Here is a 288,358-nt window from a genome sequence, read left to right on the forward strand (position 1 = left end):
GACGACCCCCCCAACACTTCATCTGCACTATTCCATCCTTTAGGTCCACGTTTGTTCAACAATTTGTTTGGCTTTGTATGTTAACTCTCTTTTCAGCCACCAGGTTCCAGATACTAGCATGATGCTGACCAGACTTCCCTGGACAGACAACCCCACCAATGTGTCCTGGAGCTCTGCTTCTCCAGAGCCCCACCCTACTAGGGAAAGAGAGAGAGAGGCTGGGAGTATGGATCGACCAGTCAATGCCCATGTTCAGCGGGGAAGCAATTACAGAAGCCAGACTTTTCACTGTCTGCATCCTACAATGACCTTGGGTCCATACTCCCAGAGGGATAAAGGATAGGAAAGCTATCATGGAAGGGGATGGGATATCGAGATCTGGTGTGGGAATTGTGTGGAGTTGTACCCTTCTTATCCTATGGTTTTGTTAATGTCTCCATTTTTAAATAAAAATACCAACAAACGAAAAAAAGTATGGCAGTCTCTTGCCTTATCCAGCTTTTGTAGTCCTTACTTTGACAAGGTTAGCTTTGGAGTGATTGAAGGAAGTGAAATAGGAAGTAGGTGAGGAGGGTATCTAGGTCTAAGTACAAATTATTTGATTATGTATTTTATGGTGTCTTTTTTAGGTCTTTCTACTTGCTTGCTTCATTTATTGACTCAGTGCAAACTATTGTGCACTATTGCTTTAAGGTGCATATTTCCCCCTAATTTATGGATACATGTGTACATAAGCCCTATAGTGTGAGCACTGCTCCATATTGGTCATGAGACTTTGTTAGGAAGTGCACTACCTGAAATGGAATTAAGGAGCCCTATGAGCTAGGAAAGCTCTCACCAGAGTAATGAAGCTGAAGAGTTGACATTCCACACATGTTGTCTGTGGACACAATCCAAAGTGAAACATGTCAAGGTGGTACTGGTTGCATTGAATAGGCTGGGATCAGCAGGTGCAGTATCAATTGGTATGAATTGAGAGAAGCATGCAAGAAAGTGAGCCCTTCCCCAGAGGTTCCAGGACTGGGAGAAATATAGGTTTTGTAGAGAATGAGGAAGGTTCCTGTTTCTTAAGGTTTAAGAAGACAATAGATAGCTATTGTTATAACCAAATTATTTGGCAGTTGGGTTAACTTTGAAAATCCTATTATTAAGTTTTTCTGTATCATACAAGACCTCACCATAATTTATATCCTTTCAAGTTATTTACATATAGCTGTATTTTATAAAGTGATGCCACCAATTGCTTCTGTTCCCCCTGGTCTAAGCTTTTAGGTGATTTAATATTTCAAATCACAAGTCATTATTACAGATGTATTAACAGTGCTACAAAGTTTTAAGGGAACAGGTTATTTCCAGTAATTAAATATATGAAAATATTCCTGTCGTATTTTTCTTCTTTTTTTTCTTTTTATTTGAGAAAGGAGACATTAACAAAACCATAGGATAAGAGGGGTACGGTTCCGCACAATTCCCACAACCTGATCTCCATATCCCATTCCCTCCCCTGATAGCCTTCCCATTCTCTATCTCTCTGGGAATATGGATCCAGGGTCATTGTGGGTTGCAGAGGTTGGAAAGTCTGGCTTCTGTAATTGCTTCCCTGCTGAACATGGGTGTTGACTGGTCGATCCATACTCCTAGTCTGCCTCTCTCTTTCCTTAGTAGGGTGGGGCTCTGGGGAAGCGGAGCTCCAGTACACATTGGTGGGGTCTTCTGTCCAGGGAAGTCTGGTTAGCATTTTGCTGGAATCCGGAACCTGGTGGCTGAAAAGAGAGTTAACGTACAAAGCCAAACAAATTGTTGAACAATCATGGACCTAAAGACTGGAATAGTGCAGATGAAGTGTTGGGGGGTATTCCCTGCATGCTCTTGTGTACTCTTGCTTTCAGGTATATATTTTTCCCTAGTTTATGGGCATGTGTGAACCTATGCTCTATCTCAGGGGACCTGGACTATATCTAGGTTTGGGGACTTTATTGGGGAGTGGACTACCTGGAATGGAATTAGAGAATACTATGAAAGGAAAGGTCTCATCCGAGTGATGAAGCTGAAGGGTTGTCATTCCACACCTGAAGTTTCTGGACACAGTCTGAAGTGAAGCATGTTGGGGTGTCATTTGTTGTGTTGATAAGGTTTCAGTCCACAGATACAATATTATTTGATTTGAATTGAGAGCAGCATGCAGGACAGTGGGCCCTACTCTAAGGTTCCAGGACTGGGGGAAATATAGCCTCTATAGTGGAAATGTGAGGTTCCTGTTGTCTTAGGGTTCAAGAAGACAATGGATAGTTATTGTTATCATCACATTATTTGGTGATAGGGTTAACTTTGTAAAGTCCCTTTGTTAGGGTTTGGGGTATAATACCCAGCATCTTGTATATAGCTGTGTAACCGGTTGCTTCTGTTCTCCCTGGTCTAGGCTTTTGAGAGAGTCAACATATCAGAGACAGCCTATGTATTAAAAAGACTCAGTCTATGTTTTAAGAAGTTCTAGACATATGATCATTTTTTCCCTCTCATATTAATTAATAGAGGTTTATATGTTTACGCTTTAATAGGAATGTACGTAAACACCATTCCCACCACCAAAAGGCTGCCGTAATTTTTAAGGTTAAAACATAATTTAAAAAATGTTTAATAGTTTTAAATACATTTAAAATTTTCTGAGAGTGTTCTACAGAAATCTGTCATAAAGAGATGGGAAATTGTACCCCTGTATCAATATCCATTCTGTAAATCATCTGGCACTCCTAATGTAATGAATAGAGAAGTAAATAAATGAAATGAAGGATGTATTTATTTATTTGAGTGTAAAAAGGGACAACTAGGGCATCATTCTGGCACATTGTGATACCAGGGATCGAACTTGAGGCCACATGCTTGAGAATCAATATCTTATATACTGAGCCACTTCTGTGGCTATTTAGCAACAATAATTTATTCCTCATAGTGTGCTCACAGATCCAGTATTCTTTATTTGCAGACAAACAGTTCAACATCTTTCTATTTCATGCTACAATAATATGAAATATTTTCGATGTAAAATCCATTTCTAGTTTATTTGCTGAATCAATTTGGAATTTGTATAAAAACTTCCTGTGGATCACACTAAGTATTTTATTTCTCTCCTCCTCCTTCTTCTTTGTTTTTCAGCTCGTAATCACCAAAAAGCATAGCATCTCTTCAATGTGCAAGAATTTGTGGTATTTTAAATGTATGTTAGAAACTCGTTTCAGTATAATTATTGTTTTTGTATATTGAATTCATTTTAAAGTATACACACACACACACACACACACACACACACACACACACACACACATATGAGAGACCAAAAACTCCTCAGCTCTGGAATATAATGGTTCTCAATGCTGAACCAGTGGTTTTGGACATATATGTTCTGTGCTTTAAAAGGCTGAACTATCCCTCCAGTCCTTGATTTTATTTTTGAAACTGTATTTTGACAGTGAATTTAAGGCTTATAACTATTCTTTTAAAAATATTTAGTTATTTTAGTGAAAGAGATCCAGAAAGAAAGAAACACAGATAGAGATACCAGAGCATTGCATAGCTCTGGTTTATGGTGTTTCTAGGGATTAATCCTGAGACCTCAGAGCCATAGTCATGAAAGTTCTTTGCATAACCAATATGCTATCTCCCTAGACCATAATTATTCTTTCCTATTTTGGTGAGCTGCTGGGACATAGAGATGTTGTTAGAATATTTTCAGCTACATTAAGTCAAAGTTCTCTCTTCCTCCTCAAGCCTTCCTCCCTATAACTCTCCCTTCTAGAATTTCTACCCTGAAGAAGCACCTGACAGTCTAACAACCCTCTATATGAAGTAACAGCAGAAGAAAAGTAAAATTTTTATAGTCATTTTCCAAAAACCTTATATTTTCAACATTATTTTCCACTATTCCAAACATCTTTAAAGAATCCATTGCATTTATCTGTTAAATTTAGTAACTGACATCACAACTATTATAATAGTGATGATGCTGATGGAGAAGTATTTCAGGAGAAATTACTGAAGAGATCATAAAATAATTTTCTCACTGTTGAACCTGTTCTCTTAACGTTTTACTAACATTGCTGATAAATGGATTCTTCTATTTAGTAGTGCCATTGAACATCTACTGTATAAAACTACTTGAGGAACAGACAACACACATTCTCTATCTACAAGATACTATCTTATAGAAGTTAAGTACATGAATAACTTAAGTATCCTTAGTGTGTGAAAGTGTGATAGGAACTGCCACATTTCAGGACTGTAAGGTTTATGAGGAAAGAAGGCTCTCTTCTACTTGAGCAGATCAAAGCATCTGGGCTGAGTCAGAGATGGTGAGTGGAATTTAGATAAGAGGAGAAAGTGGGAAAGTTATCTTTAGTCAGAGGGAATAGCAGCATGAAATATTGTATAATCTTGTAAAAGTGAAACTGACCTTTGAACAGCAGTTTTGCTTTTTATCTTTCCATAAATAATAGTGAGGCAATATGTGATATGAACAAAGCAATAATTTAAGAAGATAGTTTAATGTTGTTTAAAGTGATTTAAGGACTATTAAGAAGCTGTATTTCAGGCAGGTGGGTGTTGCTAGAAGACTGAAATAAAGGACTGGATCAAGTGTGAAACAGCCAAAGACAAAGAGTTCACAGTATTTAATAAATGATTTTATACAGGTGGTAATAGAGAATGAGTGAAATATTTAACCAAAAACCTGAGACTAACAGACTAATGAAAAAGTGATTTTTAATTCTAAATGAAGTCAACTATCTAAACTTCCTCCCTAAATTTCCATTTAATAGCAAACCAATTTCTCCCTTCCGTTACAATTTTCTGAGTTGTTAGCTATCTCCATTTATTTCCATTATTTCACTTTCCATATACTTTAAAATCGGTTTTCCATCAAGTATATACCACCAACATTTTCTTGCTTAAGATCTTTATTTATGTCTCTGTGGCTTAATATATCAGACAGTTTCTAATCCTTATCTTCCTTGACCTCTCTAAACTATTTGAGAATGGTAATTAATCCACCCTTTTGAACTTTCTGCTATCTTGGGTTCTGTGACACTACTATCTCTTTGTTTCTTTTCCTACATATCTGGTTCTCTAAAGAACAATGCTTCCTTAAATGGTTTCGTATTATATTGCTGCTACCCAGTCTTCAATTTTATGCTATCATATATTATTGTAAACCTGCATTTTCATGGTTTTAAATGTTTCCTATTTTTTTTTTCAGACAATCACATATTGAACACCATTTTTGTCCTGTATTGTGTTGATGTCCAGAATCAGCATCTCTAGCTCAGTTCTTTTTTTTCTGAGCTCTAGATTTCAAATGCCCATCTTCCTGCTATAATCAATCTCTTAATTTACTCTAAAGCCCTACAAAGATAGCATTTCTCATTCTCATCCCTTCTCACAAGTACTGTTATTTATTTTTTAAAGCACTGGTAGTATTTACCTAGTTGATCTAATTATAATGCTTGTAATCATATTTAATCTCTGAATTTCATTAAATGCTAGCTTGGACAGACACTAATGTGTTCGATGCTTTTCTCTTCCTTATATAGAATTAAATACCTCCTGAAGAGAAAGAGAAGTAGAAGGGAGAAAGAATTTGAGTAGAAAGTATTTAGATGATAACAAATTTTCTAGGTAATTGACTTAAGCATTGAGACTGGAGTTATATTGCATTACAAAATAAAATGCTAAAGTTTGTCCACCTCTATATGACTTAAAATTATGACTTACATTCCGTTAACTACATTTACATTCAAAAGCTCATCTTAACATTAAGCATAAAGCCCCCAAAGCATGGCACAAGATACAATACCCATTACAATTTAGATCATGTTTATTTCTCCAGTTTCTTTCTGTATACAGCCATTTATATATCCTACCCTTGTACATATGTCCTTTCTGTCCTTGAAGTCTCTATATGTGTTCTTAGAGTTTCCTCAATTATTTCCCTGGGTTCTTTTGATGAACTCCCATTAGTTAGCTTATAAACATTAACAGATTATTTAACGTTGTACCTTACCTATTTAATTCTGTGATTCCAAAGATAAAAGAGCAAAAATACTTTCAAAGAGCTCATTATCTATGGGGGGGGGTAAGCATAAGAGATAAGTATATCAATAGAAAGTTCTTTGATAGATAAACATTACAGTCTTTATCTCTGGAATTAAGGGGGGCGGTTTAAGGTCTCTCAAAGAGAGTTTGTTTCTAAACTTTATTAATCAGGAAGTAGCTGTAAATATAAAGAATGAAAAAAAGTGTTTTAACAATAATCCCGCAGCTGGGTGGTGGTGCCCCTGGTTGAGTGCACATGTTACAATGCTAAAGGACCCAGGTTCGAGTCCCCAGTCCCCACCTGCAGACTATAAGTTAATAGGAGTGTATATTAACACCTTTCCTGCCACCAAAGGCCTTTGTCCCTACCACCAACACCCTATAATGGGGCTAAAAATCTATCCTACCCCACCCCACCCCAGAGTTTTTTACTTTTATGCAACACTCCAAACTTGGTCTAATTTTGCTTTGCATTTCCCTTTATGTTCTTCTTTCCCAACATCTGTTTATGAATGGCATCATCATTTTTTCTCTTTCTGACTTACCTTACTTAATATAACTCCTTCTAGCTCTATCCAAGGTGGGTTAGAGAAGGTGGGCTCATTATTCATAATAGCTGAGTAGTATTCCATTGTGTATATATACCGCAACTTTCTCAGTATACAGAGATATTTAACATTCATCTTTTTGTAGTCTATATGTGTAAAATACCCAAATCTGTCTTCTAGGATTTTTATTTTTCTTCCAGCTGCATCTATTTGATCATTTAAACTACTCTGATAATTTTTATGATCTAGTTATTATATTTTTATTTCTGTTAATTTTTTCAGCTATTTTTTGTGTCTTAGCTTTATAAAACTTTATAGTTTCTGCCTCTTCAGTTGCCTTTTATCTATTTAAGCAATCCTAAAAGTAGTCTACTTCTTTGGTTTAACTACCTCTGGTTTTAGGATGTTCAGTACCTCCTACTATTTACTTGATAACTTCTACTTGTGTTAGTTAGTAATTTTTTTAATTTTGAATTTCTTTTTAATAGGAATTTCTGTTGGAGATAAATACTGTGAACCCTAGGTTGGAGAAGTAACATTACACATTTAAATTTGCTCACTTGGTTTAGGAGTAGTTTTGGAGTTCTAGACTTGAGGATTTTATTTCTGTGGAAGAAAAAATATCCTTGTTTTTAATTAAAAGAATTGTTTTTCAACTTACATCAAATCAAATGTCCCTGTAAAATCCCAAACTTTCTCAAATATAACAGTTTCATCCTTCTTCCATCTTTCTTGTCTTTCATCAGGAGTCACTCTTTCATTTCCCTAACCTTTTAATGGCTTTCAAATTCTATACATAATCTATCAGATATCTGACATTTCATTTCTGTCTCAAATGGTCATTTAATCTGCATCCCCTAAAAATGAAATTTATATGAGTCTGATAACCCTCTGAACATCTACTGAGCTAATTTACCAATCTATGCTTAGAATTGCTAGAAAGTTCTTTAAGTTAATCTATGCATTTTTTCCTATATTTTGTTTGTATGGTATTTATTGTTTCTCTGCTTAATAGCCAAAGGGACTCAGTTGGTTATGTTGCAGGAACTGGAATGAATATATATATATATATATATATATATATATATATTTGTTATTCTGTTCTGCCAGTTCTTTTTTAATCTTATTTATTAACGCCTGTCTAGCCTCCCATTCTTCCTTCCCCCATTTTTTATTTTCTTCCCTTGCTTAGACAACCTCATAATTTCAAGTCTTGCCCTAAATGAAATTTATGCCTATATATATAACCTTCATTTCTTCTAACCCACCAGTTAATCTCTATATGTGCCTAGGCATCTACTGTATCATTCCTTTTACTCTATAATTTAAAACTGTATGCATATAACACTTAAGGGGTGAGAGGCATAAATTGCCGTAGCTGAAAGAAACACAATTAGTGCTTTGGGGAATTCAAGTGAGCCTTTGCAAAGTTCTATTTTGTAGTTAGTGGTATAGTTTTGCATAAAGAGAAGTAATAGAAATGTTCATGACAGAGCCCTAGGATATAAAAGTCTCTTTGTTTTTCATTACTAGGTCATTACTTGCCATTCTTTACAAAATAAACAGGAAGAATTATTTCCAGGTTTTCAGTTCAAGAGTTTGAAGACAGACTTAGGAAAATGAAAACTGATTAAATAAGAAAAAATAATTGCAACTGAGCAACAAAAGTGAAAAGACAAATATTTCATACTAACAGATACAGGAGTCCTCTTTTCAAAGTTACAAACTGTATACAACTTCACACAGAAAGTCCACAGTTCTGCAACTTTACAATTTATATAACCAAAAGGTGGCAGTATTCCATATGGTTTCCCTTGCAGCCTTATTTTCTAGAGGTACAATTTCCAGATATATTCTGCCTCTACTATTAAAACAAACACTAAGCAATATTATTATTATCACATATGTCAAAGATAGGTATTTGAGAAGAAAAAACTGACAATAGGAGCTTTCAAAGGCTTTTTGCTGTGCAATCCTCTAATACACATGCAAAAAATTCCTTTTTTATCAAAATCAGCATATGAATATTTCACATTGAAGATAACTGATTTATAATTAGATTGTCTCTGACATTCTACACTATCATGAATAGGAATTTATTTTAAACATTATGCAATGATTTCTTTTCAGGATTAAATAATTAATGAAGGAAAGAGTATTCATAGCAGACAGTATATTTTTATCAATGTGATTAAAATCTTTCATCAATAAATAATGATAAATATTTGTTGTTATTGATGAGTAAGTTAAAATAAATACAAATGTATTTTTAAGGTTTTAGCATTGAAATAAAAAAAATGTCATTTAAAAATTTTTAACCTCAAATCCTAATGTCATTTCAAAACCTTAAGTGAAAATTTACTTGAAGCAAAAGATCTTCTTTTACAAGTAGTATTCTGGCAAGAATTGACTTAACAGTCAATTATTATAAACAAAAGCCAGGTTCCTTAATTAAAATACAAAATATTGGCTCTCCTACTTAGCTTCAAATAAGTTATGTCTTAAGGAGACTGCAATTATGGTGGCGCCTTCTAATGCCACCAATAGTCAAAGTCTGTCAGTGTTTGTATAAAACCTCACTTTTTTTTTTTTCCTAGAGCTTTGCAACAGTGCTATGTATTGTTACTTTCTAAGTTAAAGCTTGGCATCCAAATTATGAAATAGAAGCTTAGGGATTTTGTTTTGAATTTCGTCTGAATACTAAAAAAAAAAAAAAGACTTTCCTTTTTGTTCATTTAAATATGTGGCAACTTTTATTCACTTATTATAAGTATATTTTTCTATCTGAGACTCTTATCTCCTATTATGCATAAAGTATGTGGTTGGCTATATTTGTCAAATAATGCTAAATACAAAGTAATAAATCATTAATGGTGCTCTCATTGTTTTAAAAGGGCTTTTAAATAAAGTATTTATATAACTTAATGATATATATATATATATATATATATATTGGACCAAAACTGGTTTATTAACTGTTTTTGTCAAAGTGAACAGATTTTTATTTACTATCCAGTTATCTATGTTACTGGCAAAGTATTTTTAAAAATAACTTCACATATTCATTTTAAGTTCCTTTGCCACCTAAGAGGTGTTTCTGGAACAGAACTGGTTTGACTAGTTTTAATTTTATCTCTCTTCAGTTATCTCTCAATCTAAAGACTGCATAGGACAGTACAATAGCCTCTAGTTGATCAGCAAGGAAAGAGAGGAATAGTAAATACTATGAACTGATCTTTATGCTCTGGATTCAAATTACGTTTATTTTTATTTAGTATTTCTTAAGCTAAAGATACAATCTGAAAACAATGAGACTGACTTTTCAGTAAAAAAATAAAACTACTGTTAACAGCACATATTTATATTTTCATATTTGTTATAGTTCATATTGTCCACTTGACATAAGGAAGCATCATTTAGTAGCTAAGCATTTTGACTTTTTGTGTATTCATTTGAAGGAACTATTTTGGTGAGTTCTACTATCAAAAAAAAATTTGGATGTGACAATCATGCATGATAGTTATATATATTTTTTAATTTTTTGCCACCAGGATTATCTCTGGTGTTCAGTGCCTGTACAACTCAACTACTCCAAGAGCCTTTTAAAAAAAATATTTATTTATTTATTTATTTTCCCTTTTGTTGCCATTGTTGTTTTTTATTATTGTTGTAGTTATCATTGTTGTTGTCGTTGTTGGATAGGACAGAGAGAAATGGAGAGAGGAAGGGAAGGCAGAGAGGAGACAAAGATAGACACCTGCAGACCTGCTTCACTGCCTGCAAATCGACTCCCCTACAGGTGGGGCGTCAGGGGCTAGAACTGGGATCCTGATACCAGTCCTTGTGCTTTGTGCCACCAGCGCTTAACATGATGTGCTACCGCCCAACTCCCCAAGAGTCTTTTTTTTTTCCTTTTTCATTCTGTTTTTATAAAGTGTGAAAGACAGAAGGGAGAGATGAAAAAAAAGAGTGTTGAGGAAAGATGCCTGGAATACTGCTTCACCACTTGTGAAATTTCCCAGCTTTGGAATTCGCTCATTGTGAATAGTAACCTGTTCTCTACTGGTGTGTCACCACCTAGCCCTTCTTCTTCTTTTTTTTTTTTTTTTGATATTTATTTATTTACTCCCTTTTGTTTCCCTTGTTGTTTTATTGTTGTAGTTATTATTATTGTTGTTATTGATGTCGTTGTTGTTGGATAGAACAGAGAGAAATGGAGATAGGAGGGAAAGACAGAGAGGGGGAGAGAAAGATAGACACCTGCAGACCTGCTTCACCGCTTGTGAAGCGACCCCCCCCTACAGGTTGGGAGCTGGGGGCTTGAACCGGGATGCTTACGCCAGTCCTTGTGCTTTGTGCCACCAGCGCTTAACCCACTGTGCTACCACCCAACTCCCCACTTAGCCCTTCTTAAACTTTGTTACCAACAGTAATACTTATAATGACTTGCAAATCCTTTTTTTTTTTTTTTCATCAGAGCACTGCCCAGCTCTGTTTTATGGTTGTGTGGGTGAGGACTGAACCTGGTACTGTGGATCCTCAGGCATGGTTTCTTCGCATAACCATTATGTTTTCTCCCTCACCTATAAATACTTATTAATGCTTTTTTAGTAGTTGCTGTTTTCAGCTATACAAGTAGATGCTTAGTACATATATTTTAGACAACTAAATGAACACTGATTTTGTTAGCATCTATATGTCAAAGACTGTTCTAGAGGGTTCTGGTGATACACAAGAAGGAACCTCTGTCCTCCAGAAATTGATCAAAAAGTAGTGAAATAAACTGATACCTTACATTTATTACAGTTTATGTGCCAGAGCCTCAGTTGCCTTCTACATTTACTATATCATTTAGCTACCTGGAAAAAAAAAAACTTTGTTTTAAGATCTGTTATGTCCCTGTTTTGCAGATATGAAAATGAACCTATGTGGTCACACAATTACAAAATGGTATCACTGGGGGCCAGCTGGTGGTGCGCCTGGTTGAGTACACATGGTACAATGCACAAGGATCCAGGTTTGAGCCCCGAGTCCTCACTTACAGGGGGAGAGCTTTGCTAGTGGTGAAGCAGTGCTACAGGTGGTCTCTCTGTCTATCTCCCCCTTCCCTCTCGATATCTGACCGTATCAAGTAAATGTCATAATAAAAACTTTAAAAAATATATATCACCAGCAAGTACTTTTAGTCTGACTCATAAGCATAAAGATATAACCGCTGTGCAATCTTGCCTCTCACCATTTCTTACAAGAACCAGATTAATTATTTTCCAAAAGGTATTGGTGGATGTACTAAGATTTTTATAAATTTACATATTTTTTATTTTTATTGCCATCAGGGCTATCACTGGAGGATGAGTCCAGGGCTATGATAGTCATTTATTCTCCTTTATTTCTTGTTGTCATTTCTTTTATTTGATAGGACAAAGAGAAACTGAGAGGGCAGTGGAAGACAGAGAGGGAGAGACAGACACCTGCAGCAATGTTTCACCACTCATGACCACCCACCTGTTTTCACACACCCCCTCACTTTAGGTAGAGGACCAGGGACTTGAACCTAGGTGTGGTAATGTATATACTCAACTGGATGCACCACTACCTGCCCCACTAAAACATATTTTTCAGAACATAAACAATCTCCTTAAATAATGACTATGATTTAAAAACATTTGGAAATGATATGTTCTGTAATTTTCCTTCATCATCACTGGCACTAAAATAGTGTTATTGATTTGAATCATGTACTAATATGCTAAATGCTTTAGATAGTTTATTGGTAAATGTATAAAACAGTTAAATACATTTCTCAGTGACATTTATCTGAATAGTGAATGCACTAAATTTTGTCATACAGTTATAGTTATGAGGAACATTTACATTTTCCATCATTTAAAAATCATAAATAAAAAATAAAGATAATTTAAAAAATCATAACAATCTTCTAAAATATTTTTGTTATGTTGTTTAGTATTGAGATGAAGAAACTGATATAAATGTGATAAATGACCTTTTTATGTAAAACAAAGCATTGCCAAATCAACTCCTCCGACTGGAAGTCTAGTACTTTGAATTGTATAAATAGTTCCATCCATTACTAACAATTATCAGTCATGTTGGACTGTCTAGATTCTTTGAATGATGTGTTTTTTTTCTCCAACTGTTGTTTATATGTTGCTTAGTTGCATCAAAACTGAGAAAAGTATCTTTTCCTTTAAAAATATATGTACATATATTAATAAGTGAACGAGAAAGTGTAAGAGAATCAGAGAAACACTTTGACACATGTGATGCTAGGAATTGAATTCAGGACCTTGGGCTTAAAAGGGTTCAATGTTTTATATACTAGACCACTCCCACCCCCACCCTGCAACCATGATCACCATTCTTCTCTTTTCATTACAAAATTCAAAAATATACAACCTATCTTATTAGTGAGAAAGCACAGAGTGGCATAAATATTCATATAAAAACGTCTTTTCTATATAGTGAAGGAACCGTTTGTTGTTTCTCTTTCTCCCCCTCCACTATACTAGGATAACTTTAGAAAAAAAAAAAACTGAGATAGAGAATGTCACCAAAGGAGAGAATGTCACCAAAGGAGAAAAATGCTATATGTCCTTCATGATGCTAGGAGATTGTGCATAAAGACAGAAGTGTAAAATCTTTGGTTTTGTCTAACTGTCCATTATTAGATATAACAATTTTCTTTTATGGATTTTTTTCATAGTACTTATAAGTGCTTTTTCTCCGATTACTCACTAAGCAGCAATACAAACCCTTTAGTTTCAATTTATCAAAGTATGCCAATTAACAGAAAATATGACAAGAATCTAAATTCTGCTGGGCCACAATGATTTATGAAACCCACTGAATTTTATGAACTATGTTCTTATTTTTTTGTTAGATGGGATCGGCAATCCTGTGATGGGGTGTCCCCCCCACTTTCATAGATGAAGAAACTTAGATTCAAAAAGTGACTTCTTCCTGTTGCTTTTGAGTTATATGACTCCAAAGAGAGCTTTCCCAAAGTCATTTGAAGAGTAAATGACAAAACCAAGATTTAATTCTAGGTTTTTTGGCTGTAAATCTCATGCATATACTTATTAAACATTGTGGTGAGTACCCATTCATTGGGGAAACTGACGATCCTTCCTAGCCTACTGAATCCACATGGATCCCAGTCACTTTCAAAGCCAGCAACAAGCAGCTCCTGACAGCTTTCAACCTGACGCTGTTGACTGGCTACGGAAGAAGGGCAAATGCTAGAAGAAGAAGAAGAGTGGTCCTCAAACATCTCTTATTTAACTTATGGAAATGAAACACCATCGTTCTGGACTTTGTCAGATTGGCCTATGTCTAAGGAGCTTTTTTCAGTGATTTCAGAAACATTTTTGAAAAATTATGTAAATTTACATACAAGGAATTCCTGGATTACTCTAGCAAAAGTAGACAATTTAATTTGATATGGTTTAATGTAACCAGTAAGCTTCATATCTAGAGAATTTTCTAGATAGTTTACAAGCTATTTTAGATATAATATCGAACGATATTCTATAATGAGTTGAAGTCTCCTATTAAAAGACACATGTCTCATGGCCTGGGAGGTGTCAGAATCACAGACTTTTGAACTTGCAAATATTTGTCCAGAATTTCAACCTTGGCTCTACATATGCCAGAGTGCTTCTTTCTCTACCTCTCTCTTTGTCTATACATGAAATAAATAAAAGACATCTTTAAGAAAGAGAGGGAGACAGAGAGTAAGAGAAAGATGTTTTTCATTTCAGTATATCAACATTTTGAGAATAACTTAATGCACTGAGTTCAAGGATAACTTCTTTGTTAGGTGCAAACTTGCATCAGGCAAAAAATTTACTAGCTCTTTATTTGCTGTGTCTTTGGTATAAGGCTACATATCTCATTAAAATTCAGTTACTGTTGTTATAATGTTAATATTTTGGATAAGTATATTAAAAATTGTGAATATCCAAAGAGATTTGTATTTGCCTTTGAGTTGGTAGGCTATATTATTAGCACCCATTTCTATAGAAACATTTTAAAAGTAAAATGCATTCATCAGATAGGAAGACTACTACCATATTGCAATTTGATATTATGATTCCCTTGCTAATGGACATGAGTTTTAGAAACTACAACTGTTCCTAAAGAAAGAAGAAAGAAGAAGAGATTAAGGCACTGAGAGGGTAGGATTACTGCAGGAAAAGATGGGTGGTGAAAGGTGAGAGATAAAGAAAACAGTTACACACTTGAAAGAGAATTCTAGATAAGAAAACTAGGGAAGGATAAGGCTTTTAGAAATGGAAACACCAAGATAAAAAAGTCTTTTGTAAAATGGAGGAACAAAGATATCAAGGAGGAACAAAGATATCAAGAAAGCAAGGTTTAAGTAGATAAAATCAAGTTTTAAATATAGAAAGTAGTTGTGAAATGAAGATGGGATGATCAAGTGCAAGATGAAACTTTAGAAATACATATTTGCATCTGAGTAAAACCTGTGTGATCCTAGATTTTCAAATATGTCCAAAACAGGAGAAAACAGAATAATTTAGAAATGAACATATCCAGTGTAAGCATGAAGGATACCTATTATATAAGTTCAGATATTTCTTTAATTACATTTTAAGTTTTGTAATGGAGAAGACCTTATGATTTACATTATGTCACAATCCAGGACAGAGCTAAAAGAAATGTGTGATAATCAGATGTCAATTCAAGGAAAATATATTTACTCACTCTGTTGTACCATAGAATTCTGTGCATAAGTAGTTGCATTTCTATGTTGAGATTAGTATGAAAATTGTCCCAAATGCAACTGATAACTTTGGGAAAATTAGGGACTACTTTAATCATTGTTCTAGGAAGTCCCCAATGTTTTTAGTATACAATTGTGTAGAATGCTTTGGATGCTTTCTGCATATTAATTTAAATATTTTACTGTGTTTCATGGGATTTGAGCAACAGTCAAGAAAAAAAAAAAAGGTCTTTATCTAATTAAGATACTTTTGTTATTCTGACATAAACTTTTGCAATGTGCATAGTGGTTAAGATATTACTAACATACAGGGTTGGGTGGTGGTGCATCTGGTTGAGAGTTCATATTATAGTATGCAAGGACCCCAGTTCAAGCCCTCAGTCCCTATTTGCAGTGAGGGAAGTTTCGTAAGTGATAAAGCGCTGTTGTAGGTCTCTCTCTCATACTCTCTTCCTTCCTATCTCCCCCTTCTCAACTTCTCTGTCTTTATTCAAAATAAATAAAATATATTTTAAAATATATTGCTAAGACTATTTGTTATGTATTCTTAAATTTGGCTACAAATTAATTAGTAATAGAATAGTTGATATCTGGCATCTTCCTCAAGAACTTTGATTTAATTAGTCTTTGGTATCGTCCAGTCATTAGTATGTCTCAATTATCCTGCTCCCCATGTATGATTGTCATGTGCAACTTTGAAGACCTTTATGGGAGAAGGACAATTTATATTTATAATTTTAATATTAATAAAGATTACTTTCATTATTTTTTAGATGTTGTGTCTTGGTAAATTGAGATTATTCTTCTCATGCTATAGAATTAATGGGTATTATGTCATTTATGAACAAAATATTACTTTTGCAGATGAATAATTTCAACTGGTGATACACTTGGGCTAATTTGTTAAATTCTAACTTTATCCTAAGGATTCTATTAAATATTGTGTTTCCTGGTCAGTGTATGGGGTGGTGGTCTGGCATTGGTAAAGAGAACATGAAAAAGAAAAATGATTTAATTAAAGCTTTGCAAATAATAGTTCATATGCTAGCACAGCTCTTTTGAAAATACTTTTCAAATTTCCTTCATTTTATCTGCTTTTCAAGCATACCATGATTAATGATATTTACAGCTTTTACTTTCCAATGAGTATTAAGCCATTGTTCTCAGAAATTATCTGGATAAATTTGCAGACATGTCTTTCACTGAACTATCAGCACTCCCACTGATTTTGAATTGGTTAATATGTTGGTAAGATGTTTATGGTGTAAGCAATCTACAGAAGGGTAAAGTCTAAACATTAGGAGTTTAAAAACTATTAGTTTGGCATTCTCCAACTTGCTAGATCAAGTGCCTTAGTCCACACTCCAGGCATTCTCAGACCTCAACTCATCCCAGTGTCTCAAAGTGTGCCTCTGCTGTAAAGACTTGGAAGAGACCAGCAGGTGTGGACTGTTAAAAGTTTGTTAAACAAAGAATGGCCATTCTCAGTGATTCTGGCATGGGCCCTGAAAATAGCACCAACAAAGCAAAGGAAAACAAATAAGCATTTACAACTCAAAGGAGTGAGGTATTAACTATCAGGAACAGAAATTGCTCTCTCTCAGATAGGAGCCCCTTTAACTCAATAGGTAGTCACCTAATCAGCTTTCCCTGTAATGGTAGACCACTGTATTTTGTTAGTGCTAATGCAATTCATCACATTATGCCTACCCTTCTGAGTCTTTATGATTGTTCAGTATTATTAGAAGTTTATACTTTGATCAACATTGTGGGATGAAGCCTGCTAAATAAATTTCCTTATGAAAGGAGCCTTCATAGGTTAGGGGACCCTACTATTAAGCTTTACAGTCATTCACTTACTTAAGTGTTTACTAAATAATTATGACTGTTTCTAGAAGATATTACCCTTATTTAAAAAAAATCCTATCTTTACTAGAAAAAAATAGTTGTTTTACAAATATTACTTCAGTTGCTTGTATGTGGTGTTTGGTAATGGCAAACAAAACAAACCTACCCCCTATTTCTATAAAGCTTGCATTCATTCTAATTTCCCTCTCTCTCTCTCTTCCTAAAACAGTGCATGTCTCGATTCATAACAATATTTAAGTAATAATAATTATATGCCCTTTAATGATAGAAATGCCAATAGCATGTAGGTTATAAAGTTGGCAGGAAGGACTTCATGTAATTTTTTTGCTTTATCTAAAATATATTGTACCTAGTTGTAGATATTAAACAGCAAATATTTGTTAAATGACTAAATAAGTTCAAATGCCAGGTTTTAAGTGAGTTGTTTAAATTAGGAATTTTTTCTACAAGTGAAGATATTCTTCCATGGTAAACTGTTGGGCTGTCAGAAAAAATCATTATGTCTTGTCTATGCAAAAATGCATCATGATTTTTCTGACAACCCAACACATAACTTCATAATAGAAAAACTATTTTAGTTTGGATAGTGTGGCCCGTCTGGCCTAATGATTTGATGGAATGATTTGAGGGTCAACAAAATGGAAATTCTTACACTCTTATGCTGCTATACTGTTTGTTTATTTCTTTTGACAGAGTTTGATTTTTCATTAAAAAAAGGTGATAGTGTATTCTAGAATGTTGTTCTTATGAAGTAATATAAAAACAAATTTAGGAACATGTAATAGTATAAAATATATTTAAAATTCTCTGTTGATTTAAAAATATTATACAATGTCACTATAAATTAAAAATACTAGGCACTTCTAAAGTTTTGGGTTACTATTATATCAGTCACTTCCATGTTTTCCTTAACTATCAGATAAAGTGTCAGTCACACAACTGCAATCCCTTTCAGGTTACTGCAGACAAATAAAAGTCAGATGGTGGTGTTGTAGCACTGCTCTAACTTCTTTTGCACCAATCCTATGCATATCATATTCTCTGTTTTTATATATGAAATGTTTTGTTTTTCAAAAGAGTAAACTGGAGGTTATTTAATACTACAGAGACTACTTTGTTCTGCACTTGTACATGGATGTATTCACTCAAAAGTTTCTAGAAGGAGATGTCATCACTAAATTATGTTAAAACTGTCTGTCCCTTCAACTTCCCAAGTGGTCTCATTTCTGTCTTCCTCCTTTACTTGCCCTTCTAACATAGTCTAAGATAGCTTTTGCTTAATGCTTCTGTAATTACACTCAAATGACTTTAGATTATCTTCCCAACATGAAAATAGTTTAGGATTGCAGGTAACATTTGCATTGTATATCTTTTCTTTTTCTGTACTCATTTCTTTCAGTTAGAAATTTTTGTTTCGAGGAGCAAAAGTAATAGCATCAACAATAAAAGCACAATAAAAGATGGACTCACCCTACTGGACATAATAATGGGAAAAATGCGTCAAATTTCGAATGAGAGGGAAAAAAAAGTAGAAAGAATAGAAGTGAAGAAACATTTTTTTCATGAATTTATTTGTCTCTTTTCACCTGGTATATATATAATTTGAAATTTCAGTATCGGCTTTTTGAGGAGATGTTGATTTACAGGATTGTTGTTATCACAGAGGTACATAACCACATTTTCCAAGGTAGATGTCAGTAATTCCTACCTTCCACTAGACTGTTGTTTTTATTGATATATATTCTTGGTAAATACTTCACTGTGAGAGGTAGGCTTTATAGACTGTTCTTGAAATATACTTATTTTGGGTGGGGATAGATAGCATAATGGTTATGCAAAGAGACTCTCATGCTTGAGGCTCCAAAGTCTCAGGTTCAATCCCCCGCACCACCATACGCCAGAGCTGAGCAGTGCTCTGGTTTTTCTCTCTCTCTGTATCTCTCTCAAAAATAAAATAAATAAAACATTTTTTAAAAAATAAATGTACTTATTTTTAGAAATAATTCTTGAAACACATTGAAAAGTTTTCCTTGTTCTAACTTCCCTAAGCTATTGAACATACCACTATGTTCAATTACTTACACAACTTTGAAATAAATATTTTGAAATTTTAACAAATAAACCTTAATGTTGCAAAATGTTTATCTTTCAGTATGCTCTCACATATGTTGCTGCAAATCTACCTGGAAGTCCAAATGATTTGGTAAAATATATTTGCTTACAATTGAAAATTATTCTGAATTTTTGTTAATATTTCTCTTGGCAGATTTTTCCTTTGTTTTCTTTCCCTTATTGCACATGCTGACCCTTTTGAATAAAAAAAAAATGAGTGTTTTCCAAATCAAGTCTGAGTTGGAAGGGAAACTGGGGGAGAATGAATACTAGAAATACTGACCAAGAATACTAACAACTGCTTCCCAATATAAAGGCATACCTTAGGCCTGGTTATTCAATTAAATTACAATTACATTGATTGATATTATGAATCATGCTTTGGGAAAATGAGCTTTGAGGCTCTTGACACCTTGACTCATTTTTATTTTACACATATATCTTAGGGGAAAATATCAGCACATGTGGAAGATAATGAGTTGGTTTTTTCCTCTAGTGTGGCCAGTTTTTACTTGTAACTCTATGCTGTGCTCTAGAGACATGAGGCAAATTCATAATCTTGAAAATATAAAACTGTGAATAAAAAAGTGTTGTTTGCCTTTCAGATATGTGTCATAAGTTCAGAGGAGCAAGTTTTTTTCTTCTCAAACTTACTGATTTGAATCTATACCAGTGGCCAAAAAATCTTACCTTGGGTCTAGATAAGTAATAGACATTTTTTTTATAAAATAGTGGTTTAACCCATTTCTTATTGAAATGGCATGCTTTCAGTTATTTCCTACCTGTGCTACTTGCTACTGATGTGATACTCTTTTACAGAGATTTTCCATGTATATCAGTAGATCCAACATATCTTTTAATAAAGAACTTTGTTAGATAAATGATGTACATGGTAAGATTCTACAAGCCCTTTCAGTGACTTGCCCTTGCCAATAAACTGAAGAACTTGTCAGCAATATGAATTCAAGGAAATATTTGAAAAGAAACAATAACAAAAAATTCTAGTGCCTCTAGGTAAAGTAAAGGAAAAACATTTCAGTTCATAATAGTTCCAGAATTTGTGTGATAAAGCTATACTGCTATTAGAGTACTATCCTAGACAGTGAAAGTACTGTAAGCCCTATGGTTGAAAGCTTGTAAGGAAAGCTATAGTTGTACAAAAATATTGTAGACTTCCAAATTTTAAAGGCATTAAACAGTAAGGATAAACACATACTTTGCTCATTTCCTTGGATTAGGTATGATATTTCAGAAAGGTGTGCACTTTCCCCATTACACCCATCAAATTTTGAAAACTCATTTTTCAGTCTGCATGTAGTTAAAATATTTGACTAGTGTTTATTTTCTTCGGTTAATACAAATCAAAGTACTGAGTACAACTTATAGAACTTTAGTAATTTGTATATCTTATTATATTTTAGCTGAAACAAGTTGAAAGTTAAGGACTGTAACACTTTATTTTAAGAGTACATGCAACTGACAATTTAATAAGGGAAATAGTAATATATACTTTGCTTAAAAAATTGCATTATTTAAAGACCCTTAAAGCTGAGATATTCACTCATCATTCTTAAATTATTATAATCACTTTTTAGGGAGATAAAATGCTTACTGGTAATTAAGTCCCTACTATATTTTGTTCTTAAAATAAATGGTTCTCATTAAGAAATTAACCTCTATTCACAACTTCTTTATTTTTTAAGAAGCAAATTGACTAACTTATAAAAACAAGAAGTAGCCCTAAATGTAAAACTGAGACATATCATGTTAGTTTAGCAACAACCTGAGAAGTGTGTTAAATGTGTATTATTAGAAGAAAGATCCAAAAAAAATTTAAAAATGCACCGCTAAATTTGTGACATTTTCAGTCACTGCTTGAAAATTGGAGTTTTTCTCCTCTTATAACTTCCATGCCATATGCATCACAGAGCTATGTTAGATGCATGGCTATAAAAATTTGTGAGAATGGAGGCTTTTCTGGTCACAAAAGGGTTAAGTTCTTTTTGCTTTACCAGTTTCAAATTACAATGAGAAGCCTCTTCTTTCCCAGCAGGGTTGTGCTTACATTACTCTTTAGATCTCCCTTGAAGAGGGCTGGTATATTTGTGCCTGCTGGAAGTGAAATTAACAGTAAGAAGGAGAAAGGGATTGAATGGATTTATAGGAAGGCTTTCAAGTAAATTCAGGGAAACACATTTACTTGAATAGTACAACCTTGATTCTTATTTTACACTAAGGCGACACAAAAGATGTTAAAATTATCACCAAGCTGCCGGACAAATATATATTCCAACACCAAGGTGCAGATCAGCATAGATCTGTGATTCAAAAATCAGGATTTATCTTGGAAAGAGCTCAAGGGTTGAGAAGAACTCAAGAGTAAATGAAGATAACTTTGGGAACTACAGTTCAACAGAAGACCAACATTCCTTAATTCAAATACCAAAGGCCTGATTATCATAAATTCATATAGGAATGCATAGGTCATCAGATCAAATAATATTAGTCGTCTTCTGCAGCATCAATGCAGCAAAAACTCTCAACAACTGTGGATAATTGGAAGTTTGAGTTTCAGCTTTCTTAAAAATAACTACTCTTGACATATTCCAAAATATCTAAAATAGGGCAGGAAAATCAGTGAGGTTGTTATGTTCAGAAGTGTCACTGTCATGAAGAATAGGTAAATTTGTTTTTGTTTTCTTTTCTACTGAAAAAGTGTGCCTCCTAGGAACTTAGTTTTTTTTGTTTGTTTGTTTTTTAAGGACAAGAAGGACTAAAGATATCAACTTTTGCTTTTGAACCAAAATGCATCTGACTGTATTTTTGCTTAGGGGTATTGTGGGTTTCCTCTGGAGCTGCTGGGTTCTAGTGGGTTATGCAAAAGGAGGTCTGGGAGACAATCATGTTCACTCCAGTTTTATTTATAGAAGACTACGGAACCACGAAAGACGGGAAATACAAAGGGAAATTCTCTCTATCTTGGGCTTGCCTCACAGACCCAGACCATTTTCACCTGGAAAACAAGCCTCCTCTGCACCTCTCTTTATGCTGGACCTATACAATGCTATGGCTAATGAAGAAAATCCTGAAGAGTCAGAATACTCAGTGAGGGTATCCCTGGCAGGAGAAACAAGAGGAACAAGAAAGGGATACCCAGCCTCTCCCAATGGGTATCCTCGTCGTATACAGTTGTCGCGGACTCCTCTGACCACCCAAAGTCCTCCTTTAGCCAGCCTTCATGATACCAACTTTCTGAATGATGCTGACATGGTCATGAGTTTTGTCAATTTAGGTATGTTGCTCAGTTATTTGTTTATCTCTGTTATTACTCAGTGGAAATTTTCCTAATGGTAGTTACCTGGTAGGTGGTCATATTTATATAAAATCGTTTTATATAATTCTCCTCTGGAGCTTCTGCTTCCTTTCCTTCACTGATGCAATATAAGATTTTGCCTTAGGCTACAAATTCATATGTACATATTAATGTGAACATCTAAAATTAAATACTTGTGATTTGGATTGAATTGGTTATTTTCAGATCTTGTTAAATGGTTAGATATATGAATAAATAGGTAGTGGTTCACACACAAAAAAGAGAATTTAAAAGGATAGCTATCCTATGGAAAAAATTTAATAGTACTTTTAAATAAAGTATTTTTAAATGAGAATATAGGAGTGAAATTATAACCATCTCATTGTTTAGTTATGTAAAAACTTGTAGGTATATGTTTACTTATGGGCTATGTAAAAGTAGAGGCAGGTACTGTGAAATATTGATATGAAATTAAGATAAAATCATACTGTAAAAAATTACTATCAATGAATTTCAAGAAGAAATTTTGAAATTTTATAAAGAAATGTTTTAGGGAAATTCTAATTTAATCTTAAAATATATCATTTTCTCAGAAGGAAGATGGTCTTTACCTATCTAAATTTTCCCTTTTGCTTGAGGTAAAAATAAAAAAGATACTTTATTTAGCAACATTGTTAGAGAATAATTTTAAATATTATGTTTTTCTCGGTGAAAGTTCTTTTGAATAATTAACAATATTAGATGCTCAATTAGTGCTCAATATTTTATCTTACAGTAGTACTGAATGTACCAATGAGTTTTTACAGGGGTTAAAAATGTTATTTGCAACATTTTGGTAGGCTAAAGATGAAATACACTATCTTGATATTAAAAAGTAGCAGGTATATTTAAAATTTGAAAGTTTTATTTGCAATTTTACTTTAAATAATTGAGAATATTTTCATTTAATGACTTCATTAAATGTGCTTTAAAAATTCAGTCCACTTGGAGTTAAACTTGCTTTATTATATTCTTAATTAAAAGGTAGATGAGATCCTCATATATGAAAGCTTTTTATAGCACAGTTCTTAATATGACCTGTGAATTTTTCCTTAGCAATCCTAACTTGAAAGATACGGTGTGCAATGAATCAGTATTTCACATTTCTAGACAAAAAAAAATTGTTCAATATTAAGTTTTAGTTAGTCATCATTGATTTCTCCAGTCAGGTGTCCAAGAAACCCATTTTCCTGCCTTTAATGAGCAGATTTACTTGAGATTGTTAAGGCATTAAAATATAGATTAATGCTAAACTATCTAGCCTTTTCCTACTATAAGTGACTTACAAATGGTACATTTTTGTTTGTAGCATTTTTCTCAAGTTTAATTAACGTTAATACCTTAAATTGGTTTCAATATGTTAAAAACTACAGTCTAATATGATCCATATATTCATAAAATACATCACTGAAAAATCTGCTAAGGATATTTAAAATATAACAGATAGTAAAAACTACAAATAGTAGTTTTAGATTTAAAAGTTCAGTTTAGTGATGAATCTGTCCTAACAATATGCTTTATTGTAACTGAATACTTTGTCCATTCACAGAAAAATTTGATCTTTAGAAGATAATTATAATACTTGAACATAGGTGTATTATTTTTATAAATACATATAGAATAAGAAAGTCAAAAATATTGAAAAAGTTTTATTCAATGATTTCTAAAACAACTTCCATCACTAGTGTTTATATTTTGAATCAATGGACTTTTTGATTGTAATAACAAAGCAACTTAATAAATATGTTATAAAATAAAATTATTAATTTTACCATACAACACAATATTGAATATAAATCTCCAGAGGAAAAAAAAATCAGTCATCTCTTTTTACCTTACATGAACTTTTTCTATCTGTGATTTATCCTTATTATGTTTTTCCATACTACAGCGTTTTTTATTTAATACTTCCAAACTAAATGGTTCACATAAAATTACTGGCAAGTTGACTTTAATACTAAGTGAGGTTTTCCTGCTAGTCTCTGAGGAAATATGAACCACAATTTTATTTTATTGTCTTTAAACTTTTCTTTCTAATATATCTAAATCTTACAAACAATCATGAGTTAGTGAAAACTTTAACTTTTGTATTTATTCCATAGCAAAATAGGTCAAGTTATACTGAGAAGAGATAGAGATATGATGTCATTATTAACTAAGTTAGAATTTCATTGTACCTTACTGTCCCATTCATCAATACATGTTATCTGCAACTTAACACACATTTTTATGAGACTCAACAGGATTGTATTTTATTTTGTTGGTATCTTAAAAGATACATTTGTTGAGTATAAGGGTAAATGGTCAAATTAGTAATAGATAAAAGATTGGAGAAAGTTTCCTGGATATTTAAGTATGTGGAAAGTATCTGTTGACATTTTCTATAAGATGGATTATACAAAAAGATGTAGTAACATCTTTTAAAAATACTTGCATTAATCATTTTTCAAACCAAAATAATAGATTTTCTACAGTTACTTAGTCATTCAGAAATACTATTCTTCAACATAAAATTTTGATCAAGTACAGTTTTAGAATCTCAGTTTAAAATAATTTATTTAAAAACTTATGGTAAAATTAATTTTGTGTTCAGAAGTGGTAGAGTAAAATTTAGTAAAAGAAACACAATATAGATAAATGACCTTAAGGTGAGTGTAAATAACTTTGACACCACACATAATTTTTATCTGTAAATTATTTGATTTTGCTCACAATGAAAAAACATATATTCATTACTAAATGTGGGAAGAGAAACTTCATTCTACTTTATTCTTTGACCAAGTTTTGTCAGTTTCATTACATGTAATATTTATAGTTGACTACTCTGTTGTCTATAAAAACCTGATTATCAGTGGAGTTTTTGCTTAGCTATTACCACATTATTTTGTTAGTTACAAAAATATATTGATGGTAAGTTCTTACAATCATTTCTTTTCAAAAAGTGTTGATGGTTAGGTTATATATTACGAACATGAAAGGATAATTAATTAATTAATTTGCTATATTTAAGGTATATCTATCTCTTTTTTACATAAAGATAAACTTGCAGTGCATTCTGGAGGTCTTTAAAATCCTATTTTTATTCGATTACTTGATGATATAAATAAAATGACATACATTGTAGCTTTCAGTTAACATAAGAAACAGACTTTTGTCTACATCTGTATTTCTTAAGAAAAATTTTTTGTTTATTAATGACTTATTTCACTGATCAATGAGTTTGGAGTCAAATATTTTGTAGAATTTACTAGAATTTATCTTAAGCATGTAAGAATATATTTCCAATACTGAAAATGTTTAAATGTAATAATCTGTGATATTTTATACCAATATTTTTAGCATTTTAATATGTGAAGCAGCAAAATAGTGCTTTCAAATACAAAATTAACTCTTCTTCCATTATTATGTCGAATCATTGAACTCTTGGTACTGGAAAAAAAATCTTTCTTGACAGATTTGAAAGATAGCAATGATATTTACTATTGTTTTAGGTTGAGACACATGCCCAATGGAAAGGAATTTATATACAAATTTACCTACAGATGCTTATCTATGTAGTCTCTCCAACAGGGCTATTAACACTTGTGTAACATAAACACACTTATAATCCCATGCAAGATTTCTTTTCTTTCTTTTTTTTTTTTTAAGGTAGGATGGATGAGATAGGAGAAATATAACTACAAAATCAGTATAGTACATATTCATGGATTATGCCTGGGATCACAAATGCTAGTATTGGGTAACACAACATTCTTTAAAACATTTAACTTTGGAAGAGAAAAGAAGTTGATAAGACTGGAGACCTCTATCTCTCCTTTTCAACAACCTTTGGCATTCAGAAAACTAACCAAAGGGATTTTTGTTCTCCACTGAAACTATTTCACTGTCAAATGATGGGCTTTGCTACAGAGACAGTTACAATTAGAGCTTCATTAAAATATTATTTTGCATGTGTTAATAATCATACTCAAATAACTACTTTAAAAAGTACTAAGAAATGCCACTGGAAATAAAGTAGAATAGATAATTTAATAGATAGAAAGATTTGGGACTACTTAACCTCCAGCTCCTTCCCTTGCATTTTTCAATTTTTCAAAAACATCGCCTTACCCTTTTTCCTCATATTTTATTTTCCTTTGGCCTTTCCTCTTTAATTCTATGGTCTCTCTAGCCCCAGGCTCTCTTGGCACCCCTCTTCATACTGCCCCCACCCTTCCTGGGGTCTGCCTTTAGTCCTAGTTTCTTCATAGCTGCAGGCTTAGATTAGCTGAAAATCAATTAGTTACAGCTTGATCATTTAGGTACAGTCTCCTGCTTTCTCTCTAGTTAAGAAGGAAAAGGTTATGAAGTGCCAATTGCAGCCTCCACCCATCAGGAGAAAAGCTCCCCAGGGCATCAGAACTGCTCTGGCTGTTGGCATCCCCTATAATTGTTTTCTTTGCCACCCCATTCTTCTTCTTCTTTTTTTTTTTTTTTTTTTAAAAAAACCTCTTCACTTCCCTGAGGATTCCATTGACAGAGTTTAATTGTTTTTGCCTTTACTATTTTATAACATAATAAAAATTTAGTGAGAAAGTTAAGGGAAAAGAAAAAGGCATTACTGAACAAAAGCAGCACTAATAAAAAATGCAATACATTTTAGTTTGTAAAATGTCTTCGTATATAGTGTTTTATTTAATGTTCATGTGAAATCTATGGACAAATCATTTCCCATTCTAAGTTGGCAAAACATGATGAAAGAGGATAAAGAGATCAAGGTTTATTGTTAGAAGCAAAAAACAGTAAGGACAAGAAAGAGAAAGACATAAAACGTTTTTAGAAAGCACTTGAAAAATCAAAAGAAAGAAAGCACTTGAAAGAATGAAAATGAATGAAATGGGTAGTTAAAGGCTAGTCTTTTTGGGTTGTGCAGGTGGAAGATGTATTAGGAAATCCTCAAGTCTACTTCATACTGACACAGCAGCTAATTCAACATCTCCAACCATATCACCTCCAAACAAGGGGAAACCCTTTCATCCTTATACACTAAAATACCAAAGTAGGGAAGGGAAGAGGGGACTTCGTGTGTGTGTGTGTGTGTGTGTGTGTGTGTGTGTGTGTACAAGGAACATACAGACAGGCTAGTCTCATTCATAGTCATAAATAATGTAGTAGCTCAGCTTGAAAAGACCACAGGTTAAAGTAAGAGGCTTCCTTGACGCACAGAGAGGGTCTGAGATCAGAGGAGTCACTGAAAAGGTTGAAGTGAAACAATGAATTCCTTGTTCTAAGTAATATTTATGAGTGCTTCTTTGCACCTTAAGTTCATATTTTATTGGTTGGGCTGTGGGACTTCCCTGTTTGCTCATCTTCTTAAAATAATAGCGTTGGCTAAGATACCCTTTAAAACATACCAGTCAACACTGACAACTGGTTTATTTATTTTGAAGGAAAGGAGATCTGTTGTCATTTTGATGTCATACTGGAGTATTTAAAATCTAACTATAGATCCTAACATTATGACAATAAGATAAGAAAAAATTATGGGAGGATCCACCTGCCTTTTTTTCTGAGCTGTTTACAAGAATTCATGTAGCCAAGTATAACCTATGATTTGTTGTATTATTTTTGTCTAAATTATTGCAGTAAAATAATCTAAAAAAAGTTAGAAACAAATGTATTAAGGTAGTACACGTTTAAAATGAGAAAAATGTTAATTTGTATATCAGTAAGAAGAATCTTTATGATTGTGGTTGAAAAGGAAACATCAACAACCATCTATAAACAAAGAAACTGTGAATCTACTAATAGAAGGTAGTGATTTACATAATTAGGGAAAAAGTTTTAGAAACCAAAACTTGTTATAGAGTTAAAAAGTTTGGTTGATATAGAAATTAAGCTAGAAATGCGTTTATCTTCATTTTCATTTTGAAGACAGTAAAAATTCCCTATCTACACAATAATATACCCTTTCACGGAGAATAAGTATCTGCACTTATCTGCACAGAAGAAACAATGTTGTCTTTTGGAAATAACCAAATCTTATTATTTAATGCACTGTGTTAAAAGCACCATCATTGATGCTGAGAAGATTGAGCTAATCAAATGCAATTTTAAGCACAGTATTTGGAATAAGGTGACCTCAATAAAGGGAAATTTGTATCTAATACTTGTGCCATATTTGGAAGGAATTGCTAAATAATTTGTGGAGTTCATTGCAAAATGACGTTATAGAGCACCTTGTTAAAAATTTTAAGAATTTAATGATAATGATAGAATAAACACAGGGACCTTTTGAATGCAGGACTCTGATAACTATATAGGTTACATATCAGGGCAGCTGTTCTTACATTTTTGATTTCTTGTTATAATGAAAGATATTTTGTCCTCTTTTTTTTATCTTTAGTGGTATATCAAGATATTAGAAAGAGACATCGTACACAAATTAGATTATTAAGTAGACTTTAAGTATTGTTATAGTTTTTATAATGCTGTGAACAGGTTTTTTTTGTGTGTGTTTTTTTCTTCTCTTCCTCCTTTTTCTTGTCTTTCCTTTCCTTTCTTTGTTTTATTCCTTCTTTCTTTCTCTTTTTTGTGTCTTTTTTTTTTTAAATGGAGAAATAGAGACAGCAGGTTCACTAATTCTGGAGGCAAAGTCAAGTATAAGGGAAATCAAAGGAAAAGTACTGGGGAAACTCTGGCCTCTGTGAGGAAGTATTTCATGTAGCCAACCTGTAGGTATTCAGCAGTAAATAGATAAATAATAAATAAATACTCAGATCAAACTTTTCTGTCCCATATACATATTATTGGTGGGGACCACAAAAATCAGCAAAGTAGAGGGTAGATCTTATGGAAAAAACTGAAAATACCCAACACAAGTGGGTAAATGAATTTTGGATGTATAGTCAATAATAGTTTCAGATACATTTCAGTTTCAATTCAAATTATACCTATATATGTCAACATTTGCCATAGTTAATTTATGATATGCTTTTAAAGATACTTAGTTTATGAAGTAAAAATGTGACCAAAATATGATATACTGTTAAATGTTTAAATTGTACATAGACAATCAGTTTCATTTGATACATTTAAACTGTTTTATTCAAATAGAAATTTTAAAAAATCCCTATTAAAATCCAGGGAGAAGTAGCATCTTCAGATTACAATACTAGCAGTAGACTACAATTGTCAATAAAAAAATATCTGGATAGGAAGGAACAGTGTAGATGTATGCAAATACATTGATCAACTATGGAGAACAATATTTGTTCAACTTTAGACTTGCTCATTGTAAATTAGTGTCATCTTCATTTAAATGACTAATGACTGTGTTGAACTTCTGAAATTCTGAGTGAGATCATATTATATTCTCTAGTTAATGCAGCTGGGAGAAATAGTGGTAGGATGATGTTAATTGAAATTACTTTTTTTTCTTCTTCTTTGTTACCTTTACTTTCCTCTGGCAAAGTTCCTGTGACTCATAGAGGCAAAGTTTAGTGGAGGAGCAGGTATGTCTGCTATTTTGTTCTCATAAATAACTAACCACTAAGCCTTGAGGCCAGAGCTGTCCCCCTGCCCTTTAATCACAGATAAGCTTTGAGTAGAACAACTCTTTCCAGTATAATCTACATTCCCCTTCAAAGTCCCTAATAATGGTAATTTTAACCTGATGTTGCTTCTGTAATTTTCAAATACAAGAAAGAGAGAGTTCAACTTGGAAATTGTATAGGGCTCATTCAAAGTAAACTTGATGCTCTGCGATGGGAGATTTCTATAGTGTGCTAGAAGTGAAGGTCATCCATTAGATAGTCCTAAGGTTAATGTTTTATAGATATTTTCTTTGTTCAAAGTAAAGAGGGATTTGTTCTTTAAATATAACAGTAGTATTTAAGTGTAAAAGATTTAGTCTCAGATTGAATGAATGCCAGCTTTGCATAACCAGCTGCACTTTCTTAAACAGATGATTCCATTGCTTCCTTATCTGTAAAGTGTAGATCACAATACAGATCTATAGTTAGGATATAATGAAGTAATACTATATAGATCTTTATGTTTACATGAGGATCCTCATGTAAACATCTGCTAGAATCTTCATAAATCTATGACATCCTAATATTTGAGATCTACACCAAATTTTGTCAGATACTTTGCTTAAATTGTGTAACATCAGGCAAATGACTTTTTCCTCTATCCCCTACCCCCAAGACAAAACAAAAACCCTTGAATTTTATTCACTCTATTTTCTTTTTCTATTTTTTTTTAAAGATTTTATTTATTTATTAATGAGAAACATAGAAGGAGAGAGAAAGAGCCAGAAATCACTCTGGTACATATGCGGCTGGGGATTGAACTCAGGACCTCATGCTTGAGAGTCCAGTACTTTATCCACTGCACCACCTCCCGGACTACTTATTGACTCTATTTTCAAGTTACTCTGTTGATGAACTCTTTTTTCTCATCAGTATGTCCTAAATTAGTTTAAGTCTGTGACCAAGCCTTTAGGAAACCATGAGCCTTCTCTTTGAGTGCTCAAAAGCAACATCTTTCTGTGATGTGCTGCTGAAAAGTGTTTTTTAATATATTTGGTTAGATTCCTAAAATGAATCCATGATTTTAACTCGTTTCAGATATTACCTGTTCCCTGTCCTTGCTTGTTATAGAGGAGAAATTAATTGTTGGTCAAAGTAATAACACACATTTGAGAAGATATTTGGTTGTGAAGACATGACACTCTAAAAGATCCTTTGAAAGGAGGATCTCTTGGAAGGCAGCTTTGCTCACCACCACAAAGTGCTTATCCTCTTAAGCCAACTTTTTTGGGGGGAGTGGGTGAATGGGAGGGGGGATGATGGTGGTGAATTTTGAAAAATATTGATTCATGATGAAAATCTTGGTGAATATACTGTTAAACTCTGAGTAGGAAATCATTTAACCCTTGAGCATTTTGTATTGTTTGTATCATGTTTAAGTATAGAATTTTCCAATTTGATACTATCTTCATAACTATTACTATCGTTATTATTACTTCGTTTCTATTGAATGCTATTTGGTCTTAAGTATACTAACTTTTCTAGATTTTACATTTTTTTCCCTTTAGACAACAGTCAGATCTTTTCACAAGTAGTTTTCTCTTATGGCTTGAGGCCAGATGAGAATTTGTGGGTTTGATTCAAAATTTACACAAAAATCTATATATGAACTGTGAGATTGTACTGAATCTTCTGCTTAAGGTACCCTTCTTACCAAATATTCGTTACATTGGTTTTCAATCTTTTTTTTTTTGTAGTTATTGTCATTGTTATTGATGTCGTCCTTGCTGGATAGAACAGAGAGAAATGGAGAGAGGAAGGGAAGACAGAGAGGGGGAGAGAAAGATAGACACATGCAGACCTGCTTCACTGCCTGTGGAAGCGACGCCCCTGCAGGTGGGGGAGCCGGGGGCTTATCGGGATCCTTTCCTGGGTCCTTGCTCTTTGCGCCACCTGCGTTTAACCTGCTGCACTACCGCCAACTCTGGGTTTTCAATGTCTTTTAATATGAGGCTGGACGACTAGCTTGCTGTAGGGAGCTTGCATTGCCATACGCACAACACAGGTTGAAGTCTCAGTACCTTATGGGAGGTGCTATGCTTTTGGAGGAAACTGAAGCTGTGGTCTCTGTTTCTCTGTCTCTCTCTCTATTTCTTTGAGTGGCAAAAAAATGTTCTAGAAGTGAAGTCACACACGAGCAAGACCTTGGCTTCTCAAAAACAAAACACGCACACATATGTAGTGTATTTAATTGGGAAATATGCATTTTTGTTTTTAATTTGTAGCATACTTAAACCATTAAGATGATAATTACTGAATTTTTGTTGTGATAAAGTTACTAACTAAATTTGGAAACCAAGTACTGACATAATCAAATCAACATTTAGATTTCTTAAGTTCTCTACTGTCATATAAAAAATGGTCTATAATTATCTACTTTAAGAAGTAATTTATCAGAGGCCGGGCGGTTGCACAGCAGATGAAGTGCATGGCACGAAGTGACCAGCTTAAGGATCCTGGTTTGAACCCAGGCTCCCCACCTGCAGGGGGTCTCTTCATAGGAGGTGAAGCAGGTCTGCAGGTGTATGTGTCTCTTCCCCTCCTCTCTTGATTTCTCTCTGTCCTATCCAACAACAGTAACAATAATAACAATAAAATCTTTAGTTCAAACGCCAAAGAACAATTTGAAATCAAGTTTCAGTAAAGCATAGGGCCTCTGTAAGAACTCTGCTCCTGTCGTTGCAACTAATATGACACCTTTTGTGATTTTAAAGGAACGTCCTAGAATGAAGATTTACATTTTGTGCAGGATGCTTACTACACATTCCAAAGCAAAAGTAATACTTTACCACTCATTATTTATGTGTGCTGTATTCAAGAAATAAAGGTAGAAACCTCATCTAATTAAAAAAAAAAAAAAGGTGTTTATCTGTTTCTTTCTCCATTGTCTGCTAAAAAGGTTGTGTTCATTTTCTCCATTAAAAATGATTTGTTTGGGGTTTGATGCTTTTAGTGGGTACAATTTCTCCTCTTTTTGCGATGTTTACAAAACACATACCACCACTTAGGTCCATCATGCTCCCTCAAAGCCCATTCACTTCTTCCTCCTTCCCAAATTCTTTTTCTACTGAACATGATGGGGGGTTTGGTTAGTATGAGTCTATGGAAACTTGTTTTACAGAAGAAGAAAATTCCAAAAATTGTTATAAGGATCTATTTGAAATATTGTGTTGAATCTATTGATATAGTTAAGATATTTGACATTAGGCAATTATTACTTCAAGTTCATTGGTGAGAAAAAAAATGGACCGATATTCAATGTAGGGTATTTTAAATGAAAAAAAAAAAAAAAACTTCTTGGGAGCACAACTAGGTGCTGGCTTAAAGCAATTGAGATTTATTACATCTCAGAGAATGGTATATTTTAAATACAGCAAAATAGGCAATTATTAGCAGTGGTAAGACTAGGCCAAGCCCAAGACTCCAAAAGTAGTTACCAGATTTCTGCTATACTTGTACACATCCTAGGAAAAGCAGACATGTTGGGGCCTGGGGGAACCAAGCCCTGGTATGGAGAGGGAGCAGAGTACTTCCAATTTCTGGCCGTTTGGAAGTTAAATAACTTGGTTAATAACTTGGTTTATGTAAGTCTATCAGCCTGACCTCAACCATATGCTAATTATGTTCTCACAGTTCAGCCTCAGCTGTATGCTAATCAATTCCCAAAGTACTATTCACTGGCTGTGTCACAGCAGTAGGGCAGAAGAAATCTCTCACCTATAAATATGTCTCTGGTAAAGGTTAATTGCAAAGCTAGATTCCTTGAGGTGGAATGAAGATTTCTTTCAGATAAGGATATTCTAGGGGAGAAACAATCAAAAGAGAAAGCGGAACTTGATTTGCATGCCTTTGTCTTGCATCTTTCATTGGTAAACATCCTAACATCCTACTTTGCTAAACCTTTCTAACTTACCCTCCCTTAATTAAACAAACAAAAAGATTATGTGTAGGACAAAATAGAGTTCCTTCCCTCATGTTTGCCGGAGATATTAATAACATGTTATTAATAATTTTTCTTATGTACAAACTATTGTATTCACTGTCAAATATAAAACATTAATCCCCCAATAAAAGGGAAAAAATTAAAAAACATTTTTCTTTGGTTCTTTTAATTAATCTGCCCTGAGCTGATTTGTCCAGCCTCTAAATAACACAGAATACAAAATTATTTCTTTCCACTATTTTTATTTTTTAATTTTACTCATTTATTAGATAGAAACAGAGAAAAATTGAGATAGAGAGGGAGAGACAGAGAGACACCTGTAGCCCTGCTTCACCACTCATGAAGCTTTCCCCCTGCAGGTGGGGACCAGGGACTTGAATCCAGATCCTTACACATTGTAATGTGTGCACTTCACTAGGTGTGCCACCACCTGGCACCTCTTTCCTCTTTGTTATCTACAACTGATGTACTCTTTACTTAACTATTTACATAACTAATATGGCGGGAACAGGTGGTGGTACACACATTACAGTGTGCTATGATCCAGGTTCAAGTCCCTAGTCCCCACCTGTGGGGGGAAAGCTTCACAAGTTGTGAAGCTGTGGCTGCAGGTCTCTCTTTCTCTCTTAATCGCCTCCTCTTCTTTCAATTTCTCTCTGTCTCTATCCAATAACTAATAAATATTTAAAAAATTACATAATAATATGACAAAAATGAAGATCTAAGTATGCTGGTACAACAGCCCATTTATTGGTATAGATTTATCAACTCATATCAATAAAACACCAAATCATCAAAGTGAAATAATAAACCTAAAGATTAAGACATCTTATGCTTTCTACTCTATTGGAAATTCACTGTTTTCTCAGCTGTTATAATATGTTAGATAGTATACAAATACATGTGTATATTATGTATGTATGTATGTATTGTCCAGGCTTCGTTGTTCCTGTCACCTTTTATAGGAAGTAAGAGACAGAGGGAGAAAGGGAAAGTTGGCAGGGCTCTAGGTGAGCTATCATGCTGTTTTACTAGTACCATTATAGTGCTAACATATTTAATTCTCACAAAAGTATTCGATTTTATAGATGAGAAAGTCAGAACCTGAGATATCAAGTAATTTGTGGCCAAAGTCTTATTTCTTGTAACTGGAAGAACTGGATGCAGATGTCAAGCTATTCACTGCTATTTTATGTTGCCTTTATAAATGCTTTTTGCAAAGGGTCTTGTTGGGACTCTATTTGAACTCTAGTTCTTTATATTTTTGAAACAAATTATGTATTGAACTTGGATTTTCTTTCTTTCGTTCTTTCTATTTTTTTTTTTCATCACTGGGGCCTCACTGCTCCTAATAAACACTTTTTCCAAGTATAGGTAGAGGACTAGAGGAAAAAGCAAGAAAGCTTTCTTGGGTGCAGTTGAGGCTGAGCTTAAACTTAGTCTGTGCATATGAAAAAGTAGTTGCAGTAGAGTCAGCTAGATCTGTGTTGATACCACCACTAAAAGACAGACTTGGAATAAGTTGCAGTAACATTTGGCAAACTAGCAAGAAGCAGAATATAAAAGTTGCAAATAGTTACTGACCTCTGAAGTAGTGACTGGAGATTGGAATAAATTAATAGTGAGCTCATTTGGGTGCTGGAAAACTGCCAAACTACTGGGCAGTATAGGTGGCCACACAAGTAGGGCTGGCCTGTAGATAAATATGACATTAGTGCTTTTCCCCAGTTTTTTATTTTTTATTTTTTATCCAACCCTGGATCAGTCACTGACTCTCATGGGAAATCTCCTAAAGTGGAAGTTTGGATGTAGAACCATCTACAAGGTACAAGTTAGGAAATTCCTGCTGTTGCATATACAAACTCTGGCCTCTGTTTCATTCTGCTAGTTGGAGTTGAAATTTCCTCTGTGTTCTATATAACAGAACACTCCATATTTGATGCACAGCTCTTGATATGTAGAAGCTACAACCCTAATCTTTTGCATGCATAAAGTGAGTTTTCTTTTCACTAAGCTCAGTCATTATCCCTTTACCACATAAAAGCGAAATGGATCGTTTCTCCTCAAGTATCTTATGAGTTAAAGGCTAAGGCCTTGAGTTAATTATGAATTTTTTCTTTAAGAGAACATTTTTTGAGACAAAAATATTTTTCAAAGGAAAATGCTAAAGTACATGAAGTCAACTTTTAACACCAAGGAAAAAAAATTCAAAAATCAGATATTTTTGCTAACACACTGGCTTTTACTTAAATGAGAAACAACCAATAGACAGCTGCAATATACATTTGAGTTATATATATATATATAACTCAAATATATATATATAGTTATATATATATATATAGTTATATATATATATAACTATATATATATATATAGTTATATATATATATAGTTATATATATATATATATATATATACTGTGACCTGCTGCTTTGTAAAAATTTCACTTTCTTTTTTTCTTTTCCCTCTATTACCTATCTCTCCCCATATTCCTACCTAGTCTTTCCACAATTTGACTGTAATACAGGGAGAAGTATAAAGGATTCAGTATCTGGTTTCTATTAGACTGAGCGGTACTTAGGAATTCAGATGACAAATTATAACTTATAAATGAGACATAATCATTCAATTTTAATTTAGAGAGCTTCAGTTATATATACTAACTATAGCTCATCCTTAGTCATAGTTACTTAATTTTCTTGGGCACTACCAATTATTTACTCTATTTAATCAGAGTTTTTGTCAGTAATTCCTGAACTGTTTGTCACTAAGAACTTTTGTACATCTTACTAAAAGGTGTTATTTGACATTTTATAATCAGACATATTTGTACTATGCAGAAAAAGAGTGATTAAGTGGGTGTTTATACTCGAAGGCTTAGTGTGACAACTTGTTATCCTAATAAGCATTTTGACCTTGTGAGGAGGGTATGGTTTATGTGGCATTTATATCCATATTGAACTCTGGAGCTCTCCTAACAGAGCATTGTGGCTACTTAATATTACAGGGAACTCACTGTAAGAAACATCTTCCATGTGGGAATATTATTTTGTAAGTTATTTTAGAGACATAGCAAGAAGAGTATAATCTAATTTGTCTTCATTATAGTCACTGATTATCCAAAATTAAAAAGAAGCAGAAAGAATTATTTATATAATTTCCAAATATATTGTGACAGGGTGTATGACAAAGAAAGATGTAGTAATTGGATAGGCAACAATAAAACGATGTTTATATAAATGATAATGCTATTTGACTAGAATGTTATTACTACTAAAGTATGCAAATGAACAAATGAGAGAAGTTATATACATAATGGAAAGAAAAGTCTTATATTAAAAGAATTTTTTCTGTGTTACAAATTACCAGGTCCCATCCTAGTTACTCAAATTTATAAGCACTGTCTAGAATCAATGGTTGTCATTTTATTTATCTCCTTCCATTGAGGTTAGCCTGTTTTCATCATCTTGACTTTGGAAAAGTATCTGGTCATGACTATTTTTGTTTTGGTTAAATCTGATCTATAAATCATAGTTTGCTATTGCACATATTCTTTATCTTATCTTAGTAACTATACTTTGAAATATTTTGATCATAATAACTTTAAGTTTTAAAACCTTATCCTAGTATAGAATTTTTTAAGTCACATAGGCAACACAAATCCAAATTTAAGTATAATAGTGTGCTAACAGCAAAAAAAACTCTACTAATGTGAAAATCAAATTGTCAGGTAAATAGATACATTCTGAATTAAGGAAGAAGGTATAAGCAGAAGACAATAGAGGTTACATGTTTTATAATGGCAGGTCAAGGATTCAAGGTATAATAGATGATATGGAACAGAGCAAGTCACTATGTTTATGAACTATATAAAACTTAACAAAGCTCCAACATTGCCAAATCTTTCTATGAAAAGTAGTAAAATAACATTATTAAAAAAAGATGGTGAAAGTATAGTAAAAATTGCTAGAAAAAATGAATATGAAATCTTACCATAGAATTAAAACTATATAACAGAGAACACATACTATACTACCCACACAAATGTAAAGCAATGATATACTTGAGTAATACATTTGTTAAAACTTTGTTGGCATACCTGGAGGCTTCACTTTGAAACATGTATTCAATTGTATAGTGCATATATAGGGTGGGGGAGATAGAATAATATTTATGCAAATAAACTTTCACGCCTTGTACAACAAAGCTGCCAGGTTCAGTTATCTGTACCCCATCATAAGCTGGAACTGAAGAGAGTTCTGGTATAAAAAATAGTACATATATATATATATGTATATATATATATATATAGAGAGAGAGAGACTTTAAGAATCACCTCTAATTTTAGTTTGAAATCTATTAAGATGTCACAAGATTCCTTTTTTATTTAAGATTTTATTTTATATATACTATTTTTCTTCTTTTTTCTTTTTTTAATTTTACTTATAAAAAGGAAACACTGACAAAAACCACAGGATAAGAGGGGCACAACTCCGCACAATTCCCACCACCAGAACTCCGTATCCCATCCCCTCCCTTGATAGCTTTCCTATTCTTTAACCCTCTGGGAGTATGGACCCAAGGTCATTGTGGGATGCAGAAGGTGAAAGGTCTGGCTTCTGTAATTGCTTTCCTGCTGAACATGGTCATTGACTGGTTGATCCATACTCCCAGCCTGTCTCCCTCTTTCCCTAGTGGGGCAGGGTTCTGGGGTATTGGAGCTCGCTCCAGGATATTTTAGTGGGGTTGTCTGTCCAGGGAATTCTGGTAGGCATACTGGTAGCATCTGGAACCTGGTGGCTGAAAAAAGAGTTAACATACAAAGCCAAACAAATTGTTGAGCAATCATGGACCTAAAGGCTGGAATAGTGCAGAGGAAGAGTTGGGGCGGGGGGGGGGGGGGGGGGCGGGAGGTCTCTGTTTTATAGATAGCTAGTAGGTATATTTTAGTTATATTCCAAAGGGCCTGTGGCTTTACTATTTTTTCTTTTTTTTTTTTTATCCTGAAACTGAAATCTGATATGCAGGTGGATCCAAGTTATTGTCTGGGGAGATGATGTCATGGCTGGAAATAGGACTATGAAGCTGGATCAGGGAACAGAGTAGCTCCCAAATATACTAGTTTTCTTTAGATGTACTCAGTTGCTATGGAAATATTGACTGAAGTTGTTAATATATTGAAAATTTTAATGAGATGGCAAGTGAGAAATATGGTAGATGACACTGATAATTATTAAAGTAACTATAATTTTACTCATGCGTAATACTATTAACTATATTAATTTATAATTAATTTTTCCAAAGACTTGGAGATTATCTTTAAGGGTTCAGGTTTCAGGATATAACACTAACTAAGAGGTGTTATTAAACAATAACAAAAAGAAAATGCTATATAAATTGGCCCAGAATGCAAATAACAAAATGGCAAACATTAATTTTTCTCAAATCTCTGTAAAGGCATATGAAGAAGAGAGTTTTTAGCATGGTAGAAGCCTTAATTAGAATTACTTGTAAATCAAGATCAACAATTCTATGATACTGCTCAAATCTATCTTATCTATCTATCTATCTATCATCTCCTCCTTCCATCTCAGTTTCTCTCTGTCTCTATCCAATAAATTAATAAGTAAAATATTAAAAACAAAATCTTAAATAAAAAAGCAATTTTGTGACATCTTAATCGACTTGCAAACTGAAATTTGGGGTGATTTTTAAAGTCACTCATTTTTATAATTTAAATTTAATCCCAGACACAAAACATGATTTAGTAATGAGGAGCCTGTTAATTCAACAAATTACATAGTGATGCAAATGTGGTGGACAGGTGAATCAGTAGGTAGAATGCAGGGCTTATATGTGTGAAGCTGTGGGTTTAATCCCTGGTATACCAGATGCATGAAAGAACAATGCTCTGATTTCTGGACTCTCTCTTTAAGTCATAAAATAAATAAATCATTAAAAATTAATTATAAACAAACTACAAAAACATAATATTTTAAAAATTATTTAATTGGGGATTAATGGTTTACAGTCAACAGTAAAATACAGTAGTTTGTACATGCATAACATTTCTACATAACAATACAACCCCCACTAGGTCCTCCACTGCTAACTCTCTCCCTTACCCCAGAGTCTTTTACTTTGGTGCAATACACCAACTCCAGTTCAAGTTCTGTTTAGAGTTTTCCCTTCTGTTCTTGTTTTTCAATTTCTGCCTATGAGTGAGATCATTCCATATTCATCCCTTTGTTTCTGATTTATCTCACTTAAAATGAAGTCTTGAGACTCCATCCAAGATGGGGTAAAGAAATTGAATTCACCATGAATCTGAGACTTTGGAGCCTAAGGAATAAGAGTCTTTTTGCATAACCATTATGCTATCTACCCCTGTTGACATTTATTAGTTTTTCACACAACAATTCAATGCCCCCTAGGTCGTCCTCCATCATGTTCCAGGAACTGAACCCTCCCTTCCTCCCCCACAGTCCTTTACTTTGGTGCAATACACCAGACCCAGTCCAAGTTCTGCTTTGTGTTTATTGTTTTTTTGTAATTTTATTCATTTCATTGAAGATGCCTTCAAAATTTAGATGGAAAGGAATTCTGCCAATATTTTCCTCTAAGTATTTTATAGTTTCTGGTCTAACATCCCAGGTGTGTTGAAATCCCCTACTATTATTGTGTTGCTGTTAATATATTGCTGTAGCCCTTTCAGTAGATGTTTGATGTATTTAGATGATTCTAGATGTATTTAGATCAAGACCTCTTGATTGACAGATCCTCTGAGCATTAAGTAATGTCCATCCCTATCTTTTAAAATTTTATTTATTTTAAGATCTATTGTGTCAGACTGAGAATGTGTCAGCTGTCCCTGTTCTTTTTTGTGGTCCATTGCCTATGTATGTTTTCCATCCTTTCTCTTTGAGTCTGTGTTTGTCTTGTTGAGTTAAATGGGATTCTTGCAGACAGCATATGGTTGTGTTGTGTTTTCTGATACATCTTCCTATTCTGTGCCTTTTAATAGGTGAATTCAGGCCATTAACATTTGTTGATATTATAGAATGGATATCTTTTAATGTCATTATTCTAAAATTTTTAGAGAGTTCTTATATATGGCATGTTTATGATGCTGTGATTATTTATGAGACCTTTCAAAACTTCATGCAGGGCAGGCTCAGTGATTGATTCCTTCAACTGTTGCTTGTCTGAGAAGGTTTTTGTTCCTCCATCTAGTCTGAATGACAGTCTAGCAGGATACAGTAGTCTTGGTTGAAATCCTTTCTTTTCTTTCTTTTTTTTTTTTTAGTATTTATTCATTCATTTTCCCTTTTGTTGCCCTTGTTGTTTTTTATTGTTGTTGTAGTTATTATTGTTGTTATTGATGTCATCGTTGTTGGTTAGGACAGAGAGAAATGGAGAGAGGAGGGGAAGACAGAAAGAGGGAGAGAAAGATAGACACCTGTAGACCTGCTTCACTGCCTGTGAAGTGACTCCGTTGCAGATAGGGAGCTGGGGGCTCAAACCTGGATCCTTCAGCAGGTCCTTGCGCTTTGCACCACATGCGCTTAACCCACTGTGCTACTGCCCAACTCCCGAAAGCCTTTCTAATTGAGCACTCGATATCTTACCATTCTATTCTGGCCTGTAGTGTGTGTGTGTGGAGAAATCTGTTGCTAATCTTATGGGTTTTCCTCTGTAAGTGACTCTTTGCAGTGTTCAAGGTCCTTTCTTTATCCTTATTTCTTTTCATTCTAAATATAATGTGTCTTGGTGTCTTTAAGTCTGTTTGGGACCCTCTGACCTTCTTGAACCCTTATTTCTTGTATCTTGTCTAGTGTAGGGAAGTTCTCAGCTATTATGTCCTATAAATGATTTCTTCCCCTCTCTTTCATTCTTCCTCTGGCAAGCCAATAATATGTGTATTAATTCTTTTGAAGTCATCCCATATATCACTGTTGTTTTCAGTATCTGTCAATCTCTTTTTGAGATCTCTTACTTCTTTCTTAGTTGTCTCTAATGCATCCTCAATCCTGCTAATTCTGTTTTCTGCCTCACTTATTCTTGTCTCTCTCCCCTCTGTTGTTTTCTGTAGCTCAGCCATTTTGTTACCCTATTCTGATACTGTATTAGCTTGTTCATCTAGTTGTGCTCTTAGCTCAGCTATTTCAGCTTTCAGCCTCTAATTACCTCCAGATAGTGTTTTCTTTTGGAGTTTCATGTGCTGTTTCCCCATTTCTGGTGACAGTTCTTTCAAACTCTTTCCTCACTCTTGTGACTAATACCTCAATTAGTGTCTGGATCTTGTTCTCAAGACTCTTTGGGAGGGGTATCTGGGATTTTGTCCTGGTCTATTTCTCCAATGTTTCTTCTTGGTTAACCATTGTATATGGTGTGTTATCAGGTCCCATTCTCAGTACCATTCAATCCACTAGTCACACTTGTCTAGACTGACTTGTGTCTGACTGGGGAAAGTAGAGCAATGCAACTACTGCTACTATGCTGGTTATTGATGGCCAGCAGGTGGTGCTATTGTGATCTTTAGGCTTTTCTTGTCTGCAAGGCTGAGTGGTTGCTTTGTACTGTCCCATGGTCACCAATGCTCTGTTTCACACTGTGTCTTTGACTTAAATTTAAAAAGCCAATAACCACTGAGTCAAAGATTGAGAGATTTTAAGCCCCTTTCTTTTTTCTTCTGGCACTGTGAACAATCTTTACTGTTTGCTGTGCTAAAAAAAAAATTGCCAAAATGGCACAGCTCAGTGCTGTGCTGCCCAGAGCTCTGATCTGACTGTGCTGTTCTTCAACCCAAGCTCCTTTTTGCTCCAACCACATGCAAGCACCCACCTGAGGCTGCAGATTTTCAGCTGTAGATGATGATTTCAGTTGGGTCTCTTGTTGTATTTATTTGTTGTTTTGGGAGAAGAGACAATTAGATTCCATGGCCATGCCTCCTGGAAGTCAAAGTATATAATCTTAATGATGGTCTATGTAGGATGTTAGATGTTCAAAACAGATCAGTTTTGTACCTCCATTCTCTTTGTGTCAAGTGTATCCTCAATAATAATCATTAAATCATTTCAGTAAAATAAAGACAGTTAAAGAAACACTGAAATCTTCTTTAGCAAGTGACATATAATACATATATTCACACAAAATATACATATAATGCAATTAAAATAAAAAGTACTTACAATAAGAAAGAAGTACTAGAACAAGACAGTTAAGCTACCTTAATGTTTTAGGTTGATATAAAAATTAAAAAATACTAATCAATCACATGATGCTACTTAAATATTTAAGAATCATTACTGAATTTTTGTTTTCATAGTTTATGGACATTTGTCAGTGATTTTGGTAAAAAATTCTATATTTTTCCTTAGTAGAAATATACTCATATTTTTCCAGTTTTTCTTTATTTATACTTGATCAAAGAGTACTAGTTACCATTGTTATCACTATTTATTTTGAGATATGTTTTTCATGTGTAGCAATAGGGATACAAATAAAAAGTAATGCTTAACTGTTAAGATAAATTTGTAGAGACTCATGAAACTTCAATTTCAACATTATTAAAATTGCAATACAAGTTTTTTTTGCATATATGTCACATGTCTAGTCACTTTTCAAACACTTTCACATTAGAAATTTCCTCTCTAAAATAGTATCGTGGAAATACACAAAGATTCTATTGTATTTGGTAAAAATATCTATGGTCTGTGATGACTAAATTGTTAAATAAACTTTGTGTGATTTTTTTTTTATCTACAAGTCACATCCTACTTATTCCTGCATTAAATAACAATAGTACAGTGATTACAAAGAAAAAATAAAACTAGATTTATGCTTTTACCCACGTCCATTAGAGGTAACTATATAAACAGTTCTCCACATTAATATCCAAAGAATATAATACATACCAATGGGTAAACAATACAAATGTGTTTGTCTGAAACAGGCATATGTTATTAAAATGCAAAAGTAGGAACAGACATATTTTTGAGCTTCAATCAACACAAATATTTTTTCTAGGTGTAGTAATTTATCTCTGACTCTTTGGAATTACTGATATTAAAAAGTAGAATGTGTTTTATCATTGTCTTTAATGAATCATTTTCTTGGATTTTTTTAATTGCCTACATAGTGTATCAGTGATATTATTAGAAAATTAATGAGGGAGTCGGGCTGTAGTGCAGCGGGTTAAGCGCAGGTGGCGCAAAGCACAAGGACCAGCATAAGGATCCCGGTTCGAACCCCGGCTCCTCACCTGCAGGGGAGTCTCTTCACAGGCGGTGAAGCAGGTCTGCAGGTGTCTATCTTTCTGTCCCCCTCTCTATCTTCCCCTCCTCTCTCCGTTTCTCTCTGTCCTATCCAACAACGACGACAACAACAATAATAACTACAACAATAAAAACAACAAGGGCAACAAAAGGGAATAAATAAATAAAATAAAATATTAAAAAAAATAAAATTAATGATAAACAATAAAATTGAGTTTCCTATCCTGTTATAGGAGAGATAACTTGAAAACTATTTTATCCACCTTCTGCATCCCACAATAACCTTTTGTCCATACTCCCAGAGGGATAAAGAATAGCAACGCTATCAGAGGAGGGGATGGGATAGGGAGATCTGGTGGTGGGAACTGTGTGGAGTTGTACCTCTCTTGTACTATGGTTTTTGTTAATGTCTCCTTTTTTAAATAAATAGAAAAGAAAACTATTTTAATTCTTTTAATTTCTTTATTGGGGGATTAATGTTTTACATTTGGCTGTAAATACAATAGTTTGTACATGCATAATATGTATCAGTTTTCCACATAACAAGACAACCCCCACTAAATCCTCTGTCATCCTTTTGGACCTTATTCTTCCCTCCACCCACCCCAGAGTCTTTTACTTTGGGGCAATACACCAACTCCAGTTCAGGTTCTGCTTGTGGAAAAACATTTTACTTACATAGTAAAATTTATTAGTAACCAACAGCACAAAAGTTTAACACTAACATCCTGTTAAAAAAAAATACAATAGATAAATAGGAAGCCAAATGTTAAATCACAGTTGCAAAGAAAGTGGTTTTTATCACCACTGATAATTAATGTATGTTTTTATTGTCTGAAAATTGAAGATCTCACTTTACACAGCTGACATTATTGCAGGCTTCAGAAATCAGCTAAAAGGGTACTGAAAATAAGTTGGTTTGGCTAATTAAGCAGGTATAAAACTGAAATAAAATCTCATGTTTTCTTGAATGTAAATAACTGAAAATATAGTGAATAAAGCAAACAATATTGCAGAAAAGTCTTCCCAATAACATATGATGTAGATTATTAGAATTTTGTCAAATAAAAAGTTACAATTTAATGAATTAGGAAATGGAGACTTTTAAAATTCATCCTGAGGGTTTACAATACAGTTATTGACACACTGGTAAAATTTCTCATCTCACTGTAATAGGTGTCTGCAAAACACTTTGACACCCAGCTTAGGTTCTTTTCTATCACCATATACCAGGACCCTAACCCTCCCCTTCCCTGCCCCCTCCCTTGAGCCTGTTCCCTTGTTGCACTCTTTCCCCAGAATCCTTTGCTTTGTTGCAATATACCAACCCCAATTTAAGTTTTACTTTGTAGCCCCTCCTTTTTATTGTTATTAATTTACTTATCAGATAAAAAGTATTGACAAGACCATAGGATAAGAGGGGTACAATTCCACACAATTCCCATCATCAGAGTTCTGTATCCCATCCCCTCCATTGGAAGATTTCCTAGTTTTTATCCCCTTGGGAGCATGGGCCCAGGGTCATGGGGTGCAGAAAGTAGAGGGTCTGGCTTCTGTAATTGCTTCTCTGCTGAAAATAGGTGTTGGCAGGTGGACCCATACTCCCAGCCTGTCCGTATCTTTCCCTAGTGAGGCAAAGCTCTAGAGAGGTGGGGGTGGTTCCCTTTTTTGTTCCAGTTTCTTCAGTTCCACCTACAAGTGAAAGCCTCACCTTATTTATTTATTTATTGGATAGAGACAACCAGAAAGTGAGAGGGAAGGGGGTGGTAGAGAGTGGGAGAGACAGAGACCCCTGCAGTACTGCTTTACTACTTGCAAAGCATTCTCTCAGCAAGTGGGGACAGGGGGCTCCAACCTGTGTCCTTGAGCACTGTACAAAATTATTTGACATGACATATAATGGAAATTATTCCCATGATAAGTTTAACTAATTTTTTTTGTTTGTGGGGTTATTACACCTGCATGATTCATGATTCTACAGCTTCCAGTGGACTTTTATTTTCTTAGAGGGTGCAAGAGAAGAGGAGAGACATAGAGGAGAAACTGCACTTCAGTCCACTGCTGTGAAGCTTCCTCCCGGCGAGTGCTCCCATGTAGTGTGACCAGAAACTTGAGCTCAGGTCCTCACACATAGTAAAATGTGCACTTTACTGGGTGAGTCATCTTTTGACCCCCATGATGAGAACTTTTAAGATGTGCTCTCTCTCTCTCTTTTTTAATATCTTCCTTCTTTTTTTGAATTTTTTAATATTTATTTATTTATTTTCCCTTTTGTTGCCCTTGTTTTTTTATTGTTATTGTAATTATTATTGTTGTTGTTGTTGATGTCTTTGTTGTTAGATATGACGGAGAGAAATGGAGAGAGGAGGGGAATACAGAGAGGGGGAGAAAAAGATAGACACTTGCAGGAGGGGAGCCTGAGGCTCGAACCGGGATCCTAACATTACTTGTGCTTCATACCACGTACGCTTAACCTGCTGTGCTGCCGCTTGACTCCCAAGATATACTCTCTTAACAGTGTTCAAATCTACAGTTCAGTATTGCTAATCTTAGTCACTAGATGTGAATATTAATGTTTCTCTTGGAGTTTTCTTTGAGATAAGAAGTTCTCTATCACTGGAAAGGGGAGCATATTGGAAAAGGGCATTTAAATATATCATAAATGAGCAAGTTTTAAGTTCACAAATGTATAATAGACCAGAAATTTGTGACAAAAGACTTGAAATGAATATGAATGTAACATACTAATTGTATAGTGAGCTTATGTAGGTTAGGAACAAATAGGTAAAAGAACGGAGAATAAAAGACAAACGGGTCAGCCACTTTTTAAGAATACTTTTACATCTTTTTATTGTTTATTTATTCGATAGGAACATAAAGGAGGGCCGGGTGGTGACGCATCTGGTTGAGTGCACATGTTACAGTGCACAAGGACCCAGGTTCAAGCCCTATGTCCCCACCTGGAGGGGAAAAGTTTCACAAGTGGTGGAGCAATGCTACAGTTGTCTCTCTGTCTCTCTCCCTTCTATCTCCCCCTTAAATCTCAGTTTCTGGCTGTTTCTGTCCAAAAAATAAATAATGATAATAAAAAAAAATTTAAAAAAGAACCAGAATGAAACTGAGAGGGAAAGGAGAGATAGAGAGAGGAGATAGAAAGAAAGACACCTGTAACACTGTTTCACTGTGGTCCTGTGCATTGTAAAATATGCACTCAATCATGTACGCCACATCGCAAAATATTGCTAAGGAACATATAAGTAGTTATGCATGATTCACAAAATATGTCACTTACCTGAGGAAAATGAACCAAATTTCTAACTAGTATAATCTCTGAGAATCACAGTTACTCCTTTTTATTTTGTCGCCATGTTTATTACAATTGACTGCAAGATGAATCCACTACTACTGGCTGCCAATTTCTTTCTTTTTGATAGTAAAAAGAAATTGAAATGGGAGGAGGATATAAGGAGAGAAAAAGAGAAACACTTACAGGACCTTTTTTCTGTTTGTTTTTTGTTTTACTATTTGTGAAACTTCCCTCCTAGGAGGCAGATGGGAATCAGGTGCCCAAGCCCTGGTCCTCAGGCACTACTATGTATGTGCTCATCTGAGTGTTCCACTGTCTTACCTCAATATTAATTCCTAATTTTCTTATTTAAATAAAATTATTTATTATTGGACAGAGAGAGAGAAATTGAGAGGGAAGGGGAAGATAGAGAGGGAAAGAGACAGACACCCACAGCCTTACTTCACAACTCATGAAACTTTCCCTCTGAAGGTGGGGAACAGGGACTTGAACCTAGGTCCTTGTGCACTGTAATGTGTGTGCTTAACCAGATGTGCCACCACCTGCCCCTGCCCCCAGTTTCTTCTTTACATTTCTATTTTACTGAACAATTGTTATTGCAAGAAAGATTTTTGTGTATATAGTTTTCTCAGTTGAGCCTACTTCAATATAGTAAGGTTAGATTGATCTCTTTACAGAATATTTTCTAAATTTTGATAAATTCTTGATATATAGATAGTTTATCTTTTAAAATAATTATGGTATTTCGAATCTTGGAAATTAATGGCATTTTTTTTTCCTGAATTTAGTGGACATTTGATAGAATTCTCAAATCTCATAAACTCACAGACTTGGGATCTCTTTGTGGTATCTGATTCTAGCACTGCTCAGCTCTGGTTTATGGTGGTGCATAGGATTGAACCTGGGACTTTGGAGCCTCAGGCATGAGTGTCTGTTTGCATTAATTATTATGCTATCTACCCCTGCCCTCAAACAAACATTTTAAATAGTTTTTCTTAGTTTGTTTGTTTGTTTTGTTTTGTAGAGCCAGGAGTATATGTTTGCTAAATTTTGTCAATCTGGGCTGCTTCTTCATTCAGAAAGTAAGTAGAGAGGGAGACTAATCATAGCACCATAAACTTCCTCTGTTGACATAGCAATCGCCATGTGATGATGGAATTCATACTTGACCATCTACCTGTACTGCAAAGCATCCATCCTATCCACTGAGGAATCTCTCTGACCAAATATGTTGTATTTTCTAAACCCACAGATTCTTTTGAAATTTTGATTCTGCTGTTGCTATCTCTCTTTAGAAATATTCTAATATTTGCTAGAATTGGAAGCCTACTTTTCACATGCCTTGCAGAATGTTTCCGACACCTACTCCCAAGAAAGAATTGACTCTGAACACTACAAAATCCTAGGTGAATTGGTATATTTTGTCTTGTTGTTACCATCTATCTCCCTTAAACAAACAGACAAAAAAAGTAGTATTAGCTTCCCTCTCTCCATCTCTGACAGAACTACTAACACCATTCTGTCAATAACATTCAGTTATAGGATTTAAAAAAAATCAAAAAGAAAGAAGATAAATTGAGTTTCCTAAAGGCAACTTCTATTTTATGTTACAAGACACAATCATCTTCTGGAAGAAAAATATATATCTAGTTGTTTGGAATTATTGGGATAAAAATTGGGAAAGTAAATTTAGGGAAAGAAAATTATGAATAGCTTTTCTTATCCTTGTTCTAGTAAAACAAAAAACAAAACTGAGCTGGCAGGATAGCTCATGTGGGTAGTGTACCTACTTTGCCATGCATGTGAACCAGCTTAGAGTCTGATCCCCTCTTCACTGGAGGAAGATTCAGTACTGTGTTTTCTTCCACTACCACCCCCCTCCAAATAATCTAGGGATGTAAAGTCTGGGCAATGATATAAAAAGGAGAAAAAAATCACTAGTAGTTCATTTAGCTAACTTTGTGCTCTAGAAATACAAAACCCACACAAAATCCCCTTTAAATGTTTTGTTGTTGTTGTTACTTAAATGGCTTATGTAGTATGTCAGAAAAATCTAGGCAATATTTTTTGAATAACGACCTTTGCCATCATTCCTTTTGGGTTAAAAAATGCTAGATACTACAAATACCAATATATACTACAATTAATACTGTTCTATATATTGCAAGGTACATTCTGCTTATTATTCTCCCATTCACAGATGGTGAAACTGAAGTTTGAAGAAGACAGAAAAAACTTGCCCTACATCCCACAAGTAGTAGGAAAATGCAACTGGAACTAATAAACATCCTTCAGATATATATTTTGTAGTTGCTAAATAAACTCTTGATTAAGTATTGTATGACAACAACCACAAAATTTACAATAATGCCAGTGCTATTTTCAAATAGGCATCATTGTGAATACTTTTGTTGGCAAACAGCATGGTCAGAGGGGTAGGGAGGAGGTGGAAAGGTGCACAGAACTAAATGTTGGTTAAGATTTACACTGGAATAAAACAAAACAACAACAACCAGGAGAATAAGGCAGTGAGGAAGCTCATTTGGATAATGTATCTGCCATGTCCTGTGCAAGACCCAGGTTTAAGCCCAGCCCCCAATTCCCTGGAAGAAGCTTAGATGTTGTGGTATCTCTACCTGAAAAGTCAGCTTAAAGCTATAAGAACCTGCAATAACCAAAATAAGTACATAAATAAATAAATAAATAAATAAATAAGTAAAAATAAAGGCAGGACAGACTATATAGGAAAAGAAGAGAGTTTAAATAGAATGGCCTAGAAAGGACTGTCAACTGTTGTGTTCATGCAGGTGACAGTGGCTTAGACCAGTGTGATCAGAATAAATGCAGGAGAACTTCATTTAATGTACTGAATCTTTCAGAAGCTGAGGTGATAAACTTTGCAAGTGGAACAGATGTGATGCATGAGAAGTGAGAAGCCCCAACAGCTACAAGAATTAATTCTGATAGGTGACAGCAAAGGAAGAAAGAGAGAGAGAGAGATTTACACTGAGAGTGGCCTTGAAAGGGACATAGAGGGTCAAGTGTCTAATCTTTAAGGATGAAGTTCTGAGTTTGATCACTGGTACCACATATGCCAGAGAAATGCTTTGGTTCTCTCTTGCATGTTAATAAAAGAATTATAGGGAGTCAGGTGGTAGCACAGCAGGTTAAGCGTACGTGACACAAAGTAGGAGGATGGGCGCAAGGATCCAGGTTTGAGCCCCCAGCTTCCCACCTGCAGGGGAGTTACTTCTTTCTCTCCCCCTCTCTGTCTTTCCTTCCTCTCTCCATTTCTCTCTGTCCTATCCAACAATGACTACAACAATAAAACAACAAGAGCAACAAAAGGGAATAAACAAATATTAAAAGAATTAAAAAAGAGAATTATAAAAAATGATTTACAATAGATAGAATTTAGTACAGCAGAGTTCTCTGTGTAGAATAACTGCTTTAGGAAAGCATCATTTCTGGTTAAGGACTTCTGAGGAATAATTCCTGATATGCACACATCAAATATGTAATGACATATAATTGTCATCTATAGATGTATATAAAAATAAATATTGGATTCATGGGTGAAAAGGTAATGCATCCAGTAGAGAACACATGTTACCATGAGCAAATGTCCCAGTTTAGGCCCTGAGTCACCATATGGGAGTAGCCAAGGGAGGGGGGGTGGTTTTGACATACTGCAGTGTCTCACCTCTCTCTGACTTTCTCTTCCTGTCATCGTTGATCTAAAAGGAAATGAAAAATGGGTATGGCAGAGGCATGCAGGTACCTAGCAATAGCCCTGGTAACAAAATGAATGAATGAATGAATGAATGAATGAATGAATAAATATATATTTTAAAAATCAATATAAGCTTCATATGAAGTGAAAATAAATGTTCATGTTATGCTTCCCATTCATTAAGCATGAAGTGAGTCAGTTATTATATTCATTACTTCATTTAATTTTTTAACAGAATCATGAAATGTTGTTAATAATTTACAGATAAATGAATTAAATCCATCTTGTATAAATGGTATATGATTTGAAACTAAGTGACCTAAGAAAATATGATTAATGTGAGATAAATTTGAAGTCTGTTTTAGGTAAGAACAACAGAAAAGATCAACTAAGCACTGACAGGTTATGATAAATACCCTCTAGGCTGTAAATGATCTCATAGTGCTCCTTGATCATAAATTCAGTATGAAGTGAGTCAGTAGACCCACCGAAAAATGTACTATAATTTTAGATTTTATTAATAGATTATCAAGAGTGATTAGAAATAGTCCCATTCTACTTGTTTACTAGGGAAGTCTAATTATATTATCATCTCCTTCCTTCCTCCCTCTCCCCCTTCCTTCCTTCCTTCCTTCCTTCCTTCCTTCCTTCCTTCCTTCTTTTCTTCCTTCCTTCCTTCCTTCCTTCCTTCCTTCCTTCCTTCCTTCCTTCCTTCCTTCCTTCCTTCCTTCCTTCTTTTTTTCCCTTATCGCCACCACAGTTCTGGGGCTCTTGCTGGCACTGTGAATCATTCGCTTCCCGTGGCCATTTCCCCCTTCCCTCCCCACTTCTTTCCATTTTTATTAGGACAGTCAGAAATTGAGAGGGGTGGGAGAGATGGAAAGGAAGAGAGAGAGAGAAACCTGTAGACCTGCTTCACTGCTAACAAAGCATACTCCCTGCAGGTGGGGAGCAGGGGCTTGAACCTGGATTCTTGCACATGGTTAATGCGTATGTTCAACCAGGTGCACCACAGACTGGCCCCCTTTATTCACTTTAAATTTCCATAATTCAAAAAATGTATAGAGAAAGAACAATAAGTTAAGGTGAATAAAGTTTGTTAGGTGGTCTAAATGTAATCAGTGCAGCAGTTTAAATAAGTCTTCCAAAAACTATCTATCAAAAGATAAACATTGGGGCACACCTGGTTGAAAACACATATAATAATACTCAGGGACCCAGGTTCAAATCCACTCCCACCTGTTGGGAGGAAGCTTCAGTAGCAGTGCAGCAGTATTGGAGGTGTCTCTTTCCCTCTCTCTTCCTTCTAATTTCTTACAAGTGTATATCAAATAAATTACTAAATTAAGAAAAGAAAAACATCATAATTCCTTACTTTGTTCCACAAGGTGTTAAGAAGTTCAGTTTCTTGCTAAGTTTCCTACATCCAATCTGCCTATCATCTATCTATCTATCTATCTATCTATCTATCTATCTATCTATCTATCTATATCTGTCTCTATTATAGTTACTTTCTTTTTTAAAAAATTTATGAACTTTATTTATTGATTGGATAGAGATAGTCAGAAATCGAGAGGGAAGGGAGGGACAGAGAAGGTGAGAGACAGAGAGACACCTGCAGCACTGCATCACCACTTGTGAAGCTTTCCCCCAGCAGGTGGGGACTGGGGGCTCGAACCCAGGTCCTTGGCATTGTTACATGTGTACTCAACCAGGTGCGACACCACCTGGCCCCTATAGTTACTTTCTTTTTAATAAATTACCAGTTCTTAGGGGCCAGGTGGTGGCACACCTGGTTGAGCACACACGTTACAATGCGTAAGGACCCAGGTTCAGGCCCCTGTCCCCACCTGTAGGGGGAAAGGCTCACATGGTGAAGCAGGGCTGCAGGTGTCTCTCTCTCTCTCCCCTTCCCCTCTTGATTTCTGGCTGTCTCTATACAATAAATAAATAAAGATAATAAAACATTTTTTAAAAAAATTAACCAATTCTTCAGAGTCCTTCCTGGGCCACATTAACTCAAACAGTATTCATGATACTTCCTATCACATACCCAGAAATGAATACACACACACACACACACACACACACATAATATGAAATAATTTATCACCACCTAATATTATCTATCAATTTTGTGTTACTATTATTGTTATTATTGTTTCCAGCAACAGAACATTTATTCCATAAAACTATTTTATTCATTTCCAAATCCCTAGAACTATGTCTAGCATAAAGTAGGCTCACGATATATATTTTTTTCTGCTTTGTGTTTTCATATTTTTCAGTTTCTTTAGTCATTCAATAATGATCAACAACATTGTGGGGTAAGAGGGGTACATTTCATACAATTCCCACCACCAGAGTGCCATATCCCATCCCCACCTTTGGAAGCTTTCCTATTCTTTATTCCTCTGGGAGTATGAAAGATCTCTGTGGGGAGCAGAAAGTGGGAGGTCTGACTTCAGTATCTGCTTCTCTGCTGGTCATGGGTATTGATAGCTTGATCCATACTCACCCCACCCCCAGCCAGTCTCTTACCTTTCCTTAGTGGGGCAGGGCTTTGGGGAGGTGGGGTTTCAGGACACATTGGTGAGGTCATCTGCCCAGGGAAGTCAGGTTGGCATCATGGTATTTTTCAACTTCTGTCTATGAATGTGATTGTCCCATATTCATCCTTCTCTGACTTGTCTCACTTAACATGATTCCTTCAAGCTCCATCCAAGATGGGGTGAAAAAAGTGAAATCACCATTTTTAATAGCTGATAGTATTTTATTTTAATAGTATTCCAAATTTTTCTTAAATAAATATATCATTGATCATTTAGACTGCCAAAGGGAAAAATCAATAATGAAGTCTATTATGATATTCAAGTATTTAAAGTGCATATACATGAAAATATCAACAGACAGGATTTGGAATGGGACTGAATTTCTGGTAAATACATTTGAGTTCAGATTGAGAAAGGGCTTTGTTATAGTCTCAGATGTCCAAAAATAAATTATACTGTTATAAATTGTATTAGTTCACCTTATCAATGATGTTCAAGCCACATTGCCTAATTTCTGAGTTGAAATTTATGAGATGATCATGATTCAACTAGATGAACTTTCTAAAAACTGGTTTAACTCTCAAGTCTTTCATGACTTGGAACGAGAAAAATGACTTCTGTAACTTCCTTGTCCTAGCTAATGCTTAGTTCATATTTAGAATTACAATATTTTAGGATTGACAGATACCAGAGATCTTTTGAAAATTGAGCTGCAAATTAGGACGTAATAGTAAATGCCCCTCCCCCAACAAAGTCCACTGTGACTATCTATATACCACAGCATAAAGTTTCAACTTCTCAGTCAGCAACAAACATTTATTTGTTTTTATTTTTTTGGTCCTATGTCCATGTTTTAAATTTCTTTTTCTTTATTTTATTATTATTTTAATTTTAATTTAATTAACCAGAGCACTGCTCAGCTCTGGCTTATTGTGGTGAGGGGACTAAACCTAGAGCATTGGAGCCTCAGTCACAAGAGTCTCTTTGCATAACCATTATGCTATCTACCCCTGCCTAATAAACATGTATTAAGCTCTATCTGCCAGGCACTGTAACACTGTTTTTAGCCATAAGGTTATAACAGGAAATGAGACAAACAAGTAATTTATTCTCATTGTCATGTTATCCATCACCTAGTAGCTAGATTTTCATATATGTGTTATTTGTTTGTGCACAAATAAATATTACATTTATAAATTTTATTCACATATCAAACCATAGTAGCATACCAGTCAACTAAACTTTGTGTAATGTTGCTAAATGACTAGAGAAAGAAAATAAAATATAGGGTCTGGAATACTTGGTTTTCTTTGTTTATATATGTACATTCTTTGGGACTTTGAATGATTATACCCAAGTGACAGCAATTGATTGATCAGAAACTAGAAGCTAGTTGAATTTTTGCAGGATATTTATTCATACATTAGGGTGGTCTTCCAGGGAACAGAACAACAAACAGAACTTTTTACAAGCAATGCTATAGAAATATACACAGAGATCCATTTGGTTGAAAGTAGAAACTTTTGGCCTCACCCAGGGAAGTCTACATGTAGCTTACACTATGCAAACATTAAGAAAGTAAATAAGAGTCTTTAAAGTTTTATTATCAAAATAATGGTTTAAAAGTTAAACTACTTGTGTTAGAATAATCTCTTTCAATAAAAATTTATAGAAGTAAAAACCATTTTTTCACAAAGATTATTAGTGATATCTGTCAAAAACTATAGTAGTGATATACTCTATTCTTTGATAGTCATTTATAACTTTTGGGGGTATAAGTCATGTACTAATATTTTGATAGCAGGATATTAGCATTCTGTTCTATAATAATAGATATTCCATATATTGAAGAGTTTTCTGCCCCTGAACCAAATATAACTTACAGGACATTTCTGTAGTTGAAAAGTAAATACCTAGATTCTAAATATATATACTATATATAATTATATTAATTATGCTAAAACAAGATATTTAATATGGAATATATATAAGTATAACTATCTTTACACATAGTAGTTTTTTAAACTAAGTGTCTTGTAAGTAAAAGTATGTTTGCACATTTTAGTTGTCTAGATTTTAAGAAATACTACTTCTCATTTTCATAAATGACTAATAGCAGTACAACTGTATGAGCCTATGTACAGTATATAAAGGATATAATGTTGTAAACTATTGCTACCTTACATGTCAATTAGTTTATTGCATTGATTCTTATTGACATTTGAAATCTGTGAGAGCATATAGGATACATTGTCTAGAGATTTTATTTCAAGATAATAAACATTTCATTATACTGTATATCAGAAAAGTGTTAGGTCTGCTGATTTTGAGAATCGCAGAAGGGGAAGTCAAGCAAATTAACCCTGGTCTCATAAAGATGATTACAGGGACTCATGAGTGTTTTAGAATACACTGACTTTGAATCTTAGTTCTAGTACTCTGTAACTGTGCAAACATAGGCAAGTAAACATCTCAGAAGCTCAGATTCCACATCTATAAAACAGGAGCTGTAATTCACATTACTCATGAATGTAATTCACATTATATGAGTTAATAAAATTGTTAGTATGCAATGTTAAAGATAGATCTGGTTCATAGATACCCCTTTGAGGTAACTTTCCTCTTACTAGACCCAAGCTTTGATATCATCAGGAAACTACTTTGTATAATAAATGTGTACTTTGTTGAAATTGATAATCATCAAAAAGTATAGTTTATCTGTAAATATTATGAAATATCAGCTAATGTTTAAATATAAAGGATGAATAAAATAAAAATATTTTCCTTATTCTGTATTCTAATATATACTAGAATTGGGTCTTCAGTAGATGAGATAATAAAATAGAAAACTGCTTAGAATTTATTCTATTCAAAAAACACATGGGATTTTAAAAGCTGATATTCAGGGAAATAAAAGTATGTAAATTAGTGTTGAACTCTACTTGCAGGGGGAAAGTTTCATAAGTGGTGAAGCAATGTTGAAGGTGTCTATCTCCTTTCCTGTCAACTTCTGTCTGTCCCTATTCAAAACAAATTAAAAAAAATTAAAACACTTTTAACAATTAATGTTGAAGTAAGTAGTAAGAAACCGACTATTGGAATATAAGGGAAAGGGGGTGATAATAAATGCATGAGTAAGGGTACAAGAGTAATTAAAGGCAGAATAAGAAAGATGATTAAGTATTGAAATAGAGAAAATGAGGAACTATGGTAGTCTTTCAGTGAGGGCATAGATAATGATATCATGAGCCCTTGATAATGTTTTCCCCCTCTCTAAACTATTTTGGGCATATTTCTTTCCAGTAATGTAATAAGAACCATCCCAAACAACCACTACCCTATATCTTTCATTACCATAAGTAAAAATTAGCATGATGAAAACTGTACAACCAGTGTTTGTATTTCTTGCTCTATTTATTTACTACTGCTGTTTAGCATTTAAATTATATACTGTGAGTAGTAAGTTATTCAATGATTTTTAAAATGTCTTTATTCTTCTTAAATTTCTTTCTCATCATTGAACTTTTTCTGTAGCCTTGGAATTTCACACAAGTTCTTGTGAAGTAAAAATTCTTTTTCAGAACTATGAACTGGGGTTTATCTTTATGGAAGTTTATTCTGGGTGGTGATCCAGAGACAGTATGGGGCAAGAGATACTTTTTGTCTATTTATCTACCACCCATCCATTTCTTTGTGTGGGAGAGATACTGAAAGAAGCTAAAGTACCACTCCTGTATGTGGCCTCATGCATTCAAAATCTGAGCAATATCATTGAATAACCTCCCAGTTCCTTTTACTCTGATTTTACTTTTTAAATTTCAAGTATCTGTGAATCTTCAAAACTTTCTCAAATGGCTGAATTGCCCTTCTATGATTTCATATAGCTTAAATTTCTGTTGGTAGGAAGTACAGTCATGGGAGGTGAAAGCATTGGATTTGGAGCCTTATTCCAAAATACTTTTTTTCTATAAAAGTTTTGAAAGGGGAGTCGGGCTGTAGTGCAGCAGGTTAACCGCAGGTGGCGCAAAGCACAGGACCGGCATAAGGATCCCGGTTCGAACCCCAGCTCCCCACCTGCAGGGGAGTCGCTTCACAGGCGGTGAAGCAGGTCTGCAGGTGTCTATCTTTCTCTCCTCCTCTCTGTCTTCCCCTCCTCTCTCCATTTCTCTCTGTCCTATCCAACAACAACAACAACAACAATAATAACTACAACAATAAAACAACAAGGGCAACAAAAGGGAATAAATAAATAAAATAAATATTTTTTAAAAAAAGAAGACTAAAAAAAATTTTTTTTGAAAGGGGAGTTGGGTGTGGCACACCTGGTTGGTAAAGTGCAAATGTTACTATGTACCAGAACTTGGGATTCAAGTCCATGGCTCCTATCTACAGGAGAGAACATTGTATCAACAATGGAGCAATATTGTTGGTCTCTTCTTGCTGTCTGTGGCAAATCCTTTTCTTCTGTCTACCCATTTTTCAAAAGATAAATGAAAAAATGACTGCTTGGAACAGTGGAGTTGCCATATAGACACTAAGCCCCAGAGATAATCTTGGTGGGCATAAACAGTCAATCAAACAAACAAAAAATCAAAACAAACAAACAAAAGAACCCAGAAATGAGGCATTAAAATTTTTGATGAATAATGTGTGTCCCTCTGTGTGTTTTAGAGAAAATTGACAAGGGAAAATTTGGTAAACTGAGTCTAGAGGATCTGCAGCATAACCTACAAATCATAAAAGAACTGAAGAAGCAAAAGGATGAAAGATTGTTTGCTATGGTTTTAAGATAGTTTAATCTAGGTAAATAGATTGACTAAGTAACTGTAAGTAACAGCATACTATTGCTATCATTCATAGATTTACATAGTGAATTAAAAAAAAACTTAAAACAACTTTGAGAAACTAATCTTTTTACATTAAATGAAGTATGATATAGTTTCACATTTTGTAGAGCTCTCTTCCTCAAGAGTATACCACTATATTAAAGCATCCAGACCATACTTGTGTTGCAAAATTTGCTTCACAGACCTATTTTAGTTTTCAGGTGGATTCTCTACAGAGTTATTTACTTAACTTGTGAATGTTAAGTAATTCATATGGTTAAATCATATTTTGGAATAATCCATAATGTTCTGTGTTTATTTTTGTCTCAGCATATCTGATTTGTTGTGAAAATCAAATTTCTTGCCTAAAATATAAATCTTATTATAAATGTCTATTGAAGTAAATATGACAACTCTGTTTCTTATTACATGCATGTGCAATGTAAAGATATTAGTCATAAAATTTGGTGAATATCCTCTAGGGTTTTTTCAGTTTTGGGCATGTTTCAAATAACTTTAGAATAGCATTCACTTATGGTTTTTCATGAGTATAGGAAATAATAAATAGAACTGACAGTCATATACATGGTAGATTAAACTTAAGCTATATGATATAAACAAAGTATTATTTTCTTTTTGAAACAAACTTAAAATGATTTTAATGTGTCAGAGTTAATATTTCAAAAATGCATTTTCAGCTATACATACAAGTCTTTTAGAAATCACTGTTAAGTGTTTTTGTTCTAAATATTTCTTTTAACATTTCAAAATTATTTCTATCAATAGTAAAGTATAAATGTGCTATATATTAAAAGGCAAAATCCATTTTTCAAAAGACTACAATTTGTAAATTGCCAATGAAAAGCATTGGTTATTTATTTAATAGCTAATGAATCTTGCTGGGTCGGGAGGTGGCGCACTGGGTTAAGTGAACATAGTATGAAGCCTCTCTCACTCTTTGTCTTCCTCCCATCTCAATTTATCTCTGTCCTATCCAATAAAAAAATGGCCGCCAGGAACAGTGAATTCATAATGCAGGCACGGAGCCCCAGAGATAACCCTGAAGGCAAAATAAAATTTAAAAATAAAAAAATAAAAGAAATCTAATGAATCTTAATAAATGCTGTGAACTATTTTGAAGTCTAAAGTTTGAAAAGAAGAATTCTTCCAATATAAAGAACTATAAAATTAATATTAAGAGAAAAATTCATTATAGTTAATACTATTAAATTTAATGTTTAACATATTAAAGTGACTTCATTATAAATAATCAGGAATAATCTGTTGTCACTATAAATTGTACAATTCATGATATTACATTTATGGTCTTTATACTGATGATTTTTATTTTAATTTTTAAACAGATTCTGTCTTCAGGTTAATACTGAAAAACCTTGTAGTGTTTTCATGCAATTGCCCAAATTAAAATTAAATTAATGAGGTTTGATGACATCACTAAAGTTAGAAGAACTGATAAGTCATCAGTGAGTCATTTCTAAGCTTCACTTTACTTTCACTTGCCTGAATTTTTAAAAAAATATTTATTTACTAATGAGAGGTATAGGAGGAGAGAGGGAAAGAACCAGATTATCACTCTGGTACATGTGCTGCTGGGGATTGAACTCAGGACCTTATCCACTGTGCCACCTCCCAGACCACCTTTCACTTGTCTGAATATAAAGTTTTAATGGAGAAGTGGCTTGAGACAATGATCAACTCCTTGGCTCCTGCTGTGTTAAGAAAAATAATGTGATACTTTATTCAAAAGGTTGTTGCAAATGTAATTAAGCTAATATATCTCAATCTCCAGGTTCATAAGTAGAATTTTCTCTCATCTTCCTCCCTTAATGTATGTGTAAATAGAGATCTGAAACTATTGTCAATTTTGATTTTTCATGAAAATTATGGTGATGCAAGTTAAGAATTATTGAATTTTAAAAATATATGTATATATTTGATAGGGACAGAGGAATCGAGAGGGAGGGGAGACATAGAGGATAGTAAAAGAGAGACACCAACTGTTGGTGTATTGCACCAAAGTAAAAGACTCTGGGGTGGGTGGGGGGAAGAGTGCAGGTCCAAAAAGGATGACAGAGGACCTAGTGGGTTGTATTGTTATGTGGAAAACTGAGAAATGTTATGTACAAACTATTGTATTTATTGTCAAATGTAAAATATTAATCCCCCAATAAAGAAATTAAAATAATAATTAATCTACAAAATAAAAACAAACAAAAAAAATTCACAGCATCACATGTGCAGAGAGGTGTTCTAGTTCCCAGCTCCTATTAACAAACAAAAGAACAAAAAACTTAGGTGGCTAGTTGCTTTGACATTTAGATGAGCACACATCATTACCATGCACAAGGACCTAAGTTCAAGGCCCTGATCCTCATTTGGCAGGGGGAGGGGTCAGAAAAAAAAAAAGATAAAGAGAAACACGTTTGTAGCACGGATTCACTACTCTTGAAGTTTCCCCCCCCCCCCGCAGATGGGAACCAATGGCTTGAACATGAGTATTTTGCACATTGCAGCATGTGTTTATAAGATGTGCCACCACCTGATCCTAAGAACTTTTGCTCTTTTTAAAGTATACTTTTCATAATACAAAATAAAAATTATTCCAGTAGACTCACAGAAGGAATGGTATTAAAAAGTATTAATTTTGAGAAATATCAAGGTAATCACTCTGGAGGGTACCTGCTTTGCCATGCACTGTACCCTGGCTTGAGCCTGTTCCCCACTGCAGTGGAGTAAACATTGATGCTGTGCTTTCTTTCCCTCTCTTCTCTGTCTCTTTCTATACTTGACTTATAATTGAAGCCCCAGAGGACAAAAAGAATTTTGGATTTGGGTAAACTTGCATTTGAATCTTTGAAGCCTAGTTCAGGAATACCTGGGCTGAGGAGGTACTAAGTCAGGGAGATAATATGGTAGTACTCAGGACTTACAGGTAAAAGTTTTTGTTCCTGGTATCACCAATAGCTAAGCAAGTTATATATACATATATATTTTTTCCTTCCAGGACTTCACTGTTGCTTTATGACCAGAGCAATTCCACAGCTCCCAGAAGATAGGATTATTTTTCCAGATAGAGAGAGGGAAAGAGAGAAGAGACACCACAATACCACTGCACTGCTTATTGACCAACCTTCCCTTTGCATGGTACTCCCATATGTGGCAGTGGGAGGTGGTGACTTGGAGGTGGGAGGAACCCAGATCCTTGAGCATGCTGCTGTGTTGTGGGATCTACTGGGTGCACTATCCCCTGTATATAGTATATTGTATATTATATTATATTAATTATATTATATTTATTATACTATATAATGACATTGTATAATGTGTTATGATATACTTTAAATGTTTAATAAACACTACCTATAACTATGGCTATTCATTCTTTGATATACATATGAAATTTTTTAGATTTATTTTTTTAATTCAGTGACTTATTTATTCCTTTTTGTTGCCCTTGTTTTATTGTTGTAGTTATTATTGTTGTCATCATTGTTGGATAGAACAGAGAGAAATCGAGAGAGGAGGGGAAGACAAAGAGGGGGAGAGAAAGATAGACACTTGCTGCAGACCTGCTTCACCGCCTGTGAAGTGGCTCCCCTGCAGGTGGGGAGCTGGGGCTTGAACCGGGATCCTTATGCCAGTCCTTGCACTTTGTGCCACGTGTGCTTAACCTGCTGCGCTACAGCCTGACTCCCTAATTCAGTGACTTCTTAAGTTCATAAGTGCTTGAATTTGTCCTGACTGGATTTCATTGTGTAGAACTGAGGGCTGCAGCTTACCATGATTTGTGTCATTTAATGTTATTTGCACATAATTGTATCTTACATACTGGCAAGACTGGTTACTTCTGGTCTCCTTGGTCTTAGATTATAGGTGATTTATATTTCAAAAAAAAACCCAGTTATTATTAAAAAAGCATTAACAATTTAAGTCCAATGTTAAAATTCAGACAGTTTACTCATTTGAAAACTGAAGTGCTTAGATTGAAGGACTCAGAGCTGAAGTCTATGTATTAAAAAGTTTGAGACATTCAGTCTATTTCCCCCTTTGCTTAAATAATGATTTATAAGACTACAGGTTAATAACAGAACATTCTAGCCACCAAAGTCTATGTCCCTACCCCCACTTCCCTACAGTGGAGCTGAAAAATCTATCCTCCCTAACCCCTAGGGCCCCCAGAGTTTTTTTTTTTACATTGGTCAAATTTTGCTTTGCATTTCCCTTTCTGTTCTTCTTCTTCTTCTTTTTTATATATTTTTAATTTTTATTTATAAAAAGGAAACACTGACAAAAACCATAGGATAAGAGAGGTACAATTCCACACAATTCCCACCATCAGAACTCTGTATCCCATCCCCTCCCCTGATAGCTTTCCTATTCTTTATCCCTCTGGGAGTATGGATGGACCCAGGGTCATTATGTGGTGGGTGCAGAAGGTGGAAGGTCTGGCTTCTGTAATTCATTCTCCGCTGAACATGGGCTTTCTCTTTCCCTAGTGGGGCAAGTATTTTGGGAGCCAGGGCTCTAGGACACATTGGTGGGGTTGTCTGCCCAGGGAAGGCTGGTTGGCATCATATTAGCGTCTGGAACCTGGTGGCTGAAAAAAGAGTCAACGTATAGAGCCAAACAAATTGTTGACTAATCATGAATCTAAAGGCTGAAATAGTGCAGATAAAGATTTGGGGGTTTCTGTTTTCTAGATAGTTAGTAGGCCTATTTTAGTTATATTCCAAAGGGCCCATGAATACTATACTAGTCTTTTTTTTTTTTTTTTTTTTTTTGAGCCTGTCATCTGATATGCAGGTGGATCCAAGTTATTGTCTGGGGAGATGATGTCATGGCTGGAAAAAGGACCAGAAAGCTGCATCAGGGAAGAGAGTATGTAGCTCCCAAATATGTGAAAGGTGTATAAATATTGTTAACTGTAATCCCCATTGATTTGATCTGATCTGGGACTCATATTCAGTGGAGCTGAAAATCCCCCCTCTTCACCCTCTTGTGCACCCCCCAGAGTTGTTTTTTTTTTTTTTTTTTTTTTACTTTGGTCAACTTTTGCTTTGCATTTCCTTTCAGTTCTTCTTTCTCAATTTTTGTTTATGAGTGGGATTATCCCATACTCATCTTTCTCTTTCTGGCTTATCTCACTGAACATAATTCCTTCCAGTTTTGTTGTTGTGTTAAGTTCTTTGTTTACTTTGGTTATGACTTTTTTGTCTAATGGATGACAAAACAATATTTCCCATTCCTTAAGGAAACTTTGTATTTGAGTGGTGATTTCTTTTGGTGTGTTGATGTAATTCCATTGGTTTATTTTTGTTTTTGTTTTCCTTGTGAATGGACTGCATTAATATGTAAGAAAACAGGAAGGAATTTAGTACTTCATTTGTTAAATAAAAACATACGAACATATACCAACCAGTGGTGTAGATTATATGCTTATTTCTTTGTTTTAAACCAGGGCTGTTTAACTTTAAATTCTTCTCTCCCTTTGGCTTTAAGTTTAAATTGAAACTGCTTGTAACACTTTCCCCCAAATAGTTTCTGACAGAAAATTCCTTTCTTAGTCCCTTGCCACTAAAGTGTTTTTCAAGTTTTGTAAATCTGTGCTATCTATTGACATTCTCTTGAATACAATGAAGGCTGTAGTTGGCATTTTAAAAAGGAAAAGTGGGTTACTAGAAATTGAACAGAATCCAAGCCTTAGGCAGAAGGAGAGGGAGAAATAGAACTCTATACTCTAGTGCTCGAAACAATGTAGTCTAGTCTTAAGAACAAAGTAGTATGTAAGTGCTCTCCCATTTCTAACTTCAAGATGAGCACCTTGAAGTACAAAACAGGAACTCCAAATGTAGACTGACATTCAATTAGCAATTTGTATTTATTTGTAAAGTAGTATATAATGTGAAAAGTAAAACTGCTGTTTAATCTAGTCACTTTTTTCTGTATATGTGCAGTTTCAAAGAGATGACCCCTATCAATTAGACTGTTTTGTCCTGTCTGTGTTATATACTTGACTTGGTAAATTTTTGATAAAATCTTACTTTTTCTGACCTTTCTTTTGTCAATTTGTTGTTGGTGATGGTAGAGTAGGAAGTTGGGACAGAGCCTTGGTTCTCATATAATTATTTTTAGGTGACATATTAATAAGGTGAAAGTTTCTTACAAATGGATTTGTATCAAAGGTACTGTTATTTAGTAAGAAGTGTTCTTGAGCCTAACACACCTAGAATTTTTGGTTATCATTTTTTTAAAATTTCTTTATTGGGGAGTAATCATTTTTACTATGTTCTCAGCACATATTGAATCTGTTTCTAAAAATCTTATCAGTGCATTCTTTGGTTTATTTAAAAATATCAGTGAGTTTATATAAGCTTTGAGTTCACTTTACTTTTAGAGGAGTGTATTTGCTGTACCTGCAATAGTATTTGACACATGTAAAAATGCAATAAAATATCATTTAGCTAAGTATATTAGTTAGAATCTAGGTGGATATATGCAGTCCTGAAAAAAATAATAATGAGCCAGTTAAGTGAAAATTTCTTTTGAAAAAAATTCAGAATCCTAAGAAATAAGAATGACCTCAAATGTCAGAGACAAAAGGCAAGCAAAGTTATACACAAATGTACAGTTTTGTCAATCTAATGTAGACAATGTCAGTAAAATATCATTTTTCTGAATTATTTGATTATAACTAAATGAAAATATGGATTTGAGACAAATAGAAAAAAACTAATGTTTCTGAAATATAGCCTAAATTGCTTTAGGAGAACAAATTTTATATTTGAACAACTAAGTCTCTGGGGAAGCAGAGCTCCAGGACGCATTGGTGGGGTCTTCAGTCCAGGGAAGCCTGGCTGGCATCCTTATGGCATCTGGAACCTGGTGGCTGAAAAGAGAGTTAACATACAAAGCCAAACAAATTGTTGAAGAATCATTCCAAAGGCTGGAATAGTGGAGATGAAGTGTTGGGGGGTACTCACTGCAAACTCTAGTGTACTACTGCTTTTAGGTATGTATTTGCCCTAGTTTATGGATACGTATGAACATATGCTCTATCTCATGGGACCTTGTCTATATCTAGATTTTGGGACTTTGTTAGGAAGTGAACCACCTGGGATGGAATTAGAGAATACTATGAAAGGAAAGGTCTCACCTGAGTGATGAAGCTGAAGGGTCGTCGTCCCACACCTGAAGTTTCTGGACACAGTCTAAAGTGAATCATGCTGGGGTGGCACTCATTGCTTTGATTAGGTTTCGATCATCGGATGCAATATTATTTGATAAGAATTGGGAGAAGCATACAGTAAAGTGGGCCCTACCCTAGGGTCCCAGGACTGGGGGAAGTTTAGGCTCTATAGTAGAGATGTGAGGTTCCTGCTGTCTTAGGGTTCCAGAAGACAATGGATAGTTACTGTTAACATCACATTATTTGGTAACTGGGTTAGCTTTGAAAAGTCCCTTTGTTAGACATACTATCAAATTTCCCCCTCTCATATTAATTAAATAGTGATTTATATGACTACAATTTAGTAGGTGTGTACATAAACACCATTCTCATCACCAAAAGATTATGTCCCATCCTCCTACCCACCCCCAACCTCACCCCCCCTCCTGCCCAGGAAGCCACATGTCCATCCTCCCGCTCACCACAGGGTTTTTACTTTGATGCCCTACTTTCAATTTTGTCAGATCCTGCCTTTAGTTTCCCTTTCTGATCTTTCTCAACTTCTGTTGATGAGTGGGATCATCCCATACTCATCTTTATCTTTCTGACTTAGCTCACTTAACATAATTCCTTCTAGCTCTGACCAAGATAGGTTAGAGAAGTTGAGTTCATTGTTCTTAGTAGCTGCATAGTATTCCATTGTGTATATATACCACAGCTTTCTCAGCCACTCATCTGTTGTTGGGCACCTGGGTTGCTTCCAGGTTTTATCTATTATGAATTGTGCTGCTATGAACATAGGAGTACACACATCTTTTTTGGTTGGGTGTATTGAGTCCTTGGGGTATATCCCCAGGAGAGGAATTACTGGGTCATAAGGAAAGTCCATGTATATAGCCTTGTGAGAATTCTCCGAATTCACTGTCCTGCTGAAGGCAAAAAATCCTACCATTTCCAGCAGTTGTTGTCGGAACTCAGACCAGAAGCTACTTCTCAGTCCACCATCTTGGCTCCACTAATCTTCTTTTTTATTTTTAAGCCGTCTGTACACTGTTTTTCGTTGTCCTGTTTATAGTCCCACACAGTGCATAGATGTTCCCTTTTTTCCACAACTTTGCCAGCATTTGTTGTTTCTGGCTTTTTTTCTGCCACTCTCACAGGTATCTTGATTTGCATTTCCCTACTTTTAAGTGATGATTAGCATATTTTCATATGCCTGTTGACCAGTTATAAGTTCGTTTTGATGAAGTGTCATTTTAGCCTTTCAATATTTGTGGGCCTATTTAATTTTTGTTGTTGAATTTAGTGATTTTTTTGCATATATTTTTACCTGTTTATCTGATACATATTTTGTGAATATTTTCTTTTTTTTTTTAAGATTTGATTTATTTATGAAAGAGATAGAAGGAGAGAGAAAAAAACCAGACATCACTCTGGCACTTGTGCTGCCGGGGAATCAAACTCAGGACCTCACTGCGCCACCTCCCAGACTACAATTTTGTAAATATTTTTTTCCGTTTGGTAGAATGTCCTTTTTCATTTGAATGACTGTTTCTTTGTTGTGAGAATGTTTTTATTAACCCCTTTGATTTGATGTTTAATCCCTTGTGCTTAGTTTTGCTTTTGTTCCCCTTTTGTTGGAGCTGAATTTCTGAAGACAATATCATGAAGAGTTTTGCCTATTTTATCATCAATATATTTTATGTTTTCAGATTTTACTTCTAAGTGTTTGATCTGTTTTGAGTTAACTCTAGTGTATTATGTGAGATAGTGACCCAATTTCATACTTTTCTAATTGCTATCCAATGTTCCCAACAGTATTTGTATTGGGTTGGTGGAAAAGTGATAATATATGCTTTCTGTTTCTCTATGCAAAAAAAAAAAAAAGTGTCATTGCTTTTCTGGCAACCCGATGGAAAAGACTTTAATTTTCTATTTTCTATTAATTTTTGCCATAGTTTAACTGTTCATATATATGCCTTTTTTTTTTTTCTTGCTATGAGAGTTACTACTGGGGCTTGATGCCTGGTGCCTGAAATGTTTTTTTGTTTTGTTTTTTATAAAGACATAGAAAAGCTGAGTGGGGGTTTGGGTAGTTGTGCACCTGGTTGAGCGCACATGTTACAATGTGTTCAAGGATCTGGGTTTGAGCCCTAGGTCTCTCTATCCATGGGGGTGGGGAAGATTTGCAAATTATGAAGCAGTGCTGCAGGTATATGTCTTTCTCTTTCTCTGTCTCCCTCTACCTTCTTAATTTCATTTTTAAAAAGAATTTATTTATTTATTCATGAGGAATGATAGGAGAGAGAAAGAACCAGACATCACTCTGGTACATGTGCTACTGGGGATTGAACTCGGGACCTCACGCTTGAGAGTCTAATGCCCTATCTACCAGACCACCCCTCTTCATTTCTTGCTGTCTCTATCCAATAAAGATAATTAAAAAAAAAAGGAAGAAAGAAAAATTGATAGAGAAAGAGGGTAGAAAAGGAGACAGAGAGAAAGAAAGAGGGGGGGAAGGGCTTCTTGTATCTGAAGCACTACTTGGTGAAGTCTTTCACTACTTTGTGAAGTCTTTCACTACTTTGTGAAGTCTTTCACTACTTTGTGAAGTCTTTCTCCTGTAGTTGGGAACCAGGAACTTAAACCCAAGGTCTTTAAGCATGGTGACATGTGACTCTACTTGGTACTAAACCCAAGGTCTTTAAGCATGGTGACATGTGACTCTACTTGGTACTCTACATCAGACCCTGAGATTTTATTTCTGAGCTCTCAATTTCATTCCATTTTTCTTTAAATCTACTTTTTCCCAATACTATTAAGCTTTGATTATTGTACTTCATAGTGTACTTTGCAGTTAAAGAGTGCAATTCCATAGTTACTGTTCTTTTTTTTCTTAGAAATTCTTTGACAACTATGAATCTTTATAGTCTCAAACAAATCTCACTAATGCTTTTTCTATCTTCTTTAAAGAGCATCCTTTGAGTTTTTTTCCCTGCCACTATTGGTATGACCATATGAATTTATCTTTTCCTAATGTAATATATTATAGAAATTCTTGTGTATATGTTGAACCATCCTTGCATTCCTGGTAAAAATCCCATGTGATGTATAAGCTTGTCAATGCATAGTTGAATTTCTTTAGTTAGGACTTTGTTGAGGATCTTTACATCTATGTTCATTAGGTATATTGATCTGTAACTTTTTTTTTTCTTTTTGGTGATGCAGTTGTGTGCATCAGCATGATGATGACCTCATATAAGTTGTTAAGAAGTATTCCCTTACTGACATTTTAAAAGAAATTTTAGAAGTGTTGGTGTCAAGTCATATCTGAAGTTTTCTTAGAACTCAGTGGTAAAACCATCTGGACCTATGTGTTTGTTTTTGGAAAGATTTTTTATTACTGATTTTTATTACTTGACTTGTCATTAATTGGTTGAAATTTTATACTTCCTTCTGGTCCAGTATAGAGGACATAGGTATCTAATAATGTATATATTTCTTTTAGGTCCTTCAATTTATTAGCATAAAGTTTCCATAGTAGCTTATGATCATTTTTATATCTCCTACCCAAGTACTAACCAGGCCCAACCCTGCTTAGCTTCCAAGATCAGATGAGATGGGGCATGTTCTGGGTGGTATGGCCCTGGACATGATCACTTTTATATCTGTGGTGTAAGTGTTAACTCATTTCATTTTTGATCCCATTTATTAATGTCACTTCTCCTTTGTCTTAGTCTCTCTAATGGTTTAACAGTTTTGACATCCTTTCAAAGAACCATATCTTGGTTTCATTGATTTTCATATTGCCTTTAGTTTTCTTAGAGATGTTTAAACAATTTTATAGCATTTTTTTTTTTTTTTTTTACCAGAGCACTACTCAGCTCTGGTTTATGGTGGTTTCAAATGACTGAACCTTGGGCTTTGGAGCTTCAGGCATGAGAATCTCTTTGCATAACTACTATGTTATTTCCCTCACAACCAACATCTTCTTGTTTCATAAATACAATTACTACTTTTATTTATTTATTTACTTTTATTAGAGCACTATTCAGGTCTAGCTTATAGTGGTGCTGGTAACTGAACCTGGGAATTCAGAGCCTCAGGCATGGAAGTCATTTAAATAACCATTATGCTTTTTCCTCAACTTCTTTTATTTCTTTTCTTTTCTTTTCTTTTCTTTTTCTTTTTCTTTTTCTTTTTTTTTTTTACCAGGTCATTTCTCAGCTCTAGCTATTGCTTATGCAGGTGGTACTGGAGCCTAGATCCTTCATATGCAAATCCAATGTGCTACTGCTTTGTTATTTCTTTTTGTTATTTTTCCTGTTATATATTATTACAATTTGTACTTTAAATTCCTTCAAGTTTCCTTTTTAAAATACATTTTATATTGATATTTGAAGGTAAGAGAATTTTCTCAGATGTCTAGTGATTTTCACTTGTCTATACCTATTTAATAGTAAGAGACTAAAAAAAGATTTAAAACAGCATATATGTGGAAAATGTCATTTTTCTCTTTAAGATATTCTTTAACATTTTTATGGAGTTAATCTTAGAATGGTTAGATTTCAGTGAGAGGATTCTTTCATTGCCTGGTTAAGAAAGTACAGACTTGGCTGTCAACATCCTTAAAACTATATAGGAATAGTGGTCTGGGGATTTAGCATTTTAGTATGCATTGGCTTGTCTGACTTCTCTGTTTTGGGTTTACTATTCCACAGTCAATTTAATGAGGATGCCATAGTCTTTCTCTCCAGAAAACTTGCAGACTTCTCACTTGGGAAAAAGAGTTCATTAAGCAACACAGATGTGCTGCACTGATAACAGGGAGATATAAGATTCCACCTGATTTTTTTTTTTAATTTCATTTATTTACTTTAGATAGAGACAGGAATTGAGAGAAATGGGGTGAGAAAAACAGAGAGAGACCTGCAGTACTGCTTCAACATTCATGAAGCTTCCCTTACACTGCAGGTGGAAAGCAAAGTTTGAGCTGCAATCTTTGTGCATGGTGGTGTGTGGGCTCAATTAGGTTGTCTACTGCTCAACCCTGACTCCACCTGCTTTAAAAATACCCATATTTTAACTGCACATCTTTAACTCCACACTCATACTCATTCTTCATACTAACTTCTAGAGGTACTAAATATCACTATGTCAGAATTATTTTCAAGAAAATGAGATTGAGGGGGCAGGTGGTGGTGTGCCTGGTTAAGCGCTCACTTTACAGTGTGCAGGACCCAAATTCAAGGCTCTGGTCCCCACCTGCAGGAGGAAAGTGTGTCTCTCTGTCTTTCTCCCTCTCTCTCTCCCCCTCCTCTCAATTTCTCTTTGTCTCTATACAATACTAAATAAATAAATAAAATATTAAAAATTAAATTTAGAAAAGTTGATACTCAGCTTTTCCTTTTGTAGATTTGTCTCTGTGTAACTATGCATATGGTTTACTTAGAGGGATTATTACATAACATCAAGAACAAGTCAAACAACAACCAAAAATAATCAGTGAACAGTCCACCTTATAGGTAATCTAAAATTGAATTGAAAACCCAGAAAGTTATTAAATTTAAATCTAAAATGAGATCATCTGTTCTAGATCTCAGAAGACATATTGCTCTTTCCAGGTGTGCAGGTTAAGAAACATGGAGGATTTATATGGTTTAAACTTAAAACCAGATACCATTCAATGACTTTTTGAAGCATTTTGCTGAGTTTTGTGGTTAACCTGAAATCGCAATACAAAGGAAAAATCCAGGAGTGTGAAACCAGATCAACCAAGTTCATATGAAGTTCATATGAAGTGTTCATATGAAGACTATGTGATCTGAGACCACTGAGAACTTCTTGACACTAGTTCCAATGTGGTGTCATAGGTCATGTGATTATTTTATCTGACACCTGTTAGAACTTTATTAAATCTAGCATACATTCTGAAATTGGTCTCAAAGTATAGAAAACCTTTTTTGGTACAATATGTTGATTTATCTAATTCAGATTTTAATAATGTGCCCTAAAAATGTAAGCAATCTTATACTCTCTGTAGACATATATGTGGATGAAATGAAGTTTCAAGTGTGACGAAAACAGTATATCAAGGCAGTTATAATAATCATTTTTTTATCAAACAAAAAATATCACCAACAAAAGGGAACAAGTATTATCTATCTTGGGAAGACAGTTAAAAAATTATAAACATATTACCAAATATTTGATTAGGTGATATCTGTATATTGTGGAGGTACAGAATTGTTTTGTTGCATGCAACTAGGGGAAAAAATCAATGAGAATATATTAATTAGTTTGTTCAAAACCTGCATAAATATCTTCTGCAGCAAATGGTTCACCTGCAAGTTAATTTAATACAATTCTAGGTAACCATAAAATAGCAATGCTATTTGAGTTTTATATTACTTTTTTTTTCTTTTACTTTGCCCATGGGTAATATATCTATTTAATTTTGCAAAGATCTACTGATCTAGCATATCTTTATAAGTACTAGTATAACTAGTTTTAAACTGAAGTGATACTACGTGAGCATTCTAATTATCATTATTTCTATTTCTTTCAGAGAAGAAAGAATAAAGGAAATATGCTAATGGGAATAATACTGTAATACAGTCATGGCTCATTTAAGAATACATGGTTGGGAGTTGGGCGGTAGCACCGCGGGTTAAGCGCACGTGGTGCGAAGCACACTTGGAGCCCCAGGTTCCCCACCGGTCGGGAGTCGCTTCACAGGCAGTGAAGCAGGTCTGCAGGTGTCTATCTTTCTCTCCCCCTCTCTGTCTTCCCCTCCTCTCTCCATTTCTCTCTGTCCTATCCAACAACGATGACATCAATAACAACAATAATAACTACAATGACAATAAAAATCAACAAGGGCAACAAAAGAGAAAATAAATAAATAATAAATAAAAAGAATGCATGGTTGTGGCTTTGCTTTTGACTAAAAGTTTTTATGTTTATTCTCTCTCCTAAAACTGACAAGAAAAAAAAATTAGAAGCATACATACATGCCTATATTTATTAATTCCGTAATATATATATATATATATATATATATATATATATATATATATGGACTTTATTTCATGGACAGAAGTAGGGACACAGTTACAGTAATGAACTTAGTAGAAATATTACTGTAATCATGCTAAACATCCAGTAAGTGAGACAGCAAACAAACATTGCTTGGCAAACAAACTTGGGTTACCAATGGCCACTTATGTACCTTGCATAAGAACTATACATACAATTAAAATTTTATATATCATTGTATTCTTTAAAACCTATAAATCTGGGAGTTGGGGAGTTGGGCGGTAGCGCAGCAAGTTCGAGTCCCGGGCTCCCCATCTGCAGGGGCGTCACTTCACAGGCGGAGAAGCAGGCCTGTAGGCGTCTCTCTGTTTCTCTTCCTCTCTCCCCTTCTCTCTCAAATTCTCTCTGTCTCTATCTAATAACAAATAAAAAATTAAAAAACAAAACCCTATAAATCAAAGAATAGTATCTTTTATAATTCCCTATAAACCATCTTCATATTTCTTTGTAAATACTTTTCTTGTTCTAAACTCCAGTGATAAAAGTCAACTGGGCCAGGTGGTGGTGCACTGGGTTAAGCACAAGGACCCACAACAATCCAGGTTGGGGTCCCTGGCTTCCCACCTGCGGGGGTGTGTGTGTGTGTGTGTGTGTCACAAGTTGTGATGCAGGTCTGCAGGTTTTTCTCTTTCCCTTGCTATCTCTCCTTCCTCTCAAATTCTCTCTGTTCTATCCAAAAAATGGAAAAAATGGCTGGTAGGAGCAGTGGCTTCATAGTGTTGGCACTGAGCCCCAACAATAACCCTGGAAGCAAAAAAGAGAGAGAGAGAGAGATTGATCTGGGACTTCCTTGCTTCAGCCTGAGGCATGAAGTTCTTTTGTATAACTACTATGCTATCTCCCCCACCCAGGTAAAATATTTCTAAGTTTATTCAAAATGAGCTTTGAATTCACATGTTATATAGTAAAAAAAGACAAAGCATTTTAATTTTGTTAATGTTCATAAATAGGCAAGCCCTAAGTGGACATAGGGTGAGTGACTTCCCATTAATATTATGTGTAAAATGCTACCAAGATTATCATGAAAAATAAGCAAAGGAAGTGAAAATGTATTTTATTCTTGAGGAAAATCTACTAAGATGATAATAGACTTTTAATGTCTGTCTTTTCACAGTAGTATGATAGCTAGTTCTTGTGATTCCTGACCTCTTAATATCTTCTACCAAAGTATTGACATTAATCTGCATCTTATCTATCACCCACTAAATTTGGTAGTCCAGTTTCTGTTTTCAATTATCAGTCATTAGTGAAGGCAGTGGGAAGAAAACCTCACAAAGTCTTTAACAGGTTTTGGTCTGATAAACTAGGAATCTTCACTATCATTTCATTGTAGTTAAAATGTAAAGGAAGGTTTTTTGCTGTATATAGACTACTTAAAACCTCTATCACCCCAAGATAGTTAAAAATAGACTGTTATACACTGATGGAGTTAAAAAATTTGTGAGTTCATTTAGTGAAATCTGGTGAGATTAGAGTGATTGACCTCTAGCTGTCAGGTCATCTATAAGACCCACAGATTTTTCCACTAAAGAAAACATGAAAACTAAATATTTACCAAGAGGTGATTATCAGACAGTCATGGTTTACTTTGACTTGTAACCAAACAAACTTTCTCAAACATTTGTACACAATGTAATTCATTATTTATATAGTAAATGTGCTTGCTCATTATTAAGTAATCATAGTCAGTTGTCATCTTCTGTATTCTAATTTAAAGTTTTATATTAATTTTCACAAAAGATATATATTAATATCTGATAGGGATATTAGCATGAATTAATGACCTACAAACTATTTGAAACAATGTGTCCTGAAACATAGAACAAATCTTATGTTTGGACTAGGCATGGCCTCTTGCATCAAAGCCAAAGACTAGGGGTGGCAGGATTTGTAGGGGTGGGACATGAGTGAGCATGAAGGGCCCAGTGCATATTAGTGGAGAATTTAAATTAGTGGTGGTGAATACTGGTAGTGGGAGACATCTGACATGTCGTAATGTGCAAGGACCCGGGTTCAAGACCTAGTCCCCACCTGCAGAGGGAAAGCTTTGCAAGTGGTGAAGCAGTGTTGCAGATGTCTCTCTGTCTCTCTCTTCCATCTCTACCAGCCCCTTCCCTCTCAATTTCTGGCTGTCTTTATCCAATAAATAAATAAAGATATTAAAAAGTTAAAAAAATAAAAACATAACTCTCTGATACAGAAGTAGTGGTCATTTGATACTGTTACTGGCTTTATAGTTGATTAACCTTGTGACATTTAGTAAATTAATGACATATCCATACGTCAGAGATGATCATGAAGATTGAACTTTATTGGTAAAAGAAAGGGAGAAGAAACAAAAGTTGGAATTATATTTATTTCTTAATTAATTTTTTTATTATCATTTGACATTATAATGATTAGCTATATCAAATTTATATCAATGTTTGATAAATACAGTTGCTACTGTAGTTTTCCAAATGACTACTGAGAACTGGGCACATATAATCAGAAAAGGGCAAGTAGAAAGAACATACTATCATCTTTATCATAATGATAAAGCTGTCTTTTTTATAATATTTAATTATTTATATCCTTAAATTGACTGTGACCTTTAAAGCAAAATCATATGCAAATATTGGATGATTACTTACATTTTTTTATTTTAAAATTATGAATGTATGTTTTAAATTGATTCAGAAAGTCAGTTTTGATGACTTACCTTATTTACATGATTTAACCATCTAGTCTTTAATGTTTTCCTTTTTTATAAAACTGCATTCATTAAGCACGCAAGTAAAAATGAGAGGCTTACCCTTCTAGGGAAAGAGAGAGGCAGACTGGGAGTATGGACCGACCAGTCAATGCCCATGTTCAGTGGGGAAGCAATTACAGAAGCCAGACCTTCCACCTTCTGTAACCCACAACAACCCTGGGTCCATGCTCCCAGAAGGATAGAGAACGGGAAAGCTATCAGGGGATGGGATGGGATATGGAGATTGGGTGGTGGGAATTGTGTGAAGTCGTACCCCTCTTACCCTATGGTTTTGTTAATTTATCCTTTCTTAAATAAAAAATAAATTTAAAAAAAGTGAGAGGCTTTTAACTTATAACATTTGAAAGTCACTTGAAATTGTTCTTTGAAACAAAACATTTAGGGGAAAATTTACTTTATTTCAGGTCACAGATTGCTTTGCTGTTAGAAGGCTCTTAAGATTTCTGGAATGTGGATTTTACCATACTTTTGTACATGTGCATTCACTGATCAATGAATAGATCTTTATAAGTCCATGTTTATATTTCTCAGGGAACTAATACGTGAAAGGTGTCTTTAGTGATATGACTTGGTAGTCAAATGACACATTTGCTTTTTTTTCTCTTTTTACTTTAAAATACAACACGGATAAGTAAAAATTATATGAATAATCTTTTAATGATTTTTTGCACTCAGCAGCAAACAATGATCTGTATTCTTTCAACAGCTGGCTAGGCTCTTGGGAGAGTGCTATCTTTGCCTTGCAGCTACTGATTCTATTTGTGTCTTCCAAGTTACAGCCCTTGTGTGGGAGATTAAAACTGACTGCACATGAATACATCTTAAAACTACAGATAAATCACTACAGAGATAAAACTGCAGTCCTCTGCTAATTAATTCTACTCTTTGGATACTGTAGACATGAAGATATTTAGTCAGGACATTTCTATTCAATGTCTGCTAGAGATAAAGTAATTTAGAGAGGTATCTGTTTAGAAAAAAAAGATAATGCAATCAGTCAGTAACTTCTGTTAGTTTATTGCTCAACAATAAAAAAAATTAAGGGTTTGTATTTAAAACAAGAAGATTACATTGTGTAGAACTTTGGCAACTGGAGCATGTAGAATGAAGTTTAGTGTTTATATAAAGACAATCCTGTTTATTTTCACCGTCAGTTCATTAATACTGAAACGTGAGTCTTGCAATTCATATTTTACTGCTCGTATGCTTAGATGTGGCCACTTTAAAAATCAAACTATAATAATAAATTTAAAACTGGTTCTGTCAGTGTATGTGAGCTTTTAGTTACTTTAGGTTGTTCACGTAGATGAAATATTACAAAAGGATAAAAATTTACCTTTTAGAAACAGAAGTATCTTTACCATCATGATTATGTTTTGATTGGAACTTAACTCAATTTTATGGATTGTCTGTATTTTTATGTATATATTTAATAAAGCTAATTATATTTTTATACAGTTGTTGTCAACCATAAGGTCAAATAGAGAAAAAATTTGAAGTTGATAAGTTTATTAAATTGTGATGCTGATATTCTTTGGCTTACATTTAGCAACATTCAAAATAAACACTTGTTATGTGCCAGTGGGAAAAAGGAACATGGCATTGATAAGGACTGTTTATCTTGCTACATATGTAATCAGACATGAAAATAGCAATTTGGGCAAGTTGTATTCTCTTGTTTTTATTTTTTATTAGTGATTTAATAGTTATTTTCAAAATTATAAGATTATGGGGATAGTTACTTACCACCCACCACTCAAGTTCTATACCCCACACTCTAGCAATAATCACTATAGTTCTCACAAAGGCTTAGAGACAGGTTGATCTTCTCCTCCTTTTCCCCCTTTGCCTCCTCCTCCTCTCCCTCCTGCTCCCTTTCCTCCTTCTTTCTCACAAGTTTATAGGCTCAAATTCTCTAGATTCCACATATGATTTAAACAATCATCAGTAGTTTTCTTTCATTTCCTGTTTTACTTTACTAAGCATAATCATTTTCAGTTCCATCCACTTTGCCCTGAAGAACACAATATTGTCTTTTTTAATTTCAAAGTAATATTCCATTGAGTGTCATTGTTTATCTAGTCATCTATTGATGGGCATTTAGGTTGCTTCCATATTTTGGCTATTATGAATAATAATACAGCAACGAACATGGGAGTGGTGTATTTGTTTCTTCATATGTATACTTTCATGCCTTTTGGACAAATGCCTAAGAGTGGTATTACTGGATCATAAGATAATTGCACTTTTATTTTATTTTTTATGTTTTATATTTATTTTTTAATAGAGCACTGATCATTTCTGGCTTATGGTAGTAGGGGGGATTGATCTGAGACTTTGGAGCCTCAGGCATGAAAGTCTCTTAGCATTAACACTATGTCTCTAATCCTGTCCTATTTATTTATTTTTTACTGGCTTACATTTTTATTTCTTTAAACATGCTCTGTACGATAATGTTTTTTATAATGGCTACGCAAGTTTGTATTCTCACCAACAGTGTAAAAGAGCTCTTCCTTCTTCATATCCTTGCCAACAGTTGTCATTTTCTGTTTTGCTGATGTGGGCCATGCTCATTGATTTGAGGTAAAATGTCAATGTGGTTTTCATCTATCTAGTGATAGGTAAATTGAAGCATTTCCTTTAATGTCTGTGGGCCATGTGTATTTCTTCTTCAGAACATGTGTATTTCTATCTTTTGCCAACATTTTTCATTGGCTTATTTATTTTTATTTTTTCTTTTTCTTCTGTAGGAGATCTTTATAAATGTTTGTTATTAACTGCTTGTTGTGTGTGTGATATGCAAACTTCTGGTTGCTGGGTTACCTGTTTATTTTTGTGGAGTTTTCTTTTCAGTGTGTTGAAGCTTTTAATTTGATGTGGTCCCATTTATTTAATTTTGTTTTACTTTCACTTGCCCATAAGGTAGAATCTCCAAATAAATCTTTGATTTTAAAGTCCTGATGTATTTCACTGATATTTTCTTCTATGTATTTGATAGTTTCTGGTCTATGTATTTTATTTTTCAATATAATTTTCCCAGATGAATTGATTGATGGAAGACATGTTTTTTAAATGTAGTTGTGTTCATCCTTAAATTCTTCTTATCACTTTATGTTAGGCTAATGATGTCTTATGATATGAAAAAAAGAAATGCTCTCCAATGGAGAATAATGTTAACCTCCTGATCTCAATGTGTCTTAACTTTCGTGCCACTCTATACCCTTTGTCAAGTCTGGATCTGGTTTGAACGAACTAACCTCCCTGGTTTTCTGTTTTGTTTTGTTCTGTTTTATTTATTTTTCTTTGTCCAGTAATTAAGCTATTCATTCCTACCACCAGATACTAATGCAGTTAGGAAGTACTGCATATTTCTACCTGCTAAATGCAGATTTTATTGAAAATGATAGTAAGACAATTTAGGAGATTCATGCTATTTAGCCAATGTAATCTATGAATTAAAGAATAAAGTGAGTGACTGGAAAACTGTGTCAGTGACAGAGCATAGGACTTTAATGTGAACTATCTTGAATTTAATACCCAGCACAGTCTGTGTCAGTGATAAATCAGCCCTCTCCCTTTCTCTGTCTCTCTGTAACATATAAGAAATGGAAATCTCATTTTTTTTGAAATCATTACAACATGCAGGAGTTACTGTTAAAAGTCTTATATTCAATGTATATACTCTGTACTTCTGTTCTTTTTCATTCATTCTGAGAGTGTTATTTCAGATGGTTCTGAGATAGAAAAAAAATTCAAGAATTGAGAAATGCAGCTGGCAACTTAGGCTTACTTATTGATATGGCTGAAGTAAAAGGATATGTTGTATTATAACATAGTTCTATTCAAGTTATTATTTTGTGACATTATTTTTCCTGAGATGTAAAGTACATGTTACATAAATGAATATAAGACAGTTGTTGCAGTGAAGATTGCACACGTCAAGTTCTATAAGAATGTGAATAATCCAGAAATATGAATCCTCATCTAGCCACAGAGGAATGCAGCAAGATGATACTGAGTGGGAAGAACCTGATCTATTCATACAATTTACTGGAAAACTTCTGTAGAGTAGACAGTGTATTGAATTAGATGTTAGTTACACAGATGTGTTCTCATTCTTGAGTATTTTTTTTTTACTTTTGCATGTATTGCTGAGAAACATTATTTATATATGTCAAAAGTGAACTAAACTATTTTATTTTATATTTATAAAAAGGAAACATTGACAAAACCATAGGATAAGAGGGGTACAACTCCACACAATTCCCACCACCAGCTTCCTGTATCCCATCCCCTCCCCTGATAGCTTTCCTATTCTTTTTCACTCTGGGAGTATGGACTCAAGGTCATTGTGGGATGCAGAAGGTGGAAGGTCTGGCTTCTGTAATTGCTTCCCCACTGAACATGGGCATTAACTGATCGATCCATACTCCCAGACTCTCTCTCTTTCCCTAGTGGGGTGGAGTTCTGGGGAATTATAGCTCCAGGACACATTGGTGGGGTCTTCTGTCCAGGGATGTCTGGTCCACATCATACTAGCACCTGGAAACCAGTGGCTGAAAAGAGAGTTAACATACAAAGCCAAACAAATTGTTGAACAATTATGAACCTAAAGGCTGGAATAGTGCAGATGAGGAGTTGGGGGGGGGGGGTTCCTCCATTTTGTACCTAGCTAGTAGGCATATTTTAGTTATATTCCAAAGGGCCTGTGGCTGTACTAATTTTTTGTTTTTTGTTTTTTATCCTGACCCTGAAATCTGATATGCAGGTGTATCCAAGTTATTGTCTGAGGAGATGATATCATGGCTGGAAAAATAACAGAAAGCTGGATCAGGGAAGAGAGTAGCTCCCTAATATGGGAAAGGGGTATAAATATTGTTGCCTGTAAACCCCATCAATTTGATGTGATCTGGGGCCCATATTCAGTTTAGGAGCCTATGTGACCTCTGCATCCCTCTAGATCAGACCTCACATTCTGTGGTCATGAGTAGGAACATTCGAAGCTGCCGCAATATTGACCCATCTTCCTCAGATGTAGCATAGAGTATGTTGTCCATCCTTCCTTCCCTTTGGAGAATGGAACATTCTCTACCGTTGTTGGTCCAAGTTGAGGGCAAGGTCCTATGGGGGCCCACAAAGAGGTCTATTTTGATGTTCCTGATACAGATGACTGGTAACAATGGAGAAAGGGATTTATTTGAGGTCTAGGCCCATTATGTCTGTTTGGGAATCTCAGGACTCCCCGAATAGGGCCACAGCTGATGGGGTGGCCTGATAGTGACTAAAGAGTCATCGTTAAAGTATGACAGTCTCTTGCCCTTATTCAGCATTTGCAGTCCTTGCTTTGATAATGTTATCTTTGGAATGGGTGAGAGTACTGTAACAGGAAGTAGGTGAGGAGGCTATCTAAGTCTAAGTAGATACTATTTCATTAGGAACTTGATACTGACTCACTGCAGACTCTTGTGTACTTTTGCTTTCAGGTATGTATTTTGCCCTAGTTTGTGGATACATGTGAACATATGCTCTATCTCACGGGACCTGGTCTATATTTTGAGTCTTTATTAGGAAGTGAACCACCTGGAATGGAATTAGAGAATACTATGAAAGCAAAGGTCTTACTGGAGTAATGGAGCTGAAGGGTTGACATTCCATGCCTGAAGTCTCTGGACACAGTCTGAATTGTAGCATGCTGGGGTGGTCCTCATAGTGTTGATTAGGTTGGGATCAGGGGGTGCAATATTATTTGGTATGAATTGAGGGAAGCATGTAGGAAAGTGCACCCAACCCTAAGTTTCCAGGACTGGGGAAAATATAGGCTCTATAGTGGAAATGTGAAGATCCTGCTGCGTTAGGGTTCAAGAAGACAATAGATAGTTATTGTTACCATCACATTATTTGGTAATTGGATTAACTTTGAAAAATCCGGTTGTTAGGATTTGCTGTATAATACCCAACATCACCATGATTTATGTCCTTTGACATTATTTGTATATGGCTGTGCCACCAGTTGCTTCTGTTCTCCCTCATCAAGGCTTTTGAGAGAGTCAACATATCAAAGACTCAGCCTATGTATTAAAAAGACTCAGTCTGTGCTTCAAAAATTTGACACATACAATGAATTTTTCCTTTCTCATATTAATTAAATAGTGATTTATAAGATTGCATATTTATAAGAGTGTACATAAACACCATTCGTACCACCAAAAGACTGTGTCCCATCCCACCCCCACCCTTGCAATCCTGGGAAGCTGAATATCCACCCTCACCCTCAACCCAGGGTTTTTATTTAGTGCCCTACTCCAAATTCAGTCAAATCCTGCTTTTAGTTTCCCTTTCTGCTCTTCTTTCTCAACCTCTGTTTATGAGTGGGATCATCCCATACTCATATCTATCTTTCTGACGTAGCTCATTTAACATAATTTCTTCTAGCTCATCCAAGATGGGTCAGAGAAGGTGGGTTCATTGTTCTTAATAGCTGCATATTATATATGCCACAACATTCTTAGCCACTCATCTGTGTTGGGCACCTGGGTTGCTTCCAGGTTTTAGCTATTACGAATTATGTGCTGCTATGAACATAGGTCTATTGGTTGTGTGTTATGGAGTCCTTGGGGTATATCCCTAGGAGAGGAATTACTGGGTCATATGGAAGGTCCATATCTAGCCTTGTAAGAGTTCTCCAGACTGCTCTCCACAGAGGCTAGACCAATTTATATTCCCACCAGCAGAATCTTTAAATTATGTCACATGAGTTAAGCTCTATCTTTCACTAAATGAACTTGAAGCCACTTTCCATTTTCAGTGGTTTGATTTGTGAAAGTTTTTAATACAATTTTATTTTCTTTTTATTTTTTAAAATAGGTTTATTTATTTATTTAGAAATAGAGATTGTGAGAGAAACAAAGAAAGGCAAAGTAACCCTCTGACAATAAATAGTCAGATGTCATGTGTGATATGTTCCCACCCACAGAGTCATCCCCCACCCCCACTTGAAGTTTAGTTTTAAATCTGCATTAAAGCATAGATACTTAAAAAAATAGAGTAAAGAAAAGCCTGTAAGCAGAAGCAGGAGTATATGCTAGCATTTAAGAGCCATTTCTTGGTGTCCTAAAGCTTGTTGAAGTCCTATATCTCTATCTTTTCAGTTCAGTTCATCTTCAAAATGATGAAAATAATGGAACCTATTCATAAGTTACTAACTTTAATGTGTTAATATTAATACATGCTTAGAACAGTGCCTGGAGTATTAAACATATTATTATTATTAAATATTTTATTTAATTATCAGTGAGAGGGATAGTAAGAGAGAGAGAAAGAACCAGACTTCACTCTGGTACATGCACTGCCTGAGCTCGAACTCAGGACCTCACGCCTGAGAGTCCAATCATTTATCCACTGCGCCACCTCCCGACCACTAAACATATTATTTAAATTACATAATTTGTCTACTTAATTTAAATTTGTACCAGAAAAGAGCATGAGTACAGTGAATTAAATTTAGTTCTTTGTACAAGTTTATAGATATTTTCTATAACTAGGTTTTTCCTTCTCATATGGACTTGTCAGGAGAAAGGACAAATGGAAAGGCATTTATATTAATTTATATAACAGTAGACATTTAGATGGAAAAAGAAATTTAAGTTATAGAACAAAATATAATCCTAAAATGTGGTTTTGATTTTTAGGAAGAGGTAGATTAATGATTCCTCTAGGGGTGAACTCCTCTTAAGACCATGATACTACTATTGAAACAACAACAACAACAAACAACTGTATGAATTACATGCTCTGGTCTTGGTGTGAACCAGACCGCCCTAGAACACTATTCTTGCCAAATTCTATAAGACAAAAAGTCCTCCAGGTACAGCTTACATTTTTCTTTTCATTGGCTTAGGTGTTTGAGGTAATGAAGGAGATCAGCTACTCCTCTGGGCAAAATAAATGAGAAATTATTTTGTAGGATGAAGTCAAGGGATCCTCTTCTATAGGAAATCCATCTGGTGCCAGACTAAAGAGGACTAATAAATAGTCTGGGTTCTTAGTCACTCAATAATAACCCTCTTTTCTCTTTGTAAACCTTCTCTCTTCTACTTTAGGATCCAAAATTTTAACAGTATTCACATGATGTTGGTTAACCTCTTACAGATTTATTTTAATATGAATGCTGAATGCACTTTGTAACCTGTGTATATGTTCATATAATGTATACATTTTTACATTCTTGCAACAAATGTTTATAAATAAGCCATGTGACTGGGGTAATTCTAAAAGCATTATTGTAGGCTATAGATGTGCAATACCTTGAACAAAGAGCTATGATGTAGATTTTTTTTTTACAACTTTGCTCCTTATTATCCTACATAGCTGAGATTTTGAACATCAACCAATACTGAGAAACTTAATTCCATCAAATGTTAACTGCGTTACTAAATTTTTGAATAGGCATTTCTTTAAAAGAAAGTTTCCGCTACTTGTATAAATATACTATCAGAATGCTATTTTACAAAGTTAGATCATACATTTATTTATAATAATAGTATGCCTGATACTTAACTGTCTTAAGTTCTTCAAAATCCCCTTCTATTCCCAAGAGGTAAGTTCTCAGACTTCAAGATAGTAGGGAGGTTAGTAACGGAAGAAAATATGTTCCCCTTTCAATTCAAAGTAAGAATAGTCAGATGTCCTTGGGAGGCTTTATTCTGCACAACCGGTAAGGGGTTACATAAAATATATACAATGGAATTTATGATAACTCTTTACTCTTTCTTTTTTTCATTTTTAGAGAGGACATTTCAGTTACTTAAAGGAGGAAAAGGAAATCTCTTCTGGGGAGACATTTTAGAAGTAATCATTCATCTGAAAATGAATTTGTTTTATTTACTTGACCTTTAAATGCCATATAAACAGTCCTCATGTGCATGCAGTTCCTTAGTCCTCCTTCCTCTTTTCCTCCCTTGGCTGTGCTAAATCTTACCAATAACTTTACCTGGAATGCAGGAGGTTTCTGTAATAGATTCTTAATTCCTGTATGAACCTTTTTGTGTTCTGGTACTTGATACATACTAGCAATCACTTTATAGCCTTTCACTTTAAAAACACATTCAGATAGCCTTCCATTTAGGATCCAGGATCTTGATTAAAACCGCAGAGGTTATAGTGTTTTTGAACTAAAGGTTGTTTTGGTTTGTGGAATTTCCTTCAACTGGAAACACGTATGAGTCTGTGGTTTTAGTGTTTTCCTAGTTTTATAATAGCCTGCTTGTTTGTTTTCATTTTCAGAGCTGTAGATTTTACCATTCATTTCCATATTTTATAAAGGACTGATTTTCTCTCTCTCTTTTTTTTTTCCAGTTGAAAGAGACAAGGATTTTTCTCACCAACGGAGGCATTATAAAGAATTCCGTTTTGATCTTACTCAAATTCCTCATGGAGAAGCAGTAACAGCAGCTGAATTCCGAATATACAAAGACCGAAGCAACAGTAGATTTGAAAATGAAACAATTAAGATTAGTATATATCAGATCATCAAGGAATACACGAATAGGTATCAACTTTTTGTCTAATTTATATTAGTAAATGCATACTATAACAAAGTCCATTATTATCTCATGGGATGTGTCAAATTTTATTTTCTTTGAGTATAATGACATTCATATACACTGAAAAGTAAAAACTAATTGATATGAAATATCTTACACATTCCACAGCCTTTTCCTATTCCTGACACCAGTCTGCATACAAAATAGTCTTCGCCATCCTATGCTTTCTAAGCCTATTGTCTTAAAATGAGAATGCTTCCATTTCATTCTTCATTTATGGAATGTATTATTAAGATAATCTAAACCACTTGGTGGTTTATAGGTTACAGAAGAGACTATTTTTCTTGGCCATAGTTGTGTGAGTGTGTATGTGTTATAATCTGATACAAGATATTGCATTTGTAGCAGGTCTGAGAGTTACCCTCTATGGATTTTTTTTCTATAAAATATCTACTTCAAATGGTGGAAAATGGGCAGCTGGCAATATAGAAAAATCTCGCCATCTATGGCATGCACTTCACAATCCATGCAACCCAGATTCACGTTATAACACCATTGGAGAGGTGCTATAATACTGGACGAAGTTCCAATGCTTTGGTGTCTCTGTCTCTTCCTTAATTAAAAAAAAGAAAAAAAGAAAAAGAAATGGCATGAAGCAGATAAACATTATGTGTATATGAAGCTCTGACTCAGTAAGAAAAAACTAAGAAGATAAAAGACAAAAAAAGGCAGATAATCTAAAATATTAAATGAAAAAAACATTTTAGTTGGCACAGTGGCTAGAACATAAGACTTGTACATGTAAGGTCCTGGATTAAATCCCTTGTCCACATATCCCATAATAATGGTGTGATTCTCATGAGTTAAACTTTACTTTGTTAAGGTTTCAACTATTTGAACTTTTTTTTTTTAAATTTTTTATTTAAGAAAGGATTAAAAAACAAAACCATAAGGTAGGAGGGGTACAACTCCACACAATTCCCACCACCCAATCTCCTTAACCCACCCCCTCCCCTGATAGCTTTCCCATTCTCTAGCCCTCTGGGAGCATGGACCCAGGGTCATTGAGGGTTGCAGAAGGTAGAAGGTCTGGCTTCTGTAATTGCTTCCCTGCTGAACATGGGCGTTGACTGGTCGGTCCATACTCCCAGTCTGCCTCTCTCTTTCCCTAGTAAGGTGTGTCTCTGGGGAAGCTGAGCTCCAGGACACACTGGTGGGGTCTTCAATCCAGGGAAGCCTGGCCAGCATCCTGGTGGCATCTGGACCTGGTGATTGAAAAGAGAGTGAACATACGAAGCCAAACAAATTGTTGAGCAATCATGGATCCCAAGCTTGGAATAGTGGAGAGGAAGTGTTAGGGAGGTACTCACTGCAAACTCTAGTGTACTTCTTTCAGGTATATATTTTGCAGTAGTTTATGGATACATGTGAACATAACCTCTCTCTCACAGAAACTGGTGTATATCTAGGTTATGGGACTTTGTTAGAAGGTGAACCACCTGAGATGAAATTAGAGTGTAGTATAAAAGGAAAGGTCTCATCCAAGTAATGAAGCTGAAGGGTTGTCATACCACACGTCAAGTCTCTGGACACAGTCTGAGGTGAAGTATGTTGAGGTGGCAATCATTGCGTTGGTTAGGTTGTGATTGGTGGATGCAATATTATTTGGTATGGATTGGGAGATGCATACGGGAAAGTGGGCCCTATCCAAGGGTTCCAGGAATGGGGGAAGTAGGGGCTCTATAGTGGAGATGTGAGGTTCCTGCTGTCTTAGGGTTCAAAAACACAATCAATAGTTAATGTTATCATCACATTATTTGGTAATTGGGTTAACTTTGAAAAGTCCTTTTGTTAGGGTTTGCTGTACAGTTCCCAGTATCTTGTATATAGCTGTGCTATTGGATGCTTCTAATCTACTTGGTCTAGGCTTTTGAGAGAGTCCGCATATCAAATAAACAGCCTATATATTAAAAAGATTCAGTTAGTGTTTTGAGAAACTTTGAGACGTACAACTGATTTTCGCCCTCTCATATTAATTAACTACTGATTTATATGTCTACATTTTGCTAGGAGTGTACATAAACACCATTCCCACCACCAAAAGACTGTGACCCATCCCTCCCACCCACTCCCACCCCTCAATGGCCCAGGAAGCTGCCCCTCACCACAGGGTTTTTACTTTGGTGCCCTACTTACAATATGATCAGGTCCTGCTTTTAGTTTCCCTTTCAGATCTTCTTCCTCAACTTCTGTTGATGAGTGGGATCATCCCATACTCATCTTTATCTTTCTGACTTAGTTCACTTAACATAATTCTTTCTAGCTCTGTCCAAGATGGGTCAGAGAAGGTGGGTTCATTGTTCTTGATAGCTGCATAGTATTCCATTGTGTATATAGACCACAGCTTTCTCAGCCACTCATCTGTTGTTGGGCATCTGGGTTGCTTCCAGGTTTTAGCTATTATGAATTGTGCTGCTATGAACATAGGAGTACATACCTCTTTTTGGTTGGGTGTTATGGAATCCTTGGGGTATAAACCCAAGAGAGGAATTACTGGATCATATGGAAGGTCCATGTCTAGCCTTCTGAGAGCTTTCCAGACTGCTCTCCACAGAGGCTGTACCAATTTACATTCCCACCAGCAATGTAAAAGGGTTCCTCTGTCCCCACATCCTCTCCAGCATTTGTTGCTGCTGTCCTTTTTGATGTATGCCATTCTTACAGGAGTGAGGTGGTATCTTAGTGTTGTCTTAATTTGCATTTATCTGACAATCAGTGACCTAGAGCAGTTTTTCATATGTTTGTTAGCCTTTTGGATCTCCTCTGAGGTGAATGTTTTGTTCATATCCTCTGCCCATTTTTGGATGGGGTCATTTGCTTTTTTGGTGCTAAGTTTGCTGAGCTCTTTATATATTTTGGTTATTAGTTTCTTGTCTGATGTCTGGCATGTGAAGATCTTCTCCCATTCTGTGAGGGGTCTCTCTGTTTGTTTAATAGTTTCTTTGGATATGCATAAGCTTTTCAATTTGATGTAGTCCCATTGGTTTGTTTCTGCTTTAGTCTTCCTTGCAATTGGGTTTGATTCATCAAAGATGTCCTTGAGGTGTAGGTGGGTAAGTGTTTTACCAATGTTTTCCTCTAAGTATTTGATTGTTTCTGGTCTGACATCTAGGTCTTTGATCCATTTGGAGTTGATTTTTGTTTCTGGTGAGATAAAGTGGTTCAATTTCATTCTTCTGCAAGTTTCAACCCAGTTTTCCCAGCACCATTTATTGAAGAGAGCCTCCTTTTCCCATTTAATTCTTTGGGCCCCCTTATCAAAGATTAGATGCCCATAGGTGTTGGGATTTATTTCTGGGCTTTCAATTCTGTTCCACTGGTCTGTGTGCCTATTTTTGTTCCAGTACCATGCTGTTTTGATGATGATGGCTTTATAATATAGTTTAAGAGCTGGGAAGTTTGATGCCTCCATTTCTGTTTCTTTTCCTCAAGATGGTTTTGGCAATTCTAGGTGTTTTCAGGTTCCAGATAAATGATTGTAGTGTTTGTTCTATTCTCTTAAAGAAGCTTGGTGGAACTTTGATGGGTATTGCATTGAATTTGTATATAGATCTGGGGAGAATATTCATTTTGATGATATTTATTCTTCCAACCAATTAGCATGGGATATCTTTCCATTTCTTGGTATCAGTTTCTATTTCCTTGAGTAGCGACTCATAGTTTTCAGCATACAGGTCTTTCACTTCTTTGGTCAACTTTATTCCTAGGTATTTGATTGATTTTGCTGAAACAGTAAATGGGAGTGATTTCTGGATGTGTTCTTCTTCAGATTTAGTGTTTGCATAAAGAAATGCCACTGATTTTTGTACATTGATTTTGTAGCCTGATACCTTGCTATATATACTGCCTAATAACTTCCAGTAGTTTTCTACTGGATTCTTTAGGTCTTTCTATGTATACTATCATATCATCTGCAAATAGTGAGAGCTTGACTTCTTCCCTTCCAATCTGTATCCCTTTGATTTCTTTCTCTTGCCTGATTGCTATGGCAAGAACTTCCAATACTATGTTGAAGAGTAACGGTGACAGTGGACAGCCCTGTCTAGTCCCCGATCTGAGGGGGATTGCTTTCTGCTTCTGTCCATTGAGTATGATGTTGGCTGTAGGTTTGCTATATATAGACTCCACTATCTTGAGGAATTTCCCATCTATTCCCATTTTTTGTAGAGTTTTGAGCATGAATGGGTGTTGGATTTTGTCAAAGGCTTTCTCTGCGTCTATTGAGATAATCATGTGGTTTTTGGCTTTGCTTTTATTGATGTGGTGAATGACATTAATTGACTTACAGATGTTGAACCAGCCTTGCATTCCTGGGATGAATCCCACTTGGTCATGATGAACAATCTTTTTGATGTGTTGCTTGGTTGGCCAAGATCTTGTTTAATATTTTGGCATCTATGTTCATCAGAGATATTGGTCTGTAGTTTTCCTTTTTTGTTCTGTCCCTATCAGCTTTTGGTATCAGGGTGATGTTGGCTTCATAAAAGGTAGAAGGCAGTATTCCTGTTTCTTCAATCTTGTGGAATAGCTTAAGAAGTATGGGTATTAACTGTTTCCTGAAAGTTTTGTAGAATTCATTTGTGAAGCCATCTGGTCCAGGACTTTTGTTGTTGGGGAGATTCTTAATAACGGTTTCAATTTCTTTGTCTGTGATTGGTGCATTTAGATTTTGTAGTTCTTCTTGGTTCAGTTTTGGAAGTGCATATGTTTCTAGGAATTGTTCCATTTCTTCCAGATTCTCTAGCTTGGTGGCATATAGTTCTTTATAGAAGTTTCGCAGTATTCTCTGGATTTCTTGGTGTCAGTTGTGATATCTCCTCCATCGTTTACAATTCTATTAATTTGAGTCTTCTCCCTTTTTTGTTTGGTGAGTCTGGCTAGGGGTTCTTAAGGAGCATATTGTTTAGTTTCCAAATTCTGTGTGTTTTAATAATTTTCTGTTTGTTATTAAATGTTAGTTTTACTCCACTGTGGTCTAAGAAGATACTTGGGATGATTTCAGTGCTCTTGAATTTATTGATACTGTCTTTGTGGCCTAACATGTGGTCTATCCTTGATTATGTGTTATGTGGATTTGAAAAGAAGGTGTATTCCAGTGTTTTGGTGTGGAGGAGTCTGAAAATGTCCAAGAGGTCTAGTGTGTCGATCTCTTCATTCAATTCTCTTGTATCTTTATTGGTTCTCTGCTTTGTTGATCTGTCTAAGTGTGAGAGTGGGGTATTGAAGTCTCCCACTATTATTGTATTACTATTGATGTATTTTTGAAATTCTTTCAGTAGATGCTTAATGTATTTAGATGGTCCCTCGTTGGGTGCATAGATGTTAATAATTGTTAAGTCTTCTTGGCTGATTGATCCTCTAATCATTATGTAATGTCCTTGGCTATCTTTTTTTACTTTATTTAATTTAAAATCTATCGTGTCTGAGATGAGAATGGCTGTTCCTGCCCTTTTTTGTGGTCCGTTAGCCTGTATGATAGTTTTCCATCCTTTCACTTTAAGTCTGTGTTTATCTTGTTGTGACAGATGGGATTCTTGCAAGCAGCATATGGTTGGGTTATGTTTTCGGATCCATCCCCCCACCCTGTGCCTTTTGATGGGTGAGTTTAAGCCATTGACACTTATTGATATTATGGATTTAATGTATTGTAGTGCCATTGTTCTAAAAAAATTTTGTTTGCTCTGATATATTGGAAGTATTATAGTGATGTTCTTATTTATAAGAGATCTTTTAGTACCTCTTTCAGGGCCGGCTTGGTGATGGTTGCCTCCTTTAACTGTTGTTTGTGTAAGAAGGTTTTGATCCCTCCATCTAGTTTGAATGAAAGTCTAGCAGGATACATTATCCTTGGTTGAAACTCTTTTTCATTCAAGGCTCAATAGATATCTTGCCACTCCTTTCTGGCTTTTAGAGTTTGAGTGAAGAAGTCTGCAGATAATCTTATGGGTTTTCCCTTGTATGTGACTTTTTGTTTCTCTCTTGCAGCCTTTAGGATCCTTTCTTTATCCTTACTTCTTCTCATTGTGACTATGATGTGTCTTGGTGTCTTCAGGTCTGGGTTGATTCTGTTTGGTACTCTCTGTGCCTCTTGAATCTTGATATCCTTTCTGTTATTCAGGTCTGAGAAGTTTTCTTCTATTATTTCCTCTAGAATGTTTGCTTCCCCTTCCTCTCTTTCTTCCTCTGGCAGGCCAATTATACGAATGTTACTTCTTTTGCGATCATCCCATATGTCTCTGTTGTTGTTTTTAGTGTCTCTCAATCTATTTTTAAGCTCTTTCACCTCTTTCTTTGTTTTCTCTAACTCATCCTCTGTCTGACTAATTCTGTTTCCTGCTTCTGTTAGTCTGCTTTCCCTGGCCTCAGCTTTTTTCTTCATTACAGCTATTTCAGCTTTCAGTTCTCTAATTGCCTCAAGATAATCAGTATTTTCCTTGGGCGTCTCAACTGTTGTTTCCCTAATACTGCCATTCCTTTCCTCCAATGTTGTTTTCATTTCTGTGATTAATAAGTTTATTATTGCTTGCATACTTTTCTTATCTATGGTTACTTCTGGCTGATTTGTAGTTTCTTCTGGACTCTTGTCTTCATTCATTGGAGTAGCAGTTTTATTTGTTTTTTATCTACCCATTCTTTTAATTTATGTGTTTCTCTTTTTTATGCTCTTTGTTCCTCTGTTGTTGTGTCTTGAGTACAAGTAACACTGTACTAAATACCTTTATGACAATTGCACTCACCAACCTCCGGAATTACAGTAGCAATTGAAGTAAGTATTGAAGTAGTTTAATCGTTACCAGTTAGGTTAGCCAAACAATTTCTCCAGTCCGTGAAAAAATAGTAACCAAATCCCAGTGAGGAAAGAGAAAAGAACGAAAGGATAGCAAGAATAGACAGTTATGCAAATCTACTATCCACTGTATATTCTAGGGTAACTGAGGGGAAAGTGAACTAGAGCACAGATACACACATAGAGAGTCCACTCTGAGTCAGATTTCTTCCCCAAAATAATTCCCAAATTCAGAAAGGCAAAGAAGGAAGAAGTGTATGACAAGATAAAAAAAAAAAAAAGAGAGAGAGAGAGAGACAAGAGAGAGAAAAGGTAGAAGATAAGAAAAAGAGTTGTAATTAAAGAGCAGTGAAAGGAAATTCCCAAATGTGTATCAGTGAATTCAAAAAAGCACCCTGTTTGGTGGTGTGGGGGATCCTGCTAGGAGCTGGTCCCCAGGGACTGCTTGGGGGGGGGAAGTAGCTATGCTTGAAAATTAAAAGGAAGAAAAAAAAAGTTTTTTTTCCCCTTTTTTCCTACTCTAATTCTTAACCCAAATTAAGTTATAGTCACCTCCTGGTGTCACTGCTAGGACCCCCTATTGACTGTCCTGCTAAAGGCAGAAAATCCTACTGTTTCCAGGAGATGTGGTTGGAGCTCAGCTGCTAGCAGCTTTTCAGTCCGCCATCTTCCCTGAACTTTTTTTTTTTTTAAGGTTTACAGTTTCTTTCTTTCTTTTTAAAAAATATTTATTTATTTATTCCCTTTTGTTGCCCTTGTTTTATTGTTGTAGTTATTATTGGTGTTTTTATTGATTTCGTCATTGTTGGCTAGGACAGAAAGAAATGGAGAGAGGAGGGGAAGACAGAGAGCAGGAGAGAAAGAGACACCTGCAGCTACACCACTTGCGAAGCTACTCACTCCCCTGCAGGTGGGGAGCCGAGGGCTTGAACTGGGATCCTTATGTCGGTCCTTGTGCTTTGCACCACCTTCGCTTAACCCGCTGCATAAACCAACTCCTGGCTTACAGTTTTTCTAATTCATTTTTATTTTAATGAGAGAGATACAGAAAGGAGTGGGGGAGAAAGATTGAGTGAGAGAGAGGCACCCGGGCACTGCTCAGTTTTAGTTTATGGTGGTGCTAGAGACTGTATCCTGAAATATCCTGGAGTTTTTAGATACAGAGGGAGAGAAGAAAATTTTCATAACACTGAAGATTTATGGCGTGTGGTGGGGGCCAGCCTGGAGTCTGGGTTTTCCCATTACAAAGCAGGTACACTATCCAGATGAGCTACCTTGCTGATGCTAAATAAATAAATCTTAAAAAAAATAAATAGAAGCGAGGAGGTGACTCACCCAGGAGAGAGTATATATTATTGCACAAGGATCTGGGTTTGAGTTCCTGGCCACTGCAAAAGCACCTGATGTACGGAAACTTCACAAGTGGTGGGACTGTCCAGCAGTGTGTCTCTTTTGCTCTCCATCTTTCTATCTCTTTCATCTTTTATCTAAGAAAGAGTAGTGGAGTCTTGCAGGCAACAAACCACAGTGATGCCTCTACTGATTAAAAAATAAAAAAAGAATCCTTAGTTGATATTAGTTGGTTTTAATCCAATTTACCTGGGTAAATCCTATTACATATGTTTATCTACTTTTGATGAGCAGTTTTACTACTCAAAAATGTTCTTTTTTGAATATTCAAAAATGTTCTTACTGAAAGTTTATATTGAAATCCATTGCTAGTATCTTCTATTTTTAGATAAAAAGCTCCCCTCTCATGAATATACTGTCTTTCTTTGAAAATGGAAATACTGTACTTGAGGTGCTGGGTGGTGGAACATTTGGTTGAGCACACATATTTCAATGGGCAAGGACCCAGGTTCGAGCCCCAGGCCTCCACCTGCAGGGGCAAAGCTTTGAGAGTGGTGAAGCAGTGCTGCAGTTGTCTCTCTGTCTCTTCCCCTCTTTATCTCACTCTTGATTTCTGGCTATCTCTATCCAATAAAGAAAGAAATGGAGAGAGAGGAAGAAAGGGAAAGAAAGAGAAAAAGAGAGGGGAAGGAAGGAAAGGAGGGAGGAAGGAAGATTACTTGATATATCAGGTACAAATTGTGCTTCTAAGTGTTTAATAACATCAGAAAATGATCATGTTGTCATTTTGATTGACAAAAAAACAAGAAACATGAATGTATTCATTAGGATATAATTTTAAGTAAATTCATATGGGAACAGATTTGAAAGAAGAATCACATGCTCATTGTAGTGGGCTTGTTTGTTTGTTTTGTATGTGGGATTATTTATTGTGGATAATTTCAAATTTTTCCTTTCTGTATTTTCTAGATTTTTATGATAAAATTGTTCAATAATAAAAACCCATTATAAATAGGAGAAGACAGTAAAATACGTTTCCTACTGATTTCTCAACGAAACAATTTTCTAAGCTTTTCCAAGAAGTGGAAAAACTCAAACAAAATGAAACAAAACAAAATCTAACTCCAGAACTTAGAAAATAAGTAGTTTTTTTTTTTTCTTAAACTATGGAAGTTACTTCATCCACAAGAAACAAAGCAAAGAAAAAAATTTTTTTCCTTTATTTTACAAAAGCATTTCAGAACATTAACTTTAGTTCTCTGAGACTGAGGAAGAATGCATTAAAAACTTTTCATTTATGTATCATGTAGTTGCAGTTAGAACATAAAAATTCAACTTAAAAAGCAATTTCAAAGTCCAGTTATTACTATGGAGATTCTGCAGAAATTGTTCACTGGATTGCATTCCTGTGACCACAATGGTTCTAGGCTTAACTCCTGCACCACTTTATACCAGAACTGAGTAGTGCACTGACTCTCTCTTTCTCTATCTCCCTCCTTTTATCCCTCCTCCATTCTTCCCCTTCCTCCCATATAAAGAAAATAAGAAAACATAAAATCCAATTATTACTTTTTACTATTATCTCTGATATTTCATATTTCTGAAACAAAGAACTAAATTGTAGCTAGGAAAGGAAACTAGTGCTCTCTATAACCATTTTCAAAGTTTGGACCACTACTTCTATCTTCAAATACATAAGTTTTATTTACTTAATGTTTTGAATTAAACTCAGAAACTATTGAAAAGGAAGTGTAGACTGCATTTTTAATGTAGTGACTTCAGAATGTATATGTACATACATTTCTTTATCTGTGTGAATAGACACAAGCATACATGCACATTTCATGCATGTAAAACTCACTTCCATTAAGGTACTATACAGAATGGTAAGGTGGAGATCAGTGCAGTAATTTAAACAAACATTTCATAGATATGTTTTATTTATTTATTTATAAATATTTATTTATTCCCTTTTATTCCCCTTGTTGTTTTATTGTTGTAGTTATTCTTGGATAGGACAGAGAGAAATGGAGAAAGGAAGGGAAGACAGAGAGGGGGAGAGAAAGACACCTGCAGACCTGCTTTACCGCTTGTGAAGCAACTCCCCTGCAGGTGGGGAGCCGGGGGCTCGAACTGAGATCCTTACAGCGGCTATGTCGGTCCTTGTGCTTTGTGCCATATGTGCTTAAGCCACTGTGCTACCGCTGGACTCCCTTATTTATTTATTTTTACCAGAGCACTGCTTAGCTCTGGTTTATGGTGGTACAAAGGATTGAGCCTGAGACTTTGGAGCCTCAGGCATGAGAATCTCTTTGCATAGCTATTATGATATCTACCTCCACCCTCATAGATGTGTTTTATATTTGATATATTAATCAGTCTGTTAACCTAATAGTCTATGAACACTTTAACAGTATTGTGTAGCCAAGTATGGAACAGAACACCTATCATTTATGAAATTGATCATATCCTCTCATTCACCTTTATTTATCTTATTGAGATTTAAAACTCTTAAAATGATTTGTTAGCTAAGAAAATAGCAAGCATAATGGGGACATAAAGGCTTCTATACCAGGTCCCAGGTTTCTAAGGTCCCAGGTTTAATCCTTGGTAACACCATGAATTAGAAATGAGAATTGTTCTGATAAGAATGAAAAATAATACTAAAGTAAAAGTTTGTAAAGTTATGTGTTTTATTTTTTATCATCTCTGCAATTATTCCCTACTTCTACTTAAATGTATATAATTTAAAGAAGTGTTCTGATATATATCCTCATCTCCCAATTTTGTATCCAAAATGTAGATAGGAAAGAAAACTAGCACTTCTCTATAGTAATTTTTCAAAGTTAGGACCACTCCTTGTATCCAAAAATCCTTTTTTTATTGGTGAAAAACAATATCACACTGCATCATTTCACTTATTTAATCTTTTCATATAGGGCTGAAAACCCCCAATTTTATATACAAGGCACTGCTCTTCAGTCACACCTCATATATCTGGCATTATGGGGAAATGAGGTTTCCACATGATTGAATTTTCCAGATAATTCAGCTGAGTTTGGCATGCTTTGCTGAGCACCTACCATGTGGCAAGCACAGGGGACTTAGGCCTAGTAAATGAGATCCGAAAAGCTCTAAAGCTCATAGCCTGAGGGCTGAAGGTTGTGGTGGGCCTGCCTCACACAGAGTTAAATAACTATAATACAATGTGCTAAGCACTGTGATGTAAGTATGCTCTAAGTGTTGTGGAAATACACATGAAGAGAAAATTAGTTCTCTATGTAGGAGAGTGAGAAACCTTTGGGGACATCACTGAGAGGAATTCACCCATGAGTGGGACTTTTTCAAGATAAGGAAGAATTTATTTGAGGGAGAAGAAGTGGTAGGAGAGAGAAGTATATCCTAGCAGAAATAACCTGGAAGAAATCCATTAGCATTAAAATGTTTCAGTTATTTAGTTTAAGAACTAAATAATGCAAAATAAGTACATAAGTCTATGTCAGTAACAACCACCACTAAGAATTTCAGTCAGCACCTATACATACATAAAATGCTCACATATAATGTCCATCTGGTACCATAAGTACTTCACTTCTTCTTCTAGCATTTGCCCTTCTTCTGTAGCCAGTCAACAGGTCAGGTTGAAAGCTGTCAGGAGCTGCTTGTTGCTGGCTTTGAAAGTGACTGGGATCCAAGTGGATTCAGTCGGCTAGGAAGGATCGTCAGTTTCCCCAATAAATGGGTACTCACGGGATCCACCACGAGAAGGTCGATCCAATGCATCCCAGTACTTCACTAGAAATATGTTTTCTCACATATATGTATTTGTGTGTTCTCCCAAGAAAATGTATTATGTCATATGTAAACTTTTACTAACATTCTGTTATGAATTTATATATTCTGTGCTCCATCATTCAAACATTTTGAGCTAGCCTGCTTGATGTCATTAGCCACCCTTAATATTTGGATATATTTAGTTAAGCTGTCATCAGTCCAGTTCACAGTCAGCTTTGTATTTACAGCAACTCCCTACCTCTGCTTCCCTATGATTTGTGATTCATTTCAGAATGTACACTAACAATTTCTACTCAGGAAGTTTATGTGGCCTCTTGAGAGCAGTGCAAAGAAACAGTATTCAGGTGCTTTCTGACGTATTTTGTATATATACAGGAGAGTGCATAAACAGCACTGGCATAACTGCTCTATAGGAATTGTGCTTTATGTTAATATTAGAGTTTCTCAACTGGAGTGATTTGGCTTTCAAGAGACAATTAGAAATGTGGAGATAAACTCGGTTGTCATGTCACACTAGGTGATGCTGGAGGTTGTTATGCTACTAGCCCCTGAAGTAACTAGAGAAGCTCATGGAAGTCTCTTGATGTCTATAGGGATTCATGCTGCTCTTCCTCCAACAAAGAATGATTTGCCCCTAAATAGTCACAATGCCAAATTTAATATATATGTCCCTATTTATGAAGTTAAACCATAAAACAAAACAAAAAAAATGGGGAAAACTTGTGCCTGAGAGTCAGCTTTTCTTTGTCATATTTTGTGTCAGAAGAGTCATAGCATAAAAAAGACTTCTTGGGGTTTGCACTGGGTTCATTTGCTCATTCAGTTCGTTGTTCTCTCATAAAAATAAAATTGTGCTGTGGAGGTGGCTCAATAGTAGAGTATGTGCTACACTCTGGGTTCAGTTCCCTACCATCATCTTAAAGTAATCAAGAACCAAAAAAGATGAAATAGTTATAGTAGTAGAAATTTCAGAAAGAGCTAAAGAGAACTGTATAGATCATACCTTATGAAGAGGGAGCAGAAATGTAGCTTTCTCTTAAAAGTTATCTGTGTTATCTTCCAAACAGTTTTCTAAATCTTTTCTTGGTCAATTTTAATGCTTCTTGATTTGATAGTAGAATGGGGTGCTTAAACTCTGTTAACTGCTTTTTATTTTAAACTTCCCTACATCTTTTCTTCTTCTTTTCTCACTTTCTTTTGTATAAAAACATATGCTTACATATATGTAATTGAAATCAGAGTAAATTAAAAAAATTCTCGGAGGGTTGGTGAAATAAATAGCTCACTAGGTTAGTTTGTTGCTTTGTTGTGTGCACAAATCAGGTTTGAGCCTGGCCTCCACCACACTGAAGCAAGTTTTAGTTTTATGATCTCTTTCAAGCTCTCTGCCTCAGAATCTCTAATATTATTATTCTGAATCTCTAATGTTATTATTATTATTTTAATTTCTTTACTGAGGGATTAAGGGTTTACATTCAACAGTAAAATACAATAGTTTGTGCATACATAATACATATGCACAATACATGCATAACATGTCCCAGTTTTCTCTATAACAATACAGTCACCACTAGGTCCTCCTCTGCCAAGACCTGAACCCTCCCCCTCTCCTTAAAGTACTTTATTTTGGTGCAATGCACCAAATCCAGTCTAAGTTCTGCTTTGTCTTTTAAAGATTTTACTTATTTATCCATGAGAAAGGTAGGAGGAGAGAAAGAACCAGGCATCACTCTGGTACATGTGCTGCTGGGGATTGAATACTATTATTTATTATTTATTATTATTATTCTTTAACATAACTCATTTGGAAAGTGCCTGTTTCACCATGGCAAAATAGAATTTTTTTTTTATTCTCCCTTTTGTTACCCTTGTTTTATTGTTGTTGTAGTTATTATTGTTGTTGTTGTTGGATAGGACAGAGCGAAGTGGAGAGAGAAGGGGAAGACAAAGGGGGAGAGAAAGATAGACACCTCCAGACCAGCTTCACCACTTGTGAAGCGACTCCCCTGCAGGTGGGGAGCTGGTGGCTCAAACCGAGATCCTTATGCTGGTCGCTGGTCCTTACACTTTGTGCCACCTGCGCTTAACCCCCTGCGCTACCTCCTGATGCCCGACATAATAGAATCTTAAGTCCACAGCACTGGAGGAATTTTCAGTGCTATGATGTCTCCCTCTCTTTGTCTGTCTCTCCCTTTGTAATAAAAAATAATTGGCCCTGAGCAGAGAAACCTCAGCAGCAATCAAACTGAACTAAACTAAACTAAAACGAATATTTCCTTTTGATTATTTCTTACTGATAAAGATAAAATTTTGTTTCCTATTAAAGTTTTTGACAATTCTTTAGACTTTTATAATTTAATTTTTTATCATCATTGTGGTTATTATTGTTGTTATTGATATCGTTGTTGTTGGATAGGACAGAGAGAAATGGAGAGAGGAGGGGAAGACATAGAGGGAGAAAGAAAAATAGATACCTGCAGACCTGCTTCACCACCAGTGAAATGACCCCCGTGCAGCTGGGGAGCCAGGGGCTGAAGCTGGGATCCTTACAAAGGTCCTTGCGAGTTGCACCATATACATTTAACCTGCTGAGCCCGACCCCCTATAACTTATTATTTTTTTAATTGTTTTTGCGGCAACTTTGGTATACAAGCCTATAAATGTTTGAGAAGTACAATTTTTCATTTCATCAAAATCTACCACTTCCCCCCTACTGAATAACTAGTATCCTTCCACCAAAGTCCATTGAGCCACTTTTTCCATTACAGGGTAGTGGAGCTCCAGGATACAATGGTGGGGTCCTCTTTCTAGTGAAGGCTGGTTGGCATCATGGTAGCATCTGGAACCTGGTGGCTTAAAAGAGTTAACTTATGTATAAAGCCAAACAAATTGTTGACTAATCATGAACCTAAAGGCTGGAATATTGCAGATGAAGATTTGGGGCCTCCATTTTGTAGATAGTAGGCCTATTTTAGGTATATTCTGAAGGGCCTGTGACTTTACTATATGTTACCTGAGCCTGGCATCTGAGATGCAGGTGGACCCAAGGTATTGTCTGGGGAGATGGCGATAAGCTGGATTAGGAAAGAGAGTAGCTACAAAATATGTGGAAATATATAGGTATTGTTAACTTTAAACCCCAGCGGTTTGATCTGGGGCCCATATTCAGCACAGGAGCCTGTGTAACATCTGCATCCCTGTAGGTCTGAGCTCATATTCTATGGTCACGGCTAGGAATATTCAGGCTGCACCAATTTATGACCCATCTTCATCAGGTAGTAGGTAGGTATGTTGTCCAATCTTCCTTTGGAGAACGTAACATTCCCTACCATTATTGATCCACATTAAGGGCAAGGTCCTATAGGGGCCCACAAAGGGGTTCATTATGTTGTTCTTAATGGAGATGACCAGTGACAGTGGCGAGAGGGATTTGTTCGAGGTCTAGGCCCATCATGTCTGTGTGGGAATCCCAGGACTCCCTGACTAGGGCCCCAGGTGAAACGGTGGCCTGGTTGTGACTAAGGAGTCATAATTAAGGTATGCCAGTCTCTTTCCCTTATTCAGCTATTGTAGTCCTTACTTTGTCTGACACAGCTTTGGAGTGATTAGGGGACGTGTAATGGGCGGTAGGAGAGGAAAGTATCTAGGTCTAAGTAGAATCTGTTTCATTAGGTACTTTAAGGTGTCTTTTTAGTTCTTTTTACTTTCTTGCTTCATTTTTTGACTCACTGCAAATTATTGTGCACATCTGTTTTAAGGTATATATTTCCCCCTAACTTATGGGTACATGTACATATGCCCTATCTCACAGGCCTTGGTCTATATCTAGGTTTTGAGGTTTTGTTAAAAAGTGTGCCACTCAAAATGGAGTTAAGGAGTCCTATGAACTAGGAACAGTCTCACCAGAGTAATGAAACTGAAGAGTTGACATTTTAAGCCTGCCATCTCTGAACACAGTCCCAAGTGAAGCATGCTGAGGTGGTACTTGTTGCATTGATTAGGTTGGCATCAACAGATGCAGTGTCAGTTGGTATGAGTTGAGAGAAGCATGCAGGAACGTGAACCTTGCCCTAGAGTTTCTAGGACTAGGAGATGTTTGGGCTTTATAGAGGAAGGGGAGGGGAAGGTTCCTGCTGTCTTAGGGTTTAAGAAGGCATTTTTTATATTTTATAGCTATAAAGCTATAACCAAATTACTTGGCAATTGGGTTAACTTTGAAAATCCCATTGTCAGGGATTGCTGTATCATACAAAACCTCACCATAAATTATGACCTTTTAAGCTATGTATATATAGCTGTATCTTATAAAGTAACATCAACGGTTGCTTCTGTTCTCCCTGGTCTAAGCCTTTTGGAGACAATATTTCAAAGAACAAGTCATTATTAGAAATGTATTAACAATTTGAGCCCACCATTAAATTCAATCTCATTTCCAGTTTGAAGTCTTATGTGCTTAGATTGAGTGTCTTAAACTTTTTGTTACATAGACCATAGGCTGAGTATATTTGACTTTTTAGCCTTCTCTAGCAGCCTTCAGAATTATGTCTTTGCTCATGACCTTTGCCATTTTTTTACTATTATGTGCCTTGGTCATTGTAGATCTAGATTCATTTTTCTTTCATTATTATTATTAAATTTATTTTGGAATTAATGGTTTATAGTCGACAGTAAAATAAAATACAATAGTTGGCACATATGTAACATTTCTCAGTTGTCCACATAACAATTCAAACCCCACTAGGTCCTTCTCTGTCTTCTAGGACCTGAACCCTCCCCCACCCTCATCCCCCCCCCCCACAGTCTTTTACTTTGGTGCAATACATCAACTCCAGTCCAAATTCTGCTTTGTGTTTTCCCTTCAGTTCTTATTTTTCAACTTCTGTCAATGAATGAAGCCATCCCATATTCATCCTTCTATTTCTAGCTTTATCTTATTTAACATGTATTTCTTCAAGCTCCATCCAAGCTGAGGTGAAGAAATTGAATTCACCAAGTGGTGAGATTTTGACTTAGTGGCATGGAATCAAGCAAAGGGTAAATTTTCATGTTAGCTGGGTGTCTCTTTGTCCTTGCCATTTGGATTTTGAACTCTTTCTGGTAAATGGTACTAAAATAAAATGAATGAATTTCTGTAAATCAAATTCATAAATACAAGTTATTAATAAACTTTTGGTATAATATCATTGTATAAATAACTGTTGACCCTAATTATTCTATCAAATATAAACTGGACAACTTAGTTTAAAAAATTAGTAGTTTTTTATGAGATTAAGAGGTTACAGGGTATAGTCAGTTCCAGCCTGCACCCATCACCAAAGTTTTCTGCCCCCACCCTTACCACTAAACACCATATTTCTCATAATTTCAAAGACAGTATTTTTTACAAGTTTATATATTTCAAATCTTTAGATTCCACATGTGTGAAACCATCTATTAGTTAACCTCCATCTGTTAATTCAGTAAGCATAGCCACCTTCAGTTCCATTTGCTTCCATATTTGGGCTATTGTATATAATGCAGTTATGGGCATGTTGATACATATATCCCTTCAAATTAATGCTTTTTGTGTCCTTTGGATAAATGTACATAATTAAGTGCATTAATAATTTTGTTCAGAAAATGTAATCATAATAATGTACATACAATCTGAGTGGTGTCTCACCTAGTAGATTGCACTTTCCCATGCTTGAGGATCTTGGTGCAAGAATCTGTCCCCCTCTGCTTCCACAGAGCCTTGCCCCACTAGGGAAAGAGAGAGACAGGCTGGGAGTGTGGATCATACATTTCTTAGGCTAAATCAATGATGTTGTATCAGACTAGAAATTTAAGATTGCAGGTGTAACACAGATGGGTGGGAGAAAAGATGTTGTGTGACATAAATGGAGTGCTTATTTCATTTTCAGAGCTTATTATTTGGAAACTGAATTTCCATATAGTTGACCCATTCCCAGCTTAGGTTCCTGTCTTCCCGCCACCCCAGAATACTTTATTTTGCTGCAATGTATCGAACCCAGTCCAAGTTCTCTGTTGTATTTTCCCCCTTCTGTTCTTATTTTTCAACTTCTACCCATGTGTGAGATCACCCCATATTCATCCTTACTTTTATGGCTTTTCTCACTTTACATGATTCCTTCAAAACTCCATCCAAAGTGAAGTGAAGAGAGTGAACTCATTAATCTTAGTAGTTGAGTAGTATTCCATTATGTATATATGCTACAACCTTTTCACCTACACATCTGTTGTTGGACACTTAGATTGCTTCCAGGTTTTGACTGTTACAGACTGTGGTGCTATGAACAAAGGTATACACAGATCTTTTTAGGATAGGTGTCTTTGATTCCTTAGGCTATATCCCCAGGAGAGGAATGGCAGGGTCATAGAGTAGGCCTACTTTTAGCTTTCTGTGAGTTCTCCAGACTATTCTCCACAGGGATTGGACCAATTTATATTCCCACTAGCTATGCAGGAGGTATCCTTTGCCCCCACAATCTCTCTAACATTTGTTGTTACTGTCCTTTCTGATGTATGACATTCATACAAGAGTGAAGTGGTATCTCATTGTTGTCTTTTTTTCTTTTGCTGTGCAGAAACTTTTCAGTTTGATGTACTCCTGTTGGTTTATTTTTGTTTTTGTTTTGAAATTGGGTTCGCATCATTGAAGATGATATCAGAGTACTCCGATGTAATAAACAAGGGGTGTGACCCAGTTTCATGTACATGACAAAGCAAGCAGCCTTAAGATTAAGATTAAAATCCATTTAGATGTATATCCATTTAGATGGAAAAAATTCCACCAACATATTCCTCAAAGTATTTGATAGTTTCTCATCTAACATCAAAGTTCTTGATCCATTTGGAGTTTACTTTTGTATGTGGTAAAATACAGTAGTTCAGTTTCATCCTTCTGTATGTTTCAACCCATTTTTTTCTCAACATCATTTGTTGAAGAGATTCTCCTTTTTCCATGTGATATTTTAGGCCCCCTTTATCAAAAATTAGATGTCCATAGGTGTGGTTGAGTAGTATTTAATATAGGTTATTAAATACTGTTGACTTTCCTCACTTAAGTAAATATACTTTTAAATAAATTTAGCAAAGTATAGAAGGTCACAAAACTGTGTAATAGTGTGTGCAATGACATAGTTCACCTAGAAGGTTGTCTGCTTTGTCATTTACATGAAACTGGGTCACACCCCTTGTTTATTACATAAGAGTGCTCTGATATTAAGGAAAAGTTAGGTGTTATAGTGCATATCTCTCTCTCTCTCTCTCTCTCTCTCTTTCTCTCCTCTCTCTTTCTGTATTTGAAAAAAAAAATCTCCCAAAGCAGTGAAACCTCAGCAACAACAACAAGATGATGGTGCATTTCTGTTATAGTAACAGAATTCTGCTTCACCATTAGTATTTCTGATCCTCAAGTTCATCAAGACAGATGATCTGTTGTAAATAGTGAATGTCAGAAATGGGTAATACTTGGTTCAGCAGCTGCCTATAGGGAGGAAATCAAAACAGTGATTCATTACAATTCAACAAATATTCATACATTTATAAATTTAATGGCAAGTTAAGATCAATAAATGTTAAGAATATCACTGTGGAGACTATTCTATGGCATGCAAGCTTATATTTGCAGTCATTATTGTCCCCAGGGGACAAAAATATGCAGATGTCAAAACAATTAGGTTAGATTTGTTTTTAAACTCATAAGATTTATCTTTTAATTAAACAGTTCACTCTATGACCATGTCTTTTGTGTTCATAAAATAATCATATAACAAAATATTTTAATTTACAATAAATTTGGGCACAAAGTGGAAAACTATCTCTAAAACAGGTGCTTGTACCACATCTTACTTGTGCTTCATCCCTTGAGAATCCACACTAAAAAAAAAGAGAGAGAGAGAATTCACATTCATTCCAAACTGTAATAGCTATATTCATTACTCAATTTGATTATTACTAATGAGCTTGCTAGTGAAGGTTGCTTAGGAATAGTGCTTTTGGAGAATACTGACTCTTGGGGACAAGATTAAGATCCCCTAAATCAGTTTATAAAGAGCAATGGAAAATAGAAAATGAAAATCACATTCAGATATTACTAATATGCACCAGGTTTGGGTTGGAAGCCTAGCAATAAAAGGTTCTGTATTTTATTACTCCTCACTTGACTCACTTGTTCTTTAATTAACTCCGGTTAAAGAGTGCTTTGGGAGTGTTTTCACTTAAGTGTAGGAAATCATGATCTTTGTTCAAACTTTTAACTTTATTTGTTGTTCTTTTTCTTTATTCCCAGGGATGCAGATCTGTTCTTGTTAGACACAAGAAAGGCCCAAGCTTTAGATGTGGGTTGGCTTGTCTTTGATATCACTGTGACAAGCAATCACTGGGTGATTAATCCACAGAACAATTTGGGTTTACAGCTCTGTGCAGAAACAGGAGATGGTAAGTATTGATTTTCTTATTATTGTGTGTTACTGGTATTGACATTACTGAGATTTAAAGCATTTCATTTGATTTAAGCAGTATTCACTCTTTATATATGTATACTTATGATGTGCAAAGTAACCCATTCCAAAGGATAGTTCCATTTTTAATTGTTTGATAATTTATGAGCACTTTTACTCAACACACATTTATTGCCAGGCACAAGGAATTTTTAGTCTAGTATCAAAGACAAGTAGCGCCACTATAACATAGCAGCACTTAGATAAAGCTAAATGCAGAGTGTTATGGATTTATATCCTTACTATGTTTGTGGTTACACAATAATCATTTATTTAAAAAACAACAGAACTATGCATTGAAGAAAGATGACTTTAAGGTAATTTATTCATTTATTTATCTCTTTTATTTGATGGGGTGAAGAGAAATTGAGAGGGGAAGGGGAAATATAAAGAAAGATACTGATACCTACAATACTGTTTCACCGGTGCTGAATTTTTTCTCTGGGGACAAGTTTTGAACCGAGGTGCTTGTGTATGATAACACGTGCACTCAACGAGGTTCACCACCACCCTGCCCCAAACAATGATTTTTACTGTATGCAAGTCTCAAAGTCTGACTAAATAATAACAAAACATATGCATCAAAAACGGTGCAGGGGAAACAGGCCTTTGCCTGCTATCAGGCATGGTAGAAGGCAGAATGAAGATGGAACAAAAGAGTCACTAAAAACATAGAAAGTAATATTAAGTAAGATCTGAACATTTAGTTGTATTACTTTGTTAGAGACAAGAAGTCCAGAATCACACAGGAAAAGGTTCTGCAGAAGCTCCAAAAGTAGTTATTGAGCAACATTGTGCTGTGTGTTTGACTAGATGCTGGAGATAAAAAGTGGTGAGCAAACATCAAGAATGGTTTGAAGTTAAGTAAGGCACAAGGTAGAAATCACATCATAGTCAATGCATGAGTGTTTCCATATGCTGGGAAGAGTCTAATGAACTTTTTATGTAGAACAATGAAAAAACTTCGAGCTACATTCTTGAAGATCAGGAAGATTTGATTAGGGGAAAAGTTGAGAACAGATATTACCAACAAATGGAGTAGAATTTACAAAGATTACATAAAGAAGGCACTTGGCATATCTTGTCGGAGAACTGGTCAGGAGGCCAATGTCAGTTTATTCAGAGCTTTGCATGCCTTTGATCAAACAAAGTGTCCTCATTTTTCTAAATTCAAGTCTATAATCTCAGATGGATTAAAATTTTATTTGTCAGATTTGCAAAACAGCTCATTTGGATAGTCTGCTGCTTTGTCATGTGGGGTGACCTAACCCAAGCTTTAGCTGAGCCCACATTGCATTGAAGTAAGCTTTGAGTCATGTGGTATTTCTCTCTCTCTCCCTCTGCTTCTGTCTAAAAGTCATATATTTTTTATGATAGTTGTGTAGAACAAGTATATTTGATGACTGGTTAAGTTGGTAAGTGTTTTTAAACATTCAGGTGGGCCTTGATATATTTGACCCAAGTCATAATGAGATTGGGGCCACATCAAGGGAGGATAGTTTGCAAAGGAGTGATTAATTATGTTTCTCATTTAGGTTTTATCATCTTTCTTGGAAAAAGACAACCGAGAATCCCAAAGTTCATATCTAATTTCTTCTTACTGAATTCTGTTAAAGATTGCCTAGCAAGCTAGAGTGAAAAAGTGAAATGAAAGATCGATTGTCTTGGATCACTTTCAAGTGGCTTCTTTTCTTTCTTTCTTTTTTAAATATTTTAAAATATTTATTTAATTAATTTATTTATTAATTCCCTTTTGTTGCCCTTGGTTGTTTTTTTTCTTTTTTATTTAAGAAAGGATTAATTAACAAAACCATAGTGTAGGAGGGGTACAACTCCACACAATTCCCACCACCCAATCTCCATATCCCACCATATCCCGCCCCATCCCATGATAGCTATCCCTTTGGGAGCATGGACTCAGGGTCATTGTGGGTTGCAGAAGGTAGAAGGTCTGGCTTCTGTAATTGCTTCCCCGCTGAACATGGGCGTTGACTGGTCGGTCCATACTCCCAGTCTGCCTCTCTCTTTCCCTAGTAGGGTGGGTCTCTGGGGAAGCAGAGCTCCAGGACACATTGGTGGGGTCTTCAGTCCAGGGAAGCCTGGCCGGCATCCTGATGACATCTGGAACCTGATGACTGAAAAGAGAGTTAACATATGAAGCCAAACAAATTGTTGAACAATCATGGACCCAAAGCTTGGAATAGTGGAGAGGAAGTGTTAGGGGGGTACTCACTGCAAACTCTAGTGTACTTCTGCTTTCAGGTATATATTCTGCAGTAGTTTACGGATACGTGTGAACATATGCTCTATCTCACAGAAACTGGTGTATATCTAGGTTTTGGGACTTTGTTAGAAAGTGAACCACCTGAGATGGAATTAGAGTATACTATAAAAGAAAGGACTCACCCGAGTAATGAAGCTGAAGGGTTGTCATTCCACACGTGAAGTCTCTGGACACAGTCTGAAGTGAAGCATGTTGAGGTGGCAATCGTTGCATTGGTTAGGTTGTGATCGGCAGATGCAATATTATTTGATTGGATTGGGAGAGGCATACGGGAAAGTGGGCCCTATCCAAGGGTTCCAGGACTGGGGGAAGTAGAGGCTCTATATTGGAGATGTGAGGTTCCTGCTGTCTTAGGGTTCAAAAAGACAATCGATAGTTAATGTTATCATCACAATAATTGGTAATTGGGTTAACTGTGAAAAGTCCTTTTGTTAGGGTTTGTTGTAAAGTACCCAGTATCTTGTTTATAGCTGTGCTATTGGTTGCTTCTGATCTACTTGGTATAGGCTTTTGAGAGAGTCTGCATATCAATTACACAGCCTATATATTAAAAAGACTCAGTCTGTGTTTTAAAAACTTCGAGAAATACAATTAATTTTCCCCCTCTAATATGAATTAACTAGTGATTTATATGACTACATTTTACTAAGAGTGTACATAAACACCTTTCCCACCACCAAAAGACTGTGACCCATCCCTCCCACCCACTCCCACCCCCTCTGGCCCAGGAAGCTGCGTGTCTACCCCTCACCACAGGGTTTTTTCTGTGGTGCCCTACTTTCAATTTGGTCAGGTCCTACTTTTAGTTTCCCTTTCAGATCTTCTTCCTCAACTTCTGTTGATGAGTGGCATCATCCCATACTCATCTTTATCTTTCTGACTTAGCTCACTTAACATAATTCCTTCTAGCTCTGTCCAAGATGGGTCAGAGAAGGTGGGTTCATTGTTCTTGATAGCTGCATAGTATTCCATTGTGTATATATACCACAGTTTTCTCAGCCACTCATCTGTGTCGGGCACCAGGGTTGCTTCCAGGTTTTAACTATTATGAATTGTGCTGCTATGAACATAGGAGTACACACCTCTTTTTGGTTGGGTGTTATGGAGTCCTTGGGGTATAACCCCAGGAGAGGAATTACTGGATCATATGGAAGGTCCATGTCTAGCCTTGTGAGAGTTTTCCAGACTGCTCTCCACAGAGGCTGTACCAATTTACATTCCCACCAGCAATGTAAAAGGGTTCCTCTGTCCCCACAACCTCTCCAGCATTTGTTGCTGCTGTCCTTTTTGATGTATGCCATTCTTATAGGAGTGAGGTGGTATCTTAGTGTTGTCTTAATTTGCATTTCACTGACAATCAATGACCTGGAGCAGTTTTTCATATGTATGTTAGCCTTTTGGATCTCTTCTGAGGTGAATGTTTTGTTCATATCCTCTGCCTATTTTTGGATAGGGTCATTTGCTTTTTTGGTGCTAAGTTTGCTGAGCTCTTTATATATTTTGGTGATTAGTTTCTTGTCTGATATCTGGCATGTGAAGATCTTCTCCCATTCTGTGAGGGGTCTCTTTGTTTAATAGTTGCTTTGGATGTGCAGAAGCTTTTCAATTTGATGTAGTCCCATTGGTTTGTTTCTGCTTTAGTCTTCCTTGCAATTGGGTTTATTTCATCAAAGATATCCTTGAGGTGTAGGTGGGAAACTGTTTTATCAAAGTTTTCCTCTAAGTATTTTATTGTTTCTGGTCTGACATCTAGGTCTTTGATGCATTTGGAGTGGATTTTTGTTTCTGGTGAGATAAAGTGGTTCCATTTCATTCTTCTGCATGTTACAACCCAGTTTTCCCAGCACCATTTATTGAAGAGAGCCTCCTTTTTCCATTTAATGCTTTGGGCCCCCCATATCAAATATTAGATGTCCATAGGTGTTAGGATTTATTTCTGGGCTTTCAATTCTGTTCCACTGGTCTGTGTGCCTATTTTTGTTCCAGTACCATGCTGTTTTGATGATGATGGCTTTATAATATAGTTTAAGGTCTGGGGGTGTGATGCCTCCATTTCTGTTTCTTTTCCTCGAGATGGTTTTGGCAATTCTAGGTGTTTTCAGGTTCCAGATAAATGATTGTAGTGTTTGTTCTATTCTCTTAAAGAAGCTTGGTGGAACTTTGATGGGTATTGCATTGAATTTGTATATAGATCTGGGGAGAATATTCATTTTGAAAGCAGAAGTACACTAGAGTTTGCAGTGAGTACCCCCCTAACACTTCCTCTCCATTATTCCAAGCTTTGGGTCCATGATTGCTCAACAATTTGTTTGGCTTCGTATGTTAACTCTCTTTTCAATCACCAGGTTCCAGATGCCATCAGGATGCTAGCCAGGCTTCCCTGGATTGAAGACCCCACCAATGTGTCCTGGAGCTCTGCTTCCCCAGAGACACACCCACTAGGGAAAGAGAGAGGCAGACTGGGAGTATGGACCGACCAGTCAAAGCCCATGTTCAGCGGGGAAGCAATTACAGAAGCCAGACCTTCTACCTTCTGCAACCCACAACGACCCTGGGTCCATACTCCCAGAGGGATAGATAATGGGAAAGCTATCAGGGGAGGGGGTGGGATATGGAGATTGGGTGGTGTGAATTGTGTGGAGTTGTACCCCTCCTACCCTATGGTTTTGTTATATAATCCTTTCTTAAATAAAAAAAAATTTAAAAAAAAAGAAAAAAGAGACGAGAGAAAAAAGATAAGAAAAAGAGCTGTAATTAAAGAGCATTGAAAGGAAATTTTTTTGATTACTTTATTATTAATTTAATTTAATTTAATTTTTTTAATTAGCTAGGAATAGGAGGGAGAGGAGAGTCTGTAGAGGAGGTAAGAGTAACGAGACAAGTTCCTCCCACAGTAGATAAGATGCCCACTACCCTAGCAATGAAAGATACCCTAAGAGTTAATTCTGATCAACATAAAGGGGGTGAAGATATATGCCTTTATATAATATTAATAATAAAATAGAGCAGGGTAAAAAAAAAAAACCCTGTCCCAGATTACCTCAGACTTCATGATGAGGCAGCTGATTGTTTAGAAAGAGAAAAGAAAAACATAACAAAACTCAGGACTATACAAGGATAGCTGAAATAGATAGACAGTTATGCAAATCTACTATCCACTCTATATTCTAGTGGTAGCTAAATGAGGAAGGGAAGTTGAGCAGAGATACTAGCAGTGAGAGTCTACTCTGAGTAAGAATTCTTCCCCCAAATAATTCCCAAATGTGTATCAGTGAATTCAAAAAAGCACACTGTTTGGTGTTGTGGGGGATGGGTCCTGTGGCTTTGGAAGCTATAGGATTAAGGAAGAAAGGATGACAAGAATGAGAAAAAGAAAAAAAAGAATGAGAGAAAATAGAAAAAGATAAGAAAAAGAACAGTCATAAAAGAGCAGTGAAAGGAAAGAGTTTTTTTTTAAATTTATTTTTAATTATTTAATTAACTATGCTGTTGGGGGTGTTGGCTACTTAGAAAGAAAAAAGGCCAGAGGTTTCAGAAGGGTATAGACTTAGAATGAATGATACTCCCTGGTGGGACATGAATCTTGGTAAAGAAAGAAGCTCAGCAGGTGAGGCTGCTAGGAGCTGTTCCCCAGGGACTGGTTATGGGGGTGGGGTGGAGGAGGTGTGCTTAATAATTTTAAAAGATAAAAATTTTTTCCCTTTTTTTCTACTCTATTTTTTAACCCAAATTAAGTTATAGTCACCTCCTTGGTGTTACCGCTAGGACCCCTTATTGACTGGCCTACTAAAGGCAGAAAATTCTACCGTTTCTAGAAGATATGGTCAGAGCTCAAGCCACTAGCAGCTTCTCAGTCCACCATCTTCAGGGAACCCTGATGACGTCCCTTTCTTTCTTTTCTTTCTTTCTTCCTTCCTCCCTCCCTTTCTTTCTTTCTTTCTTTCTTTCTTTCTTTCTTTCTTTCTTTCTTTTTGTGGATTTGATGTATAAAATCCTGAATTTGTTTTACCAAACTAAGAATCAGGAAAGAAGTTGTATTTTTTAATTAATAACCAAACTAAGAATCATAACCTAACTAAGAACCAAACCCAAACTAAGAATCAGGAAAGAAGTTGTATTTTTTAATTAATAACCAAACTAAGAATCATAACCTAACTAAGAACCAAACCCAAACTAAGAATCAGGAAAGAAGTTGTATTTTTTAATTAATTTAAGATTATGATTAAATTGTGACCCAAATATTATGAATATAGCTTTCTTTCTTGGTAATTAATGACAATTTGATTAAAATAAGTATTATAAATAGATGGATGAGTAAAATTAATTCATAATAATTTGGAGATATGAGCTAGATTACAAAACTCAATTTTTTGTTAAGTGGCTTCATGTCTATAAACAATAAGATTTCACATTAACATTGCTTTACCTATAACCATATTCACACCATATGAATAACACAATAAATATTGTTCTTACTTAAATATTTGTGTATATGGGATCATACTGACAAACATAAGTTAAATATAGTACTAGAGTTAGAGTTAGTAGAGTTAGCTAGAATTAATAGGGTTAGAGTTAGTAGAGTTAGAGTTAGCTAAATAGTTGAGTTAGTAGCTTCATGTGCTTCAGGTATTTCTCAGAAAAAAAGAATGGGCTTACTGAAACTATTATAGAAAAGTTTTAGATATACCCTCAATCCATACTTTTCCACATGTTTTAATTAAAATTATTACTTTTTTTTTTTTGACCAGAGCACTGTCTTATGGTAGTACAAGGGATTGAACCTAGGACTTTGGAGCCTGAGGCATGAGTCTTTAAATAACCATTATGCTATCTACCCCTGCCAGTTATTACTTTTTTAAGTAAACAATTCAAATATTTTGAATGACAGTTTATTTTCCAATTATGACTTAGAAGATATTTTTATGAATTTTAAAAGTACAAGCACAAGACTTAGAAAAGTATATATTTAAATAATCTTAAGAATTCTTACAATGTTAAACTACTATACATTTGTGATGAGAAATGTGACTGAGGAGTCAGCAGTGTGGGGGTGAACCAGTTGTTTCTTCCCTGGTATGTGGCCCAAACAAGAAAAATTAAATTAGTGGTATGCACTTCTCCCAGGCTTCTCCTTAGGGATAAGCTTGAAATGTCTAACCAAACAACTCTAGAGATCTGTGAAATATGATCAGCCTGTTTCCTTTGAATTCCCTCCCCTGCCCGCGCCTCCAAATGAAAATTCTGACATATCTTTCTTGATTTTTTATTCCTTCTCATATTGATTTTCTTTCCTTTACTATTTATGTCATTTAAATTCTATCTTGATTTCAATATATATTTTTCTCTCTGAAAACTGCTGTATATTTTGAATTTTCCCACTTCCCTTGATTTATTTTTGGGGTAATTAAAGCTTATTATATTATTTATGGGTTTTTTGAACCTAAAATAAATTTTCAATTTTTTTTTCCCAAAGACTTCCAAATTCTTTAAGAGTTAGGTTTAAGATATATATAGCCTATTATTATTCCTTACTATGGTCTCTTTAATGTTGCCTAGTGTGAAAATATTCAAAATAGTAAACGTACCAAAGAAACTAACTTTTTGCATTTAAGCAGCATTTAACAAATTTAAACAGAGGTAGAATATATAAGGACGTGGGGATGTAAGTGGCCCTTAGTATCTTAGCTTTAACTGAGCCTCATGAAAATATGCCAGTGACATTCCTCTATAAATATAAATAACCAGGTGCTTCAGCTTATTACAGCTTCATTCATCACTACTGTTGATGTTCCCAGTATGGTACTGTGATATTTTTCAAACATAACTAACAGACCACCATTGATTTCTAATAATGAATTCTGTAATATGTTTACAAATAAGTAAAAGTAACTGAAAGTCATGAAATGTTGATACGCAGGAAAAAATGCTTTCATGTCTATTTGTTAACTGTTATTTACGTATTCATTTGTACATTATAAAATTAGTGTCTGCCTAAATGTAAAACAGCATGATAAGGAGAATTTAATTTGAGAGACAGACACTGCAGTTATTTTTATTTTTTTATTGAAAGAGAGAGAAAAAAAGAGAGAGGGAGGGAGAGTGAGAGAGAGAAAGAGAGAGAGAGATACCTACCAAAGTAGTACCATTCTGACATTTAATTTGTCTTTTCTCTCCATCACTGAGGCTTCAGTTCTCTGGGATAATTTTTAAAACAGAGATTGAGAGACAAAGATAGAGGCAAATCCGGGGGTGGGGGTAGGGAGAGAACTAAACACTACATTGTCAGAGTTTCCCCAACTAGTAGGGCATTGGCCCAAACCTAGGTCACATGAATGGCAAAGGAGAAACACTCCTAGGACAGCTATCTTGCTGCCCCTCTTTTTTTTTTTTTTTAAATCGCTTTTATCTGTATATGGGACTAGGGGCTAACCCCAAGGCCTTATGTATGCAAGAAATACATTCTAATATTGATCTACTTCTCTAGCCTCTCCCTAGAGCTGATTTTAGGAAGAATATAAATGCCATCATTGAAAGGGGTAAAAAGTATATCAGGGGAGTCGGGCGGTAGCGCAGCGGCGCGAAGCGCAAGGACCTTTGACATAATGATCCAGTTCGAGCCCCCAGCTCCCCACCTGCAGAGGAGTCGCTTCACAAGCGGTGAAGCAGATCTGCAGGTGTCTTTGTCTTCCCCTGTCTTCCCCTCCTCTCTCGATTTCTCTCTGTGGTACCCAACAACAATGACATCAATAACATCAAGGGCAACAAAAGGGAATAAATAAATATATATATATATAAAGGTATATTAGGATACTATAAGAAGGATTGTTATGTACAAATAGAGAAAAATAAAAGGTCCTTAGTTTATGTGATTTTTAGGTAGATCAACTGAGTAAAATATCAAAAAATAGAGATAGGTGAGGTAATTGTGAAGTATATGGAGCAGTGATGAAAACTAAAGAAAATCATTCTTGAATGAATAATTTGAGTAAAGCACAGAATAACAGTTGACTAAAACAATTATTGTGTATAAAATAGAACTTCAGATGCTTTTAGGAAAGTGACTTGATGGAGGTGGGCAGTGATACCCCTGATTAACCTCACACATTACCATCCACAAGGACCTGGGTTCTAGCTCTGGCTCCCCAACAATAGAGGGTAAGATTTACAAGCAGATACTGTAATTGTCTCTGTCTCTTTTCTTCTCTATCTCCCACTTCCTTCAATTTCACTCCATTCTAATAAATAAAGGAAAAAAAGGGAAAAAATGGCCCCTGTGAAAGTAGATTTATTGTACAAAGAAAAAGAATAGAAAGTGACCTGAAGACAAATCACAGAAAGTACATAAGATATAATTTATGTATAATATATTCTTTTAGTCTAATTATATATCATAAAATAGACTTCCTGCTTTAATTTATCACAGTAACACCATTGTGATTACAGGGATGAAACTGTATCAAGTTCATGAGGTCATGGGATATTCTTTTATTTATAGCTGCATTCTCTGTGATTGATGATATATATATATATATATATATATGTTAGAGACATAAACACCTATCTTGAAAGATAATGAGTTCATGATTTTAAAAAGTTATGATGGACCACCGTCCTTTCTCCATATTAGTTTTAATAAGAGGTTCTAAGGTGTAAAATTAGGTGATTATTAGACAAACCAATTAGGAATAACACAGGAGCAGAATTTGGTACTGTAAATCAAAGTATAATAATTTTTATTTATGGACTCTTGAGAGGGAGTCCATAGGGGGTTCAGGGATGTTGGAATCCTGGTGTATGATGTTGAAAAAGGACTTAAGTTGGGGGAGTATTTTGCAAACACTAGTCATGGGGTGATGAGAAATTGCACTCATGTGTCAACAACTATACTGTAAACCATTAACCCCCCAATAAGGTGATGAAAAGAATGTCTCAATCATAAGGTGAAAAGAAATTCACTGATTATATTATTAAAGTTTTTTCTAATATTGTTCCTGCAAAGAAAAATAGCAAAGGGAGCTGACTATATTTTGGAAACTAAGAAAATAAAACTGTTAAAACCAAAAGTAGCATTGTGATTCCTCACACAACCTATGGAAATATGTCAGTTTGTAAGATACTCTCATTTAGAAATTTGACAAATGAACTGTCATGACCTTGGCAGGATATTTAGAAGATATATAGATTTTATTTCCACACAGAAATGAACATTTCTCTGAGACCCATTTTTGAAAACAAAATAAAGCAAATATAAGAGAAAGCAAGCACGCCTACCTCTGGATTGGTGATTCTTTTTGACTAGTGATTTACATTGCCTTATATAATTTTAAGATTTCAAGTATATAGTTTTATGCCACACAACATCAATTTATCTTATTTTACTTTAATTTTTTAACTTTATATAATTTGATAGGACAGAGAGAAATTGAGAGGGAGGGCAGGTAGAGAAGGAGAGAGAGAGAGACAGAGAGATACCTGCAGCCCTGCTTCACCACTTGTGAAGCTTTCCCTCTGCAGGTGGGGACCGGGAGCTCGAACACGGGTCCTTGCACATTGCAGTGTGTGTGCTTAATCAGGTGCACCACCACCCAGTCCCCACCTGGTCCAATTATGTCAACACATCTTCCACCAAATTTCATTGCCCTGATTCCTATAAACACCATAGTTCTCACATTCTAAGAGAAACTTTGGTTTCCATTACTGTTATTTTTTAATAAATCCAGAGACTCTATATGTTATTGAGTCCAGTTGTACAATGTCAGTTTCAGAGTCTGAAAGCACTATTTCATGGTGGTCAGTAAGCTTCTATGATTAAAAAAATACTCTATGAGAAAATAAGGAAGCTAGGTCAGGCGTGTTCCATAAATTATTGTCAGTTTCACAGTTCTAAATTTTAAAGCCATACTAATTATCTAGTTTATGGCCTTTATTAAAATTTTTGATAAATCTACAGTAACTACCCTTTGCACATATATGTACACAGAGTTTATTACACAGAAACCAGTAACCAGTTTATTCTGTCTTTAAGATTTGAGACTTTCTGTCAACATTATAAGTGTTCACTGTTTAATGTTCTTTGTAGTTTAAATATTTCATGTAAATTAATTCTTTTTTTTCAAATTTGGGTTTATATAATGATATCAAGATTAAAAATAGTATTTGGGAACTTTTTAGAATGTTTTTGAAAAAATCTTTACTTTTAGACACTTTAGGCTTGGCAATACACTGAATTAATTTTGCCAATGAATTTTTTTCTTTCTGTTCAAACCTACTTATACATCAAGTAAAATTCATTCCATATGTTTCTGATTCATTTGTATTCAAGTCACCAAAATGTTGTTGTTGTTGTTATTGTTTTCAGAGTATTACTAAAGTCCAAGAAGTATCATAAAATAAGACTGTTTTTCCTCAAAATTATAGCATAATTTCTAACTATGTCAAGGTAACTTTTCATATTTAGTGTTAGACATTTCATAATTGTCACTAAATTTTATAGTCACATCAACAAATATATTCCAGAAATTTAACTGTCAATGTATATTCCATTATAATTTATTACTATATTGGATAAAGAAACTAATTATTACTAAAGATAACTTAAAATCTGAGTACTGACAATTGATTTAAATAAGGAAAATGAATGAATAGATAACTCTATTCTGGCAATATAACTTCTAAGAACAAGATTTAGGAAACTGGTTCAAAGCTTGATTCTACAATTATTTCATATTTTTACATTAAATGAATCTGATCGTGCTCACATTAAGAAGACAGTCTGAAGCTACATTAGATGGTGGCACCAGGAATTTGGTAGAATATGTATAAAAGATTTTTACAGTGAGCTGGACTAGAAAATACACAGAAACTCTTCACTTTTTTATTTTTAAGAGGACTCCTTTAACTTAGGATCGATTGTCTTGTGAACACATTATAGATATCTTGTAGACATTTTAGATATATTCACAAATGACTATCAGAGGTTAGTGAAATTATTGATATGTATTCTTAAATTTTGAGTTTGCATCACAATGTAGACAGTTACAACATTAAATTTATCTCTAATAGATTTGTTGGTAAAGTGATTGTTGGTAGGATAAATATAGGTTTTGGTACCAGTGGATAATGAACATTCAGAGTTGTGTGTCATGGTCAATTGATAGTTTATACTGACTAGAGGAATTTCTCTTAACATTTTTTCTTAAAATTTTTTTTCTTAAAAAAAAGAATATAAAAGTTTTCTTAAAGTACAACCATTTTATTATTTTAAAACGTATAGCTACTTTGAGAATAGCTAACATCAATGAATACAAGTAAAAATGAACTTCTTACTTCTTCTTGACAGACTCATATACAGGGATTATTAATTAAAATTTGGCCTAAATTAACATCAGGAAAAAATTTCAGTCCCAGAATGCCTCAGTTTAAACAACTAGATTTGATCAGTAAACCTGTTAACAAGCCTTACAAGTTGAAATGGCTTCTTAGAAAAGTTGTAGAATTACAATTGTATTTTAATACTCATAGGACATGATGATCTTTGCCTTGGCTAAAAAATAAATCCAGTAGTTCTTAAACATATCTTGTGGTAATATTTAGTAAGACACATACCACCCCTCCCATATAAGTAACATTTACCATAGATGAATAATAAGATTGAAAATACATTATGAAATAGTGGGAAGAAAACCAGAGAAGACTTCAAGAAAGAAACTACTACAGTTTTTTGCTTCTTGGTATTATAGTATATACTGATCAGCAGATATAATTCCCAGATATTGTAAATGGGAAACAACATAATTTTTTTAATGCTTATGGTACACAGGTGTTTTCCATGTTACAAAATGACATACAGCAGAGCTTTTCTAAAAGTGCCAACAATTTAGGCCTGTTATTGTCACCATTATTGTGTAAATTTTGTCTTAAATTCAGATGTCAGATTAAATTGAAAGTGTATATTTTCAAGCCATTATCACTTGGGTTGGTAACACCCCAACATGGTAACTTGTGGTGTTACCATATTCTCTATCAACTTGTGACTGTGTGTGTGTGTGTGTGTGTGCACTTTTGTGTCTGTTCACACTAGAAAATTGACAACTGTTGCATCTACAGTAATAGTAAAGAATGAAATTGGTAATTTTCTACAATTTCTTACCCATGGAGAACATATTTCAAGATCCTGTAATTATTACTAATGGTGTTATACTCAGTAATATTTTTAATTCTATGGCATTTTAAAATTACAGACTATGTATTTCTAGTAATTACATTATGCATAATCTAACTATTCTAGTATCTAAAGTATCAAGTCACTAGCTATAAAAAAGCAGGAATTACTAACTTTAATACCTCATTTAATTTATTAAGTCCTGGAATCTGTTGTTTTTAAATGAAAGTGTCTGGTTGAATAAGTTTGCTTAGGATCTCTAAGACACTCATTTTCACTTCAGGAGAAAAATCTCCAAGTTAAGCCCCTTGTCAGATGAGTATTTGTTTGTGTCAAGGGTCATTTGATTTATGTGGCTGGTTAATCTGAATATCAGCTGACATAGCCTTAAAAAGCAGCAGAAGAAAGTCAGAGATCAAGGGTGTATTTTTCTTCTTGTCAAGCTATTTTGACTAAAGTTTCTCATTATTATCTAAGTTCAAGATGTTGAATTATGCCTGCTTATCAAATAATCTTTTAAAACATTTTGAGATTTGATAACTATTTTTTTACCTTCTTTGAAATTTTCAAAGCAGATAAATATTTTATATTAATATAAAGCAAGTAAATATTGTTTTTGTACATAAAACCACATGGTTCCCTTTTCTTGAATTTTTGGTGATGGCAGTTATTTTCAAATAAGTGAAAGAGAATCTCCAATTCCAAGAAGCTGTAAGAGTCCCATATCTGGCTAATTATAGCTAATTAAAAAAGTAACATATACTTCAATGGTTTGTTCTCGGTGAATATTAGTATAAATGAATTAATTTTATATATTGCTAAATGTCAAGGATACTTAAATATTAAGAATAAATTTAGAGGATAGTTAAAAATGGTTTTCAAGGGCAAGGGATATAACATAATGGTTATGCAAAAGACTTTCTTGCCTGAGGATCTGAAGTCCCAGGACAACTAAATAACTAAATTGATTTTTCTCTTCATGGTACAGAAATTCACTCAGTATGCAAAAACACATTTTTAAAAAAGTGCAACCATGATGAAAGTTAAAGTGTCTGGAATTATCTGTACTGTTTATTTATCTAACATTTTGTTTAGAGATTTTTATATTTTCTGGTGAATTCTCAGGTAATTGTAATTTTTAAGTATATGTTACAGATTAAGCATCTGGCATAGTAGATGCCACACTTAGAAATGGGTACAGTTAGTTAGTAGAAATAATTTCCTTCCTTTTAAAAAGTAATTTTCTCATTTTGTGACATATAAAAGAGAGTTTCACATAAGACAGAGGAGAGAAATAAATCACACCTCTACTCTGGTTCAGGTGGCACTGGGTAACAACCTGAGACCCAAAGGCATGAGTATCTGATGCTCTTACAGTCGAGCCATTTTCCCAGCCACAGGAATTACCTTCTTAAAAGCGCTGGTTTTAAAAAAGTATGTGTAATCCCAAACCAAAGACATTATATGAAATCTTAAATGGAGAAAATAGTAAAATGAAGTAAGAACTGTTATATAGTCAGTGGATTTTCTTTTGAGGTATGTTACTCTGTGTAAAAAAAACAGATAAAAAAACATGTACACAAGTAATTATGTGTGAACTCTTAGTAGAATCATATTTTACATTAACCAAAATGTACTTTTTAAATATCATAACAAAATCCTTCATCTAAAATTGGCTTTTAAATTGGGCCTTTAAATTAATATCTGTTAACTTTCCAAATCCATGTGAGTTGTGAACTGTGACCTATTAAGGTTTTCTACATAATGCTATGTCTTACAGCACAGCAGAGATAAAAATCAGCTGAGTGCCCATACTACCATGTCCAAGGTTCTGAGTTTAAGCCCCTGGTTTCTACCTACAGGGGGGAAACTTCATGAGTGTTGAAGCAATGCTGCAAGTATATTTCTTTCTCTTTCTTTCTCTACCTCCTCTTCCCTTCTCTACTTTAGTGTTCTAATAAATTAAATAACTAATTTTTTTAGCTAAAAAAGAAAAAGCAAATGAGCAAGATAATGACTAGGGCTTCCATAGTATCTATGAAATATACTACACCCACTCCAAGTTGCTTTGTGTTTTACTGTCCTTGTTTCTTTTTTTTTAATTTAAAAAAATATTTATTTATTTATTTTCCCTTTTGTTACCCCCCTTTTTTTTTTACTGTTGTAGTTATTATTGTTGTTGTTATTGATGTTGTCATTGTTAGATAGGAAAGAGAGAAATGGAGAGAGGAGGGGAAGACAGAGATGGAGACAGAAAGATAGACACCTGCAGACCTTCTTCACCACTTGTGAAGCGATTCCTCTGCAAGTGGGGAGTCAGGGTTCGAACCGGGATCCTTACACGGTCCTTGGGCTTTATGCCACGTGCACTTAACCTGCTGTGTTACCACCAGAGTCCCAATCTGTCCTTGTTTAATATTTCATGGGTAAGCAAGACCATCTTCATGCATTTGCCTTTCTGTTTTATGCTTTTCTGGCTTATAAGACTTAGCACAATGTAGTTCTTCTACCACCATCAATTGCATGCTCATGTTTCACTTAATTTTTTGTGTGTGATTACTTCAGTTTTATTCCTAGAAGCATCATTATCTCCTTTTAAAGCAACTATTCATATATTTGTAGTGATTATCAACCATGATAATGCTAATAGTAAATGAGTCACCAGTGGGTAGAACACTGGAACAGCAGCTATGAGGCCACGGATTCAGACCCTTAGCCACCACACTGGAGCAGTGTTCTGGTCACTTTCCTTCTTGAAATAAACAATTCTTTAAAATATTAATAACTAATGGAAACTTGCTGAGTGCTTTTACTGACAGCTTTTTAAATTCCAGGTATCTGGCAAACTTTTTAAGTATGAAGTATATTTTATTTTTACTATTTTTGTCTTTGTGAATGATGAAATTAAGAATTAGAAAGTTTAACAATATTGCCTATAAATCTCAGTATATCTGATCATAACCTGTGTATACTACAGTCCTCATAAACTATATAAATTTTATAAAAATTCCAAGCTAAAAGAAAAGAATCTTTGTAATATTCAAATAAAACGGTACTACTAATACAGACAGAATTAAATTTTATATTTGATTGGTTAGGAATTATCTTTTGAGTTTTATGTTTTCTATCTGGAATTTAATTGTAATCTGGTCCACAAAAATTAGAAGATTGTTAACTACATTTTATTTTGCTTTCTAGTTTCAATATTTCTTCTAGCCTTACATGAAATCAGTCAATCTAGAAATTTATAAATTAAGAAGAAAAAAGAATTTATTTATGCCAGTGATTTACTTAAAATGAAATGAAATTTAATTTCTTTAATTTGAATTTGATAATGAAGCATCTATTTTGCTCTCAAAGTTATAATTTTTTCATTCTACATTAATCTATGTTCTCCACTATGAAATCCCCATATCTACTATCCTGATGGGTCTAGAGTATCAGCTGCCTTCTAAGTTCGTGTGTTAGGGCTGAGTGTGGTAGATCCCTCTAGTTAGTCAAGTATGCAGTTTGTGAAATCTATTAATTTGAAAAAAGTCAGTATAAAATCAGTCATTTCTCCCATTTCAATGTCTTACTTCCCTGCATCGATGCTGACAGTGAGTTGGTGGTGATGCGCTTCTAAGTTTTAGATTATATAAACTGTGTTTTCAGAAGTAATACATGAGGGTAGTATTTTCTCCTCCTACTTCCCCCCAAAAAAGGGAAAACTTATGTGGTCTTTTTAATTTGATAGTATGCTTGGCTGTATTTTCCCTCTTTAGACAGAATTGAATTGGGTGAACCAAGACTGTTTGTTGTTGTTGCTTTCATATATATATATATATATATATATATTTTTTTTTTAATTTAAGAAAGGAGACATTAACAAAACCATAGAATAAGAGGGATACAATTCCACACAATTCCCATAACCCAATCTCCATATCCCATCCCCTCCCCTGATAGCCTTCCCATTCTCTATCTCTCTGGGAGTATGGATCCAGGGTTGTTGTGGGTTGCAGAGGGTGGAAGGTCTGGCTTCTGTAATTGCTTCCCCTCTGAACATGGGCGTTGACTGGTCGATCCATACTCCCAGTCTGCCTCTCTCTTTCCCTAGTAGGATGGGGCTCTGAGGAAGTGGAGCTCCAGTACACATTGATGGGGTCCCATCCAGGGAAGTCTGGTCAGCATCTTGCTGGCATCCGGAACCTGGTGGCTGAAAAGAAAGTTAACATACAAAGCCAAACAAATTGTTGAACAATCATGGACCTAAAGACTGGAATAGTGCAGATGAAGTGTTGGGGGGTATTCCCTGCATGCTCTTGTGTACTCTTGCTTTCAGGTATATATTTTTCCCTAGTTTATGGGCACGTGTGAATCTATGCTCTATCTCGGGGGACCTGGACTATATCTGGGTTTGGGTACTTTATTGGGGAGTGGACCACCTGGAATGGAATTAGAGAATACTATGAAAGGAAAGGTTGAAGCTGAACGGTTGTCATTCCACACCTGAAGTCTCTGGTCACAGTCTAAAGTGAAGCATGTTGTGGTGGCACTCGTTGCGTTGATTAGGTTTCGATCCACGGATGCAATATTATTTGAGTTGAATTGAGAGCAGCATGCAGAAAAGTGGGCCCCACCCTAAGGTTCCAGGACTGGGGCAAATATAGGCTCTACAGTGGAAATGTGAGGTTCCTGTTGTCTTAGGGTTCAAGAAGACAATGGATAGTTAGTGTTATCATCACATTATTTGGTGATAGGGTTAACTTTGGAAAGTCCCTTTGTTAAGGTTTGGGGTATTTTATTTTTATTTTTTTTAATTTGTAGCAGAGTACTGCTCAACTCTGGCTTATGTTTGCATGGTGGGTTGAGAAATCTCAGGCATGACAGTCTCTTTACATAACTACTATGTTATCTCCCCCACCGCCCCAAGACCGTTTTTTAATAAAATCTTATATTTAGAACAAAATTAGAATTAATTTTAATGTATATTAGAGTGTAGCTTAAAGATCCAATAGTTCTTTTGAAAATTAAAGGAATAATAATTTTGATCTATTTTTCATTATCTATCTATAAATCACCTATCATCTATATTTTCTCCTGGCAGTATTCTCAGATGGGTTTCTCATAGGCTAGTTCAGTCTAAATACCAATTTGTAGAAATAAAATAATTTTGTTTATGTGTAGATGTTGATGTAGAATATACTTGGTTATATATTGAAAAACTTGAGCTTTTTGTTTTACCATGACCATTATATATACAATATCTTAAAACTATTTTTAAAAGCAATTTGTTTATTTTAATTTATGGCATGTTTATATTTGAATGAGAACCACATGGTAAGCATAATTTGCTTATCCAAATTTTAGCATCACAATTTAAAAACTGGCATGACAAAAAAATTTGAAATCCATGACTTAAAGTTAGCAGAGACACACAGAAGTTAGTTTTGCTTCATTATCTGGTGAAATTATATCTATATCTATATCTATATCTATATCTATATCTATATCTATATCTATATCTATAATTACCATTCTTTAGGTTTCCCTTAATGAGAGAGGATATTGATGTGTTTGGTTCCATTAGTATTTCTGTTTTTGATTTTTCTTAATGTAGAACAGTTAACCATGAAGCATCCATCTTGCCAAATAATGCCAATGTCAGGAACATATTCCAGTTATTATTATCTTTTAATGTATTCCCTATCCTGGACTGTTAACTCTGAATTAACTGTTCATCTGAGAGGTATTTTCATTATAATGTCAATTTAGAGCCATGAATAGTGTAAGACCCTCTTTATTTCTATTATAAACTAGAGTTAACACTTACCTTTCCCATTGATCATTCTATTGTAAATTTAATTTATTATACATGCATATTTCTCAAAGACATATTCCGAAAACAGTGGTGCTGGTTTTGTATTATGTACCAAGAGCACAGTGGGGAAAAGGAGGTGATTTTAGTCAGAATAAGGCATGAAATATATCAAGAGAGAAATAAAAAAAGATGTAATAAAAGCATGAAAGAAATTTTGACACTATGTGTTGGTATGCTTCTAATTCTGCTTTTAAAACCCCTTCTGTTTCATTGGTTTAAGCTCCCCTGCTTAACACTGTATTCTATTTACATAAACCACTGTTAACTAAGCACCGCCCTACCTGCAGGCCATTGGTTTAATCCCCATTGGTTCATGATGTCTTTTTGCTCCGCCCCCTCTCGTAGTACACCCTGATTTGCACCAGTCTCTTTTTGCTCCACCATCTCTACGTCACATCCTGTTTCCACCCTACTTGGCAAGTATATATAAGGACAGGATTGTGATTAGATATAGCTTAGCTTAGATTGCACTGTGTTCCACATGAATAAAGAGATACTGTTTACAGCTCAGCCATGAGTCCCTGGTCTTCTGTCTCCCGCCAGGGAAGCTAGCCCGGCATAATGGCGTCCTGAACAGGGACTGGCAACTATGGACCAGGAAACGTCCATAACCAAGGTGCTGTCTCATGGTTTATCCCACCTTCAGGACATAGACAGATATTAAAGGTTGGAGCTTCAGATGTCTGTTTTAAATTTTTTAGATTGGTCCTTAAGTACATTTGTTGTTTTTATGATTCATTAATGAGAATCTTCAGAGGCGTGCAGTACAAAGTCCTATGTAATAACCAGAAGATGGCCCCCTGTTTCTTTCATGGTTGTCCATGAGAAGAAAATATTAAATTGCTGAGTCAGGTTGAATGCAACAGTTTACCCAGAATTCCCACTGTGGCCCTTAGACACAAAATGAAATCTGTTCAATTTGAAGTATTATTATTTTTTATTTGATAGGACAGAGAGAAATTGAAGAGGAGGGGAGACAGAAATGGAAAGAAAGAACAGCACTGGTAGCACTACTTTACTGCTCATGCAGTTTCCTCCATGCAGGTGGGGACCAGGACCTTGCTACCAGATCCTTGAGCATAGTAATGTGTGACTTGACCACATACTCCACAGTCTGGACTCTTGAAGTAATTGTTACAAAAGTCCCTATAGTCCTTTGCTGCTAAGAGTTAAGTTTGATGTAGCCAATATAAACCCACAGGAGTCAAAAAAATTACCGCAAGTGGCAAACATGTAGGGTCATAAAAAATAATGATAATGCTCTGTCCATTAATGATGTGGTACTTTATGTTTAAACTTTATTAGATGGTATAATGATATATCATTTGGATGTAACATATTACTCTTATGCATCAAATATTACTTAATGGGGCAGGGGTAGCTAGCATAATGGTTATGCAGAGACTCTCATGCCTGAGGCTCCAAATATTACTTAATAAATTTTTTGTATGACAGGGCCAGACGGTGAAGCACCTGTTTAAGCATTCACATTATAGTATGCACAGACCCAGGTTCAAGCCCCTGGTATCACCACCTGCAGGGGGGGAAGCTTCGTGAGTGGTGAAATTGGGCTGTAGGTTTCTCTCTGTCTCCCTCCCTCTCTATTGCCTCTTCCCCTCTCAATTTCTATCTGCCTCTACCCAATAATAAATGAAAAAAAAATTCAAAAGGAAACCAGAAGTGCACCCCTCTGGTAAAAAAAATGTTGCATGACTTAACTGAGGAAATATGAATTATGAGATTGTTGTAGTTACAGGTGTGTAGTGTCTCTTCTCCCTGTGATACATGTCACTACACTGCACTCTAGCAGTGTTTCTCTTTTCCTCCAATTTTTAGAGTTTCACCATTCTGAACAAACTTATTCCAATAGAAGAAGATAGAGGGAGAGAGAAAAAGACACCTAAGCACCTAAACTTTTCCCAGTGTAATATGGGGCAGGGCTTGAACTTGGGTTGTTCATGGCAAAGTAGGCACCCTCTCAGGTGAGTTAGCTTGCTGCTGCCATAAATCCTTGTTTTTAACTGCCTCCCACCTTTCCCCTGGGGAAAATACCTTTTGTTCCTTTTATTCTTTCTTACATGTCAAAATATGTTACTTTTCTTTCATTTTGTGGTGCTGGACTATATAAGAAAGATTCTAAAAGTAGCTTGTGATCATTTTACAGATGTGTGTATCTAATTGAAGGAGACTATCAAGCTTTTAATAAGTCATGCTTTTCTATATGTTAATCCTTCTGAATAATATGTCATAGAAACTTGAAAAAAATAGTTCTAAAAAAATCACAGATTCCCCAAGTAATTTCATTATATTATTTTCAGAGACCACTTTTACCTAACCACATTTCATACTTAGATAATTAAATTGCTTTCACATAACAAACTATCATTTGAATCATGAAAGGTTTTTCATTCTCCTCCCTCCCATTCTCCTTCCTTTCTTTTCAAAGAAACAAAGAGGCTAAGAGAGATGATAGCACCAAAACTTCCTTCTGTGCTGTGGGGGTTAGGCTCAAACTTGGAGTATGCTCCTGGCAAAGCAGCACACTTACTGAAGTGAGCTATTTCACTGGCCCCTTATGAAAAGTTTTATGCATATTAACATCTAATAACAGCTTTAAAGCCTTTTGGTAAATTTCTGTTGAAATTCTACTTCATTCTAGTTTTACTAAAATCTCATATGATTTTAAAGGATTGTGAAAGTATACTTTTTATTTTAAAAAGTCACATAATAACTGGAAAAGGTTTAAAAATAATGCACTCTAACCATGGTTTTGTGAAATAATGTTTCTACTTTTCTTAAAATAAATGAAGCCTGTAAGGCCCGGCCAGTTTTAGGGGGTGGTGGTGGTGGGGAGCATGGGACAGATGATGCCTGTAAAGCTTGTTGGGCCTCAGGGGAGAGGTGATATATATAAAAAGAAGAACTATTAAAAAATAAGTGCTATGTGAAAATAAACTATAATTATTATGAGACTCAAATTTCCACTAGCTGAAAACAGGGCTCCAGTAAAAAGCATTTGTTGGTTTTGTCATGCCTAAGACAGTAAACCTCCCCATTTCAAACTGATGTCCCATGGAAGAAGACTAGCAGTTTTCCATCACCTCAGACACACCTTCAGTGTAGTAAAACATTTGAGCTTTCTGGACAACTTCCACAAGTAGGCACAAACCTCTGGCCTGCTCCTTTATGATATTTAGACCTTTATTCCCCCCCCCACCCCCCCCCCCCCGGCAATCCTCCCTTCAGTCTCATGCGCTTCAGCTCTCAGCTGTTTCTATTTTTCCTTGTCAGGACTTAGTCATTATACCAAGGCTTCTGACCAAATACCCCATTTTCTTTTATAATCACCACCACTTTCTCAAACTGTTGGACAATATAGTCCTTGTTGGGGAAAAAAAAAAATCACCTTTTTTTTTTTTAAAACTTCTCTCTTTTAAAATTTTGTAACTCTACCTCTTTGCCCTCCATCCTCCCCAAGGAAAATGGATTTATTCTATTGAAAGGCATTGTGATAGTCTTGACATTAGTTTTTTCCTCCTTCTCCTTTTTATATAGGAACAATATTCAACTCTGGCTTGTGGTGGTGGACTTTGAAGCTTTAGGCATGAATTTCTCTTTGCATAACCACTATACTATCTCCCCTGCTCCAGTAATCACAATTAAAGTCAGTGAGTTTTGGTATATGGTTCCCATTGCTCTCTGTGGATTTCACACTTCCTCATCTTTGGTAGCAGCCACAAGAACCAATTCTTATTCATACATATATTATATGTGAGTATAATATATATAAGCATAACGTATAGTATAGATACTACTGTATATGTGTGTCCCCTTTTCTGTTTGTGAAACTTTTAATTATTGGCTACGTAATGGTAGACATACAATATTTAATATAAAACAAAGTAATACTTTTTATTGACTTACAAATGTCAGTATAAAGAGGCAAATGGAAATCTAGTAAAGAGAGTGTGGAAAGATCTTGGTTTATTAAACAGAACCCTATAATTATTATTATGAAGAAGTATTCAAATATTGTAACATTTTGCATTCAGAAAATAAACAAATGCATGTATTTTGTCAAAAAATGCTGACATAGTTTAAGAGCTGTTTTCCTTGTTTTTTTTTGAACATATAAAGCCCTGCATATCATCTTAAAAACAGGAGAATTATTAGTAAAAATGAAAATAGGTTATTACTTAAATTTGACTATAAGTCTGTTCTTTTACTAGAAGACTAGAAACTGCACTTTTCCCTTCAATTTAAGTTGAAATTTGTAGCTAGATAGTAATATGCTTAATTTAAGGTTATACTGAGTTAAACTCTATGTGCAATTAAGTAGAAAAAAATTCTTCCCCACATTCCTTAAAATCTGATAGAAAAATGATTTAGTCTATATGCTGGGTAGTTAATCTTGTACATTTTAAGTCATCTGATACTAAAAAAGAGAAATATTCCCGTACAATTTAAAGTCCCAGAAACTATAATTTAGAAGCACCAGAATTACATGTAATCACAGATTGAACATAAGTAATGATTATGAGATAGGTGAATGAGAAACAATGCATTGAATTGTTTCCTGTGATAACCCATAAAGGATGCTGCAAGAACTTTTTGCAAAATGAGGAGAAGGTAATCCATGCACAAGTTTCATCACAGGTGTTTTGGGTTAAGCAGTCAATTAGAGTAGGTTTATACAAGGAAAAAAGCAAACTGGAATTTATGCTAACAGCATAAAGAGATATCAACATTTAGATTCTGATAAATCCTCCAATGAATATTTTTCAAACTGTGTGTTCTAAAGGAAAATGCAATGCTCATATTTAGAACCACTTATCCTTGTAACATCAATATGTCTCTAAAGAGCTGTTTTACGTCAAAGTATCCTTTAGTAACAAAAGAAATAAACATTCAAAGTCCCATTTTCCAAAAAGAATGGCCTGAAATACAAAACCATTAAGTGGCTTTTTGGTTTTCTACTTTCTCTATGACTCTACATTTGAAATGGCATGTCTTTAGGCACAATAGAATATAATACAATGACCCCAGTGCTTTTATAAAGCCATAAAGGTCAGAGTACAAGATCTGGAAATCTTGACTATCTAGTTTCAACTATGGTAACATTTGATAGGTCTGAACCCCAGCCTCACATACTTCCCTCTTGATTACTGAATAAATAGAAAAATCATTTATTTAGAAGATATCATCCTAACTTCATTTTTATTCACTTTGTATTAGTAAAATTATTCACATTGTTTCTCTTCTTTCAGTACTTGTATAGTAATTTTGAGATGAAAATAAAGCAGATATGTTTTAAAACAGTCATATGCAAATATTTAATTTTTTTCTTCTTTATTTATTAGATAGAGACAGCCAGAAATTGAGGGGAAAGAGGGTGATAGGGAGGGAGAAAGACAGAGACACCTGCTACTGCTTCACTACTCCCAAAGCTTTCCCCCTACGGGTGGGGACAAGGGCTCAAACTGGGTCCCTATTCATTGTAAGGTGCACTCAGCCAAGTGCGTCACCACCTAGCCCCCATATGCAAATATTTAGAGGTTTCTTTGTTTTGTAAATACAAGAGTGCTTCTGCGAATGCTAAACTCTGGTACTCCCATATTTATTTTAATTAACTATTTTATATTACTATAATCCAGGAATTTTATTTGAATTTATTTATTTTAATGTTTTATATTTATTTATTTTTCCCTTTTTTGCTTTTCTTATTTAGCATTGTTGTGTTTATTATTGTTGTTGTTACTGATGTCGTTGTTGTTGGATAAGATAGAGAGAAATCGATAGAGGGGAAGACAGAGAGGGGGAGAGAAAGACAGACACCTGTAGACCTGCTTCACCGCTTGTGAATTGACCCCAATCCAGGAATTTTATAACACACAAACCTTAGGTAATTCTGTATAATGTTCCTTTGGTCTTTTGGCCATCGATGAAATCTTCAGAATTCTGGTATATCCTTCAAGGAACTTTTCTTTTTAAAAAAATATTTTATTTATTTATTAATGAGAGGGATAGGAGGAGAGAATGAACCGGACATCATTCCGGTACATGTGCTGCCGGGGATTGAACTCAGGACCTCATGCTTGAGAGTCCAACACTTTATCCACTGTGCCACCTCCTGGACCACTCAGGAACTTTTCTTAACCTCCTTTTCCCTCACATTTTTACATTTGGGTAAGTGTACTGAAATTTAAATAACTCCCATCAACCAAGTTCTCCCTCTCTTGTCATAAGACTCATTTGACATACCACATTCCTTTTCTCCTCCTAATGTACAACATTAAGACATTGATAGTATGTAAGGTGTCTTCTAGCTGCTAGAATCACTTTCTCACATCATCAGCATTGATTTTGACTTTGATACAGTTGTTGGTACACTCACCTCATTCATATTACTGCTCTTCTCCCCTTTTGGACTACTGCCACCCCCTAAAGCTGATGTGGATGCTGATAGAGGAGATACATTTTTTTTTGAAGGCATGGTCTTAAAAGGTTATTTTATTGATAATCTTACAGATAAGAGTATTAAGAAAATATGTGTTTTTCAAGGTATCAAAGCTAGTCAAGCACAGAAATGTGAGTGAAACTCAGGATTCCTTATGTACACTGTGTTTTTGCTACGTATTTGGGGGGGATAGTTACTCTATTTGCCAATAAAATAGGGGTAATAGTTGTGTAATAATTGAATAGCCTAAAAAGAATCATTTGCTGGATCTTCTAATTTCATGAGAATTGAGTCTTTTTTCATCACTCTGTATTTTCTTTTTTTTTTTTATTTTATTTAAGAAAGGATTAATTAACAAAACCATAGGGTAGGAGGGGTACAATTCCACACAATTCCCACCACCCAATCTCCTTATTCCACCCCCTCCCCTGATAGCTTTCCCATTCTCTAGCCCTCTGGGAACATGGACCCAGGGTCATTGTGGGTTGCAGACGGTAGAAGGTCTGGCTTCTGTAATTGCTTCCCCGCTGAACATGGGCGTTGACTGGTCGGTCCATACTCCCAGTATGCCTCTCTCTTTCCCTAGTAGGATGGGTCTCTGGGGAAGCAGAGCTCCAGGACACATTGGTGGGGTCTTTAGTCCAGGGAAGCCTGGCCGGCATCCTGATGACATCTGGAACCTGGTGACTGAAAAGAGAGTTAACATACGAAGCGAAACAAATTGTTGAGCAATCATGGACCCAAAGCTTGGAATAGTGGAGAGGAAGTGTTAGGGGGGATACTCACTGCAAACTCTAGTGTACTTCTGCTTTCAGGTATATATTTTGCAGTAGTTTACGGATACGTGTGAACATATGCTCTCTCTCACAGAAGCTGGTGTATATCTAGGTTTTGGGACTTTGTTAGAAAGTGAACCACCTGAGATGGAATTAGAGTATACTATGAAAGGAAAGGTCTCACCCGAGTAATGAAGCTGAAGGGTTGTCATTCTACACGTGAAGTCTCTGGACACAGTCTGAAGTGAAGCACATTGAGGTAGCAATCGTTGTGTTGGTTAGGTTATGATCCAGTAATTCCTCTCCTGGGCATATACCCCAAAGAATCCATAACACCCAACCAAAAAGAGGTGTGTACTCCTATGTTCATAGCAGCACAATTCATAACAGATGAGTGGCTGAGAAAGCTGTGGTCTATATACACAATGGAATACTATGCAGCTATCAAGAACAATGAACCCACCTTCTCTGACCCATCTTGGACAGAGCTAGAAGGAATTATGTTAAGTGAGCTAAGTCAGAAAGATAAAGATGAGTATGGGATGATCCCACTCATCAACAGAAGTTGACTAAGAAGATCTGAAAGGGAAACTAAAAGCAGGACCTGACCAAATTGTAAGTAGGGCACCAAAGTAAACGTCCTGTGGTGAGGGGTAGACATGCAGCTTCCTGGGTCAGTAGGGGGTGGGAGTGGGTGGGAGGGATGGGTCACAGTCTTTTGGTGGTGGGAAAGGTGTTTATGTACTCTCCTAGTAAAATGTAGTCATATAAATCACTAGTTAATCAATACGAGAGGGGAAAAATTAATTGTATGTCTCGAAGTTTTTCAAAACACAAACTGAATCTTTTTAATATATAGGCTGTGTAATTGATATGCAGACTCTCTCAAAAGCCTAGAACAAGTACATCAGAACCAACCAATAGCACAGCTATATACAAGATACTGGGTACTATACAGCAAACCCTAACAAAAGGACTTTTCAAAGTTAACCCAATTACCAAATAATGTGATGATAACAATAACTATCCATTGTCTTTTTGAACCCTAAGACAGCAGGAACCTCACATCTCCACTATAGAGCCTCTACTTCCCCCAGTCCTGGAACCCTTGGATAGGGCCCACTTTTCCGTATGCCTCTCCCAATCCATATCAAATAATATTGCATCTGCCGATCACAACCTAGAGGAGATAATTTTAGAAATACCACTCCACTGTTACTGGTGTCTTATTGCAAGATAGACTGGTTTAGATGCTACTCTTCTGTTATAAGGAAGATTTAGTTCTGTTTGTTTGGTACCACTTCTGTCACACAGTTAACTAAGCTGCAAAGTAGCTTACTTGGTCTCCTATTTACAAAGACTTTGGGTAAAAATAGTTCTGTTTGATTTTCTTTGACTCCTTTTTGTTCTCTAGGAGTTAGTTATGAAGATACTGTAATTGTGCCTGAACACTAAGTTATAGCCTCACCAGAGCAGTGCTCAGCTCTGTCTTATGGTGCTGCTTGGGATTGAACATAGGGATTTGGAGCATCAGGCATGAGAATCTCTTTGCATAAACATTATGCTTTCTACCCCGTCCACTATCACTACTCTTAGGCACACAGTTACATCAAAGTTTACATATGCATTAGAAATTGAACTTTTGCAGTCTAGGAGTTGGCACAGTGAATAAAGCAATGGATTGTCAAGCACAAGTCCAGAGTTTGATCCCTGGCAGCGCATGTACTATAACATTATTGTGTTCTCTTTCTCTCCTCCTCCATGTCTCACTAACAAATCAATAAAATCTTAGAAAAAAAATGTTTAAAAAAGGGAGTTGAGCGGTAGCGAAGCGTGTTAAGTGCACGTGGTGCAAAGTGCAAGGACCAGCATAAGGATCCTGGTTTGAGCCCCCAGTTCCCACCTGCAGGGGAGTCACTTCAGAAGTGGTGAAGCAGGTCTGCAGCTGTCAGTCTTTCTCTCCCCCTCTCTGTCTTTCCCTCCTCTCTCCATTTCTCTCTGTCCTAACAACGATGACATCAACAACAACAATAACTACAATAACAATAAAAAACGACAAAGGGCAACAAAAAGGTAATCAATTAATTTAAAAAGCTTAAAAAATTAAAAAGGAAGTGCATCTTTTACTTAGGATGAGATGTTTCCCTTCAGATTACTGAATTATCTTTTAAATATATATACCTGGTGTATTAAACCTAACTGTTTAAGATATGTCCAGACATGTTTGAATCCTAAAGTGACTAAGTTTGATTCAGATTGTTGTCTTGCCTTTTAGTTGTAATTATCTACTTTTTAAAATTTTTAAATTATATTTATTATTGGATGGAGACAGCCAGAAAACAAGAGGGAAGGAGGTGATAGGGAGAGAAACAGAGAGATACCTGCATCCCTGCTTCACCACTCTTGAAACTTTCTCTCTGCAGGTGGGGACCTGGGGCTTGAACTGGCATCCTTGAGCACTGTAACATGTGCACTCAACCAGATGCGCCACCGCCTGGCCCCATAATTATATTCTATTTATTGATTGATTGATTTACTTTTTAAATTTTTCTCTTTATTTATTTATTGGATAGAGACATCCAGAAATCCAGAAATTCAGGGGGTAGATAGAGAGGGACAGAGACAGAGAGACACCTGCAACACTGCTTTATCACTTACAAAGCTTCTAAAAAAAAAAAAAGCTTCTTCCCTGCAGGTGAGGATAGGGGGCTCAAACCCAGGTCTTTGTACATTGTAACATGTGCACTCAACCAGTTGTGTCACCACCTAGCCCCGTAATCCGCTTCTTAACTCCACATCAGTTTCTTTTCTACTATATATTTAATGTTTAAACTTTATTGTCTTTCAACTTATCATCTACATATTTAAAATTTTTCATTTCATACATGACAGTTCTATGTGAGAGAGGGAAAGTGAAAAAGAGAAAGAAGGTAGATAACTACTGTCATACATGTGCTGCCAGGGATGAAACCAAGACCCTTAGGCATGGAAGTCTTGTGCTTTACCAGCTGAGATAAATCTCTGGCATATATATCAGTTACAAAAGCACATCCATGGTGACACATACTTAGATATATTTTTTTTCTAAGTTGCCTTTAAGGACTCTTTTTTATAGTAGCAATACCTAAAGTATGCTATATATTTGACAACAGAATTCAACATATTCATATCAATTTTATAGAAGATCCACTATTTTTAACATATGCAAGATGGTCTTGGTTCTAACAAGAACAATTGTTCTATTATTGCTTCTGACAAGAACAATTGTTCACCCATTCAAAAGATTTAATCAGCATAATTAATATAGGCATAATATGTATGAAAAAGTAGGACAAATAGTTCATACTTCTGTAATGTATTTCTAGACCCAAAGTAACTGAGCATGCATTAACTTATGGAATCTTAATAGTCACCTCATTGCTGAAGTAAAAAGGAAACCAAGAGGAAACATAATAATATCAAAAGTTATTTTAAAGGGAGTTCACATTAGCTTGAAAGGAACTTTGCTTCACATACAATACACACCTTTGTAAAGCCTGAGAAAACCATACTTGTAACATACACACATCTTTACAGTTTTCAGAATGTAAATCTTTAGAGCACTATTATTTCTCCACAGATAAAAATTAAAATATAAAAAGTCTTTAAAATAATCATTAAAAACTCTCTTGCAAAGGAAAGGAAACTTGGAACGTTGTGTTAAGTGCTACTTAACTATAAAAGGGTCAGTGTGTGTTGTAATGAATGGAAAAATAGATTTTACCATATTCCATTTGTGGACATCTTGTGGAAAGAAATTTCAGTATTAGAAAGAACATATATTAGAATGCTCTCCACAGTCAGCTTTATCCACATGCAAAAATTTAATTCCTGTTAAATTAACACTTCATTAAAAATCAAAATAAAAGCTCAAAAAATGCTTTTTATGTTAGACTCCAAGACAGGGGAAAAAAAAATCTGAAGAACAGATTGACAGTTATTCTATTCCTTAACTGTTAAGTTTCTCAGTTTTTTTCTTTTTCTTTCTTTCTTTTTTTTTTTTCTTTTGCTGAGCTCTCTGTCACTGGAAACATCTTAAACCAATTTCAAGTGCTACACCTGAATAAACATGTTGTAAAAGTGTTTATGTATTGAAGTGGGTCAGTTCAAGGTATGGTATTTGGCTAGAACTTCTAATTTCTCTTTTTACAGCAAAAGGGCTGCCAGAAGAAGGAAGTCTGAACTGAATTAATACATTTGTTACAGTGGAAGTAGAATGGAAACTGCTCTGACCACAAATCAAACTGTCTCTTTCATTTATGCCAGTGATAGAGTTTTTCTAAGAAATATAGACTCTGGCATAGAGCCACTGTAAGTTTGCATTTAAAAAAGAAACCTATATGATTATTTGTTTAAGGTTTACTTCTTTGATTATTTTTAAGTTCTTTCTCTGGTAGGCCTGAGTATGAGGGTATTTGTGAGACAAATGGCCATTTTTTTCTGTCCTTGTAGAAACTGAACAAATTTTACTAATATGTTGTAGAATAATTGTTGAGGACTCTGATGTCACATGCATTGATGCACTCTTTATGATTAATTTTTAACCGGTACTTTCACATGTAAAGAACTTTTGTGTGCTTTCCCACAACTGCATACCTTCATATGAAATGATCTTATTATCTGATAATTAAGTCTTTGCACAATATAAGTATGCACAACTGTTTATACTGCCAACAAAAACTTAGTCAATAGCAAGAGTTTATTTGCTAAAATGGTATTGATGTCCTTTTTAGGGACTTGTTTTTCTTTTTTAAAATAAATTTTTGTATTGTCTTTGTTCATTGGTTCGTAGGTCAAGTCTTGTAATGGAATGAGGTTGCTCCAGTGTCTTCACTGAGTACATATTTTTAAGAAAAATTTCTTTATTGGAGGATTAATGGTTTACAGTAAATAGCAAAATGCAGTAGTTTGTACATGTGTGATATTTCTCATTTTTCCACGTAACAATTCAATCCCTACTAGGTCCTCCTCTGCCATCATGTTCCAGGACCTGAACCCTCCCCCTTCCCCGGAGTCTTTTACTTTGGTGTAATACACAAATGAATACACATTTTAATAAGACATGCCCCACTCTCAAGGGGGAGGGCAAACTCAATCATCTACATATTTCAAGCCACATTGTATGTTTCTCTTATAAACATTGGTGACTTCTGTTCTTTTTTTTAATATTTGTGTATTTATTATTTTTTAATTATTTTTATTTTAACCAGAGCACTACTCAGCTCTGGTTTATGGAGGGGCAGGGGATTGAACCTGGGACTTTGGAACCTCAGGCATGAAAGTCTCTGCATAACCATTATGCTATACACCCCCCACCCTCATGGTGTATCTAGAGTAGAAACTGCTTGGTTTTGAGTAATTCTCAAATAATTTTACATATAAACATGAAATAGCTTATTTTCTCTGCGTCATTTTCATGAAACCAGGTGGTAGCCAGTGGGTTTCTTAATATGTATCATGTTTAGTGATAATCATTTCACATTAAGAGAACATAGCAAGTAAATTGTGCATAGAGAAAATATAATAGCTAAATCCTAGGAATCAAATAAATAGTTTTGGAATCAAATAAAATGATGCATTGGAAATACTTAGAAAAACATCTATTTCATCTACTATTTCATCTATCATCTATCTATCTATCATCTCTCTATATAATGTTCCAAATATATTTGGCATTACTTTAATTGCTATTCTTACTATCTCACTTGTAAGAAGGAGAGGTATTTTGTTAACATCTAATCTAGGACACCATGATTCCAGTCACTCTTATATGGATCCTGACTGCTTGCCTCCTGATATATAACCTACAGATTGAGAAGTGTCTTGGGTTCAGGATGGTTTAAATACAAAAATGAGTTTCTTAGCTCTCCTGGAAATTTCCTCCTTTTTGAAAGTTTCCAGATTCTGTTTGCATCTGCTGAAATCCTTTTAGTAAACATTCAGGTGTGTGTCAAAACTCAGAGAAAGAGTAATTTTGAAATTTTTTTCATACTTCAAAATACGTCACATTGAGAAAGAGCTGGAGCTTAAAGCAAACCTCCATCTCCAGGAGAAGCTTCTAGAAGGACTATGAAAAGATTTAAGTGGAACACAGCTTTGTGAAGTTTGTGGGGCACACACTAGGGGTCTATGTGTGGGGTGAGGGTGGGATTAATGGAAAACTATCAGCACCAATTTACACCTGGAAGGCTTGAAATCAGATGGAGAAGTAGAAACACTCTGTCATTCATTCAGCTTTTATCACTTCAAGAAAATTATAGGGCATTGAATATGGAAGAGTCCTTAACTAATGATTTTCAAATTGTTTTTTAATGTGGCCATTTCCAGGCTGATGGCATTCATGCCTTTCCAGTTATAATATTGCTGACTCCATATCTAAAAAATTGTCAGTTTGTAAAGGTAACTTAAGCGTATTCTGTGGTGGCAAAAATATACAAAATGAAAAACCAGATACATCTATGACAGTATGTAATAGTAGACTTTCAATGTTGACTTGAAAGAGAACTTCTAGTAGTATTTTAAAATGTTTCCCTTTTTTAGGGGCCAAGTGGTGATGTAAGGACCTGGGTTCAAACCCATCCACCCCCCAACCCCCTGCCTACCTGCACGGGATAGTTTCATAAGCAGTGAAGCAGTGCTGCAGGTGTCTCTCTGTCTCTTTCCTTATCTCCCTCTACCTATTTTCTTTCTGTTCTAACAAAAAACAAACAAACAAAAAAAAACCTTTCCTTTTTTTCAAAATACCTTCAGAATTCATTCTTGTTAGATAAACTTTAATTTTCATAAACCAAGTGTTTGTGTATTCTGTTCTAGGACGCAGTATCAACATAAAATCTGCTGGTCTCGTGGGAAGACATGGCCCTCAGTCAAAACAACCATTCATGGTGGCCTTTTTCAAGGCAAGTGAGGTACTTCTTCGATCTGTGAGAGCAGCTAACAAACGGAAAAATCAAAACCGCAATAAATCCACTTCTCATCAGGACTCCTCCAGAATGTCCAGTGCTGGAGGTAAGATTAAACCAGAGCAGCACTTTTACAGAGAATTATAGGGTCACATATTGCAAATCAAGTAGCCATAATAAATTTGCCTTCTGGATATGCCTTCATCTGGTCTATTAAATCATCCATCAATATTTCTGGCATCCCCAGAATATTTCATCAGTGAATCACTCAGTAATTCATTTTTAAATAAGCATGGTTTGCCTACATATGCTGAAAGATCCAGTTCAAATTAAAATCAAGTTGGCAGTAATAAAATTATGCAATGACTAGATCAACAAAGTCTAGACCAAGCTGAATTATACAACTGACTGAACTAACTCCCTAGGGGTCTATCAAATAGAGATGGGTAGCAACACAATACATGTGAATCATGAAGGTTAATTTTTTATGAAAGAAACTATATAGATTGGGAATAAGTAATATTTGTATTTCCATTAATTAATATTGGGGGGCTACTATCTAAGTAATTTATTTTAAATGGTATGTCTATTAAAGTATTAAAATCTGTAATTGAGACCCATGTGTTTGATCAATTTAATCAATTATCAAATTGATCAAATAGATAAAAATTTAATTGATACAATTGATACAAAACATGTGATTAACAAAATCCAAAGTCACTTATTATTTATACTATTGTTTTGATTAGCTTAGTCTTCAGAATGTTCTAAACTGTTCTTAGGTGAACCTGGTTTCTTAGATGAACATGGTGACTATTTTATTTTAATAAATTATCTATCAATAAAAATAAATCTCGAGGCCAGGCGGTGGCACACCTGGTTAAGAACTCATAATACATTGTGTAAGGACCTAGGTTCAAGGCCCTGGTTCCCACCAACAGCAGAGTGGGTAAAGCTTCATGAGTGGTGAAGTAGGGTTGTAGGTGTCTCTGTCTCTCTCCCTTTCTACCTCCACCTCCCCTTTCAATTTCTCTCTGTCTCTACTCAATAATAAATAAATAAGTAAATAAATCTCTTGAATGGAAAAATTTACCCTAAAGAATCACAAGTTAGAAAGCCATGTTTATTTATTTGCCCAATACATATTTTCTATGTTAATGGTCTTACATGAGGCACAATGGAAGGACTGGCAACAAAAGAAACATGACCACCTTGTATGAGATTACAGCAGACCAAAGAGCTTCATTCTTAAAACAAAGACAAATCCAAATAATATTTGCTATTGTCCATAATACCTTTTTTAAACCAAATTACTTAAATCAGACTGAAATTACAATTCAGATGTTTGTTAGAAAAGAAACAAGTAATTATAAGTCAAAAATATGTCATTTATTTATTTACCAGAGTCTTAGCAAACATACTACATGGAATATGTTGAAAAAAACTTCCTAGAATTTCTAGTGTCGTGATTGGGAAACTCATGTTAAAAAGAAGTCATGGTGGACCTAGGTGATGGCACATTCAGTTAAACATACATGTTAACTGTGCATAAGCATGTAAGTTCATTCCCCCAGTTCCCACCTGCTGGGGGGAAGGGGAGATTCATAAGCAGTGAAGCAATGATTCAGATGTTACTCTTTCTCCCTCTCTCTATCTCTGTCCTTCCCTTTCTCAATTTCTCTCTGTCCTATCAAATGAACAAATAAATAAATAAATATTTTTTTAAAGTCTAATTGGTCTATGTATCAAAATGAAGGAGGAGGATTTCTACATGGAATTTGGAGTATACTAAATCATATGCTATGTATATAATGCTGTTTTGTATAATTTTCCAACAAAAAAGATTTACGTCTCTTTCATTTGAAATTGAAGTATACTATTAGTGGCTTATTGCAACACTGTTTTATAAAAGTCTCCTTGAGATATTTAGTTTGGCAAAAATTATAACTGCTTAATATGAGAGATGGAGAGAAGTAACTTTCTAAAACCTTTTCCTTGTAAATACTAGTCTGTCATAGGCACATATTTTTCTTTTCTTGTAGAATGGCTCTGAAGTTAGTCTTTCATTCAATATTGCAAACTATATTAAGAAAAGTTTTGCTAAATATTGAATAGAACAGTAAACAATCTCAAAGAAATTACAAAGGAAAATTGTGAGTCGCATACTTATTACTAAAGTTCATAATAACTATTTCAGAGGTGTTCCAGTTAATGAAATCATCAGAGCCCTTTCCTTTATTAGTGAGTTCTGTTTATCTTCTCATCTTGACCACAAGTAACAAGTGTACTTCTGTCAATAAAGATGGATAAAACTCATGGAATGAAAACCATGTAACTTTTCACCAATTTCCCAACACCATTTAGAGTACAAAATTATTCTAATATAGGCCAATATTTTCTTTTTAAAGTTTGTCATTGGCAACCTTTTCTGTGAAGTATTTAGTAGATGGTTTTGGAACGTCTTCATATTTTGATAATAAGGAGAATGAAAGTAGCTGGTTTGTGTCTTTGAGACTTAACCTTTCAATAGGTAGTAATCAAGCAGATGGAAAAAAGTCTCATAGGATTTGGCCTAAAAGACAGAGGTTTAAGGAAAGGGAATGTTAATATAAACACAAAATCTGATACTTAGGAGACTTGAAATGCCAGTGAACTTTTAGAATGATCGAAATATAAATAATAAGTGCTTTAACAGTACTAGACTTTTACAATAAAATACTGTGAAAAGCTTCCTTGTCTAAAAAAGGGGGCTGGTGACGAAGAGTATGAGAATAATTTTGTTAGATGTTTGCCTGATTATATTTTCTTTTTCTCAAAGATTCACATTAAATGAGGAGAGTCCTATTTAGTTCAAAAAATTTAAAATCATTCTTGGTTTACCCTATTTCTTTTCCATTTCAAAGATTCTATCTTCCTATTAAATGTCTGTTTATTTTCCTTAATTGTTTGGGAGGGAAAGCCTAGAACATACCTAATACAAAATAGGAATCCCAAGTTACTTGTTAAATTAATTAATGGGTTGATTGTATGAAAGAAACTAATTGCTTCTTTCAAGTAGAAAAAAAAACATAAAAAAGAAAAAAAGCCTTCTTCTGGATTTTTGCAGAAATTGCTTCTTTCTGCTTCTTTTTAGCTTTTAGGTCAGAAATTGAGTAGTCAGGGCTGGAGAAACAGAGTAATGGTTTTGCAAAAAGCTTTCATGCCTGAGACTCCTAGGTCCCAGGTTCAATTCATCATAAGCCAGAGCTGAGCAGAGCTCTGGTCTCTCTCATATCAGATATCTATGTGTCTCACTCTGTCATTGAAAAATAATAGATAATATTTAAAAGAAAGAAATTGAATGGTCACATTTTAGGAGACATTGTTTCAGGAGGAGGCAGCACATTGGATGCCTATTTGAATTCTATATAGGGAGAAGGAAATGGAGGCAATAGCTAAAATTGAAGTTTGCTATCTTAACATATAAAGGTACTAGTTTGATGTGATTTTAAAGTATCTACTATGATAAAAGTCTTAATCTGAAAACTGTTAGTGCTTAAAATAGAAGGTTTGGAAGAACTAAAAGAACAGGGCAAATACTGAGCCCTGGTTTACTGCAGAACTGCTTGAAAAACTTGCTTAACGTATAGTTATTAGGAATCTTTGAATATGAATTTAAGCATTGGTGCTCCTGCCTGCAATCACGGCACTTGCTTAAGAGAAACCTTTCAAAGCTGGAAGTGTTTTGCATTTATTCTCAACTTCAGTAAGCATTATGTCTTGCATAATGGAAGCAATGGAAGCTAAGTGCATATGCCTTTTGTACAGAGAACGATATATTGGAACATTTTATTTAGTGTGATTCTTACTATACAACTATTATACATTTTAATTATTTAAAAATTAAAAATATTTTAAAGCTAAAGTGCTTTCTTGATATTATAATGGATTTCTTTGAGATAAGCTACCTTGATAAATTAATTTCAATGTGGTAGGCCAACTGTCAAATATTTTCCTCCATATAAATGTTTCTTTTGGAGAATGTATTTTTGTCAGGAGTTTTCTGTTGTATAAGTGATGTATTTGAAAAACCATTTTATGCTCTTTTGCTTCACAACAAAATGGAGAGAAAACTACAGAAACCTACCTCCTACCTCCACACATGATAGTCTTTTTAAAATTTTTAAATTATATTTATTTATTGGATAGAGACACCCAGAAATCAAAAGGGTGACAGAAAGAGAGAGAGAGAGAGAGAGACCTACAACACTGCTTCACCACTACCAAAGCTTTCCCCCTGCAGGTGGGGACCAGGGGTTCAAACCTGGGTCCTTGTGCATTGTAATATTGGGGTCAACCAGGTGCGGCCCCCACACAGCCCCCACATGCACTGTCTTCTTAATTATTGACCTCACTCCTGAGGATGCTGCAGTTGTTGCCAGGGAAGAATCTACACTGGTGCATAATAATTGTTCAAAGTCTACTGTTTAGTTATAGGTCACTCTTGATATTAAAGATTCTGTAGCCATAGAGAAGTGCATGATGATACTTATGAGGCATTTACAATATGCAGAGTAGTTACACTGTCCTTAAATGCAGTGTCCTCTGAAATTCAGTTCACCCACCCCATTGCCACCACTGCCTGCCCTTTTTATCTCTCTAGGTTCACTATTTCTAGAACATCGTGCTACTGGTTTTATGTATTTTAAAATATATTTAAAAGGTGGAAAAATGGCTGCCAGTAGTCATGCAGGCAAAAAGCCACAGCCCTGGTGGCAAATAAAAAAAGTTCAGTATGAGTAGCGCAGCAGTTTAAGTGCACATGCTGCGAAGCCAAGGAGCGGCTCAAGGATCTAGGTTTGAGCTCCGGGTTCCCCACCTGCAGGGGGGTTGCTTCACAGGAGGTGAAGCAGGTCTGCAAGTGTCTGTCTTTCTCTCCCCCTCTCTGTCTTCCTCTCCTCACTCCATTTCTCTCTTTCCTATCCAACAATGACATTAATAACAACAATAATAATAACCACAACAATGATAAAATGAGGGCAACAAAAGGGGAAAAAAATAGCCTCCAGGAGCAATAGATTAGTGGTGCAGCCACTGAGTCCCAGCAATAACCCTGGAGGCAAAAAAGAAAAAAAAAAGAAAAGAAAAAAAAAGAAAAAGAAAATCCTTTATGGGTGTGAATGTGAGAAATTTTCTAATCCACACAATTTCTATAATCATTAAATCTAAAATATGACATCTCAACTCTAACATGCACATTTAAAAAAATCGCTCCTAAAATAGTAATTGTTTTGGTGTATATACCCAGCTCTATCATATATTTGCCTATCTAACCCGTTTATCTATCAACCAATTGTCATTCTATCATTTTAATCCTGGGTTCACTATTTATCAGTTGTATATTCTTAGACAACCTATGTCACCTCCTTCTTTCACTGATTCTTCACCCATGAAGTAGGAATGTTAACATTAAGTTCTTCATAGGGTAAAATGGCATGAATTGAGAAGATTAACTGATATAATAATTGTAAAATATTAAGAATGATGGGTGGTCCAGGAGGTGGTACAATGGATAAAGCATTGGACTCTCAAGCATGGGGTCCTAAGTTTGATCCCTGGCAGCACATGTACCAGAGTGATCTCTGGTTCTTTCTCTCCTCCTACCTTTCAAATAAAATAAATAAATAAATAAATCTTTTTAAAAACAATTATGGTACATACTTTCTGTGTTAATTATTTAAAAATTTATTTTATTTATTATTTTAATCACTATAATATACTATATTATATTTATTATATATTATTATTTTTTTTTTTTTACCAGAGCACTGCTCAGCTCTGGCTTATGGTGGTGCAGGGGATTGAAGGGACTTTGTAGTCTCAGGCATGAGAGTCTGTTTGCATAACCATTATGTCCATTATATTATTTTTTATCAGAGCACTGCTCAGCTCTGGTTTTCAGTGGTCCCAGAACTTGAACCTGGGATATCAAAATCTCAAACCTGAGATTTTTGCTTACCATTGTACTGTCTCTGGCCTTACCATTATTACTTTTAAAATGATTTCCCATAGTTTATTTTTAACTGATACATAAAAAAATTCAGACTCTTGCATTAGAGAAAACCAAGTTCTCTCTCTAATACAGGTCTATATCTTTGCACACTTACTGGGATTTCATGACCTTTGTGATCTCAGAAGGAAGAATTTTAGAATTTTTAACCTATATTGACAAAGCTATCTGATAAGTTATGTATATTTAAAATTATTCGAATTTGGGAAAAGTATGAGTTAATTGAGTTCAAAAGGCTTCTAACTGGCTGACCAGACCAGAAATGGTGCTTTCTGGACCCATTTTACTTAAGATCTAGGGGAGAAAAGGAAAATCAGGAAATTCAATTCAGAAAAAAAGGAACATTTTGACTTGGACCACTAGATGTCTGGTAATTATACTAGCTAAAATACTGAGCAACAAAGGAATTAACCTTAACATTTCAAGAAATTATAAAAATCCATGTAGTATTCAAATTATAATTCTAAAATATGTATTTTAAATACGTATTTCTTTGTTTCAAATCATTTGTAGAACATGCTTATAAATTTAACCATTAATTTCTCAAATACTAGTACTGTCAGGCACAGAATATATCAGTTAACTAAATAGAAACAAATGAATTTTTTGCTCTTGTGGAGTGGGAGATAGCAGACTAGTATGAGTGCTTATGATACATGAGTAGATGGCATAGCATATTAAAAAAATGACAAAAATCGTTATAAAACAAGGGCAAGGTCGGAGAAATAGAAAGAATTTGACAATGGCTAGAAGTGCTGTCTTTCTAATTTTTTATTGAGGAGTTTAATGCTTTACAATGCATTCATTGACATATGAGTACAATTTCATTATGACCAGAACCCCACAATTCTCTTTTGCCCCTCCTTCTTTTTTTTTTTTTTTTGTTTTTAAATTTCTTTTTTTTTTTTAATTTTTTATTTAAGAAAGGATTAGTGAACAAAAGCATAAGGTAGGAGGGGTACAACTCCACACAATTCCCAACACCCAATCCCCATAACCCACCCCCTCCCCTGATAGCTTTCCCATTCTCTATCCCTCTGGGAGCATGGACCCAGGGTCGTTGAGGGATGCAGAAGGTAGAAGGTCTGGCTTCTGTAATTGCTTCCCCGCTGAACATGAGCGTTGACTGGTCGGTCCATACCCCCAGTCTGCCTCTCTCTTTCCCTAGTAGGGTGTGACTCTGGGGAAGCTGAGCTCCAGGACACATTGGTGGGGTCTTCAATCCAGGGAAGCCTAGCCAGCATCCTGGTTTGCCCCTCCTTCTTTGCCCACCCAAGTCCTTTGCTTTGATGCAATATACCATGTCCAGTCTATGTTTCACTTTGTGTTCTCCCTCCCTGGTCCTGTATATTAAGTTTCGTTTATAAGTGAGATCATTTGGCATGTCCTTCATTTTTTTTGGTTTATCTCACTTAACATAATGTCTTTGAGTGCTTTCCAAGATAATTAATTCCAAAGGAAATGACTTCATCATTTCTAAAAGCTGAGTAATACTCCATCATGTATATACATCACATTTATTTATTTATTTATTTATTTATATAAAGGAAACATTAACTAAACCATAGGATATGAGGAGTACAACTCCACACAATTTCCACCACCAGAACTCTGTATCGCATCCCCTCCCCGGATAGCTTTCCTATTCTTTAACCCTCTGGGAGCATTGACCCAAGGTCATTGTGGGATGCAGAAGGTGGTAGGTCTGGCTTCTGTAATTGCTTCCTGGATCAATATGGGCATTGACAGGTCGATCCATACTCCCAGCCTGTCTTTCTCTTTCCCTAGTAGGGTGGGGCTCTGGGGAAGCAGAGCTCCAAGACACATTGGTGGGGATGTCTGTCCAAGGAAGTCTGGTTGGCATCATGCTAGCATCTGGAACCTGATGGCTGAAAAGAGAGTTAATATACAAAACCAAACAAATTGTTGATCAGTTATGAACTTAAAGGCTGGAATAGTGCAGATGAAGAGCATTTGTCCACATGTATCCACAAATTAGGGCAAAATATATACCTGAAAGCATAAGTATACAATAGTCTGCAGTGAGTCGGTATCAAGTTCCTAATGAAATAGTATCTAATTAGACTTGGATACCCTCCTCACCAATTTCCTATTACAGTACTCCTACTCACTCCAAAGCTAGCCTTATCAAAGCAAGGATTGCAAAAACTGAATAAAGGCAAGAGACCGGCATACTATAATAATGACACTTTAGTCACTATCAGGCCACCCCATCAACTGGGGTCCTATTCGGAGAGTCCTGAGATTCCCAGACATACATGATGGGCCTAGACCTCAAATCCCTCTCACCTTGTTACCAGTCATCTCTATCAGGAACAACAAAATAGACCTCTCTGTGCCCCCCCCCCCCCCATAGGATCTTGCCCTCAACTTGGATCAACAACAGTAGAGAATGTTCCATCCTCTGAAGGGAAGGGAGGATGGACAACATACTCTATGCTACACCTGAGGAAGATGGGTCGATATTGAGGCAGCTTGGAATTTTCCTACTCATGACCACAGAATGTGAGCTCAGATCCACAGGGATGCAGTGGTCACTAGGATCCTAAGATGAATATGGGCTCCAGACCAAATCAAACCGATGGGGTTTACATTCAACAATATGTATACCCCTTTCCCGTATTAGGGAGCTATTCTCTTCCCTGATCCAGCTCTCTAATTCTTCTCCAGCCATGACATCATCTCCACAGACAATAACTTGGATCCACCTGTATATCAGACTTCAGGCTCAGGAAAAAAGAAAAAAAAAAACTAGTATAGACACAGACCCTGTGGAATATAACTAAAATATGCCTGCTAGCTATCTACAAAATGGAGTACCCCATCACTTTTTTTTAAGTCATTCGTCTTTCATTGGATATCTGGGTTGCTTCCACAATTGCAGTCTTAAATATGACTTTCAGAACCTCATTGAGAAGATGATGCTTCAGTGACCATTTTAAAAAGTGATAGTTTACGGCCATACCATCTGAACATGCCCAATCTCATCTGACAAAGTGATAGATAGGTGGTAGCAATATGAATATCTATGCATCTCCCTGAATTTTAGCTAAGGAGAGTGAAGGTACTATGGTGGGAGAAAGGGTGACCTTTAATGTATAGGTGTGGGGGTTTCTTATCCAAAATGGAATGAAAAGAGGACAGTAATGGGAAATGAGTCAAAGAGGTAATCAGGCCAAATCGTACTGGGCCATTATGAAGATATTTAAATCTTAAAGATATGAAGAACTCTAATGCTATATTTTAGCTAGAAGCGACAAACCCAATTTAAGTCTTTTATTTTATTTTATTCATTAATAAGAGAGGAGACAGAAAGAGAACCAGAGTATCCCTCTGGTATATGCATTGCAAAGGGTTCAAACTCTGAGCCTCATGCTTCAGTGTTCAATACTTTTCTCCATTGTACCACCTCCTTGACCATCCAACTTGTGTTTTAGAAAGTTCACTTGATTGTCTCATTATAGTGTGTGTAGGGGGTGGGGCTCAGAAACAGAGAGAGAATTAGTGAAGGTACTGAAGAAACTCAGGTAAGAGTTGATGTGGACTTGGACCAAAACTAATGATGACAGTGATAAGAACATGCGGGTTTTTGTGTACTTACACGTAGAGTGTGAGGAAATTTCTGAGAGATTGGCATAGAGTAAGAGAAAATTAGAAAAAAAAATGTTTTAACTATACCTGTCTTTTGTTTTGGCCTGAGTGCTGACAAGAGATGTCCAGCACAGGTTTGGAGAATATAATCAAACTCAACTTTATTTATTTTGCCTCCAGGGTTATCACTGAGACTCGGCACCTGCATTACGAATCCACTGCCTCTGTGGCATTATTATTATTATTATTATTATTTTGTATAGGACAGAGAGAAATTGAGACCAGAGGGGAAGATGGAGAAGGAGAGAGAAAGATAGACATCTGCATACCTGCTTTACTGCTTGTGAAGCAACCCCTCTGCAGGTGGGGAGGTGGGTGATCAAACCGGGGATCCTTGTGTGGGTCCTTATGTTTCATGCTATGTGTGTTTAACCTGGAGCACCAACGCCCAGCCCTCCTCAACCTTATTTATTAACACAAAGTTAACTCAATAAGATCTCAGTAGGTACTTTCCCACTGAATCCCTCCTAGAAGATGGTAAAACACATTATATGAGTATTGAATATGCAAAAATATTCTTAATATCAGCAGAGTATGAATAATTAATGAATGAACATTCTTTGAGCAGCAAGTACTTAGTGAGTGCATGTATCAGGCTGTAAACTGTTAAACAGATGCTCTAGCCAGATTATCATTAGAACCTCACAAAATAAATGGTATTGACTACATTTTAAAGAAGAAACATGGGGCAAGTTACTTACCTGAAATTCACATGGTTAGTCACAAACATCTTTGAAACTCCTAATTTATGACTTCAAATATAGCCTTTTTTATCTGTGACCTCACAAAAGAAATACTACTTTAAGGTCTGGACAGTGGCACATCTAGCTTAGCACATATATGTTACCATGTGTAAGGACCCGGGTTCATGACCCTGGTCCCCAACTGCAAGGTGGTTGGGTGGGAATAAGGTATCATGAACTGTAAAGCAGTGCTGCAGATACCCTCTTTCTCTCTATCTTCCCCTTCCCTAGCTTTCAGTTTCTCTGTCTCTATCCAAATAAGTAAATAAATAAAACATTGTTTAAAAGAAATGCTAGTATACCTAATAAACTACCTTTTGTGTGAAATGTGATATTTATCTTCAGATTATAACACAAGTGAACAAAAACAAGCTTGTAAGAAGCATGAACTATATGTAAGCTTCCGGGATCTTGGATGGCAGGTAAGAATAATCCCTTTGTACTGCACCAAAGAAAAAGAATGTAGGAAGGGAGAGCTTGGGGGTCGGGGGAGGAGAAGGTTTAAAGAGGACCTTGGTGTCCTGATGTATTCATGTGCTAACAACTGTACTGTAGACCATTAACCCTCCCCACCCCAATAATTTGAAAAAAAAAAAGTCAGTAAACTTAGGTACTTCTTTTTTTATTTATCATAAACCCTGAGCCACTCATAATCTTTGTCAGCAATTTTGCAAAACCATGTCCAGTTATTTTTGCATGGTTACTCAGTATATGAGTTATTCACATCCTTCTTATGTCTCCATTTTTCATTCACTACTGAAACAACATATCAAAATTTATAGCCAACAACAAATATGTTGAAGCCCTAAGAAAAAAATTAGAAAGTGAAAAAGAATGTTATTTAAGTATTGAACAGTTTTTATTTAGATTAACTTGATCAATTCAATTTGCCCCCTATATTCATAATATATTGGGTCGAGTAAATAGGAACCTTGAGTATGTCCATGTCATAAGGAAGATCTGCAGAATTTTGTTTTCTTGCACATAGAAAAATCTTAGCATTCCCACCAGAACCCAGAGTTTGGTTTGCATGACTGCTCTGGTTAACAAAAAAAGTCTTATCATTTTTCTTTTATATATGCTTCATAAACTATATGAGCAGGTGGGTATAAACAATGGCTCTGTATAATAATAGTTTAAATTGAAAGTTTTCAGACTACATCATCCTTTACAATGAATTTTCAAAATATGAACTGAGTATATTACTAAACTGTGAACATTTTATGGTAGGCAAGTTTTATAATTAAACTTTCACAATTAATAGTTCCACACATTTATATTTGGAATAAGTTTTATTTCTCAAGATAAAAATCATCAGGATAACCATCCCATGTGCCTATATTTAGCTTCCTATAATTTTTTTCAAGTAAATTTTCAAGAATCTACCCCAAAGCTAACATGTGAATGAAAAGAATAAAAATAGTACAAAGAACAAAATCAAGCTTCAGAAGGTTGTCAGACTTCTAAAGCTAGAATAAGTTATTGTGATGTTATAAGAATTCTCAATTAATTAATTCCTCTTATTCTTTCTTGTTCATTTCAACATTCCTGAATTTATCATTCCCTGTTTGAAAAATATTTAGAGTACTATTATGATTATGGCATTATTCATGAAATCCTAATACATGTTATGAATATCTCACCTAGCAGTCGCTTGGGAAAATTATGGAGGATAGTTTCTTGTGAAATATTAATACTTTATTGTAAACTTAACTTAAAAATACATTAAGGGCTTGGTGGGGTAATAGAGTAACTGTTGGACTAAGGTGAGAAACTTATCCATATTTAATATTTAAGTGGCATGTAAGAGTCCTTTCACTTTATTTTATTTTGGTAATATTATTTTTTGTTGTTTATGCATTTTAGGACTGGATTATAGCCCCAGAAGGATATGCTGCATTTTACTGTGATGGAGAATGTTCTTTTCCACTAAATGCCCATATGAATGCCACCAACCATGCCATAGTTCAGACTCTGGTATGTTTTGTTTCTGTAGTATTAAAAAATCGTTTATGATGCAGACAAGCATAAAATTATTTTGAAGGAAGACATCCATTTTTAATGACAGATTTATTTTCTTGTCTTCTCAGTCTCTCTTGGGATTTTTCAAAGCCAAAATAACAAACATAGGTATAATCAGGAAGTTCAGTTTACTTTCAAAAATTATGCTGATTTCAGAATTAATAAGGATACAGCTAGTAAAATTGGAGTAACCATATGGGGTAGTCATTCTATACTTATTTCTTCACTGTGTAATGCCTAAGTATACAAATTCCCAGGGACTGTTTCTAACCTAGAAATTCATTAATAGTCTTTGCAAAAACATTGAATAATAGCCCTACTGACTTTTGTCTTAGGGCTTTTTACTGTACTTAGATAAGAATGTTCCATCTTGTGAAAGTATTTTGTAAAGTTTTCAATGTATAATATAAATAGGTTTGTTTCTACTTCTTGATATGTACATTTTTCCTTGTACACTTTCTGGTGAAAATTATTGTTTTTCTTTTCCATATTGAGGAACTTAACAGTTATTATCTCAAATAGCCTGGTTATTTTTCACGGCTTATTTATTTGAGAGAAAATGTAGGACCAAAGTAATAGTCAGCTCTGGCATTTGTATTATAGGGGTGTGCATTTGAAGCCTCCTCAGGTATGTAATTCCTGTGTTTTACAACTGCACTATCTTATGTGCCCCATAACTAGAGCTTATTTTGTACAAAATATAATGAGTTGATTTCATGCTTTCTAGTGGTTGTACTATATCTGGTGTGTTTAAACAATCATTTGATAGTTTCTCATATCTGACTTACAGTGCATGTCTTATTAATGTTGTAACCCTTACAGAGGGTTTGTGATGTTATTCCTGATAGAGATGACCAGCATTGTGGAGAGAGCGATCTTTTAGATGTCTAGGCACATCATATCTATGTGGGAATCCCAGGATTCCCTGACTAGAGCCCTGGATGATGGGGTGGCCTGGTAGTGACCAAAAGGGCCATTGTTAAAGTGTGCTGGTCTCTTGCCCTTACCCAGCTTTTGTAGTCCTTACTTCAACTGACAGGGTTAGTGGTTGAGGGAAGTGAAATAGGAAGTAGGTGAGGAACACAGCTAGGTCTTTTTTTTCAGCTCTTTTTTAATTGCTTGCTGCACTTATTGAGGTACTATTGCACACTTTTATGTTCAAATTTACCTGAGAGCGCATCACAGAAAATTAAATATTTTGCTTTATTTTCGCCATAGCACTGATCAGCTCTGGCTTATGATGATGTGTGGGGATTGAACCTAAGTACCTCCCCATATGTGAGGCATGAAAATCTGTTGCCCTACCAACAACATTATTTCCCTAGCCATTGAATGCTGTTGTTTCATACCTTGCAGGGACAGCTGTGATCAATGTCTTATAAATCCCAGAGGAAAAGCTACTATTTGGCTTGTAGAGAAATCTCACTAATTTCTCAGAAAATATTTGTACTGCCATTTTAATGACTCAGAGAGTTGACTCTTGCTTTCTTAGATATATATCTAATATGTCAAACATTTGCTCAGGCAAAACAGTGTTTAATTATTGCAAGAACTCTTGTCAACTACTCTTCTCTTCTAATTTATTTTTTTATATATAACTGCACATTGTCAGACTTGGGGGTCATAGTCTAGAAGGTTGTACTGAAAAACAAACATTTTTAAAAGTTCAGACACAGACTTGGAACAAGATCTCACTCTGCATCTCTGTTCTGGGATGTGGGATATAAGTCACTGCAAAATTTGAAGAGTACATGGGAAGTTTGATTTTTTTTTTCTGGCATTGTGTGCTCACTGCATTTTTTCTGTGAAGGACATGAAACAAGAAGACAAGCATGTTTGTTGCTAAAGGAAAGTATGTTTGTGACTAAGAAATGTTGAGAAGTCATTCAAGTACAGTCCTTTTTTTTTTCCCCCTCTCAGAGCAACTGCTTCCTGAGACTGCCAAGGCCATTGAAATAGAGGGTTATCAATCATGTATGTGTGAGTTATAGAAGATAAAGCCGATGAGGGACACAAAGCTGCATCTGAAACTTGTAGAATCTGTCCAACTTTTGGTTTTGTGAGGTCTTAGGAAATTTCAAGTTCGTGTCAGATCACCTCATTTTTCCTGCCGTTTTCTGTCCACATGCAGGGCTTCTATATCATTGCAGCCAAAACACTGTGCAGCCAAAACTCTAAGAGGCTGTATTTGCTTTTTGTAGATCCCTTAGGACTCATCAATGGGGCTTCCCATAAATTCCTTAGGGGGATGGGCCAGGGTAGGTGTGTGGGAAAAGGGAAACCAAGTTCTAACTCCTTGCTCAATTATTGCAAATCATAGGCAGACTTCCAGTCTGATCAGAAATTGTTATAAACCCTTGACTTGAGCTTTACACTTTCCACGTATAGCCACATTTTTAGGCTTTTGAGGAAGATGGATAAATGTCTATGTAATATGTAAAATATCTATGCTCCTTGATTATGATTTAACTTCAATTGCTTTTTAGCTCTTGTTTTAGGTAAGAAACAAAGTTATAGACTCCCTGATAGTCTAAAAAGAAAAAAAAAATCTGTGAAGAACTAAATCATTGCTTTAAAACAGATAATGGATTATTAGTGCAGTTTATTTTGCTATGTTTTTCAAACTTCCTTTACCTTGGAAAGAAGAGTTGTCACAACCTTGGGTTTTATTGTTTAGATATCTTTTAAATATAATTTTAGATCAATATAGCTCTATAATTAAATTGTCTTGTTTTATTGGTTTGCATTTTTAAGTTCAGTATTTCTCATAACATAACGTGATATTAATTTGCCATGTTCTCTCCCCCTACCCCCTGAAAATTTCCACTTCAAGTTCCATAGACAGGGTTTTCCTTGCTTGTTAAGATATTTTTCAAGGACCCAATATATAATTAGAATTGCTTAAGAATATATCCTTCTCTACCAATCCCTCACCCTAACCCATATATCCTATATAAATACAAGGGTAACTTCATGTGTGTGTGATTATGCACATTATTTTAAAACTGCATAAAGAGGTCTGTCTTTCTTCTCAACAATACAAAACAATTTTTTCTCTTTCCAGGTTCATCTGATGTTTCCTGAGCACGTACCAAAGCCTTGTTGTGCTCCAACAAAATTAAATGCCATCTCTGTGCTATACTTTGATGACAGTTCCAATGTCATTTTGAAAAAATACAGAAATATGGTAGTACGCTCATGTGGCTGCCACTAATACTATATACTAATGGTAATAAGGAAAAGGTCTGTATTTAGGTTTATAGCTACAATAAAAAACTACTTCAGACAAAAGGGGAATTTTGTAAAATTAGTCTGGCTCATTTTACCTATGTACGATATCATGTATATAGTCACTTTTATTTATTTAAAGGTATATATTCTCCTTGTGGAAACATTATCAATAAGATATATTTAATAGGTCACTACATTATGCAATAGATTGCCCAGTCTAACTTTCAATGTGATATGCTATGTCATACTCAATTTTAACTTTTTTTTTCTAATATAAATTTTGTATATCTTTCATAAGTCAGAACTCCTCTGAGTATTAAGTTTTTGTTTATAGCAGTTGAATACATTTGGTTTTGTTATACCAGTGAAACTATGATATATTTATTTAGAAATAAAACTTTAAAAATAACAACCCAAATAAATAGGCAAACACAATTTTTCTTTTAGAGTTTCTAGTTCACTAGATAAAATAAAATGTTGAACTGGATTTGAATAAATAAACAGTAGGCAGAACATAGAAGCTGAAAGATTGCACATGATTGTTAAAAGTGTTTGCTTTAACAAAATTGGTGTAACTGTAGGAGCATGTTCTTTCTTGGCTTGTGGACTGTAGATTTTGCAAAGAGCTCAAAGCTTCAGGAATTCTGTGGAGACAGGCTTGAGCCTGTGTCCATAACTTTCCAAGTTAACACTAAAAAATTGTAGTACAACCTTCTTACCTCAAATAAATCTTGTCTGCCTATTATCTACAACACTACTGCTGCAGATTTTTTTTTTAAGATTTAAAAATAGTCCAAAATAAAGAAACATTTACATGAGCTCCATTTACCTCCCCACAGACAAGAGTCACTGCATGTATAAAATATACCCAAGCAAAGATGACGACAGGGCCATTTTCTTTCGCTCTATTTTATAACTGAGTTTGCTGATTGATGTGATACAAGGGATTTTATTTAGGGTAAAAGCACTGAAACTAAACTGGAGGAAATTACTAAAAACCCCAGAATGGCTTCGACAGAATTGCCATTTCGAAGGAACAGCTGAAATCCATTTTTCATATCTTTGAGAATGAGCTCAATGAAAACCTTATTTTGTAAGGAGATTTTGTAAACCTTCTTCCAAGCACAAATACTTCCAAACGGGAAGGTTCTGTTGTGTGTTGTGCATATGTTTTCTGTGTATTCTTCTCTTTGAAATTAATTTATTTTCTTTCTCCGACTTATAAACCTTACTCTTTTTTTTTTAAAGCACACACTGACTTTTTGAAGAATGACATTTAGATTGATGATTTACTATTTATGGTGGTTCCATGGTTAGACTTATTTACAGCTATCTAAAATATTCATAAAACAACATTTATTGCATATCATTGTGAATTTTTAAAATATAAATTATATCAGAAGTAGTTCCAACAAACATTATACGTTTTTTTTGTTATTCACATATATTGCATTATTGTTTTAAAAAACAAATTTATCTTAAAGGAAATTTGATAACTATATTTGGGGTATATTAAGTAATATATTTTTGATGATTAAAGGAGTATCATTGTAAGGATAAGAAACAAAAATCCATTATATTATCTTAAATGTGCTGTTTAAATATATTTCTATATTTTTAAATATATTAAACTTGTGATGCTAGTTTCTACTGTGATTCTTGTTTTGGTTCATTATTTAAGGATGATGAAAACTGTAAGTATGTCATAAAGTAAAACCATAGGGTCTAGAATGCTTGTGGGTTATAATTCTTTATGTTCTTTTAGTTGTTCAGTTAATAAATAACTCACTATTACATGGACAAAGCAATAGTCTATGAATTAAATATTTATATTTTTTAATGTGAAGTATGTTTTTGAGATCTACTTTATTTATTACATATGAGGGAGTCTGAATGAGACAGAGGGAGAGGGAACCAGAAACCTCAGGCATACAAGTATATTATTGTTCTATATGGTTATTTCCTGGTAGTTAATTAAATATATATCCAATATAAAACATTAATTCCCCAATAAAGAAATTAAATATATATATCCAGAAAACCTGAAACTCTCTCTTTTCCTCTGTCTACTTAGAATTTCTTTGTATTACTTTGGTGATTTTTAGGCTATTACTATATTATTAGAAATAAAATTAATTTAATCTAGTTTATCAGGATACATACTATTGAGGTATTTGTAGCTAGTTATATTATAGTATTTTTGATGTGTGTTTTAGTTTTCCTGTTCTACATGTATTTTGATTTATAAAATGGCTCCAGTTCTTTTTGAAAATAGCAGGGCACAAATCACATATACGAAAGTTCTTTATAACAAAGAAGTATCAAATTGTCTACATTGTAGAACAGAGAAAAAAAAACATAAAAAAGAAACTCCAAACTTATTTTTGTTCTCAACTAAAGAACTGTCATTTATAATCCCTGTATCATCATCATCAAATCTGAGCCAGAATCAGCTGGCTACTATACAGTCTGGCAAATATCATCTCCCAAGACATTTGCAATGAATAATTAGCTTATGTTGCAGTTCCATTCAAGGCAGAAGAAATTCTCATTCCCAAACACAAATAACTGTCTCATAACCATTCAGTCAAATGCTCAATCAATCATCCAATTTCCAGCTCAGATTACCTGCTTTTCTGTTTTCTTTTTCACATTTTTTTGGCCTGGAACTTTTTAAAGTTAGAAGTGAAGATGCCTTTGCTGATAAAACATATACATTGCTAAATATACATCTATGCATCTGTATTTTATAAATTTGGTTAAAATAAAAATTGAAGGGAAAGTAGAGAAAGTAACAATGAAAGAATTCTTGTATAGGCAAAAAAAAAAAGACATTATATCCAAGTTAGTAATTTACAAAGAGCACAGTTTCTGCAAAAATATTTTAATCTGTTTATAATATTTGTTAAAGGATTTTCTTAAAACTATTCTTTGGGGAGGGTAGGCATTGCAAAGATAGGAGAATATTTAAATTCAGAATGTAAAACTTTTTTTCTGTAAATATTTTGGGTATTGTGCTTTTTCTGTAATTACGGGGAGTATGTATACTAGTTTGTGTAGCTATATATAAGTAAAGTTTTATTTCCAAAGGCACGGCATGGGTGAGATTTGATTTTTAGGCTATAGAGTTCTCTGATCCCTTTTCCAAACCAATAGAGGGAATAATTGCAATGTAGTAAATCCATTCAGATTTATCAGGATTAAAAAGGAGAAGCACAAGACACAAAGAGCAGAGGGGAAATACTTTTTTTTAATTTTCTTTATTGGGGGATTAATGTTTTACATTCAACAGTAAATACAATAGTTTGTACATGCATAACATTTCCACATAACAATACAATCCCCACTAGGTCCTCTGTCATCCTTTCCTAGAAACTGTACTCTCCCCCCCACCCCAGAGTCTTTTATTTTGGTGCAATACACCAACTCCAGTTCAGGTTCTACTTGTGTTTTCTCTTCTGATCTTGTTAGTCTACTTCTGCCTGAGAGTGAGATCATCCCATATTCATCCTTCTGTTCTGACTTATTTCACTTAACATGATTTCTTCAAGCCCCATCCAAGATGGACTGAAAACGGTGAAGTCACCATTTTTAATAGCTGAGTAGTATTCCATTGTGTATATATACCACAACTTGCTCAGCCACTCATCTGTTGAGAAATACTTAATACAGTGAGGTGATCAAATTAAACCCACACCATCACATATTAAATACAAATTCATTATTGCCTGATTGCATTTAAAAATAATAAGTTGGGAAGTGTGCCCGGCAGTATCACAGTAGGCTAAGCACAAAATGACGCTAAGTACAAGGACCAGCATAAAGATATGGGTTTGAGCCCCAGCCTCCCCCACTGTGAGGGTGAGGGGAGGTCGCTTCGAAAGCAATGAAGCAGGTGTACAGGAGTCTTTCTCTTCTCCTCTCTATCTTCTCCTCCCCTCTCAATTTCTCTCTGTCCTATCCAACAACAATAACAACAAGGGCAACAAAAATGGGGAAAATGGCCTCCAGGAGCAGTGAATTCATAGTGTAGGTGCCAAACCCCAGCAATATACCTGGAAGCAAATAATAATAATAATAATAAAGCTGGCAAATGTTGAAATAAAGTACATCTAAAATATAAAACAAGAGTGTTAAAAATAAAATGTGAAAAATACAGTAGGGCAATATTTACCACAGGAAAAATAACCAAAGCAATAAGTTCCATTTTTTAATACATTGTGGTTATTACTAGATAACTAACAATTCAAACATATGATAGTCTATGTCTGAACTATACAATATAAAAATTGATAGAACTACAAAGAGCACTCATGTGCTTCTGATTTAGTGTGACATTTAATGAAATAATTCCTTGCTTAGAAGGTGTCTAAAATATATTTTTAACTTTATTTATTGGATAGAGACAGCCAGAAATCAAGACGGAAGGGGGTGATAGAGAGAAAGAGAGACACATGCAGCACTGCTTCACCACTCGCAAAGCTTTCCCCTTGCAGGTGGGGACTGGGTGCTAGATCCTGGGTCCTTGCTCATTGTAATACATGTGCTCAACCAGGTGTGCCACCAACCGGCCCCTGTTTAAAATATTTTTATTTAGCTATGGTAAAGGCAGAAAGACATTGAAATGGGAAGGGGACACAAGAAGAAGAGAAACACCTGCATCACTGCCTCTACTGCTCCTGAAGCTTTCCCCTTCAGGTGGGGACCCAGGGCTGGGACATCAGTGCTTATACACTGTAATGTGTGTACTCACCAGGTACACCACCACATAACCACTTTTAGTGGGAAATATTTAAACAAATCTTGCTTGTAGATAGATTAATAGGGAAAAAAAGAGTGAGGATGAAAAAACTGTCCAATTTATAAAAATGACTTAATATATGTAGAACTATAGGATATGCATTACTAAATATGAGAAGGATTTAGCAACTTAAAAACTGCTGTCAAGTTAAATTTGTGAGAAGAATGTATGAGTATGTTGAAATGATGGATTTCTGTCTTTTCCCTCCAGATAAGTATAGAGAAAGTAGAGAGCTGAAGTTGTTTTCTCTAGTGTGGTGAGGACTGGGCTTGAACCTGAGTTGCACACATGACATAGCAATACACTATCCAAATGAGCTATTTTCCTAGCCCCTTCTATCTTTTGTCTTTGAGATGTGCAGGGAAAAAACAAAGAGCAGTCTGGTATAACAGCATAATGGTTATACAAAAAAATGTTCATGCCTACAAGGTCCCAGGTTCAATCCCTGGCAACACCATAAACCAGAGCTGAGAAGTGCTCTGGTCTCAATCTCTCTCTCTGTGTGTATTTCTTTCTATCTATCTATCTATCTATCTATCTATCTATCTATCTATCTATCTATCTATCATCTCTATTATCTATCTCCTCATCTCCTCTTATTAAAATATTTTAACAAAAATATTTTAACAAGAGAAATTTCCTTTAGAAATATTGTGTTCCTGAGTACTGAAGGCCTTCTGGCTTAATATGAAAACAAACTTTTTGGTATTTTGCTTATAAAATAGTTTATAAAATGAGTTTTAAATTATCTGCTTAAATTAATAAATAAAAAGCTTTATGGTGGCATATAATGATATTTTCTTCTGAATGATTTATAAACAGCATGTCACACAAATGAAAGTCCACAGTAATGCGCTCTTCAGTGCCTACTGATGTCAGTAAGCATTTCTTTTTTTTTAATTTTTTAAAAATATTTTATTTTATTTATTTATTCCCTTTTGTTGCCCTTGTTGTTTTATTGTTGTAGTTATTATTGTCGTCATTGTTGGATAGGACAAAGAGAAACGGAGAGAGGGGGGGAAGACAGAGAGGGGGAGAGAAAGACAGACACCTGCAGACCTGCTTCACCGCCTGTGAAGCGACTCCCCTGCAGGTGGGGAGCCGGGGTTCGAACCAGGATCCTTATGCCGGTCCTTGTGTTTTGCGCCACCTGCGCTTAACCCGCTGCGCTACAGCCCGACTCCCATCAGTAAGCATTTCTAAGTTCTACTTGGGGAAACGAAATAAAGTCTATGTGAAAGACCGAAGCAACTCAAGATGTTACGATGGAAAGGAGGAATATTTGACAAATCTTGACTATAAATTGTAGTGTGTCCAGTGACTCTCATCTCACTTTAACTTTCTAGGGCAAATGTTAAGTGAAAAATGCATTAAACTACTTACTGCATCCTCAATATACTAACATAGCTTCTAGATCTTGATAACATTTTTCCATTTGCTAGGAATGTCCGCTCTAAATTCTGCTTGCTGATACTCTACTGATTCCTGGAGACTCTTCTCATTTGCTACTTCCTTCAAAAAAGACCAAATACACCAAACCAGATGTGCTTGATCCTTCTAATAAAACTCTGTGGCACTCTGACTTCTGAGTCATGCATTATATTATGTAAGCTACAATAGTTTAGAAAAATCTTATACTTACATTTAAAATGAAGATAGACTACCATGTTCTCTCAAGTATTACATTCTTGAGATTTAATATAAAGACACTCTCAGAGTCAATGTCCTAAAATAATTTGGAAATTTATAGCAAGTTCTTTATTTAGTGGAAAAATAAAGTGTACATAAGACTGGCATAGTAAAGGGACCAAATTATTTTTTAATAAATGCTTCCAAGATACCTTTTACTTTTAAGATAGTCTCATCTGGATAAAAGTAGAAGCATAATGTAGAGCCCACAGGATTATTCTGTAAATCTAACATAAGAGGGAAAAATGACTATAAATGTAGAAAGTATCATTTCCTTCAAATAATGATGGCACACAACTAACATAGAAACAAAATATTGTGTATATGTGGGAAAGCAATGACTATTGCAATATATGGTTGCTATATCTGAGACACAGAACAGAGTGGTTGTAAGTTACACCAAAGTGAGTAATGGCAAATACAGAACACTCAAGAATGTAATACGCCTTAGTTTTAGCTCACAGTGCAGTGTACTAGTGATTTGTACTAGACTTATCAATGATTGTTGTTTATTTATCTTGCCTAGACTCACATCTCTAGGTGTATTCAGTTTAGGCGTCTGATACACTTTAATGATCTGAAATATCTTCATTTGCATGTTTGGCAGTAGTGTAGGCTACTGGTTCATGCTAGCTATCCATTGCAGTGGCAAGGATGGCTTAGTCACAGGACCCCATTAGTCTAATTGACATTTATTTACATGGTAGTCAAGGGAATTGTAGAAGAGTCAGAATGTACATCTGAGATGAAATTCCATTTCAGAAGTTTTTTCTTAATCACGTTTGCAGTTGTCCTATAATCCAAAGCAAGTCATGTAACTGTCAGCCTCATAAAGGTAAATAGCTACTAAAGCTAAAAATAAAGTTTATTCAGCAACCAAAACTTAAAAAAGAAGAAAAATAAAAGCAAAAATTGAGGCAAAGGGGAAGATAGTGTGTTCCTAGCTATAGCCACATACACTTCTGGCCTCTCTCTCATCACCTGTATAACAGTGAAACCACTCCTCTCGCTTTTATTCTGCAGAGTTTTTGTTGGTGTTGCTATATTGATTATGGAAGCTCAATTTTTTTTGTTTATTTGATAAGACAGAGAACAATTTTTATAATTTAATTTTAATTGTATTTATTTACTTTATTTTTTAATTTTTATTTACAAAAAGCAAACACTGACAAAAACCATAGGATAAGAGGGGTACAACTCCACACAATTCCCACCACCAGAACCCCATATCCTATCCCCTCCCCTGATAGCTTTACAATTCTTTAACCCTTTAAGAGTATGGACCCAGGGTCATTATGGGGTGCAGAAGGTGGAAGGTCTGGCTTCTGTAATTGCTTCCCCACTGAACATGGACATTGGCAGGTCGATCCATACTCCCAGCCAAGACAGAGAACTTAAGAGGATATTGGAAGATAGGCATAGAAAACGAGAGATACCTGTAGACCGGTTTCACTGCTCATGATGCTTACCCTCTGCAGGTGGGGAGCAGGGACTTTAATTTTTAATTTAATTTAATTTTTTGCTTTTTTATTTAGTTTCCTTTTTGTTGATCTTGGTATTTTCTTTTTTATTGTTGTTGTAGTTATTATTTTTGTTGATGATGATGATGTCATTGTTGTTAGATAAGATAGAGAGAAATGGAGAGAGGACGGGAAGACAGGGAGGGAGAGAAAGCTACACACCTGCAGACCTGCTTCACCACCTATGAAGTGATTCCCCTGAGGAGCTGGGGCTCGAACCAGGATCCTTACAACAGTCCTTGCCCTTGGGAGCAGGGACTTTAAAGGCCTCTGAGAATGGTAACATGAGCTCAAAATGGGAAGGGCATGTCACCATCTAGTCTCCCATTTTTTTTTGTTTTTAAGATTATTATTATTATTTTTTTATGTCAGGTGGAGGGAGAGTACTAGTTTCATGAAAGATATCACCATTCTGGCACATGGAACACAAGCTCTACCAATTGATCTATCTCACCTGCCACAGGTTCTGTAGTTTTCTAATCTAATATGGGTTGAACTTTCTAATCTCCCAATCTCATTTCATTAGGGCCCTGAATATTAATGTTGATAATCAATTCTATAGTTCATGTAGGACCGAATTTATAAAAAAAACACAAGGCAATGGTATTAGGTTTTAGTGGATCCCTCAATGTTTTCTGGGCTCCAGGGCTCTGGAAGTTCCTTGTATACTAAAGGTAAACATTTTGAAGAGGTTTTCTTGTAGCTCTCGTTGAGGGATTCCTCCCCCAAAAGTTAGTCAGGTGGTGATCATCATCTTGATGAATGTCACCATCCCAATTAGGAAGTGGCTTTCAAGGAGGAAAGAGAAAGGAGTCAGCCCTGGCAGAACCCAAACCTCACAGAATTAAAAGGATCTGGTTCAGATTTTTCTTTAGGAACATGTTTTCCAGGGGCTTTACCCCACTCATCTTATGGCAATTCTGCGTGTTCTGGAGGAGGACCAGATAAGCTCTGTTATTTGTGCAACTTCTAAACTAGATTGGTATATTAGTGTAGTCTGGCCACAGACTTGGCGGCTTCTAGATATGTAGCACCCTCGACAATCTCCTAATACAGGTCTCAGAAGTGGTCAATCCCTTTGGAGCCACACCATAATGGAATTGGAATCCCAGAAAGAGGTAAGTGATGGAGCCCCAAAGATGTGGTTGACCAGGGAGTTTATGGAATGATTCTGAGACATCTAGGAGTCTAATAAATAGTGGGCAGTAAGAAACTAGAAAAAATAATAGCAATGTTTCATTGACTGCATCAAGGAAATTCCATCTACTCATGGAAATTACATGAGTAGTGGAGCAGAACTTTAGTGTCCCTTTGCACTCCCCAGCTCTCTGTAAAACATAGAAAAGAACCAACTGGGACAAGTAGATGGCTCCTGGTATTGTTCATGTCTGAGATTTAAGCCCTGGTATCATAAACAAACAAAACTGATGTTGACTGGTATGGAGGCAGGTGATGGCAGAGAAGTTGACTTTTTAGGCTGTAACTGGGAAAGAGTTTGAAAAGTATTTAGAGACTGAAAGAAAAAAAGTCCCAGAGTCCTGTTCCATCCAAACACTGTTGAAGTAGGAGATTTGGAACAGTGGAAGATACACTGCAAAATTCAGTTTTATATGCCACTTTGCTTATATGTAATATTTATTAATAAAATCTTAGTATATGAAAGTGATGAGCACATATAGAGGTATAGAATAAACAGTTTGTGATATTATTGGAAGGAGGGTTTATTCTGATTGAAAGACCAAGTCAGACCGTGGTAGAGGAATGTTTTCATATGGGACTTGATTAATATACAAACAGTAGTTTTGAACATGAGAATCAAGAATAGGAAAAGTTAAAGAGGCTATATTGTTTGTTAGTTGTTAATAATAACTATTGTTATTAACAACTAACTATTGTTGTTAATACAACTAACTATTGTTATTAACAATAGTTAACAATAACATTAGTTGATAATAGTTAACAATAACAACTATATTGTTATTGTTCAATATATGGTTATTAATAACCATATATTGAAAGTATATGGTTTGAATCTTGCCACTTGAAACGATGCTTTGTATGTAAAGGAATCAGTGTATATGCTTAAATAGTGTAAGAGAGGGTAAGATGCTTATTTTGTTGGTAATTAAAACAAATCATAAATATTTAAGAGAAACATATAAAAAACACTTTAGGAAGAATCTTATGTCTCACCCAAATCCTCTTCATGTGGATATATAACTGCCTGACTGGAAAATGTTTTCCTAGTCCTTGCACCTAATTCTGCCTTCATAATGAAGTTATCACCAAGTAATGAAATTAGCATCAATTTTTTCCAATGAATAAACCCCTGATAACATATTCTCCTGTCACTGCTTCAAATTAGCAGTTTGGAAGAAATACTTCTGATTAGAATCTTTATAAGAAAGACCTAATTATTAAAATTATTTTTCACTGTATAAGAACCAAAAGTCATTAATGGTATCTATCATATGTGTTCAAAACTAATGGAGTGGTGACTGATATAGTATAATAGTTATGCAAATGGGCTCTCATGCATGAGGCTCCAAGATTCCAGGTCCAATCCCTTGTAACACCACCATAATACAGAGTTGAGCAGTTCTCTGGTGAGGAAAAGAAAAAAAGAAAAGAAAAGAAAGAAAAAGCCAAAGGAGCTGGGTGGTAGCACACCCCGTTAAGGGCACATAGTAATGCACAAGGACCTGAGCAAGGATCTGGGTTCAAGCCCTTGCTCCACACCTGCAGGCAGAATCTTCACAAATAGTGAAGCAGGTCTGCAGGTGACTCTCATTCTCTCTCCTTCCTGTCTCTCCTCTCCTCACAATTTCTCTCTGTCCTCTGCAATAAAATGGAAAAACAAAAAAGAAAAAGTGGCCACTAGGAGCAAAAAAAGGAAAAGAAATAAAAAATAAAGAAAAGAAAAAAGGAAAGGAAATGAAAAAGAAAAGTCACCATTTAAATGTGATGTGGTCTATGAAGTTAGAGGAGTAAATGCTAGGAGAAACTGGAGTGGTTTCTTGTGTGCAGTAGTGATTATAGTAGGCAATATTAAGAACCCAGTGTCTACATGTATTCTTTGATGCATCCTTTGTCAGTGAACACTGAAGTTCATTTTGCTAAAAGAACAAGGTGCATTTCTTCATTCCTTGTTTTGTAAGCTGACCTACTTTTTTAATGGAAAATTCATGGATGTGATATGGGAATAAAAAAGCTTTGTAAAGTACTTGCATGATTGAATTTCTCTGTTGTACTTCTTCCAGTTTCATAAACATGTTTAGACTAGACTGCCTTTCCAGTAAAAGTGTGAAAAACTCTTGGAACTAAGGACCTAGGGACATATGAGAAAGTCCAGTCAAGATCAGCAAAGCTGCCAAGTATTGCCCAATTTAGATTAGATGACCCATAGCTTACCCTAGTAACCTGAACTCCTGTGAGTAAAGCAATAGTTACTCATGTATGATGATTAGATTTTTGAGGTTAGTTGCTACACAGCATCATTATGGGTGTGACATACCAATTCAGAGCTATAGACATAAGGTAGGATTTTGTTCCAAGGGGCTCTCTGCTCATTTTTCCATGCTGAAAGATATTTGGTTCATACAACAAAATATTTGAGTACAGGTATCATTATGTTCTGGATTCTCAGAAATTTTAGTTTTAGGCTATCATATAGATATGGTTTATAAAGTTTATTTTTATAAAAAGTTCTTTTAGAAAAAGTTCGTATGTTTGTTTTTACAGCTTGGTAGTTTCCTTCCTTCCTCAGGCATACATATCTTAGAATATGGTCAACAATGACATGCATGAGAGTATCTAAGCTTAACACCCCTTACCTAGGCTCAGGCATTTATGACACTTTAATTACATCAGACCAAATATGTGCTTTTATGGATTAAATATTGGATTATACCTTTGTTTGATGTACTGATAGCGTCAGTGGTTCCCTGTAGTAAATATAGCAAATTACACAAGCCTACTGACTTAGAACTATACACACTCGTCTTTGTCTTTCTGACTTACCTCACTTAACATAATTCCTTATAGCTCCGTTCGTGATGGGTTGGAGCTGACTCCACTATTCTTTTTCAAAATTTTATTTATAAAACAAAATATTGACAAATATTGACAAAATATTGACAAAACCATAGGATAAGAGGGGTAAAATTTCAAACATTTTCCACCACCAGAATTCTATACCCCATCCCTTCCACAGGAAGCTTTCCTATTCTTTATCTCTCTGGGTGTATGGACCCAGGATCTTTATGGGGTGTAGAAGGTGGAAGGTCTGGCTTCTGTAATTGCTTTTCCACTGAACATAGGTGTTGATAGGTTGATACATACTCCTAGCCTGTTTCTATCTTTCCCTAGTGGGCAAGGCTCCGAAGTGATGGAATTCCAGGCTACATTGGTGAGGTTGTCTTCCCAGGAGAGTCAGGTTGGTGTCTTGGTAGCATCTGAAACTTGGAGTCTGAAAAAGCATTAAGATATAAAGAAGAGCAAATTGTTTAATAATCCGAAACCTAAAGGCAAGAATATAGCAGATGAGATTTAGGGCTCCCATTTTGGGGAAAAGTTAGTAGGTCTATTTTAGGTATATTCCAAGGGGCCCATGACTTTACTCATTTTTGCCTGAGCCTGACAGATTACATGCAGATGGGCCAAAAGTATTTTCTGGGGAGATGGTTTGAAGGTTGGAAATTGAACTAGAAAGCTAAATCAGGGAAGAGAGTAGCTCCCAATCTGGGAAAAGTATATAAATACCATTAACTGTAAACCCCATCAATTTGACCTGGGGCCTATATTCAGTGTAGGAGCCTGTGTAACCTCTGCATCCCTGTAGGTCTAAGCTTGCATTCTGTGGTCATAGCTAAAAATGCTCTAAGCTTCACCCATTGCCAGACCAATCTTCCTCAAGTGGTAGAGGAAAGGGAGGTCCAACCTCCCTTTCAAGAATGGGGTGGTCCCTACCATTGTTGATCCACAGTGAGAGCAAGGTCCTACAGAGTGCCACAGAGGGGTCCATTATGTTGTTCCTGGTGGAGATGATCAGTGGAGAGAGAGATCTATTAGAGGTCTAGGCCCATCATGTCTCTGCGGAATTCCTGGGAATCCTTGACTAGGGCCCCAGGAGATGAGGTGGCCTGATAGTAAGCCAAAGAGTCATCATTAAAGTATGCCAGTCTCTTGCCCTTACCCAGCTTTTGTAGTCCTTTGTCTGACAAGGTTAGTCTTGGAATGACTGAGGTAAGTGAAATAGAAGGTAGGTGTGGAGAGTGTATCTAGGTCTAAATTGAAACTATTTGATTAAGTTCTTTATGTTTTCTTTTTTTAAGTCTTTCTACTTGCTTGCTGCACTTATTGGGTCACTGAAAATTATTGTGTACTTTTGCTTTAAGGTATATATTTTCCCCAAACTTATGGATACATGTGTACATGTGCTCTGTCTCTTGTGCCCTAATCATATATATATCACAATTTCCTCAGACATTCCTTTGTTGTTGGGCACTTGGGTTGCTTCCAGATTTTGACTTTTATGAATTATGCTTCTATGCTTTTGGTTGTATAGATTATGTCCTTAGGATATATCCCTAGGAGAGGAATTACTGGGTCACACAGTAGGTCCATGTCTAGTCTTTTAAGAGTTCTCCAGACTGCTCTCCACAAAGGTTGCATCAATTTATATTCCAACCAGTAGTGCAGGAGGGTTCCTTTGTCCCCACAACCTCTCTAGCATTTGTTGCTGCTGTCATTTTTGATGTATGCCATTCTCACAGGGGTGAGGTGGTATCTCATTCTGGTTTTTATTTGCATTTCTCTGGCAATCAATGACCTGGAGCAGAAGTTGAGAAAGAAGAACAGACAGGGAAACTCAAAGCAGAATCTGACTGAGTTTGGAGTGTTACACTAAAGTACAAATCTCTGGGTGGAGGCGGGTGGGGTAGATTTTCAGTTTCACTGGGGAAAGGAAGGGGGAGGAACACAGACCTTTGGTGGCAGGAATGGTGTTAATATATTATATTTGATCAACATGAGTGGGAAAAATGGATTGAATTTCTCAAACGTTTTGATGCATAGACCACAGTTCTTCAATCTAAGTATTTAAGACTTCAAATTGGTAACCTTAATTTGTTAGTGCATTGCTAATAATAACTTTTCTTTGAAATATTAAATTACCTATAATCTTAGACCAAGAAAACAGCAGCAACTGGTTTTGTCAGTATGATAAAGGTTATTTTTCTCCTTTATTGGAGGATTAATGTATTACAGTCGACAGTAAAAACAACAGTTTGTACATACATAACATTTCTCAGCTTTCCACATAACAATACAACCCCCACTAGGTCCTCTGTCATCCTTTCCTAGGACATTTTGTTGTTTTTGCTGCTATGGTGAATATAATCAATGTCTGGGTTTCTTCTTCTTCTGCTTTTGTATCTGTATAGAGGAATGCTACTGATTGTTTTATGTTGATTTTGTAGCCTGCCACCTTACTATATTGCTTGATAATCTCAAGAAGTTCCCTACTGGATTCTATTAGATTTTTTATATATACTATCATATCTTCTATAGATAGTGACAGTTCGACTTCCTCTTTTTCAATCTTCCAATTGCTCCCTTTGAGAAAGAGAGGTAACTTCAGCACTGCTTTAGTTTATGAAGTTTCCTTCATGAAGGTATAGACTGGGGGCTTGAACTCAGTCATCATGCAGAGTAATATGCATGTTCTACTAGTGAGCCTCCTCTTATTCCTTAAGAAAACTTCAGATTTACAGGTTTTTTCTTTCTCTTACCCATAGTTTCAACATAATAATTGGAATAATTTTTTAAAGTAGGAAAACAAACATAAAAGTGGGAAAAGGAAATAAAGTTACGAGTTAACCAAAAAGTTTAAATCCTGGAAACTTAAAAGAACAGGTGCTAAGAAATCAATGGGCAAAACAGAGCTGAAGAATACAAGCCAAGATTCCAGAATTGAAAGCAGCCAAATTCTTTATTTTATTTTAATTAAAAAAACCATAGGGTAGGAGGGGTACAACTCCACACAATTCCCACCACCCAATCTCCATATCACACCCACTCCCCCGGTAGTTTTCCCATTCTTTATCCCTCTGGGAGCATGGACCCAGGGTCATTGTGGGTTGCAGAAGGTAGAAAGGTCTGGCTTCTGTAATTGCTTCCCCGCTGTACATAGGCATTGACTGGTCAGTCCATAATCACAGTCTGCCTCTCTCTTTTCCTAGTAGAGTGGGTATCTGGGGAAGCGGAGCTCCAGGACACATTACTGGGGTCTTCAGTCCAGGGAAGCCTGGCCGGCATCGTGATGACATCTGGAACCTGGTGACTGAAAAGTGAGTTAACATACAAAGCCAAACAAATTGTTGAGCAGTCATGGACCCAAAGCTTGGAATAATGGAGAGGAAGTGTTAGGGGGGTACTCACTGCAAACTCTAGTGTACTTCTGCTTTCAGGTATATATTTTGCAGTAGTTTATGGATACGTGTGAACATATTCTCTCTCACAGAAACTGGTGTATATCTAGGTTTGGGACTTTGTTAGAAAGTGAACCACCTGAGATGGAATTAGAGTATACTATGAAAGGAAAGGTTTCACCCGAGTAATAAAGCTGAAGGGTTGTCATTCCACACTTGAAATCTCTGGACACAGTCTGAAGTGAAGCATGTTGAGATGGCAATCACTGTGTTGGTTAGGTTGTGATCGGCGGATGCAATATTATTTGACATGGATTGGGAGAGGCATACGGGAAAGTGGGCCCTATCCAAGGGTTCCAGGACTGGGGTAAGTAGGGACTCTCTAGTGGAGATGTGAGGTTCCTGCTGTCTTAGGGTTCAAAATGACAATCAATAGTTAATGTTATCATCACATTAATTGGTACTTTTGTTATGGTTTGCTGTATAGTACCCACTATCTTGTATATAGCTGTGCTATTGGTTGCTTCTGATCTACTTGGTCTAGGCTTTTGAGAGAGTCTGCATATCAATTACACAGCCTATATATTAAAAAGATTCAGTTTGTGTTTTGAAATACTTTGAGACATACAATTAATTTTCCCCCTCTCATATTAGTGATTCCCCTTCTCATATTAGTGATTTATATGACTACATTTTACTAGGAGTGTACATAAACACCATTCCCACCACCAAAAGACTGTGACCCATCCCTCCCACCCACTCCCACCCCCCACTGGCCCAGGAAGCTGCATGTCTACCCCTCACCACTGGGTTTTTACTTTGGTGCCCTACTTACAATTTGGTCAGGTCCTGCTTTGAGTTTCCCTTTCAGATCTTCTTCCTCAACTTCTGTTGATGAGTGGGATCATCCCATACTCATTTTTATCTTTCTGACTTAGCTCACTTAACATAATTCCTTCTAGCTCTGTCCAAGATGGGTCAGAGAAGGTGGGTTCATTGTTCTTGATAGCTGCATAGTATTCCATTGTGTATATAGACCACAGCTTTCTCAGCCACTCATCTGTTGTTGGGCACCTGGGTTGCTTCCAGGTTTTAGCTATTATGAATTGTGCTGCTATGAACATAGGAGTACACACCTCTTTTTGGTTGGGTGTTATGGAGGCCTTGGGGTATAACCCCAGGAGAAGAATTACTGGATCATATGGAAGGTCCATGTCTAGCTTTCTGAGAGTTATCCAGACTGTTCTCCACAGAGGCTGGAACAATTTACATTCCCACCAGCAATGTAAAAAGGTTCCTCTGTCCCCACATCCTCTCCAGCATTTGTTGCTGCTGTCCTTTTTGATGTATGCCATTCTCACAGGAGTGAGGTGGTATCTTAGTGTTGTCTTAATTTGCATTTATCTGACAATCAGTGACCTAGAGCAGTTTTTCATATGTTTGTTAGCCTTTTGGATCTCCTCTGAGGTGAATGTTTTGTTCATATCCTCTGCCCATTTTTGGATAGGGTCATTTGCTTTTTTGGTGCTAAGTTTGCTGAGCTCTTTATATATTTTGGTGATTAGTTTCTTGTCTGACATATGGCATGTGAAGATCTCCCATTCTGTGAGGGGTCTCTTTGTTTGTTTAATACTTTCTTTGGATGTGCAGAAGCTTTTCAATTTGATGTAGTCCCATTGGTTTGTTTCTGCTTTAGTCTTCCTTGCAATTGGGTTAGATTCATCAAAGATGTCCTTGAAGAGTAGGTGGGAAACTGTTTTACCAATGTTTACCTCTAAGTATTCTATTGTTTCTGGTCTGACATCTAGGTCTTTGATCCGTTTAGAGTTGATTTTTGTTTCTGGTGAGATAAAGTGGTTCAATTTAATTCTTCTCCATGTTACAACCAAGTTTTCCCAGCACCATTTATTGAAGAGAGCCTCCTTTTTCCATTTGATGCTTTGGGCCCCCGTATCAAAGATTAGATGTCCATAGGTGTGGAGATTTATTTCTGGGCTTTCAATTCTTTTCCACTGGTCTGTGTGCCTACTTTTGTTCCAGTACCATGCTGTTTTGATGATGATGGCTTTATAATATAGTTTAAGAGCTGGGAGTATGATGCCTCCATTTCTGTTTCTTTTCCTCAAGATGTTTTTGGCAATTCTAGATGTTTTCATTTTCCAGATAAATGATTGTAGTGTTTGTTCTATTCTCTTAAAGAAGCTTGGTGGAACTTTGATGGGTATTGCATTAAATTTGTATATGTCTCTGGGGAGAATATTCATTTTGATGATATTTATTCTTCCAATCCATGAGCATGGGATATTTTCCATTTCTTGGTATCAGTTTCTATTTCCTTGAGTAGTGACTCATAGTTTTCAGCATACAAGTCTTTCACTTCTTTGGTCAACTTTATTCCTAGGTATTTGATTGATTTTGCTGAAACAGTAAATGGGAGTGATTTCTGGATGTCTTCATCAGTTTTAGTGTTTGCATAAAGAAATGCCACTGATTTTTGTACATTGATTTTGTAGCCTGATACCGTGCCGTATTGCCTAATAACTTCCAGTAGTTTTCTGCTGTATTCTTTAGGTTTTTCTATGTATACTATCATATCATCTGCAAATAGTGAGAGATTGACTTCTTCCCTTCCAATCTGTATTCCTTTGATTTCTTTCTCTTGCCTGATTGCTATGGCAAGAACTTCCAATACTATGTTGAAGAGTAATGGTGACAGTGGACAGTCCTGTCTAGTCCCCAATCTGAGGGGGAATGCTTTCAGCTTCTGTCCATTGAGTATGATGTTGGCTGTAGGTTTGTTATATATAGACTCCACTATCTTGAGGAATTTCCCATCTATTCCCATTTTTTGTAGAGTTTTGAGCATGAATGGGTGTTGGATTTTGTCAAAGGCTTTCTCTGCATCTATTGAGATAATCATGTGGCTTTTGGCTTCGCTTTTATTGATGTGGTGAATGACATTGATTGACTTATGGATGTTGAACCAGCCTTGCATTCCTGGGATGAATCCCACTTGGTCATGATGAACAATCTTTTTGATATGTTGCTGTATCCGGTTGGCCAAGATCTTGTTTAATATTTTGGCATCTATGTTCATCAGAGATATTGGTCTGTAGTTTCCTTTTTTGTTCTGTCCCTATCAGCTTTTGGTATCAGGGTGATGTTGGATTCATAGAAGGTGGAAGGGAGTATTCGTATTTCTTCAATCTTATGGAAAAGCCTCAGAAGTATGGGTACTGTTTCCAGGAAGTTTTGTAGTATTCATTTGTGAAGCCATCTGGTCCAGGACTTTTGTTGTTGGGGAGATTCTTAATAATGGTTTCAATTTCTTTGTCTGTGATTGGTGCATTTGGATTTTGTAGTTCTTATTGGTTCAGTTTTGGAAGTGCATATGCTTCTAGGAATTGTTCCATTTCTTCCAGATTCTCTAGCTTGGTGGCATATAGTTCTTTATAGAAGTTTTGCAGGATACTCCAGATATCTGTGGTGTCAGTTGTGATATCTCCTCCAACGTTTACAATTCTATTAATTTGAGTCTTCTCTCTTTTTTGTTTGTTGAGTCAGGCTAGGGGTTTGTCAATTTTGTTTAATCTTTCAAAGAATCAACATTTGGCTTCATTGATCTTTTGTATGGTTCTTTTATTTTCATGTTATTTATTTCTGCTCTAACTTTAGTGATTTCTGTCCTTCTGGTTGCTTTAGGGTTCCTTTGTTCCTCTTCCTCTAAGTCCTTGAGGTGTGCAGTAAGGTCAGTCATTTGAGCTTCTTCTTGGTGTTTAATATGTGATTGTATGGCTATAAGTTTCCCTCTCAGTATTGCTTTAGCTGTGTCCCAAATATTTTGATAGGTTGTGTCTTCATTTTCATTTGTTTCCAGGAACATTTGGATTTTATGCTTGAGTGAATCTCTGACCCATTGGTTCTTAAGGAGTATGTTGTTTAGCTTCCTAATTCTGTGACTTTTAATAATTTTCTGTTTGTTGTTAAATGTTAGTTTTACTCTACTGTGGTCTGAGAAGATACTTGGGATGATTTCAGTGCTAGTGAATTTATTGATGCAGTCTTTGTGGCCTAACAGGTGGTCTGTCCTTGAGTATGTGTTATATGGATTTGAAAAGAAGTTGTATTCCAGTTTTTTGTTGTGAAGGACTCTGAAACTGTCCAAGAGGTCTAGTCTGTCAATCTCTTCATTCAATTCTCTTGTATCTTTGTTTGTTCTCTGCTTTGTTGATCTGTCTAAGTGTGAGAGTGGGGTATTGAAGTCTCCCACTATTATTGTATTACTATTGATGTATTTTTGAAATTCTTTCAGTAAGTGCTTAATGTATTTAGATGGTCCCTCGTTGGGTGCATAGATGTTAATAATTGTTAAGTCTTCTTGGCTGATTGATTCTCTAATCATTATGTAATGTCCTTGCCTATCTTTTATTACTTTATTTAATTTAAAATCTATCGTGTCTGAGATGAGAATGGCTGTTCCTGACATTTTTTTGTGGTCCGTTAGCCTGTATGATAATTTTCCATCCTTTCACTTTAAGTCTGTGTTTATCTTGTTGTGACAGATGGGATTCTTGCAAGCAGCATATGGTTGGATTATGTTTTCTGATCCATCCCCCCACCCTGTGCCTTTTGATGGGTGATTTTAAGCCATTGACGTTTATTGATATTATGGATTTAATGTATTGTAGCTCCATTGTTCAAAAAAAATTTTTTTTGTTTGCTCTGACATATTGCAAGTATTATAGTGATGTTATTGTTTGTAAGAGGACTTTTAGAACCTCTTTCAGGGCCAGTTTGGTGATGGTGGCCTCCTTTAATTGCTGTTTGTCTAAGAAGGTTTTGATCCCTCCATGTAGTTTGAATGAAAGTCTAGCAGGATATATTATCCTTGGTTGAAACCCTTTTTCCTTCAGTGCTCGATAGATATCTTGCCATTCTCTTCTGGCTTTTAGCATTTGAGTGGAGAAGTCTGCAGATAATCTTACGGGTTTTCCCCTGTATGTGACTTTTTGTTTCTCTCTTGCAGCCTTTAGGATCCTTTCTTTATACTTACTCCATCTCATTGTGACTATGATGTGTCTTGGTGTCTTCAGGTCTGGGTTGATTCTATTTGGAACTCTCTGGGCCTTTGAATTTTGATGTCCTTTCTGTTATTCAGGTCTGAGAAGTTTTCTTCTATTATTTCCTCTAGAATATTTGCTTCCCCTTCCTCTCTTTCTTCCTCTGGCAGGCCAATTATACGAATGTTACTTCTTTTGAGATCATCCCATATTTCTCTGTCGTTTTTTTCAGTGTCTCTCAATCTATTTTTAAGCTCTTTCACCTCTTTCTTTGTTTTCTCTAACTCATCCTCTGTCTGACTAATTCTGTTTTCTGCTTCTGTTGGTCTGCTTTCCCTTCCCTCAGCTTCTTTCTTCAGTTCAGCTATTTCAGCTTTCAGTTCTCTAATTGCCTCAAGATAATCAGTATTTTCCTTGGGAGTCTCAACTGTTGTTTCCCTAATACTGCCATTCCTTTCCTCCAATGTTGTTTTCATTTCTGTGATTAATAAGTTTATTATTGCTTGCATACTTTTCTTATCTATGGTTACTTCTGGCTGATATCTAGTTTATTCTGGGCTCTTGTCTTCATTCATTGGAGTAGCAGTTTTATTTGTTTTTGATCTACCCATTTTTTTGATTTATGTGTTTCTTTTTTTATGCTCTGTTGTTCCTCAGTTGTTGTGTCTTGAGTATAAGCAACACTGTACTAAATACCTTTATGACAATTGCACTCACCAACCTCAGGAATTAAAGTAGCAACTGAAGCAAGTATTGAAGCAGTTTAATCACTACCAGTTAGTCAATTTCTCCAGTCCATGAAAAAATTGTAACCAAATCCCAGTGAAGAAGAAAGAGAAAAGAAAGAAGGGATAGCAAGAATAGACAGTTATGCAAATCTACTATCCACTGTATAATCTAGGGTTAACAAGAGGTGAAAGGGAAGTAGAGCAGATATACACACATAGAGAGTCCACTCTGAGTCAGATTTATTCCCCAAAATAATTCACAAATTCAGAAAGGCAAAGAAGAAGGAAGAAGTGTATGACATGATAAAAAAAAGAAAAAAGAAAAAAGAGACAAGAGAGAGAAAAGAGAAAAGATAAGAAAAAGATATGTAATTAAAGAGCAGTAAAGGAAGGTTTTTTTATTACTTTATTTTTAATTTAATTTAATTTAATTTTTTAATTAGCTAGTAGGAGGAGGGAGGGGAGGGTCTGTAGAGGAGGTTGGAGTAATGAGACAAGTTCCTCCCACAGTGGATAAGATGCCCACTTCCCTAGCAATGAAAGATACCCTAAGAGTTAATTCTGATCAACATAAAGGGGGTGAAGATATATGCCTTTATATAATATTAATAATAAAATAGAGCAGGTTCAAAAAAAAAACCCTGTCCCAGATATCCTCAGACCTCATGATCAGAGGCAGCTGATTGTTAAGAAAGAGAAAAAAAAAAAAAACAACCTCAGGACTAGACAAGGATAGCTGAAATAGACAGTTATGCAAATCTACTATCCACTGTATATTCTAGGGGTAGCTAAAGGAGGAAGGGAAGTTGAGCACAGATACTCGCAGTGAGAGTCCACTCTGAGTCAGAATTCTTCCCCAAAATAATTCCCAAATGTGTATCAGTGAATTCAAAATAGAACATTGTTTGGTAGTGAGGGGGATGGGGCCTGTGGCTTTGGTGCTGTAGGATTAGGGAAGAAAGGATGACAAGAATGAGAAAAAGAAAAAAAAAGAAAGAGAGAAAAAAGAAAAAGATAAGAAAAAGAACAGTCATGAAAGAGCGGTGAAAGGAAAGAGTTTATTTATTTTTAATTATTTAATTTGCTATACGGGGTCAGGTGGGGGGGTTGGCTACTAGAAAGAAAAAAGGCCAGAGGTTTCAGAAGGGTATAGACTTAGAATGAATGATACTCCCTGGTAGGACAGGAATCTTGGTAACGAAAAAAGATCAGCAGGGGAGACTGCTAGGAGCTGGTCCCCTGAGACTGGTTATGGGGAGGGGTAAAGGGGAGGAGGTGTGCTTAATAATTTAAAAGAAAAAAATTTTTTCCCTTTTTTTCTACTCTATTTTTTAACCCAAATTAAGTTACAGTCACTTCCTTGGTGTCACCACTAGGACCCCTTATTGACTGGCCTACTAAAGTCAGAAAATCCTACCATTTCCAGAAGATGTGGTCAGAGCTCAAGCCACTAGCAGCTTCTCAGTCTGCCATCTTCCCGAAAGCAACCAATTTCTAATGAAACTCATGAGAAACTCTAATATTAATGACAATTCAAAGACTAGTAGTGGTGTCTATGAATTTTCATGGAATTCAAAAATTAAATAACTGATTTAGTAATAACTGGTCCTACATAGAAGTATTTTCTGTCTCTTCTCCTTTGCAATATATGAGGATGATACGACTGACAGCAGTAGTATTTACCTCCAGAATAGAAAATAACAATTGTTTTAAGAGGTATACTTGGGTGAGTATGAATATTCAAGAATAGAGAAAAGGTTGGTATTATTCCAGTTCTTTACACCACATGCACACACACACACACACACTGAGAAAAAGATTTAGAATAATGAAGTAACCCCAGTTTCATATGGCAGTGAAATACAGTATGTTACTATATTCTCAGAGTAAGCCCAAGTACACTTTCTTGTTCCAAAATCAAGTACTCTGTGATGACATTGATTTATTGACATGAGTTAATAAAAACCCATCCTTAAAAAAAAGGAAAGAAAAGAAAACTGCTCTTTTATTTAAGGAAAAATTCTTGGGAAAATAAAAATAGAAATAATTCATATATCAGCTCTTTGCCTTTTGCTTAAGTCTGAAGAACTTAATATATAATTGAAGAACTTACTTTATATAGACAGTAAGAAGAAATTATATCTACTAATTACAAAGGAATTAACAGTGATATACAGAATAAAGAGAATTAGTAGTACTTTTACAAAGTATAGTTCAGAGATTTTCAACCTTAGTGTTTTGATATTTTGACTACAGAGCTTTTTTTCTTCTAGGAGTTTTTCATAAAAAAATAAAAATTGTTGGAAATATACCTGATTTTCATCCATTACATTTCAGTAGCAACTCATATGTGTTGTTGGTAAAAATATCTCCAGATTTTTCCTAGTACATTTCGTGAGCTTGATGATTTAAGAAATACCAGAAATATTCAGAGAAGTAATATCATTCAATAAAGAATAGATTTTGTATTGAGGGACTAATGGTTATAATAAATACAGTTGACACATGTGTAAAATTTCTGTTTTATGCAAATCACTCTTATCCTCAGCCTAAGTCTCTCTTCCACAGTCATGCACCAGGACCTGAAAACCCTCCCTGCCTCTCCATCCCCACAGTCCTCTGCTTTGGTGCAGTACACCAAACCCTCTCTAATTTCTATTTTGTGTTTCCAATTTCTGTTTTTGTTTTGCAACTTCTATCCATGAGTGAGATCATCCCATATTCACCCTTCTCAGTATGGCTTATTTCACTTAGCATTATTTCTTCCAGCTTCATTCAAGAAGAACTGAAGAACCTGAATTCATCATTCTTAATATTCCATTAAGAGTAGTATTTCTTTGTGTATATATACCACAACTTTCTTAACTACTCATCTGCTGTTGAACATCTATGTTACTTCTAGGTTTTGGCTATTAAAAATTGTATTGCTATTAATATAGGTACACACAGATTTTCATGACAAAAATATTATGTCCATAATTGAAATCAGAAGTGATTGAATCACAAATTAAAATATTTTAGACTGAAAAATTACTGACCTATAACATAAAAATAAAGAACTTTACCATAACAGAAGAACTAAAAACAGGGGCCCTGGTGGTGGTACACCTGGATAAGCACACACTAAAGTGTTCAAGGACCGAGGTTCAAACCTCTGGCCTTCACCTGCAGGATGAAATGTCCATGAAGGATCAACTAGGAATACCAAAGGAGACCACCTGGGACCGAAACAAGACAGGACTAGAATGACCACAGGAACCCACTAAATCACCGGTGAGTACAAATACGTGTGGCTGGTGACAGAGAGGAGCATAGGAAGAGATTAAGTGACTGCTAACAGTCCAGCAGTTTATCAGTTGAGACACCACCTCAGTCTTCTCCACCAACAAGGGGACAGATGAAGGGAGGAGAGGACTCCCCAGAGACTCACCAAGTGCAACTCTGAGTCTCCATTGCTACTGCCCTCAGAATCTGGAGCAGCGACAGGGAGGGACACCAGGGGACAGAGATCTAACCAGGAAACTCAGGAGAAGACCCATACCTACGTGGCATAGCTGAGGGGCTGTGAAAGTCTCTTTGCATAACCACTGGATTATTTCCATCACACCTGCTTTATCTCTTGGTCAGGAGTCAGTGATTAAGCTAAGAAGCCTATTTATAGTTTAAAAGCCCTCAGGCTCCCATAGCCTACAGGAAAGAAAAAAAAAGGCTTTTAAACCACTGAGCTCCAACTCAGGTATTAAAATACTATTGAAACAACTGTTAACTTCCACCACAGTGAACCCTTTAATTAACTTACTTAGACACAAGTCAATCCAGGCAATAGTGATCAGTAATTTGAAAATTACTGAGAGAGGGAACTCATAACATAATATATAAAATAGTTGAAACAACAAGAAGAAATATTGAAGAAACGAACCAGGACAAGAGTCCAGCTAAAAGTCACCCAGAGGGTGAAGCACAAAATAACGAGTTCAACATCCAAAGACTAGCTAAGGAAATAATCACAGGAGTGAATAAAGAATTTGAAAAAAATTGTAATCAGAAATACAGGAACAACAAATGAAACTATGGAATAAAATACTAATTATTTCATGGTTATTAGAGAGCTGAAAGCTGAAATTGCTGAGCTAAGAACACAACTAGCTGAACAAGCTAAAACAGTATTAGAACAGGGCAACAAAATAGATGAACTCCAGAAAACATTAGAGGGCAGAGAGAATAGAATCAATGAGGCTGAAGACAGAATTAGCAAGATCGAGGACGAATGAGAGACAACTAAAAAAGAAGAGATCTCAAAAAGAGATTAATAGATGCTGAAAACAGCAACAGAGTCCTATGGGATGACTTCAAAAGAAACACTATATGCATTAATGGCATGCCAGAGGAAGACAGAGAAGGAGAGGAAGAAAGCAGTCTCCAGGCCATAATAGCTGAAAGCTTCTCTAGTCTAAACAACATCAAAGACATAAAGATTTAAGAAGCCCAGAGGGTCCAAAACAGAATTAACCCAGACCTAAAGACACCAAGACATGTCATACTTAGAATGGAAAGGCATAAGGATAAAGAAAGGATCCTGAAGGCTGCAAGAGAAAAACAAAGAGTCACCTACAAAGAAAAACCCATAAGATTAGCAGCAGACTTCTCCATACAAACACTACAGGCCAGAAGAGGATGGCAAGATATCTAGGGAGTGCTCAATGAGAAACGCTTTCAACCAAGAATACTATATCCTGCTAGACTGTCATTCAGACTAGATGGAGACATCAAAACCTTCTCAGACAAGCAACAGTTGAAGGAATCAACTATCACCAAGCCTGCCCTGAAAGAAGTTCTGAAAGGTCGCCTATAAACAATCAGACTACCATAAATAGGACATATATCAGAACACTCTAAAACTCTACAAGAATGGCATTAAAATATCTTCAATGTTTGATATCAATAAATGTCAATGGCCTGAATTCACCTATTAAAAGGCACAGAGTAGGAAGATGGATCAGAAAATACAACCCAAAAATCAGCTGTCTACAGGAAACCCACCTAACTCAACAAGACAAACACAGACTTACAGTGAAAGGATGGAAAACTATGATACAAGCCAATGGCCCACAAAAAAGGGCAGGAACAGCTATTCTCATATCTGACAGGATAGTCTTTAAAATAGATAAGATTTAAAAAGATAGGAATGGACACTACTTAATGCTCAGAGGATCAGTCAATCAAGAGGACTTAACAATTATTAACATCTATGGACCCAATAAGAAGCCATCTAAATACATCAAACTTCTACTGAAAGAGCTATAGCAATATATTAACAGCAACACAATCATAGTAGGGGACTTCAACACCCCACTCTCTCAACTTGACAGATCATCCAGGCAGAAAATAAATAAAAACATAAGAGAGGTAAATGAAGAGATAGATAAACTAGAACTATTGGACATTTTCAGAGTCATTCATCCCAAGAAACTGGAATACACATTTTACTCAAATCCACATGGGTCATTCTCAAGGATAGAACATGTTAGGCCACAAAGAAAGCATGAGCAAATTCAATTGAAATCATCCCAAGCATCTTCTCAGACCACATTGGAATTAAACTAACACTTAACAATCAACAAAAGATTAGTAACAGTCCCAAAATGTGGAAGCACAACAGTACACTTCTTAACAGCTTCTGGGTCAAAGAGGAAATAAAGGAAGAAATAAAAATGTTTTGAGAATTCAATGAAAATGAAGACACAAGCTATCAAAATATTTGGGACACAGCTAAGGCAGTACTAAAGGGAAGTTCATAGCTATACAAGCACACATTAGGAAACAAGAAAAAGCACAAATAAACAGCCTGATTGCACATCTTAAAGACCTAGAAGAAAAAGAAAAAGAGGAACCCTAAAGCAACCAGAAGGACAGAAATCACTAAAGTTGGGGCAGAAATAAATAACATTGAGAGTAAGAAAACCATACAAAAGATCAACGAAAGTAAATGTTGGTTCTTCAAAAGAGTGAACAAAATCGACAAATCTTTAGCCAGACTCACAAAACAAAAAAGGAGAAGACCCAAATAAATTGGATACTAAATGAAAAAGGAGTTATCACAACAGACTTTGCAGAAATTCAACATACCATACGAGGCTTCTATGAACAACTATATGCCACCAAGCTAAAGAACCTGGAAGAAATGGACGATTTCCTAGATACCTACCAACTTCCAAAACTAAGTAAAGAGAAGTAGATAACATGAACAGGCCCATCACAGCTAATGAAATTGAAACAGTTATCAAAAATCTCCCCAAAAATAAAAGTCCTGGACCAGATGGTTTTACAAATGAATTCTACAAAACCTTCAACGAAGAACTAATACCTCTATTTTTAAAAGTCTTCCAGAAGACTGAAGACACTAGAATGCTCCCTTCTACCTTCTATGAAGCCAACATCACTCTGATACCAAAAGCAGTCAGGGACACAACCAAAAAAGAAAATTACAGACCAATATCTCTGATGAACATAGATGCTAAAATATTGAACAAAATTCTAGCCAACCGGATACAGTAGTATATTAAAAAGATTGTTCATCATGACCAAGTGGGGTTTATCCCAGGCATGCAAGGTTGGTTTAATGTACATAAATCAATAAATGTGATCCACCACAATAACAAAAGCAAGACCAAAATCCTCATGGTCATGTCAGTAGATGCAGAGAAAGCCTTTGAAAAAACACAACATCCCTTTATGATCAAAACACTATAAAAAATGGAAATAGATGGAAAATTCCTGAAGAGAGTGTAGTCTAAATATAGCAAATCTACAGAGAACATCATACTCAATGGCGAAAAAACTGGAAGCATTTCCACTCAGATGAGGTACTAGACAGGGCTGCCGACTATCACCATTACTATTCAACATTGTGTTGGAAATTCTTGCCATAGCAATCAGGCAGGAGCAAGGAATTAAAGGGATAAAGATTGGAAGAGAAGAAGTCAAACTCTCCCTATTTGCAAATGACATGACAGTATATATAGAAAAACCTAAGGAATATGGCAAGAAGCTTTTGGAAATCATTAGACAATGTATTGTAAGGTGTCAGGTTACAAAATTAACATTCAAAAGTCAGTGGCATCCCTCTATGCAAACACTAAGCTAGAATCCAGAAATCAATTCCTTTTACTATAGCAGCTAAAACAATAAAATATCTATGAGTAAACCTAAGCAAAGAAGTGAAAGACTTGTATACTGAAAATTATGAGTTACTACTCAAGGAAATTGAAAAAGACACAAAGAAGTGGAAAGATATTCCATGTTCATGGGCTGGAAGAATTAACATCATCAAAATGAATATACTACCCAGAGCCATCTACAAATTTAATGCTATCCATCAAGATCCCAAGCACATTTTTTAGGAGAATAGAAAAAATGCTACAAATGTTTATCTGGAACCAGAAAAGACCTAGAATTGCCAAAACAATCTTGAGAAAAAAGAACAGGACCAGAGGCATCACACTCACAGATTTCAAACTGTATTATAGGGCCATTGTCATCAAAACTGCTTGGTACTGAAACATGAATAGACACACTGACCAGTGGAATAGAATTGAGAGCCCAGAAGTGAGGCCCCACACCTATAGACATCTAATCTTTGACAAAGGTGCCTAGACTATTAAATGGGGAAAGCAGACTCTCTTCAACAAATGGTGTTGAAAACAATGGGATGAAACATGCAGAAGAATGAAACTGAATCACTGTATTTCACCAAATACAAAATTAAATTCCAAGTGGATCAAGGACATGGATGGTAGACCAGAACCTATCAGATACTGAGAGGAAAATATGGGCAGAACTCTTTTCCACATAAATTTTAAAGATATCTTTAATGAAACGAATCAAATTACAAAGAAGACTAAGGCAAGTATAAACCTATGGACTACATCATATTGAAAAGCTTCTGTACAGCAAAAGAAACCACTACCCAAACCAAGAGACCCCTCACAGAATGGGAGAAGATCTTTACATGCCATACATAAGATAAGAGTTCAATAAACAACATATATAAAGAGCTTGCCAAACTCAACAACAAGACAACAAATAACCCCATCCAAAAATGGGGGGAGGACTTGGACAGAATATTCACCACAGAAGAGATCCAAAAGACTGAGAAACACATGAAAAAATGCTCCAAGTCTCTGATTGTCAGAGAAATGTAATAAAAACAACAATGAGATACCTATAAGAGTCCTATAAGAATGTCAGACATCAGAAAAGGTAACAGCAGCAAATGCTGGAGAGGGTGTGGGGTCAAAGGAACCCTCCTACACTGCTGGTGGGAATGAAAATTGGTCTAACTTCTGTGGAGACCAGTTTGCAGAACTCTCAGAAGGCTAGAAATGGACCTACCCTATGATCCTTCAATTCCTCTCCTGGGGATATATCCTAAGAAACCCAACACATCCATCCAAAAAGATCTGTGTACATACATGTTCTTGGCAGCACAATTTGTAATAGCCAAAACCTGGAAGCAACCCAGGTGTCCAACAACAGATGAGTGGCTGAGCAAGTTGTGGTATATATACACAATGGATACTACTCAGCTGTAAAAAATGGTGACTTCACTGTTTTCAGCCGATGCTGGGAAATTGTGCAGATGCAGTCTTCCCCCTTTTCATTCCCGCGAGAGCTATTCCCAAAAAAGTCCTTCTTCTTCTGCACCTCACTCACTTTGGTGATTAGACGCAGGGAAGGTTGCTGTGTGAGGTGGCCATTTTTGCTACCTCCACGTGGCCCAAACTGCTTTTCTCTCAACCAACTCTGAGGTGCCAGCACAAATAAAGAATTGTTTTCCCTTTCTGCTCCAAACCTCCTTTTTCTGTGTCCTGCCACCCCTGCAAGTGACACCTGGCACCCAACATGTCCCACACTCACACCCCGCAGGGCAACCCAGCCTGAGGTCCAGAAAAGCCGCCCAAAGACAGGTAAGTAATAGCTGCCTGACTGCGGCCACCATGGGTTTCCTTCAGTTTTACGAGCAGGCGTCCCAGACACTCTATTTTTTTCTCATGGGACAGGCTCTCTATCTCAGAGACTCTTTAATTGGAGCTGCACCATGGCTATGTTTTCAACTTTCGGGATATGTATAAGGCACCCTGCCAAAAGGTTAAGAGACATTGAGGCAGAGATACAAGAGATAAAGGATATGTTCTCAGCACTTACACACCCTAAGCCTTCTGCAGTTTGCCCCGAGATTTCTGTTTCAGAAGACACGTGTTTGGTTTCCCTGGAAGCCACTTCTCCAGTGGCTTCCACTTCCGTGACTCCTCCCCCTGCTGATACCTCATCATTAAGAGACCTTGCGCCTGAGCACCTGAGATACAAAAGTTAAAAGAGATGTTCTCGGCACTTAACCACCCTAATTCCTCTGCAGTTTGCCCCAAAACTTCTGTTTTGGCAGACACCTGTTTGTTTCTCTGGTAGCCACTTCCACAATGGCTTCCACTTCCATGGCTCCTTCCCCCGCTGATACCTCGTCATCAAACCAAGTCCATACCTTCCCCATAAATGTGGCCCCAAATAAAATCCTCAGGTGTGGCATCCATACTCCTCCAAAGAACTCATAGAACTCAGGCAGGCAGTGAAGCAGGATGGAATCCATACCCCATGGACCAAGTCCATTTTACAAGGCTTTTTCCAGCACCTTAATACCCCCCCAAGATTGGAGGGAATTAGCTCTTGCTGTGCTCCCAGACCCCCTATACCTGCAATGGGAGGCATGCTTTCATGATGAATGCTCAAAACAATCCCAGAAAAATAGTCACAAACAGCTAGAATGGAATTTTAATGCATTGTTTGGAGCAGGAGAGTTTGAAACTGGAATTCAGCAGGCAAGAAGCCAAGTTTCCAACTCGTTATTTTGAACAGGTATGCATCTGCACAACAGAAGCTTGGGAGAGGTTAACCCCATTCACAGGAGAGGCCTCAGTCCCCATTAACTCCCTTTGCCAAGAAACCGATGAATTCCTAGCTAACTTCATTGCCAGGGTGCGGTCAACCTTAGAGAGAAAGATTTATAATCCTGAAGTGCGTTCTTTCCTCCTGCATTCTATTGTCTGGGATGGATAGAATTCTGGATGATTCCAGAATTCTGTCAGGTATGCCTCAGTCTTAAACACCAACACCCAGATAATTGGATTTTAGCAAAACAGGAACTTAGACCAGCCTCTTATAAGGCACCCATTATGACACAAGCTTATGCAGTTACCCCACATAATCAAAACGGGACCTGCTTTCAGTGCAGTTGCCTAGGGCATTGGCACAACCAATGTCCAGATAAGCCGCAACCCCGCCTCCAGTTAGGACAACCATGCCTCCAGTCAGGACAACCACACCTCCAGTCAGGGCAACCCTGCCTCCAGTCAGGGAAACACCGTCTTCAGTCAGGGCAACTCCGCCTTCAGTCAGGTAGCCAGAGGCCACAAACATCTTGTCCTAGATGTCAGAAAGGTTTTCATTGGAGGAGAGATTGTTGGTCCAAGTTTTATAAATATGGCACGCCCCTGAATGGTACAAAATCGGGGCCTGAGATTTTGTGGACCACTCCTGTTTTAGAACGAGGTCACCCTACTATGACAGTAAGGATTGGCAATATTCCTTTTAAATGTTTGATTGACATGGGGGCAGAAAAGACGATTTTAAGGCAAGCAGAGCTTCCCCCAAATTGGGAACTCCTCCCAGGACCCCATTTACATGGAGTTGGAGGGTTGACCCAAGCCTTTCTCACAAGAGATTCGCTCATGTGGGAAGACCCTGAAGGGACTACCAGACACTTCTGCCCTTTGGTAGCTGATATTAGCACTAACCTAATGGGCAGGGATCTTCTGGAATGTCTTGATGTTAGAATATCCACAGATGCCTCTGCAGAGTGTAACACCCGTTCCTGCGAGACTAGATCTAATCAGCACCCCCAATACTAACTGCCACTGTTCATAACCAAACTCCCTGCTTATACTGGCTTTCTAATGAGCCTGTCTGGGTGGAACAGTGGCCTTTGCCTAGGGATAAGCTAGAAATTTTAAAAGAGCTTGTCCAAAAGCAGTTGTCCTTGGGACACATTCGTCATTCCAGAAGCCCATGGAATACTCCTGTCTTTGTAATTAAAAAGCGCTCAGGAAAATGGCACCTCCTCCAAGATCTCTGTGTGGTAAATAAAACCATGCAGATCTGGGGCTCCCCCCAAAGGGGGTTGGCTCTTGCTTCTGCAATTTCCACAGGAATTCCAATCATAGCTATTGATATACAAGATTGTGTTTTCTCTATTCCCTTGCATCCGCAAGATTGTAAATGTTTTGCCTTCTCTGTTCCTTCTATTAATAATGCCAGCCCTGTCGATAGGTTTGAATGGGTGGTGCTGCCCCATAGCATAGCCTTGCCTCCACAGGATCTCTCCTAGTCTCTGTATCTGATCCTGCAGACTTTCCTTCCCTAACCCATGTTAATCTTAAAGGCCTTCAAGCTCAATTTCCTGATGTTCCTTTACCACAGATGAAACATATCCTTGCTACATGTTTTTCCTGTGCAAGTCTCATAAAAACACCTGCTATTAACTCTTGGGGTTAACCCCCGAGGCTTAAAAGCCAATGCTCTTTGGCAAATTGATGCCACCCACATACCAAACTTTGGCAAACAAAAATATGTGTTTGTCTCAATTGATACCTTTTTAAAATTTATATGGATGACAGCTCAGATGGGAGAAAGCTATAAAAAGCTTATAAGCCATATGCTCTCCTGTTATGCTGTAATGGGCTTACCTTTTCAAATGAAAACTGACAATGGGAATATGCTTACCAGCAAACAATTTAAAGACTTTTGTTCCCTCTGGAACATTACTCATACCACAGGCATTCCCTATAATCCACAGGGACAAGGCATTCTCGAGAGGGCCCATCAAACCCTTAAGGCTCAATTAAAAAAAGATAAAGGAGGAATGTACCCCCCCCAATATCCAGCTAGCAAAAGCCTTAACTACATTAAATCTCTTTAATATTTACAATAACTCGGACCTACCTCCTATTATTCTTCACTGGAAAACACCATCTATTAAGGTCAAAGGGAAAGACCCACTCAATAAAATTTGGAAAAGGCCTGAACCCTATTGACCATGGGGAGGGGTTTTACATGCATTTTACCACAGAGTTACTCCAAACCTGTCTGGGTTCCTGCCACCATGTCCGACAATACCTACATGATGGCACTGCTATCCCTGAAGAACAAGAAATACTACAAGAGGACTAGATTCAGGATGCATCCCAGGGTCCATAATACGACATGGCAGAATCTGTAAAATCTGGCTTACAGAGCCCTCTCTCCTACCCCTTCTCTGGATGTCTTATGTTATGACTGGCCAGTTTTGTTTTGTGAGTGAGTGTGTTGAACGACCAAAAAATTTGTATGACCCATCTGCTCAGAGTACTCTAAAACTTAATTGACTTTATATAAAAATGCTGGATGCAGCCAAGGTTTCTGGAGATGTCCAGAAACATTCCAAAATTTTTTTTCTCTCTTTTGATTTATATATATGTCTTGGTATTTATTTATTTTATTTTTTTATATTTATTTTATTTATTTTCCCTTTTGTTGCTCTTGTTTTTTATTGTGTTGTAGTTCTTATAGTTGTTGTTATTTATGTTGTTGTCAGATAGGACAGAGAGAAATGGAGAGAGGAGGGGAAGACAGAGAGGGAGAGAGAAAGATAGACACCTGCAGACCTACTTCACTGCCTGTAAAGCGACTCCCCTGCAGGTGGGGAGCCGGGGCTCGAACTGGGATTCTCACGCCCATCCTTGCGTTTTGCGCCACGTGCACTTAACCTTCTGTGCTACTGCCCGACTCCCATAAGTCTTGATATATATATATATGTGTGTGTGTGTGTGTGTGTGTGTGTGTGTGTGTGTGTGTGTGTGCTTAGTCTTAAACTGTGTGAGTAAAGATGGATCTGAATTTGTTTTTAAAATGATATGTTTTCATAACAAAAGTTTTTCTTCTCCAGTGTGTTATAACTAAATGTTTATGGGTGTGTTTCAAGTTTGGTAAACATTAACAGTTAAAAGTGTAACCTTGAAGCTACATTACTACCAGGCAAAGTAAAATTAATATGCTAAAAGTAACAACTATATAAGGTAAAGTCTAAATATTTAACGTGACAATAAATCCCTAAAACTAAAATACAAATTCTCTATACAGTGCGCTTTTGTAGGGCCCCCAAATGTGCCCTGTAAGCTATCTTGTGGAAATTACTCCACAACAGATCTGGCATCAATCTGTCACTGTAAATGTTAAAACCATTGTCACTAACATGTGTTAACTCTCTAAGTAACCTGAGTCTGTTTATAGTCCAAAGTAAAAATAGTTAAAAAATAAAAATATATATTTTAACTAAAATTGGTCTGAAGATCCTGCTGTAGAGACTGTAACAAGAGGTCACATTAGATGACCTTTAAACAAAATCATAAAGATATTTAAACCAATTATAATCATCGAGGTATCAATTATAGAAAACCTCTAACTTGTTACAAGTTTTTTTTTTTCACAAGTAAGTGATTACAGTTATCAAGCCTTCATATGAAGAATCATCTGTTCATATGGTAAGGTATTAAACTATAAAAAGTTCCTCCATATACAACTTATGTGAATTAACAACATTCACATATTCTTCTACACTTAACTGATGTATCTCATCTTGCCACTATAGGCCTGCCTTTGTCAGCCAACAATTTAAATATATTTCCCTTTATGACATCACCCGTGCCACGGACATCTCTTACTACCCCCAAAGTTTTGGCTGTTGAGAAGGCCCACCAAATACCTAGGCTCAATTAAGTAAAAAAATATATATATATAATAATAATAATAAATAAATAAATAGGGAAGATACATCCCCCAATACTCACTTGGCTAAGGCACCAAACCTCTTTTTCTATAAAAAATTCAAATCAGATGCCCTGCTAACCACGAGAAGCAGATTGTTTGTGTATCTTTCACAGGAATCCCGGGAAAAACCATCTGGACCCCTGCACACTCTGACATCACCCACTAGACGGCACGACTACAGTGGCACACACCCCGAAACCTTAGATGTCACCTGATGCGATCTAAAGAACCTGATTCACAGACTCCAAGGACAGACTTTCTTTGTTTTTTTTTTAGTATTTTTTAAATTTATTCCCTTTGTTGCCCTTGTTGTTTTATTGTTGTGTTAATTGCTGTTATTGATGTCCTCATTGTTGGATAGGACAGAGAGAAATGGAGAGTGGAGGGGAAGACAGAGAGGGGGAGAGAAAGACAGACACCTGCAGATCTGCTTTACCGCCTGTGAAGCAACTCCTCTGCAGGTGGGGAGCAGGGGGCTTGAACCGGTATCCTTACTCTGGTCCTTGTGCTTTGTGCCACATGCACTTAACCCGTTGCACTACCACCCAACTCCCAGGACAGAACTTTCTTACTGCCTGTATGCCCTTCTGCTTCTGTTTTGCCTGTCCCTTTTTGGTGGTTCCAGCTCACTCTCTACAGAAAAGCAGAATTCCAGCAGCTGACCTTCCTCATGCAGCATTTCATCCCCTGCCATTTCTCACCCTAGTTGCCTCCTTTGGAATGACACTTCTATTTGATTTTCTGGTTTACCCTTTGGACACTTTACACACTTTTTATAGCAGCTTCCTTCCCTTCACACTGCTGGCTTTTCAAAGACTGACCCTGAGTAGTTCATAGACTTTGCAGACTGTTGCCTTGAGGACTATACAATGCCAAATAGCCCCTCTGCTTGGCAGGCCATGCCCTCCTGCCTACAGGTCCTGCCCTTTGAGGCAGGAAATGCCCCCTCATTATGAACCCTTGCCCACCCCCCCCCAGAGACAGGGAACGTTCCTTTGCACACCAAGCCTTCCCTTGACGTCACACTGGCTCTTACTGCTCCCCTACTTGTCCCTTCCTGTTTTGTTATATCATTCAGGTTTATGCCCAAAAGGTTTCTGCTCACCCCTACACTACTATTCCTCTGTCACAGATGGAGTCTTTTACAGACATTTACCCATCCTAATGTGATGACTAGATAGAAAGATAGAGTAAGATGTAGAAATATTGTGAGGAGATGGTTGATCCTGGCAGAACTTAACCTATGAGATGACTCTCTCCAGGTAAGTCTCTCTCTCTAAAGAGCAGTTGAGCACAGGGGACACATGAATCTCACAAGGTTGGCGGCCATTTAGGCCTTCCCTCCCCCACAAAAATGTTCTACATCTTCCCACCTGAACACAGCATTCCTTAAAAACATTTAAGCCTGATCCACTCTAAGTTTCCTATACTGTGGCCATTAGATATAAGGAAAGGGGGAGATGCTGGGAAATTGTGCAGATGCAGTCACATCTGCCATGTTGCCCCCTCAGGCTATTGCTAGTTCCCAGGAGAGTTGGGACATTCTTGGAGAGCCTGTTCTGCCATGTTGTGCCCTCAGGGCATTGTCAATTCCCCGCAATAGTTGGAGTGCTTTGGTTACTCCTCCCCCTCCCCAATCCCACGAGTGTTATTATCCTACCCTGGAGTGCTATGGTTACTCCTCCCCCCTTCTCATTCTCGTGAGAGCTATTCCCATAAAAGCCCTTCTTCCACACCTCACTCTCTTGCCCGCCTTTCACTTTGGTGATTAGACACAGGGAAGGTTACTGTGCGAGGCGGCCATCTTTGCTACCTCCACATGGCCCAAACTGCTGCTCTCTCACCCAACTCTGAGGTGCCAGCACAAATAAAGGATTGTGTTCCTTTTCTGCTCCAAACCTCCTTTTTCTGTGTCCTGCCGCTGCCACAAGTGACAAGCCAATCTTGGATGGACCTTGAAAAATTCATGTTAAGTGAAATAAGTCAGAAACAGAAGGATGAATATGCGATGATCTCACTCTCAGGCAGAAGTTGAAAAACAGGATCAGAAAAGAAAACACAAGTAGAACATGAAATGGATTTGGCATATCTCACCAAAGTAAAAGACTCTGGGGTGGGTGGGTGGGGAGAACACAGGTCCATGAAGGATGATAGAGGACCTAGTGGGGGTTGTATTGTTATATGGGAAACTGGGGACTGTTATGCATGTGCAAACTATTGTATTTACTGTTGAATGTAAAACATTAATTCCCCAATAAAGAAATAAATAAAGAAAAAGAAATGTCCATGAATGGCGAAGTAAAGCTGTAGGTGTCTTTCTGTCTCTCTCCCTCTCATATTTCATTTTATGTCTCTATCCAATAATAAATAAAATTTAAAAATACATTATCCTTAAAAAAAGAAAAATGGGGGGAGTCAGGCGGTAGTGCAGCAGGTTAATTGCAGGTGGAGCAAAGCTCAAGGACTGGCCTAAGGATCAAGCCCCTGGCTCCCCACCTGTAGGGGAGTCGCTTCACAAGTTGTGAAGCAGGTCTGCAGGTGTTTGTCTTTCTCTCCCCCTCTCTATCTCCCATCCTATCTCCATTTCTCTCTGTCCTCTCCAACAACAATGACATCACCACCAACAACAATAATAACTACAACAATAAAACAAGGGCAACAAAAGGCAATAAATAAATAAAAATTTTTTTTAAAAAAGAAAACTGAAACCAAGTTCTTATGCTACCTCATTATATCATTTTATTAGTGGGCAAAATCATTTCACTCACATTGTTTGCAATTTAGTTTTCTGAAAAATAAAATATTTATATCTGAAAGAAAATGTCAGGAGGCCTGGCAGTGGCACACCAGGTTAAGCCCGCATAGTACAATGTGCAAGGACCCGTGCAAGTATCCCTGTTTGAGCCCTCAGTTCCCCATCTGCAGGGGAGGGGGTGGGGCCACTTCACAGACAGTGAAGCAGGTCTGTAGATGTCTTTCTTTCCCCCTCTCTATCTCCACTTCCTCTCTCAGTTTCTCTCTGTCCTATCCAAAAAATCAGAAAAAAAAAAAAAAAAAGGCCACAGGACAGTGGATTCGTAGTGCAGGCACCAAGCCCCCTATGATAACCTTGGGGGGCAAAAGGAAAAAGTAAAGAAAAGAAAAAGACAGAAAAGAAAAGAAAAATGTCAATGAAATAGTATTAAACTCAAAGTCTTTATATACCTGACAAATTTATTTAAAACAGTCTCTATTCCAGAAAACAATACTGATATCGGAGTATCATTCAGTGCTCTTTAGTACTTTTTCCTACTCTTCTATATTTTTATATTAATATTGTCCTCTAGACACCTGAATTTGACATATTCCTTATTTTATTTTTTCCTATTTTCTTTTTTTTAAGAATTTATTTATTCATGAGAAAGATAAGAGGGGAGAAAGAACCAGCTGTTCTGGTACATGTGCTGCTGGGGATTGAACTCAGGACATCATGCTTGAGAGTCTAGTGCCTTAGCCATTGTGCCACCTCCCAGACAACGTTTTTTTCCTATTTTCTAACAATATGTAAACAGGCATATAGTGTGTCTGTTATCTTAAAATTTCATGATGGAGCAACTCAGGACATACAAAATTGAGGTCCTGCCTTCAATACCTGGACTCTTCTATGCCAGGATGATGCTTTGGTTTTCTCTATTTCTATAGTTAATAAAAATAAATATTCCTTAAAATATCTAATTGAAAAATAGGTATCTTTAAAGGGTAATACTGCAAAAAAAGACATTAGAAATACAGTTATTGGAAACCTTATGAAATCTTATTTCTAATCTTCTCTCATAGACCAAACAAAAATACTAGATTTTTTCCCAGTTAAAAACTTTAATTTTTTCCCAAATCATTTTATTGAGGGCATAATAATTTACAGTACAGTTGTTGAAACATGGGCACAATTCTATGTTAATTTAATGATAGTTGATTCCAGATTAAAGATTTGCCTATACTTCATACATAAAAAATGAAAATAATAAATGATTACTTTTAGAAAATTATAATGTTTGTCATTAAAGTATACTTGACATATAATTGTATATGAGTTTCAGGTACACAACTAATTATTTTATATGTGAAATACTATAAAATAGTCATTATCATAACTATTTTTGATACTTGTCATACATAGTGGCTAATTATTATTCCTGTTATGCGGGCTTTCAGGATTACTCAGAAACTTTCAAACATGCCATATAGTATTACTTACTGTATATTATGCTATAGAGTAGGCATCATACTATACACTATAGTATGATGCTTAATTTATAGCTGTAAATTTGCTCATTTTAAGATTCTTGGCCTGTTTTACCATATTCCAGCCAATGCTACCTTCACCTCAGGTAACCAACAGTTCATTCTTTTAAATTTCACATGTAAGTGAGAAAATATGTTATTTACGTCTCTAATTTTACTTAACATGATACTTTTAAAAAATTATTTAAGAAAGGAGACATTAACAAAACTTTAAGATAGGAGGGTTACAACTCCACACAATTCTTACCATCTGATCACCATATCCCATGTCCTCCCCTGATAGCTTTACCATTCTCTATCACTCTGGGAGTATGGACCCAGGGTCCTTGTGGGTTGCAGAAAGTAGAAGGTCTGGCTTCTGTAATTACTTCCCCACTGAACAAGGGTGTTGACTGGTCAATCCAAACTCCCAGTCTGCTTCTCTCTTTCCCGAGTAAGGTGAGTCTCTGGGGAACCAGGACACATTGGTGGGGTCATCTGTCCAGGCAAGTCTGGTCGGCATCCTGCTGGCCTTTGGAACCTGGTGGATGAAAAGAGAGTTAACATACAAAGCCAAACAAATTGTTGAACAATTATGGACCTAAAAGCTGGAATAGTGCAGATGAAGTGTTTGGGGGTACTCACTGCAGACTACTGTGTAGTTCTGCTTTCAGGAATATATTTTGCCCTGGTTTATGGACACATGTGAACATAGGCTCTGTCTAAGGATACCTGGAATATATCTAGGTTTTGGGACTTTGTTAGGAAGTGAACCACCTGGAATGGGATTAGAAAATATGAAAGGAAAGGTCTCACTCTAGTAATGAAGCTGAAGGCTTGTCATTCCACACCTGATGTCTCTGGAAACAGTCTGAAGTGAAGCATGCTGCGGGGGGCAATCACTGTGTTGATTAGCTTGCTATCTGCGAGTGAAATATTATTTGATATGCATTGGGAGAAGCATGCAGAAAAGTGCGCCCTACCTTAGGGTTCCAGGACTGGCGGAAATATAGGTTCTATAGTGGAAATGAGAGGTTCCTACTGTCTTAGGGTTCAAGAAGACAATGGATAGTTATTGTTATTACATTATTTGGTAATTGGGTTAACTTTGAAAGACCCCTTGTTAGGGTTTGCTGTATAATACCCAGCATCTTGTATACAGCTGTGCCACCAGTTGCTTCTGTTCTACCTGGTCTAGGCTTTGAGAGAGTCCAAATATCAAAGACTCAGCCTATGATTTAAAAAGTTCAAGACATGCAATCATTTTTTCCCCTCTCATATTAATTAAATAGTGATTTATTTGACTACAGTTTAATAGGAGTGTACATAAACACCATTCCCACCACCAAAAGACTGTATCCCATCCCACCCACCTGCCCATATCCCTTCACCCCCACCCCCACCCCCGGGAAGCCAAATGTCCACCCTCCCCCTCACCACAGGGTTTTTACTTTGGTGCCCTACTCTTGATTTAGTCAGATCCTGCTTTTAGTTTCCCTTTCTGTTCTTCATTCTCACCTTCTGTTGATGAGTGGGATCATCCCATATTCATCTTTATCTTTCTGACTTAGCTCACTTAACATAATTCCTTCTAGCTCTGTCCAAGATGGGTCAGAGAAGTTGAGTTCTTTGTTCTTAGTAGCTGCATAGTATTCCATTGTGTATATATACCACAGCTTTCTCAGCCACTCATCTGTTGTTGGGCACCTGGGTTGCTTCCAGGTTTTAGCTATGAATATAGGAGTACACATATCTTTTTGATTGGGCATTATGGAATCCTTTGGGTATATCCCCAGAGGAGGAATTACTGGGTCATATGGAAGGAACATGTCTAGCCTTGTGAGAGTTCTACAGACTACTCTCCATAGAGGATGGACCAATCTACATTTCCACCAGCAGTGCAGAAGTGTTCCTCTGTCCCCACAGCCTCTCCAGCATTTGTTGCTGCTGTCCTTTTTGATGTATGCCATTCTCACAGGAGTGAGGTGGTATCTTAGTGTTGTCTTAATTTGCATTTATCTGACAATCAGTGAACGGAGCAGTTTTCATATGTTTGTTAGCCTTTTGGAACTCCTCTGGAGTGAATATTCTGTTCATATCCTCTGCCCATTTATGGATGGGGTCATTTGCTTTTTTTGGTGCTAAGTTTGCTGAGCTCTTTGTATATTTTGGTGATTAGTCTCTTGTCTGATGTATGGCATGTGAAGATCTCCAATTCTGTGAGGGATCTCTTAGTTTGTGTGATAGTTTCTTTGGCTGCGCAGAAGCTTTTTAATTTGATATAATCCCATGGGTTTGTTTCTGCTTTAGTCTTCCTTGTAACTGGGTATGTTTCATCAAAGATGTCCTTGAAGTTTCGGTAGGAAAGTGTTCCACCAATGTTTTCCTCTAAGTATTTGATAGTTTCTGGTCTAACATCCAGGTCCTTGATCCACTTGGAGTTGATTTTTGTTTCTGGTGAGATAAGGTGGTTCAATTTCATTCTTCTGCATGTTTCAACCCAGTTTTTCCAGAACCATTTATTGAAGAGAGCATCCTTCCATTTAATACTTTGGGAAAGTATTATCAAAGTTTAGATATCAAAAGTTAGATATCCATAGGTGTGGGAGTTTATTTCTAGGCTTCCCATTCTGTTCCACTGGTCTGTGTGCCTATTTTTGTTCCACTACGAGGCTGTTTTGATGATGATGGCCTTATAATACAGTTTGAGATCTGGGAGTGTGATGCCTCCATTTCTGTTTCTTTTCCTCAAGATGGTTTTGGCAATTCTAGGTGTTTCCTGGTTCCAGATAATTGATTGTAGTTTTTGTTCTTTATTTTTTTTACCTTTTGTCATATTTTATTTTATTATTTTATTTTTTAATTTATAAAATGGAAATATTTATAAGACTATAGGATAAGAGGGGTACAATTCCACACAATTTCCACACCCAGAACTCTGTATCCAATCCCTTCCCTTGTTAGCTTCCCTATTCTTTATCCCTCTGGTAGTATGGACCCAGGATCATTATGGGATGCAGAAGGTGGAGGGTATGCCTTGTGTAATTGCTTCCCCACTGAACATGGGCATTGACAAGTCGATCAATACTTCTAGCCTGTCTCTCTCTCTCTCTCTCTCTCTCTCTCTCTCTCTCTCTCTCTTTTATTTAAGAAAGGAGACATTCACAAAATCATAGGATTGGGGGGGTACAAATCCACACAATTCCCACCACCCAATATCTATATCCCGTCCCCTCCCCACTAGCTTTCCCACTCTTTTACCCTATGGTTTTATTAATTAATCCTTTCTTAAATAAAAAAGAAAAAAAAAGAAAATTTCCTTTCTTTTTTTCCTCTATTTTCTAACCTAAATTGAGCTATAGTCACCTACTTGGTGTCAGGCTTAGAATACCATCTTGGCTCCACCCCCTTAACATGATACTTTTAAAGTTCAAGCATGTTATCATAAATGACAAGCATTTATTTCAAATTTTTCTTTAAAAATATTATTAGTGATTTAATAATGATTAATAAGGTTGTAAGGTAACAGGGTTACAATTCCACACAGTTTCCATCACCAGGTTCCATGTTCCATCCCTTTCATTGGAAAATTCCCTGTACATTATCCCTCTCTGGAAGCATGGACCAAAATTCTTTATGGGGTGAAGAAGGTGGAAGGTCTGGCTTCTGTAATTGCTTCTCTGCTGGACTTTGGCATTGGCAAGTCCCCAACCTGTTTTCTATCTTTCCCTAGTAGGGCAGGCCTCAGGGGATATGAGGTTCCAGGACACATTGGTGAGGGCTACTGTCCAAGGACATCAGGATGGTGTCATAGTAGCATCTGCAATCTCATGGCTGAAAATCAATAAGAAAAAAAAAGTTTAATAAACAGAAACCCAAAGGTAGGAATAGAGCAAATGAAACTAAGGTTCTTCTGGTGGGAAGAAGCTATGAAGTCTATTTTAGGTATTTGGCCCATGACTAGAACAATTTTTGCTTAAGTGTGATAGCTAACATGCAGGTGGACTAAAAGTATTATATGGGAAGATTCAGTTTTTCACTAAATGAAATTCCATTATATTGGGCTGTCAGAAAAGGCATGACACTTTGTTGTTTTGAAAAATAGAAAAGTATATCCTGACTTTTCCAAGAGTGCAATATTTACATATCACCTTTTCAAAGTCATTGTTTATACATGTAACACTGGATATTTTTCTATATCTTTATTATTATAAAATATTTCAATACATATAATAGTGAACATAAATTTTCCCACTACTGTTTTTTATTTATTTTGGATAAGTATGCATAAGTAGAATTGATGGACTTAAATTCTAAAACTGCCAATTTCACTCTTGCATTCTTTCATTTTATTTATTGTTTTTAAATTTTTATTAGTAATTGAGGGAGAAAGGGTTAAAATTCCATACAATTCCTACCACTAGAGTTCTATATCCCATCCCTTCCATTGGAGGCTTTCCTATTCTTTATCCCTCTGGGAGTATGGATCAAAGATTTTTATGGGGCGCAGAAGGTCGGAGATCTGGCTTCTGTAATTGCTTCTCCACTGAGCATGGGCATTAACAAGTTGATCTATACCCCCATATCTATACCCCCCTATACTACCTTTCCCTAGTGGGGTAGGGCTCTGGGGAGGTTGAGATTCCAGGACACATTGATGATATAGTCTGCCTAGGGAATTCAGGTTGGAATCATGGTAGCATCTTCAACTAGGTAGCTAAAAAGCATTAATATATGAAGCAAAACAGATTGTTTAATAATCAGGAACCTAAAAGTAAGAATATAGCAGGTGAAATTTGGGATCTTCATTTTGGAAGGAGCTAGGAGCTGTCTATTTTAGGTATATTCCAAGGGACCCATGACTTTATTAATTTTGTCTGTGCCCAACAAGTAACATGCAGGTGGGCTGAAAGTGGGAAGATGGTTTCAGAGTTGAGAACAGGACTGGGAAGCTGAATACAGGAGAGAGTAGCTTCCCAATATGGGAAAAGTATGTTAATACCATTAACTGTAGACCCGTTGATCTGACCTAGGGCCCATGTCAATTCATATTTAGCACAGGCTCCTGTGTGACGTCTGCATCCCTGTCAGTATGATTGGATTCCATGGTCACAGCTAGGAACATTCTAGGCTACACTCATGTCACGATCACTCTTCCTTGAGTAGTGGCAGGGTAGGTTGTCCTAGCCTCCCTTCAGAGAGGGAGACAGTTTTTGCCATTGTTGTTCTACATTAAAGGAAAGGTCCTGCAGAGGCCCACAAGAAGTTTTAAGACATTGTTCCTGATGGAGATGACCAGTGTTGGTGGAGAGAGGGATCTATTAAAAATCTAGGCCCATCATATCTATGTAGGAATCCCAGAATTCCCTGACTAGGGCCCTGGGTGGTAAGGTGGCCTGGTAGAGACCAAAAGGGCCATCATTAAAGTTTGCTATTCTTTTGCCCTTATCCAGCATTTGTAGCCCTTTATCTAACAATGTTAGAGTGATTGAGGGAAGTAGGAGGTAGTAGAGAAGCGTATCTTGGTCTAAGTAGAAAATATTTGATTAAGTACTTTATGGTGTCCTATTGAGGCCTTTCTGCTTGCTTGCTGCACTTAATGAGTCACTGAAGACTATTATCCACTTTTACTTTAAGGTATATATTTTCCCCTAACTTATGGATACTTCTTTCACAAATGAAATTACAAAGAAATACCAGCCTATACAATTACATCAACAAAAGCAAAGATTGGTTAAACCAGACAGAAGGAAAAAGAAAAAAAAAAAAAGAAGCAAAACTACACTAAACCAAATTCCTCTCATGAAAGAAATCACAAAGAAATTTCAGCCAATACAACAATAAAAACAGAGATTAATCAAACAAGAGAGAAGGGAGGAAAACAGAAACAAAAACAAACAAACAAAGGCCATAACACCAAGCAGCTTGCAAATCAAACCAAGCAAAAGACTATCCTCCCCACCAAACCCCTAAACTGAAGCTTATGACTCTCTGTAGCTCATCTCTAGTAAGGTGGGTTCAGATGGCTCCCTACTGAGCTCTGACAAAATTTTCAGCCTTAAAATCTTGCTTGATGAGTTTAATTCCACAGGTGGGGCTCTTAGTCTCTCACTGCTTCTATTTCCACCTCTGGCTTAGGCAATGAGTTTTTGGAGTGTGCAGCAGAAAAACTCACCACTGTTCCATACTCCTGTCTTCTTCAGTCCTCTTTTGCCAACTCATAGATGAGTGATATTATTCCAGTGTGGTTCCTCTTTCTCTCCTACTTTCTTGAAAATCCTTCTCTTTCTTGGAATTCTCAGGTTTAATTTTTTTTTTTTTTTTTTTTTTGTGGAGAGTCAGACAGGTGTTGTCCTCAAGCTGCCATATTGACTGTGCCTCCAACTCTTCTTAAACTTTCACATTTCAAAAACTCCCACAATTTTTGGTAAATAGTTTTTCTTTCTTCACATCCCTGGGAAGCTAATGAACTTTTCTGGCTCCTCTCCCTCCTAACTGTGAGTATTTGGGTAATGTACCATGTTTTATTAAAGCATCACTTTCACAATAATGGTTGGTTTTATTAAAACCTGGATAGGTTAGATAATAGTATGAAACTTTAAAAAATATTTTTAGGTCATGTTTTATTTTGAGCAACTGATATATTTTTTAATAGGATCAAATTATATAGATCATAGACCTTGAAGTAAATGTTTTTAGGTGATATATATTTTTGGTATGATTTATAGTTATGGCTATGTTTTAGTTCATGGCCCTGTAAATGTTATGAAATAAATATATAGTGTGATTTCAAGCCATTGTCTTCTGGTCCTGTACTGAGCCATCCCTGGCTACCACTGTCTTCTAAATTAAGGAATGTTAAATTAAATGGTCAGGAGAGATTGGGTAGGGCAAGGAATAGGACCGTGTCCTGGCACATTCAAACCCCAGCAACATATCAGAAGTGCTGTGAAACCTGAGGAAGTTCCAGTGCTGTAGTAGGTCATTCTCTCTGTGCATGCTTGTGTGTATGTGTGTGTGTTCTCTCTGCCTTTCTCTCTCTCTCTCTCTCTCTCTATATATATATATATATATATATATATATGAAACTAAAAATGGCCTAGAGCATTGAAATTAAACTTGTGTTAGGCCACACAATTTAATGAAACAAATAAAAAAGGTGAAAATATTAGATACTTTTCTACTTGCTAGATGGAATGCTGCCCATTTCACAAATCATATTAATTGAATTAAGCCTTTATACATTTTTTAAAAATAAGGTTTGCTATAGCCTGAAATTTGTTGACATTTTCACAATGACAATTCTATGTATATAAAGAAGGAAGTCGCTATAGGACTTTATTAAAAACAACTGTAAGCATCATTAATATATATATTTTTAAAAGTTAATAAATTATTAAATGGATTGTGCTCCACTATGTTTGAAAATTATCTCCCAGCTTTTAGAAATAACAAGATTCTTACTTTTCTCTGACCACAAGCTTGCCTTTGTTAAAATTATTCTAACACTAATATTTATTTAATAATAATACATATAAATATATCCCTAGTAACATAAAAGGAAGCTATGTGCAAAACATTTTCCAAAAACAATTAATTAATATGGTGGATCACACTTATTGATTGGACTGGGTTTGGTACATTATGCCAAATCAAAGGACTCTAGGGGGAGACAGGGCACCATTCAGATCCTGGTGCAAGATGGTGGAGGACCTAAGGTTAGAATGTTTTGCATAAAACTAAGAAATTCTATACATGCACCAACAAATATATTTACTGTTTTCTGTAAACTATTAATCCTCTTGATAAAAAAGTTTAAAAAAAAGAATTGGAAAACTTTACATCAGACAAAGAGCTAATAACCAAAATATATTTCTATCCTTTAAAGTTTTTTTTTTTTCCTTGAAAAATTAGATAAAGGGAATTGAAATCCAAATTTGAAGAATAAAATTAGTGACGCTTAGAAGAAGTGACCAAATTCAAAATGCTCTTAAAAGAAACAAAGGGCCAATAAAAATAGAAAAAAAATGCTCAATGTCATTGGTATCAAATAAAACAACATTGAGATATCACTTTACATCTTTGAGACTGCTATAATTAGAAAAGACAGAAAAAAACAATTGTTACAGAGATTATGGGGAAGCAACTCTCCTATGTTGCTAGGAAGAATGCAGATTGGTCCAGCCCCTATGGAAAACAGGCTGTAGATTCATCAGAACACTAAAAATAGATCTACTTTTTAAAAAAAAAAAATTCTATTTATTTATTATCCCTTTTGTTGCCCTTGTTTTTTATTGCTGTTGTAGTTATTTTTATTTTATTTATTTATTTATCTTTATTTTACTTACAAAAAGGAAACACTGACAAAACCATGGGATAAGAGGGGTACAACTCCACACAATTCCCACCACCAGGACTCCATATCCCATCCACTCTCTTGATAGCTTTCCTATTCTTTATCCCTCTGGGACTATGGACCCAAGGTCACTGTGGCATGCAGAAGGTGGAAGGTCTGGCTTCTGTAATTGCTTCCCCACTGAACATGGGCATTAACAGGTCAATCCATACTGCCAACCTGCCTCTCTCTTTCCCTAGTGGGGCGGGTTCTGAGGAAGCAGAGCTCCAGGACACATTGTTGGCATCCTGCTAGCATCTGGAACCTGGTTGCTGAAAAGAGAGTTAACATATAAAGCCAAACAAGTTGTTGAAAAATCATGAACCTAAAGGCTGTAGTAATGCAGATGAAGAGTTGGGATGGGGGGTGGTCTCTGAGCCTGAAATCTGATATGCAGGTGGACCCAAGTTATTGTCTGGGGAGATGATGTCATGGCTGGAGAAAGGACCAGAAATTTGGATCAGGGAAGAGAGTATCTCCCAAATATGGGAAAGAGGTATAAATATTGTTGACTGTAAACCCCATCAATTTGATGAGATCTGGGACCAATATTCAGCTTAGGAGCCTATATGAGCTCTGCATCCCTGTAGATCTGAGCTCACATTCTGTGGTCATGAGTAGGAACATTCCAAGCTGCCCCAATATCAGGACCCATCTTCCTCAGTTGTTGCATATGTCTACTTTTATGATCCAGCAAACACCTCTCCTAGGGAGTTACTCATGAAAAACAAAACACCTATCTGAAAAGATCTACCCACACCAACGGTTATAGCAGCAAAGTAATAGCCCAAACTTGAAAACCACCCAGCTACCCAATGAGAGATGAATGGCTAAGAAAGTTTTGTTGCGTATATCTAGTGAAGTACTCTGCAGTTGTTAAAAAATTATGAGATCATCTTCTTTGCAATAGTTTGGTCAGAACTCAAAGTCATCATGTTGAGCGAGACAAGTCAGAATGAGAAAGACCAATATTGAATGATCTCACTTATAGCTGGAAGTAAAAGAAAGCATAAGATAAAATTTGTACTAGATGTGGTATATTTCATCAAAGCAAAGGACTCTGGCAAGGAGAGTACTGGGAATACTATGAGAACCAGGTTGAGCCTGGTGAGGCTTTTCTCATTGAAAAATGGGGAACTGAAGAAATGAATCTCCCTGTCAGACTCCCTCTTGTTAAGGTAGAGCTGGGGAGAAAATTGGGGTCCCAGTTTTCACTTCCCTGTCAGCCACTCCCTGTCTCCAGAAAGCCTGCATTTTTCAGCCTCCAGGGGCTCAGCATTCCTAAAAACATTAAGCCAGCTCTCCTGCTTCACCCTCACACAATGGCCCTCTCTCTATTATTATCTACATATCATTGTTCTGCATTGTCTAACAAATAACTTAAGGTCTCCTCCCTATCCCCCCACCCATTCTGCTCATTTGATATATTCTTTTCCTACCCTCAAGACTGCAGGGTATTATTAATCCTACCAGTTAAACAGTTGCTAAGGAAGTTCATACCTTTCCCAGCCCCCATTTTACCTTTCTCTTCCCTTTTCTTAACCATGTATGTATTGTCAAGCCACTTCTGATTCTGACTTGCCTTTTGCGTTTTCCCACCTCAAGGAGCTCACTCCTGTGGACTGGGAGGTGGACACCGGCCCATGTGCGCTTAACCTGGTGTGCTACCACCCGACTCTGGGTTGTTCAGATGAATAAAGATTTGAACGGCCTCACCACCATGAGCTCGGTTCCTGGGTCATCTCTGACGCATCACTAGCCCAACAGAAGAGAAATGGATAATATAAAGCAACATTGGGGTCCTGGTGTGTTTTCCTAGATACAAATCAAGGGAAGGTGAGAGGTGAAAGGTTGTGCCTATGTGTTAGACTATACTGTAAACCATTATCCTCCGGACAATAAAGCAAAATTAAAAAAAAAATACTCTTAAAAATCAAAAAACTAAAAGTGATAGGCCTGGCATGCTAACTCAAATGGGAAAGTACCTGCTTTGCCCTGTAAGTGATGCAGGTTCAGGCCTAACCTCACCACACTGAGGAAGGCTTCAATGTTATAGTCTCTCCCCTCTCTTTTTCTGTTGTCCTGTCTCTGTCTGTCTGAAAAGGTCTGCCCAGAGCAGACAAACCCTGACCAAAAAAAAAAAAAAAAAAAAGAATACTTCTGTGATTAGTAAACTAACCCTTGAGATATGTATTACCATATTTTTATATACAGAGATGCTCAAGGATGATAATACAGAGGGAAACATATGCTGGATTTCTTTCTTCTTTAATTAACTTAAAGCAACACTTTTTATATGGTTTACATGTAATAATAATTTTTAGGCAAAGTCAATATAATACTTTCCCCCTCAAAAAGTGTACATGTAATAGAATTTGCTTCTCAATTTAGAACATGTGGTTTTAATATAAGCAAATGACACAGTTCTACATGGATAAATAATTTAGCTATTTAGAATTCATTTCCTTTCCTTTAACAGTGAACAGTGCACTAGATAAATATATCTCTTCTCCTTTACTGCTATCCCTACATACAAAATAGAAATTTTTTAATATAGCATTTTCTAGAATATTATTGTCTAGAAAATTACTTCCACAGGACCTTAATAAATGTTCCAGAAAAAAATGAAATTTTACATATGTGTTTGGGAAAAACAGGGCAAAAATATTTAGGCAGGTTTATTTACTCTAGGAATTCTCAGATATTTTTAAATAAACTGACATGCATTTTATGCTTCTAGTGAAGAAATACAGTATTTCAAACCTTTAGGAATATTTGAAAAGGGAAGTCTTCTACTGTAGAGACTTTCAAGATTATAACATTGTCTTTAAACACTGTTTTGTGAAACATTAAGAATATGACTAATTTAGTCATGTTTATACTAATAGATGTAGTGAAAACCTTTGCCCAGATGCAGCTCCATATATATTAAAAACTCACAAATTAGGAATTAAGGGATATACTTCAATATAGTAAAGGGTATATACATGAAGAACCCACAGTCAGCATCATGCTTAATGATGAAAACTTATGTCTTTTTTAAAAATTATGAACAAGACAAGTATGTCTGCTTTCTACACTACTACTCAACATAATTTGGATTATTATTATTATTAGCCACAGAAATTATGCAAGAAAAAAGGATGAAATGGATCAAATCTGAAAAGAAGGAATAAAACTATCACTATTTGCAGATGATATGTATTCCTAAAAATTACAGAAAGCAATTTCATTGTCAACATAATAATTATAATGTAGCAGGTTACAAAACTGATACAAAATTAGTTGCATAGCATTATACAAACAATGAACTGGAAGAAGTCAATCCCATTGCCAATAATACCTAAGCAAAATAGATATCTAAGCATATACTTAGGTGTCAGGTGGTGGTTGGCACACTTGGTTGAATACACCTATCACCATGCACAATGACCCTGGTTTAAGCCTCTGGTCCCCACCTACAAGGGGAAACTTCATGAGCAGTGAAAAAGGTCTACAAGTATCTTTCTTCTCTTTCTGTCTCTCTTACCCTCTTCTTTCCCTCCCCTTCTTCTCCCCTCTCAATTTCTCTCTTTATCTATCCAATAAACAAATAATTTTTAAAAAGGTGATGATGTCCTAAGTTGGACTGGGATTCTTTATATATATATATATATTTATGTTAAATATAAATATATATATTTGTTAAATATAAAGAATATATTTAACAAAAGAGGTCTATACCTCAAAAACTATGTTACTAGCAATAGTAATAACAGAAAACACAGTAAATGTAGAGATATTCCAGGTATTTTATCTGAAGAAGTAAAGTTAAAAATGGCCATTCTATCCAGAATAATATACAGATTCAGTACAATGCCATGATAATAAAAAATAGAATATGGAACCCATAAATAAATATGATTTATATTAATTAATTAATGACAAATGAGTCAAAAATATACAATTGGGGGAAGACAATTTTCTTCTATAGGTGATAAGATTAGCACTTGTAAAAGGGAAACTATACCATATAAAACTTAAAAGGGATCAAATAGTTGAATGTAAAATCTGAGGTCATATAACTTATAGAAAAAAAGATGCCTTGCTCTTTGACTTTGTGATGATATTTAAAATCAGATACGGAAGAAAAAGCATCAACAGTGTCAGTCAAAAAAGTTATCATGCCTTAATATAGTCTAACAAGTGTAAATTCAAGAATAGGGACCATGATCCAAGTTCACAACCAAAGGAAAGTACAAAGTGTATTCCACCAGGGTCAGGGAACTGTCAAATTTTATTGTCAAGTAGGTAATCAGTCTGAATGTAGGGGATTTATTTTGAAATGTTTAGATTTAATTTTATGTCCATTTGTTTTTTTGAGATTGTTAGACAATCATCTTCAAAGAAAAGAAAAGACTACAGATAAGAGATATTTTATAACAGTCATCATGGTCATAATAGTATCTCTTTCTCTGTCTTTCACTATCTGAAAAATAAGTGAATAGGTAGAATTGTGCAGTGATATCCCAGTAACAAATAAACAAATGCCCCATACCTAAAAATGTGTGTGTGTGTGTGTGTGTGTGTGAGAGAGAGAGAGACAGACAGAGAGAGAGAGACAGAGAGAGACAGAGAGAGAGACAGAGAGAGAGAAGAGAGAGAGAGGGAAGGACAAATATTGGACAATCTCACTGATAGGTGGAATTTAAGAACCAATGTTAAGACTGGTGAATAAGCTCACTTGGATAGTATGTTGCTTTATCATGTGAGTTAACAGGTCCCTATTGCATTGAAGGAAGCTTTGGTGTTGTGATGTCTTTCAATTCCTTTATGCCTCTCTGTCTCTATTAGGTAAGGTGAGGTGAGGTGAGATGAGATGAGGTGAGGTGAGGTGAGGTGAGGTGAGGTGAGGTGAGGTGAGGTGAGGTGAGGTGAGGTGAGGTGAGGTGAGGTGAGGTGAGGTGAGGTGAGGTAAAGTAAGGGGAGGGAAGGGAAGAAGGGAAAGGAAGGGAAGGGAAGGGAAGGGGAGGGAAGGGAAGGGAAGGGTAGAAGTAAAGGAAAGGGAAGGGAAGGGAAGGGAAGGGAAGGGAAGGGAAGGGAAGGGAAGGGAAGGGAAGGGAAGGGTAGAAGGGAAGGGAAGGGAAGAAGGGAAGGGAAGGGAAGGGAAGGGAAGAAGGGAAGGGAAGAAGGGAAGGGAAGGGAAGAAGGGAAGGGAAGGGAAGAAGGGAAGGGAAGGGAAGGGAAGGGAAGGGAAGGGAAAAAGGGAAGGGAAGGGAAGAAGGGAAGGGAAGGGAAGAAGGGAAGGGAAGGGAAGAAGGGAAGGGAAGGGAAGAAGGGAAGGGAAGGGAAGGGAAGGGAAGGGAAGGGAAGGGAAGGGAAGGGAAGAGAATGAGGAAAGAAGAGGAGGAAATGGAGTGGAGAAAAGAAAGAACACAATGTTAAACTTTAACTTGGAGTGGTATATTGCACCAAAGCTAAGAACTCTGGGAAATGAGAGGAGAGGGCGGTGGTGAAGGTGTTGGGTTATGGTGCATGATGGTGGAAAAGGGCTTAAATTGGGAGTGAGTGTTTTGCAGATGTGGAGATCTGGAATTGTACCAATGTGTCAACAACAATACCGTAAACCACTAAGCCCCTCAATAAAAGATTTTTAAAAAGTATTCTACACCATCCACTTTACATGTCTTTGAGAGAGCATAAAGGACGATTACTTATTATTATAGAAAAGCTCAACAAATTTGAACTGCATGTCTTAATTTTTTTATAAAAAAAGTAAAATATCTTAGTGGATTCTCACATCTTTCCCACTTATTACTCCATGAGTAGGATATATTCTTTTAATTATGAATCATTGATTATAAATGCAAAAGTGGGTAAAATCTGCATATATGTTTTAAAAATAATATAAATAAATATCCATATAGGAAGTGAAAAAATAGACTGTTATTCTCTAGAAACTGTTTGCCTACTGCCTTCTAGCTCTCTTTCAACACCATTTCTCACCCCCACAGTTAACCATCTTGCTGAGTTCACTTGCTTTCCTCGTGGATTATTTATTTTCGCATTCTTATAGGCACTTACGACTGACAAATGGTGGGTCTGAAGTGGTAATTCCTTTTGTTTTTAATTTCTATTTCCTTGATAACTAATGAGTTTGGGTATCCCAGATATATAGATTTATTTTTGTATCTTTTACTGTGAAATTTCTGTTATTTTTTCTGAATGATAGCAAAGGTGGTATTGTACCCTTTCCTACTGATTTGTAGATGTTCTAAATATACACTAAGTATATTAATCCTTGGTTTCTAACTTATGAATATCTTTTCCCAAATTTATGTTTGCATTTTTAGTTTTTTTAATGTTTTGGGTAAATATAAATTCTTAATTTTTACCAGAAAAATTTATATTGACATTTTTCTTTATGATTTTGTTTTTAATTCTTTTGGAAGTAGAACTATTAAATATTTTGTCATGCAATATCTTCAGAACCTATATAGAATTAAAATGTTTCCATATCCAACACTTGTAGTTATTCCAGTATTTATAATAACAGAAATAAAAAATTCACATAAGTTGGCTTTATCATATAGTCACTGAGAGAGGGCGGGGGTGGGGTGGAGAGACTATACCAGTGAAATTGTCCCTTGTGAGATATGAGTTGGGCATAAACCTGGGTCACAGATTGGGCACTTTCCTAGAGGAACAATTTTGTCAGAATAGATCAAATTTTGACATTTCTTCTCTTATGCTACTCCTTTCACAATAGACTGTGACCCATTCTGTAAAAAAAAAAAAAAAAAAAGACATTCTTTTCATTCATTCTTTTACTATCAGGATCATCACTGGGGTTTCACACTAGTATGGTGTTTTCTCCACTTTTAAATTTTATTTTATTAGTGATTTAATAGTGATCAACAAGATTGTGGGATAAGTGAGGTACAAATCCCACCACTAGTGTTCCATATCCTATCCTCTCCATTGGAAGCTTCCCTATTTTCTTTTTTCCATTTGGGAATATGGGCCAAAGATTTTTATGGGGTGCAGAAGGTGGGAGTTCTGGCTTCTGTAACTGCTTTTTTGCTGAGCATGGATGTTGACAGGTTGATCCATACCCTTAGTCCATTTCTAAGTATTCCTAATAAGGTTGGACTCTGGAGCAGTGCAGTTCCAGGATACTTTAGTGAGGTCATCTGACCAGGAAATTCAGGTTGGAATCATGGTAACACCTGCAATTTGGTGGCTAAAAACCATTAAGATATAAGGCAGAACAAATTGTTTAATAATCAGGAATCTAAAGATAAGAATAGAGCAGATGAGATTGGAGTTTTCATGTTATAAGAGGCTAGGAAATCTATTTTAGGTATATTCTAAGGGGTCCATGACTTCACTAGTTTTTGTTTGATCCTGAAAACTAACATGCAGGTGGGCTAAAAGTATTGTCTGGGAAGATGGTGTCGGAGTTGGGACTAGGACTAGAAAACTGGATCAGGGCAGAGAGTAGCTCTCAAATATGGGAAAATATATAAACACCTTGAACTGTAAACCTCATCAATCTGATCTAGGGTACATTTTTTTCTCTCCTAGAGGAATCTCCTCCTCTTTTATTTTCTCTTTTTCTTTAGATAAAGGGTGAGAGACACATAGTGAGAGAGACTGAGAGTGAAGGAAAGATACCATAACATTGCTCCATCATTTTTGATGCATCATTGTGCAGGTACTCCCTTATGGTGACTGTGGGCTCGAACCCAGGACCGAGACCATGGTAAAGTGTGTGCTCCACCAACTGAGATATCTCCTAAACTCCTCTGGAACCCATTCTTAATCTTAGTATTATATATGAATTTTAAGGGATAAAGCTCCTTCTAGGCACCAGATTAAATGTTGGAACATGCATTTGAGCATATAGATAAGTAATTAAATGTATAATTTTTCATTTGACTGGATAACAATGTTTTTTGCAATTGAGAAAGTTTATGTTCTTATAGCAAACTTAAATTTAAGTGATTTGTAATTTAGTGCACTATTAGATCATTTAATATAAGAGATGGCCAAATAAAGAGGACCTGTGTATTCCTCCCACTGGAAGTTAAAGCAAATAAACTGACTTTCCACAGCAATATATGAAGAACTCAAGAATCAGGCACAGGGTCAAAGAAATAAAAAGCCTCTCCCAAGAAGATATAAGCCTTCCATGTGATATAAAACAAACAAAAGAAAACTGCAATACATGAGGTTCTGATCTGGTGAGCAGAGGACAAGTTGTATCAAAAAGTCTGACAGTATAATCCTATTCCTATAGCTTGCAACAATACAAAAGGGGAAGTGAAAAGCTACAGAGATCCAACCAAAGTGGCAACTCTCCTTGACCATCTATAGAGTCTGGTGGTAATGCAGCGGTTCAAGCTTCTGGCTCCCCACCTGCAGGAGAGTCCCTTTACAAGCAGTAATGAAGCAGGTCTGCAGGTGTCTGTTTTCCCTCTCTGCCTTCCCCTCTGCTCTCTACTTTTCTCTGTCCTATACAACAACAACATAAACAACAAGGGCAACAAAAAGGGGGAGAAATGGCCTCCAGGAGCAGTGGATTCATAGTGCAGGCACCCAGCCCCAACAATAACCTTAGAGGCAAAAAACATAATAGGAAAGGATAGGATAGGATAGGATAGGATAGGATAGGATAGGATAGGATAGGGTAGGGTAGGGTAGGGTAGGGTAGGGTAGGGTAGGGTAGGGTAGGGTAGGGTAGAGTAGAGTAGAGTAGAGTAGAGTAGAGTAGAGTAGAGTAGAGTAGAGTAGAGTAGAGTAGAGTAGAGTAGAATAAATTTAAAAAGAGTTGCTATGAATTGTCTCATGCAGCCACAGGTATGAATGCAGACATTCCATCAAGGTATGTGAGAAGGACTAGGGAACTGTTTGCTTTTCTGTGTGCAAGACTCTCAAGAAAGTTTCTTTTTTTTTCTTGTGGACCTCTTCAGACCACAACAAACACAGACTATATACCAGTTCCAACAATAATATATTTCTCTACTTAAGAAGTTACAATTCCTAAGTCTTGGTGCTATCTGTAATTTGGACTGAATAATTATATATTGTCACTGTTGCCCTGAGCACTGGAGGATGTTTAGAAGCATCCTTGGTCTCTGCAAACTAGATACCAAAACCCTTTCGCTCACACTGTGATTATTAAAAATTTCTCCAAAATTATCAAATTCCTCCTGGGCACAAAATACTTCTCACTACTGTGAGAGAAGCACTGTTTTAAAAATGCTCAGTCAGAGGAACCAGGCAGTGGTGCACTCAGTTTAGCATAATGACCCAAGTTCCAGTCTTCAGGCTCCTCTGTACTAGCATAGGCTTCACAAATGGTGAGACAATGCTGCAGGTTTCTCTCTCTTCCTCTGTTTCTCCTCCTCCACGTTCAGTTTCTCTCAGTCCTCTCCAAAAAGAAAAAAGAAATCAGAAAGAGAAAAATAATCTCAATTTCTGGTGAAGGAAATCTAGCTGGCTCATTTTGGGGTTAAGTGTAAGGGAATAACCAACTTTTGCTATAATGTAAGGCAAGTAACATAATTCAAATGAAACTCCTAGAGCTCTAATCCTATGCTATGAAAAAAAAAGTTCTTGAGATAGATAACAGCAGGAAAAGAATGCTCCAGGATAGGAACTACTAATAGTTTTCATTATGATAAGAACACTAACTGTGACCTTGACAGTACTTGAAAAAAAGAATTTTGAGTGCAGAACTAATCAAACTTTTTCCTATTCTGGTCATTCATGTACTTTATCATTACACTTGCTGGGGTTCTTAAAGCAAATTTAAGTTAGAGTGTTTCAATAATCTTGGTTCTCCTTGCTTAAGAAGTTTTTAAGGAAACAGAAAAATGTATGGACTCACTTAAGACAAACTCATCGCTAATATGAATCCATACTTACTTTACATTATCAAATTAATGAAATAATTGGTTACATTGTGCTTGTCCCTGCAATAATGAAATGTGGCATCCTAAGGAGACACTGTACTTGGTGATTCATGTAATATTCTGCACAGAAAATTGAGTGCATATAAAACTCCATTCCCTCAATAAAAAAAAAAAAAGGCAAAAATAAAACATACTTGCTCCTTATACAACTATGCTCAGTTTTCAAGAAAAGGTCACCATATGGGTGGGGGTAGATAGCATAATAGTTATGCAAATGACCTTCATGCCTGAGGCTCCAAAATCCCAGGTTCAATCTCCTGCACCACCACAAACCAGAGCTGAACAGTACTCTAGTAAAAGAAGAATGAAAGAAAGGGTCACCATAATCCTCTTTTAAAAGATAGTGAGTACTTAGTAAATAGAATTGTTTATATGATATAAAAATTTACATATGAACACCTAATAAATACATTTAACTTGACCAGAGAGAAGATAAATATGCTATTTATCTGCTATTGATATTATGTTTATGAGCTTATGAATGTATACACTTGATTGAAATAATAACTGGAAAGCCAAAATAACCAAAACTAAATTAACCATGACACAAAACCTCTTTAGAGCACTTATGTATTTATTTTAACTTATTGATGCATACCTAATAGGTTTATGAGAATGAGCATGCAAAGGGAAAAAAAACAATTATTGCTAAATTATCTAGCTATTTGAAATTTATTATTTAGGCAGTCAGGCAGTAGCACAGTGGATTAAGCACACATGGCGTGAAGCACAAGAACTGGCATAAGGATCCTGGTTCAAGCCCCTGGGCCCCCATCTGCAGGGGAGTCGCTTCACAGGTGGTGAAGCAGGTCTGCAGGTATCTGTCTTACTCTCCAGCTCTCTGTCTTCCCCTCCTCTCTCTCTTTCTCTCTGTCCTATCAAACAACGATGATAACAACAAGAGAAAGAATAACTACAACAATAAAAAACAAGGGCAACAAAAGGGGAAATAAATATCTAAAAAATAAATGAATAAATAAAATATGATTTAACTATTTTTGACCAGGCTACCACTCAACCACTCAGCATTGGCTATAGTTTGTATAGAGGATAAAGAACCTGCACCTTTAAAAAAATATCTCCCCCCCAAGAAAAAATTATTCATCAAATCTGAGTTTTTAAAAGTCCTGTTAATCTAATAATTTTCACTTAAAAACCTATTTAAAGTTTATAATGTACTCTAAAATATATGTATCAGAAGCTTGTGAAAAAAATCAATAAAAGGAAATGTTTAGAACCATTTCAAGAGCTGTTAGTAGGGCATTACAGTACAGTTGTGCTTATCAATTACAATCAGTAATTATAACTAGAAGAATATGAAACCATGCAAATTAACCTAAAAAGAAAAACAAAAAAGAGAACAGGTTGAATTATAAAAACTTGATATTTAGATGGCAGAAGACCTAGTATGGGTTGTATTGTTACGTGGAAAACTGAGAAATGTTATGCATGTACAACTATTGTATTTACTGGCGACTGTAAAACCATATCAAATAACCATATCAAAACCCAATCCATATAAAATAATATTGCATCTGCAGATCGCAACATAATCAACACAACGATTGCCACCTCAACATGCTTCATGTCAGACTGTGTCCAGACTTCACGTGTGGAATGACAACACTTCAGCTTTATTACTCGGGTGAGACCTTTTCTTTCACAGTATACTCTAATTCCATCCTGAACCAAACCTCCCCCCCCATCCTATAATAAAGATTTGTGTACCCCTTTGCTCTGGACGTCCGCTCTCTTCTCCGCGGTGCAGCCCGACACCAGACCGCCGCAACAACACCAGGTGGTTCACTTTCTTTTTTTTTTTTTTTAATTTTTTTTATTTAAGAAAGGATTAATTAACAAAACCATAGGGTAGGAGGGGTACATCTCCACACAATTCCCACCAATCAATCTCTATATCCCACCCCCTCCCCCGATAGCTTTCCCATTCTCTATCCCTCTGGGAGCATGGACCCAGGGTCATTGAGGGTTGCAGAGGGTAGAAGGTCTGGCTTCTGTAATTGCTTCCCCGCTGAACATGGGCGTTGACTGGTCGGTCCATGCTCCCAGTATGCCTCTCTCTTTCCCTAGTAGGGTGTGTCTCTGGGGAAGCTGAGCTCCGGGACACATTGGTGGGGTCTTCAATCCAGGGAAGCCTGGCCGGCATCCTGATGGCATCTGGAACCTGGTGATTGAAAAGAGAGTTAACATACGAAGCCAAACAAATTGTTGAGCAATCATGGACCCAAAGCTTGGAATAGTGGAGAGGAAGTGTTAGAGAGGTACTCACTGCAAACTCTAGTGTACTTCTGCTTTCAGGTATATATTTTGCAGTAGTTTATGGATACGTGTGAACATAAGCTCTCTCTCACAGAAATTGGTGTATATCTAGGTTTTGGGACTTTGTTAGAAAGGATGGTTCACTTTCTAACAAAGTCCCAAAACCTAGATATACATCAGTTTCTAGATATACACCAGTGAGAGAGAGCATATGTTCACACGTATCCATAAACTACTGCAAAATATATACCTGAAAGCAGAAGTACACTAGAGTTTGCAGTGAGTACCCCCCTAACACTTCCTCTCCACTATTCCAAGCTTTGGGTCCATGATTGCTCAACAATTTGTTTGGCTTTGTATGTTAACTCTCTTTTCAGTCACCAGGTTCCAGATGCCATCAGGATGCTGGCCAGGCTTCCCTGGACTGAAGACCCCAGCAATGTGTCCTGGAGCTCCGCTTCCCCAGAGACCCACCCTACTAGGGAAAGAGAGAGGCAGACTGGGAGCATGGACCGACCAATCAACGCCCATGTTCAGTGGGGAAGCAATTACAGAAGCCAGACCTTCCACCTTTATAACCCACAATGACACTGGGTCCATGCTCCCAGAGGTATAGAGAGTGGGAAAGCTATCGGGGAGGGGGTGTGATATGGAGATTGGGTGGTGGGAATTGTGTGGAGTTGTACCCCTCCTACCCTATGGTTTTGTTAATTTATCCTTTCTTAAATAAATTTTTAAAAAAAGAAAGAAAATATCTGTAAAAGGTCTGCATAAGCAGTTGTATTCAAAAATATACAAACTCAAAATTAAAAAAAAACATGAATTCCCCCAATAAAGAAAATAAATAAAAATAAATAAATAAATAAATACTTGATATTTAGAAGGTAGCAACCAATATATTAACTGTTTATCTCTGGATGATGGGCTATTTTGTATTTTACCAGTTCAAATTTTAAGCCATGTGTCAAATTTTAATTAGAATATTTATTGACTTTAGAGAGCTAAGTTAAGTTAATATTCTTATAATGAATTATTTAATAAAATGCCATTTGTTTCTTAGGTGAAGTTATTGCTTACATTTAACTTTCTGAGATAGTTAGGATAGGTATGACCTCTGGATGGTCACTTCTCAAATGATCAAGAAGGGGGCTAAGCTACAGTGAACAGTTGGAATAAAAACAATAGATGTCCTTAAATAGTGTGAATTTATTTAGTCTGTGTCTATGTGATACCTGGATAAAGTCAGATCTTTCAAATCATGCAATCCAGAAGCCAAACTCAATAAAAAATATTTATCAACCCCAAGAGGTTTTATTGTGAAATCTAAGCTGAAGTTTCCTTTATCACCTTGTGTCTGACAATAGTCTAAAGGAGTAAGAAAAAAAAAAATCACCAGATTATGCATTTCTTTTTTCAAAACAAAAGGAGTCTGTTAAGTAATTTTTTTAAATGTTAGACTAGACCTCATTGTACTTATTTTTCTCTTATTCGGTATATATAAGGAGAAAGTTTTGGGTTTTATATGCTATAGGTGCTCCATGGGGGAAAGATACAAAATATGCTTGGTAAAACCCAAAAGATGTGTAAAATAAAATTGAATCTCCTTGCCACAACCTTCAAGATGTAATGAAAATTAATGCCTACCGAGCACTCTATACTCCTTGCTCTCTGGTCATACTTGTTTGCTGTTTGTTTTCTTTAGTATGTCAAACTCATTCCCATCCTGAATATTTGCACTTGCTGATCATTCTTTGTAGGTATCTTTTAATCCAAAGTTTTAGCTTGCCTATTTCCTAAAATTAAGTCAACACCAAGGGTCACCATTTTATGAAGATCTTCTCTGATCAAGTGTCTCATGTGAAGTACATCATTTACTCTCAGCAGGCACACAAAACAGTCATAAATCTGTTTTGCTGTCCTGCTAGCATCAATAAGAATTTGAATTTAACTTGAAATTATTTTGGTTATTTATTCCTTATTGTCTATCTTTTGTGAAAAATTGTATTTACTCTGTGCTAGTAGGCTCATATTTTATTTTATTTACACTTGCGTATCTACTGCCTGGAACACTTAAATTATAAAGATTTATTGAAGGAGTCGGGTGGTAGCGCAACTGGTTAAGAGCATGTGGCCCAAAGCACAAGGACTGTCCTAAGGATCCTGGTTCAAGCCCCCAACTTCCCACCTGCAGAGGAGTCATTTCACAAGCAGTGAAGCAGGTCTGCAGGTACCTATCTTTCTGTCCCCATCTCTGTCTTCCCCTCCTCTCTCCATTTCTCTCAGTCATGTCCAACAATGAAGACATCATCAACAACAATAATAATAACTACAACAATAAAAAACAATAGCAACAAGAGAGAATAAATATATTTAAAAAAATTTATTGAATAAATGTATTAGTAACCTCTGATCAAACAGTACTTAAAAGTATAAAACAGTAACTAAAATTTTGCATTCGGTATTGCATAATGTGGATTATATTTATCCACCATAATGATACATGATTAATTTAGCAATAAAAATAACACATTTAAATACATTCACTATTAAAATACTTTCCATCATAATTTTCTATGTGCTTGAACTTTTGACATTTCTCTCTTTCTTTGGACAATTATTAAAATTCTACACTAAAACTAATACAGCAATTTGATTCGGACATATGGGAGGTTTTATTTTTGAATTTTGTTCACGTTCAACTCTGATTTGTTATTGTTTGAAATTCTGAGAATTCTTTACACACGTTTACAAAAGAGGGACATTTGGCCTCTGATAAACGAATGACAAGCATGATATAAATGTTTGTGGACAATTCTTTGGGATCTATGCAGGAGACCTGCACATCTGCCTCCAGCTGTACAACTATTCAGAGTTAAAATGGGTAATCCTAGTTTGACCAAAGTCCGTAATTATTTTTACTGTTTATCTGAAGATCAAAGGTTATTCCCAGGAAGTAAGGACAGGGCAATAGACTTTGCTATCTAGCAACACTGAGATTTATGCAAGTTATCATTTAGTTCACCGCTTGTCCATTAACCTGGTGCTAATGCATATAAAAGACAAGAGAAATGTAAACAGCCTTGATGTGATATTAATTATAATTGGCTTATGTAAATTAATCTGTTTGGTTTGAATCATTTTGTCCTTTTGCCTGACCTCACATACTGAGCCAAATGTTAAGAAAGTCCAAAGTAACTCTACCACACTCCAGAAAGAGAGTGTCTACCATGAAATTTGCTGCTACTCAAAACTTACTCCCTGTTCATTAAAATAATTATACACTGAAAAAAATTTTCTATTATGAAGGGCTATAGTTTAGGGTGATCTAATTCTACAGATGAATTCATGAGAAAATTTATGATTGTTTTTCATCATCAGTATATTATTTTTTATATTAAAGTTGTGAGCTGAAATCCATGTATTTTATTTTTCTCTGAAAACAAGTCTAAAGGGATACCCTCAAATGATAAGTAGAATTTTTACTGATGGCATACTTTATGTAGGGCACATTTATAAATATATGAGATCAAAGCCCTGTTATTCACTAAGTCACCTCCCTCATCTACAACTATGCTAGATATTTAATTTATATTATTTCATCCAATTCAAGAGAATTATCTTTATTTATAATTAAGTAAATTGAGAGCCCTAAATTATTTATAAAATGGCAGTGATGACAAGACCATAGGATAAGAGGGGTATAATTCCCACCAATGGAAGTCCATATCCAATCACCTCCCCTGATAGCTTCCCTATTCTTTAACCCTATTGGAGTATGGACCCATGGTCATTATGGGGTGGGTGCAGAATGTGGAAGGTCTGGCTTCTGTAATTGCTTCCCCACTGAACATGGCTGTTGTCAGGTCAATCCATACTCCCAGCCTCTCTTTTTTTCCCTAGTGGGGTGGGGCTCTGGGGAAGCAGGGCTCCAGGACACATTGGTGGAGTCATCTGCCCAGGGAAGTCCGGTTGGCATCATGTTAGCATCTGGAACCTGGTGGCTGAAAAAAAAGAGTTAACATATAAAGCTATACAAAGTGTTGCCTGATCATGAACCTAAAGGCAAGAATATTGCAGAGAAGATTTAGGGTCTCTGTTTTGGAAATAGCTAGTAGGTTTATTTCAGGTATATTCCAAAGGGCCCATGACTTTATTAGTTTTTTCCTGAGCCTGACATCTGATATGCAGATGGACCTAAGTTACTGTCTGGGGGGATGATGTCATGGCTGGAAAAAGGGTTAGAAAGCTGGATCAGGGAAGAGAGTAGCTCCCAAATATGGAAAGTACATAAATATTATTGACTGTAAACCTCATTGATTTGATCTGGAATCCATATTCAGCTTAGGAGCCTATGTAACCTCTGCATCCCTGTAGGTCTGAACTTGCATTCTGTGGTCATGAGTAGGAACATTCCAAGTTGCAGTAATTTCAGGACCCATCTTCCTCACATGGTAGATAGAGTGTGTTTTTTTTTAAGTTTTTAAAAAATATTTATTTATTCCCTTTTGTTGCCCTTGTTGTATTATTGTTGTCGTTGTTGAATAGGACAGAAAGAAATGGAGAGAGGAGGGGAAGACAGAGAGGAGGAGAGAAAGATAGAGACCTGCAGACCTGCTTCACCACTTATGAAGTGACTCCCCTGCATGTGGGGAGCCGGGGACTCGAACCGGGATCCTTAACACCAGTCCTTGCGCCACCTGCACTTAACCCACTGTGCTACCGCCTGACTCCAGGTAGATAGATGTGTTATCCATCCTCCCTTTGAAGGATGGAACATTTCTCTGCCATTGTTGATCCACATTAAAGGCAAGGTCCTATAGGGGGCCCTGAAAGGGTTCTATTATGTTGTTCCTGATGGAGATGACCAGTGACAATGGAGAGAGGGATCTATTTGAGATCTATGTTCATCATTGTCTGTGTGGGAATCCCAGGACTCCCTGACTAGGGCCCCAGCTGATGGGGTGGCCTGATAGTGACTAAAGAATCATCATTAAAGTATGCCAGTGACTTGACCTTATTCAGCTTCTGTAGTCTTTACTTTGATAAGGTTAGCTTTGTAGTGACTAAGGGAAGTGTAATAGGATATAGGTGAGGAGGATATCTATGTCTAAGTAGGAACTATTTCGTTAGGTACTTTATGGTCTCTTTTTAACTTGCAGTCATATAAATCACTGTTTAATTAATATGAGAAGGTAAAAATTGATTGGTTGTCTCAAACTTTGTAATGTACAGGCCATACATGTGTACTCCACTCCAGCATATGTATTCTCACTTTTCTTGAGTAAAACTTAAAATTCCTGAAAAGAAAAAATAAATAAATAAAAAGGAAACAACAAAAATATGTACAGGCCATACTCTGAGTGGTTCTAAATATTTTTTTATATTTATTTATTTTCCTTTTTGTTGCCCTTGTTTTTTATTATTGTTATTGATATCATCATTGTTAGATAGGACAGAGAGAAATGGATAGAGCAGGGAAAGAGAAAGACACCTGGAGACCTGCTTCACTGGCTGTGAAGTGACTCTCCTGCAAGTGGGGAACTGGGGGCTTGAACTAGGATCCTTACGCAGCCCTTGTGCTTTGCGCCACATACACTTAACCCGCTGTGCTGCTCTGCTACCACCTGACTCCCTCTAACTTCTAAATCTTGCATCCGTTTGGAGTTAACTTTTATATATGATAAAATTTAGTGGTCCACTTTCACTCTTCTGAATGTTTCAATCCAATTTTCCCATCACCATTTGTTGAGTAGGACCCCTTTTTCCATTTGATATTTTAGATACCCTTTTTAAAAAAATTAGTTGCCTATAGGTATGAGGGCTGATTTCTGGGCTCTCAGTTCTGTTCAATGGTTTATGTATTTGTTTTGGATACAGTACCATGATGTTTTGAGTATAGTGGCTTTGTAGTACATTTTGAGGTTAGGAAGTTTAATACTTCTATTCTGTCTCCTTTCCCTCAGAATGATTTACTTATCTTGGACATTTTCTGCCTTCAGACAAACTTTTGTATCTTTTATTCTGTTCACTTGAAGAAATTTGGTGGGACCTTGATAGGGGTTGCACTAAATCTGAATATAGCTTTGGGTAGAATAGTCATTCAAAACGACTATTATAGGATGCAGATACATTCTCCTTTCTCATTCAAAAGTCATTAAACTTTGACTAAGTAACTACAAATGGGCACTGCACCACACCCAGGGATTCCAAAATAAATGGGACATATCTCTCAGAGAGAGCTTGTGATTCTATAGAAGAAGTAATTGTAAAAAAGAAAAAAATACATGTATCAATGTGTCCTGGAGCTCCACTTCCCCAGAGACCCACCCTACTAGGGAAAGAGAGAGGCAGACTGGGAGTATGGACCGACCAGTCAACGCCCGTGTTCAGCGGGGAAGCAATTACAGAAGCCAGACCTTCCACCTTCTGCAACCCACAACAACCCTGGGTCCATACTCCTAGAGGGATAGAGAATGGGAAAGTTATCAAGGGAGGGGATGGGATAAGGAGATAGGGTGGTGGGAATTGTGTGGAGTTGTAACCCTCCTATCCTACGGTTTTGTTAATGTCTCCTTTCTTAAATAAATAAATAAAGGAAAAAAATACATGTATTATTTTAAATTGCTATTTTAAAAAAATGTAATGGGAAGTAGTTGCTAAAATATTTAGCAGTATCATTAAATCCAGAATCATTATGCAAGAATGACTTCTTGAGAATTAATGCCAGACTTTAAACCTGATTAAATTCATTCTTTTTTAAATTATTTAAAATATTTCTTATTCCCTTGTTGTTTTATTATTGATGTTGTTGTTGGATAGGACAGGGAGAAATGGAGAGAGGAGAGGAAGATAGAGATGGGGAGAGAAAGACAGACACCTGCAGACCTGCATTACCACTTATGAAGTGACTTCACTGCAGGTGGGGAGCAGGCACTCGAAACTGGATTATGCCAATCCTTACTTTGCACCACCTGCTTTTAACACTATTGGCTACCACCTGACTCCCTTTTTAAAAAAAAAAATTTTAATTTCTTTGTTGGGGAATTAATGTTTTACATTCGATAGAAAATGCAGTAGTTTGTACATACATAACATTTCCCAGTTTTCCATATAACAATACAATCCCCAATAGGTCCTCAGTCACCCTTTTTGGACCTGTGTTCTCCCCACCACCCACCGCAGAGTCTTTTACTTTGGTGCAATATGCCAATTCCAGTTCAGGTTCTACATGTGTTTGCTCTTCTGAACTTGTTTTTCAACTTCTGCCTGAGAGTGAGAACATCCCATATTCATCCTTCTGTTTCTGACTTATTTCACTTTACATGAATTTTTCAAGGTCCATCCAAGATTGGCTGAAAACTGAAAACGGTGAAGTCACCATTTTTTATAGCTGAGTAGTACTCCATTATGTATATATACCACAACTTGCTCAGCCACTCATCTGTTGTTGGACACCTGGGTTGCTTCCAGGTTTTGGCTATTACAAATTGTGCTGCCAAGAACATATGTGTACAACTTTTTGGTTGGGTGTGTTGGGTTCCATAGGATATATCCCCAGGAGAGGAATTGCAGGATCATAGGGTAGGTCCATTTCTAGCCTTCTGAGAGTTTTCCAGACTGTTCTCCAAAGAGGTTGGACCAATTTTCATTCCCACCAGCAGTGCAGGAGGGTTCCTTTGACCCCACAACCTCTCCAGCATTTGCTGCTGCTACTTTTGCTGGTGTATGACATTCTCACAGGAGTGAAGTGGTATCTCATTGTTGTCTTTATTTGCATTTCTCTGATAATCAGAGACTTGGAGCATTTTTTCATGTGTTTCTCTGCTTTTTGGATCTCTTCTGTGGTGAACATTCTGTCCATGTCATCTCCCCATTTATGGATGGGGTCATTTGTTTTCTTGTTGTTGAGATTTGCAAGTTCTTTATATATTCTGGGTATTAGACTCTTGTCTGATGTATGGCATATAAATATCTTCTCCCATTCTGTGAGGGGTCTCTTGCTTTGGGTAGTAGTTTTTTTTTTTTCTTAAGCTGTGCAGAAGCTTTTTGATTTGATGTAGTCCCATAGGTTTATGCTTGCCTTAGTCTTCTTTGTAATTAGATTTGTTTCATTGAAGATGTCTTTAAAATTTATGTGGAAAAGAGTTCTGCCCATATTTTCCTCTCAGTATCTGATAGTTTCTGGTCCAACATCCAAGTCCTTGATCCACTTGGAATTTACTTTTGTGTTTGGTGAAATATAGTGGTTCAGTTTCATTCTTCTGCATGTTTCAACCCATTTTTTTCCAACACCATTTGTTGAAGAGACACTGCTTTCTCCATTTAATAGTCTGGGCACCTTCATCAAAGATTAGATGTCCATAGGTGTGGGGGCTTACTTCTGGACTCTCAATTCTATTCCACTGGTCAGTGTGTCTATTCATGCTCCAGTACCAAGCAAGTTTGATGAAAATGTCCCTATAAAACAATTTGAGATCTGGGAGTGTGATGCTTCCAGTTCTGTTCTTTCTTCTCAAGATTGTTTTGGCAATTCTAGGTCTTTTCTGGTTCCAGATAAAAATTTGTAGCATTTGTTCTATTCTCCTAAAAAATGTGGTTGGGATCTTGATGGGGATAGCATTAAATTTGTAGATGGCTCTGGCTAGTATATTCATTTTGATGATGTTAATTCTTCCAGCCCATGAACATGGAATATCTTTCCACTTCTTTGTGTCTTTTTCAATTTCCTTGAGTAGTAACTCATAATTTTCAGTATACAAGTTTTTCACTCTTTGGTTAGGTTTATTCCTAGATATTCTATTGTTTTTGTTGCTATAGTAAAAGGAATTCACTTCTGGATTTCATCTTCTTCTAACTTAGTGTTTGCAAAGAGGAATGCCACTGACTTCTGAATGTTAATTTTGTAGCCTGACACCTTACTGTATTGCCTGATGATATCCAAAAGATAATTGCTGGATTCCTTAGGTTTTTCTACATATATTATCATGTCATATGCAAATAGGGAGAGTCTGACTTCTTCTCTTCCAATCTGTATCCCTTTAATTCCTTGCTCCTGCCTGATTGCTATGGCATGAACTTCCAACACTATGTTGAATAGGAATGGTGATAGTGGGCAGCCCTGTCTAGTACCTGATCTTAAGGGAAATGCTTCCAGTTTTTCACCATTGAATATAATGTTGGCTGTAGGTTTGCTATATATAGACTCCACTACCTTGAGGAATTTTCCATCTATTCTCATTTTTTGTAGTGTTCTGATCATAAAGGGATGTTGTGTTTTTTCAATGGCTTTGTCTGCATCTATTGATAAGACCACGTGTTTTTTTGGTCTTGCTTTTTTGATGTGATGGATCACATTGATTGATTTACATATATTAAACCAACCTTGCATGCCTGGGATAAACCCCACTTGGTCATAATGAACAATCTTTTTAATAGACTGCTATATCCAGTTGGCTAGAATTTTGTTCAATATTTTAGTATCTATGTTCTTAAGAGATATTGGTCTGTAGTTTTCTTTTTTGGTTGTGTCCCTGTCTGCTTTTTGTATCAAAGTGATGTTGGTGTCATAGAATCTGGAAGGGAGTATTCCAGTGTCTTCTATCTTCTGGAAGACCTTTAAAAGTAAAGATATTAATTCTTCTTTGAAGGTTTTGTAGAATTGATTTGTAAAACCATCTGGTCCAGGAATTTTATTCTTGGGAAGTTTTTTGATAACTGTTTCAATTTCATTAGATATGATGGGTCTGTTCATATTATCTAGTTCCTCTTTACTTAATTTTGGAAGTTCATAGCTATCTAGGAAATCATCCATTTCTTCCAGGTTCTCTGCTTGGTGGCATAGAATTATTCATAGAAGTCTCACATGATATGCTGAAATTCTGTTGTGTCTGTTGTCATAGCTCCTCTTTTATTTATGACCTGATTTATTTGGGTTTTCTCCCTTTTTGTGAGATTGGCTAAAGTTTTGTCGATTTTGTTCACTATTTCAAAGAACCAACATTTACTTTCTTTGATCTTTTGTATGGTTTTCTTATTTTAAGTATTATTTATTTCTGCCCTAATTTTAGTTATTTCTGTCCTTCTGGTTGCTTTAGGGTTCTTTTGTTCTTCTTCTAGGTCTTTATGATGTACAATGAGGTATTTATTGTGCTTTTTCTTGTTTCCTAATATGTGCTTGTATGGCTATGAACTTCCATATCAGTAATGCCTTAGCTGTATCCCAAATATTTTGATAGCTTGTATCTTCATTTTCACTGAACTCTAGAAACATTTTGATTTCTTCCTTTATTTCCTCTTTGACCCAGTAGTTGTTATGTAGTGTACTATTGAGCTCCCACATTCTGGGACTATTACTAATCTTTTGTTGATTGTTAAGTGTTAGTTGAATTCCACTGTGGTCTGAGAAAATGAATGCTTGGGATGATTTCAATGCTCTTGAATTTTGATGCTGTCTTTGTTGGCTAACATATGATCTATCCTTAAGAATGACCCATGAGCAGAATGTGCATTCCAGTTTCTTGGGATGAATGTCTGAAAATGTCTAATAGTTCTAGTTTCTCTATCTCCTCATTTAGCTCCCTCATGTCTTTACTGATTTTCTGCCTGGATAATCTGTCAAGTTGAGAGACTGGAGTGTTGAAGTCCCCTACTATTACTGTGTTCCTGTTAATACATTGCTATAGCTCTTTCAGTAAATGCTTGATGTATTTAAATGGCTTTTCATTGGGTGCATAGATGTCAATAATTGTTAAATCCTCTTGATTGACCAATCCTCTGAGCATTAAGTAATATCCATACCTATATTTTTTAATTTTATTGATTTTAACTTCTGTTGTGTCAGATATGAAAATAGCTGTTCCTGCCCCTTTTTGTGGGCCATTGGCTTGTATGATAGTTTTCCATCCTTTCACTTTGAGTCTGTGTTTGTCTTGTTGAGTTAGGTGGGTTTCCTGTAGACAGCTGATTGTTGGGTTGTGTTTTCTGGTCCATCTTCTTACTCTGTGCCTTTTAATAGGTGAATTCAGGCCATTGACATTTATTGATATCAAAGATTGAAGATATATTAACACCATTCTTGTAGATTTTTAGAGTGTTCTTATATGTGGCATATTTATGGTGGTTTTTAGACCTTTATAACTTCTTTCAGGGTTGCTTGTCTGAGAAGGTTTTTATGTCTCCATCTAGTCTGAATGACAGTCTAGCAGGAGACAGTAGTCTTGGCTGAAAGCCTTTCTCATTGAGCACTCAATACATATCTTGCCATTCTCTTCTGGCCTGTAGTGTTTGTGTGGAGAAGTCTGCTGCTAATCTTAGGGGTTTTCCTCTTAGGTGACTCTTTGTTTTTTCTCTTGCAGCCTTCAGGATCCTTTCTTTATCCTTATTCCTTTCCATTCTAAATAGGATTTGTCTTGGTGTCTTTAAGTCTGAGTTAATTCTTTTTGAAACCCTCTGTGCTTCTTGAACCTTTATGTCTTTTATGTTGTCTAGAGTAGAGAAGTTCTCAGCTACTATGTTCTGAAGAATGCTTTCTTCTCCTCCCTCTCTTTCTTCCTCTGGTAAGCCAATAATGTATATATTATTTCTTTTGAAGTCATTCCATATGTTTCTGTTGTTGTTTTCAGTATCTTTTAATTTTTTTTGAGATCTTTACTTCTTTTTTTTGTCACTAATTCATCCTAGATCTTGCTAATTCTGTCTTCAGCCTCCTTTATTCTATTTTCTCTCTTCTCTACTGCTTTCTGGAGTTCATCTATTTTGTTACCCTGTTCTGATACTGTTTTATCTTTTCAGCTAATTGTGTTCTTAGCTCAGCTATTTCAGCTTTCAGCTCTCTAATAACCTTGAGATAATTAGTGTTTTCTTTCAGGGTCTTATTTTGTTTCTGCATTTCTGATGACAATTATTTCAAACTTTTTACTCACTCCTGTGACTATTTCCTTAACTAGTGTTTGGATGTTGACCTCATTATTTTGTGCTTCAACCTTTGGGTGGCTTTTAGCTGGACTCTTGTCCTGGTTCATTTCTCCAATATTTCTTCTTGTTGGTTTCACCATTTTATATAGTATGTTATGAGGTCGTTCTCTCAGTACTTTTCAAATTACTGATCACTCTTGTCTGGATTGACTTGTGTCTAAGTAAGGTACTTAAAGGGTTCACAATTGTGGAAATTGACACTGTTTCAATAGTATTTTAATCCCTGAGTTGGAGCACAGTGGCTTAAAAGCCTCTTTTGTTCTTTTTCTTCCCTGTATGCTATGGGAGCCTGAGGGCTTTCAAAGTATAAGTAGGCTTCTTAGCTTAATCACTGACTCCTGACCAAGAGATAAAGCAGGGTGTGGCAGAGATAATCCAGTGGTTATGCAAAGAGACTCTGACAATCCCACCACTAGTCTATAGAGGTGTAGATCTTCTCCTGAGTTCCTGGTTAGGGATTTATCCCCTGGTGTCAGCATAAGACCTTCCCCTCACTGCTCCAGATTCTGAGAGCAGTAGCAATGGAAGACTCACAGTTGCATTTGGTGAATCTTAAGGGAGTCCTCTCCTCCCTTCAGCCATCATTTTGTTGGGGAAACAGACTGGAGGTAGTGTCTCAACTGGTAATCTGCTAGACTGTTACTATCCACTTAATCTCTCCCTAGGCTCCTCTCTGTCCATGAGCCATACGTGTTTGCACTCACCAGTGATTTGGTGGCTTCCTGAAGTCATTCTAGTCCTGTCTTGTGGTCCCAGGTGGTCTTCTTTGCGTCCTAGTTGATGCAGAAGAGGAGAGGAGAGAAACACAGCTGCAAATTCATTCTTTATATTGCTCTATTTCATTGGTTTAGGTGCTCTCAGCAGATAACAGTACTTTAACTGAAAAGTTTTAGAAGAAAGTGAATGTCTTTAGGATATGCTATGCCTAGCCGAAGCATTTCTTCTCCTAATTAAGTCTTGTAGCCAGAGGTTGTTAGTCACTATTCTTTATGACACCTATTTTCTTTTCTTTTTTTTTTTTTAATTTATATTTTCATTTGTAAAAATGGAAACATACTAAACCATAGGATAAGAGAGGTACAACTCCATACAATTCTTGTTGGATAGTATGCCAGCTCCCCCTGGCTTCTGCTTAACCATATGCCTATATAGGGATAGATTTAATCCCATTCAAAGCTTTGGTCTATTGACATAAATCACTTTTACATTTACATAAAGCACCACACTCCTTCCAGGGCATTGGTTCAATCCCCACTGTTTCATGATATGTTTTTGCTCCACCCCCTCTCCTTGTCACACCCTGATCCTCTACTTGTCACACTCTGATTGTCACCAGTCATTTTTCTCTCCACCCTCTCTATATCACATCCTGTTTCCACCCTACTTGGAGAGTATAAAGACAGCTGCTCTTCTGATTAAAGACACTTGGAAATTGCTTTCCGGCTCCGAGAGTTCCAGAGTGTATCTCCTGCGAAGTTAGTGCAGCACGAGTTCCTGATCCCTCTCCCACGCAGCAGCCTAGACCGGCTCCAGTTGAGTTCTCTCCAACCCAGAGAGCACTAGCTCGGGAAGAAGTACCCTCAGGCTATCCCAGAAAATTCCCACCACCAGAACTCTGTATCCCATCCCCTCCCCTGATAGCTTTCTTATTCTTTAACCCTCTGCGAGTATGGACCCAAGGTCATTGTGGGATGCAGTAGGTGGGAGGTCTGGCTTCTGTAATTGCTTCCCCTCTGAACACGGGCTTGACAGGTAGGTCTTTCCATGCTCCCAGCCTGTCTTTTTCTTTCCCTAGTGGGGATAGGCTCTGGGGAAGCAGAGCTCCAGGACACATTGGTGGGGTTGTCTATCCAGGGAACACTGGTCAGCATCATGCTAGCATCTGGCACCAGGTGGTTGAAAATAGTTAACATACAAAGCCAAAAAAGTTGTTGACTAATTATGGCCCTAAAGGTTGGAATAGTGCAGATGAAGAGTTGGAGGGGGCCTCTTTTTTGTAGATAGCTAGTAGGCATATTTTAGTTATATTCCAAAGGGCCTGTGGATATGCTAATGGTTTTTTTTGTTTGTTTTTGCCTGAGCCTGAAATCTGATAGGCAGGTGGGTCCTAATTATTGTCTGGGGAGATGATGTTATGGTTATCAGAAGGAACAGAAATCTGGATCAGGGAAGAGAGTAGCTCCCAAATATGTGAAAGATGTATAAATATTGTTGAATGTCAATCCCCTCAATTTGATTTATTTGGGGCCCATATTCATCTTAGAAGCTTATGTGACCTCTGCATCCTTGTAGATCTGAACTCACACTCTGTAGTCATAAATAGGAACATTCCAAGCTGTCACAATATCAGTACCCATCTTCTTTAGGTGTAGCATAGAGTATATTGTCCAGTCTCCCTTTTGAGGATGGAACATTCTCTACCATTGTTGATCCAAGTTGAGGGCAAGTTCTATGGGGGTCTATTGTGTTGTTCCTGATAGGAATGGATGATAACAATGGAAAGAGGGATTTATTCGAGGTCTAGGCCCATTATGACACCTGTTTTCTACAATGCAATCAAATCATAGTCTTATGTACTTTTCTGCTTAGAAACCTTGCAATTGCTTCCCAGTTCTCTTCCTAATAAAGAGAGAATTCATTTGAATACTGATAAACCACTCTGAACTCTTTCATTATCCACCTCATCTAATGCTATGCTCCTGTCACTTTCTATTGCTGATATAACTAAACTTTCAGTTCACTGTGTTTCCTGTTCCATTGTATTATTTTTCCCTTTCTTCCTTGATCTACAACCCAAATGGTGGAATACCCCCTAGTATAAGGCTGATGCACAATTCTTGCATATTTTAATCTGCCTACCTTCATCAATGAAAGGGACTAAGAAGAATAGAGAGTAGGAAAAACATAACTTCTATTTTTCTGCCATAACAATCATTTCTTGAGTGCATATTTGCTAGACCCTTACATGGATTAAATAATTCAATCATGGCAATAACTATGACATACAAGTGGCTTTATATATAATGTCATAATTCTCAAAAATAAAACAAAGCATTTAATTGCATTTTTAGAAAGTCAGATCAATTAGCAGCCATCAGACAAAAAAATGGTAGTTTGCATAAGTTTTCACTATGTAATATCTAAAATTATAAAACTAGTCTAAAAGTTAAATACCAGAGTCTTTTAAGAAAGATATTAGGTTGCAGTTGACAATGACTCTTGGCAAATTCAAAGAAAACTCTTAAATAATTGTCAGTAAGTCTTTCTGGGAAACTGTGTACTTTTCATATGAACATAGCACTATTACCTTTTCACTGCATATTGTTAAATTTATTTGAACTTTTTTCTGCACTAAGATCTACATTTCTAAAACATGTGCATAGAGAATTTACCAATCAGCATGTAAGCAAATTAGCAATTAGATGATAATTTTATTTGTGCAAGTACAAAGAGAGATGGTGGAGATTAAGTATGCTTGACTTCTAGGATACTAGAAAGTATTATAAATATATAACATGTATATATATATAATAAGATTATATATAAAACTCGAATTATAAGATACTAGGATTATGGAACTGGGTGGTGGTATTGAGTGCACATAGGTTCAAAGCCCTGGTCCCTACCTGCAAAGGGAATTTTTGCAAAAAGTGAAGTAGTTGCAGGTATTTCTTTCGCTCTCTCTTTCTCTCTCCATCTGATCTTCCCCTTCTCTCTAGACCTGTCTCTACCAAATAAATAAATAGATATTAAAAAATTAAAATCCATAAAAATATATTAGAATCATAAGATTCTAGTTTTATATAAGATACCAAGAAGGAAAAGCACACAAATCCCTGAGGCCTAGGAGATGGTGCTATGGCTGAAGAACTGGATTTCAAACCTAAGATCATGAGTTTGATCCCTGGCATCTCATGTGCTAGAGTGTTGTTCTTGTTCGTTCAATCTGTTTGTCTATCTGTCTATCTATCTGCCTAATGTTAATGAATAAGTAAATATTTTTAAGAACTTAAAAATAAAGCATACATGCTCTTCTTTGACTTTTTTTTTCAGCTTTACTGAACCAGGCAACCCATGGTCCCTGTGTTACTGAGCTGTAATAATAGGTCACAAAACCTGGAAGCACATTGTCTCTTGTTTCTCTTATATATTACATCTCTTGAACTTATGCCAGCCTTATAAACCTAACATTACCTCATTCCTCTAACTGGAATCAGTAAAATATTTCTTGGTTTTTTAAAAGTCATCTTGACTTAGTGGATGAAAGGCATTGATCAGATTCTTTTTAAAACACAAACATTTCAAAATAGAAAACTCTATCCTTTAGACAGAATGGTGGCGTATGAGGTTTTACATTAAGGCAACACTGTGGGAATATGGAATGGCCCAGTGGCAAGAGTTATGAATGTGGATCTATATCTACATTTCAGAAAGTGTTTTCTACAGGCTCTTTAATCATGAACTTTTCAAGTAACTCAATGGATGGTTCTTTGCTCTGAAAATAATTGTAATTCACACATGTTATGTTTTCCTACTCCTTTGAAGATGGCAGTGAAAGACTTTTTGATGTTATTCATTTTGTGGTGGGCCCTCATAATTTCTACAGAAGACAAATATATCTTTAAAATTTTGGAAAAAAGTGTGGAGAAAGTTTCTTTCTATTACTTCTTTCATAACATTAAAAACCTTGTCTTATTTGCTTTTTAATAACTGAGTAAGCATACTTATCTTAGGATTTTCTATTAAAAAATATAATTTTTATACCCCCCAAAATGTATACATTTCAAAAAACTTAGATGACAATTTCAAAATTGTAGTATTTAAAAACATACTATTCGGGGCAGAGTAGAAAGGGAATGTTTTCATTTATAATTATATTAAAAATCAGATCACTAAATATCACTTATAACTGTGGAAAAAGGGAAAGTTGAGTCTAATACTTAAGTGAGGGGAAACATCAGCACAACAGAGCTTTGAGTTTATTTCAGAAAAAGGTTATACAAAAAAGAAAAAGGTAATATTTAAAAATGATTTCTCTGAGATTCTGTTATTTAATTTCAATGGGGAACATGCAGAAAGTGTGATAGGGTAGGAACTCAATTAGAATTGAATAAGTTTTGTGATATAATACTTTAAAAATTATAGTAGTAACACAATAGCAAGATGTTTAAGAAAGGAGTTCCAAGAGTCTTTTTAGTTTTAATATCCATTGATATTAAAACTACTGAAGATATATAGAATTCTTTAAGTAAACAGAAAGACAAAGTCACTTTAATACAGATCATAATTTAGGGGTAATTTGTTTAAATTTGTCTAAATAATATTCTCTTGAACTATATTCAATGATAATTACAAATAAATTTTCTACCCTCACACTAATCTAACTTTTTAATAAACCTTTGTTTTCAGAAGACACATGTAAATTTGGTAAATACAATATTCAGCAGTCAAAATATTTGAAATTTATTTTAAAATATAATTTCTATTATAATATTACAAAGCATTTTTATTGAGTAGATTGAAATATCTGAAAAAATAAAAACAAAAAACACTGTGTTAAAATAAGTTTTATTTAATTATAAAAAACAAATTATAAAGAATTATACTACATACACATCTTAAAAGTGTCATATATAGGACCAGGTGGTGGCACACCTGGTTGTAGTGAGCAAGAACATAGGTTCAAGTCCCTGGTCCTCACTTGCAGGAGGCAAGCTTCATAAGTGCTGAAGCAGGACTGCAGGTGTGTGTCTCTTTCCCTCTGTACCTGCTCCTCCTGTCTCAATTTCTCTCTATTTCTACCTGGTAATATATATTTAAAAACACATTTTTAAGTGTCAGGCTTTAAAAGAAAACAGATTTATCTAATAGATTAAAAAAAAAAAGGCAGGGACATGTTGGTATGCATGATACCCTTTCTGTTTCATTTGGTTTAAATCCCACCTGCTTAACACTATTCTATTTACATAACCACTTCATTCTATTTACTGTTAACAAGTTCCACCCTCCCTCCAGGGCATTTGTGGTTCAGTGATAGATTCTCGCCTAATCTGCCCCCTCTTTGTCACACTCTGATTTTCACCAGTCACTTTTCTCTCCACCCTCTCTATGTCACATCCTGTTTCCACCCTACTTGGGAAGTATCTATAAAGACAGCATTGTGAGTTTTAGAGTACTTTACCTTTAGTTTAGCTCAGCTCGGCTTAGATTGTGCTGCGTCCTACATGAATAAAAAGATACTGCCTACAACCCAGCCATGAGTCCCGGGTCATCTGTTACCCGCCCGTGAAGCCAGCCCGGCGAAAACGACAGGGACACAACCAAAAAAGAAAACTACAGACCAATATCTCTGATGAACATAGATACTAAAATATTGAACAAAACTCTAGCCAACTGGATATAGCAGTCTATTAAAAAGATTGTTCATTATGACCAAGTGGGGTTTGTCCCAGGGATGTAAGGTTGGTTTAATATATGTAAATCAATCAATGTGATCCATCACATCAAAAAAGCAAGACCAAAAAAACACGTGGTCTTATCAATAGATGCAGACAAAGCCATTGAAAAAACACAACATCCCTTTATGATCAGAACACTACAAAAAATGAGAATAGATGGAAAATTCCTCAAGGTAGTGGAGTCTATATATAGCAAACCTACAGCCAACATTATATTCAATGGTGAAAAACTGGAAGCATTTCCCTTAAGATCAGGTACTAGACAGGGCTGCCCACTATCACCATTCCTATTCAACATAGTGTTGGAAGTTCATGCCATAGCAATCAGGCAGGAGCAAGGAATTAAAGGGATACAGATTGGAAGAGAAGAAGTCAGACTCTCCCTATTTGCATATGACATGATAATATATGTAGAAAAACCTAAGGAATCCAGCAATTATCTTTTGGATATCATCAGGCAATACAGTAAGGTGTCAGGCTACAAAATTAACATTCAGAAGTCAGTGGCATTCCTCTTTGCAAACACTAAGTTAGAAGAAGATGAAATCCAGAAGTGAATTCCTTTTACTATAGCAACAAAAACAATAGAATATCTAGGAATAAACCTAACCAAAGAGTGAAAAACTTGTATACTGAAAATTATGAGTTACTACTCAAGGAAATTGAAAAAGACACAAAGAAGTGGAAAGATATTCCATGTTCATGGGCTGGAAGAATTAACATCATCAAAATGAATATACTAGCCAGAGCCATCTACAAATTTAATGCTATCCCCATCAAGATCCCAACCACATTTTTTAGGAGAATAGAACAAATGCTACAAATTTTTATCTGGAACCAGAAAAGACCTAGAATTGCCAAAACAATCTTGAGAAGAAAGAACAGAACTGGAAGCATCACACTCCCAGATCTCAAATTGTTTTTTAGGGACATTTTCATCAAAATTGCTTGGTACTGGAGCATGAATAGACACACTGACCAGTGGAATAGAATTGAGAGTCCAGAAGTAAGCCCCCACACCTATGGACATCTAATCTTTGATGAAGGTGCCCAGACTATTAAATGGAGAAAGCAGTGTCTCTTCAACAAATGGTGTTGGAAAAAAATGGGTTGAAACATGCAGAAGAATGAAACTGAACCACTATATTTCACCAAACACAAAAGTAAATTCCAAGTGGATCAAGGACTTGGATGTTGGACCAGAAACTATCAGATACTGAGAGGAAAATATGGGCAGAACTCTTTTCTACATAAATTTTAAAGACATCTTCAATGAAACAAATCTAATTACAAAGAAGACTAAGGCAAGCATAAACCTATGGGACTACATCAAATCAAAAAGCTTCTGCATAGCTTAAGAAAAAAAAAAAAAAAACTACTACCCAAAGCAAGAGACCCCTCACAGAATGGGAGAAGATATTTATATGCCATACATCAGACAAGAGTCTAATACCCAGAATATATAAAGAACTTGCAAATCTCAACAACAAGAAAACAAATGACCCCATCCATAAATGGGGAGATGACATGGACAGAATGTTCACCACAGAAGAGATCCAAAAAGCAGAGAAACACATGAAAAAATGCTCCAAGTCTCTGATTATCAGAGAAATGCAAATAAAGACAACAATGAGATACCACTTCACTCCTGTGAGAATGTCATACACCAGCAAAAGTAGCAGCAGCAAATGCTGGAGAGGTTGTGGGGTCAAAGGAACCCTCCTGCACTGCTGGTGGGAATGAAAATTGGTCCAACCTCTTTGGAGAACAGTCTGGAAAACTCTCAGAAGGCTAGAAATGGACCTACCCTATGATCCTGCAATTCCTCTCCTGGGGATATATCCTATGGAACCCAACACACCCAACCAAAAAGTTGTACACATATGTTCTTGGCAGCACAATTTGTAATAGCCAAAACCTGGAAGCAACCCAGGTGTCCAACAACAGATGAGTGGCTGAGCAAGTTGTGGTATATATACATAATGGAGTACTACTCAGCTATAAAAAATGGTGACTTCACCGTTTTCAGTTTTCAGCCAATCTTGGATGGACCTTGAAAAATTCATGTAAAGTGAAATAAGTCAGAAACAGAAGGATGAATATGGGATGTTCTCACTCTCAGGCAGAAGTTGAAAAACAAGTTCAGAAGAGCAAACACATGTAGAACCTGAACTGGAATTGGCATATTGCACCAAAGTAAAAGACTCTGCGGTTGGTGGTGGGGAAAATACAGATCCAAGAAGGATGACAGAGGATGTATTGGGGGTTGTATTATTATATGGAAAACTGGGAAATGTTATGCATGTACAAAATATTTTATTTACTGTTGAATGTAAAACATTAATTCCCCAATAAAGATATTTAATTTAAAAAGTGGGAAAGAGAGAGGCAGACTGGGAGTATGGACCGACCAGTCAATGCCCATGTTCAGTGGGGAAGCAATTACAGAAGACAGACCTTCTACCTTCTGCAACCCACAATGACCCTGGGTCCATGCTCCCAGAGGGATAGAGAATGGGAAAGCTATCAGGGGAGGGGATGGGATATGGAGATTGGGTAGTGGGAATTGTGTGGAGTTGTACCCCTCCTACCCTATGGTTTTGTTAATTTATCCTTTCTTAAATAAAAAATAAAAAATAATAATAAAGAAAATAAAAAGTGGGGGAGAGAGCATAATGGCTGTGCAATGAGACTGTCATGCCTGAGGCACCCAAGTCCTAGGACAATCCCCCACACCACCATAAGCCAGACCTGAGCTGGGCTCTGTTAAAAAAAAAAAACAAAAAAAAACCTCTGGCTCAGAGTAAAAATACTGTCCAAATGGATAAAAAAAACATTAGGTTACTATTCAAGAAACTATATTATTGTGGCTAAATCAGGTAAATTTTTATAATTTAAAAATGATAAATTTTGAATATACTTTTGTACTTGCTTCAAATTATTAATATTTGTTTTTTAATTTTATGAATAAAAATATTTATTGTCTCCAGTCATTATTTCACAAGGTTCTTAGATCAATGAAAACCACAAAAAATAACTTGAAAGTTAGAGCTATGGATTTAAGTATTTGTATAAGGAAGGAATTTTAGAAAAAATATATATATCAAGGACTAGTGGCATATGTTACAGAAAAAACAAAGAAATAATTGTGTAGCTTTAGGAAGATTTTCATAAAGAATAAATGTTATCTACCAAAGCATAACATATTCATACTATATGTGTATTTCTAGGTGAAATGATAAATATAATAATTTTAAAATAAATTGACTTCATTATTGTAATAGGATAGTATATAATCTTCATTGTGAGGGTAGAAAGAAATCATCTATACCTCTGTTGATTCCTCTAGACTGAACAAATAACCAAACACACATAAAACAAATTTATAAAAGAAAAAGTAAGGAAGACTTATTAGCACTGTGTATGCCTCCAGAACACATGGGAGAGACCCAGAAATTCTGAATAACTTACCATATGGCTTTAGCTGCCAATTTAAAATGTATTCTAATGCAAATGACTTTGAGAAGAAGAAGGGACTGTACCAGGAATACCAGTGACACAAGTTCTGATAAATAAATGAGTAAATGAATAAATGAATAAATAAATAGTAACATGTGAGTGGTAGCAAAAGCTTAAGTTTTACCCTCTCCACAAACCAGATCTCCCCAAGAAGTCTTTCTCTCAAAATAAAGCTTTAGTCCACCTCCTGGAACACTTTTATGAAATTAGCCTTTTTGCCAAAGCTCCTGTGTGTGTGTGTAATAGTTGCTTTTCTACACCATTATTGTGCTGAAACAGGAACAGTGTAAAGTAGAAGCTGAACAAGCAGTGTACAATACGGGCAATATAAAATATGTATTTTTATATTTTTCTCAAGCATAGCCTTTTTTTAGGAATGTAGTATAAGATGTAAATAATTTTAAGAGTGTTTACAAAGGAGAAATTCCTGATTTTTGCAAGAGATTTTGTTGTAAAGTGCTCTGAAGGAGGCTATAGAAATTCTAAACTATTTCATTTGTCTTCAAGATTTGAGTAGGGCCTTCCACAACTGCATGAACTATCAGCATCTAGTTATGAATCTAACTGATGCTATACTTTTCAATTTCTACATCTAAGCAGGAGGGGAAGGTGGTGATGTAGTCATTGGATTATAATATTTAAAAGTCAAGCTGCTTAACGAATGCCTAATGATTTAATATTTCCAGACTGAAAATATGGAATTAAAGAGTACAATATTTTCTTATGGATTATGAAAAAAATGTTGGAAACACTTAAGGTTAGAGAAAGTTTTACTGCTATCAGGAAGTAAGCACTTTTATAATGGATGTTCAGAGTCCCATAGTTTTTGACCTTGGTCATAATAAACAGTCATATGATGCCATACTAATTCAATAATAAATGGAAAACAGAGGAAAAAATAGCTCAGGTTCCAGAGTGAGTGCGGTTTAGTTTAAAAAATGACCTAATTTCATGTTAGTATGAAACCAATACTCTCATGATGACTTATGTGGAAATGAAGGTTCTCAGTGAGCTAATTTTATTTAATATCAGAGCATCATTTTTCAGTGATTATCATAAACCATCCATCCATTTTGTTTCTTTCAGCACCTGAGATTAACAGATAGAAGGTGTACTATGACTTTACTTTCCAGCTATTTTATTCTTACATTTTTAACATAGTAGTAGCTTCTTTTATTCTTTGATACCAATAAGCTCTCTCTATTGTATCTTGAGAGAAAGAGCCAACCTCTAATGTTGACTTAACTTCTCTCTATAGTTTTGATGTTTCTGTACTGTTTCCTCTTTGCCATGAATTAGCTACAAGTAACTAGTGTTTCTTTATATATATTTCTATCAAGAAATAGAGAGCAAATGCTTGTTTTTGTTTTCCACATATTTAAAGACTCAGGGGTAAGGCTAAGGCTTTTTTAACTGGTCTGAAATTCTTGGTCTGATTATACTTTGGGAAATAGAGAAGAAACTAGCATTGGCATCCTTCATGGTATAATTTGGATCCTTGATTTTCTGGCTTCAGTTTGCATGCCAAGGATGTGGCATAGTGAGGCCCTGACCATTATAAATAGACCCTTGGCTTCTGAAATACTGGGAGCATTATGTTCATAATGTAAGAAAGCTTAAAAACATTGCTTTCATTATAATTGAAGCTCTTATAACAATCTTGTAGACCTACTGTTTATATCTGGGTTCATTTTCTCCAATATTTCTTTGTAAAAACTTTACATTTTTATTTTGTAGATGGTTGAACAATTGTTTAAATGAAGTCAAGATGTCCTGATGCCAAAAAGATGTGTAAGTAATGAAACACGATGACATAAAAAGTAGGTTTTGTTCCTACATCATCCAAGCTTGCCACTTACACTACTCACATACATTGGACACCAGCCATATTTCTACTTTGCAGTAGGAAGAATTGGCACAGAAGCTTCCTCTTTATATATTAGTGTGGGTGGGACAGGAAATCCTCTGGAAAAGTTACTTTAGTAAAAGTTATTGCAATTTCTGTGCAATTAGATCTCAATGCTTAGGGATAGAAAAAAAATTTGTTTTATTTAGTTGTTTCAAACTGAATTGAATCCATAACTGAGTATCACATAAACATACTCACCTCTTATATGTTTTCATTATTTCTGACATACATTCTTTTTTTTTTAAGGACAACAAAAATAAGACTTTATTGAAGAGAAATAAAAAAGAGAAAATCATTAACCAATGTGGTAAAGAAAAATGTCTTTAAAATCAACCCCTCCTGCAAAGGAGGTAATAGAGGCTAGTTACTTAAACCGTTTCTAAAAACATAACTCCTGTGCCTCCCATATTAGTGACATCTTACTTTTTTTTTCTTTATTTTTTATTAAAGAAAGGATTAATTAACAAAACCATAGGGTAGGAGGGGTACAATTCCACACAATTCCCACCAATCAATCTCCATATCCCACCCCCTCCCCTGATAGTTTTTCCATTCTCTATCCCTCTGGGAGCATGGACCCAGGGTCATTGTGGGTTGCAGAAGGTAGAAGGTCTGGCTGCTGTAACTGCTTCCCCGCTGAACATGGGCATTGACTGGTCGGTCCATACTCCCAGTCTGCCTCTCCCTTTCCCTAGTAGAGTGGGTATCTGGGGAAGCGGAGCTCAGGACACATTGCTAGGGTCTTCAGTCCAGAGAAGCCTGGCCGGCATCCTGATACATCTGGAACCTGGTGACTGAAAAGAGAGTTAACATACGAAGCGAAACAAATTGTTGAGCAATCATGGACCCAAAGCTTGGAATAGTGGAGAAGAAGTCTTAGGGGGTTACTCACTGCAAACTCTAGTGTACTTCTGCTTTCAGGTATATATTTTGCAGTAGTTTACGGATACGTGTGAACATATACTCTCTCTCACAGAAGCTAGTGTATATCTAGGTTGTGGGACTCTGTTAGAAAGTGAACCACCTGAGATGGAATTAGAGTATACTATGAAAGGAAATGTCTCACCCGAGTAATGAAGCTGAAGGGTTGTCATTCCACACGTTCTTCTTCTAGCGTTTGCCATTCCACACGTGAAGTCTCTGGACACAGTCTGAAGTGAAGCATGTTGAGGTGGCAATGGTTGTGTTGATTAGGTTGCGATCGGCAGATACAATATTTTTTTATATGGATTGGGAGAGGCATACGGGAAAGTGGGCCCTATCCAATGGTTCCAGGACTGGGGGAAGTAGAGGCTCTCTAGTGGAGATGTGAGGTTCCTGCTGTCTTAGGGTTCAAAAAGACAATGGATAGTTAATGTTATCATCACATTATTTGGTAATTGGGTTAACTTGAAAAGTCCTTTTGTTAGGGTTTGCTGTACAGTACCCAGTATCTTATATAGAGCTGTGCTATTGGTTGCTTCTGATCTACTTAACCTAGGCTTTTGAAAGAGTCTGCATATCAATAAAACAGCCTATATATTAAAAAGATTCAGTTTGTGTTTGAAAAACTTCAAGACATACAATTAATTTTCCCCTTTTAGTATTAACTAGTGATTTATATGACTACATTTTACTAGGAGTGTACATAAACCATTCCCACCACCAAAAGACTGTGACCAATCCCTCCCACCCACTCCCACACCCCAATGGCCCAGGAAGCTGCATGTCTACCCCTCACCACTGGGTTTTTACTATGGTGCCCTACTTACAATTTGGTCAGGTCCTGCATTTAGTTTCCCTTTCAGATCTTCTTCCTCAACTTCTGTTGATGAGTGGGATCATCCCATACTCATCTTTATCTTTCTGACTTAGTTCACTTAACATAATTCCTTCTAGCTCTGTCCAAGATGGGTCAGAGAAGGTGGGTTCATTGTTCTTGATAGCTGCATAGTATCCCATTGTGTATATATACCACAGCTTTCTCAGCCACTCATCTGTTGTTGGGCACCTGGGTTGCTTCCAGGTTTTAGCTATTATGAATTGTGCTGCTATGAACATAGGAGTACACACCTCTTTTTGGTTGGGTGTTATGGAGTCCTTGAGGTATAACCCCAGGAGAGGAATTACTGGATCATATGAAAGGTCTATGTCTAGCCTTCTGAGAGTTTTCCAGACTGATCTCCACAGAGGCTGAAGCAATTTACATTCCCACCAGCAATGCAAAAGGGTTCCTCTGTCCCCACAGCCTCTCCAGCATTTGTTGCTGCTGTCCTTTTTGATGTATGCCATTCTCACAGGAGTGAGGTGGTATCTTAGTGTTGTCTTAATTTGCATTTCACTGACAATCAATGACCTGGAGCAGTTTTTCATATGTATCTTAGCCTTTTGGATCTCCTCTGTGGTGAATGTTTTGTTCATTTCCTCTGCCCATTTTTGGATGGGGTCATTTGCTTTTTTGCGGCTAAGTTTGCTGAGCTCTTTATATATTTTGGTGATTAGTTTCTTGTCTGATGTCTGGCATGTGAAGATCTTCTCCCATTCTGTGAGGGGTCTCTTTGTTTGTTTAATAGTTTCCTTGGATGTGCAGAAGCTTTTCAATTTGATGTAGTCCCATTGGTTTGTTTCTGCTTTAGTCTTCCTTGCAGTTGGGTTTATTTCATCTAAGATATCCTTGAGGTGTAGGTGGGAAACTGTTATATCAAAGTTTTCCTCTAAGTATTTTATTGTTTTTGGTCTGCCATCTAGGTCTTTGATGCATTTGGAGTTGATTTTTGTTTCTGGTGAGATAAAGTGGTTCAATTTCATTCTTCTGCATGTTTCAACCCACTTTTCCCAGCACCATTTATTGAAGAGAGCCTCCTTTTTCCATTTAATGCTTTGGGCCCCCTTATCAAAGATTAGATGTCCATAGGTGTGGGGATTTATTTCTGGGCTTTCAATTCTTTCCACTTGTCTGTGTGCCTATTTTTGTTCCAGTACCATGCTGTTTTGATGAGGATGGCTTTATAATATAGTTTAAGGTCTGGGAGTGTGATGATGGGTATTGCTTTAAATTTTTATATGGCTCTGGGGAGAATATTCATTTTGATGATATTTATGCTTCCAATCCAAGAGCATGGGATATCTTTCCATTTATTGGTATCAGTTTCTATTCCCTTGAGTAGCAACTCATAGTTTTCAGTATATAGTCTTTCACTTCTTTGGTCAACTTTATTACTAGGTATTTGATTGATATTGCTGAAACAGTAAATGGGAGTGATTTCTGGCTGTCTTTTTCTTCAGATTTAGTGTTTGCATAAAGAAATGCCACTGATTTCTGTACATAGATTTTGTAGCCTGATACCTTGCTATATTGCCTAATAACTTCCAGTAGTTTTCTGCTGGATTCTTTAGGTCTATGTATACTATCATATCATCTGCAAATAGTGAGAGCTTGACTTCTTCCCTTCCAATCTGTAGTCTTTTGATTCCTTTCTCTTGCCTGATTACTATGGTTAGAACTTCCAATACTACGTTGAAGAGTAACGGTGACAGTGGACAGCCCTGTCTAGTCCGTGATCTGAGGGGGAATGCTTTCAGTTTCTGTCCATTGAATATGATGTTGGCTGTAGGTTTGTTATATATAGACTCCACTATCTTGAGGAATTTCCCATCTATTCCCATTTTTTGTAGAGTTTTGAGCATGAATGGGTGTTGGATTTTGTCAAAGGCTTTCTCTGCATCTATTGAGATAATCATGTGGTTTTTGGCTTTGCTTTTATTGATGTGGTGAATGACATTGATTGACTTACGGATGTTGAACCAGCCTTGCATTCCTGGGATGAATCCCCCTTGGTCATGATGAACAATCTTTTTGATGTGTTGCTGTATCCGGTTGGCCAAGATCTTGTTTAATATTTCGGCATCTATGTTCATCAGAGATATTGGTATGTAGTTTTCCTTTTTTGTTCTGTTCCTATCAGCTTTTGTATCAGGGTGATTTTGGCTTCATAGAAGGTGGAAGAGAGTATTCCTGTTTCTTCAATCTTATGGAATAGCTTAAGAAGTATGGGTACTAACTGTTTCCTGAAAATTTTGTAGAATTCATTTGTGAAGCCATCTGGTCCAGGACTTTTGTTGTTGGGGAGGTTCTTAATAATGGTTTCAATTTCTTTGTCTGTGATTGGCACATTTAGATTTTGTAGTTCTTCTTGGTTCCTTTTTGGAAGGGCATATGCTACTAGGAATTGTTCCATTTCTTCCAGATTCTCTAGCTTGGTGGCGTATAGTTCTTTATAGAAGTTTCACAGGATTCTCTGGATTTCTGTGGTGTCAGTTGTGATATCTCCTCCATCATTTACAATTCTATTAATTTGAGTCTTCTCTCTTTTTTGTTTGGTGAGTCTGGCTAGGGGTTTGTCAATTCTGTTTAATCTTTCAAAGAACCAACATTTGGCTTCATTGATCTTTTGTATGGTTCTTTCATTTTCGATGTTGTTTATTTCTGCTCTAACCTTAGTGATTTCTGTCCTTCTGGTTGCTGTAGGGTTCCTTTGTTCCTCTTCCTCTAAGTCCTTGAGGTGTGTAGTAAGGTCATTCATTTGAGCTTCTTCTTGGTGTTTAATATGTGATTGTATGGCTATAAGTTTCCCTCTCAGTACTGCTTTAGCTGTGTCCCAAATATTTGGATAGGTTGTGTCTTCATTTTCATTTGTTTCCAGGAACATTTCAATTTCCTGCTTGAGTAAGTCTCTGACCCAGTGGTTCTTAAGTAGTATGTTGTTTAGTTTCCAAATTCTGTGACTTTTAATAATTTTCCGTTTGTTGTTAAATGTTAGTTTTACTCTACTGTGGTCTGAGAAGATACTTGGGATGATTTCGATGTTCTTGAATTTATTAATGTTGTCTTTGTGGCCTAACATGTGGTCTATCCTTGACTATGTGTTATGTGGATTTGAAAAGAAGGTGTATTCCAGTTTTTTGGGGTGAGGGACTCTGAAAATATCCAAGAGGTCTAGTCTGTTAATCTCTTCATTCAATTCTTTTGTATCTTTGTTGCTTCTCTGCTTTGTTGATATGTCTAAGTGTGAGAGTGGGGTATTGAAGTCTCCCACTATTATTGTATTACTATTGATGTATTTTTGAAAATCTTTCAGTAAGTGCTTGACGTATTTAGATGGTCCCTGGTTGGGTGCATAGATGTTAAAAATTGTTAAGTCTTCTTCGCTGATTGATCCTCTAATCATTATGTAATGTCCTTGCCTATCTTTTATTACTTTATTTAATTTAAAATCTATCACGTCTGAGATGAGAATGGCTGTTCCTGCCCTTTTCTGTGGTCTGTTAGACTGTATGATAGTTTTCCATCCTTTCACTTTAAGTCTGTGTTTATCTTGTTGTGACAGATGGGATTCTTGCAAGCAGCATATGGTTGGATTATGTTTTCTGATCCATCCCCCACTCTGTGCTTTTTGATGGTGAGTTTAAGCCATTGACATTTATTGATATTATGGATTTAATGTATTGTAGTGCCATTGTTCAAAAAAAATTTTTTTTTGTTTGCTCTGCTATATTGCCAGTAATATAGTGATTTTCTTGTTTATAAGAGGTGTTTTAGAACCTCTTTCAGGGCCGGTTTGGTGATGGTTGCCTCCTTTAACTGTTGTTTGTCTAAGAAGGTTTTGATCCCTCCATCTAGTTTGAATGAAAGTCCAGTGGATATATTATCCTTGGTTGAAACCCTTTTTCATTCAGGGCTTGATAGATATCTTGCCATTCTCTTCTGGCTTTTAGAGTTTGAGTGGAGAAGTCTGCAGATAATCTTATGGGTTTTCCCTTGTATGTGACTTTTTGTTTCTCTCTTGCAGCCTTTAGGATCCTTTCTTTATCCTTACTTCTTCTCATTGTGACTATGATGTGTCTTGGTGTCTTCACGTCTGGGTTGATTCTGTTTGGAACTCTCTGGGCCTCTTGAATCTTGATGTCCTTTCTGTTATTCAGGTCTGGGAAGTTGTCTTGTATTATTTCCTCTAGAATGTTTGCTTCCCCTTCCTCTCTTTCTTCCTCTGTCAGGCCAATTATACTAATGTTGCTTCTTTTGAGATCATCCCATATGTCTCTGTTGTTGTTTTCAGTGTCTCTCATTCTCTTTTTGAGCTCTTTCACCTCTTTCTTTGTTTTCTCTAACTCATCCTCTGTCTGACTAATTCTGTTTTCTGCTTCTGTTAGTCTGCTTTCCCTTGCCTCAGCTTCTTTCTTCATTACAGCTATTTCAGCTTTCAGTTCTCTAATTGCCTCAAGATAATCAGTATTTTCCTTGGGCGTCTCAACTGTTGTTTCCCTAATACTGCCATTCCTTTCCTCCAATGTTGTTTTCATTTCTGTGATTAATAAGTTTATTATTGCTTGCATACTTTTCTTATCTATGGTTACTTCTGGCTGATTTGTAGTTTCTTCTGGGCTCTTGTCTTCATTCATTGGAGTAGCAGTTTTATTTTTTTTCAATCTACCCATTTTTTTTTATTTATGTGCTTCTTTTTTTTTGCTCTGTTGTTCCTCAGTTGTTGTGTCTTGAGTACAAGCAACACTAAATAAAGGTACTAAATACCTTTATGCCAATTACACTGAACAACCTCAGGAATTACAGTAGCAACTGAAGCAAGTATTGAAGCAGTTTAATCACTACCAGTTAGCCAAACAATTTCTCCAGTCCGTGAAAAAATAGTAACCAAATCCCAGTGAAGAACAAAGAGAAAAGAAAGAAGGGATAGCAATAATAGACAGTTATGCAAATCTACTATCCACTGTATATTCTAGGGGTAACAAGAGGGGAAAGGGAAGCATAGCAGAGATACACACATAGAGAGTCCACTCTGAGTCAGTTTTCTTCTCCAAAATAATTCACAAATTCAGAAAGGCAAAGAAGAATGAAGGAAGGAGTGTATGACAAGATAAAAAAAAAGAGACAAGAGAGAGTAAAGAGAAAAGATAAAAAGAGCTGTAATTAAAGAGCAATGAAAGGAAGGGTTTTTTTATTACTTTATTTTTAATTTAATTTAATTTAATTTTTTTAATTAGCTAGGATGAAGAGGGATGGGAGACTCTGTAGAGGAGGTAGGAGTAATGAGACAAGTTCTTCTCACAATATATAAGATGTCCACTACCCTAGCAATGAAAGATACCCTAAGAGTTAATTCTGATCAACCTTAAGGGGGTGAAGATATATGCCTTTGTATAATATTAATAATAAAATAGAGCAGGGTAAAAAAAAAACCCTGTCCCAGATTACCTCAAACCTCATGATCAGAGGCAGCTGACTGTTAAGAAAGAGAAAAGAAAAAAAAAAACAAAACTCAGGACTAGACAAGGTTAGCTGAAATAAACAGTTATGCAAATCTACTATCCACTGTATATTCTAGGGGTAGCTAAAGGAGGAAGGGAAGTTGAGTAGAGATACTCGCAGTGAGAGTCCAACTCTGAGTCAGAATTCTTCCCCAAAATAATTCCAAAATGTGTATCAGTGAATTCAAAAAAGCACACTGTTTGGTGGTGTGGGGGATGGGGCCTGTGGCTTTGGAAGCTATAAGATTAAGGAAGGAAGGATGACACGATTGAGAAAAAGAAAAAAGAGAGAGAGAAAAAAGATAAGAAAAAGAAAAGTCATAAAAGAGCGGTGAAAGGAAAGAGTATTTTTTAATTTATTTATTTTTAATTATTTAATTAGGTATGTGGGGTGATGTGGGGGGTGGGTTGGCTACTTAGAAAGAAAAAAGGCCAGAGGTTTCAGAAGAGTATAGACTTAGAATGAATGATACTCCCTGGTGGGACAGGAATCTTGGTAAAGAAAGAGGCTCCTAGCAGGGGAGCCTGCTAGGAGCTGGTCCCCAGGGACTGGTTATGGCGGAGGGGGGTGGAGGTGAGCTTAATAATTTAAAAGAAAGAAAAAAATTTTCCCCTTTTTTCTACTCTTTTTTAACCTTTTAACCTACTCTTTTTTTCTACTCTTGGTGTCACCACTAGGACCCCTTATTGAATGGCCTACTAAAGGCAGAAAATCCTACCCTTTCCAGAAGATGTGGTCAGAGCTCAAGCCACTAGCAGCTTCTCAGTCCGCCATCTTCCGGGAACCCCCTGAAGAAGGGTTTCTTTACCCTCTTACACTAGCACACCCTAAGCACTCCATCCTCCAATATCAGCCTCTCCGGCATTTGTTGTTATTATCCTTTCTGATGTATGACATTATCACAGGAAGGAAGAAGTATCTCATTGTCTTTATTTTCATTTCTATGACTATGAATTACTTGGAGCATTTTTTCACATATCTGTTGGACTTTTGGATCTCTTTTTTGGTGAATATACTATTCATGTCCTCTCCCTGCTTTGGATGGGGTTATTTGTTTTTTCATTGCCGAGTCCAGCTCGGTAAGCTCTGTATATATATTTGGTTATTTTAGCCTTTTGTCTAATGTATGGCATGTAAAGATCCTATTCTGTAAGTAGTCTCTTTGTATGGATGGTGGTTTCTTTTAATGGGGCAAAGAATTTCAATTTGATGAAGTCGCACTGGTTTATTTTTTACTTATTTTTTTTCCTTGCAAGTGGACTGGTGTCACTGAAGATGCCTATAAAATTTAAATGGAAAAGAGTTCTACCAATATTTTACTCTAAGTATTTAATAGTTTCTGGTCTAACATTCAAGTTCTTCATCCATTTAGAGATTATGTTTTGTGTAGTGGTTCAGTTTCATTCTTCTTCACATTTCAACTCAATTTTCCCAACACCATTTGTTGAAGAGACTGTCCTTTCTCCACTTCATAGTTTGGGCCCCACTGTCAAAATGTAGATATCCATAGGTGTTGGGGGAGGTCTTCTTTACTCATATCTGAGTTCCAACTTCTTAGGCATAAATCATAAGTATTCCTTCCATAGTCTTACAAGGGAAAATCTCATATCCTGTTTCCTGGATTAATTACCTTCCAGAGTCATTTCCTAGAATGAGTATCTCAATGGGTTTCAGCTTCTCAGATCTAGTCTATGTAGGATTCATTATTTAAAAAGTTCTTAGAAACACAAAGGAATTCTTGTTCCTACTTACATAGAGGGAGCCTAGACTTCAGAAAATACATACATACATATATATATATATATATATATATATATATATATATATATATATATATATATACACACACACACACACACACACACACACACACTCTTTTGGAATCTTTCAAAGAAGTACACAATGTACTTCTCATGCTTTCCTGTCTTTCTGGCAACCAAAATAGACCACATAAAAAACAAAAACTTCTCAATATATTATCTCTCCACATAATTTTTAACCAGATGCATAGATGACTGTTTCTCTCTCTAGAATTTCAACAACTTTGTGTAGAGATTTGTAATTTATTCATTCAAATAAACATATTGAGCAACTACTCTAAATCTGCTTATGCTATACATGCAATGTGCATTGTACTAAATTATGCTGAAAAGCAAACTAACAAATCTCTACTCTCATTATACAAATCATTTAACATAGAGTTTATGAAATTGAGCAGAGTTATAATGAAATGTCCTAAGATTCTGTGCTGATAAATGCAGGTGACTATGAATTACAGGAAAAGAAAAGTGTGTGCCCAGATGTTTTCCTTTACAGCACAGTGCCAGTTGATGGAAAGCTTTTAATAAGTGTTTATATTTTGAATTGTATAATTATTAGAAGATATAGAGCTCACAATTACACATTCCCATCATCAACTGTTAATTAAGGTTGATAAAATATTCCTGTGAAGGAATTTTTAATTTTTTATTTAAGAAAGGATTAATGAACAAAAACATAAGGTAGGAGGGGTACAACTCCACACAATTCCCACCACCCAATCTCCATAACCCACCCCCTCCCATGATAGCTTTCCCATTCTCTAGCCCTCTGGGAGCATGGACCCAGGGTCGTTGAGGGTTGCAGAAAGTAGAAGGTCTGGCTTCTGTAATTGCTTCCCTGCTGAACATGGGCGTTGACTGATCGGTCCATACTCCCAGTCTGCCTCTCTCTTTCCCTAGTAAGGTGTGTCTCTGGGGAAGCTGAGCTCCAGGACACATTGGTAGGGTCTTCAATCCAGGGAAGCCTGGCCAGCATCCTCATGACATCTGGAACCTGGTGATTGAAAAGAGAGTGAACATACGAAGCCAAACAATTTGTTGAGCAATCATGGATCCCAAACTTGGAATAGTGGAGAGGAAGTGGTAGGGAGGTACTCACTGCAGACTCTAGTGTACTTCTGCTTTCAGGTATATATTTTGCAGTAGTTTATGGATACGTGTGAATATAAGTTCTCTCTCACAGAAACTGGTGTATCTCTAGGTTATGGGTCTTTGTTAGAAAGTGAACTACCTGAGATGAAATTAGAGTGTACTATAAAGGAAAGGTCTCACCCGAGTAATGAAGCTGAAGGGTTGTCATTCCACACGTGAAGTCTCAGGACACAGTCTGAGGTGAAGCATGTTGAGGTGGCAATCGTTCCGTTGGTTAGGTTGTGATTGGTGGATGCAATATTATTTGGTTTGGATTGGGAGATGCATACAGGAAAGTGGGCCCAAGGGTTCCAGGACTGGGGGAAGTAGGGGCTCTATAGTGGAGATGTGAGGTTCCTGCTGTCTTAGGGTTCAAAAAGACACTCAATAGTTAATGTTATCATCACATTATTTGGTAATTGGGTTATATGTCTACATTTTGCTAGGAGTTACATAAACACCATTCCCACCACCAAAGGACTGTGACCCATCCCTCCCGCCCACTCCCACCCCCCACTGGCCCAGGAAGCTACATGTCTACCCCTCACCACTGGGTTTTTACTTTTGTGCCCTACTTACAATTTGATCAGGTCCTGCTTTTAGTTCCCCTTTCAGATCTTCTTAGTCAGCTTCTGTTGATGAGTGGGATCATCCCATACTCATCTTTATCTTTCTGACTGAGGTCACTTAACATAATTCCTTCTAGCTCTGTCCAAGATGGGTCAGAGAAGGTGGGTTCATTGAACCACTTTATCTCACTAGAAACAAAAATCAACTCCAAATGGATAAAAGACCTAGATGTCAGACCAGAAACAATCAAATACTTAGAGGAAAACATTGGTAAAACACTTTCCCACATACACCTCAAGGACATCTTGATGAATCAAACCCAATTGCAAGGAAGACTAAAGCAAAAACAAACCAATGGGACTACATTAAATCGAAAAGCTTCTGCACATCCAAAGAAACTATTAAACAAACAGAGAGATCCCTCACAGAATGGGAAAAGATCTTCACATGCCAGACATCAGACAAGAAACTAATCACCAAAATATATAATGAGCTCAGCAAACTTAGCCGCAAAAAAGCAAATGACCCCATCCAAAAATGGGCAGAGGAAATGAACAAAACATTCACCACAGAGGAGATCCAAAAGGCTAACAAACATATGAAAAACTGCTCTAGGTCACTGATTGTCAGTGAAATGCAAATTAAGACAACACTAAGATACCACCTCACTCCTGTAAGAATGGCATACATCAAAAAGGACAGCAGCAACAAATGCTGGAGTGGATGTGGGGACAGAGGAACCCTTTTACATTGCTGGTGGGAATGTAAATTGGTACAGCTTCTGTGGAGAGCAGTCTGGAAAACTCTCAGAAGGCTAGACATGGACCTTCCATATGACCCAGTAATTCCTCTCCTGGGGTTATACCCCAAGGACTCCATAACACCCAACCAAAAAGAGGTGTGTACTCCTATGTTCATAGCAGCACAATTCCCCCTTTTCGTTTTAACTAAATGACTACAGGGTGTGGGGTGAGCAGAAACCTATATCGTACAGCATTTTCTAAAAAATTTTTTTAAAAAAATTAAAAAAAAATTTTTAAAAAAAGAAACTGGCACAAACATGGAGAAACATGTAAGCAAGTAACAAGAACCAGTGTGCTGCCAAGGGAAGGCCTGAGGTGGCCATGTTTTGCCTCTGTGGGCAAAACTTTATCAGCTAAAAAAAAAACATTTCTTGCCTCTGGGGGGCGTACTTGCCTCGACAGGCATTTGTATGGGAGTGGGGAATGGCCTAGAGTCCCAGAGACAGCTGGCTGCAATTTACTTACTATGAAACAAAACTTATTAGCATAACCATTGCGCAATCTAACGTTTCTAATAGAGAAGGAATTTGAGACTTTTACATATCAACAACGTCTTTTTAACCTTTTGTTACACCCATTCAAGACGGAGACACACCCTAGGTGTGTGCAAGAAAGGAAACCTCAGGCATGAGAGTAATTAGCATAGCCATTGTGTAATCTACCATTTCTAATAGAGAAGGTAATGGAGAGTTTTACATATCAACAAATCTATTTAACCTTTTGTTATACCCATTCAAGATGGAGGCACACCCTAGATGTGCGCAGGTCTTTAGACCAACTTAGTTAAAATATATTGTTAACTAATATTTACCTCAGACTTTAAATGTAAGTTAATTTTATCTTTATGAGAATTACGTTGAAAACCTTTTTCATTTAACTTTGTCTAGTAAGAATTTAGCCTTAAAGTTACTGTTTACCAAACTTTAAACACACACATAAACATGGTCATTAATGCACAAGGAGAGAAACCTTTGTTACGAAGACATGTCATTTCAAACACGAATTTAGATATGTACTGTCTTAGTTGTTGGGGGGGGTGCGTTGTCCAGTGGTGGTCTCTTGGGCAGCTTCACTTCTAGGAATTGCAGGTTGCGATCTCTGTACAAATCTCTGCGTACTCCAGCTTGTCTGCCTTCAGACCGGATCGGCAGCTGGAGATCTCATGTGCCCAGTTTCGGCAGGGATCCCGGGGGTCCAGGAGGTCCGGGATCGTTCCAGTATTCATAGCATGAGGGCAGGCGGGCCTGCCTTGTAGATGCTGTGGGCCTAGGTGCCCAGGGGTGGCGGCCATGATAGGCCACCGCGACCCTGCCCCATGGCCCTGCCATGTCTGCTGCCCTGTTGGCAGTGGCCGAGCAGCGTAGAGGGATCACGCGTCCAGTGCCCTGCACCACGCAGTGGAGAGCTGGCTCCTGTGGGCTGGCCTGTGTGCTGGCATTGGGCTCCTGCGTGGTGGCATCAGGCTCCTGTGTGTTGGTATCGGGCTCCAGCGTGTTGGCATCAGGCTCCTGTGTGGGGGCGTCGGGCTCTTGTGTGGTGGCGTCGGCCTCCTGCAGGCTGCGGGGCTGCGGGCGCGGTGCGCGGGGTTGTCTGGGGGCAGCCGGCTGGCTGGCTGTTTAACCAGGTGGACACAGCAGCTCCGCGCCTTGCCTCCCGCCCGCTGGGATAAAACCAGAAGTGGCAAGTTGTGAACAGAGATGGCTAGGAAAGGTGGTGGAGAAAAGAAAAAGGCACGTTGGGAACTTCCTTAGCTACCATTGCTAAGGAAGGTTTTAGTTGGTGGGAATTAGCAATACCCTGCGGGGACTTTAGGAAGGAGACCTTTAGTCATATGTAAGACAAAGCAGAAGATTGGTATGTAGATAATAATACTAGCATGGAATAGGGTGGTTTGTGGGCCCTGCCAAGTTCAACCACATCTACACAATTTCCCAACAAGGTCTACAGTCAACAATATTTATACACTTTCCCATATTTGGGAGCTATTCTCTTCCCTGATCCAGCCCTTTTTCCAGCCATGACATCATCTCCCAAGACAATAACTTAGGTCCACCTGCATATCAGATGTCAGGCTCAGGAAAAAAAACTAATTAAATCATGGACTCTTGGAATATACCTGAAATAAACCTACTAGCTGTTTCCAAAACGGAGACCCAAATCTTCATCTGCAATATATTCTAGCCTTTGGGTTCATGATCAGTCAACAATTTGTATGGCTTTATAAGTTAACTCTTTTTACCGCTACCAGGTTCCAGATGCTACCATTATGCTAACTGGACTTCCCTGGGCAGATGACCCCACCATGTGGGTTCACTTCATGGGTAGTGAAGTGAGTATGCAAGTGTTAATCTTTCTCTACCCTTCTCTGTCTTCCCCTCCTCTCTTGATTTCTCTCTGTCCTATCCAACAATACCTATAACAACAACAAGGGCAACAAAATGGGAAAATGGCCTCCAGGAGCAGTAGATTCATAGTGCAGGCACAATAACTATGCAATATCCCTGGAGGCAAGAAAAAGAAGGAAACAAAGAAAGAAAAAAGGAAGAAAGAAAGATAGAAAAGGAAAGAAAATACAGACAACTAACAGAGTCTATTTTTTCACAAGTGGTGAAGCAGGTCTGCAGATGTCTATCTTTCTCTATCTCTTTCTACCTCTTCCCTCTCAATTTCTCTTTGTCCTCTAAAAAATCTTAAAAAATTGAAAACTGGCCACAGGAGCAGTGGATTTATCGTGCAGGCACTGAGCCCCAGCAATAATCCTGGAGGTAATAATAATAGTAATAATAATAATAATTTCATCTATTTTCCTTTAAAGAGGTTCCTAGAATGAGCTGTTACTACACAAAACCTTACTGTATGTAGTTGCAGGCAGGAGAACTATCATATGAAGGTAGCATTCAGGAAAACCAAGCAGCCATATATATAGAATGTCCAAATATGACCATATTTGGAATATGTTCATTGTTTCTAGGTTCTGACCCTCTGCTTTAGAAATCAAAATGCTGGAGTTTCACTAGTAAAGAAAAAGTTCAAGGAGAATGATGTCAACTCTAGCAGAAATGCCAGTTTCTGGAATCAAAATTATTACCTTCATGTCAAATTAAATGGTCATATTAATTTGATCAGCTTAAGTCTTTCTATTAAAGACAAATTCTTCTGCTTCCCAAGACCATTTGGAATATCTGGAAGGCAGCTATGCTCACTACTATACCACTAACGCCCTTCATTTGGAATATCTGAAGATACTCTTAGTTGTTAAAATTAAGGAATACTGCTGGCATCTTGTCAATAGAAACCAGGGAAGCAGCTTCCTACATTTCATAAAATGCAACCTTCAACGTCATATTTAGTTCCAAATGTCCTTAGATCCAGAATTAAATATCTCTCCAACAGAACTATTCACTAGCCCAGTGATTCAGGAAATTTAACCTGATAACCTATCTTCATTTATAGGAAGTTCTGTATGTAAGAATAGTATTCTGTGCTTTTTTTTTTTTAACTTTTGTACTCCTTATTTCTTCCACACAAGATGACATTTATCCTCTCTTAATTCAGAAGTTTACAAAGAGGCTACAAAACAAATTGGTTAGATTTCAGCTTTCTTAGTTCCAAATTCCATTTCTGTCTCCCTTGGATGATAACCAAAATCAATTTTATTTGAGTTTTAAGGTGTATCCACAGAGCTTTATTAAATAGAAACACTGAATCATATGAAATGGATAATTTAGCTTTTCTAGAAATTGTTAAGTTGGCTATATCAGTTCCTAAACAACACTTGGTATTTCTAGAATACCAGGTGGTATCTGCCAATCTAAAGTGTTAACTATTTTAATATATATAAATATATACATATATATGTAAAAGGCAAAAGATTTATGTGATCTGAAGAGAAACCAGAGTAATATATTTCATTCTAATCAGAGAGAGAGAGAGAGAGACCAAGACCAGTGCATTATTCAGCTCTGGTTTATGGTAGTGTAGGCATTGAACCTGGGACTTTAGAGCCTCAGTCATGGAAGACTTTTTGCATAGCCATCATATTATCTCTCCCACCCTTAAGAATTCTTTTAATAAACAAGTTCTCCATTCCAGGGCAGTTGAGGACTTCATCATTAGTTTATTATTGGGTAAATTATTGTGGCTTCTTTTGTAATTTTGAAGATTTAATTTAATTATTTTTGTTTTATTGTCACCAGGATTATTCCTGGTGCTTAGTACTTGCATCAAGAATGTCCCACCTCAGGCCGGGGTGGTGGTGCACCTGGTTCAGCACACATGTTACAGTGTGGAAGGACCTGAGTTTGAGCTCTTAGTCTTTTACCTGCAGTGGGGCAGGGGGAGAAGTTTTGCAAGTGGTGAAGCAGTATTGCAAGTATCTCTCTGTTGCTTTCCCCTCTATATCATCCCCCTCCCTCTTGATTTCTGGCTGTCTCTATCCAATAAAAAAATATAATACAGCCCCCCCCCCAAAAAAAGAATCACCCACTCTTAGTGACCTTTTTTTTTTCTCTTCTTTTTGATAGAGACAGAAACTGAGAGAAGAGGATAAAGAGAAAGAAAGACAACTGCAGTACTGCTTCTACTTCACTTCTCAAGTGAACTTCCACCTTGCAGGTAAGGACTAGAGGCTTGTAGCTAGGTTCTTGCAGATGGTGATGTGTGAGCTTTACCTGATATACTACCACCTATCCAGTATTTACATTTTGTATAAGCCATCAATAACATTACTTTATGGTAATCATACCTATAATTGAAAAGGCATGTTAATTGTTTTCATTCTGAGAAAATGTTATCACCAGAAAAAGTACATCTACTAATAATTTACTGATTTCACAAAACTAGAAATAATAAATGCCTCATTTGAATGTTTTTTATTTTTTATTAAATGTTTTAAATTTTAATACTGTCTTCTAGTGACATATACATATTTTTAAAATATTTATTTATTCCCTTTTGTTGCCCTTATTGTTTTATTATTGTAGTTTATTATTGTAGTTATTATTGTTGTCACTGTTGGATAGGACAGAGAGAAATGGAGAGAAATGGAGAGATGAGGGGAAGACAGAGGGGGGAGAGAAAGATAGATAGACACCTGCAGACCTGCTTCACCGGGAGCTTGAACCGGATTCCTTATGCTAGTCCTTGTGCTTTGCACCATCTGCATTTAACGCACTGCATTACTGCCCAACTCCCAACATATACATATTTTAAGTCATCTTTAAGCAGTTCTTTATCTTTAAATTTCCTTCAAAACATTATTTTTTGTAATAGTTAATTGGTTGTTATATTTATGACAAAGCAGTCAGAAATGTTTAATGATTTCAAAATAGGCACTTATATAATTTGTTGGTGTTTATCTTACTGTGGGAAAATTACAACACAGATTTATTTCATTTTATACAGAACTAAAGGGCATTCCCCCTTATTTGCTTATTCAGTAAATATTTATTGCATCCCCACTGGTGGCAAGTGGTATTTTAAGTACAGGCAATATACAATATTTTTTTAAAAAGTGCAATCCATACCCTTATGGAGCTAACATTGAAATCAAACATAGGCCCACTGTCCATTATAAATAAGGCTTTTGCATTAAGTGAAATCTGCTTTTAATTGCTGTTCAAGGCTAAAGTCCATTAACTCATATTAAGCCTCCCTCCTCCAAATGTCAGCCTTTTAATACAAAAGGATATAGAAGAGTCTGGGAAAGCAGGAAACTGGATTTGGGAGCCTGTGACTTCTAGAACAAAGCCCATCATGATGTTAACTATTCTTCATTGTAACAAAAAGGCAGGGTATCAGGAAAGGGGAAGGGTCAATGCTCCAAGGCTATCTTTCTGTTTCCAGACTTTAACAAAATAAATTCAACCTAATTTTTCAATTTCTGGTCATCTTTTTCTCCAGGTTCACAGAATATAGTCCAAAACCCGTACTTTAGGAGACAAACTTCAACACTATAGAGAAAAGGGCAAACAATATACAAAAGAAACATATAATATATGTTCGGGAGTGTTAAGTGTATAAGATTAATACTCAAGTCCTGAAAGAGAATCTCATTGTGGGAAATGAAGAAGAGTTTTATACTTTTCCACTGAGCAGCCAAAACATGCCTCTTAAATGGCATTCAAGGAACAGTTTTGTTAGAACAGGGTTCTAACAAAAATAGCAACAAAATCACCAGAATATGTCTGTAGGCTAGAGTCCCAGGTGGCAGGATATAGAGACAATAGGATTTTAGTTCTAACAGAGTTGCTGCTAAGGACTCTGACTTTTCTTCTCAGTATGAAGGGAACATTTTAGTAGTTCTTCTTCTAGCGTTTGCCCTTCTTCCATAGCCAGTCAACAGCATCAGGTTGAAAGCTGTCAGGAGCTGCTTGTTGCTGGCTTTGAAAGTGACTGGGATCTCTCTCATTTCTCTCTCTCTTTGCCTCTTTATCTCTGTCTCTCACACCTTCATTTCATTCTACCGTATCAAAGAAAGTAAGAAATAAAGAAAAAGGGGGCTGGGCGGTAGCACAGAGGGTTAAGTGCACATGGCGCAAAGCGGAAGGGCCCTAGTAAGGATCCCTGTTCCAGCCGCCAGCTCCCCACCTTCAGGGTAGTCGCGCAAGCAGTGAAACAGATCTGCAGGTGTCTTTCTCTCCTCCTCTTTGCCTTCCCATCCTTTCTCGATTTCTCTTTGTTCTAATCAACAACAACAGGTATGACAACAATAACAATACAACTGCAACAAGTGCAACAACAAGGGAAACAAAATGGGAAAAATGGCCTCCAGGAGCAGTGGATTTGTAGTGCAGGCACCAAGCCCCAGTGATAACCCTGGAGGCCAAACAAACAAACAAAAAAAAAGAAACAAAGAAAAGAAAAGGCTGCAAGAAGCAATAGAGTTGTCAATCAAGCAGCTAGACCCATTGTATTTTAAAAGAACCTAAAGGCATAAATAAATATATAAATATAAAATATAAGGTCATCTACATTCATCATACATTTTCATTTATTTATTTATTTATTGTTTGATTTTTGTTTTTCCACCAGGGTTATCTTTAGGACTCAGTTTCTGCACTAATCCAACTCCATTTACAGTGGTGATTTCCTTTATTTTCTGATACAGAAAAAAAAGAGAGAGAGAGAGAGAAATGAGAAACACCTGTAGTACTACTCCACTACTTGTTACTCCTCTGCAGATTGGGACAAAATATTGAACTTCAATGCTCATGGATAGTAATTTGTGAATTCTACTAAGTGAGCCACCACTTGGCCCTCTCCATCATTTTTAAAGCTCATTCTAGTCAGGTATTTGCCCTGATCCTTTATTATTAATGGAACTAATGACATCTACACTGGTCTTTATTTAATTCAAGCTTCCTTTTTTTTTCTTTTCTTTTTCTTTTTTCCTTTTCTTTTTTCTTTCTTTCTTCTTCTTTATTTTTGCCTAATGGGTTATCACTGGGACTCAGTAATTGCTCTACGAATCCACTTCTCCTGGAGGCTTTTTCCCCCCTTTGTTGCCTTTGTTGTTTATCTTTGCTATTGCTGTAGTTGTTGGATAGAACAGAGAGAACTTGAAAGAGGAGGGGAAGACAGAGATGGGGAGAGAAAGATAGATACCTACAGACCTGCTTCACTGCCTGTGAAGGGACCTCCCAGCAGGTGGGGAGCCAGGGGCTCATGGGATCCTTATGTGGATCCTTGAGCTTCACTCCATGTGCACTTAACCCTCTGTGCCACCGCCCAGCCCCCAAAGTAACTTTTCCCAGGTCTCCTGTGAGACAGGAGGGCATACTCACCACTATACTACCGGGGAGAAGGGGTAATTCAAGCTTATCTCCTTAAGACATCTTTTTTCTCTTGATTTCCAACATACCACAACTTCTTTATTTACTGTCTAATTTCATTCTCAGCTTTCTTGCTGCCTCACATGCCCAAATATTCAATGTAAAAAATTCCAGGATCCATTCTTATTTCTTCTTTTTCATATACAGATTCTCTTGATGATCTTATTTAGACCAGTCCATTGTTAGAGGATAATTTTCTTTAAAAAAATTAAAAAGTGGGGAGCCCGGAAGATGGCGAACTGAGAAGCTGCTAGTGGCATGAGCTCTGGTCACATCTTCTGGAAACGGTAGGATTTTCTGTCTTTAGCAGGCCAGTCAATAAGGGGTCCTAGCGGTGACACCAAGGAGGTGACTATAACTTAATTTGGGTTAAGACTTAGAGTAGGGAAAAAAGGGGAAAAAAATTCTTTTTTTCTTCCTTTTAATTTTCAAGCATACCTCTTCCCGCCCCCCACCCCCCATAAGCAGTCCCTGGGGACCAGCTCCTAGCAGGATCCCCAACAACACCAAACAGGGTGCTTTTTTGAATTCACTGATACACATTTGGGAATTTCCTTTCACTGCTCTTTAATTACAACTCTTTTTCTTATCTTCTCCCTTTTCTCTCTCTTGTCTCTCTCTCTCTCTCTCTCTTTATTTTTTTTTTAATCTTGTCATACACTTCTTCCTTCTTCTTTGCCTTTCTGAATTTGTGAATTATTTTGGGGAAGAAATCTGACTCAGAGTGGACTCTCTATGTGTGTATATCTGCTCTACTTCCCTTTCCCCTCTTGTTACCTCTAGAATATACAGTGGATAGTAGATTTACATAACTGTCTATTCTTGCTATCCTTTCATTCTTTTCTCTTTCTTCACTGGGATTTGGTTACCATTTTTTCACGGACTGGAGACATTGTTTGGCTAACTGGTAACATTTAAACTGCTTCAATACTTACTTCAGTTGCTACTGTAATTCCTGAGGTTGGTGAGTGCAATTGTCATAAAAGTATTTAGTACAGTGTTACTTGTACTCAAGACACAACAACTGAGGAACAACAGAGCATAAAAAAAAAAGAAACACATAAATTAAAAGAATGGGTAGGCAATTAGAGAACTGAAAGCTGAAATAGCTGTAATGAAGAAAGAAGCTGAGGAAAGGGAAAACAGACTAACAGAAGCAGAATACAGAATTAGTCATACAGAGGATGAGTTAGAGAAAACAAAGAAAGAGGTGAAAGAGCTTAAAAAGAGATTGAGAGGCACTGAAAACAACAACATAGACATATGGGATGATCTCAAAAGAAGTAATATTCGTATAATTGGCCTGCCAGAGGAAGAAAGAGAGGAAGGGGAAGCAAACATTCTAGAGGAAATAATACAAGACAACTTCCCAGACCTGAATAACAGAAAGGATAACAAGATTAAAGAGGCCCAGAGTACGAAACAGAATCAACCCAGACCTGAAAACACCAAGACATATCATAGTCACAATGAGAAGAAGTAAGGATAAAGAAAGGATCCTAAAGGCTGCAAGAGAGAAACAAAAAGTCACATACAAGGGAAAACCCATAAGATTATCTGCAGACTTCTCCACTCAAACTCAAAAAGCCAGAGAGGAGTGGCAAGATATCTATCAAGCCCTGAATGAAAAAGGGTTTCATCCAAGGATAATATATCCTGCTAGACTTTCACTCAAACTAGATGGAGGGATCAAAACCTTCTTACACAAACAACAGTTAAAGGAGGCAAGCATCACCAAGCCGGCCCTGAAAGAGGTTCTAAAAGACCTCTTATAAACAAGAACATCACTATAATACTTGCAATATATCAGAGGAAACAAATTTTTTTAGAACAATGGCACAATACAATGGAACAATACATTAAATCCATAATATCAATAAGTGTCAATGGCTTAAACTCACCCATCAAAAGGCACAGGGTGGGGGGATGGATCAGAAAACATAACCCAACCATATGCTGCTTGCAAGAATCCCATCTGTCACAACAAGATAAACACAGACTTAAAGTGAAGGGATGGAAAACTATCATACAGGCTAACGGACCACAAAAAAGGGCAGGAACAGCCATTCTCATCTCAGACATGATAGATTTTAAATTAAGTAAAGTAATAAAAGATAGCCAAGGACATTACATAATGATTAGAGGATCAATCAGCCAAGAAGACTTAACAATTATTAACATCTATGCACCCAACGAGGGACCATCTAAATACGTCAAGCACTTACTGAAAGAATTTCAAAAATACATCAATAGTAATACAATAATAGTGGGAGACTTCAATACCCCACTCTCACACTTAGACAGATCAACAAAGCAGAGAACCAACAAAGATACAAGAGAATTGAATGAAGAGATTGACAGACTAGACCTCTTGGACATTTTCAGAGTCCTTCACCCCAAAAAACTGGAATACACCTTTTTTAAATCCACATAACACGTACTCAAGGATAGACCACATGTTAGGCCACAAAGACAGCATCAATAAATTCAAGAGCATTGAAATCATCCCAAGTATCTTCTCAGACCACAGTGGAGTAAAACTAACATTTAACAACAGACAGAAAATTATTAAAAGTCACAGAATTTGGAAACTAAACAACATACTCTTTAAGAACCACAAGGTCAGAGATTCTCTCAAGCAGGAAATTCAAACATTCTTGGAAACAAATGAAAATGAAGACACAACATATCAAAATATTTGGGACACAGCTAAAGCAGTACTGAGAAGGAAACTTATAGCCATACAATCACATATTAAACACCAAGAAAAAGCTCAAATGAACGACCTTACTACACACCTCAAGGACTTAGAGGAAGAGGAACAAAGGACAGAAGGACAGAAATCACTAAAGTTAGAGCAGAAATAAACAACATCGAAAATAAAAGAACCATACAAAAGATCAATGAAGCCAAATGTTGGTTCTTTGAAAGATTAAACAAAATTGACAAACCGCTAGCCAGACTCACCAAACAAAAAAGAGAGAAGACTCAAATTAATAGAATTGTAAACGATGGAGGAGATATCACAACTGACACCACAGAAATCCAGAGAATCCTGCAAAACTTCTATAAAGAACTATACGCCACCAAGCTAGAGAATTTGGATGAAATGTAACAATTCCTAGAAGCATATGCCTTCCAAAAGTGAACCAAAAAGAACTACAAAATCTAAATGCACCAATCACAGACAAAGAAATTGAAACCGTTATTAAGAACCTCCCCAATAACAAAAGTCCTGGACCAGATGGCTTTACAAATGAATTCTACAAAACTTTCAGGAAACAAGTGGGATTCATCCCAGGAATGCAAGGTTGGTTCAACATCCGTAAGTCAATCAATGTCATTCACCACATCAGTAAAAGCAAAGCCAAAAAACACATGATCATGTCAATAGATGCAGAGAAAGCCTTTGACAAAATCCAACACCCATTCATGCTCAAAACTCTACAAAAAATGGGAATAGATGGGAAATTCCTCAAGATAATGGAGTCTATATATAGCAAACCTACAGCCAACAACATACTCAATGGACAGAAGCTGAAAGCAATCCCCCTCAGATCAGGGGCTAGACAGGGCTGTCCACTGTCACTGTTACTCTTCAACAGAGTATTGGAAGTTCTTGCCATAGCAATCAGGCAAGAGAAAGAAATCAAAGGAATACAGATTGGAAGGGAAGAAGTCAAGCTCACACTCTTTGCAGATGATATGATAGTATACATAGAAAAACCTAAAGAATCCAGCAGAAAACTACTGGAAGTTATTAGGCAATATAGCAAGGTATCAGGCTACAAAATCAATGTAAAGAAATCAGTGGCATTTCTTTATGCAAACACTAAATCTGAAGAAAAAGACATCCAGAAATCACTCCCATTTACTGTTTCAGCAAAATCAATCAAATACCTAGGAATAAAGTTGACCAAAGAAGTGAAAGACTTGTATACTGAAAACTATGAGTCGCTACTCAAGGAAATAGAAACTGATACCAAGAAATGGAAAGATATCCCATGCTCATGGATTGGAAGAATAAATATCATCAAAATGAATATTCTCCCCAGAGCCATATACAAATTTAATACAATACCCATCAAAGTTCCACCAAGCTTCTTTAAGAGAATAGAACAAACACTACAATCATTTCTCTGGAACATGAAAACACCTAGAGATGCCAAAACCATCTTAAGGAAAATAAACAGAAATAGAGGCATCACAGTCCCAGACCTTAAACTATTTTATAAAGCCATCATCATCAAAACAGCACGGTATTGGAACAAAAATAGGCACACAGACCAGTGAAACAGAATTGAAAGCCCAGAAATAAATCCCCACACCTATGGACATCTAATCTTTGATAAGGTGGCCCAAAGGATTAAATGGAAAAAGGAGGTTCTCTTCAATAAATGGTGCTGGGAAAACTGGGTTGTAACATGCAGAAAAATGAAATTGAACCACTTTATCTCGCCAGAAATAAAAATCAACTCTAAATGGATCAAAGACCTAGGTTTCAGACCAGAAACAATCAAATACTTAGAGGAAAACATTGGTAAAACACTTTCCCACCTATACCTCAAGGACATCTTTGATGAATCAAACCCAATTGCAAGGAAGACTAAAGCAGAAACAAACCAATGGGACTACATCAAATTGAAAAGCTTCTGCACATCCAAAGAAACTATTAAACAAACAGAGAGACCCCTCACAGAATGGGAGAAGATCTTCACATGCCAGACATCAGACAAGAAACTAATCACCAAAATATAAAGAGCTCAGCAAACTTAGCACCAAAAAAGCAAATGACCCCATCCAAAAATGGGTAGAGGATATGAACAAAACATTCACTACAGAGGAGATCCAAAAGGCTAACAAACATATTAAAAACTGCTCTAGGTCACTGATTGTCAGAGAAATGCCAATTAAGACAACACCAAGATACCACCTCACTCCTGTGAGAATGGCATACATCAAAAAGGACAGCAGCAACAAATGCTGGAGAGGCTGTGGGGATAGAGGAACCCATTTGCATTGCTGGTGGGAATGTAAATTGGTACAGCCTCTGTGGAGAGCAGTCTGGAAAATTCTCAGAAGGCTAGACATGGACCTTCCATAAGATCCAGTAATTCCTCTCCTGGGGTTATACCCCAAGGATTCCATAACACCCAACCAAAAAGAGGTGTGTACTCCTATGTTCATAGCAGCACAATTCATTATAGCTAAAACCTGGAAGCAACCCAGGTGCCCAACAACAGATGAGTGGCTGAGAAAGCTGTGGTATATATACACAATGGGATACTAAGCAGCTATCAAGAACAATGAACCCACCTTCTCTGACCCATCTTGGACAGAGCTAGAAGGAATTATGTTAAGTGAGCTAAGTCAGAAAGATAAAGATGAATATGGGATGATCCCATTCATCAACAGAAGTTGAGGAAGAAGATCTGAAAGGGAAACTAAAAGCAGGACCTGACCAAATTGTAAGTAGGGCACCAAAGTAAAAACCCTGTGGTGAGGGGTAGACATGCAGCTTCCTGGGCCATTGGGGGGTGGGAGTGGGTGGGAGGGATAGGTCACAGTCTTTTGGTGGTGGGAATGGTTTATGTACACTCCTAGTAAAATGTAGTCATATAAATCATTAGTTAATATGAGAGGGGGAAAATTAATTGTATTTCTTGAAGTTTTTCAAAACATAAACTGAATCTTTTTAATATATAGGCTGTTTTATTGATATGCAGACTCTCTCAAAAGCCTAGGTTAAGTAGATCAGAAGCAACCAATAGCACAGCTCTATATAAGATACTGGGTACTGTACAGCAAATCCTAACAAAAGGACTTTTCAAGTTAACCCAATTACCAAATAATGTGATGATAATATTAACTATCCATTGTCTTTTTGAACCCTAAGTCAGAAGGAACCTCACATCTCCTCTATAGAGTCTTTACTTCCCCCAGTCCTGCAACCATTGGATAGGGCCCACTTTCCCATATGCTTCTCCCAATCCTTACAAAATAATATTGCATCTGCCGATCACAACCTAACCAACGCAATGATTGCCACCTCAACATGCTTCACTTCAGACTGTGTCCAGAGACTACACGTGTGGAATGACATCCCTTCAGCTTCATTACTTGGGTGAGACCTTTCCTTTCATAGTATACTCTAATTCCATCTCAGGTGGTTCATTTTCTAACAAAGCCCCAAAACCTAGATATACACCAGTTTCTGTGAGAAAGAGCATATGTTCTCACATATCTGTAAACTACTTCAAAATATATACCTGAAAGCAGAAGTACACTAGAGTTTGCAGTGAGTACCCCCCTAACACTTCCTCTCCAGTATTCCAAGCTTTGGGTCCATGATTGCTCTACAATTTGTTTGGCTTTTTATGTTAACTCTCTTTTCAGTCACCAGGTTCCAGATGTCAGCAGGATGCCGGCCAGGCTTCCCTAGACTGAAGACCCCACCAATGTGTTGTGGAGCTCAGCTTCCCCAGAGACCCATCCTAGTAGGGAAAGAGAGAGGCAGACTGGGTGTATGGACTGACCAGTCAACGCCCATGTTGAGCGGGAAAGCAATTACAGAAGCCAGACCTTCTACCTTCTGCAACCCACAATGACCCTGGGCCCATGTTCCCAGAGGGATAGAGAATGGGAAAGCTATCAGGGGCGGGGGTTGTATATGGAGATTGTGGGTGGGAATTGTGTGGAATTGTACACCTCCTACCCTATGGTTTTGTTAATTAATCCTTTCTTAAATAAAAAAAAGAAAGAAAGAAACCCACCTGTACTGCTGGTGAGAATGTAAATTGGTTCACACCCTGTGGAGAGCAGTCTGGAGAACTCTCAGAAGGCTAGAAATGGATGTACTCTTTGATCTGGCAATTTCTCTCCTGGTAATATCTGGGAATGATCTCATACATTGTCAGAAATTGAGAAATAAGAATAGAAAGGGAAACACAAAGTAGCACTTGGACTGTCTCAGTGTATTGCACCAGAGTAAATGATTCTAGGGTGGGGACAGGGAGCTTTCAGGTCCTGATGCAAGATGATGAAGGAAGACCTAGTCTTGGGATGAGAGTGTTTTAGAGAAAACTGAGAAAATTTAAACTTGTACTAATAAATATTTACTGTAAACAATGGTAAAAAATTTAATAATATATGCTTTAAATCTCCCCAGTAAAACATAATTATACAGCATTTGTCATCTACTTGCATCATAGAAGTCACTCAACAGTAGTTTAAAAAAATAGAAAAATCAAGCTTGGGATAAACCTAACCTGACAGTTTCTCTCCTGGGAATATAGCTTAAGGAATCAAGCACATTAATCCATAAAGATCTATCTATACATATGGCCAAAGCAGCACAATTTGTAGTAGTCCAAACTTAGAACAACATACGTGTCCAAAAAAAAACCAGGTGAGTGGCTAAGAAAGTTGTGGTATATATGCACACTGGAATACTACTTAGCTATTAAAAGTGATAAATTCACCATCTTTGCCTCATCTTGGACGGAGTTTGAAGGAAAGATGTTAGTGAGATAAGCCAGAAAGAAAGTATGATATGATCTCATTCATGGATTTAGGTTGAGAAATAAAAGACAGTGAAACTTAAAGTAGAACTTGGGCTGGGTATGATGTATTGCACTAAAGCAAAAGACTCTGGGGAGGGAGGTAGTGTCCTGTTGCATGATGATGGAGGAGAAACTAGGCTGGAGTGGAGAGTGTTTTGCAGTAAATTGAGAAATTTTACAAATCTATCAATAACTACATTACTGTAAACCATTAATCCCCCCAATAAAAAAGAAAAAAAAAGGTAGGAAGAAAGAAATAAAATGAGACTGGTCAACAGTATATACAAGAAACCTATTTTTTGAAACTGGTTTTATTGTCTCAAGGAACACTACATGGCCTGTATTCTACTAATTAAAAGCATTAGAGTGCCCTCCTATATGTTAAAGGTTCCAGAGTTGAACAGTATGTTGACATTGGATGAATGGGCAAGGCCACCTGGTAGCTCCACACTGGGCTTTGTGGATGATTTGCATTCCTGTGGCCTGTTGCTCCACATGACCACTCTCAGCACTTCACAGTCCCATGGCCTGTTTAGTATCATGTATTCTTTCCAGTCCTGAAGTCTCTTATATGTTAACATTAGTAGACAATAGCAAGGTACTTTCTCTGTAATTTCTCTGCTTAGAGTATGCTATTTTTACTTGATTTAGGCCACATACAAGGAAAGGAAATGGTTTTCTTCAGACTGAATTAAGATAAAACATATTTCTTCTTGTCTAATAGCATTAAAATTGTGCTTTCATGAAATTAATGTTCCTCAAATTAATCATCAGCTAGAATATGTTAGACCAAAAATATAAAATCTGACATTATTTATAGCCACAGAATGTTTTGATTGTTTACCTTATTTTTTTGTCAACTAAATAAGTTACTCAAGTTTGTTTAAAATGACATTGCAAAGGGCTATAAGGGTATTAGTCCAGAAACCTAAGAAATGTCTTGTTTTAGAGAAGTCACATGTTTCAATAGAAGTGAAGGGTACAATTCATACAGTTTGTTCTGAAATATAATAAAAATGCAAAGATAAGTAGAATATTAAGGAACAAATTTGAGAAATAATTGATCAAGAGGCCTGGCAGTGGTGTATCTGATTAAGTGCACACATTACCAAGCATTAGAATCAGGGTTCAAAACCCTTGTCAACACCTGCAGGAGGAGGCTTCACAGGTAGTGAAGCAGGTATCTATCTTTCTCTCTCCCTCTCTTCTCCATCCCTGACCCTCAATTTTCTTCTGTTCTTCAAAAGAAAAATAGAAAGAAAAGAGGGGGAGGGGAAGAAAAGGAAAAAGTAGGTGCCAATAGCGGTAGATTCTTAGTATTGGCACTGAGCACCAGTAATAACCCTGGTGTCAAGAAAAGAGAGAGATAGAGACAGAAATAGAGAGATGATAGAGAGAAATAATTGATTTTAAATTATTTTAATGACAGTAAAACGAGTTCAAATGTACATAGATAAATTTCATAAAATGCCCAAAGGAAGTAGAAATGACAGCTAACACCAAACACTAGTAAAGATATTGGTGTTATGCATAGAGTGCATCCTTGTAACCTTATTTTAAAACAAATATTGTTTCATATTAAAAGGGATTTTTTGTTTACTTCTTTAATTGTATTTTAAAACATATTTTATTCACATAAAAATTATTGCCAAAAACAATTTGTAAATTTAATTTACAATTATTCAAATTGAACTAGCACTAAAAATACGAGAAAATAATTCATGAGAGAATTAAATCACTACTTTGAAAATCCCTAATATGTCAAATATTTTCTTCTGATTAAAAATCAAATTATTTATTAATTTTTTAGGGTTTTAAATTTTTTATTTATAATGGAGATATTGATAAGGCCATAGCATAAGGGGAGTACATTTCCACACAATTCCCACTACCAGAATTTCCTATCCCATCCCATCCCATCCTATACCCCCCTGAAAACTTTCCTATTTTTTATCCTTCTGGAACTATGGACCCAGGACCATTATGGGGTACAGAAGGTGGGAGGTCTGGCTTCTGTAACTGCTTCCCTGATGAACATGGGCATTGGCAATTCTATCCATACTCCCAGCCTGTCTCTCTCTTTCCCTAATAGGGCAGGTCTCTGGGGATGCAGGGTTCCAGGATACATTGGTGGGGTCCTCTGTCAAGGGAAGTCAAGTTGGCATCATGGAACCTGGTGGAAAGCTCGGCTCAGGATCTGATACGTGCTTTGTCTTTTCTTCAGCCAGTTGCTAGCTTATATGTGACCTGTGGCTCTCCTCATTTGTTCTACTTTGATCCCACCTGTATGCTTCCTCCACCACAGGCCTGAAAATCTTGCTCTCAGTCAAAATTCCCAGGTTTTAAGCAGCTGCTTTGCAGAGATAAAGTCAGGAGATATTGTCACGCCACCATATTATCTCCACCCCCAACAAGTATTTTGTTTAATTTATTTTTTATTTAAGAAAGGATAAATTAACAAAACCATAGGGTAGAAGGGGTACAACTCCACATATTCCCACCACCCAATGCTCATATACCATCCCCTCCCCTGATAGATTTGCCATTCTCTATCGCTCTGGGAGTATGGACCCAGGGTCGTTGTGGGTTGCAGAAGGTAGAAGGTCTGGTTTCTGTAATTGCTTCCCCGCTGAACATGGACATTGACTGGTCGATCCATATTCCCAGTCTGCCTCTCTCTTTCCCTAGTAGGGTGGGTCTCTGGGGAAGCGGAGTTCCAGGACACATTGGTGGGGTCTTCAGTCCAGGGAAGCTTGGCCGGCATCCTGATGGCATCTGGAACCGGGTGGCTGAAAAGAGAGTTAACATACAAAGCTAAACAAATTGTTGAGCAATCATGGACCCAAAGCTTGGAATAGTGGAGAGGAAGTGTTGGGGGGGGGGACTCACTGCAAACTCTAGTGTACTTCTGCTTTCAGGTATATATTTTGCAAATGTTTATGGATACGTGTGAACATATGGTCACTCTCACAGAACCTGGTGTATATCTAGGTGTTGGGACTTTGTTAGGAAGTGATCCATCTGGGATGGAATTAGAGAATGCTATGAAAGGAATGGTCTCACCTGAGTAATGAAGCTGAAGGGTTGTCATTCCACACCTGAAGTCTCTGGACACAGTCTGAGCTGAAGCATGTTGAGGCGGCAATCCTTATGTTGATTAGGTTGCGATCAGCTGATGCAATATTATTTGATATGGATTGGGAGAGGCATGCAGGAAAGTGGGCACTATCCTAAGGTTCCAGGACGGGGAGAAATATAGGCTCTATAGTAGAGATGTGAGGTTCCTCGTGTCTTAGGGTTCAAAAAGACAATGGATAGTTAATGTTATCATAACATTATCTGGTAATTGGGTTAACTTTGAAAAGTCCTTTTGTTAGGGTTTGCTGTATAGTACCCAGTATCTTGTAATTAGTTGTGCCACTGGTTGCCTCTGATATACTTTGTCTAGACTTTTGAGAGAGTCCGCATATCAAATACACAGCCTATAGTTAAGAAGACTCAGTCTGTGTTTTAAAAAGTTCAAGACATACAATTAATTTTCCCACTCTCATATTAATTAACTAGTGATTTATATGACTACACTTTACTAGGAGTGTACATAAACACCATTCCCACCACCAAAAGTCTATGTCCATTCCCACCCACCCACACCCACCCCCCACTGTCCCAGGAAGCTGCATGTCTACCCCTCACCACAGGGTTTTTACTTTGGTGCCCTACTTACAATTTAGTCAGATCCTGCTTTTAGTTTCCCTTTCAGATCTTCTTTCTCAAATTCTGTTGATGAGTGGGATCATTAAATACTCATCTTTATCTTTCTGACTTAGCTCACTTAACATAATTCCTTCTAGCTCTGACCAAGATGGGTCAGAGAAGTTGATTTTATTGTTCTTAGTAGCTGCATAGTATTCCATTGTGGAATATATACAAGATACTGGGTACTGTACAGCAAACCCCAACAAAAGGACTTTTCAAAGTTAACCCAATTACCAAATAATGTGATGATAACATTAACTATTGATTGTCTTTTTGAACTCTAAGACAGCAGGAACCTCACATCTCCACTACAGAGCCTTTACTTCCCCCAGTCCTGGAACCATCACAACAATTGCCACCTCAACACAACAATTGCCACCTCAACATGCTTCACTTCATACTGTGTCCAGAGACTACACGTGTGGAATGACAACCCTTCAGCTTCACTACTCGGGTGAGACCTTTCCTTTCATAGTATATTCTAATTACATCTCAGGTGGTTCACTTTTTAACAAAGTCTCAAAACCTAGATATTCACCAGTTTCTGTGAGAGAGAGCATATGTTCACACGTATCCATAAACTACTGCAAAATATATAGCTGAAAGCAGAGGTTCACTAGAGTTTGCAGTAAGTACCCCCCTAACACTTCTCTCCACTATTCCAAGCTTTGGGTCCATGATTGCTCAACAACTTGTTTGTCTTTGTATGTTAACTCTCTTTTCAGTCACCAGGTTCCAGATGCCATCAGGATGCCGGCCAGGCTTCCCTGGACTGAAGACCCCACCAATGTGTCCTGAAACTCCCCTTCCCCAGAGACCCAACCTACTAGGGAAAGAGAGAGGCAGACTGGGAATATGGACTGACCAGTCAACGCCCATGTTCAGCGGGGAAGCAATTACAGAAGCCAGACCTTCTACCTTCTGCAACCCACAATTACCCTGGGGCCATGCTCCCAGAGGGATAGAGAATGGGAAAGCTATCAGGGGAGGGGGTGTGATATGGAGAATGGGTGGTGGGAATTGTGTGGAATTGTACCCCTCCTACCCTACGGTTTTGTTAATTAATACTTTCTTAAATAAAAATAATAATAAAATAAAATTAAAAAAGAATTTTTTGTGAAGCTATCTGGTCCAGAACTTTTGTTGTTGGGGAAATTCTTAATAACAGTTTCAATTTCTTTGTCTGTGGTTGGTGCATTTAGTTTTGTAGTTCTTCTTGGTTCAGTTTTGGAAGGGCATATGCTTCTAGGAATTGTTACATTTCTTCCAGATTCTCTAGCTTGGTGGCGTATAGTTCTTTATAGAAGTTTCACAGGATTCTCTGGATTTCTGTGGTGTCAGTTGTGATATCTCCTCCATCATTTACAATTCTATTAATTTGAGTCTTCTCTCTTTTTTGTTTGGTGAGTCTGGCTAGGGGTTTGTCAATTCTGTTTAATCTTTCAATGAACCAACATTTGGCTTCATTGATCTTTTGTATGGTTCTTTTATTTTCGATGTTGTTTATTTCTGCTCTAACTTTAGTGATTTCTGTCCTTCTGGTTGCTTTAGGGTTCCTTTGTTCCTCTTCCTCTAAGTCCTTGAGGTGTGTAGTAAGGTCGTTCATTTGAGCTTTTTCTTGGTGTTTAATATGTGATTGTATGGCTATAAGTTTCCTTCTCAGTACTGCTTTAGCTGTGTCCCAAATATTTTGATATGTTGTGTCTTCATTTTCATTTGTTTCCAAGAATGTTTGAATTTCCTGCTTGAGAGAATCTCTGACCTTGTGGTTCTTAAAGAGTATGTTGTTTAGTTTCCAAATTCTGTGACTTTTAATAATTTTCTGTCTGTTGTTAAATGTTAGTTTTACTCCACTGTGGTCTGAGAAGATACTTGGGATGATTTCAATGCTCTTGAATTTATTGATGCTGTCTTTGTGGCCTAACATGTGGTCTATCCTTGAGTACGTGTTATGTGGATTTAAAAAAGGTGTATTCCAGTTTTTTGGGGTGAAGGACTCTGAAAATGTCCAAGAGGTCTAGTCTGTCAATCTCTTCATTCAATTCTCTTGTATCTTTGTTGGTTCTCTGTTGATTTGTCTAAGTGTGAGAGTGGGGTAATGAAGTCTCCCACTATTATTGTATTACTATTGATGTATTTTTGAAATTCTTTCAGTAAGTGCTTGACGTATTTAGATGGTCCCTCGTTGGGTGCATAGATGTAAATAATTGTGAAGTCTTCTTGGCTGATTGATCCTCTAATCATTATGTAATGTCCTTGGCTATCTTTTATTACTTTATTTAATTTAAAATCTATCGTGTCTGAGATGAGGATGGCTGTTCCTGCCCTTTTTTGTGGTCCGTTAGCCTGTATGATAATTTTCAATCCTTTCACTTTAAGTCTGTGTTTATCTTGTTGTGACAGATGGAATTCTTGCAAGCAGCATATGGTTGGATTATGTTTTCTGTGCCTTTTGATGGGTGAGTTTAAGCCACTGACGTTTATTGATATTATGGATTTAATGTATTGTAGTGCCATTGTTAAAAAAATTTTTTTTTTGTTTTCTCTGCTATATTGCCAGTATTATAATGATGTTCTTGTTTATAAGAGGTCTTTTAGTACCTCTTTCAGGGCCGGTTTGGTGATGGTTACCTCCTTTAACTGTTGTTTGTCTAAGAAGGTTTTGATCCCTCCATCTAGTTTGAATGAAAGTCTAGCAGGATATATTATCCTTGGTTGAAACCCTTTTTCATTCAGGGCTCGATAGATATCTTCCCACTCCCTTCTGGCTTTTAGAGTTTGAGTGGAGAAGTCTGCCGATAATCTTAATGGGTTCTCCCCTGTATGTGACTTTTTGTTTTCCTCCTGCAGCCTTTAGTATCCTTTCTTTATCCTTACTTTTTCTCATTGTGACTATGATGTGTTTTGGTGTCTTCAGGTCTGGGTTGATTCTGTTTGGAACTCTCTGGGCCTTTTGAATCTTGATGTCTTTTCTGTTATTCAGGTCTGGGAAGTTTTTTTCTATTATTTCCCCTAGAATGTTTGCTTCCCCTTCCTCTCTTTCTTCCTCTGGCAGGCCAATTATGCGAATGTTACTTCTTTTGAGATCAACCCATATGTCTCTGTTGTTGTTTTCAGTGTCTCTCATTCTCTTTTTGAGCTCTTTCACCTCTTTCTTTGTTTTCTCTAACTCATCCTCTGTCTGACTAATTCTGTTTTCTGCTTCTCTTAGTCTCCTTTCCCTTCCCTCATCTTCTTTCCTCAGTTCAGCTATTTCAGCTTTCAGTTCTCTAATTGCCTCAAGATAATCAGTATTTTCCTTGGGGGTCTCAACTGTTGTTTCCCTAATACTGCCATTCCTTTCCTCCAATGTTGTTTTCATTTCTGTGATTAATAAGTTTATTATTGCTTGCATACTTTTTTAAACTATGGTTACTCCTGGCTAATTTGTAGTTTCTTCTGGGCTCTTGTCTTCATTCATTGGAGTAGCAGTTTTATTTGTTTTTGATCTCCCCATTTTTTGATTAATGTGTTTCTTATTTTTATGTTCTGTTGTTTTTCAGTTGTTGTGTTTTGAGTACAAGCAACACTGTACTAAATACCTTTATGACAAATGCAATCACCAACCTCAGGAATTACAATAGCAACTGAAGCAAGGATTGAAGCAGTTTATTCACTACCAGTTAGCCAAACAGTATCTCCAGTCCTTGAAAAAATAGCAACCAAGTCCAAGTGAAGAAGAAAGAGAAAGGAAAGAAGGGATAGTGAGAATAGACAATTATGCAAATCTGCTATCCACTGTATATTCTAGGGGTAGCAAGAGGAGAAAGGGACGTAAAGCAGAGATACACACATAGAGAGTCCACTCAGAGTCAGATTTATTCCCCAAAATAATTAACAAATGAATATCAGTGAAGTCGTAAAGACAAAAAAGAAGGAAGGAAGAAATGGAAGACAAGATAAAAAAGAGAAACAAGAGAGAGAAAAGAAACAAGATAAGAAAAAGAGCTATAATAAAAGAGCAGTGAAAGGAAAGTTTTTTAATTGATTAACTAATTCATTTAATTTTTTTAATTAGCTAGGAGGAGGGAGAAGGGGAGAGCCTGTAGAGGAGGTAGAAGTAGTAAAACAAGTTCCTCTCACAATGGATAAGATGTCCAGTCCCCTAGCAATGAAAGATACCCTAAGAGTTAATTCTCGTCAACATAAAGGAGGGGGAGAAAGAGATACACCTTTATATAATATTAATAATAATATAGAGCAGGATAAAAAATCCTGTCCCAGATTGCCTCAAGCCTCCTGAGCAGAGGCAGCTGATTGTTAAGAAATAAAAAAACAAAAAACCTCAGGACTAGACAAGAATAGCAGGAATAGACAGTTATGCAAATCTTCTATCCACCATATAGTCTAGGGGTAGCTAGAGGAGAAAGGGAAGTAGAGCAGAGATACACACAATGAGAATCCACTCTGAGTCAGATTTCTTCCCCAAAATAATTCTCAAACATGTATCAGTAAATTTATAAAGCTGAAGGAGGAAGAAAGAAAGGATGACAAGAATGAGAAAAAGAAGAAAAAAAAGAGAGAAAAAAAGAAAACGATAAAAAAACAGTAATAAAAGAGCCGTGACAAGAAAGAGTTATTTATTTATTCATTTTTTGTTATTTAATTATCTATGTGGGGGGAGGGAGGGAGAGAATGAGTAGGGGTGATAGGAAGAGTGAAACAAGTTACTTTAACAGTGAGTAAGACACCCACTCCCCTAGCAATGGAAAATACACTAAGAGTTAATTCTGGTCAACCTGAAGGAGAGGTGGAAAGGGATATGCGTTTATCTTGTATTGATAATAAAATAGAACAGAGTAAAAATCCTGTCCTGTCTTCAGCTTGGATGGCTCCTAAGCAGAGGCAGCTGATTGGCTACTTAGAAAGAAAAAAGGCCAAAGGTTTCAGAAGGGAATAGAATTAGAATGAATGACACCCCCTGGTGGGACAGGAATCTTGTTAAAGAAAGAAGCTCAGCAGGGGAGCCTGGTAGGAGCCTATCTCTGGCCCCCAGGGACTGGTTATGGGGGGGGGAAGGGGGAGGAGGTGCGCTTTGGGAATAATAATTTAAACAAAATTTTTTTCCCTTTCTTTTTACTCTATTTTCTAACCCAAACTGAGTTATAGTCACCTCCTGTTGTCACCACTAGGACCTCTTATTGACTGGCCTACTAAAGGCAAAAAATCCTACCGTTTCCAGTAGATGTAGTCGGAGCTCAAGCCACTAGCAGCTTCTCATTCTGCCATCTTCCAGAATCTCCAACAAGATTATTTGTATACTGACCTTGCAATATGGGTTGAAAATATATAGGTTGGGGTGGGTGGGGACACACCTCGTTGAGTGACATGTTACAGTGTATAAGGACCCGGGTTCGAGCCCCTGACCCCCATCTGTAGGGGGAAAGCTTTGAAAGTGGCTTTGCAAGTGCAAGAAGCAGTGCTGCAGGTGTCTATCTCCTCCTTCCCTCTCAATTTCTGGCTGTTTCTTTCGAATAAATAAAGATAATAAAAAAATTTAAAAAGATATATATATATATATATATATGTATGTATATGGCAGAAGATCTCATTTTTATGGAGCACATATTTTGGTCCCTGTGGCCACAACAAGCTAGTAGAGAAATACGGAATGAATTAGATAATTTAAAATATATATATTGAGAGATGAAAGTGAGAGATGCGAGATGCCATGGCACTATTCTACCTTCCATAGAAATCTCCCAGTGTTAACCTCTGTGTTTCCAGGTGAGCCATCTCTTGGTTCCCAACAATGATTATTTGTAAAATAGTATTGCAACTACATAGTGTATTACAAAATTTATATAGAATTCAAGCTAAGGAGAATTAGTAGAAAACATATCATACTCATTCAAGAGTATCATTACAAAGGAGAATCTATTTTGTGGATGATGAATATGTTTTTTTTACTTTTCTTTATATTAATTTAATTTAATTTTAGTGAAAGCAATAAAGAGGACAAAAGTCAAAACACTACTCAGCTCTGGCTTATGGTGATGCTGAAGATTAAACCTGGGACCTCGGATGCTTGTTATTTCCATTATTATGATGTTTTCATGGGCCTATCAGTATGTAAACACTTTTTAAATTATATGTTATAAATATGTGCACTTTATTGTGTGTCAATCACATTTCAAGTAATTTTTTAAAACTAAAAAAAAATCCCCTGAGACACCACTACACACAAAGACATATACATATATGTGGATTAAAGAGTGTACCTTAAGGGAGTTGGGCAGTAGGGTATCTGGTTAACCTCACGTGGTGCAAAGTTCAAGGACAGGCGTAAGGAACCTGGTTCGAGCCCTGGCTTCTCACCTGCAAGAGAGTCGCTTCACAATCGGTGAAGCAGGTCTGCAGGTGTCTGTCTCTCTCCCTCTCTGTCTCCCCTCCTCTCTCAGTTTCTCTCTGTTCTATCCAACAATGATGTCATCAGTAACAACAGTAATAACTACAACAATAAAACAACAAGGGCAACAAAAGGGAGTAAATAAATAAATATTTTAAAAAGAGTGTACCTTAACTTGTGTTTATTTGTATCATTTTATTGGGATGCTAATAGTTTGCAGTACATTTGCTAGGTATAATTTTTCATCTCCCTGTGATAGGTTTCTGCAAAAATTCTCACCCCTTTCTTAAGTTCCTTTCCATCATCATGCACCAAGACCCCTAAACTCTTGTCTTCTCTTCTTTCCCCAAAGTTCTCTGCTTTGGTGCAATACACCACAGTCCAAGTTTTACTTTGGTGTCCTTTTTCTGTTCTTGTTTAAGTCTCACCTGTGAATGAATGACATCATATGATATATATGGCTTACTTCACTTTAACACAATTTCTTCACATCCCATCCAAGATGAGGCAAAAGAGATAACATCATCATTTTTAAAAGTCAAGTAGTATTTCATTGTGTACATATACCTCATCTTTCTATGCCTCCCATTTCTGTTGGGTGTCTGGGTTGCTTACAAGTATGGAGAACTATGAACTGTGCTGCTAAAAACATAGGTGTTGATAGTTCTCTTTTTTCCACTGGATAAATGCCCAGGACAGGAATTTCTAGGCCACAGGATATGTTAATTTCTAGTGTTCGGAAAAAGTGTCCAGACTGTATTTCACAGAAATTGGACCAATTTATTAACATATTCCCACCAACAGTGCAAAAGTATTCCTTCCTTTCTCTCCACAGCCTGTGTTTCTCTCTCTCTCTCTCCCTTTTTTTTTTCTTTTCTTTTTTTTTTGACCATAGAATTGTTCAGCTCTGGCTTATGGGGAGATTGAACCTGGGACTTTGGGGCCTCAGGCATGAGAGTCTCTTTGCATAATATGCTATCTACTACCTCCATCTTTCTAACTGTATGGCAATCTCACAGGTATAAAGTAGTATCTTGTATATATTTGCATTTTTCTGATTATCAGTGACTGAGCTTTTTTTTTTTTTTTCTTTTCATATATCTGTTTGCTCTTTGGATCTCTTTTTGGTAAAGATTATGCCCTGCATACCCTCCCCATTTTTAATGTTTTTTAAATTATTATTTGAGTCTTGTGAGTTCTTTATGTATTTTTCTTATCAGTTCTTTATCTGATGAATGGAATGTGAAAGATTTTGGTTTTAGTTTTTGTGTTCATTCCTTTTGCTGTACAAAAGTTTTACAGATTCAGTTCCACTATTTATTTATTTATTTATTTATTTATTTATTTATTTATTTATTTTTCTTGCAGTGGGACTTGAATTATTGACAAAGTGCTTATGCTCACTAATGAAAGTTAGAAACAAGCTAAGAATATGGATTGACCTGCCAGCACCCATGTCCAGAAAAGAAGCAGTTACAGAAGCCAGACCTTCTGCACCCCACAAAGAATTTTGGTCCACACTCCCAGGGGATAAATGTTAGGGAAAGATGGCCAGAGGGCTCTGAACTACAATTACATCAGGACCCAGAGAAGTACACTCAGAAGTAATAGGTGTGACTTATAAAGGAAGAGAAGACAGGACCACAAATGAAATGGGCAAATATATATATAAATGTATATAGATAGTTATAGAAATAATGGGTATCTGTAGTCTTGGGAAAACTAGTACAAGAACATAGGGATATGAGCATTGACCTAAGACCCAGTAAAGCTATAATTATAATTTTGTGGATATTTTGTTGTTGATTCTCTATTTCCAACATTTTTGAGAGTTATCCTTGTTTTGAACTGTGTGTTATACTGATGATTTAAGAAAGGTTTCCAAGAGTAAAAACTTAGCTAAATAAACTATGTCATAACTCATAGTGGAATGACTTGCAACTTCTTTTACCTTCATTTGTTTTAGCTAAAAATTGGCTATCATGCTTACCATTTGATGTTATTATATAGATGCATGTTTGGAAGTATATAAAAGTTGGTGTATATAATGGTTGACTTTGAAAAATATACAGCTTTTTAAAATATTTTCTTGGAATATTTAGTATTTTAATGCTTATGATGGAGGCACTGTGTCCTATGTTGTTATTTTTGTGCTTTCAATAAGGAAACAACAGCAATAACTGAATGTAACAAATAAGTCAATGATTAAGAAAGAAAGAAAGAAAATATTGTTTGGAAGGATTTTTTTAAAAATTTATTTAAGAAAGGATAAATTAACGAAACCATAGGGTAGGAGGGGTACAACTCCACACAATTCCCACCGCCCAATCTCCATATAGCCCACCCCCTCCCCTGATAGCTTTCCCATTCTCTATCCCTCTGGGAGTATGGACCCAGGGTCATTGTGGGTTGCAGAAGGTGAGAGGTCTGGCTTCTGTAATTGCTTCCCGCCTAACATGGGCGTTGACTGGTCGGTCCATACTCCCAGTCTGTCTCTCTCTTTCCCTAGTAGGGTGGGTTTCTGGGGAAGCGGAGCTCCAGGACACATTGGCGGGGTCTTCAGTCTAGGGAAGCCTGGCCAGCATCCTGATGGCATCTGGAACCTGGTGACTGAAAAGAGAGTTAATGTACAAAGCCAAACAAATTGTTGAGCCAATCATGGACCCAAAGCTTGGAATAGTGGAGAGGAAGTGCTAGGGGGACACTCACTGCAAACTCTAGTGTACTTCTGCTTTCAGGTATATATTTTGCAGTAGTTTATGGATACGTGTGAACATATGTTCTCTCTTACCGAAACTATTGTATATCTAGGTTTTGGGACTTTGTTAGAAAGTGAACCACCTGGTATGGAATTAGAGAATACTATGAAAGGAAAGGTCTCACCTGAGTAATGAAGCTGAAGGGTAGTCATTCCACACGTGAAGTCTCTGGACACAGTCTGAGCTGAAGCATGTTGAGGTGGCAATTGTTGTGTTGATTAGGTTGCGATCAGCAGATACAATATTATTTGATATGGATTGGGAGAGGCATACAGGAAAGTGGGCCCTATCCAAAGGTTCCAGGACTGGGAGAAGTAGAAGCTCTATAGTGGAGATGTGAGGTTCCTGCTGTCTTAGGGTTCAAAAAGACAATGGATAGTTAATGTCATCATCACATTATTTGGTAATTGGGTTAACTTTGAAAAGTCCTTTTGTTAGGGTTTCCTGTATAGTACCCAGTATCTTGTATATAGCTGTGCTATTGGTTGCTTCTGAGGATTTTTTTTTTAATACCTAATTCCTCTCTCCATCTTTCACTAATTTCTCAACCTACTATTATTTTAAATAATTTCCACTAATATATTTATACTAATTTCTACTAAAATAATTTATATTAACATTTAAAATAATTTCAACCAACTAATATTTAAAATAATTTATAAATGTTGAACTGGCATAATAACTCAACTGGATAATGTCCCAGCTTAGGAATGCATGCTACTGGATTGAGTCTGGCTCTTACTATATGGGAGAAAGCTTCTGTGCTTTGGTGTCTTTCCTTCTTCCTCTCTTTCTTTGTTTCTATCTATTTGAAAAAGTTGGCCTGCAGTTGTGAAGCAATGTATGTATATGTATATGTGTATGTGTATGTGTATGTGTATTATTAAGGAGTTCTTGCTTTATAACTCATGGCTATTTCATATGCTCATCAATTTATAGAGTACTTAATATGACTATGATATAAATAGGAGAAAATAAATATAAATATGATATAAATAGAAGAAAAAACACCATTTTAATGAAAATAAAACTAACATAAAAGGTATAAAATTCTTTAAACTCAATAAAATATATAATTAAAATAATCAAGAGGTTACAATATATCTTAGTGATGAACTGAAGTAACTGCTTTGTAAGAAAAAAAAAGTTTGAGTTTGTTTTTTGAGGCTAGAAAATAGTTCACCTGGTATGGCATATATCTTGCTATGTGCAAATTAAGTTCAGCTCCTAGTACTACATAAGAGTGCTACAGCAATTCCGGTGGTGTTTTCACTGTTCTCTTCTCACTCTTCTCTTCTCTTCTCTTCTCTTCTCTTCTCTTCTCTTCTCTTCTCTTCTCTTCTCTTCTCTTCTCTTCTCTTCTATTCTCTCTCCTCTCCTCTTCTCTTGTGTCTTTCAAATTAAAAGTACAAAAAATGTCAGCCCTGTAACAGTGAAATAATTTATACTGAGGCCCTGCACACTGCCAAAAAAAAAAAAGATCTATTTATTATGCAATAAAATGTTACTAAAATCTAATACATACAGTTTCTCCTATATTTCTTTTAACCTTACAATGTATCCCTACTTTGTTGGAAGAAAAAAAAAGAAAGAGATTGCCAGAAATTTGCATCACAGAGGAAATTATTTGAGTGCATGCTTAATTCCAAAAATTGAGTATTCTGTTAATAAAATGCACTATTTTTTTTGAAAGGAGTAGAAAGCACTGAAGTTTTTATTGGGAGAGTTAAGTAAGTAATCACTGTCAGCACGGTGGTAAATGAACTGGAAGGGACAGAGTTAATTGAGCTGAAAACTAGTATTGAGAAGTAAAGATTCATTTTGTGGTTTGCTTTATGTGTGAGGCTTGAGTCTCGGTTTTGTTTTAAACCGAGAAGATATTTTTCCTGGAAATGTTTTTTCATCGTAGAGACTTTCCCAGAGGTTGTTACAGGGTTCCTAGAATCATTATACAGAGACAGTGACTAGGGAAAGGGATTCTCCTCCCTGTGCATGTTACATATTTGGGTGTTGACTATAGAGAAGGGTTTCACATAAAAACAAGACTTCTATTGCTCATGAAAATTTTGAAAACAATTATTTGAAACTTCATCAGCAAAAAGGCGTGTTTTTCATGAGACCTGCAGTGTGTAGGTAGATATTCTTCAACTCCCATAATTTTGTACTTGGGTTTGAAGATTCTAGTAAAAATAACTTTAATTCTCTTCAGTGTCTATCTTGAAAATATAACAGAACCACAACTTATTATAGCACTGTTTCATTTTGACATAGATAATTTGATAATATTATCTATTTAATGTGGTAATATTTTTGTTCAAAGATGTAAATCCTCATGTGAAATTAAAGAAAAGTACTTTATCTCTTTATTATAATCTGTTGTGTGAAAAGGAGGAAGATGCTATGAAGTTAAGCTAACATGATTTGCCTGAAGTAGTGCTATTTATTCATTGTGGTAAAAGGATTAGCACCATCGGCAACTCCTGTTCATCTACACCTCCTAAATCAGAGCCTGAGTATGTTAATAAAGTGTATGCTTAATCATGTATTTTGTATACATGAGAGCACATGGACTTTTGAGTCCAGTGGGTAAATTTTATGGACACTGATCTTGTTGGTGAAGCAGGATGAGGGCCTTCAGTCTGGTGCTACAGAAAGTTAGAGTGTCACAGCGGCTTTTGTGTAAAAGGAAATCTGTTTTAATTGTCATTGAAACCCACAATCCCCAGGGCTGGAGTTCATTAGCTCAAATTAATCCTCCCTCCTCCAAGCAGTGCTAGCCTTTTACATATGGAGAAAGCAGGGAGATCAGGAAACTTTGAAGCTGAATTTAAGGGTTGTCACAGTGGGGTGGGGAGGTAGCTATGATCCCTTCTTTTTCCTACCTTATGCAAATCTTTCTTCTTCTAGGACCTTGGCTCCTCCAAAATAAAGACCATAATAGGTCTGAACTACTTATCCTTGTAACAGCTCAATTCTTCATTTTCTGGGTATCCTATCCTCTTAAAGCTCTACACAATAGTCCAAACTCACTTCTTTTGGTGCCTAATTTCAGTCTTTTAGGGGCCTAACATAGTACTGATAAAAGAAGTTACACTTATTTGTAGAAAAAAAATTTTAATTCCTCTGTTAGAATTACGCCTCTTCTCCATATGTATGTTTGTATGTGTATGTAAATAAGACCTTATAAAGTCTGATTTCACTGTTGCTGGGCCACTTTATTTTATCTGGATAGGCACATGGGGGCTGGGCAGTGGCACACATGGTTGAGCGCGCAGGTTATAGTGTTCAAGGACCAGGGTTCAAGCCTCTGATCTCTACCTGCAGGGGGAAGGTTTCACAAGTGGTGAGGCAGGGCTATAGGTGTCTCTTTGTCTCTCTCCCTCTCTATCTTCCCCTCCCTTCTCAACTTTTCTCTACCTATCCAAAATAATAAACAAACAAACAAAACCCACACATACTGGTGATTTAAATGGATAAAGCACTTAGACTCTCAAGCACGAAGCCTTGAGTTGGAACCCTGATGTCACATAGGACACAGTTAAAAAAAAAAAAAGATAGGTACAGAAAGACTGCAAGAGAAACAGGGAAAAGGGGCAGAGAGTTAGTTCACCTGATAGGACACTGCTATACACTTGGTCCCAGTTTGAGTTCCCTGGAATGCCCCCTATGAGATTACTAAGGCATAGGGCCCAGAGCACTGACATTACAGAGCAAATGTATAATAATGAAGGAAATGCATTAAATAGGCCTTGAAAGGATAGAGAAAAGGTAGTAACTTAGATTACCCTGTTGCTATCAATATATTCTCAGTGCAAGGCTGCTTAATGAGTTGAGATTCCATAGACTTTTAGTAGTGTTGAAATTTTTTTTTTAATATTTATTTATTCCCTTTTGTTGCCCTTGTTGTTTTATTGTTAGTTATTATTGTTGTTGTCGTTGTTGGATAGGACAGAGAGAAATGGAGAGAGGAGGGGAAGACAGAGAGGAGGAGAGAAAGATAGACACCTGCAGATCTGCTTCACTGCCTGTGAAGCGACTCCCCTGCAGGTGGGGAGCTGGGGTTCGAACTGGGATCCTTATGCCGGTCCTTGTGCTTTGCGCCACCTGCGCTTAACCCGCTGTGCTACAGCCTGACTCCCAGTAGTGTTGAAATTTTTAAAGACATATTTTGCATGTGCTTGCTTTGCTTTTTTTTTTTATCATGTCATTTCTCATAAAAGAGTACAGAAAAGAGGATTAAAAGAACATTTACTACACTGCTCTCAACTGCCAATGCTGTACAGTAGCTGGATGGAAGCATCTTAGATTTTATTTCTCTTTGCATGTTTTATGCTGCACATTGTGTCAGCATAAAAATGTCTGTTTCTGTGGGATGCACAACTAGTCTTTGATGGTCATTAAAAGTTTGGAAATGAGTGGTGTTTTGTACAGACCAGCTGTGTCTCTGAGTGATGAGGTTCTAAAATAGCATGACTTCTCAAAAAAGCATATGCCTTAAACATGTAGCAGTAATCAGACACAGAAATCTAACCTTTAGGCAAAATTGGTTATAGGTGGTATTCTCCGTCGGTTCTTGATATAAAACATTGTAGTTCAGTAATGGAAGATTTTGATATTAAAATAAATTAATATATTGTTAATAGTTCTAACACAGCAAGAAATCTCTATTTTTGTTTGTATTTAGATATTATAAAAACTGTCATGAATAGACATGTAAAAAGACAATAGAGTATATTGACTAAAGGGTTTCAAAATGAGTAATGGGCAGCAAAAAAATCATGCTTATCACTATGTACAATATTTATTATTTAAGTTCAACTATTATACCTTATTTCCTATGTCATTCTTTCAAATGTCATAAGAGCCTTGGAAACCAATAATCATAACAGTATACCTAGTTGTAACTTTAGTAAAGAAATAATCTTAGACATTATTATAGAGAAGAAAAATTGGTCATGCTCTGATAAGCCAGTTTGAACATAGTCTTGATACTTTCCAAATGTGAATATTTTTGTTATAGTAATTGTCGGCATCATTTTATTCAGAAATAATAACATCAGATAAAAATGAATACTTCTTTAGAATTCATTTTGCTGTGTACAATACAAAACGTATTCTTAAATTTCCTTAGTACATTTTTGTACTAACTAGAGATTTAGTTCTATCTAATGCCTATGTTTACATGAAATGTTTAATTCTGATTTAAAAATTTACTTAATATAATATAATTATAAAATTAACACATGCAGACACATAAAAATATAACTAAAAAGAGAAAAATTGAAGATGTGAGGTCCATTAATCTCATAAACTCTTTGATCATTAGACATTGATCATTTGAAATAAAATCAATAGAACATGACAAAAATAATACAGCTAATATAGCATATTGACTAATGTAGTCATAAGGATTTTTTTAAATATTTATTTTATTTATTTATTCCCTTTGTTGCCCTTGTTGTTTTATTGTTGTAGTTATTATTGTTGTTGTTGTTGTTGGATAGGACAGAGAGAAATGGAGAGAGGAGGGGAAGACAGAGAGGAGGAGAGAAAGACAGACACCTGCAGACCTGTTTCACCGCCTGTGAAGCGACTCCCCTGCAGGTGGGGAGCCGGGGCTCGAACCGGGATCCTTATGCTGGTCCTTGTGCTTTGCGCCACCTGCGTTTAACCCGCTGCGCTACAGCCCAACTCCCAGTCATAAGGATTTTAAAATGGATAATGCATAAAAGAAACAGTCATGGTTATTACTATAGATATTTTTATGGTATAGTATCTAAAACAAATTATAAACAAAAGACTTCTCAGGTACAAATATATGATTTTTTGTTTTTATCTTGCATAATGTCCTGGTGTGACTGGGATCTTTTTCCTTTTATTTAACTATTTTTCTACTTTAAAACATTAACTCACAGATTTCTTGTTGTTTTCTCACTTCCTCCCCAAAATGGGTCATTATGTCAACTCAGCAGATTTCCAGTCTAAATTTCTCTTACCACAATTGAAGCCTGTCTCCTTTCTTCTTGGTGTGCTGGGAAAAAGAAACAGCTGTTGGACATCATTTCCTTATAAGAATAAGTCCCCTTTTCACTTTCTCCTTTTCAGTTCGTTTAAAACCTCCAGTCCCCCAACTTGTCCTCATAGGTCCTATTATCCTTGCTAAAATTATTGTATGCAGTCCTGTAGTCACATTAGCATTGTCCCACATGTGTGGAGCCCCAAATTGGAAAAGTAGTCTTGGGATAATGACATAAAACTGCAAGATATAGTTACCTAATTCATTTTGTCGGGGTGGAAAGTAATCATCCTGTACCAATCTTTCCTCCAGATCCCTTAACATTGACAAATACTCAAACAAGATACATATAGAGAAAAGTAAAAACAGAGGGTAATTTGTTAACAATGTATAGGCCTCATATACAAGAAAGGAAAACCCCAAGATTCCATTGTCAAATTATTTTATTGGCAGGGTGAGATAATGATTTACTATTTAATTATTGGCACATGGACACAATTTCTCATATCCCCATGACAGGTGTCTACAGAGCATTCTCACCTGCAACTTAAGTCCTTTCTCCCCACATCATGCACTGGGTCTGGAGACAACACCTTCCTCAACCCCTCACTTCCTTCTTCCCCCAGAGATCTTTGTTTTGGTGTAGTATATACCACACCAGTTCAACCTTCACATTGTGTTTTCCCTTTGTTTCCTTAAAAAAAATTTTTTTATTTAAGAAAGGATTAATTAACAAAACCATAGGGTAGGAGGGGTACAATTCCACACAATTCCCACCACCCAATCTCCATATCACACCCCCTCCCCTGATAGCTTTCCCATTCTCTATCCCTCTGGGATCATGGACCCAGGGTCATTGTGGGTTGCAGAAGGTAGAAGGTCTGGCTTCTGTAATTGCTTCCCCGCTGAACATGGGTGTTGACTGGTCGATCCATACTCCCAGTCTGCCTCTCTCTTTCCCTAGTAGGGTGGGTCTCTGGGGAAGCTGAGCTCCAGGACACATTGGTGGGGTCTTCAGTCCAGGGAAGCCTGGCCAGCATCCTGATGACATCTGGAACCTGGTGACTGAAAAGAGAGTTAACATACAAAGCCAAACAAATTGTTGAGCAATCATGGACCCAAAGCTTGGAATAGTGGAGAGGAAGTGTTAGGGGGGTACTCACTGCAAACTCTAGTGTACTTCTGCTTTCAGGTATATATTTTGCAGTAGTTTACGGATACGTGTGAACATATGCTCTCTCTCACAGAAACTGGTGTATATCTAGGTTTTGGGACTTTGTTAGAAAGTGAACCACCTGAGATGGAATTAGAGTATACTATGAAAGGAAAGGTCTCACCGGAGTAATGAAGCTGAAGGGTTGTCATTCCACACGTGTTTCCTTTTTTTTTTTTTAAATTCCACCTATAAGTGAGATATCCAAGTTTAAACTACTACAGATTGTGCTACTATGATCATAGGTGTACATAGACCATTTTGGATAAATATTTTTGCTTCATTTGACTATATCCCAATGAAAAGGAAGTTCTGGCTCATAGGGTTATGATAAATCTCCCAACCATTTTCTGAAATGTCTAGACACCAAAGTAGATTTTTCCCCTTGCATATTCTTGCCAACACTTGTTGATTCTTTCTTTTCTAATATATGTTGTTCTCATGGGTGTAAAAGATAGGGTGGATACTGTATAATGATCAAAGGATCAATCAACCATAGGAGCTAACAGTAACTAAACCTATGCTCCAAACAAAGAGCCAACAAAATGTGTGTCAAACAGTTGCTTAAGTGTAATGATACAACACATTCATAGCAAAACAATAACAGTAGAAGGCATTAACACCCCAGTCCCTTACATCTGTCAGGCAATCAAAAACAAGAGAATTAAATGAAGAGATGGATAGATTACATCTACTGGATATGTTCAGAGGTCTTCACTCTAAGAAATTGAAATACACATTCTTCTCAAGTACACATAAATATTCTCATGGATAGATCATACGGCAAGACAAAGGCAGCATCAATAAACTCAAAAACATCAAAATCATTCCAAGAATATTCTCAGACCACAGCAGAATTAGAATAATCTTCAGCAATAACAAACAGAAAAATGGAAACAACCTCAAATTATGGAAACTCAACACTATGCTACTTAACAACTGTTAGGTTAAAAAAGGAAATTAAAATGGTCCTGGAAGCAAAAGAATAAGAAAATAGTAGCTATCAGATATTTGGGACTCAGATTAAGAAGTGCTAATAGGGAAACTCATAGTTATATAGTCATGCCAGGAAATAAGAAGAAAAGAACACTTAAATAAACAACCTGACTGAATACCTTAAGGAATAAGAAAAAGCAAAGGAAACCCCGCTTAAAGCTTCAAACGTGTAATCAGACTGAATTTTAACAGTGATCTCAAATTGTTAATACATTTCTAGTAATAACTTGTTCTTTGAAATGTTGATTTTTCTAAAAGCTTAGACCAGGGAGAAAAGAAGCAACTGGTGGCATTACTCTATAAGACATAAATAATGTCAAAGGACATAAATTATGGTGATGTCCTGTATGATACTACAAATCCTGACAATGGGAGCTTCAAAGTTAACCCAATTGCTAAAAATTTGATTATAGCAATAACTATCTTAAGTCCTAAGATAGTAAGAATCTCCCCCCTCCTCTATAAAGCCCATATTTCCCACAGTCCTGGAACCTCTAGGGTGGGGTTCATTTTCTTGAGTGCTTCTCTCAATTTATACAAACGGATACTACATCTGCTGATCCCAATCTAATCAATGCAACGCATATCACCTCAGCATGCTTCACTTCAGACTGTGTCCAAAGATGTCAGGCATGGAATGTCCAACCCTTTAGCCTCATTACTCGGGTGAGACCTTTCCTTTCTCATAGGATTCTCTAATTCCATTTTGGCTGGTTCACTTCCTAACAAAGCCTCAAAGCCTAGATATAGACCAGGTCACATGAGATAGGGCATGAGATATGCCTTAAGTGCTTAGATTCAAGGAACATATATTCAGCCTATGTTCTGTACATTAAAAGGTTTGAGACATTCAATTTGGGGATGAGAACTTTTTTTTTATGTATGGAATTTGTGTATTGCACCAAATTAAGAGACTCTGTGGCTGGTGGGGCGGATATAGGTTCTGGAAAGGGATGACAGAGAACCTAGTGGGAGTTATATTATATGGAAAACTGAGAAATGTTATGCATGCACAAACCATCGTACTCACTGTCTACTGTAAAACATCCCCCAATAAAGAAAAAAAGATGATAATCATTTTATCATGTCAG

The 288,358-nt window shown here is 36.3% G+C and overlaps 1 protein-coding gene across 1 annotated transcript; it reads left to right on the forward strand.

Annotated features, from left to right (window-relative positions):
- Positions 1-21,448: 21,448 nt before the first annotated feature.
- BMP5 (bone morphogenetic protein 5) lies at positions 21,449-155,295 on the forward strand. Its single transcript, XM_007516491.2, has 7 exons — positions 21,449-22,672; positions 85,341-85,533; positions 105,814-105,962; positions 139,421-139,615; positions 150,319-150,395; positions 151,840-151,950; positions 155,060-155,295. Exons 1-7 carry the CDS (start codon positions 22,186-22,188, stop codon positions 155,207-155,209), a joined length of 1,362 nt encoding a protein of 453 aa, XP_007516553.1. The 5' UTR covers positions 21,449-22,185; the 3' UTR covers positions 155,210-155,295.
- Positions 155,296-288,358: the final 133,063 nt, after the last annotated feature.

Source organism: Erinaceus europaeus, chromosome 4 (assembly GCF_950295315.1).
Source record: "Erinaceus europaeus chromosome 4, mEriEur2.1, whole genome shotgun sequence".
Classification (NCBI taxonomy): Eukaryota; Metazoa; Chordata; class Mammalia; order Eulipotyphla; family Erinaceidae; genus Erinaceus; species Erinaceus europaeus.

Bases quoted from the DNA above. Each gene is read 5' to 3' on its own strand.
- BMP5 (XM_007516491.2), top strand. From the start codon at position 22,186: ATGCATCTGACTGTATTTTTGCTTAGGGGTATTGTGGGTTTCCTCTGG. The intron at 22,673-85,340 runs GTATGTTGCTCA...TTTTTTTTCCAG, and splicing joins CATGAGTTTTGTCAATTTAG to TTGAAAGAGACAAGGATTTT. The intron at 139,616-150,318 runs GTAAGATTAAAC...ATTTATCTTCAG, and splicing joins CAGAATGTCCAGTGCTGGAG to ATTATAACACAAGTGAACAA.